Source organism: Mugil cephalus, chromosome 11 (assembly GCF_022458985.1).
Source record: "Mugil cephalus isolate CIBA_MC_2020 chromosome 11, CIBA_Mcephalus_1.1, whole genome shotgun sequence".
NCBI lineage: Eukaryota > Metazoa > Chordata > Actinopteri > Mugiliformes > Mugilidae > Mugil > Mugil cephalus.
The window spans coordinates 6205071-6481139 of NC_061780.1; the positions used below are offsets into that span (position 1 = coordinate 6205071).

At 42.4% G+C, this 276069-nt stretch overlaps 17 protein-coding genes and 1 pseudogene across 33 annotated transcripts in view; 8 read left to right on the forward strand and 10 right to left on the reverse strand.

Moving 5' to 3' along the window:
* Window positions 1–5207, reverse strand: part of bcl3 (BCL3 transcription coactivator) — an 18278-nt gene extending 13071 nt beyond the window's left edge. The window contains exons 1-2 of the mRNA XM_047599064.1: window positions 3677–5207; window positions 3001–3109 (exon numbers count right to left, since the gene is read on the reverse strand). Coding sequence (XP_047455020.1) covers window positions 3001–3109; window positions 3677–4166 — 599 coding nt within the window. The 5' untranslated portion in view covers window positions 4167–5207. The remainder of the gene's footprint in view (window positions 1–3000; window positions 3110–3676) is intronic.
* A 3100-nt stretch (window positions 5208–8307) lies between these two features.
* On the forward strand, window positions 8308–21399 carry cblc (Cbl proto-oncogene C, E3 ubiquitin protein ligase). Of its 2 annotated transcripts, none has more exons than XM_047599062.1 (14): window positions 8308–8938; window positions 9462–9824; window positions 14605–14751; window positions 14849–15005; window positions 15598–15719; window positions 16048–16185; window positions 16265–16352; window positions 16482–16613; window positions 17973–18155; window positions 18393–18545; window positions 18660–18706; window positions 19053–19112; window positions 19211–19251; window positions 20728–21399. In XM_047599062.1, the coding sequence occupies exons 2-14, from the start codon at window positions 9469–9471 to the stop codon at window positions 20847–20849; spliced, it is 1746 nt and encodes a 581-aa protein (XP_047455018.1). In that variant the 5' UTR covers window positions 8308–8938; window positions 9462–9468; the 3' UTR covers window positions 20850–21399. The 2 variants fall into 2 exon arrangements, with proteins under 2 accessions (XP_047455018.1, XP_047455019.1); XM_047599063.1 differs by having other exon boundaries at window positions 8312–8938; window positions 17976–18155.
* Window positions 21400–22113: 714 nt separating this feature from the next.
* LOC125016028 lies at window positions 22114–24121 on the forward strand (annotated as a pseudogene).
* Window positions 24122–26576: 2455 nt separating this feature from the next.
* Window positions 26577–28094, reverse strand: LOC125016017 (trypsin-2-like). The gene is made up of 6 exons (XM_047598182.1): window positions 27945–28094; window positions 27693–27843; window positions 27312–27562; window positions 27088–27224; window positions 26864–26965; window positions 26577–26758 (listed from the first exon to the last, which is right to left on the reverse strand). Exons 1-6 carry the CDS (start codon window positions 27982–27984, stop codon window positions 26711–26713), a joined length of 729 nt encoding a protein of 242 aa, XP_047454138.1. The 5' UTR covers window positions 27985–28094; the 3' UTR covers window positions 26577–26710.
* Window positions 28095–30657: 2563 nt separating this feature from the next.
* On the forward strand, window positions 30658–32254 carry LOC125016015 (trypsin-2). Its single transcript, XM_047598180.1, has 6 exons — window positions 30658–30752; window positions 30987–31137; window positions 31268–31518; window positions 31606–31742; window positions 31865–31966; window positions 32072–32254. The coding sequence occupies exons 1-6, from the start codon at window positions 30677–30679 to the stop codon at window positions 32117–32119; spliced, it is 765 nt and encodes a 254-aa protein (XP_047454136.1). The 5' UTR covers window positions 30658–30676; the 3' UTR covers window positions 32120–32254.
* Window positions 32255–35788: 3534 nt separating this feature from the next.
* Window positions 35789–37316, forward strand: LOC125016016 (trypsin-2-like). The gene is made up of 6 exons (XM_047598181.1): window positions 35789–35958; window positions 36144–36294; window positions 36384–36634; window positions 36717–36853; window positions 36957–37058; window positions 37175–37316. The coding sequence occupies exons 1-6, from the start codon at window positions 35919–35921 to the stop codon at window positions 37220–37222; spliced, it is 729 nt and encodes a 242-aa protein (XP_047454137.1). The 5' UTR covers window positions 35789–35918; the 3' UTR covers window positions 37223–37316.
* A 624-nt stretch (window positions 37317–37940) lies between these two features.
* mrpl17 (mitochondrial ribosomal protein L17) lies at window positions 37941–39484 on the forward strand. Its single transcript, XM_047598552.1, has 3 exons — window positions 37941–38323; window positions 38907–38975; window positions 39066–39484. Exons 1-3 carry the CDS (start codon window positions 38150–38152, stop codon window positions 39318–39320), a joined length of 498 nt encoding a protein of 165 aa, XP_047454508.1. The 5' UTR covers window positions 37941–38149; the 3' UTR covers window positions 39321–39484.
* A 1603-nt stretch (window positions 39485–41087) lies between these two features.
* tmem145 (transmembrane protein 145) lies at window positions 41088–76951 on the reverse strand. The gene is made up of 15 exons (XM_047598551.1): window positions 76697–76951; window positions 64421–64495; window positions 63896–63973; window positions 62611–62697; window positions 61834–61935; window positions 55211–55295; window positions 54655–54726; window positions 52375–52443; window positions 51617–51697; window positions 51245–51323; window positions 49801–49894; window positions 47163–47335; window positions 46360–46480; window positions 45800–45988; window positions 41088–43528 (listed from the first exon to the last, which is right to left on the reverse strand). The coding sequence occupies exons 1-15, from the start codon at window positions 76805–76807 to the stop codon at window positions 43268–43270; spliced, it is 1677 nt and encodes a 558-aa protein (XP_047454507.1). The 5' UTR covers window positions 76808–76951; the 3' UTR covers window positions 41088–43267.
* A 1327-nt stretch (window positions 76952–78278) lies between these two features.
* lipeb (lipase, hormone-sensitive b) lies at window positions 78279–101615 on the reverse strand. 3 transcript variants are annotated; one of them, XM_047598502.1, is made up of 15 exons: window positions 101466–101575; window positions 101010–101037; window positions 97961–98001; window positions 94617–94858; window positions 93536–93820; window positions 92967–93057; window positions 91678–91823; window positions 91113–91298; window positions 90262–90414; window positions 87643–87787; window positions 86099–86326; window positions 84978–85163; window positions 83867–84048; window positions 82915–83181; window positions 78279–82360 (listed from the first exon to the last, which is right to left on the reverse strand). In XM_047598502.1, exons 1-15 carry the CDS (start codon window positions 101554–101556, stop codon window positions 81959–81961), a joined length of 2673 nt encoding a protein of 890 aa, XP_047454458.1. In that variant the 5' UTR covers window positions 101557–101575; the 3' UTR covers window positions 78279–81958. The 3 variants fall into 3 exon arrangements, with proteins under 3 accessions (XP_047454458.1, XP_047454460.1, XP_047454459.1); XM_047598504.1 differs by lacking the exon at window positions 101010–101037 and having other exon boundaries at window positions 101466–101566; XM_047598503.1 differs by lacking the exons at window positions 97961–98001; window positions 101010–101037 and having other exon boundaries at window positions 101466–101615.
* Window positions 101616–101809: 194 nt separating this feature from the next.
* Window positions 101810–104386, reverse strand: cd79a (CD79a molecule, immunoglobulin-associated alpha). The gene is made up of 5 exons (XM_047598505.1): window positions 104230–104386; window positions 103492–103809; window positions 102737–102852; window positions 102441–102503; window positions 101810–102274 (listed from the first exon to the last, which is right to left on the reverse strand). The coding sequence occupies exons 1-5, from the start codon at window positions 104267–104269 to the stop codon at window positions 102149–102151; spliced, it is 663 nt and encodes a 220-aa protein (XP_047454461.1). The 5' UTR covers window positions 104270–104386; the 3' UTR covers window positions 101810–102148.
* A 268-nt stretch (window positions 104387–104654) lies between these two features.
* Window positions 104655–141516, reverse strand: arhgef1b (Rho guanine nucleotide exchange factor (GEF) 1b). 10 transcript variants are annotated; one of them, XM_047598493.1, is made up of 33 exons: window positions 141410–141462; window positions 131031–131095; window positions 126948–127031; window positions 126751–126864; window positions 124875–124973; window positions 123165–123207; window positions 122936–123041; window positions 121856–121996; window positions 120002–120031; window positions 119049–119160; window positions 118821–118893; window positions 118617–118646; window positions 118014–118193; window positions 117492–117633; window positions 116491–116502; window positions 115623–115793; window positions 113936–114126; window positions 113689–113835; window positions 113414–113496; window positions 112897–113022; window positions 112635–112749; window positions 111898–111998; window positions 111693–111767; window positions 111538–111613; window positions 110801–110968; window positions 110603–110690; window positions 110422–110517; window positions 110262–110317; window positions 110018–110185; window positions 109803–109928; window positions 108851–109035; window positions 108315–108419; window positions 104655–107799 (listed from the first exon to the last, which is right to left on the reverse strand). In XM_047598493.1, the coding sequence occupies exons 2-32, from the start codon at window positions 131055–131057 to the stop codon at window positions 108345–108347; spliced, it is 3240 nt and encodes a 1079-aa protein (XP_047454449.1). In that variant the 5' UTR covers window positions 131058–131095; window positions 141410–141462; the 3' UTR covers window positions 104655–107799; window positions 108315–108344. The 10 variants fall into 10 exon arrangements, with proteins under 10 accessions (XP_047454449.1, XP_047454447.1, XP_047454451.1 ...); XM_047598491.1 differs by having other exon boundaries at window positions 108851–109038; window positions 141410–141459; XM_047598495.1 differs by having other exon boundaries at window positions 108851–109038; window positions 110018–110161; window positions 141410–141456.
* Window positions 141517–144169: 2653 nt separating this feature from the next.
* On the reverse strand, window positions 144170–189711 carry erfl1 (Ets2 repressor factor like 1). 4 transcript variants are annotated; one of them, XM_047597823.1, is made up of 8 exons: window positions 180816–181345; window positions 177821–177915; window positions 176964–177125; window positions 152727–152800; window positions 151877–152111; window positions 149979–150156; window positions 148302–148431; window positions 144170–146779 (listed from the first exon to the last, which is right to left on the reverse strand). In XM_047597823.1, the coding sequence occupies exons 4-8, from the start codon at window positions 152785–152787 to the stop codon at window positions 145965–145967; spliced, it is 1419 nt and encodes a 472-aa protein (XP_047453779.1). In that variant the 5' UTR covers window positions 152788–152800; window positions 176964–177125; window positions 177821–177915; window positions 180816–181345; the 3' UTR covers window positions 144170–145964. The 4 variants fall into 4 exon arrangements, with proteins under 4 accessions (XP_047453779.1, XP_047453778.1, XP_047453780.1 ...); XM_047597822.1 differs by lacking the exons at window positions 177821–177915; window positions 180816–181345 and adding an exon at window positions 189120–189711; XM_047597824.1 differs by lacking the exon at window positions 177821–177915 and having other exon boundaries at window positions 176964–177101.
* Window positions 189712–223986: 34275 nt separating this feature from the next.
* Window positions 223987–227011, reverse strand: LOC125016352 (zinc finger protein ZFP2). The gene is made up of 3 exons (XM_047598801.1): window positions 226839–227011; window positions 226122–226581; window positions 223987–225746 (listed from the first exon to the last, which is right to left on the reverse strand). The coding sequence occupies exons 2-3, from the start codon at window positions 226555–226557 to the stop codon at window positions 224362–224364; spliced, it is 1821 nt and encodes a 606-aa protein (XP_047454757.1). The 5' UTR covers window positions 226558–226581; window positions 226839–227011; the 3' UTR covers window positions 223987–224361.
* A 228-nt stretch (window positions 227012–227239) lies between these two features.
* On the reverse strand, window positions 227240–250784 carry megf8 (multiple EGF-like-domains 8). Its single transcript, XM_047598800.1, has 44 exons — window positions 250277–250784; window positions 249427–249616; window positions 249114–249277; window positions 248795–249004; window positions 248454–248634; window positions 248118–248206; window positions 246274–246487; window positions 245994–246177; window positions 244700–244845; window positions 244497–244607; window positions 244212–244363; window positions 243984–244085; window positions 243635–243782; window positions 243100–243263; window positions 242539–242742; window positions 242026–242223; window positions 241635–241895; window positions 241406–241524; window positions 241175–241306; window positions 240332–240445; window positions 240138–240221; window positions 239280–239519; window positions 238968–239152; window positions 238637–238850; window positions 238305–238545; window positions 238056–238188; window positions 237506–237756; window positions 237153–237263; window positions 236945–237063; window positions 236562–236799; window positions 236306–236477; window positions 235970–236133; window positions 235737–235872; window positions 235017–235248; window positions 234811–234937; window positions 234515–234725; window positions 234153–234367; window positions 233862–234057; window positions 233582–233750; window positions 233301–233493; window positions 233036–233206; window positions 232767–232897; window positions 230606–230738; window positions 227240–230432 (listed from the first exon to the last, which is right to left on the reverse strand). The coding sequence occupies exons 1-44, from the start codon at window positions 250298–250300 to the stop codon at window positions 228933–228935; spliced, it is 8673 nt and encodes a 2890-aa protein (XP_047454756.1). The 5' UTR covers window positions 250301–250784; the 3' UTR covers window positions 227240–228932.
* A 363-nt stretch (window positions 250785–251147) lies between these two features.
* On the reverse strand, window positions 251148–255142 carry trim35-28 (tripartite motif containing 35-28). The gene is made up of 6 exons (XM_047598802.1): window positions 254439–255142; window positions 253817–253912; window positions 253171–253401; window positions 253050–253072; window positions 252840–252958; window positions 251148–252659 (listed from the first exon to the last, which is right to left on the reverse strand). The coding sequence occupies exons 1-6, from the start codon at window positions 254859–254861 to the stop codon at window positions 252124–252126; spliced, it is 1428 nt and encodes a 475-aa protein (XP_047454758.1). The 5' UTR covers window positions 254862–255142; the 3' UTR covers window positions 251148–252123.
* LOC125016355 (C-X-C chemokine receptor type 3-like) lies at window positions 253420–260131 on the forward strand. The gene is made up of 4 exons (XM_047598805.1): window positions 253420–253769; window positions 257253–257331; window positions 258191–258610; window positions 258708–260131. The coding sequence occupies exons 3-4, from the start codon at window positions 258209–258211 to the stop codon at window positions 259404–259406; spliced, it is 1101 nt and encodes a 366-aa protein (XP_047454761.1). The 5' UTR covers window positions 253420–253769; window positions 257253–257331; window positions 258191–258208; the 3' UTR covers window positions 259407–260131.
* Window positions 260132–261159: 1028 nt separating this feature from the next.
* On the forward strand, window positions 261160–263627 carry LOC125016354 (C-X-C chemokine receptor type 3-like). Its single transcript, XM_047598804.1, has 3 exons — window positions 261160–261386; window positions 262228–262647; window positions 262745–263627. The coding sequence occupies exons 2-3, from the start codon at window positions 262246–262248 to the stop codon at window positions 263444–263446; spliced, it is 1104 nt and encodes a 367-aa protein (XP_047454760.1). The 5' UTR covers window positions 261160–261386; window positions 262228–262245; the 3' UTR covers window positions 263447–263627.
* A 7245-nt stretch (window positions 263628–270872) lies between these two features.
* LOC125015796 (C-X-C chemokine receptor type 3-like) lies at window positions 270873–273950 on the forward strand. Of its 2 annotated transcripts, XM_047597762.1 has the most exons (3): window positions 270873–270940; window positions 271881–272300; window positions 272398–273950. In XM_047597762.1, the coding sequence occupies exons 2-3, from the start codon at window positions 271899–271901 to the stop codon at window positions 273127–273129; spliced, it is 1134 nt and encodes a 377-aa protein (XP_047453718.1). In that variant the 5' UTR covers window positions 270873–270940; window positions 271881–271898; the 3' UTR covers window positions 273130–273950. The 2 variants fall into 2 exon arrangements, with proteins under 2 accessions (XP_047453718.1, XP_047453717.1); XM_047597761.1 differs by lacking the exon at window positions 270873–270940 and having other exon boundaries at window positions 270947–272300.
* Window positions 273951–276069: the final 2119 nt, after the last annotated feature.

Below are 276069 nucleotides of genomic sequence, written 5' to 3' on the forward strand. Positions count from 1 at the left end.
GGACTGATGCACTGGGATGAAGTAACCTAATGATGCTGGAGATCCCCTGACTTTTTTTTTTGCAAGACAACCGAGTGACAACCAATGGAAACAAAGTTTCAACCAACCGTGCTCTGACCCACTGTTCAGGGTGCAGGCACAAGTGAGATATACAAGCATTTGATAAGGTGGAAGGGAAAGTGAGTGGCTATCCTAAGGCTCCTGAAATGTGCAAATATCATGATTACTGCCAATTATGCACAAGGCAAAGGGTGGTCAGGTGTCAGTACGTTTGTAAGTGACATCATACAGGATGTACAGCCATCTAAGAAGCCAACAGCTACCCTCTCTTGGCGATGACACTAAATGTAGGCCAAATACTGATTGGCTGTGAGGTTGGTTTGAAAATGGAGTGACTGCAGATTCACCATAAGAAGTGGGCAAATATATATACATATATATATATATATATATATATATATATATATATATATATATATATATATATATGTATATATGTTGAAGGAAACTTACATAATCACAGGGTAGAAAGAGGCACAGGCAGTGACTTCCTCAAGAATGTTCTTCTTTTCGATGGCAGGAGCAACACCTACAGGACAAACCTACATTTCTAGAGGTTCCACATGCTGCCTTTTTGAAACCAAACTATCATCAGTAGTTCCATGTTCATTACATTCTATCACTAATGTGCAGGTAAGGCAAATGACTGGAAGCATGTTGGAATCTGTTTGTAGGAACTGTACCTGATACAGTAAATCCTACCGCTGACAGTGTGACACAGTCACAGAAAAGGAGAGAGAGAGAGAGAGAGATGAGAAGCTGATAGAAAGAAAGCGGTAAATGAGGAAGTGAGGAGCGGATGTTTGGGTTTTTTGAGCCCATTCATTTAAAAACACAGAGAAGAAAAGAGAGAGAGACAGACACCTGAGAAAAACCACAACCATGTTAAAAACGAAGCCCTCACTGGTTTTCCCGAAACTGAGGGGCCTCAGAGGCGCTGAGAACTGACTATTGACGTAAGAGTAGACACATGCTCGCCATCACTCACATTATGCATACACGCACACTCACATACATACTGTGTGAAAAATGACAAGGGGGCTGAGAATGTTTCTTTCTGCAGAATTCACACAAAGTTTAAAACAACCACAAAGTGAAAACTAGTTACAACTAATTAGGGCTCTCAGAACACAGGGGGTAGACTTTGTGAAAGGTCCCTGCACTGCTAACTGTTTTTCATACACATTTATCACTTTGCTTTGGTGCCTGACCTGCAAAAATGATGTAGTCCAAGATTCAAGTAGTTCAAAGAGAATACGTGATAATAGAGAGGGTACAGATGAATAATGTAATAAGATTGAAGCAGCAATGTTAAACAGGCCTGAAAACTAATCTGATTTTTGTGTATAAAAATCAAAGAGTTACATTGTATTTTTCTTACTTCCTTGCCATGATGGCAGACGTGCCATTGCAATCACTAGGCTCTGATACAGACATGGAACAATAAGCAGCTGCAGATTGTCACGGGACTTATTGCACCACTGAAAGTTGGTCATCACGAGTTTGTTTTGAGTGAATGCAAATGATGCTGATACTTTTTGAAAGTGCAACATCAAAGTGCCATTTAATTCTTGGACATGCTATGAATTCACATGACTGTGCGTGAGTGTCTCCGGGTGTTCTCGTATCAGTTTGTCATTTCAGTTAGTGTGTAGGTGGGTGTCAAACCTTCATACAGAGTAGAGTAGCCATGCGTTAAAGTTTGATATTTGCAATTAGGTGCTCTCAAAAAGTCTTTCAGTGCCCAGTGTGACATACATAAACATAGCTGACATAAGCAGTTCATGAATGACATGCCAGCTCAATCTGGTAGCATAGTTTAATAGCCTAAATACCAAGTTAGTATGTGAGCTCAAAGTCTCCAAAGGCAGACCATCACTCTTAATCAGTTTCCTTACAGCAAGTGAAACAGACTGGCTGGAATGAGTTTATTTATGTTGGAGTAGGGGGTGTGGGTGGCACTAACAGTACCAGTTCAATATGCAGAGCTATGTTGAGTCACGCGGATCATAACAAATAAACTGTGCTACACTACAGACAACTCACATGCAGCTTGCACAACACCAGAAGTTTTGTTTATGCGATCAGACAGCTGTGTGTTGAGATCATTATTGAGTGTCCATTTCACTTTCTATTACCATAGTAGTTAATTTAGACATACAAGTGTTGTGCCTATTGAGGAGATACGCGAAGCCTGAATATGGCCGTGATGGGGGCCAAATTATGTTTTAGGGCCTTTTTCGCAGAAGACATCATGTCCCAGTAGGATGAACACTATTTTAACTGAGATATTTAAGGGGAACGGAACCATCTTTGATAACTTACTGTCTTCCTTTGATGAAAAATGAAAATGTCTGTAGTCGGAATGGCTTATTGGATCACGCAAAGACAGATTTGAGTGAGAAATGCATAACCTAAGCAGAAACACCAAGCTGCAATATTATTATTTCATATTCTGCGGAGTTCAATGGTGCTAGTCATTACACTGTGTTGGGATTCGCTGTCTGTGTCCTGCTATTCATTCCAACTTGCAACTTTTATGGTAAAATATAAGTCTCCCCACCTAAGAGGTCATAGAGGTCAAATTACATATTTTGCCTTTGACTGAAAGATGCACATTTAGAAAAATCACAATTTGTGTCCTTGTTACACTTTGAAATTGTCCAAACTGATCTCTGACTCATTATGCACAGTACTGTACTACTAAGTACTACACATACAAAATGACAATGAATGCTCTTAAACTGAAATAAAATACAATAAATATGCACGACTGCAGTAAATCTGAATAAAACGCTATGACTATGAAAGTGTGTGAAGTGGCTGAATCATAGTAAAGTTTTAAGTCTCGGTCTGGATGTATGGATGGAGATGGGCATTTTTAAATTATTCACCACAGCTATAATTCCAAACGCTACCATTTTAAAAACATCAACATACGTGTCTCCATCTTCATCTTGACGGGTAGCCAGTGTGATTCCAGCCAACAGGTTTTCAGTCTGGTGGGCCAGAGGGAGGTTTGGCTCTGGGATGTGGGGAATGTAGTACACTGGGCAGTGACCAGAGTAGGAATGATACAGAAAGTGAGACAGAAAGGGGACACAGAGGGGAGGACAGGGAGGAAGAAGAAAAGGAGAAATTGGTGGATGCTTAACATGAAAATGACAAACAAGTCTTTTTTGGTAATAAGGAAGTGTTCAACCCTGCATGTATTACTTGTGTGAGTGTGCATAATAATCAGTTGTGATTTGACCCACTAAGCTACTTTTGACAGTGCATGACACTGGCTGGAGAGCAATCACTGCAGAATAGCTGACTGGACATATTCTTAGCAGCGACTGCTGCATCAGAAGCGACTACACTGTCTTTTCTACAACCTATGACACTGAACAAAAGTACTGAAGTACTGTTTTAAAAATCAAATGATATCAATTCTTTGAAGGCATGACGCATGCTTATTTTCAGTGAACGTGATTACATAATTGATACGTGTTACATACTGGCATGCTACAACAGTTAATAGATACAAATAAAAAATAATAATAGGCTAATTAAAAAAAAAAAAAAAAAAAAAAAAAAAAACTTATCATGTTGAAGCAATGAATGCAACGCTTACCATAATTATATGGTTGCAAAAAGGGTATCGAGTATCCTGCTGGAATGTGTTGTGACTCTTCGATCCGCCGGGGAGTTACCGGCGCGGCAGCAACCCTGCTTTCACCCGCGTCTTGTTCCAAACGACCCTGCAAACTCTCCCGAGATGTAAAGTCCGCCCTTTGTTTCGCAGGAGGTGACTGGCTCTGGGTCTCCGGGTCGAAAGGAATCCGGCGTTTCCTAAAAGGCAGTGTTTTGGGAGATTTATCCGCCGGCCGTTTGTGGGCAGTACTGGTGTCTGAACTCGGCGCTTTTCTAATTGTGGAGCAGTGAATTTGTAAACTGTCCGTCCCTGTGCTCGCCGGAGGAGCAGGTGAGCCGTCTGTCACCCGCGCGTCTCTGGAGGGACTTATGCAGTCCGGAGTCCCACGCTCTCGGTGTGTGGTGCGCAAATCCAGCGGTGTTGTGGCAACCGACTGGTGGTCGCCGTTCATTGTCATGATCCTCGGCATCAACTGGGGGCGAGTCGATCGGAATCTCCTGAAAGAAGTTTCAGGTGTGTACCTGTGGGCACAACTTCTTGACGTTCAGTGACAGTTTAGGGATCAGTCCAACCAAAGTGATCAGCTGTGCGTAATTCCCGCGTCCATGTCAAATGAGAAACGATCATATCATCACCCCGTTTCCCTTTTTGTCACTGGTGTAATTAAGATGAACTAAGCGTTCCAAACCATCGACTCGTGCAAATGTATGCGATAAAAGAAAAAAAAAGAAAAAAAGCGTAGACGCATATAGTATGTGCACCTATGCTGGCAACTGCAGGTACAGTGCCTCTGCGTCAGCGCGATCATCTGCTTTTAATGAACGTAACCAGAGTGACTAGCGGTGCTTTCCCCTTTAAACCGAAACAAAGCCATTGTATTGAATTCATAATATTTTTTGCATTTCCGACTTCACAGACATCTGCCGTCTGGTCTGCGTGCAAGTTCAAAACATCTAACACTGAATTTCTGTAGAAGTTCAGGGAGGTAGAAGGTGCTCGGTTCGGGTGCATCGGTGTGCAGAATGGTGAGAGCGACACCAGTGCAGAAATGAGACAAGCTACTTCAGCTGCGTCCTGTGTTGTCTTTTTAACATCCTTATCAGCATTCAGTTTGGTCTCAGTTAAGTTGAAGTAGTTTGGGACAACTTGCAAACTTCCAAACTATTGGTTCAGACTAAAATAGTGACAGACTGTTACTGTTGAAGCACGGGTTAACTAATGTATGTTTTTAATATGAGGTGAATACATGTGGGCGTTGGGGGGTGTTCAGCAGCCTGCCTCATGACTTTGCAGAACGTCATATTGCTGTGGTCAGGTTCAACATGCACAAAAATAGAAAATGGCAACAGAAATCTTAAGGCTCTGAAAGGTAAACTTCCTTATCAAGATTTTCTGTGGCCTCTCAATGATATCTCAGAAATACTCACCTCAGTACACTTAATTATGATTTTCAAACGTCGTCCAAAAAATTAGAAAATAATCCTGCTCAGATAATATTTTCCCACTTGTGATACCTTACAACCCTTAATATCAAATTTACAAAGGTTCTTTTTAAAAAAAATTCTACATATGTTAACTCACAACATTGTGCGTGAAAAAGAATTTAAAAGTTTATCGGGCCTCCTGTAGAATTCTTCATTTCAGTCCACCATCGGTCCATCAGACATTAGTTGTCCAGGGTTGGAGGTGTCCTCGGGCTGCAGCCTCAGAGCTGAACTCAAGCGATTCCCAGAGGAGGAGTGAGGAGACTAAATGAGGACTCATCACTCAATGCTGCTTTGCTGCTAACCTTCATATGAGCATGTTATCTGATCACAAACACTGAAACTAATCTTGAAAGGCTGTACATGTCTCAACTCCTTGCTTTAATCTTATCCTACTCCACCCTGAGACAGGTTCTGATTTCCTGGGTCAATTTGGGACTTTCCTCTTTCCACTGAAGTGTAGAGTGGGCAACGGAAAATCAACCCTGGTGTCTAAAGTCCCTAAAACACCCTGCCACTACACAAACATATCATGCAGCTGTCAGGGCACTCAACCATTATTGTCCCTGTCTGGCATTAGGTATCAGTACTTATGAAAAATGCAAGATGATTGTTTTAATTGTTATTTTTACTGCTCACCTAATCCTAAACACACACAAGAAAGAGCTTACCGCACAGTAAAAGAGAAACTGATCAAGGTTTGATGATCTTTAAGAGTGTACTGATTTTATCAGATTTTCATAGAGATTTATCAAATTTGTTAGCTTAGTGTTGTAATGATGAAATCACAAGGTATTATATCAAGATAGCAGACAGTGCTAGGGTGCCCTCAGGTGTTTACGGACCAGAGGTACAACTACTGTAAAAACATTACAATTAAGGAAGTGAGTCTTGAGACACACATCAAAAATATAATCAATAATTGAATCGCTGAAAGATTTATCCCCCCCCCGAGCTTCTTTGATATTTGTCTTAGTAGCAGGTGATGGAACTGCTGTTCCTGCAGCATACACAGTCATACATTCAGTCCAATCTGGCAAGTAGATAAAATGATCAGCCATGAAAACAGTAAACCGGTTCTGGATTATCTGAGTTTGTCTCCCCCTTGTGGATGCAAATGTTGGTAGGTGATCATGTTAAGAAGTCGACTCGTTCAAAGGTTCTCCACAGGAGAAATTCTCAGAGATAGAGCAGGAATAGAATAAATAACCAGTAAGAAAATACAGTAATGTATACATATACGCCAATCAACCACAACATTCAAACCATCTGCCTAATATTGTAATGTCTGTCTAGGTCTCCCTTGAGACATGTGCCTTCTGAGGGTGCCCTGTGGTGTCTGGTAACAGGATGTTGTTAGTGGGGGCCTTTGGGTCCTATGGGTTGAGGGGTGAGGCTATTTTTCCTCTTTCTTTTCTTTCTTTTTCTCGTTCTTTTTCTTGTTTTTTTGTTTTTCTTTTTTTTCCGGTGTGACAGCCTGTATCGCCTGGATGGGGATGGCTGCCACATGAATGAAAGGCTGAAGAGATGAGGTCAGTGTTATTCACTTCACCCATCAGGGGTTTTAATGTTGTCACTGACTGGTGTACATGAAAAAATTAAATGAAAGATAAAATAAAAAGGTTCTTCCTCCTACACTGTAGGCAGGTGAATGTTCTGTATGTTCAGCATAGTACAGGTTGGTTTTAGAACATATGGACAATATTTACAGATGAAACTCTATGTACAGGTGAGGTCATATATACACGTGAGTGAGTAAAATATACACAATGACTGACTGAGGTGCTATGGACATACAGATGGATTTGTGCGTCAATATACACAAACTAAATCATAAATAATAAGCAGGAGCTACCTGAAGTTACTAAACTAGTGTAATATTTGGTATGTAGTACTGTGCAGACAGATTGAAGTGTGCAGTACATGCATACTCTTCAGTTATACTAAGCTGAAAATTTAAATTTAAATGGATTTAATGATCAGATTGCCTTAAGGCGGCTGTATCCAAACTTTGTTCGCTGGGGGACACATAGAGAAAATATAGGAAGGGCTGGGCCACTCAGGTAAAAGGGTATCTTCAGATAAATATAGGTAAATGGTGCTTGATATATGATATTGCCAGGCAGGGAGAGGGTTAAGGGGGTAAAGGGGTGTGTTTCAAGCTTTTTATGCCAATAAGTAATTTGATTCATTGATATCTGAATACTGTGGAATACATTTTTACTCTTTGTTGTACTTGGTGGGAACAGTGACTGGGCTGAACATTGCTAACATTGTTTTCTTTTTTATAGAAACTCGAATCCTGTGTCTTTAGTGAGACGCTTATGAAGTCATTATTTGAGAAAGATTTCCCGTGTCGGGAAATGAGTTGAGGACCTCAGAGGTGGCTGTTGAGACATTTTCCTGTGTTTTGTTAGCGTGGATAAAAATCTTGTAGAGCTTCTAAACTAGCTGCCATTAGCTCAACTTTCTGCTCAGTGTGAGTCTGGTGTTTTATTTCCTAGTGCCATCATATATTACACTCTTTCATCAGAGCAACAGTTTCATTGCATAGCTAACAGACACACTTCCCTTGTTTTTGTGAAGAAATATTAATTTTTCGCATTTCCTGCACTCACTTGTTATCTTGCCTTTCTGTTCTACCATTTTTGGTCACCTGTGGCAAAAGTCTACTCTTGTTTTGTGAAGAAGCTGCAGCGTTCAAGATGCCGCCTACTGTTAAAACTAAACAGTACAATACAGCCAAGTTCGAGTTCCATGCTGCAGGCCCTCTGTTTGGACACCTAGCCTGCTTTAGGGACTGCAAACTGGATGTGGATTGTATGAGTTTGTCTCCCCCTTGTGGATGAAAAAGTTGATGGGTGATGACATTTAAGACGGTGCATCTTTATTGATAGCCCATAGGAGAAATCACTAAGAAACACAGCAGGGTTTCAGGCTGGGTTCTGTAAATTGTTTGAGACTTTCTGCACTGTTGACACTATATAAATAAAATTGAAGTGAATTGAATGGAATAAAAAACAAAATACAGATTATTGTATGTTCTATTTCATATATTGCAAAAGAAATATTTCATCACTCTAAAAAAAAAAAAAAAAAAAAGTAGAAATCAATTCTTCATCAAAATCCTCATGGTGATCAGATAATTAGGGTACACTGTCCATTACTGTAATAATCATGCTTCATCTCAGTCATTATAATTTATATCATTAATTTCAGTGTGGACCGAAGGGATCTGAATGAAAAAAGAGAAATGTTAACATCAAATTATAATGAAATGCCACCTAAATTAATTTAATTACACAATAAAAAGTTTCCTGCACACAGTGAGGTGAAGATGTGGATGCCTTTTCGACTTTCTTATTTTCTTTCAGTCATCGTGTCCATTGGTAAGTCCACAAGTTGCAGTTGTATATGCAGTTACATATAGTCTGCTTTCATTCTTTGCAAATATTCACACGTCTCTCTATTTCTCCCTCCCAGCTCTCTCTCTCTCTCTCTCTCTCTCTTTCTCTCTCTCTCTCTTTACTTGTCTGAGCAGTAGAGCAAAGAAAACAAACCTGTTTTTCTAGCTGCAACCAGGAAACCAATCAAAGGCTGAACCAAGACGAGAGAGACACACACAGAGGGTGACATCAAGACAGACAAAGCAGCAGCAAGAACGTGTCGGGCCACGACAGAGAGCATGTTTCCGCTGTGCTTAGAGTTAGCTCTACTGACCCGGAGAATCTAGGACGAGATGTACGCCTAAATGTTGGTAAGCAGAGCACAGCCGAACTAGAGGCAACACTTGTCAAATGTGTTGAGTTAGGGAGAGAGGAGAGAAGAGAGTGTGATGGTAGAAGTTTGAACTGGTTTGAGGTTTGTGTGTCAGTTTCCAATCCTCCTTTCCTTTGCTTTCAGTATCTTTCTTAAGGCATTTGTTCTTTTTTTTTTTTTTTGCTATGTGCTATGTGTAACAGGCTTTGTATTGTTGAAGCTCAGACAGAAGCTCAGTCAGACGTTTGACATGGACAGCAGCGACAGTCTTGGCTGAAGCCCTCAGTATTTTTTTAATTGAGATATAATTGTAAATGCACGTGTCGTTTACTGCTATTGGACTGCCACTGAATGAATCAAGAGCAGACATGTCTGAGGAGGATGCGACTCGGCTATTAACACACATACAAAAATGCAACATTCACACCTCCTGACAGCCACACCATTGTTATTATTTGGCACGCCCACACATAAAGTCACCGACATTCAGTTTTTGGTTCACTTCACTGTCAAACACACAGCAGTGGAATGATGGCGGCGGTCGACTCAGGAGCCTCCCAGAACCCAACCAGTGCAGATCGGCGGATGGTGGACAAGGCCATCAAAAGGCTGGCCAAGCTCCACGAGCTGAGCACCAACCCTCGTCTAGGCCTGAGGAACAGTCCCCCATATCTGCCAGAGCTGGTGGCTGAGACCTCAACACTGCTCATGCAGGTTTGGGAGCCCTACCATGGCTACAGGGCCACAAGCGGCCAGGTACCGCGAGGAGACGAGGCCAACTACCTGAGGGTCCATGTCAGGAACCTGCTGGATAAGACAGACCGGGCTCTGCTGCTGTTTAAAGAAGGACGGGAGAAGATATTTGAGGAGACGTCAAGCTGCAGGTAAGAAGGCCCCTGGCTGATGTTTCCACAAACCAACACTAGTGAGCACATGTTAGAAGGACAGATTATCTTTGACGATATTGGACAGTATTTCTAGTTAAATCCTACATAAAATGATTCATTTATTATTCTGCGCTTTTTTTTTTTGTTTGTTTGTTTGATCGATGTGATATATTAATTGGGCAAGAGGACATTTTTGATAATCCATTCATTTTTGTCTTCAACAACACCAAAAAGTCCTGGTTCCAGATAGGATTGGCGTTTTTTGGGGGGTATTTTTAGTTGTTTTTTTATTTATTTATTTAATTATTTCAACTGCGTTGTATGTATGTGTTTTTGGGGTGTTGGCCGGATAAAGCTTTTAAAGACGTCGCACTGGGCACTGAAAGAAAACAGTTCTTCATTTCTTTTTTCGGAGTTCTGGTTATATTTGAATACATTATATTTGTCTTTCCAAATGTGTAACAAGCAATTTTCATCTTATATTTTTGGAGACGTACACAGTTATTTTTTAGTGGCATTCTAAATTTTTCCATTTTTCAAGGGTCACTGCCAAAGCAAACCGATATTTTTCACTTTCTATGGTGCGCAGCAGTGATTGTAATTTTAAACATATTTGCCCTTGTATTAAGATATCCAGAACCAATTTCTCAGCTGCCACACTGCTTAAATTAAATGGTCTGAGAGGAATTTTATGTATAATTTATAAAATTGTATTACAATTGCATATGAACAATGTGCTGGAACAACTCTTTCCAGAAAGTGTCCATGTAAACTCCATAGATGACACAGGAATTCAGGTCCAGGTGACGGCTGCTTGCAGGGACGTCTGCGGAGTAATGGGACAATTTCTCTGGGAGAAGATGATTATGAATATTTGCCAATGTGCTTTGGCGCCACCCACACTTATATCCAGACTGATTCAAACTAACTAAATATGTACGATCTCAAAGCCCAACTAAATTTGTCTGGTCTGGTTAATTTGTTTCCGTAACCTGTCCACCTTTCATAAGTGGGCTCAGAAAGAGGCGCCATGTCCCTCAAATCTCTGTCCAGTACCCTGGACCACGGAGTTTTCACTCCACTGTAAAGTACAAAAATCCTCAAATTGTTCATTATCCATGTCTAAAAGGCCGTCCTAACGTAGTATTTACATACGATAGAGGTTTTCCACTCCATTTTCAACACTCAATTACATGGACTGAAATAACACTGTAACTCCATCTATAAAATCTGCAGCAAAATATGTGGTCCCCAGAAGTTTAATATAAAAGATACAGGATGGGCCTGTAAAAGTAGAAGATTTTGGAAGAGCTTAACAGAGTTACTTTCTTATTTGGAGTTTGGGCCACGATCCCTCACTCCTTCTATGAATACTAATGATGAAGTTGGAAAAAGGGCCAAAAAAAGTACCTTTGTGATGCTAATATGGGGCAACTAGAAAAAGAATCAACCAAAAGAACCAACCAACATTTTGAGGGTTTGCTTATACAGCTGTATCAACAAGGTCAACAAGGTCTACCCATGCTTTTATTTTAGAATCTCAACTGACTACACGTGGCATAAATTCAGGACTGGATTTGGTGCATTTACTGCAAAGTAATCATGACACTTTATTTAGTAAAAACCATCCGTGTTTCAAAGGACAGTAACAATAATTTCAAACTCGACTTTTCTGCTTTTAATGCTATTATGGTTATCATCCCTATTTACGTGCTAGGCTTAAGAACAATGTACCTCTCCATCAAGTTTCAACCCATGCTGTGATATGATTATATAATGGTACTGTTTCGCACAATTATGAAATGTAATTTATAAATTCCATTCCAAATGCAGCATAGCGGCAAAACAGTTTGTCACACAAACACGTAAACGTGAGTTTAACTTTGATGTAAGTTTAATATTTTTCATATAGAGACATCAGTGTAAAAAAAAAAAAATATTCTTATTTATTCTTATTAGCGAGATCGTAACTCACCATCGCGCATTCATCATGCATTCATACTCGAGATTATCGCTCATTAACAGATTCTCTTTGAGCAAAAAGACTCTTGAATAATTCATTATAGGACGATCTTCCCCACATTTGCTCATAAAGGTAACACTGGACAATATAGATTTCAAACAAATTAAATATCAAATAACCATATCTCAGCGTTGGTTGAGGTGCTGGCTTTTGAGCTTTAATCTTGAAATTCTTAGTTCGTAGTTTTCTCATAGTTTCCGTTAGTTGCCGTTGCATCAAAGATTATCTTTTAGTAAAATGGGAAAATCACAAAAACCATATTAAAAGATTTATCTTGCGTCATCTTCAGTAATCTGCATGCTCAACAGGTGGCCTTTTTACCACAGCAAAGCCTGCATGAGCAGTCATGTGGCAAATTCATACAGTGTTATGTATGTATTGTGGGTTGAATGGTAAGACAATTCATGTAAATATCCTCTTTTTGTGTTTTTAGATTGTCACGCTGCAATGTCCTCTTTTTTGTGGCCTTTCAGACTCAGGCCAGACAGCACGTTATCAGCCTCTTTCTAAAAGCAGTGACTATTGGAGCTTTAAAAAAAAAAAAAAAAAATAGGCACTTTTAGCAAGTGAGATTTCTGCCATGCCGTCATGTGAAGCCAAAAAGGAGAACTGAGATCTGACTAATGGAGGAGATAACAGAAACAGTGTAAGGTTTAGCGGTTTGAAGACGATTGTGTCTGTGACACACTGAAGGCTTTGACTCACTCTGACAGGATTAAGGAAAAACGAATGCAAATATGAAAACTCTCTCACACGTATGAACAACACAAGAATGCCACATAAATTCATGAGCATATTTGTAAATGTCACCGCTGGTTAAAATATTCACACAAGTAAAAGTGCTAATAAGACACCGTAAAAAAAGAAGTAAGTTTGCATTCAGAATGTGTTGAGAATTGAAAGCGAAATGTGATATATTATTAGATTGCTCTAAGTAATGCATAAATGATTAAATAGCAAGCTTTTTGACTATTTGTGTAGTGTTGTTCAATCTACAGAATGCGTCAAACAAATTGCAATAATCTGTGTTAACTATTAAATGCACTAAGCGCAGTGGATTAGTTGGATAAAAAACATTAAAGCACCTGAATGACAATGACCGGACCGGGTCCCCTTTTTCAGATTGTGGCTGATTGTTTTAAACAAGCAAAGACACACTGTGGATTTTAAGACAGAATTTGATTCTGAGAAGCATTTCTTTAGTGTTTAATGCGCCGGTTGTTCCGAGACACAGTTAGGGTTGAAATGTCAAAGCAAAAGTGATAGTTATGGATGCGGACGCTAAATAATTATAATGTATATTCAGCACCATTTTGTGCTGACAATGCAAAGGATTTCTGTGGCGCACAGTTTGCTTTTTTTATGTCTCCCCATCAACACGGGGAGAAATTTACAATTTCTACCAACACCAACGTCCCAAATGACCTGAATAACAATCAAACCTTCATCCACTGTTTACTCTGATTGACATTTACGGTATCTTTTTACAGTATCTCATTTAACCAACATGTTCGTCATAAATGTCACCAGAATATTTCTGTCTACTGAATTACATTTTTAAGTACACGCAGGTCCGGCCAGAGTGAGAGATGTGGCTTATCCATTTCCTCCCACCTCCTGCTCTAGTATTCTACTGTTACCTCCTAAACACCGTAGAGGTTTTGTTACTCTCATTGAGGTGGAAAGTTTACTACCACGCTCCTGGGTTTGGATTGAAGCATGCCTCGGCAGATTGAACAATCGAAGAATTCCATCAAAAACGCGTTACAAAAGACACATGACAGCGAATTCAATGGGCACCACTGACTAACACTGTAATGTGATGATTCACCATCAGTAGATATGCATAAAGAAGATATCTCGTTTTGTGTTTATTTTACATCATGCTTGACTTCTGCAGCAAAGGTTTAAAGGTTGTCCAGTCATCACAATCTGATGTACACGTACGTAGATGCTGGATTTATAGTATTTTTATTGTCATATCGCTGAGAAATCATCATTCACGTCACGATTATTTTATATTAACACATAAAACAAAGCTGGATCCCTACCTAACATTTCAACCTGTCAGTCAGTGGCGTTACTGCTCTCAAACAATATCTACCACCGCTGTTACAAGAGGTTAAAGGAAGCTGTGTTTTTGAGTGCGAGATTACCTGTTACACCAAAGTTCACAATGACGGAGAGAGAGATATACGTAAGAGAGAGAAAAAAAACAGCTCAAAGCAGAACAGCGTGCAAAACAGTTATCTAAATATAGTAACAAAGACCCTAGTAGAGCTTCAGCAGGGTAGTAAAACTGGCCTGAAGTGACACACTGGCCACTGGAACATTTTGTGGTATTTACAGACAAGCATGCAACAGACAGCATCCTGTTTGCAAGGTGGACTACTTATTGTGTGATTGCTTGCATGCATCGTGTGTGTGCACGTGCGTGTGTGTGTGTGTGTGTGTGCGCGCGCTTTCTATGGAAAGTATCAGCCATGCTTCTAGAAGGCTTTTTCCAACCGATACACAGAACAGCAAATTAGATTATCGGCTGACCTGGTGAATGATAAGAGATGAAATAATAAAGATTTTACTGCAAATGTGCAAGGTTTGGTTTAATGAAGGTTGTTTCTCGGTCCAGAAGCTGGTTTTATATACTTTGTACAAGAGCACAAACTATTTACTATCATTATTTACATGTAAAGCACATGGATTTGTGTTCCTACAGCCACTGAACTGAAAGTCTTCTGTGTCTTTCATTTTCAGGAGGAATTTGACCAAACTGTCCTTGCTGTTCAGTCACATGCTGTGGGAGCTGAAGGCCATGTTTCCAGGGGGGTGTTTTCAGGGGGACACCTACAGGGTGACTAAGACAGAGGCGGAGGAGTTTTGGAGGCATTCCTTTGGCAGGAAGTAAGAGTGGGAATATTTTGCTCCATTGTTGTGGCTTTGGGACTTCTGTTCTGTGTCAGTCTATATCCACTACATGTTAGTGATGTCTTCCTGACAGGTGCTTGGTGCAGTGGACTACCTTCAAAGAGCAGCTGCGAAGTGTGCATGCATTTGAGGAAGGGATGGAGTCCATGGCTCTGAAATCAACCATCGATCTCACCTGCAATGATTACGTCTCTGTGTTCGAGTTTGACATATTTACTAGATTGTTTCAGGTAAGATGAAAGTTTAAACAGCACGCACCCACATCTAATGCTCGCATAATACTAGCTCGGCAGAACACGTCCTTCAATAAACATCCAGGAGACGTCTTGGCAGTTAAGATGTTAGAAGTGCAATACAATACAAAACTACAATACAGAGTAAAGAGGGAGAAAATGACTGTCTGTCTTTCAACTCTTTATACCATACATACGGTACCAGCAATATGAACGTGTTAGCATTGTGGCCATTTTATATTACTTTAACAAACAGGACACGTTCCTTAACAATAACAATTAATTCAATATAACAGGTAAATCCACTTACAGTCATATGTGCCTTAAAGTTGAGCTGAAGAAAGAGGGAACACAAGGGAAAATGACAGCAGCCTACACCTGGCTTCCTCTCTGTAGTCTGACCTGTACGGCAGCCCACATGGACAAAACAGTGGACTGTTAAAATACAGCGTGTCTACAATATAAAAGGAATTCTTCACTTTCTTATTTAATTACATTGTGGTTCGTTGGCTGGTGTAAGGTTTTGTCATAAGTAGTCAGCTAGTAAACGTCATTTACTCCCATTCTCTGGCCTCCTCTTGTCTTTTAGCCCTGGAGGTCACTTCTAAGGAACTGGAACCAGCTAGCAGTGACTCATCCCGGCTACATGGCCTTCCTCACCTATGACCAGGTCGAAGCTCGTCTGGAACGCTACCTGCACAGACCTGGGAGGTGAGTTTGAGCGCCCGCAGCGGTTTCTGACTTACACGGAAAAACAATACCTCAAAACTCAAAACAACAAAAAAAAAGCCTCCTTTGTTAGTCTTGTGTTTCCTTTCATGTTTAGCAGACACGAACTGAGGCTGTTCTTGTATTCACAAAATGTTGTCCTTCTTATGTTAGCGTACACCCCAAGGAAACTATGCAGATGCACAAAAAACACATATATTGTGGCATTAGTGTTATCTCTAAAAATTAGAGGAATAATTTTTTGTTTTACAGAAATATAAAAAATGTTTTGTTAACAAATGGGATTTACAAGAATTTATTTTTCTCTAAGCTATATCTTTCGCCTGAGCTGCACAAGAATGGGCCAGTGGGCTATCGGCCACGTGACAATTGAAGGTAACATCGTCCAGACCATCCCTGAGAATACACCCCTCTACCAGGCACTCATTCAGGGCTACAAGGAGCGCTGGTAAGTGCAAATACTCACTGGCCTCTGATTTGTTTTCCCTGTTTGCGTGCGTGTCCTCTGAATGTCTCCGTGCGTGCAGCTACCTATACCCCGATGGCCGTGATGTGAACCCCGACCTGACAAGCCTGTGTGAACCTTCGCAGAAGGGCAAAGTCAAAGTTACAGAAGTAAGCAATCGCACTTGGTTCCTCCTTATCAGTCTTACGGGGGCCTGCGGGCAGCTTTTTGAAGACAAAACACAGATCGCCTCCTGATATGTTCCCCGTTCTGTCTCGTCTCTCTGACTAACCAAACAGGAGCAGTATGAGCTTTACTGTGACATCGGCAGCACCTTCCAGCTGTGTAAGATCTGCGCAGAGAGGGACAAAGACACTCGGATCCAGCCCTGTGGGCATCTCCTCTGCCAACCCTGCCTCACAGGATGGCAGGTATGAACCGCTCTCCGCTCACCCACAACTCAGTAATGTCTGTTTATCTTTGCTCAGAATCACAGATAAATCGCTTGCTGCATTATTCTTGTAGTGACACGTTCCACCCCAGATGGAGGTTTACTATAACCGTTGTTGCGTGTTCAGTGGAGTGAAACAGAGTCTAGGCTGACTAAACTGATTATTTTTATAGACCATGGTTTGGTTGCTGGTTGAAGCCCCTCCGAACAGTAACGATGCTGGTCATTTGAATGTGGTTTGGGGTTACTGTCAAAAATATGCTCTGTGCTTTTATGCAAACATTTAATCAAAATGTAGAACTGCTAAAATAGTCATCAGAACTACACTTGCACACAAGATTGCTTAAGATAATTTGCATGTTCCCGCTTGTTTAATCAAGACAGTGTTTAACTACACACTGCAAATCTGCAGATTTTTATATCCAGCGTTTTTTTTTTTACACACGTCTCCACAAACTCTTTTTGTTTTTTCAGGCAACACAGTGAGCTGAGTAGCCACATGAGACATGCTGAATATCGTATGGTGGCCTTTCATAATGACTTATACTTGACCTTCTTTAAGTGACAATGACATAAAAATTTGCAATTTAAACTTTGGTCATCATGGGGACAAAAATTTCTGTATGCGCTTTCTTTGTGATCCTGCAGCGGGGCTTTCCCAACTTCCTCTTTTAAACACAGAGTGACAATCTAGGCGTCCAATCAGAATGAAAGCTGCCGCTGCCGCTGTTGCTACCAAATTACAGAGCCCTGTTTCTTTTGGTCGGCCGAAATAGCCTCCCATTTCTTCAGGAGGTGTATAAGTCTTTGCAAAGGTGCATAAGTGCATATCCTGACATTTTGATCAGGACTTCCTGTGTGAGTCTCACATCCTCCTCAAGCCGTACCGGTCACATTCAGCTTGAGAGAAAGACTGCGTGTGTTAGAAAAGAAGAGGAAGAGAGAGAAAAGTGAAAAGAAATCGGCTCTGGGGATGTCAGACAACAACTGAATTGTTCGAGCTAGCCTAGATTGTGGTCAAGCACGTAGCTCATCTCTCGGGGGTTACCATAGTTGCAGCTGAAATCAGTACGTACTACACAACAACAACGATGACAGCAACAGTAAATGCGCAACGATTTGCCTTCATCTCCACCTCAGTCTACAGTTTCTGTTGAACGTGGTATTTTCCACCTTCCCCGTCTGTTGAAAACCTTCTCTCTTTGAAGACAAGGTCAACATATTCCACTACACACAGTTCAAAGGACACAAAGCTCCCCTCTAACCAACAGGTTTTTACATTCATATGGTCTTTCCACTACTCTGCCCGTGATGGGGTGTTGATAATTACTGTATCTAGCAGAAGTCAGCTGGCCACACCTGCCCATACTGCCGCTGCGACATCAGAGGAACAGAGTCCGTCCTGGTCGAGCCGTACCTGCCAGGCGGTGGGCAGTGGAAGGTCGACAGTGATGACGACGGAGAGGAAGAAGACCACGAGGACATTGAGCTGGTGATAAAGGAAATGGCTGCGATGAAGAAGGTGTGTAAATTCATTTCTGTCTCTCCTTTTTTTTTTGTTGACTTTTACAGCTGTAAACCCCGCTTCACACCCCCGTTATACACGCCACTGCTACTGCATAGTCAATAAGGCCACTTTGTTTCAGCTTCTTCGCCTGAAGCTTCTCTGTGTCCATGATAACTACCAGCAAAATGCACTTCATTCCTCCTCCTGTTCCCCTCCAGTCACATAGGAATGCATATGTTTCTCTTTCAACAGTTCTCAAGTTTGGAGTACCAGTTTCCCAGCTCTCATTTGAGCGCGCCACCTTTGCCTCCTAAAAACAGCACAGACTTACGCTGTCCGTCTCCCTCCATCCTTTCTCAGACATCTGAAACCAAGACGCTGGTCAAACTCTCTCACTCTCATTCAGTAGGTTCCCACAGACATTTCACACCTGTTCTGTTTTTGCAGCTTGATGACGTGATAAGTTCATTTTGCATGAGATGAAACTGAGCACTGTGACATGTTTTCTATTTTCTGCAGGCCCACAGTGGGAATGAAACACACAGACACAAACAACAGACAAACCGGTGAGATGGCTTTTAAAACATAACGGGACATTTCTGATGTTATCTGCATGTAGACTTGAAATAGTCTTTATCGGGGCATGGTTAACCCTAATCATTTTACACAGTGGTTACTTGCTAGATAAGAATCATGTCTTTTTTATCACCCAGTAAAGTCAGTTTCAGTTTTCTATAAAGGAACCAAGAATTCTGCTTCGTTACTATAATCGACTGTGAAACAAACAGAAATGTGAGAAGGGGCTCAGCATGTCACAGACTAAATGAATTTGCACTGATTGTGCTAGTCACACATACGCGAGACAAGAACTCTAAATCTTTTATCCTATTTATCCTTTTCATCTCCATTAAGGGGGGAAGTTTCACACAGCAATCAGCAAGAAAACCTGAGACCACACTCTCTCTCTCAGAGGTATATACTCTATATGTGCCGTTGTGCAGTTAGTAATTGTGAGTGAAGCAGCTTATTCACGTGTTTTACACTTGTGTTTCCAATTCTGTTTCACACAGTGTTGAATACCTCACGGAAGCCGCAATTCCTCCTGGAGACAGTAAGTGAAGTAGTGCACTATACTAAAATAAAATTGTACTAAATAGAAATCAGATGTTTGTACAACTAACAGATGATCTTATCCTAAAATATATACCGTGAATATACTGTATTTTATATATTTATTGTGTATTTGGTGAATTGCATTTTTGTAGTGATGCGTGTCATCTAAGTGATCTGGCTGGAGTTTAATTGCAAAAGAGGTTGCATCATATTTATAGTTATGGCATCTGTAGTGTAATAATAAAATAATCATTACAAATGCAAATGTAAATACTGACATTTGGAGAAAACTACATATTCAAAATATACTTGACATTTATGATTTTAGTAAATAGGTCAGACTATAGGTCAGAAGTAAAACTAAAATGTCAGAACTGGCTTCTCTGAGAGAAGGGCTCTTGATGCTTACTTTAAACTGCTATATTACTCCACTGATCAACAGGCTAGCTTCATAGACATGCTAGACTCATATTAAGGAGTAAAGATATTGCTGTCATTAGCTTTGCTTGTGAGAAATTTACCAAACAGACCGCTTGACTCTACTCACTGGAATCGGTGGTGCCTGCGCGCCCTCTGCTGGACAGACGCTGTATAAATTCATACTTGTGAAATTTAATTGGATTTCTAAATGATGACGAGCATTTCTTTTCTCTTTTATATTCGGTAAACATTTCTATAGCAGATAACAGGAAGCCATCAGGCATAACATTATGACCGCAGACAGGGGAAGTGAATAGCATACACACTGTCTCCAAACAAAAGACACAACATAATGAAACTGAGATGTTGTCTCTGTCATGATGAAAGGATCAAATCATATTATAGTGCAATGTTGTTTTACAGGGTTAAATTGGTGATATACTCTGATCAGAAATAATAAGTGTGACCAGCATGACATGGTTCTTGCTCCATTAGCATCATCGAGCGTCATCAATTTTCCTTTTCACAATGGTGGTTCCTGTTCTGTTCTGATATGCAAATAGGAAATTTGAGTTAAGCTCTTGTGACTGTTAACTCTAGACTTCTGAATATCACTGGCTACATATCATGGATTCAACTGACGTGTCGTCTTAATAAACGTTACTTGTTTATTCCTTATCCGTCCACATCCCCATAAATGACAAGAATCATTCGTTCAGCATGTCACAGCAAGCATGTGAAACTTTTCTTTTTATAGGAAGCACTCTACTTCAGTGAATCAATTAATAATGGTATTAGTAACACTTGCTGACTTACTAAAAGCGCGTATGGGACAGTAAATGAAACTGAACCTTTGTGCTTTCCCTACTGTGATGAGTCTGATTGTCTGCCGTGAAAAAAAAAGTCTCGGGCTAGAAATCATTCAGTCAGTGGAGGTGTTGTTGTGTTTTCACGACAGACGTGTGTGAAATGAAGTAATGCAACATGTAAATCCGTTAACTATTTGTGCGAACTGCACATTTTACAGTGGCCTGTTTTCTGTGCCTGTGTGTAGGTGGAATAGCGTGGCTCGGGCCCTGCAGCCCAGAGAGAAGAAGACGTAAGGAGGAACGGAAAGCAGGCCACAGAAAGGACAAGTATGGCCTTGGAGAGATGACGAGAACCATGTCATCCTGAATGCAAAGCGACACCTGGAATCTAGATACTTTTTAACAAAGCGAGAAGTAAATGTGGACTAAAATATCCAGCTGAGTAAAAGCAACTTTCAGTGAATGTAAAAATGTGGTCGGAAATGTAAACGGTCACATTGATGCTGCGCTGCTGAAAATGAAGAGTGCTTGTGATTGACATGTTCAGTAATCACACTGCCATTACCAGGACGCTGGTTGCTAATGTCTAGTGCCTCACACTGTGTTCTTTATAATTAAAGCATTCACTGAGCCTCCGTGAAAAATATTAGAAGTTAAGAGCAGACTCGTCATATCAGTATGTAATTATACAGTTTCATTTCCATTGATTTAAGTTGCGTTTATACGACGCCCATGACAATTCAGATAGTGTCAAATTGTTTCAGTTATGTGGTCAAATGGAGGGGACCAATTGCACAAATGCTACCTCCTCAATTAAACCGTAATAAGATTTCTCATGAATATGTGAGTGAATGAAGGCATGTGTGTCACTTCATCAAGCAGTCTTGTATTTATATCAAACTAATAAATGTAAATTTTATGTGATGTGTTTTTTTTTCCATTACGTACTAGAAAACATGAACAGGCAAAAGAAGAAGGAATACGTATACGATATATGAAGGAGAAAACTTTTGAGGTGGTGTAAGAGAGACACAGGAGGAAAATAAAAATTAGAGAGCGAGAGGTCACAAAATGGGTGGAGGAGAAGAGGTTAAATAAATGATTTCTTTAGGGGGAGGCTGTCAGAGTGTCTTGTATCCAGTATAAAAATTTGCACATTTTGAACATCAGGGTGGTAAAGCTGACCCCATGACACCAGGCCACAAACGCTGCAGACGGATGGGCATGTTCACTGGGACAAGCAGAACACGGATTATCTTTGTTTTCACTCTTCAGCTGTATAATTTAGATCCCTCTCATCAGCTCACCTTCGCCTCCCATGGCGGTTTTTCTCCAGCCACCATCAGCAGGCAAACAGATGTTGTGAATTTCACCAGTATATAATTATATAAACACAACATGGCTTGTTACAGTCATTTGTTTACTCAAAGGTGGGTCATCACTTGTGAAAAGAGTTGTCACAGTGTAACCACAGCAGAGACACAGTTTCAAACTATGCAATTACAACATGGTTAAAAAAAAAAAATAATTAAAAAAAATAAGAGAAAGGTTTTTTTTTTTTGTTTTGTTTTTTTTTTATCATGGCAAGAATTGGGGTTTGGAGTTGGAAGGTGGATGGGTGAATTGGGGTTATGTTGCGTGGAGTGGGAGGTTCGCAGAGAAGATGAGATGTAAATACAGTGAGTATCAGGTCATTAACATCCAGTCTGGTCATAGAAAGGCATGAGTCACCAGCAGCAGGATTGGCCTGATTGTTTTTATGTTTGTGGTTGCTGCAGGTGAAGAACATTTGCGATGTGCAGAAATGTTTTAGGTCACGGGTTCTCAGCGTTTTTCAGGCCAAGGACCCGCAAACTATATGTGTTCTACATTAAACTTGGCCTAATGCAAATGATAAAAATACATTATTTTTTTAGTATTATCATTTTACATTCAGCATTTAACTGTCTCATATCCCTTTACTAAAATATGTTGTAAAAATGTCTAATCAACCAAAGATCTCATTTCACTGGGTCATATATGGGACAGCAGTAGCTTTTTGAACCAATCAGAGCTCTGTTCACAAGTTTCATTTGACTAGATGCTGCATGCATGCTCATTTTCTTCTGATTTCACTGATAAAAGTCATTATAGAATTTAACCAACAAAAATAATTATTTTATTTTCAAAACAAAAAATTTAGGCAAACCCAACAACTTCTTATTTTTTTTAACGATGTGGCAACTTTGATTACTCAAGAGCAATACCACTTAGAGGGATTCTGACTTTTCTGAGTCTTGACTTTCAAAAGAGACCAAGCATGACCTCCAAAATGTTATGAACAGCACTCAATTGACTTTGGGTATGTCCTAAAAAGGCATTTTATTATTTTTCTTTTTTTTTTTAAGAGAATTATAGCCATTTCATTCTTTGACTCCTTTTCAGACCCTTTTTGACAGATTGCCATCTTGGGTGACAACCACATCTGGATGAACGAGGGCACAGAACAGTACATGTCAGTAGATGCCATCTTGGTTGTCACTTGGTTGTCACCCAAAAGGGTCTGAAAAGCGACAAAAGGAGACAAAGAACAAAATGATTACAAAGTTACAACTACAAGACCCTAGACTAGGACATCGTGCTGATGAAAGTGGCACTCTCTGACAATGAGAACCAGCACGTCAAACCTAGCGTCGACCTGCACCAAAGCCCCCACACCGGGGGGACATGTGTCTGGACTGTGAGCTCTGTCTGACATTTTTGCTGATCGTGGTGAGGAGGGCTTGACTGGGACAAAGGCAAAACATTCTTTTATGACAAAATAATGAACATATTGTCTCTCCACAGTAAAAGAAAATACAACTTTGGTTAAGATCACCTAAAATACAAGACATGACCACTTACTTTTGCAGCCATGCAGAGGTGTGAACACAGAAGCTCACGTCTGAGCTGCTCCCACGTACTAAAATAAGGTTTCCTGCAGTTTGAGGTCATGTTTCACACAACACAAACCAGAAATATCATGAGTGTGGCTGCTGTTTTGTCACAAGTGTCTCTTTTAAGATCATTAAACATATAAAGATTTTGTCTCTTTCTGTGTGTGTTGGGGGAGACTAATGATTAATGCGTTTATAACAATAAGAATATATACTTAGCTCCATTTTAGGAAATGTATCATGGTTGCCATGCTAAAATGACATTCTGGAGATCCACATGGATGCTCACTAAAATTAAGGTTCTTTCTTACACTTGCTGTGTTCATCGCGTTTTACTTTCATTGTGTCAAAGTCTCTATTCTCTTCAACAAGGGCTGTGAAGGCTCCTACCCCGGCACTGATCTGACTTACTACATGGTGTGTGCAGGATACCTGGAGGATGCTTGTGGGTATTAGAGAACATCGCAAGAAAAAAGAATGGATGATAAGTGAAAATTTAAAAAATAAATACCGAATGGGATGATGGAAGATGGAAATTCTTATGGCACTTCTTGTCTTCATTCTGTTCAGGGCGACTCTGGTGGTCCTCTGGTGTGTAATGGGAAGCTGTAAGGTATTGTCTCTTTGGGCCAGGGCTGTGCACATCCTAACTACCCAGGGGGTTTACACCGAAGCGTGTTCTTTGATGCCCTAGATCAACGAGACCCTTTCCAGACACAGCTAGACTATGATCTGCTATCACAGAACTACATGAAAGAGGGAGAAACCAGAGAAAGAGGGACCGAAATTGAAGGAGACAGAGACAAGAGGTGGTCAGCCAAAGCAGCAGGAGAGCAGTCAGGAGAGAACCACAAGGAGAAAGGACCTGGAAGAGACACAAAAAGAAGTGTAAGACGTGAAGGCTTCAATTAAAACTATTATTATGGAATTGATATGTGTGTTTGTGATTGTTGACAAGGCTGTTAATGGTTTTAGGAAATGATGTTACTGTAAGGCTTTAGTTCCACTAAAAGAAATATAAACTATCAGAGTTATTGTCAGTGAAACTCCATGGCCTGAAAGCCAAATCAACACATTACATGCAGTGAGGTTTGTCCTGATAGTACCTCACAGTCTCTTCACAAAAAAACAACAACAAAAAAAACACAAGCTGTTGTTTTAATCTGCAGGGTGTGCATGGTGTTAAGTGCGGCATGTTTAGCATTTCTAAGGTTTTGTCAGTGTTTTACTTTTGAGCACTCAAACTCTGGCTCATTTCCACGTCTCATTAGTGCAAAAATGATTTAGACTCCCAGGAATGAAGGACATAGATATTACAGTGTCCCATTCCCCAATGTCAGCGCACTAAATACGTCTGAAAAGGGGTTTAAATATGTCCAGTAAATTCAAGTCAATATGGAGGTCTCTGTCTCAAATTTGAATAAAAAAAATATATATATCCGGTGGCAGAGAAACTCAAGGACAAAAATAGAGCTTTACAATTCAGAGGAATGGTTTCCTTTATAATCTGTAGTTGGGTTGTGTGACTCAAATATAGTTTGGAAGATTGACGCACTCGTCCTGCAGTTCACACTTCAAAATTATTATCTGTAAGGCATCATCTCCATCAAGCCAAAAACAATCAAGCAACAAACAGAGTCTATTTTAGAGCACTGTCGAAATGCACAACACAGCACCAGTTTGAAGGCAGAATCTAAAAGGCTTGGATTTGAAGGCCTAAAGTGTGGCTTTTGGGATGCTTGTACAGTTCTGGGTCAAGAACACCATACTCACTCGTGCTAACTGTTCATTTTGGCTCTTCCTAAAGCAACATCCAGTCGTAAGAATAAAAACAGTTTGATGGTAGACTATGCATCCAGTCTGACCTATGAAGCTGCATGTTTCTCTTCAGTTGTACAGCCTGGTGTTTATTGCTTACAGTAATCGATTCTCCAATCAGCCCATGATGCCTCATATATTCACACATTATGCCAGACAGCTTATCTGTACTATAATTACTATTGTCACTGTTTCATGTGCCTTTATGCCTGTTAATTCTTATACAATAACTTTATGAGCACACTGTATACCTACCCATTAAGCTGTTCTTGAATGCTGGCTCCATTCATCTTTCTTATCCATTGTCAATCTCCCGTGTTCATGCACCATGTCGTTTCATGTATACATGCTGCATATATTTTACCCAAATTCATGTGTGAATGTATCTGCTCTCTTCTGCTCCCCTGCCAACCTGACAAACAGATGAGTCCCAACATACCTGAGCTTGGTTCTGGTCTAGGTTTCTTCATGTTGTAAAACAGTTTCTCCTCGTCCACCTTTTCCTTAGTGCCTCCTGTGGAGATTTGATTCTCTGGGTTCTTGAGACAATTTGGATTGTTATAGATGGTGTATAAATTGAACTGCAACTTCCGTTCAGCTGTGTCATTTTATGGGAACTTGGTGGTCAACTGTGGCTTCTGGGAAAACAGTGTGTTTTTGTAGACACAGAAAGATGAAAAATAGGGAAATGATGCAGCAAACGCTGCTTTTGTTGTCTGCAATGTGTTTGATTGATCGTCTGACAGAAGAAAAACTACCTGCTGGTTTAAAGTGTCGCCATTCAGATAAACATTGTGAAGCCCCAAAACGCTGCAATTACTTTGACTCTTCAATAAGAAAACAAATGTCATGCTTGCCGCCGTTGTCTTGTTTTCTTGTCCCTGAAAGGCTAGTTGAAGCTGCTGATTGAAAATCTGCCATCAGGAGCCAGTTATGCAGAAACGACGGCATGTGTCTTGTTTGACACTTTTGCTGCAAGCAGTTGACTCCCTGAAACCAGTCGATGGACAGTTGTACAGAAATATCTCCCATCTGTTCCCCACAGACAGCAAAGACTGCAATGCTGTCGCTCTGTTCAGGAATGTGAATCATGCTTCTTCAGCATAATCGTGGTAGCAGAAGCTACTGAAATAGATTAAATGATTAAGTGGCAGGAAGACAGATTAGTAAAATCCCCCTTTTAAAATAAAATTTCCATGCAAAATTACAATGTATTTATTCAGAATAATTTACATGACTAATTGGCAACATTCACAGCAGACCCCCATCTTCTCCTCCAACCACCCCGAACATCTTAAATGTGCTGTGAACGTGTTTGAACCACACATTGATTTCTCAAGGGGAAAAAAACAACAGCCACGTTTTCTTGCTTTACAGTTTTTTTATTTATAATACAGTCCAGAACAACAGATGGAACATAAACTTCTAATGATGTTGATGTTGATGAACCTCAAGTGTTTGTTGAGGCCGTGGACTGAACTTGCTTTAGGATCACTTAATAGCTAGCCATGGTGCTCTCCAGCCAGCTGTTGAAGAGGCAGACCTGGGAACAGAACAAGGTCTGTTAGTACGGACACACAGCAACATACATGAGGAAATCTTACTGTAATGGTGTATTTTTGATAAAAAAGAAATACTTCAGCTTTACCTTAGTGTAGACACCAGGGTGGTTCACCTCAGCACATCCATAGCCCCAGGACACAACACCCTGCAGCTGACCGTTGCACACAACGGGGCCACCAGAGTCACCCTGGAAGCAAAGGATAAGAACATAAGAGACAAATTAAAAATAATGGTATACACTGAAATTCTACTTTCAATTTGCACATGAGGTGAACTGGTGGACACCTCTGTGGATTTGATGGAACATACCTGGCAAGAGTCCTTGCCTCCGGCCAGATATCCAGCGCAGAACATGGCATTAGTGATCATGCCGGGATAGGAGTTCTCACAGTCCTTGGTAGACAGGATGGGGATACCCAGGCACTGCAGCTTGTTCTTGTCAGCAGCTGGGGGACAAAAAAAATGAAGACAACTGAAACTACCTGTCAGAAAATATAAATAAACATAAGCATAATGCAGGAATTATTACTCACTGGCGCTCATGGTGTTGCCCCAGCCAGAGACCAAGCACATGGTGCCAGCGGGAGCACAGCTGGAGGGCAGAGCCACGGGCTGCACATACTGGTTGAAGGTGACGGCCTTGCTCAGCTTGATCAGCATGATGTCGCTGTCAAGGGTGTAGGAGTTGTATGAAGGGTGACGGATCACACGGGAAGAGGTGATGAACTGCTCAGTTCCCTCATTGATCTGGATGTTGTGCTCTCCCAGACGCACCTCCACGCGGCTAGAAAATAGAAGAGGGAATTAGAGCAAAGACACCCAAACTAGACACTCATAAGACACTCATATTCATGCATCTGTGTATCAGTAATTCAGACAACCAATCTTTGGAAAAACATGGAGAACGTGCTTACGACTTGTAGCAGTGAGCAGCGGACACCACCCACAGGTCATTGACCAGGGAGCCACCGCAGAAGTGGTAGCCAGCATTCAGGGACACCTGATGGGGCTGGGAGTAGGGCGTGCACTCATACCCTCCGACGATCTTGTCGTCCTCGGTGGCAACTGAAAACACAAAGAAGGCCAAGTCGTTAGTGACCAATAACTTTTCTTCATTATTAATTTTTTATCCATGAATTAACCCTTATGTAGAAAACCAAGCTTACAGGCAGCTCCGATGAGCAGAATGAAGACCAGAGACCTCATGATTGCTGTATGATCCTGTTGATGAGAGGACTTCAACTGCAACCCTGGCTTTTATAGGAATTTGATCCCTGATGAAGACATCTCCCACATTTACTTCTGACCAACCAGGAACCTGAAACAAACAACTAGGCATTTTGGAAAAGCAAATATTTAGTTTGGTACAGGCAGGGGGGGGAGTTGCACTAGAATGCTGGGTAGCTCAATAACCATATAAATGCAATTGTAAAAATAGGATATTGTTACTTAGGTAAATGCATTTTTTTTTTTTGTTGTTGTTAAAATACACTGGGATGGATTTATGCGCTTCATAATTATTCATATGGCTGATTCACTGATTCCCTCAAGCCTGTGTGTGTATAATTATTTTAATGTGTGTGTACAGTTGTTATAATTTTCTGAGAGAATAGTTTTATTCTCAGTCTCCTTCCATTATTGTTATTATTGTTGCTGTAACAAGTGGTTTATTCTATGCAAGACTGCATCTCAGCGTATAACAGGATATATTTTGTAATCTAACCATGTCTAATCCTTGATATGGCTGCAGGTCTGCAGATGGCTGGGTTCACAGCCACTGTTAAATGAGGTCACTGACTGACAGGTCTTAATATGGAACGCTGATTCCACAAAATAAAATAACATCAACATACAACACAACAAACAAATAACCCAGGCGATTTAATAAAATCGTTTATTCACATATCAGTTATGTTAAAATAACCAATCAAACTTTAAACTTGACTGAATGGGATTTTTTAAATTTAATCAGTGGAACTGGGTGTAACTTAGCTAACCAAAAACGTTTTCCACACAAAATGAGTTTGAATCCCATTTACAGGACCAGGTGACAGTTATTGTTGTTGCGAGGAGAGTTTCATGGATATTGTACTAATCTGTGACTTGGCCTTGAGTAAATTCATTATGTGAATAATCCATCTGTTACAGCTGTATTGGGTTGAATAAATTACTCCTGGAAGGACTTTGTTTTCAGACACATTCATTTTATTTCTGTTTATATGAATCACATTCTCACAATCATTTCATGAAAAGAGGTGAAAAATATTATCATTCCAACTATAGGGTCAACTCTGTATCACTATATATAAATGTTCCTTGATGAATCATCACTTACATCAAGCTGAAGAGCAGTACAGTGCAGCCTCATAAATATTACACACAGGTTTAAAGAAGACTTCTTTCTGCCTGGGAACGTTTTATCTGCCCGGGGCAAAAACACAAATACATACAATATCTATTCTTGTCTAATGAACTCAATGAACTTGATCCGGCGAAAATTAAATTTTTGCCTGTTTTCCCCCTAAGAATGTATTTGGTATTCTCTATGGCTACTTTCTACTGGTAAATTGCATATTTCCAGTTTGTCCTACTTGGTACGTCTACAAATAACATAACAAAGTAATACTGGCAACATGTTTTTCTCCACTGCACTCATTGGTCAGGTACAGTTAGACAAGCAGTCACTGTTAGAAAGGCTTCCACTTACCTACAGAATGCTCTTAGATGTCTGATGTATCATTGCACATTAAAGACCATACACAATAACACTGAGTTGTGGGTCTACACAATGTCAATATGTAATAAAAAAAAAAAGAAGAAGGGAATAACTTTGCAACTTGCCCTGCAATGAAATTAACTTATGCACAAAAGATAAAGAAAGTCTAGGAGTTACTACAACACTCATTCCCTGCAAAGTGAAATTTATGTTTAATATCTTAAGTAGTTCATGCTGGCAGTACTTTTATATTTTCACTAAAGCAGGGCTTTTACTGTGGCTCAGTAGGTAGAGTGGGCTGTCCACGAACCAGAGGGTTGGTTCAGTTTCCGACTTGTGTGAGTGAATGGGTAGATGAGTCTGTGACTTGCTTAAACCATTTTTTGACTTCCTGTTACGATATCAATAAAAATATGTGCTTGGTAAAAACTTTTTAGAGTTTTCTTCTTCTAGAGAGTTTTTTCTTGTTTTCCAAAAACATTCAAATATGACTGGGGCAATTATGCTATAAGGCTAACAATATGTGGCATATGATCTATAATCAGGCACCTGTTGTCCATAGCAGAATAATATTACTACATGTTCCAAGTACTTCCTCTATCTGTTATTAAATGGAAGACAAATTACAAAGATATGTCTCAAGTCAGCCTCAACTCTCTTATCAGAATTTAGTTTTCAGGTAACAGATGCTGAGAAGCACACAGTTGTTTGATACTGTGTTGACACATGTCTAAATATAGATGTGATACAATGTACATGTACAATCTGACCAGAGAAACACAACCTAACCTGAGGTGAATTCAACATTACTACAAAAATAAAAGTGTCAGTCTCTTGCAGATGTTTAATCTCTACGGATGTGTCGGACATCAAATGACTTTGTACATCACTGTTGTGATGCAAATGACAAAAAGCATAATGTTCTATTCATTATTGTCAAATTGTAAAACATTCTGGACATATGTCTATTAAACTTTAACAACTTGTAAAGCTGCTAAAGAAAGCTGCTGGATAGGTTTCCACTAGTCAATACATATTCATCCTTCCACTTTAGATTTTGTAATTTTGTAAATGAACCACCTAATCCCAACAACCCGCTTCAGTGATTGGCTCCTCACTTGCCAATGAGGTTGCTTGGACAGCAGGGTGGCTCTCCCCGGGGGTATAAATCAGGGGCTTCAGATGAAGTCCTCTCATCGTCAGGATCATAAAGCAACCATGAGATCTCTTGTCTTCATCCTGCTCATCGGAGCCGCCTGTGAGTATGAAGATTTTCTTTGGGCATATTATCCCCCTCTCTCCTTACAGTCTGCTGGCTTCCCAGACTGCAACTGTGTCCTACAAAACTTAAGCATCTCATGGAGATAACTTAATTAGTATTCACTAACTTTATAACTTCATGTTTGACTAGAAATTCAATTGCATTCACAGATATGCTCCACTGTCACTGTAAAAGACTGAAACTAATTGTTGCTGACGTATGTGCTTTCAGTTGCCACCGAGGACGACAAGATCGTCGGAGGGTATGAGTGCACGCCCTACTCCCAGCCCCATCAGGTGTCCCTGAATGCTGGCTACCACTTCTGTGGTGGCTCCCTGGTCAATGACCTGTGGGTGGTGTCCGCTGCTCACTGCTACAAGTCGTAAGCATGTTCTCCATGTTTTTCCAAAGATTGCTTGTCTGAATTACTGATACACAGATGAATGAATATGAGTGTCTTGCGAGTGTCTTGTTTGGGTGTCTTTGCTCTAATTCCCTCTTCTATTTTCTAGCCGCGTGGAGGTGCGTCTGGGAGAGCACAACATCCAGATCAATGAGGGAACTGAGCAGTTCATCACCTCTTCCCGTGTGATCCGTCACCCCTCATACAACTCCTACACCATCGACAACGACATCATGCTGATCAAGCTGAGCAAGGCCGTCACCTTCAACCAGTATGTGCAGCCCGTGGCTCTGCCCTCCAGCTGTGCTCCCGCTGGCACCATGTGCTTGGTCTCTGGCTGGGGCAGCACCATGAGCGCCAGTGAGTAATAATTCCTGCATTATCCTCATGTTGATTTGTATTTTCTGACAGGTAGTTTCAGTTGTCTTCAATTTTTTTGTCCCGCAGCTGCTGACAAGAACAAGCTGCAGTGCCTGAGTATCCCCATCCTGTCTACCAAGGACTGTGAGAACTCCTATCCCGGCATGATCACTAATGCCATGTTCTGCGCTGGATATCTGGCCGGAGGCAAGGACTCTTGCCAGGTATGTTCCATCAAATCCACAGAGGTGTCCACCAGTTCACCTCATGTGCAAATTGAAAGTAGAATTTCAGTGTATACCATTATTTTTAATTTGTCTCTTATGTTCTTATCCTTTGCTTCCAGGGTGACTCTGGTGGCCCCGTTGTGTGCAACGGTCAGCTGCAGGGTGTTGTGTCCTGGGGCTATGGATGTGCTGAGGTGAACCACCCTGGTGTCTACACCAAGGTAAAGCTTAAGTATTTCTTTTTTATCAAAAATACACCATTACAGTAAGATTTACTCATGTATGCTGCTGTGTGTCCGTACTAACAGACCTTGTTCTGTTCCCAGGTCTGCATCTTCAACAGCTGGCTGGAGAGCACCATGGCTAGCTATTAAGTGATCCTAACGAGCAAGTTCAGTCCACGGCCTCAACAAACATTTGAGGTTCATCAACATCAACATCATTAGAAGTTTATGTTCCATCTGTTGTTCTGGACTGTATTATCAATAAAAAACTGTAAAGCAAGAAAATGTGGCTGTTTTTTTCCCCTTGAGAAATCAATGTGTGCGGTGCTGTGACTCTGTGGTTAGCACTGTTGCCGGATCCAAGTCTGGGTTCAAGTCCAGCTTGGGCCCTTCTCGGTGGAGTTGCACTGGATTGCATGTTCTCTATGTGACTGACAGAGTCCACCTCCAAAGACATGCTCATTAAGTGGATCAGTTATTTTAAATTGCCCATGAGTGTGAATGGTTGTCTGTCTTTCTGTGCTAGCCCTGCGATAGACTGGAGACCTATCCAGAGTGAAACCCAGACACCCCTGCGACCCTAGTGAGGTTAAGAGGTAGGAGGAGATGAGAAATAAACGGATTCATGTGGAAAAAAAACACACACATCCACAGCACATTTGAGACTGCTCTTCTGGAGTGGTTGGAGGAAAAGGTGGTTTGTTGATTTGTTGTGAATGTTGTCAGTTAATCATTTAAATTAAATCCCTTATATTAGAATTGCTGGAGGGAGGCAAGGATTCTGGGCAGGTATTCAACTGTGTTCATGCATCAATACAGCAATGACTATACAAGATACTCGATATGTCATGTTGGGCTCTATTGTATTTATTGTTTTATTGTATTTACACTCTCTGTTTTCAGATAGACTCTGGTGGCCCTGTAGTAGCACCATAGCCAGCTGCTAAACCCGATCCTTTTACCACCACCCTGCTCTGCTGCATTTCTTCCATCATTCACTACTCCACTGTTGTTATGAAGTTCTAAACAATGTGCAGTTGGTTTGATTCTGGTGAATAAAATCTTACACCTTGACTCTGTATCTCTGTTTTCCTACACAATTATACTGTCATCTAAGGCTGTCATGGCATACCGATATTGACAATTTACAATACAATTTCAATATTGTGTTAAAAATGCGCAATGATTGTTATTTTGAGTGTAATTCATCTCCCAAAAAGATGCATTTCCTGGATTCTGCCATTATTATCTATATTTTTGTTGATATCACAATAATATCGTGATAATATTGTTATCACAACTATTTTTTGTTCATAATAATGGTGAAGTGAAAATCTGATATCGTGACAGTTATATGGTCATCATAATACCAATAACAGATGTTACAATAGGGGAAAAGGTCAGCCACTTTGTTGATACAACCAAACTAGTGAACATATATAAATTAAACAACGGTTGGTTTATTTTTTAGTAATAAACCATTACACTGATTGGAGCCTAGGAGTCAACATGAACACCAGGCTGGACCAGAGGCAGAACAGTGATGCTGTGGACAAGAAGGGCCTGAGTAGACTCTACTTTCTGAGGAAGCTCAGGTCTTTTAATGTGTGCATTGAGTCTTTCAACCAGTATGCCAGTAGGATCAACAAATTGGTCCGAAAGGCTGGACATGTGATTGGTAGAGAGTTGGAGATGTATGGTCAATCCATCCCATCCACTACACCAAACACTAGAGGGTCAGAGGAGCTCATTCTCCAGCAGACTGATTCAAATCTGCTCCCACATTGAACACTATAGAACTTCTTTTTTACATTATTCTATCCAGCTGTATAACAGCCAGTCACCAAATGCATAATACCGATTCAATAGTTACGCTAACACAGCAGACCCACCATTACCCATTTAATGACACGCTGTGACCCAAATCAAAGAAAATGTTCGACTTTCATTCAATGAAAAGATTGAGCAGTTTGAACCTGAGATAGCAGAATATTAATTATTTTCTCATTCAATATATATACACTTATTCAACCATTAATCATAAGGCTGACATGAAAACCACAACAATTCCTTGTTGGGTCCATATTGTATCTTCTCCAAAAAGCAAGCTAACAAAATAGAAAAGAGAATTCTCAGATACACTTGCCAGTCCCTTCTTTCAAACCAAGAAACACAAAACTTAAGATTTTGTCATTCCAACTTCCAACTTTTCCTCCAAAGACATTTGGGAAAATGGATTAGAAATCAAATAATCCACCTCTAACACCACCATAGCTGAACTTCTTCTCCCCCCTTCCCTCCTGACACCAGCAGCACTTTTGACCAATGACCAGCGGCCTGAGGACCGACTGGATTTAGCATTGGGGTGTTGCTGTTGCTACCCTTGGTTTCACCATAACTTAAAACAATCTGTTGTAAGTTCTTTAACAAATAATTTTCCAAAACCACATCAGATGTGATCAGTTCTTCAAATGGCCACTTGCCCCCATGGAATCAATTCAATTCCTTTTATTACAACACACCCTCAAAGAAAGAAAGAAAGTTAATAAACAAGTGCAATAAAAGAACCCACAGTGTGTTGAAGTTGAAGTTAAAGTGAAAGAGCACAGCAGAGAATTTAGGTCATCTCAAGCAGAGATGGGCCTGATAAAAAATACAGACATCAAGACAGCACACATTGATACAGAGATGTTCTCTCTTTTAAAATGAAAGAATTAAATCATATTATAGTACAATGTTTTAAGAAGTTAAAGTGGTGATATACACCGATCAATCACAACATTAAAACCACGGACAGGAAACGTAAATAACTGGCAGTTTAGGCTTTTGCGTCAATTTGGCGCCGTAGTGAGAGTGACAGCACAAACACAGATCCTGAAGCTGTAGCCTGACGTGCACAACCCCAGAAATATAAGGTAGACCACAACAGCTGTGATTGGTCTGTTTGAATTTTGGAGATACAGACATTTATATGACTCGTGTTCGGTGATAGTTCAAGTCAGCACAGCAGGATGTAAAACAGAAAAGAACTAGTGTTTGGTGGCATTTTTACAGAGTGACCTAAACTGATGAGTGCACAGGTATAAATGGCTATCACCGGCGTAGGCTGCATACGTAGGTTACAGCGTCTAGGTTCTGCAGTCATTCATGTGGATATTACTTAGACATGTACCACCCACCTAGACCAGACCAGAGACCCCCACGCCATAGCAATGAAGGTCAATGTCCATTCTCTGATGAATCACAACTGTTTTGAAGGCACAATGGAGACCTAACCAACATTAGGAAGGTGGTCATGATTTTGTGCCTGATTGGTGAACAATATGTAGTGTGGTAATGTGTGCTGTGAAAGTGTCAGTGGGAACACCCACCTACCAAATATGTCTTTGCTTGTTGCACGCTGTCTAACCCACTGTTACAATAAACGCTGCTGCTGCTTGTTTCTTAACACCTTGCTGAATGTATTTGTGCTTCAGCTTTAAGTAGTTGCTCTAAATAGGGCAGCGTTCACTACAGTTTTCTTTTGGAAAGACGAGACTCACTCACAGAGTCAGTCTGTGAGAGAGCCTCCACCTGGCATAGCATCTGTTCAAGGTCAGGCTACTCATTACAGTCAGTACCAGAGATACTGAACTACATTCGAACCAGGCCAGAGCAGAACTGGATCCAGCAAACTTTCATACACATGGTTTTAATTTGCATTTCTTTCACAGAAACTAGCACAATTCCAGCAAAATTCCAGATTTGTGCTATTAAAGTCATAAAGCCCTGCTTTGGCAGAATTTTTACCAATTGTAGCTCTTTTGCTCCATCAGCACATTTTGATGGATTTTGATTGGTCACCAGTAACAGGGGTGTGTTTTGACTGTTAGCGTAAGTCAAAGCAGTCAATAAAAACCAAGCATGGGTCCAGCAAAATCCTTGCAGATCCATCTCTAATTAAGCAGTCATGAGGTTTCTGGTCTTTTCTCTGCTCCTCGGAGTTGCACGTAAGTATGAAGTATATTCAGAGAGCATTTAATGTTGGTTTCCAAATATCTTGTTGAAAATGTTATGTTGTTTTGAAAAGCCATCACCCACAAACATAGCAGAAATATGCAAACTGTGATTTCCATTTTTTTTTCTAAACATGCTATCACTTTGTTCCTGAAATATAAATGACTTTGTTTTTCAGTTGCCACAGAAGATGACAAAATTGTGGGAGGGTATGAGTGCAAACCTCATTCCCAGCCCCATCAGGTGTCTCTGTACTCTGGCTACCATTTCTGTGGTGGCTCCCTGGTCAACGAAAACTGGGTCGTGTCCGCTGCTCATTGTTACAAATCGTGCGTGTTCAAAGATAATTTACAAAAATGTCATATCATTCACCCTTCCAAATGTTCATTTTTACTCAGAACTTCCACTTCACTTTCAGCAAAATGGACGTTGTCCTTGGTGAGCACAACCGTTGGTGGTTGGACGGCAATGAACAGACTATTCCTGCTGACCTTATAATCCTTCATCCCGACTATGTGTCCTGGTACCTTAACAACGACATCATGCTTATCAAGCTGAGCAGACCCGCCATCATCAACCAGTATGTTCAGCCTGTGGCTCTGCCCACCAGCTGTGCTCCTGCCGGCACCATGTGTACGGTCTCTGGATGGGGTGTGACCATGGACTCCTGTGAGTATCAAGCACTCTCCCCATTAGTTAGCTATTCACTTTCAGTACTATATAGTTTTTTCTTGTGTCTCTATCTCTATAGCTGCTGACAGTAACAGGCTGCAGTGCGTGGATATCCCCATCCTGTCTGATGAAGACTGTCACAACTCTTACCCTGACATGATCACTGAGGACATGTTCTGTGCTGGATACCTGGAGGGAGGAAAAGACTCCTGCCAGGTTTTCGTCCCTGCCTTTTCAACAAACAAAATATTTATGTCTTATGTAGTATTGTCAATGCTCAGTTGTGGCATAAATTCTTGCCTACCTTTCTGGTTCACAGGGTGACTCTGGTGGTCCAGTTGTGTGTAATGGTGAGCTGCAGGGCGTTGTGTCCTGGGGCTATGGGTGTGCTGAGAGGAACCACCCTGGTGTCTACGCAAAGGTAGAAATATTTTTTACCCACCAAACATCTCATGGCATAGAATTATTCCCTTGGTTCAACGTGACAAAGTTTTCAACGTGGCTTCTCTATTTACGTTTCCTTGTCTCTTGCCTCAGACTTGCATTTTCACAGACTGGCTGCAGAGCACCATGGCTGCTAACTGAGTCCTCCCTCCACTACAGCTGTTTGGATAATGTGACCTCTTGTGTGAATGAAAGTTATAATGGAAATAAAATAAACACAACATTTCCACTGGTATTGCATAGTATTGTTTGTTCTATTGAAAGGAATTATCTGACAAATCGACACAGTAAAAGAAATAAGGAACGAAACTAAATGAGTTAAAACCTACTTTTATAACAGCATAGCAAGAGATTAGCTAATAACAGGGGCGATTATAAGGTCAAAGCCTTAGGGATGCTTTAATGTCAAACTACTGTATTACAAAGCTATCATTTGGCTTGAAAAAATAATGAAGAAATGCAAAAGAAAATAAATGCATTTAAATTAGACGATGAGGTAGGAGTAAAGTGTAAAACAAACTTAAAGATATCACACTCAATAAAGACAGACGACCATGCCTAAGGAAAATCTGTCCAAATCTTCATTAAAATATATAATATAAAATATAAGTTTAAACTAAATACTTTCTGCTATTGTATTGATTTTTTTTTATCATAGACAACCCTTTAAAAAACAAAAAACTACAAATAAAAGACGTTTAAGCCGATGGCTAATAATGACAACAACAATAACCCAAACATATAGCCACACATTTAAAAGTGACAAAATGATTTATTTATATTTTTATATATGTGTATGTTGACTTGTTTTTCGGTTTCCTGTCTCTTGCTGCGGTGTGTTCAGCGGAACTATCGGCAGTTTCAACATCACGTCGGACGCAATTGAGGACGGACCGCCAATGTCAAACTCGTCGAACTAAACGTTAACATAACCGACCTCAGTATTTGTCAATATTAGGAGCGTACTGCTCCGCTTTCTTTATAAAGGGCCGTTTAATTTACGCGTTGTGGTTTGTAGGGGTCCCGGGTGTTAGTTGCGGACTCTCGTAGGAGAACAGATCTGACAAGATGCGCCTCACGTTGCAAATGTTGATCTCCCACGGCCGGGTGGCCCGGAGGATGGGTCTGGGCCCACAGTCCCGGATCAACATACTGCGGAACATTTTGACAGGACTGGTCCGACACGAGAGGATAGAAACCACGCTGGGCAAAGCAGATGAAGTCCGCTTCTACGCTGAAAAGGTGACCACGACCTACAGATGACGGCTAAGCTAATGTTAGCGCGTTTTAACATAGTAATCGGAATGAGGGTCGCATGAATCACATTACGGGACTGTTTGTAGAAATTATTACGCTGGTTTGCATGTCAATGCCCTCACATTAAGAGCTCAGATTCAGCACTATAAGCCTACGTCCTATTATTATAATTTCAGCATCTATAATAACTATATAAATATATGTATCCCAAAGGTCAAACATTTATGGGAGTAAAAAAACGTTTTCATTATTTATTAAAAAAAAGGGGGGAGATTTCAGTACTATGATCATTACAAGTGAAGATGTCAAATTATATCAAGGATTAGAACAAAAGTAAGTTTGAGTTTCTATCCACTTTGCACTCAAACTGTTTGTCTCAAATGGTGCTGCACATGTTTATGGATTAGCTCCTGGTTGGTTATATTTTAAATGTATGCAGGTTAAAAGCGTTGTGGTGGTTACCATTGTGACTATAGTTCATGCAGATCTCTGGTGTCAAATGCAGCGTACTCCCTTCAGCTTCCAGTGGTTCTGACTATCTGTGTTTTCTTATTTCTTTTTTCCCCAGCTTATTGACTATGCCAAAAAGGGAGACATGGATGAGAAGGCGATGAAAATGGCCAGCTTCTGGCTGACGGTACGTGTCTGCGCAAAGTTACGAGCCATGTCGCTGTGAATGTTAAACAGTCTACGAGAAGTTGAGTTTGTGTCTGCTTCCTCTCTTCAGGAAAAGGATCTGGTCCCCAAGCTCTTTAAGGTCCTCGCTCCGCGGTTTGAAACGCAGAAGAACGGCTACACGCGGATGGAACGAATCCCCAACAGGCAGAATCTGGACAGGGCTAAGATGGCCGTCCTGGAGTACAAAGGCAACCCCTTCCCACCCCTTCATCCCGTGAGAAAAGAGAACGAACTGACTCTTATCAACCAGCTGCTCAAAGGCTACAGAGAAGAGAGGGCTCAGCAGTTAGCTACAAAAGCATAATGGAGACCATCATGGTGTTGCAGATGCTGCAGACTGTGGCTTAAAGAGATGGATGCATTCTTTCATCAGGAGAACAGTTTAAAAGCTCTGATGTCAACTGAAGCAAAGAACAGTTTTGTAAAAGATCATTAGGATGAATGTGTTAATAAATAGTATTTACTAAATGTCCATGTTCTTTACTTTAATGTCAGTGTATCCAGGTTTGATGTGCTGACCGTGACACCTGTGGTTAAACATAAAGCACAACAGCATCACATAAAAGGAATAGATTTCTTACTGACGTTACATAAAGTTGAGGGACTTTTGAGGCCGATTTAAAATTGATGGTCAGGATCGCAGCAGTAGCCTAAATGATTAAGCTCTAACATACTCTTGCATTTACTGTGATTAAAAATAGAGGCTTTCATTAGACCTCACTTGTATTACAATGCATACCCTCTTATCTTTTACACCTACACCTCCAGCTTGTGATATACGTAGTGTTTGTCGTCCCCTCATAGTTGTAGACACTGCACTGATAACATCTGTGCAGATTCACAGAGGACATTTGAGTATACAGCTGCCAACAGCGCCTTTACAGTACTCATATTCACACTAAATGTGTGCGGCTCCCCTTTTAAAGGATGGACATGCTCAGCATGACTATGACACCATTCTTTTAGCTTAAAACATTCTGCTGATGCTGCTATTTACAGCCTAAGATCTGAAAAAAAAAACCTTTTGCTCTGTGACGCCTTTGTTTAATTATAATTAGTCATCTGAAATACATTGTAGTTTTTCAAAACCTTTCTTTCATAAATTCTTTGTGTCATTCATGTAATTTAATATGAGTGTAGTTGAAGCAGTGCTACAGTATCAGTAAGCAGTCGCTCACCGTCTATTCAGTCAAGTCAGGCAACCGTAACGAAACCATCAACTGCAGACAAAAAGACTCAAGACGTTGTCAGTATAGAGCTGGTAGATACACTGAATGAATAGAGGAGCTCAGTATAGAGTTTTCATGGCCATGACAAGTGCTTTTATTACTGTAGCATTAATGACTGCTCCACTCTGCAACTTTAGTGAAAAGGTTCCTACCTACGTTACTCCACTCCGCCAGAACATTATGACCACGGGCAGGACAGGTTAATAACACTCATCATCTTGTGACAATATACTGTTCTGCTGGGAATATTCTGGACCTGATATTCATGTGGATGTTACTTAGACATGTAGCACCCACCTAGACCAGACCAGACACCCCCACCCCATAGAAATGACACTCCTTGATGGCAGCAGCAGCCATCTCCAGCAGGATGCAGCCTGACACAGACACACACAGAAACACTTAAGGGACTATAAAAACACGAAAAACAGCACAAGGTGATGACCTCCATGAAATGATGTGTTCAACGTTTCACACAGTTCCCACAATACAACTTACAATGTAAGACAATTTATTTGTTCCATCTGAAGTCTGTGGCGGCAGTTAATATGAAAGACATTTGTAAATGTTGCCCCTTACTGAAACACAAACACACACAGTTTGTTGTGGCTGTCGACCACTACACATCAGAATATTGGCAGTGACTGTGGAACAATTAGTCTAGACTGCGTCAGACTCTGTCCGTACTGGAGTCTGTCCCTGTGGTGTTTTACTTTAATGGACTCTTGTAATGAGAACAGATTCTAAATATAATTTACAGCTTTTAGATTTACTCCTTTGGACACATGCCCTTGTCCTAACTGGATCACAACACCCAAATAACACACACAAACACACAGAGGCAAGGCTTCTAATAAAACAGTATTTTTTATTATTTTGGCAAAAAGTGTATATGTACAGCGTATTTAGAATTATTATTTGACACCATTAAAATGCATTTGAACGGTGCTTTAGTGATGTGCTCTTAAACAGGTCGCTCTGAGTAGCCTAAAAGCTGTGCTGTTGTCTCTCATGCATACATAAATCTCTTTTCTCTTGAGTCGTCTCCCAAAGTCGTCGTGTCACTCCTGTGATTTAATGTCCATGTACACAAAGTAGAAGCTGTGATACAGTCACAGTTTGTCGAGTCGCCCAGTGTCTTTTCAGTCAAGTCATGGCAACCATAACAACGGGCAACAGCAGACGAAATGGCAGACATGCCAAATACACACCAGACACATAATCAGAAATAACTAATACTCTAGTTCAAGTATCATTCAGTTTCACAGACTAAGTTACAAACCACAGTCCTAACATCACCTAAAATATTCTTTGACAGCAACATCGCCACTGATAAATCTGGGGCTATTAGCTGAGAACCACCATTTGTATAATTCAGAAGAAAAAACCACTGAATTTGTCGGCGTCAATGTCACTCTGACACAATTCTTATCAGATTCACCGTTAAATCACTTAAGCAAGATACGTTCCCTAAAACATCCCAACAGCTGATGACAGACTGTATTTACAGGTGTGTGGAATACTACTCGATGCGGTGTGAATACAGGTTTCAAAGCAGCTTTACAAGGTGACGTCATCACAAATAAACAGACTAAGACCAGGAACATTAAAGTGCTCCATGCAGGACAGACGAAATGTACAGTTGTGTTTTCACAGTTCATCTACAAGGCTTTTTTTTTTGTCATATCTCAGTATAAGGGGGATACAAAACTAATAATATTTGTTCAGCTTTTCACACTCGTTTGTAAAAAGCTGACCAAGTAGAATATTCATGAATATTCATTTCAGGAACAAGACAGGAGTGAATATGAAGATACTTCTATTTTTTTTTTCTTTTTAGACGTTGTTGTAGACGGAAGCCAAAAGAACATTTAAAAAAGGTTTACCAGCAACTTAATAACCGCCCCTGTCCTTGTGCTGTTTTGCATTAGTACATTCACCAACGTCTACGTACACAGAAATGACATTTTTGAGCAGGCATATCTGCACTCCAGTGAAGATTCAACTAAAACCGATATAGTTTTATATTGTGTGTTAGACAGCGTTAGACAGTTTCGATTGGAAAAAACAATTAACAGAGTTTATCCAGTCAAAAACAGCCTACTGTATGTATTTACAAAAAGAATAGATTTCAGTACACACAATAAGCGAATAGTCTATGGTCACGTGGAGCACATATATCAGCTTTTTGGACGGGGGAATACAATACAAACATGCGTGTTTTACAAGTACTGTACCTAGAAGTGCCCACAGTAAACATTTTACAGTTACACATCAGCATATCAATCCAGAATACCCAGCGGTAATGAAGGCATATAAGAATATAAATTAACCCAACAGACTTCATATAGATATGTACCCTTTATCAAAATGTTTACATTTAAGAAAAAAAAAAAGTATTTTATTTTTTAGATTAACTCCATACACCTAATGGCATGACATTTTTCTATGGTCACAGCACCAACTGGAATTTAATGATGTGGAAAAAAACATGAAAATAAATTTCCTTGTTTTTCCCTTTTAAATAAAACTATATAGAGTGGTAGCTCTCACTGGTTTTAGCTATTTACAAACTCTTCCAGGCACACCATCAATGCCTCATGAATTTTTGAATAAAAGTATTTCAAGAATTTTGTTCATTTCCGCTTTGTGCACAGCTATCATTCTATTGCTCTGGCTACATCCACTTTGTCATCTTTCTCCCCGTGTGCCTTTTACTGGTCAACATCAAATATTTATTGCTTCTTTATTCTTTAACAAGCTCAGCTCTCGTGTCTCAGCCATTTCCCCCCACCTTCACCGCTCCATTCTGGTCATTTCGGTTCGTAGGTGAAAAAGGAGCCGTTTTAGGGATTCACCTTTTTGATGATTTCTCCTTTTTGTCCTTCCAAACTTTTTTTTTTTTGGCTGACTTTTTTGTCTTTAAACAGTAAAACCTTGAATTTCTTTGTTGTCACTCTGTCCGTTGCCTTCGTACCTTCCACCATCTCCCGTCGCCCTTTGCCCTGACTTTGTCTTCATCTCATGCCTTCGTTCCAAACCCTCCTCCTCCCCCTCCTCCCACTCCTCCTCCTCCACTCTGCATGCTGAAATACTCGGTGAAGGAGGGGAGCCGGGGCGGCAGCGGGGGTGATCGCGTGGCGGGGCGCGGGGGAATCGGAGGTGGAGGTGGGGGCAATATAGAGGTTAAGTCAGCAGCAGTGGTGATGATTTTCTGTTCGCTGTTTCTCGCAACATCTGGTCCTTTACGGGCCACTGTCTCCTCCACCGTCTTTACCGGCTCCTGCAGGGAAGACGATGAGAGTTTTATATTTCTGAACTGGACTATTTATCCTCCAGATCTGGGTTGCAGCACTGTGTTGACAGAGAGCGGGCTCATGCAGACACTGAGTTGGTGACACCACGCTATTCGTCTCGTTTTGCAAGTGTGTTTTCATGTTCTGGTTGTTACGTAGCAGAAATACATTCACTCCCCACACAACCAAATGCTACTGTATCAATGTTTAGTGTCTGGTAGAGCCTTCGTTTAGGCCTGTAGGTGAAGACGCTGCCAAGGATGTTTGTCAATGTTCAATATCCCAGGCAGCTTATAATGGTTATTGTCACAGCTTATTAAACTGCTTTATTGATGAATCTTTTGTGTGGTCTACAACACATCAAGAACTCAAGGTCACATCAACACCTGACTGTCTGTCTGACCGCCAGTCAAATGATGTGCAATGTACTAATAATGTATGATCACATTTAAAAACTCGCGTCATAAAAATAAATTATCTTTTTCCGTTGATTGGCATGTGATGTGCTGAGAAGGGATCGCCTCATCCGGCATTTGTCTCCTAAAGTCACTCAAACCTGCAGTTATTAAGCCCACTAAATGCATAATCTGTAAATGGTTTTCTAGACAATTTGTCTGGCTACTGACCACACTAAAGAAGAGAGATTACTGAAAGCCTCCACAGACACATCTTATTAGGCTGCATTCTGCAGAACAATAATGAGGTGCACTTTATATAGCAAGACAAACCGGTGTATCTCACCAAATGACTCAGGATGTTCCCACAAAAAAGAAACTTAATTTCCTTCACTTACAAAAAAACTAAAACAAGAATGAACATTCTGTCGCAACAAAGAGGAGAAAGTCTTATTTTTCACCTTGAAGTCTGGGCCATAAAGACTAAAAGCTAAGCTGAAATTGCAGTGTTTTAGTAGCTGCACTCATGTCCACTCCCCAATGTCCTACTATTACACGTCAGTAGAAGATGTGGCAATCCTTTCTCCAGATTTCTAACTAGAACAATAAGAACATGTCACATCACTCCTCTTTTAACTGGTCTCAAGCAGAGAGAGAAAGGATTTCTAAATGCTAGAGCAGATTATCTATATATATATATATATATATATATATATATATATATATATATATATATATATATATATATAAAGCAGATTATAACACAGTATAGGTCAAGGACATAACAACATCTCCACAGCGTGTTTTATTACTTACATTGTAGCTACTTATTCGTCCATGCATCTTTATAAAAAGGCACCGCACTTAAGTTTAAATAGCTTTTTATAATATCATAAATATTATCTATGATATTATTTTGTAAAGAGGGCAGTGTCAACTTAAATTACACTGGGATTTTGTGTTTTGTTTGCCTTTCCTTCGACTTTGTGTAATACATTTGAGGTTCTATTTCTTGCTGTATTACTAGTTCCTTTCCCTTTATATTCATCCTTTGGTGCAGCTGGAATCTAAAGTGTTGACGTTAATAAGTAACTAGAATTCTTTTTGGTTCGAGGTACGTCAGCTCTCATCCAAGGGGCTTCCTCTGTTTTGATGACAGGTGGGGAGTCCCAGGTTTTATTTAGTTTGATTTAGTTCCATCTGTGGGTGATTACTCACCCAAAACTCAAATGAACTGAGGTTCATATGAAGAAAGCTCTGAAGGTGTAGCAAAAAAGCCTGGGGAGGAAGGTCATGACTGGATGACTGAGAATCTATATTATTATAGATTCAAAAGTTCCCCAAGCTAAACAATTCATCATGGCAAACACAACACTTAAATTAGTTCTTGTCAAAGCTACTTAGACGTTGTTCCATCGTGGCCAAGCGTTTAAATATAAGTGCCTGTGATATTTTATGCCGAGCTCAATGTCATTGACTCGTCACCGCCAGGAAGAGATGAAAGTTTCCCTTACAAATTGTATTGTTGCTTCATTGCCTTCTAATTTGAGGGATCTTTGTTAGATGACAGCAGTTAATTTCAAGCTAGGTTTAACAGGGGACGTTTGCACAAGAAATGAATATAACTGAGTAGTAATCTAATTACTTACGCTGCAAAAAGTGAAGATTAAAGTGGATGTAGAAAAAGATATAGTACATGTGCGACAATATAACTCTTATTCTGCCTACTTCATTGTTCACGGATAGGGTGTATTTAATCTATAGGAATCATGTGAATGGACTACAGTATTATTCTGCATTCTTCTTTTTTTTTTGTTTTATAAAACATCTAAATGCAGATACACACATTAAATTCAGACTTACTGATTGGATGGAGAAGAGTTCAGTGAAGTTTGGTTGAGAATCTCCCAGGAAGGAGCTATTTCCGTAGGCGTGGTGGGGAAAACTCTCCGCCCCCTCGCCTCCTTTTGGACTGGACAGCAGGATTCCAATCTGAGACGTCCGAACGTGATACGGGAAGTTCTTATTGGCTGCTGAGGGTCGTGTAATAATCTAAGGGACAAAAGAAAGAAAAAAAATATACACATGTTTGCTATATTTTGTGTATTAGCGAAGCATACAGCCAGAGCATATGGGTGTAGTGCAAGTGTAAAAGTGCAATGTATGCAGTGAGCAGGAATATGAAAGAAAATTTGCATGAGCAATACGGACCATTAGGAAAGAACAATGTGTCAGGGGTGAGGGAGAGGTAGATAATGATGTGTGGAGGAGACAATCAGCATGAGACGGTTATGACTCAGGGATAGTGAATAATGTATGAATGACAGTGGCAATAATGACTGTGGAATAAGGTGAACTATGCAAAAGTGCAAGGGTCTGCAGGTGCATATCTGTGTGCGTGTCTGTGTGTGTGTGTTACGAACAAGGAAGACGATGTGAGCGTAGAGGTGGATGCCGAGCTGAATGCCATTGACGATCTTCTCCCGAGCCCAACGAGGGATCCCAAAGTTTGCAATCAGGGCCATGACAGGCACCGCAAAAAACCTGAGGACGAAAAGATGATTTAGGATTTAGGATAACAATGCAGAGAGATCCTGTTGAAAGAAAAACGGAGGTTCCGTGGGGAGAGAGATGAAGAGCAAAGAGCAGAAGAAGATGTAAAGCCCACAGAGAGATAAAGATGGAAAGAGAAGTGTAGATAATGAGGCGGGAGATAATGGTCGCAATGAGGGAGAAATATAAAGATAATATTAGTCTTTGTAATATTCATTTTAAGACCCTCTATTATACATAGTAGCAGAGAGAAGCAGAGAAACTAGGCAGTGTTTGCAAAAGAGATCTTTTCAGGAAAATTAGCTTTCTAATAAAACTCATAGACCAACACATTTGTATATGGGAACATAAATTATTGTAACAGACGAGTTCTCATCAGCTAATAAAAAAAGATGTTTTCCTCTTGCAATGAATCACTCACGTACAATTATCTACATTTCGAGGAGAGCACAGAGGTTGGGCACAGTGTTGTCGAGGGGCAGCGTGGAATAACCAACTTTTAATTCCCAACCAGCTGAAGCATCGGCTATGCATGTTTACAGAGTGGCATAAATTATTCAAACTGAAGAGACCTCAAACTGAGAAATGTGTTTTTCTACTCTACACAATCTGTGGCTCAGGTGCTACTATGAGCAGCGAGGGCAGAGTGAGCGGAACATGCTGCAGCTCTCACCATAGTGTGTATGTGGTAAAGAAAGGGACGTAGAAGGGCTGCTTCTCAGGATAGTGCTTCAGAGAGACCAGCACGGCATAGCAGAACCACACGTAGGCAACCAGCTGCAGGCCCATGAGCCCGTAGCCTGCAGGGCTGTCGTAGGCGTACAGCACTTCACCTGGGTCGAAGAACTGGTACAGGGACATAAGAAGTCATGCCACAATTAAAACCCACATTGAAACAAGTAAAACTTTTAACTTTTAAGGATTTCTGCTGGTTTGGTTTCACATTGTAGCTTGTGTCCTAATTACCAAGATGCATTGTGGTAACTGAGCCAAACCTCAGCTTGTAGCATTCTGTGCAAGTCTTTGACATTGACACTTCTCCACAACTAGGTCATATGCACAACTTTGTGTGCCAGGCGCGTGTGTGTGTGCTTGTGTGGACACTAGATTGTATTTCACAGTCCAGTGACTGGATAGCCTGGGCCATACAGGGTTACTCTCGCTACATAATGCATAGGTCTGACTGCCCAGTGTGGAGCTCGCTGGGACCGGCCCAGCCAATCAGAGCCTAACAGATTCCGAATGCCGGCTCAGTACCAGGAACACACTTGAAGTCTTAGTTTCAGTTCAATTGTAACCTAGTTTAGCTTATTTTTAGCAGGAGCTCCCCTGAGTTTTGAGCTCTTTAATAGAAGAACCCACGTAAGAGGGCAAGCAGCAGATAAATTATACTGCTTCAGATCCACATATTGCAGTGGGAGAGATAGCTATAGGCTCCAGTGTTAAATATAGCATGGATCCTTTCACTGCACTATTCCCACTGGGTCATTACCATGCTGTATTCAAAGACTCTAATCCACTGTCCCCTAACGTACCATCTTTACATCTGACTGTGCTGAGCCCTCTGCACTCTGCAAAGATGTGTGGAACTCTATCGCTGCAAGTCATTAATTCACACACTCATATGCTCAACATCATGGCTGATAAAATCTGATAAAAACACACAGGACATAGAGGGGCAGAATAATAAATGAGAATGCAGATCATTATGCTGAAGTCTAACTTTCCATTCTGAGGAAGCTTTAAAGATCCTTGATCTAAGATTCACACTCTCTGGTGCAGCAGTATCTCCAGAAGTGTTGGCTGCTAAGAGTCGCCTGGTTGCTTCTGTCAGGATACAACATTTGCAACTCATCAAGGAATTTCAATATTTTGGTTTTACAATCAACTTAATGCATTTTGAAAATGGGCCGTATATCAATGTGATGAGCGACTTGACAGAAAAAGCCATTACAGCCTCGACCGATCAGTAAGCTCAACTCCCATGAATATTTATGACGTTATAGAAAAAAACCCAAAGAGAGCAATAACTCCAGTGCAGATACTGTGCTGTGCATTGTAAAATCAGAAAATCTTGCACCTTGCCATCCTGCTTCCTGTTTTAAGGTCACACCTGCAAGGAGAACTTGGAAGTGATCTGAACTACCTTGTGCTACTGTACAAACCATTAAATGAGACCATTGTCAGTGTCAGTGAGCTCCATGTATGAATGAATGAACTAATTAATGTGTGCATATTAAATTGTGATAAATGCTTTGAAACAAAAACATTTTAAATGTTCATATATAATATAAATATATAAAGTAATGTTCTATAATGACTGGTGTTAAAATGACTAGTACATAAATAATTCCATATCTTTAATATACTGACAACCACTTTCATAAGTGTAACAATGTATAATTGAAATAATAATTCATATCCTTCTATTATTCATCGAATTAAGCCCCGGAAAAAAATTTGAGGGCTCTTGAGTGTAAGAGGGTCCAGCACAGACTGTGTATAAAACAACTTTGAGGTGCAATACCACTGACTGACGCTAGGTGCTGTCTGTAGACTCCGATTCCCAAATAGACAACTTCTCTGATGAAATGTAAGTAAATACATTAACTTGATCTGGAGTCATTAGCTAAATGAACTAATCAGTGAGGTGGCAGTCTGCTAAGTAGAGATTAGACCTCAAAGAGAAGTATATTTTGTGCCACGCTGTGTTTAACTGACAAGCTCTCCAAATCTGGTCACATCTTGCTCCAAAAAAAATTACAAATTGTGATGGCCAAATGCCAAACTCAAGGCTTTAAAATCATAGTCCACAAACCAGGAGTTGATGGCTATTCACCTTCTTCATTCTATGCTTTACAGCCATGCTAGTGGCTACTTAGAGATACTTAATAAAAAGCACTGGACCTAACATTAATGTCATTATTGTTAACATGTATACAATAACCAAGATAACATGTTTGCATTTAGTAGGTCTACACTAACTGCCACTAAAAACAGCCGTGACCCAAAACCAAAAACCCAATGGTGGTGCTATATAAAGGACTGGAGCTATTACAATTCCCTGGGAATCCATCCACTTCAGACATTTCACTCCATACTCACATCATGACAAATGCCACTGGTAGTGGTACTGGAGAAGTGAAGCCAGTATGTTCATTCTCTGGACACAGTGAATAGCTACATAACATTCTACCTTTCCACTATATACCAAGGCTAAAAATAAACGGTTTAAACGGTAATAAAATGAAGCCTCGCAGCCTGTGTGTTAACTAAGGTGCAATGCGGGCGAGGCGTTGTGTAAACTGTACCTCCGCCTCGTAGATGAAGAGGATGACGTAGGTGATTGTGTAGACTGTCATGTAGATGCTCAGTTTAACGGAGCCACTGTGACTGATCCTCGCCCTGACACACCGGGATAAACCAAGAGGGTCAGAGGTTGCACACAAGTTGGAGGGAGATAACAAACACATGGACACTTACAGACACACAAATGGGAAGAAGGCACACTGGTGGAGATGGACCACGCACAGCATGCATTTCCTTCTTTACACTCAACCGTTATCTTAATCTAAAAGCAGCTATTGAACACCACAGCACAAAAGACTTAACGCTCTACTATTCATTCATTTAAAATGTCTGCAGGCGTATAAAGAGAGCAGAAGCAAAAATTAATGCGTTTTTTATTTGCAGCAAGCAACAAGTAATAGCATTTCAGCATCATCTTTTTGCAGAGACTCATTCATCACCACATACGAGGACATCAAAACTGGCCAGTGTTTATCCCCAGGCTGCCAGCTAATCACAAACTGAAGATAAACAGCCACACGGTTTCAGCTTGATGGTGATGCAGACATTCATTCACTAAGAAGTTTTATAATTCTATAGATAACGGAAACTTCTGAGAGGATATAATCAAAAGTGCCAGATCAAACATTGCAAAGTCGATTTTCTATTAATGTTCGGGGGGAAGATTTTCAGGCGAAGCAGGACTGATCATCAAACCATGAACAGAGGTTTAGATGATGAGTCACCACAAATCAAAACTTCACAAAATTCTGTGAAAGGCTTTATAAAGAAGCTGTTTAAATTTTGAAGAAAACATAATAATTTTACTGCATGGCTTCATTCTCAAAGAGTATCATCTATAAAATCATGGCTAAGGACAGCTGAAACGGTTTGCCAAGTTTATAACTGGAGGTTGAGACTGAAGTGGCAAGACCAATGACACTTGGGCGCGTAGGACACTTGTTCAGTCAGGTCTGAGATTGATACATTCTGATGCTCCAGGAGAGAAAAGCCCTTGTAAATAATCTATTGTGATGTCTAACTGCCTGCCCAGAGTAAATGGGCATCAAGCCCTGCCAGAAAACTGGGAGGCGAAGCAAAAGCAGGCTTCACAGGGCAAAGGTAATCTTTCAGCTCACGTAAAACACAAAAACAACATTGAGTTCACAGCAGAGCAGCATTCGTGTATCACGGCCCCCGGACTTATCAGGAACTCATCCACGCCATCAGAGACAGCATGCTAACTAACATTTTGACTGACACCTAGCATTGTCAAGCTATGAGACAATGCTGTGACTGTGACAGCGAGACCTCACAGTGAGAGACGCTGTCAGCATCAACACATCCACAAAATGTGACGGGCCTGCATAAACAGACTGACACAGCATGGAGAAACAATACATGCACAGACACGCACGCGCACAGATAAAAAAATAAATAAATAAATAAATAAGTGAAGCCCCTCACCTGGTGACAGTGAAACCTTTGCCCAAAAGAATGAGCATGAGAAGGAAAACCAAGAAACTGACGGAGAACAGTAATTTCCCTGGAGCCGGACAGACAAGTGGAGAGAGACAGAAAATGAGAAAGAGAAGAGGTAATTAGGTTGTGGTTTCTGAATCTGTAAAATCACGAGGGAATGATAAAAATCAGGGCACATGTATTGCATAGAGACCATCACATGAAATCATGCATGGTCTCGCCAGTGCCCATCAAACCAGCTATTCCATTTCTTCTTGACACGCACATCCATCATCGTCCACTCAGTCATTCTGCTCAGGCAGTCAGTGAGGTAGCGTCAGCCATTCAGGCAGTGACCGATGCACGAGAAGAACTCACCAAGTATTTTCAGGCTGCCATTGCCAACTCCATCTCTTGCATACAGGCCCCAGTAGACACAGTGGAACAACAGGCTGAGCACTGCCAAGTGGAAAAGATGCGGAGAAATGGGAGAACAAGACAAGGAAGGAAGGAGGGAGAAGAGAGGGAAGGAAAGCGATAGGCAAGGAGCCGTTACAGATGAGGAGATAAGGCGCGAGGGAAGGAGAGGTGGGAGAAAAAAAGACATAGAACAGAGTAGACAGGGAGATGGTGAAGGCAGAGAAAGGACAGGGGGAGGAGAAGGGGACAGGAACGGAGAGAAGACAAGCAAGACAGAAAAAAAGGTAATAAAAGGAGGCTTGAAAATAAGTGGAAGGAGAGGGTGGAAGAGAATTTAAGGGTGGCAGGAGGATCCAGAAGGGATTTGGAGAGAAGACAAGCAGAAAGAAGAACGTAAGATAAGGTGGGAGAAGCATGAGTAAACGAGGTTGGGAATGGGGAAGGGAGGGGGGTCATCAGTTACAGTATGCTCCACTGAACAATGTAGCAGAATGTCTGTTTGCAATAGCTCCTATTCAGAGGCTAATAAGGACGATAATATTGCAGCTCTTGAAGTGAGGATTAAGGTATGGGATGCTGCGGCTGCACAAGAGGCTCATTGTCATCTTGAGAGTGTGTGTGTGTGTGTGTGTGTGTGTGTGTGTGTGTGTGTGTGTGTGTGTGTGTGTGTGTGTGTGTGTGTGTGTGTGTGTGTGTGTCAGGACAGAATCTCTCACCCTCCACACCTGCCGCTGTCATAAACATTTTGTAGGTTGTGTGAAGAAGCTGTCTTCCCTTCAGATTGTCTGCAGGGGGAAAAAAAACAAGAATGAGACAGAGGCGATGTTGGTGTGTGCATGTGTGAGTGTGAGAGGAGAGAGATAAAAAGGATGGAGATATGCTAACAGATGGCGAAGGAGGGTGAGAGACGTACAGAGAGTGAGAGACAGAAGAAAAAAGACAAACTAGGGAATTGGCCAGATAAATAATGGGGTGAGTGATTATTAGTATGCATACATCCTGTGATACCCTCCTCTATTCTCTCGGCCTAACCTGAGAGAAGATATTCTTAATGTGTATTCGAGCAGCCTATTTTACTACCAAAACATTGTTGCAGCCTGAGAGGGGACTTTATAGGGGGAGGAATGCTCATAAACATTCACACAGAGGCATAGCTGTCCTGTATAACCGCAGACTTGGACAGCCAAGTGCCGCTGGATCCTCTAATGATGACAGCCAAACATTTCTCCCAACACTGAATATCTACTTCTGTTATTTTCTATCATTCAGGTAGAGGAAGGTTTGTACAAGGCATCCATGTCATTATATGCCCGTTCTCTTATGTCAACTAAAGTTGTGCAAATGAATAATATTCATTCAAATTCACAGCCTCCACAGCAGAGGATGAATACCCCAGTGAAGAAAAATATACACCGTTGAAAATATTCATTGCGAAGAACTTGAACCAATGCACTTTAAACTCACATGCAGGAAAGTGGACATTTTTGTGGCCATTTACCAAAACATTAATTAGGGGGGCTGCTATAAATCTGTCTCACAAATTAATTTACCAGAATATCTGGGAAAGGGACATGAGGTCTGCCAAGTCTGATAATTAAAATTCTGGAAAAACAGGACAACTCCATCCTCTGTGGAAGATTGTGAGGTTATAGTTCAGTGAAACATGCCCAACTTACTGAAGACTGCTGGTAAATGAATGTCTACTTGAAGCTGGCTTCAAACTAAAGAGTTATATTTTGCTAAAAATTATGACCAAAACCTGAAGAGTAAACTTTATAAACTGTAGTTTCCATATCACAGCTCATTAATAAACATGACATAACATCTAAAGAACGGCCGGTCCACTTGTCTTCATTACAGTGCTCTGTCAAGGCTGTTGTTACGCCCCTCTGCATGCGCCTCTCGAGTCGGGTCGTAACACTGTAGATATTAGCTTTATGTTTCTTAATTCTTAATCCACACCATCACGTAGGCTGTACTCAGTGTGATGTAGCTGTTTAATTACTTAATAGCTTGCTTAGGCCATAGCACCTCCCCACAAACTACGTGTAGGAACTACAACAGCTGTGAATGGTCCAGAATGGTTTTCCTTGTCCATGTCTCAAAGTGGTCAAAGTTTGCCTTCCTTCTGCGTCCTACACACTGTCTACTCAGACACCTTCTCTCAACTGTGCGTTTCAGTGATTTCAGTAATAGTAACTCTTGTTGAACATGGATTAGTTCCAACTCCAAGTTAAGTCACTCGGTCCTAATCATCACTGTTTGAAGAACGCAGTGAACTCAGCACACTAGACCAGCTGCCACCAGTAGTTTTAATCTGACAGTGTTTCAGGGGGATCCCATGGCAAAGTTCTGTTTATTTTATGTCATTTCTGTTTATTTTCAGGTTGATACCAGATACTTTTAAAGGAAAAAAATGTCGAGTTGGACTGTTCTTAACACACCTCCATATTAAGGCTATTTCTTGCAGTCTAAGGCTGTTTCATTTTAATGGTTCATGATCCAAAAAGGTAGAGAGCCACTACACTGGAGTTAAGTGTAATTTAAGTGATTCAGCCCCACTACTAGTTTAGACAAAGGAAGACATATGGCAGTGCAGGAAGGAAGCTGGGGACATTTTTCATTTAATGGTAACTTTTTCCTTGGAGCTTCTGTTCCCGTCTACTTTGAGGTATTTGAGCTGTGACCTTCATGTGACAAACTCACTTCTGTAATCTTAAGGCTACTGCTCCCTCCACTCAACCATTCACCTTTACATGAAAACCAGGCCCCATCTCACCATCTTCCCTCCTTTGCTTCCGTGTTGTCATTCTGACAAACTCTCAGGCGGGTGAAAATAGGAACACGTTCCACCCTTACTTATCCCTGGAAACACGGGAGCTTACTCTCATTCCATCAAGAAAACATGTGAATTTTTAAGAATAGATCTTAAAAGTTGGAGTAAATTGTCCTTACACGGGAGAAAGAGAGATAAAAGTAGAGGAGAGAGTACTTACAGGCAAAGTAGCAGGAGAGGAGGAAGACCATGGAGAAGATGACCAGGAACGTGATGTCTGTCTCCAAGATTCCTGTGAATAAGTGATGGAGGAAGTAGAAGGGAATAGATCCGTGAGGAAAATGGCAAAACACTCACAAAAAATGGATTCATTAGAAAATGGAAAGTAGTCTGTGGGGTTCACAAAATGTCAAGACAAAGAAGGAAGTGATAGCACAGGAGTGCAAAAACTAAAGGAAGGGATGAATAATCCAGAGAGGCAAGTATTTGATAAGAATACTGGATTAGCTGAGTGGCAGGGAGAGGGCTACAGAAGAAATATATAACGAGAGGAACACTAGAGATGAAGGAATAATTCATTTTGAAGATACATGGGCCTTTTCTGCTTTTCATCCCTTCCTTTCAGTTCATCTATCATCATTAATTCATTCAGCCGTCTCTTCATTATTGTAATTTGTTCAGTTCAGTGTGCTTTATTGGCCGTGCTAAGTGGTGTTGGCTTGTGCCATCAGCTATTCGTTCCGCAATCTTTTTTCTTTCTGTCTAACCAGTCTTACCAAACTCATCTGCGGAGAAATGCTGCGTCCAGAACGATTGGCCGTTGGTTAGCTTCATCTCGTACTCCAGCTGCAAGCCATCGCCCTGAGAGAGGGAGGAGGGGGGCAAGTCAAATTAAAAATGTCTTGTCTTGCACGGTAACAGGCTTTGCGATCTGTACAAAATATATATTCAAGCTCTATGCTCATTTATAGTTCCCCCCAGGCATGTGGCCCATGTATTATGAAATTAAAACAACTGTACCACTGTAGGTGGTGGAACTTGGGAACCCATGAGCTATCATCTTGGTATATTTGGGCAAAGGTCAATGTTTCAAGGTTTTCTGTGTAGCCTTCCTGTGCATCCAACTAGTAACTTACATAATATATATGGGAAAAGATTGTGAGTAACCAGGTGGCACTTGATAACTACGTGTTTCCTTGCTGACAGGGTATAATGTTCTATTGCGTTTGGCCTCCACACAAACAGTTTGTACAGTTAGAGATACGTGACGTAAAACAATATCAATATTTCTACAAAAATATTAATTTGAACTATTTTCAGCTATTGTTGCTCACACATACAGAATAATCCCATATGAAAACTACTGTGGTCATTCCCAAATTCATCTTGTCCCATATGTCAATAACAACACATTTTTTTACCGGTTAGCCTCACTGATTAGGGGTTTTCTTAAGGCTACACAGATGTTCAGTCCCGATCCCTTGAGTTCCCGTCACATTGTATGTGTGGAAATGCTCTTACCCTCACTATTAAACATAATCATGAGTTCTACTTTTGTTTTTCTTCAATTTGATTTCACCAAACATTGAACTGATTGCTGATCACCACCAATCAGGATATTTTTCCAACCACATTTCTTCCTGGAAGACGATGATTTCCCACCATCCTTCCAGTTTTTAATAATGCGTTGGACAGTTCTAAACCCAATTTAGTAGTTTCCACTCAGATGTCCTCAGATTTTTTCTCTACTTGATGCAGCCAATGATTTGACCCTTTTCAAAGGGACTTACATCTTTTTAGTCTGCATATGTCTTTCCACTACTCATTGCAACAGTTGGGGATAAATAACTTGTTGCCAGCTGAAATATCATCACCCATGTAGTAACTTTTTTATTTTTTTGCCAGGCAAGTACACTGATGAAAAACATCTTCTGTTGCTTGCTTGCTGCTGATCATGAGACAGTTTCGCTTTTCTAAGCTCACTGATTCATCACTTTGTGCGGCACAAATTTTCCACTGAAGTCCATTCTTCACGCCAGGCTGCCATGTGATTGAACAGAGTGAATTTACAGCATCAGACTTCAGTGGATGATTTGTTCTCCTCTGCAATACTGTGTTGTCACACACTGTGAGAAATATGGGACGGGTTAACACAGAAGTTTCAGCCAAACACGGCCTCAACAACAGCACCCAGATATCTTCCAACCATTCCTGGTTAAAGAGGATGAATGCATTCAACGGTTCCTTTAAGTGGAAGACATTAATTTAACTAACTGTGTCACCATGCAGTCAGCGAGTGTCTTAGCTGGTCTGGAAGCACTTCAAGTTCCTGCTGGTGTGTGGGAGAAGTTAGCAGAGAGAAAATCTGGGCTGCTGTGGCTGTACTACAAATGTGAAGATGACCCAGATGAAGAAGAAAGATGGATGGATCATATCCATAGCAACAGTTAGCTCTGTTACAGTTATTCTTATTTTTAATTATTAATAGTGTGACACATATCAGTTACTTGTTCAGGATCATTATCTCATATTTGTTCTACAGGGAAGGATATTTGGGAATGGAAGCAGTATGGAGGGAAAAAACCCACCATACCTGTGTGGTAAAGTACTGCAGGAATAATGTTAATTTTTGGCAGCCAAACAAACAAAAAGCTTTGAATTTGGGAGGCGAGAAGAAGAGAGCTATGGGGAGCAAAGAACAAGAGAGAGGGCACGTAGACGGGTTGACAATCAGAGCACAGAAACCTCATTTCACACACACAAGTTCAAAGCCGATGGAGTTTGCGCTTGTTGCGGCGGAGCGAGGGAAGAGAGAGGGGAGGAAGAAAAAAAAGACTTTGATTTCATTTGGCAGCCTGAGACTCCATCTCACTCCTTCTATCAAAAAGGGCGAGAAGCATGGAGTGTGCACTGCCACAAAATCAATAAAGACACAAAGAGCAAGCAGGCAGAGATAAAGAGAGTGATAGATGAGAAGAGGGAGAGAGGCGGAGAGAAAGAGTGGAAGTTTAAAATACAGGTGGAGAAAGGTAAAAAGAAGAAAAGGGGAGAGGGAAATGCAAAGAGGGACAGGCAGAGGCGCCGGGAGAGATGAGGGGAGAAATGGCACTTCACAGCAGGTTCTTTCTCTGCAGGAGTCACAGAGCCGCTGGTTGGTTTCAGGTGTAAAAGACTGATATACTGTACTGATATACTCTATCGCACACTGAAGCTCAGCTACGGGGCTGTCGATAACGGAACTCAAAGAGGCTATCGGAGGATCGTCTGAGTGTGTGGCTATGGAAATATTCAGTTATGACTTGCAGCTGGATGCAACTCATCTCACTGACCTCATCAAAGTGAGATACATTGACATGTAAACTAAATATGCCAACACCTTAATATTAAGGCCGTATGGGATTGTTAAAAAATATCATGCCACAACCATGAGGCGATCATAGACTGTATAAAAGAAGTGAGAAGTGAGAGGGATCCTGTCTATTCTGCACTCTGACTGGTTACAGAAAAAGAAGTCTATGAACAAAGGATTCTTCTTAGTCACCTCAGTGACCCTGTTTCTAAAGGGGCTTACAGACTCGATCCCTAGTTTCAAGTCTTCTTCAATGCAGCACGTTCATTTCGCAAATTATGTTACAACAAAAGATAAAGCGGGGTATGCTACAGAGGTGGCGTCTTTGTTCTTCAGAACAGAAGGAGGCACTTAGATGAGGGGAACAGAGGGGCACTCCAGCAGTTAAGTGTTTTTCCATTTAAACTGCTTGAGGTTTCAATCTGTTATTTGAGTGCAGTTTGTAGATGTTATCTCTCGATTCAAACTCCATTTACAAATCTCAAGTATTTAGTTAGAGTGTAAACAACTGGGTAGACTGAAGACGAAGTATTGGCCTGGATATCCATTTGCCCCTAGCTGGAGCTAGCTGATGTTTTACCAGACTGAGGCAACCTTAGTCACATCACTATGACGTCATATGGGTTAAAGAATACAACTGTGTAATATAAATAGCACTAAGCATGTGCAGTAAATGCACTATGTCCATTATATTACAGAAGTGTACTGGGAGCCTTCACAGACTTAGAGAGGCATGGTGTTGCTTGGAATACTGTTATTATAACAGTCATTCTTCTTGAAAGGCTTTCCACAAGGTTTTAGAAGCTGGCTTCACGGATTCGCTCCCACAGAAGTATTAGCGTAGAGTTTAGCGGCTGATGTTGGGCGATAAGGCCCGGCCCCCAGCTGATGCTCCGGCTCATCCTGAAATTGTTTGAGGTCAGGGCTCCATGTAGCCGAGTGAAATGCTTCGACAACAAACAGATCGAGATAAACGGATTAAGATTTCCCTTCACTGGCACTTTGAGGGGCCAAACTCAAACCATGAAATAAATAGATAAATAAGCACTGCTGTATTTGTAGCACTCTCATGACATCATCTTCATCCTCGGGAAATGCACTTTTCACGAACACCGAGTCTGTCATTGACAACATCAGTTTATGTAGAGAGTAATTGCTAAATTAATAGATAGGGAAAACTATCTCTAATTATCTCTCTATTATGGCTTCTTTTGATGCATATTTTACTAGAATCAAACCTTTAAGTGTACTTTATGTTCACACTGAGCACCACAATCTACAAATCATTGTCTACTCATTTCCTATATGGATAACATTTCTCCCAGAGGCCTCGTAACACTGTCAAACACTCCTGTTATTATATCTTATTTATTACACTGAAGAAGCCCAACATTTCAAGTCCAAACTGGCTCCCCATCTGGCACAGAAGAATCATCCTGTATGTGAAAGTGTTGCAAGTCTTTAAGAGAGACACATTCTGCAGTTTTTCTGGACTGAGATCTGGACAAGACAAAGTAGCTGTTGGCTTGTTTCTACACTGTTTGTTCTATGAATCCTGTTTATAAGCCTGAGCTCATTAACATTAAGGTTATTTCGGCACTTCCTTGGTTCCCTACTGAGGTAATTTAGTTTCATTAACAGCAGTTTTGCTCAGAATAATAAGGCTGAAGTTGATAGCACAAATTCAAAAGCTTTCTTCCCTTATGTTTAAACAGTTGCTGGGGTCAGTGGCTTGTAAAACAACCACTTTGTTTTCATTCTTAACCAATTAATAATCTCTAATAAAGTTCTGTCTGTTTAAATAAAATCGTATACTAATATAGATTAAAAGTTTCTGTTTCACTTTGTAAAATTATACATTAGCAAGTGAAATTCTGTTATCCATGTTTCATATGCAGGAGAGGAGCTGTGCTAATTTGTGAACTCTGACAATTTTCTTGTCTGAAAACCCTTCATCCTGACTGCCAGAGGTCCTCTGGATGTTACGAGCTCTGTAATTTGTGATGACCTAAATTTTATTTATAATGATTCTCTTTTTTTCCCTGATGAAATAATAATTATTTGCAGCCTTGAGGTTTCCTGCTATAATTAATCAAGTGAAATTGCCTGGAAATGTTAACTAACGATCAATCACACATTTTACATTTAGTTTTATGCAGGCAAGGGAATTGAGAACATTGAGATCATCTGGTTTTGAGGACTTGTGCGCTGATATGGATTCATATCCATTTTGGCGCTGGTAAAGACTGAGACGGAAAGTACATGAAAGTAGAAGTGGATAAGAGAGAAATGGGAACTAAGAGGGAAAACATGTAGTAGCAGATAAAAGTAAATGCATTAAATGAGGGAGAGCCAAAGAAGAAATGAGACCAGCGAGATGGCAAGATGGAGAGGAAAAACACAATTAGGACCCGGCTGAGAGAGAGGAGCAGGAGATGCTGAGGTAAATAGATATGAAATGGCTTGGAGCACATCACTGCTTCGTGACAGAGAGCTGAAAGAGAGAGCAGGACACAGCTACAGATTGTAAGCAACAGAGGTAGGAAAGATGAAGAGGTGTGAAAACGAAACAGGAGACAGAAGGAAAGCGGTCAAAGACGAGGGGTGGAAATTGGCAATGGGACGCAGCGTGCATATGTCCCTGGGAGTGGAGACGAGCTTTTATACTCCCGTCCAACAGCATTAGGCAGCGTGTCTTTCAGCGGACTCTGGCGTGACACTAAACCAGACACCGCAGGAAGCATTCATTCTAATCATATCCCTCTTCAGCCAGCAACCTTGACTGGCAGAACAAATCCCCCCTACCCAAAAAATTACAAGGGCACGAGTGCTCACACACATTTACACACAAAATAAGGAAGGAGCATGACGCTAGAGTAACTGAGAGTGTGTAAGTGATAGGCAGGCACACTGTGATACACACTCAGTAGAAATATTACTTATTTACTCTCCTCCTTGCCACACACAGACACAACAACACACACATATTCCTGGGACTTGTCCTTGACAGAAGCCCTCAGCGTAAGAGGATGTATCATCACTGAGCTATCATTATCCAAGCTCGTGATTTCTTCACCGAGTGCAGACTTCAACAAAGACCACACAGCTACCACTTTGCTCCTTTTCTCCAGGCGTAGCATTAGCTCAACACTGAACCCTATTATAAAATAACAGAACGACTAAACGCCCCTAAAGCAAGCCAATCAATATGCTACAGTGAAGGCGGCGTGTTTAGCATTGTTTGAGTAGAGAGCTTCACATTAAGAGCTCTAGTGCATATATGAGGACGATGAGGCACTACAGAGCAACAAGAGGCAAACCAGAGACAGATGGACGGTATCAGAGACAGAGGTGCAGTGACCAGGAGTAGCATTTCAGCCAGAAATTAGTTTGGGCAAAGTATGATCATCCTTTACAGAAAATTCATTTCTAAATGGTAATATAAAAAATCTATAGGTTATATTTCCTGGCATTTTCCCCCCTGACTTAGATTACCTCTACTGTTGAAAATATAGCCTAGTGCAAAAAGAAGCACATACTGGGGCAAAAATTATCCTCAAGTTGATTTAAAATTTATAGGGAGGCAGCAGAAAATGTAGCCTTAAAATACCCAGCATTTCACAGAATCCTCCTCAGGGTATGTTGGGTATTTTTTTCCTTGAGCTTTCAAATTTTAATATCCAATTCTGCTGCTTGCACCTGGAATCTGTTCAGGTTTTTTGTCCATATGCAAAAATATCAAACTCAGATTTGATGTTAAAATAAGCCTCGTCTGGGCTGCAGTGTCATCTGGTTCACGAACAATCACCCTGAGGAGAAATCTGTCTCCAGTTTGACGGGTGGACGATGACGATGAAGATGAAGATGATGATGAAGATGATGATGATGATGATAAAGATGATGGTGTTTGTTTTTCTGGACCAAAGCAGAATGCAGCGATGACGCATGCAAGCCCTCGCTGTCTGTTTGTGTGATAAGTGTGGTGCATCACCATGGCAACCACCAGGTACCCGACAGCAAGGTTAGGCAGGGTCAAAGGTCAGTGCTTACCCCACACTTGCTCAGCGCGATGTACCACCATCTCTCCCTCACGGAGCGGAAACTGCGGCCACCCACGCAGCTCAAAACCTCCTCGGTCCCATCTCCCTCCACCTGACAGAGAGGGAAAGAAAAAAAATCTATGGATGATGCAGGACGCAGCACATTGTTCCTCAGAGACGCACTGAATTGTCCCAATAGAGTGGGAGTCTGAGATATCAAGATACAAGTGTATTTCACACCCTAATATAGCCTGAAATGTGGCAACAAGATTCACTAACCGCCACAACAACACAGTCACACTGGCAATCGCACTTTCTAATGTGATAAACAAACAAGTCGAGTAGCTTATTGAAAAAGAGACAAAAGGATTTATTTTTAAAGAAAGTGTTAGAAGTAAGGAAGACCTTTTGAAAAATTTCTGGCTGACTGAGATGCATCATTAACAGTGGAAAAGCGTAAATCTGTAAAATGCTATGAAAACATTACATCACAGCCCATTAGCTCCCACTTCCTCTTTGTCTGCGTCTCTGTTTACCGTTTTCCTCTTTTACGTATTTCTGTGCCTGCAGGCAAAAATATGTTCATCTGTCTGATGATAAGTCAGAATAATGGGATACACAAGCATCTCAGCACACAGGGGTCAGATCAAATTACAGAACAGCAAAGTTGAACTGGAGTCTAAGATGTAGTTTTTCCCCTCAGACACAATATGCTGCTAAAAGGTCGTGTGTGTGTGTGTGTGTGTGTGTGTGTGTATACAGTACATCTGTGCGTGTGGGCTCTTACCACACAGCCGGACCAGGTGTAGCGGGTGGTGAGGTTGATGACCTGGTTGTTTTCTGGCCTCAGCACCGCTTCCTTCTGGTAGCAGTTCTGTCATGAGCAGACACAGAAAAAAATACAATGACACCGTAGGTTTGTTTTCTATCTGTTCCATGGCGAACGTGCGCATGTGTGAATGAGTACTACGAAAATGCATATTTTCTTCTGGAAAGCTTACACCAGAATCTGAGATACTCAAACCAAGATAGATGTTAAATATCCCAACATGATGTCATTTTTGTCTCCCCTCATGAAGATGATAAGCCTCTTCTCTGTCACAACAGATGACATGTGATAATAAAGTAACAGTGGGCTTGTTAGCGCAGATTTAAAAGCCAAATCCAGTGGGTGTAAGAGTAATGTAATGCTGATTTTATAGGTTGTACCATGTTGGATTCATGCTGACTGAGCCAGTTTATGTGGATTCACTCTACAGTCAAAGATGTCAGACTTAATATTATGAAATCAGCCAGATGTTAAATGCACATCGTACAGGAGAAGTTGAATTAGGAGGAGTTACTCTAAAGGCACAGTACAGCCTGTTCAGTATGTGGAAAGACACATTTTTTTTTATTTGGTTTTCGCTTTGCTTTCCAGCATAAAGGACTTTTTTTTTTTTTTTAAATAAAACAGCGACTATGAGACCAAAGTGCTGACTTTCAGCTTCAAGGGTATTTGAGATTGCCCACAATAATAATGGGTGAACAGTGTGGGGAGCACTTTTATACAGTTGTTTCACAGGCTTTGCTCAGTTAAACAGGACAGTACCGGGTTGTACTTCCCTCAGAATTGGTGTGTATTATCAAATTAAGCTAAAATACTTCCTATAAAGAATGTTATCAAAATCAGTATTTAAAACTGTGTTATCACTTCCAGGAAATAAATATTCAGCAAATAAATGTCATTTACTATGATGAAGCCTAAGTTCTGTGTCCGACTTTGTCCTTGCAAGCATGAAGTGTATGGGTTTTGATCACTGGGTGCATCATAAATAATAAATAACTGCCCGTGAGTGAAGTGATTGTTTCCAAAATGTCAGCTTTCCATGAACTGACAGTTTGGTTCTATTCTGGGCAGCATGAGAGGAGTGTGATCCTGCAGCTCAAGTTAGAAAGTGAAAATTAGCAACACTAGAGTCACAGGATGTTTTCCATTACAACTGTGACGTGCAAATGCGTAAATGGAGCAGATATTTCTCTTTAATAACAGCTTGTTAGAAGACATGGTGCAATGGGTGTGAGTTTCTCACCTTTTCGGGCCTCTTGTACACAGCTGGCCACTGAGAGCTGTCATCAAAATAGAGCAATATGTTCTGACAGCAGCGGGACTGCACAGAGAGACAGAGAGAGAACGACAAAGAAAAAAGGATCACTTTGGGATGTGCATAGATCACAGAGGAGACAGTTTGACTGTTTGAGATTTATTCGACAAAACTGTTACCAAAGTCTGCAGGCTATAACAGTAAAACATGGAGAGAACACAACAGATGCAGAAAGAATGAAAGAAAAAAATGTAGAAAACAAGGAAGGAGATGGATAAAATAAAAGGCAATACGGCAGGAACAGCCGGAGGAGGAATGAGAGAGAAGAGAAGTCACAGTGGCATCAATTTATTTGAAGTAAAAGGAAGGAATGAAAGAGAACTAGTTCAGAGGTACGGAAGGAAAAGATGAAGGAAGGAAGAGGACAAATACAAAAACAGTGTGGGCAAACTGAGCTAATGCGTGAAAACGATTAGATCAATTATGATGCAAATTGGAACGTTATCATCCTACCTTTGGATAACGGAACCGGAAATCCAGCCTCCCAAAGTCAGTGAGAAAACAGAAGCGCGTGAGGAAAACCCAGTCCTGCAGTCAGGATAGAAAAGAGACAGAAAAAAAAATGAAACGAATGAAAACTGTGCACATGGAGCAAGGTAGAAACAAGCAGAGTGTGAGGCAGATAATTTAAAACAGAAATAAACAGTTTTGTGTGACAGATGAATTTTGACATCCATCTGAATGTGATTATCAGTTTGATCGAAGCCACAGTCAGTCTGTGTGACACCAGCTCTTATGATCGCGTTGATGACAAGCAATGACATTTGGTTCAGTTTGTCTTCACTGTGCAAGATTTCATGGCAACCCATCAAATAAAACAAATTACAGTAAATAAAAAGCACAAAGTTAGCCACACAGTGACACCAAAACTCAGTAGAAGTGATTTTTTTTTTTAGAAACTTGAATGTCTGCTAAACATTCTGCCAATACATCTATTAGCTATTGAGATAGGACACAGGGGAAGTCAGCAACCCAAGCTGTGAGGAAGCAAGTGGAAATAGCAGACTTTGTAGGTAAGAGAAAGGTCTGTGAACCTCTCGAAACCCGAGGCTATGAAGAAGAGAAAAAGCACAAAGCAAGGCTAACGGATATTATAACAGGAAGTAAGAGTTTCAGAAACACAAAAGTAGTTGAGAAGTGGTTAAAAAAAAAGAAAGAAAAGGAAGAAAGAAAGAGGTGAAAGAAAGTGGTAGTGTCAAAAGGGTAAACTTCTAAAGAGGGTAAACAGAGGCATTAAGGGCCTGCCGAGAACATTAATAAGCAGGAGAGGTAAAGAAGACAAAAATACCTATTCTTTATATTATTCAGCCATAAGCTTGGCAGCGTGAGACCAGATAATAGTGCTGATTGTGTGCTTTGTGGAGCTTACATGAGGCACTGCAGCAGCGTCGGCCTGGTGGATCAGTCTTTCTTGGTCCATATATATATATTATATACACAGTATATTGTATACAGTTGTGTGCAGACACACTCTGTAGATATGGATGATAGTGCTGAACGCAGCACTAACACCGCATCACTTATACACTGTTTACTTCTCCATCTGGAAGGCTGCCCGGCGTGAGCAGGCCTCACCGAGACATTTAAAAGGGTTCTGAACTGGAACAAGACATCACATCACTGAGAAGTAGTAACAGCTGGTGCTGCAAAATTAACACAGCATATTATGACAAAAACCTCATACATACAAATGACGGAACAGAGAACAAGGCTGCATTCAAAAATACTAAAATACTGCTGGTTTGTGGTAAAAGCCACATGTTAATTAAAGGGTGGCCCATTATGTTTATCAATATCTTAAGTGCTAGGCTGAAAAAATGATTGACAGACAAAAGGCTGCTACATTTTACAGAAAAAAGTTATTTCATTTCTGGCTCACTAGTGGAACGGAGTGGAATTTTTAAGTTTGCAGAGCGGGCGCTATTACAAGAAGCTTAACATTGTGCTATAACATTTATGGTATGACTTGTTAAATAAAGGGGACTCTCAAAAGGTCAATATTTGGAGGAATTTTGAAAAAGAATGCCTCCAGTATGTATGGTATGCATTTCCTGCTTCAGTTAATATTGTCTGAGTCTCAGTAAACTGAATATATTTTATTTTCTGCTATTTGTTTAGATGAAATGTCTTAAAGCTATTAAGGAAATAACAGTAGTTTGGATAAAATAATGAAATTTTGCAAATAGCAGCTAGAGCGTATGCAGTATTGAATGAACTGGTTAAAACTGTCAATGTGTCTGATTTTGACTGGTAATAATTAAGAACTTCCTTCTAATATTTGACAAAATAATGATGACAAAATAATGATGACAAAATAATAGCAACATAAAAAAATAGTAAGGAAATAAAGAATATGGTGCAATTGATGTGATAATGTTTGAAATTTACAAGGCATGTTTCTATGAAGAACATTTCTCACAGGTGTCAATTCCAAAACATGACACATTTGTCACAGACCCCAGTTGTTCAGGTGAAATGGTCACTTTCCCCCTTTTTTTCTATGTTTCTGACAGCAGATGAGATTTAAATGGAGCAGAAAATAACGGAACAAGAAAACTAGCCACAGCGAGTTGCACATGACTGGAGGCCTCCAACCCTTCAGCAAGGTAACCGACTCAATTATTATTGACTGACTTCCTCATTTAAACAACACGAGCTTGGTTTGCTGGTTGCGCTGTAAATAGATGCATCAGCTTGTCTGCAGACGTGTTTCTGACAAAGTAGCTGTAGTATTAAACCACAAATCAAACCGACCTGACATCTGAAGGAATAAAACTTTAATGTGGCCCAAGAAATCATTAAAGGACATATATTATAAATCCAATTTGTCCAGACTTCCTGATCATGAGTTAATAAATGGATGAATTCTTTTATGGATCTTTCCATTTTATATTTCGAAGAAGTATGTGATTAAAGTTAAGAAGACCAAGAATTCAGAGGCATTTCTAGCATAGTTTGAAACTTTCAATATTTGATGCCTCATGGACAGTTCAATCAGAAGTCAGAAAGTACTACGATGCGATATGCAGCCTTGATTGTAATTCTTCATGTGGATCTGAAAACTGTACGGGTAAATGCATTAAATTCTCATTTCATAGAACAGGGAGAACAGGGAAAGTTCACAGAACACTCACTGCACGGCAAAGTAGCTTTGAAGACCAGGAAAACAGTTAGGAATAAAACAAGGTAGATAATGACATCCCAGAGGTCAAAGTCTCCCGTACCTGGTGCTTTTTCCGTAAAATCAATTGTACTCTTCAAATGTTCAGAAAACAGCATCACAAAACCAAAAATTTACAGTGTTTTGACTTTGCATCTGCACATTTCAGCCTCTTCAAGGACCAGAACACAGTTTTCTTATTCCTTGTTAAAACAGGCCCTAAGGTTGGTTGTCATCAACTCTTGAAGCTTGCAAGCAACCAACCAAACTCCTCATGCACCATTATACTGTAATTACCTCTGCCCTGCCTTCTCCCTACATAAACAAGCCCAGTAATTTCTGTGCTGAGAAATAAAGTGCAACCAGAGCAGCGTAGCGTGGCCAGCACTCCTGCCGTCATATATCACAGCAAACAAAACCGCAGCCATATTTCAACTACTGCCAGCCAGCTTCAGCCCCTGGAGGCCTCTGGGTTATAATTCATGGCAAACTCCAAAAGTCACTGAAGCCAGAGACTCTCGCCCACCGTTGTGCGTCGTCCGGGGCAACGCTTAAGCCTGTAACCGTGACAACCAGGGCAGCAGAGGCAAGCACTGACCCAGAGATGAATCCCTGGAGAGAGCGCGGAGAGAGGAGGTCTGGTCTTGTTGGGATGGTGATGGGATCCAGTGTGTGTGTGTGTGTGTGGGGTGGGGGGTATTAGGGGTATCATTTACGGGCTAGGACTGTGAAATGAGCATACTTAGAAAGATCGAACACTATCCACTGCCTCCATGAGCGCCATAGCAACTAGTGTTTGCAGCTGCTATAGAAACATCTAAAGGAATTCATTCACAGCACACAAACACTTATTTTATCATGTACACTTGTCCTTCAGAGCACCAAGCTACAGTAGCCTATACAGCTCCGCACAATCAGGGCCTGATAGTGTGACTTTGTAGATGAGTTGATGCTTTCTGCTTCTCGCACACTCAAAAGGGAACGTGTGGCCAGTCAAGCAGCTAACCACTTGCTAGCTCATATCTCAACAGTGAGTAGAAATTGAAGAAACCACAACACCTGAATATGTGTATATTACATCCATGGTGAAATGTGGAGATATGACATTCACCACAGACCTTAATATGCGACTGAAAAAGGCTCTGTTCTTCTAGTAAGGCTTTCCATAAGATTTCAGAACCTTATTGCAGGGATTTGTTCCTTTCCTGCTGCAGGAGCATTAGTGAGGTCAGGTGCTGATGTCAGGCGATAAGGCAGTGCTCGCAAAAGGCAATCCACTCCATCCCCAAATGTGTTTGATGGGGTTGAGAGCAAGGTTGTGTGTGGACCAGTAAAGTATTTCCTCAACAAACACAGAAAGCCATTTCTTTATGGAGCTGGATGCTGTGATGTTGAAAGAGGCAGGGGACTGTTCCACCAACGTATTAAAGTGTGATTCAGTATGGATTCTGTAACAGTTTCCCTTAAAATGGACGTATACGAGACACGTTTTTAATATTTCAGACTAAAATACCAAACACTGAACCAAATGTGAGACATTTCACGTAAATACAACAAGGTAACAAGAATAATCCTTGGTATAAAATACTGTCCACAGAACATTTTGCCATAATGATGCATAATGTAATACATGGGCTCTTCAACCTTTTTCAGGCCAAGACCCCTAAACTGATGGAGAGATAAAGTAGGGACCCCCTAGCTACTATACGGGGGGGGGGCTCATGATTGGCTAAGCAGCGATAGGGGCAGGGCCTACTGTGTACAAGAGTCTGAGATTGACAGGTCTCGGCTGGTGTGGTGCTTCTTCTGCCCCCATTTATCCCTTTACCTTTACTAAACTATGTTGGATTCACGTTAAAGTGCATTCAAAGAAATTTAAATTTGTGGAAAGGAAGTAAAAAAAAAAAAAAATACATAAAAAAATGTCTAATCACAGACCCGTACATTTTTTATTTTTTTTAAGATTCACCCTTAAAGTAAATAATCTGCATCTTGAACAATTGTAATAAACAGACTTATATTGTGTAATCTTTCTAAACAAAGTTAGACATAATTGAAGGTAATCTCTAATTTTGAGATTTATTATGATATGAAATCAATGAAGTGCCACCTTGTAGACTGAGCAAAAAAAAAAAACAAAAAAAAAAAAACAAAATGTTGACCCAGCATCATCCTTTTTTGGACTGAATACAGATCAATCAATCATACAGTAGAAATGGATTAACTGAAGATAAAAATAATAATTAGCTTTATTCTACAGGACTGAATTAATTTCCTTTTCAGTGGAGGCTTTAAAGCAGCTATATGTTTTGCTTGAAGGCAGACAGCTGAGTCTAAAAATATTCTTATGGAGCATGAGAGCTGTTAGCACGATTCACCACCCGGGGTCAAGCAATTCCATCAACGTCAACACCTTAACTAAGCAGCTACCATTTATCCCACCTTAGCTCAGTGTGTGTGTCATTAAACAGCCGAGAAGAGACTCAGCTCTGGAGAACAGCAACAGTGGATGATGTGTCTACCTTAATCCACTGTTAGTCTTCTTATTTCCCCTAAGCTACTGCATTGTGATGCAGAGTCACTCCACCACCTCCCAACGTGTGTGTGTGTGTGTGTGTGTGTGTGTGTGTGTGTGTGTGTGTGTGTGTGTGTGTGTGTACACTTAATCAAGTGCTGTGTCTCGATGCAGTATCTGGTCAATTCAGCACCTCACAGTTTTATTCTTCCTGTTTCTTTCCATCTGCCTCCTTCAGAGTTTCTGTCCTTTCATCTCTGCAGCTTTCTGTCTTTTTGTCTTTCTCTCCAGATCCCCGTTTGCTTGCTAAGCCTCATTAACAATTAATTACCAATCAGCTAGTCAAGTCACCCTTGGACTGCTGTGCCTCTCAATGATTCATTAGTCAGGGTTACACAATGCTGCAAAGCATAAACACATTCAGACACACACACACACACACACACTAAAGCTCTGTCCCTTCCTGTCATATGGGGCGAATGAGTGAGCACACACATAATTTATGGACATGAAAACACGCACACACATGCACATTAAAGCAAGCATATGGACACATGAAAACGCTTCCTCACATGCAGCCACCTGCCCAGATCCAGCACCTGTGTCTAATCACAGCCTCCTCATTAAAAAGAGATAAAGGAAAACTGATTCACTTGTGGACTTGAAGTGTTCTCCGGGTTCCCAAAACTCCCTTCAAAGTCAAACTGAACGACTCCTCTCTGAAATTCCCAAAGTTCAGGCCTGGCATGCGTTAGGATGAGACCTGACATTAATCAAAAGAAGACATCACATACGAGGCCTTTTACTTAAACATCTTATTAAGTCCAGAAATCCTGGAAAGATCCTTCATTTCAAAACTGCCGTCACATCAACCCCAGTATCACAGTGTTCCTCCTCAGGATGTGAGCCGTTGACTTTAGGGAGATGCCACAGTATGCTGATCAATGAAGGTGCTAGATTGTTTAAATCAGACAGAGAGTTTTCACGGGCAGACAGAAGTTTAAAGACCTCTCTTGTTTAATCCAACTTTTCATTGACTGTGACAACCAAAGATCAAAGACAGTTTGACCTATCCTTAGCCAAAGATCCTGCTGTAATAGCTCTTCAGTAATGGTTCTCCAGAACCCCCCTCCAATGCCCAAGAGAAGGAGCAGAACCAGTGCTGAGAGATTGATTCGTTTTAATATCAAATTTTGAAAGAGAGCACATTTAAACTGGAACACATTCTGATTTACAGCTGCTACAGCTCTGATAACTTAAGTATGAACCTGCTGTAAATGTTGTTTTCATTAACTATGATGACAACTGCTGCAGTTAAATGTACTCTGTAATATCCACTCCGTGAGTAGAGAGTGGTTGTCTCTGCATGCTGGTGTCATTTCCATTAGATGAGGCCTGATACAGTCTGGGGCTTCCTTTAGATCACTGTCCAAGTTTAATTAGAAAAGTTTTTTCCCAGAAAATAGGATATACTGTATTATTTTATTAATGTCTAAATAAGATACATCTATCAGCTTGTTCCAAAATATAACTTTAATATAAAGACTTTAATAGGCTGACAACCTAAGTTCTATTCATTTTGTAGTGACCTGCGACAGCAAGTTTGATCTATCAAACTGTAACTGAGCAACAGCTCAACCTAAGGTCATACAAGATTTTGCTTAGTAAATGTTCAATCTCAGTCTGCTGCAAATTCTGTGGACTGAGTGTACACTTACACCCATCAGCCACAACAATATGACCACTGGCAGGAGAAGTAAATAACATCGACCATCTTGTGTCAAGTCACTGTTCAGGTGGGAAACCTTTGGACCTGACATTCATGTGGACATTACTTAGACATGTACCACATACTTAGCCTGGACCAGACACACTCACACCATAGAAATGACACTCCTTGATGGCAGCAAAAGCCATCTCCAGCAGGATGCAGCCTGACACTGACACACACAAAGAGGGTTTAGGAACAACTCAAAGAACAGCACAAGGTGTTGACCTGGCCTCCAAATTCACTAGATCTCAAACTGATGAAGCATCTGTGGGATGATCCACAGAGGCCCCTCCCCTCAACCCATAGAAGCCAAAGGCCCCCACCAACAACATCCTGTTTTTTCAGACATCACAGGACACCCTCAGAAGACCCATGTCCATTCTCTGATGAGTCACAACTGTTTTGGAGGCACAAAAGGATCTACGCAATGTTAGGAAGGTGGTCATAATGGTAAGTCTGATCAGTGTGTGTTCATACTATAGTATTCCACTACTATCAAGAATTATAGTCCAATCAGACTAAGAATAAAAAGGGGCCTCAGTTGGAACAGATGGGATGAGAAGTTGAGAGACGGTGGAGTAAACTCTGATAATCTCTCTAAAGGGAAAATATTAGTCTCTAGTAACCAGGGAAATGCTTGATCTGGTCATTTTTCTCTGGTTGGATGAAATAAATTCTTTCTGCATGTAGATATTAGGAGACATGGTAAGTTTCCAGGAGGGCCAGAAACATGGAGATAGTAAGTACAACAAGTTATTCCAACAAGGTTTTTTAAAGGTTGAAAGAAGCATGATGCAGGCAACACCTTTAAAAACACAGATCTACCTCAGGCCATCTTGACTGTCTCCTTCTACTGAATGAATTTAGACAGAATTACTTCTTGCTCTTCTCTTACTTATCTTACTAAAGCTACACAGCAGGCAGAACCACTTTGCTCATGTCCAAAAATTCTGACTGATGTTTTGGGGCAAGTCACTGCACATGTCATTTTATATTTGATGCATAAATGACTCCGTGGTTGGTGGAAATTCCCAAAGTTCAGAACTGGCATGCTTTTTAGGATGAGACATCACATTAATTAAAATAAGACATCACATACAAGGCCTTTTACTTAATCATCTTATTAAGTCCAGAAATCCTGGCAAAATCCTTCACTTCAAAACTGCTGCCACATCAGCCCCAATATCCATCATAATGTTTCTCCTCAGGATGTGAGCTGTTGACTTTTGGATGAAGAAAGGCCACGGTATGCTGATCATTTTATTTTGCTCTCAGGTAAACACTCACAGAAGAGTGCATGACCAGAATGATTTCCACTTGGTTGAAGAAACACTGTCCGTGTAAACGTAACCACTGATACCAGAGACTGAGCAGAGTGTAGAATTACTGCCTAGCTCACACGTCCTGTGCGGTTAGCTGTTAGCAAGATTTTCCAATGGTTCCCAACTGATTTCAGCAGCGTCCTGCTTCTGCCCTTAAACATACAGCACCACAATCGAAATTGTATCAGTGCATCTATATGTAATACCCCTCTTTAATTGACTAATTGTACGTATTGACCCACAAAGAAAGAAAGCGACTGACCAGTCTGACTCATGAATGTCTTTGGATGCCTGGTGTCTATTTCTCCAGCCACCCCACAATTTTCAACAATTTCCTCACTCCAAGTGCGGCAAACTTCTTTTGCCAAATTACAGCTCTGCACAAACTCTGCCGACACTGATGCCGCCACAGCATCAATGGACTGAGGCCGAGTTCATTCCGTGAGAGTGTTTGTGTAAACATGAGAGACGGGATGTGGAGAAGAGTTGGTGGGGGACCTTGGGCCAGGAATATACAAAGAAGACAGATGAGTTAAACTACACACACACGCGCACACACAATGTCAACACCTCCAGTTTGTTGTTTCCTGATGTCACTCAAAGTGCCCTGTTTGCTTTGAAAAGAGATAGGAAAAAAACTGAACAAATCGCATGCCTCAATCTGTTAAACATTCGTTTACTTTATTTATGATATTTCTTTATTACAATATAGTGAAGATAAAACAACCTCACAAGCCTCTCACATTTTCACCTTGTGATCAAAGGGAGAAGCTTATAACATTAATAATGAAAATGATTTTAAGTTGTACTCTACAATTCAATTTAAGTGCCATATTTGCTTGTTTATGCTTTTACACAACAAGACAGGTTGACTGCAACTACATTCTTATTTACCGCAGAGGCCTAAAGAGTAAATGGCTGTCCTTCAGTCAGGAGCTGGAGACACACACACACACACACACACACACACACACACACACGCTTGGAAGTTGCCCAGTGCAACCTATTGGCCACTGAGCAGCTCCACTGAAGCAGGTGCAGAATCAGCGCTGCGTTCAAGGGCGTCTCAACAGTCATGATGGATGGTTGAGTGCCTCTTGTTCAATTTATCCATTCTGATCCCCATCACCATCCTTGGGATTCAAACTGATGGCTTCAATCTCTCAGTCCCTGTTTCGTTTTTAACATTTGCTGCAGTCAATAGTTGGGGGAAGGCGAGAACAACATGGCGTGACAATTAAAAAGCAGACTGGTGTCTAATAGGGCTCCGTTGATTTTGGACCAAAGTAAACGATACACACCTAAGGTGGCATTCTAGACCGCGGCTTTGTGGGAGTTCACATGATCAGTGCGGATTATTTCTCATGTGTTTGACATATTTCTGAAAACGCACACCCCCGTTAGTTAGTTTTTAAATAGCAGCACCATCCACATTCACATTGAGAACAGATGCAGTGACGCTGCAGCAGCTCCCCTGTGGTAACAGGAGACTTCAACTAAGGGTGAAAAATGAGACTAATTGACACAGAATATTCAGTCAACAGTTTTACCTTTCATTTATCAAGCATAAATACCAAATATGTCTTGCTTCTGTTTTAAACAAATATTGCTTTATGTGGTTTGTAAGATTGAAAGCCAAACTGACAAAGCTGAAAAAATATGTATGTCACATTGAGTGATGGGAAATAGTTGCGGCTTCACTTAGATCTGAGGCATGTTTGTTAAACTGTCATTTCATTTAGCCATGGTTGGAAACTCGTGGCAGAGCTGATTTCACACAGAGGTGTCTGTTTTTGCATAATTATTTGGATTCAATATTTAGTTTTCGTTAATTTATATATGTTTTACCCTAACCCTAAAAATCTAAATGAACAAAATGCAAAGAAAAAAAAAACAAGATAGAATTAGAAAATGAAGGTGCAGTTTGAGTTTTACACCAGTAAGGTGCAATAAGGTGTAGAAAGATGTAGAAAGGCAACTGTTGGGCTAGAGTCCTTATATGTTCTTTTGTGTTAAGAATGCAGGTAGAGTCGCTGTGTGATGGGTGGGTTATGGTCCAGGGCCAGGGGGAGAGTTAAGCCTGGTGGATGAAGCTGTTCAACAGTCTGGTGGAGAGGGCCCGGAGGCTCCGGTACTGATGTCAGGAGACTGAAGAGGGGATGTAAGAGGTGGGAATGATCGCCGGCAATGCTGTTGGCTCTGCTAGTGAGGTGGGTGTGGGAACTGTCCGTGAGGGAGAGCAGAGGGGCACCAGTGGTCTTGGTGGCTGTGTTCACAGCCAGTGTCTTTCGGCAGGAGGCAGTTTGCGGAGAAATTGGAGGCGTTATTGTGCCCTCTTGGCCGGTGATGTTACATTGTTAGCCCAGGAAAGGTGTTCTGAAATGTGCACCCCGCATAGTGTCAATAGGCTAACCTCCCTTCTGTGGTTGTCCTCTTCATTGTTGGTGATGAGGCCAACCGCAGCTGTGTCACCCGTATACTTGATGGTATGACTGGTGCTGTAGGTTGCAACACAGTCGTGGGTCATCGGGGCGAAGAGCAGCAGGCTGAGCAGACAGGGAGGTTTTGAGTCCGAGGTGGCGTAGTTTTGGCATCAGTTGCTGGGGAATGATTGTGTTGAATGCTGAACTAAAATCAAAGAACAACATTTGCACATGTGCGCAGTGGAGACAGCACCCTAAGTGGACCTGTTTGACCTGTATGCAAACTGATACGGGTCATGGGATGGAGGGAGGACGGATGTGATGCATGACCAGCCTCTTGAAACAATTTATGACGGGGGAGGTCTATGGGCCCACAGTCACTGTTGCTAGGGTAGGTGAGGGGTCTTTGGGACTGGAATTACGGCAGCAGCTTTGAAGCACTTTGGGACAACGACTTGGCTCGGGGAGATGTTAAAGATATCAACGAGGACATCCTTGAGTTCCCTTTAGAACACGGCCAGGAATGTTGCCTGGTCTGGAAAGGGTCTGCTTCACGCTGGCTGGGGCCAGTGCCGGCTGTAGAAGTGACTGAGGCTGTTCAGCAGCGTGATGTCGCTCTCACAGGTCCGGAGGATGGAGGGTGTGAGGGTTTGAACGCGGCGCCGGAGAGACTGAGCACCTCTTGTGCCACTGAAGTGTCCAGATGGTTCGTTATGGAGGATGTTTTGTCTGCAGACTGCACTGTATATTTAACTCACTACAAAATGGAAGCATCGTTGCACTGCTCATCTGTGAGAAAGTTGATGCTTACAAACTCCTGTGAATGCCAGTCAGAGATGGGGGAACAGCAGGTGGTCCCCTCCTGGATTGCGTACGGCCTGGAGCTATACCGCTCCAGCTGCACAGTCAACAATTTACCTCGCACATCCTCCTGTCAGCTGTGATGTCGACGTCGATCCGTACGACAACAGACTCAAAACCCCGAGCAGGCTTTGCTGAGCCCAATTTCTGACGGATCACTACAAATGCACCGCTGCGCACCAGAAGCCATTTGACGCACACCTGTGACGGGCTCCTCTAATTATATATAGGAAGGAAGAAAAAAAAAACACACTGCTAATTTACATTTCAGCTTGGCAACGGGATCGTGCACGTCAAGCTGGATGTAGCCCAGAGATGGGTGATTATCTACCGAGCGCTGGACTGGTGGGGTTTACTGCTTACTGTGGCGACAATGATGTCAAACACTATCACAAAATGGGTAAAAATATACGCCACACTTGACACGCACGCAGATGACGCGCAACATCGAGGCAGGCTGTGTCTCACCGTTTTTCTACAGAGAGCCGTTTTAAAATATGCAGTTCAACTTGACTGGTGGACTGGCCGTAGCCCCTCGTCTACCCGGGGAGCAGTCCGCTACAGAAACACCTGCGTGCGGACGCGCAGACAAGTCGGTCTCTCCCCCGCTACCAGCCCGCGGAGGTGCCACTGTCGCAAGGCAACAAATTAAAGAGGCGAAGAGAAACGGCGCTCACCTCTTTAGTGTTGACGATGCCTCTGACGTATTTCCCGAAGACTGAACCCACGCAAAGGACGCTGGACAGCACGGCCAGGCACAGGAGTCTCTCCCCGACCCTCACCTCCATCTTTCTCTCTCCCCCGCTGTCGCTCGTCTGCTCTCCAGCTCCCCGAAGCCAGGCTGGCTCTCTCTGCACGGGAGCGCGCACCGAGGAGCAGGCGCGGGAGAGGAACCGTGCTCGTTCGCGCTGGTCCTCTCAATGCATGCGGCCCCCAGCAGCGGATGATGGTGTGTGTCTGTCTCTGCGTGTGTGTTTGTGTCTGTGTGTGTGTGTCTGGTTCTGTGTGTGTTTGGGAGGGGGTGGTGGTCGTGGATACCGAACGCGCGCGCACCGGTTCCGCTCGTGCTTTGTCAATGCGACACGTCCACACATTAAAAATGCCATCGGTGATTGCAATCATGTTTTCACTGGAGGTCACACACCTCGAACGAAGGAGCTCAGGGACGGATGACACCTGACCTCCTGCTCCAGATGATCAGACCAGGAAGTGTCAACAGGAAGCGGACATAGTAGGCCACTTTCTTAAAAGTTGTACGATTATTCTGAGTGTCCACTGTCCCAGTTATATAAAGAGCTGCATCAAGTCATTTGACCAATGACGGAGGTCAAAATTTAGGTAGTCTGTAATATACTGTTGGGGCAGTTTAATCTGTTCAAAACCAACGCATTTCAATTCAATTGTATTTATATAGCGTCAATAACGATACAAACTGTGTCCAGATGCTTTAAAAAAAACTGACCTGAAACCTCCAGAGCAGAAATGAAGCTCATGTGGAGGGACCCATCTGCTTTATGGCAGGAAGAGACAGAAAAAGGAGAGGAGGGACAAGATAAACATACTTCTGTCACAGATGCATACATCTGACTAAAGGGCATGTAGAATCTAATGATACGAATCAAAGATAGACTATAGCTGATGCACGTTACATGAACGTTTGATAATGAATATAAATCAAACCGTAGCTCCAACACGGGACACTTGGCTGGTATAATGACTGAATATAAGAGGTATCCTTGGCACCTTGGAGAATGGTGCATGCAGGTAGGAGTGGATAACTGCAGGCCATGAAGACTGGAGATTTAAAGATTTAATGTTGATCTGCAAAATAGCTTCAGAAATGCGGTAAAGTAGAACAGCATGAGTTCATTCTTAAATATAAAGATAAGTAGAGTTAAATGGAAAAAAACATGAATGCCTTAAAATGTAACCTATGCGCTCATGTTCCTCATCTGATCATCGGACACACGAATATCTGCAGTGCTTCATCTTAAACAGAAGGTCACTGTTTTTATTGACCTTATCCACAGCCCTGGCTCAATCTAAATATTTGCAAAATTCAATCTGGTGGCCCTGGTACTTACAAATGTAATCTGTAATCTTGTTTACACGCGAGAATACAAAAATCCATTTCAAATACTAAGACTGCCCTGTCAGAAAGATTGAATTATAATCTCCATGTCCTATTCTTAGTGACCTTTAGTCAACTTTTAGTTAGATGAATACTAAGTAAACACTTAGTCAAGCACAACAGGAGGGTTTCATTGGAGAATATATTTATTTGAATAAAAATCAACACAAATCAACAAAGGAAGAAACTAGCCTACTCCTAGCACTTTTGATACATCGCTCTAGTACGGAGCCTGCATAGAAAATGCAGTCAAACATTTGCATTCAATCTGATTAGCAGATCTGAAAGTAAAACTATCTCTGTGGATAATAATAATGCTTCATATACATTCTTTTTCTATTTACATGTTTGCACTTGTGGTGTTTCAACAACAACAAAAAAAAAGTAAACTTAAAACAGATTTTTCCAGTCTATGGCTTTTTTTTTTCTTTTTCTCTTTTTTAAAGGCTAATCATATTCTACATCAGTACTGATGCAGTGCAGTTTGCATATGGAGAACAGACAGGCTGTGACACTGACCAGCACCTGCATTTTCAATGATGAACAGTTAACAGTGGATATTTAACAGCAAGAACAGTACACTGTTACAAGACTCTGGCTGCAGTCTTTGGTTTGGCTTAAAGCCTGGAGCATATATCTCTGAACATTTAACACAAGGAAACATTTCTGAGAAGTGTGTGAGGTCAGTTTCATGCATTGGTGCATCTGTAGAAGAAGCAAGGAATCTGAAATCTGCTTCAAATGGAGTGTTGCCGTATGCTGGGTATATTATCTGTGAAGTCCAAGCTTGAGGTGATTCTAGTACAGTGCACAACAATAAACAGCATCACCGCATTTTCTGACTGAGGAAGCAAGAGAGTGAAAAGAAAAACGATGTGATGCAGCAGCAGTGTAACCACAGAACTTTGCAGTAAATGTTGCCCTCATGGCTAAAGCAGCTCTTATAAGTAACAGTATTGCACGTTGCGTCGCACTTTGCAGAAATCAGCCTGGGGCAAAAGAAATCTCAAGTGAAAACAGCTTTCAAAGAGTGAAACCGCTGAGGTATCCTGCACAACTGAACATCAAAAAAAAAAAAAAAAGTATTCTACTGGAAGTACAATGAATATTTCTACACTCAGTGGTGAATAATGTGGTTATAAAGTTGTTCACAAACAACGCAGAAGCAGCAGTGGTAATTAAAACAATACTGAAATAAATACTTCAGTAGGCAGCATAAGCAACAAACAAATCTACACAAGTGTCAGGAACAGGAAAACTAAAGTACAATTATGAAGAAGATCCAGCAAAACACCAGATGGACTCTCTGGTCAAATCATCTGCATTGAGGTCAGCCTAATGCATGACAGGTCATCAAGGGTAAGAGGCATATGAAGGCCAACACAGGAAGTGATTCAATTTGACACAAGTTTGTTTTTTGCTTTTTTTTTTTTTTTTAACATCTAAATATACAATAACTCTGCAGATGCAGGGGTGTTCAGATGAAGCTGATATACAGTACACTACAACGCAGTTAAGAAATCGTTGTCCCACTGAGGACTGACTAAACTTTTAGAGATTGCAATCAACAACAGATGATTAATACTGTGAAGTGTCTTGACTGTAAAGTGCCACACCAAACTTTATGCGACCGTGTCACACACGGACTGAGCTGGCGTCTATCTCCGTGAATGTGCATAGTGGACTCCACTTGAGGCGCGGAGCACAGAACCAACAACGTTGACATGTATATGTACAAGCTTAAGCTTCAAAATAAACTTGCGCTGATCAACAAACCACATTCTGCAAAAGTGCACAGTGAGCGTAAACGTCGGCCAGTTAAGCAAGCACAGACTTAAGCCCGACATCTCCGACAGACTGTATACATTTCCTTATCTTCACAGTCCCGGTTCTCTCCATCAATCTGACTAAAAAATATTGCAGTAAGTACTTCGAGCTGACAGAACTGAGTATGGTCTAATCCTGTAGCATGACTTTACTGCTGAAAATCCTGCTCTTCCACAGAGGGAGGATTTTGCACTCGGAGCATCAGCTAAATCCTATTCATCACACAGCATCCCTCTCTACAGACCTGGCAACCCCAGCCCTGTTACCAGGCAAGGGCAGGACAGTGCCAGCATTGTGGGCATCTATATTTAGTCGGACCTGATAGAGGGACCGAACCTCCGAAGGGCATTTTTGTGTACTTCAAAGTGCTTTGATGGCAACGTGCTCAGAGGAGTGTCCTCAGGTTATTGAAAACAAAGTCAACCCCGAATATGACAGGAAGGAGCGAAAATATCTGGACCACGTCTGGTCTTTTACAATCGGCCTTATTGTTTAACATCTTGGATTTTTGACGTGATTTGTAAAAAGCAGGTTGTTGGGACCAAATTGCCGTAGCTGGAGACAAATGGTTGTGTGACAGAGTGCACACTGTGAAGGGAAAGTAGTGAATGAGAGCACCTGGTGAGGAAACCAGGACAACCTGAGAGGAAGTCAGTGCAGTGAAGTTTAAAATGTGTATTGATAGATGGGCTTTTCACTGCTTCCTTCTGTCTTCTCTGTTCGTGCAGAAGGAGAACGCTGCACAACAGAAATCTTATATAAATAATAAAAACATTTAGCCTCTTTACACGTCTAAGACCTATGATTATTCTTGACAGGCTTACAAAGACGGGGCCCATATTTTCTGGTACGTGTCTCCAAATGAAAACCTCTCCGCAAACGTAATTGCAGCAGTCGTTAAAACGCACTGTTTGCATTAGTAATATCAGCACTACAAAAAGCACAAGGCAACATCCACTCAGGGCGCGGTGTCCGGAGAGGAGGATACGAGCTTAATTGGAAAAGGCCAGGTTTGTCGGAGCAGCTCTAGCTGAAGAAGCAGAGGTAAATATGGAGCACATTTCAAAATGTGGAATTAGATTACATTAAAAAATATATAGTACAAATCAACATACAAGTCTGCCTTGACTTAAGGATTATAACAGCAATAAAAACTGACAAAAAGAACTAAAAAAAATAACATAAATAACTAAACTACTACTCCTCCATTGGATTAACACTATAATTAAGAACACCAACAGTATGTCAACGCACAAGTAAATCACTTAATCCAGTTTTGAGTCTTTCGCCCTGTTGTGTTTTAGTGTAGTAATTCCGTTTGAAGAGGGAGTCAACGTAGTTACTATCCACAGAGTGACCTGTATTGACTACCAAACTGGCGTAATGAAGAACACAATGTGGAGTTATTTAGTGTGATTTAGAGTGGCTCCCTAAAGGATAAGTGGTCATTTTGATGGGGATAAATCTGCACAGAAGCTTATAGTGTTTCTACCACTATCTGATTAGGGCCTCAGATGACGGCCATGGCCCAGATGAATCACCCATTCAGCCTCGTCTCAAGAACGCTCTGCGTTGCATTATGTCTGAGCCGCTGGTGCCTAACGGGAAGTCTGTTAAATATGTGTGATGCATATGTGGGTGAGTGCTGGTCTCTGATCTAAGTAGCTGCTTTATTTTCATTTTATTCTAAGCCGCGGCTTCTTTCTGTTGTGGGTGTGTTTATTTTGTCTGCCAGATTTGCGTTGGTGCATAACGGTGCACCGACAAGTGGCAAGGATTTTAAAGCAGGGGAAGTTATAATATTTCTATTTTTTTCTTTGCACGCTGGGCAATTTCCTCGACTGACACCTCCTCACGTTTGTGAGGATGCCTTCTTCATCTTCCATTAGGCATTGCACTGCCTAAATTTGTCCAACTTTCATTTGCTCTTTCTCTCTCCCTCTCTGGGTAAACTACAGTCCACTTCTTCATCTAACCTTGTTTAAGCCCCAATGCCGCCAGCGTCAGTGTTATTCTGGGCTGCCACAGCAACTGGGCTCTCCCCATCAGCAATTTTAGCCCCTTTCCCAACTGCTAGTTCTTCTCCCTCATTGGGGCCAACAAGGAGTGGGCCGGTTTCCCCAGAAGCGGACAACCCCCTATCCGTCCGTTCCAGCTTGCGGTGCTTGCGCGGCTCGGGAGGCGTGTCCTTCTCGGTGAAGACGGCGCGAATTCTCTCGCAGCAGACATTGGCAGCCTCCCTCGTCTCCTTGGAGAGCTGCGATAGGCTGAGGAAGCCATGCGGGAGGTCGTCCACCACGCACAGAGTGACGGGCTGGTCCACGTTCCTCAGACGCTTGGCAAACATCACAGAGTCATCCAGCATGGGGTCTAACGCACAAGCCTGAGAAGGGAAGAGAGAAGTGGTGAGACAAAGGGACGGGGTGGAAATGGAGAAAAGCAAATTTAGAGTCCCTTCAGACATGTCAGGAATCTTAATTAAGGGATGAAGAAAAGAAAACCTAGCATCCCACTCTCCCTTGTCCCTGCTTTTACTTTCTTGCTGACTCACTAGACGCTTTAAAGCATCAGTTTCTTCATTTTCATATGAACACCTGATATCTGCAAAAAAACTCTCTGTGCTTTGTATTTAGAGTCACTATGTTCCCCTTGAACATTTACTATATTAGTCGAGAAGAAGTTTAGTCTACAAATCTGTGATATATCTGTAATCTGGTGACAGCTCCAAAGCTGCCTCTAATAGAGGAAAGGATGGAACTATTTTTGTCGGTACTCTTCAAATACTCAGCGCAAACACACGGAAGGTGATAGTGTGCCATAAAATGTTAACAGTACAATACCCAAAAGCAAAACGCTTTAATGCAATGACTGACCGATCTCCAAGCACTACATTTGTGTGAGTAACCTTTGAAGCAGTGTATTCATCGTCCCTCTTACCACTAGGTGTACAGGTGGCAGCCCTTTCAGCATGCTGTCGGGGGCCAGCAGAGGTGAGCAGAAAGGATCCTTGACCACTGGAGACGTCTGCAATGTCATCTCAGCCAATTGCTCTGAGCGCAGTGGCTCAAAACCCACGGGAAACTCCCGTGCGTGCCCCAGCTCTGATCCCTCCTCTTCAACAGGGGGCGGTATGGCCACTGAAAACAGGTCACCAGTCATGGAGGGCTCTCCATCCTTGGAAAGAAAAAAACTCACATCTTCTGGCTGCGTAAGAAAAGAGAAAATACGCAAGCAAGGTCAGGCAGTGGTTAAGGTAGACGATGTCAAGAAAATAAGAAAGGCCTAAAATATAATACAAGCACACTTGGTTATATACACACACACATATATAACACTTTGCCCTTGAAAAAAATCTTCTAAAACCTTGGCTGAGTTCCTGACTATTGGCTGAACCCCCACTGCAAGGAGCAACAGCATATTTAATATCTTACGTCACCTCTGCTTGCTGTTTTTCCCCGAGCCAGCTACTAATCCAGTCTGCTTGAGAAAAATATTCAAGCAACGATAAACTGAAAAAGTTGTCAGCACTTTATAGCCCAATCTGTTTAGAAGGGATTGGTGACATAATCTCAGTTCATCAACGTGAAACATGCACATTACTGCAGGGTAGGTGGCATTGTATGTACTGTTTAACCCAATCTCCGTAAAAGCAGGGATAACCTTATCAAAGATAAGAAGATCATCGCAACGGTGCTACACTGTAACGATGTAATATTCGTGTACCAGAGTCTACCAGAGTAACACAATGCAATGGTACTATCATCACCATCCCATTACACACACATTCCCACAACAAGCCCTGTGTTTGAACTCTGTTAACTACTTCTGGACAAGGGCATCAGCTCCGAGCAAACTAATCTCAGTGTAAACATGTTCAAGCGTGACATACAGTGCGTTCTGAGAGCAGCGTTGGACTGTCAGGAATGGAATTGTTGTGGGATCCTAAGTCCTGGCATGTCTTGCTCTTCACAGATAATTTCCTGCTGGGGAGCTCTGAAGGCTCTGAAGGTACAGGAGGGTCAGCATGAGGAGAAGAGATGGAGGCCTCTGAAATGCTCTTCCGCACCGAATCTGAGGAGGAGGGAGTACATTGATGAATGAGACACACATAAAAATTAGGTTTCTGAACAAATAAATAAAAGAAATCACTCAGATTAAGAACACAAGTTTGAAGACGCTGACAACAACACAATCAGTATCACTTATTCTACTGCTTCTAATTATCACATGTCCTCTGGTTGACAGCCAGCAGTTAAAAGCCTAAACTGCAGATTGTGCTAACTCCAGAAGAAGAGACGAGAAGTAGGTGGAGGAATTTCAAAAAGTGCTGTCATGGTGATATCGTCAGCCCGCCCTGAGCTGTCAAAACACAGCTGTAAGAGTCGTCATGGCTAGTCTCCACACAAAGCGCTACCCATCTCCCATCTCTTTAATAATGAACCATCTCAGTACCGTGATGGCCTTTTAATAATGTACACCCACCAATGACACTCTCATTAAATTGGGCTTGTATCAGTGGGAGTGTCACGTAGCTAAGGGGACACCGGGGAAATTACAGAGCACCACCAGATTTATGGTGACTGCAATTAACAATTACTGTCACAGCCCTGCTGCTCCAAAGAGGTGAATTGATATGAATGGGGCTACAGGAGGGCGATACAGCAGAGGGGGGGTAAAGTGTTAATTGGTGAGTTGGATGCTGGATAACGGGGATCCAAGTTGGTGACCTCCTCCATATGGGTTGTAAAGTAACTTTAGGGGAATTAATGGGGGATAGTTGGACTCATAACACTTATTGTTAATTGGTTTAATCAACACAATGAACATGTGGGAGGTACACACACAAATGTGAGTAGTACTATCCGCCACAAGATACGATCAAATACACATGCAGATTGCATCTATGGAAAACTTAAGAAAATTCAATTAAGAAAATTCCATGTACATTAATGCCACGCATATATCATTATACACGTAAATGAAAACAGTCGGCGGTCTACCGGTGGCTCCTGGTGAGGCCTCTGCAGCTGTGCTGGGGGAGGCGGAGGCTCTGTTGGGGTCCAGCAGGGACTGGATCCAGTTGGAGGCTCCCTGCCGGAAATCTCGCAGCATCAGCGCAGTGTCTCTCCTCACCAGGCTCAGAGTGCTCGCCTTCTCCACCTGCTTCTCGGCCTGCGGCTCACAGCCTGCAGAAGGAGGCGTAAGGGAAGGTTTAGAATGGGGCAATAGATGTTTGAAAGAGATGAGCGTTTTTGTTGCTCTTCAGTGTGCACAAGTTATTACCAAAAGAGAAAATGGAGAGAGCTATAACAGTAAAGTTAAAAAAAAAAATCTACCACACATCTATTTGTACAGCACAGAAGAGGCACAATCTGCAGTCATCAATACTCTGCAGTTCTCCCCTCATGAAACATCCATTTGTCAGAAGGAATACAAGAGTTTCTCAGGCGTTTTACAAACTTCACTAACAACAAACTTCCAATAAACCAAGTTGCTGTTGATACTTGACACAACACAGCTATTAATTACAATGGAACACCATTAGCTCAATAAAGATTATCACTGACTGGAATATTTTGCTTACTATACACCATGTGTGGAAGGGGCAACAATAAGACCCAAGAGCAAAGCAAGCTCTTTTATGATTAATATGACACAGTTCTAAATCTAAAAGACATCCAGAGCAGAAATGAGCTGATTCACTCAATTGTGTTTAGAAGATGTACTTTATTTTGCTAATAAATCTGTTGTTTGAGATGTTGTCAATGCCTGCGTTTTTTACATCATAAATTCGGTGCTGGTGCACTGTTCTCTGGCTGTTGGTCAGGCTGGATAAATCACTGGAAGACATTTTTATAGCAAATGGTTGTTTAGTTTATGAATTAGGACGATTAATTGATAATGGATACAGCTCGTTCCCTCGTGGAAAGAAAACATGATCATTTCGGATAAAGGTTGCTGTCACCACTATTACGGATAAGATGTGGAGCTGCAGACAGCTGAAACCTGCCAATATACTTGAAAGTAAGAAACATTATGAGAATAAATCTAAACTCAAATCTCTCTGAACTTTACCAGACAAAGAACTATATACTTTTCTTTTAAAAATCCACACATGTACCTGCGTAGGCGGCGAGACACCTGGAGAGCACGCTGAGCGGCAGCAGGGGATCCATAAGCGTTAGCAGACGGGAGGGCGATGCGTAGGCCGTCAGCAGGGTAGCTGGATAGGCTGCCACAAGGCCATCTGGCATTCGCACACCGAACGCAGCAGCGCGCATCGATGTCGTCACACATAAGTTGCCTCCTGCACTGTCGCCGGCCAAACACACTTTCTCTCCAGTCCATCCTGCAGAGATGAAAAGGAATCGGTGATGAAAAAATTGTAGGCAGAGAAACATTACAAGAGACAAACTGAAATATATTCAGGTGCAAAGGCGGCGTAGGACAACAATTAATAGAACGTTTTCCATCCACCATGCTGATAATATACAGTATAGCAGCTGTGAATGGGTGCTGCAATGATGTTTCTTTTTATTTGAAACAGTGTGCTTCTGTGGTCAGATGTACCCAAACCAAGCAGATGCAGGTTTCTTCCTGAATACCAAGCATCACAATTTGTGTGATACCTCAGAACAGCAAGTAAAGTGCAAGAAGCATGCAGCGTGGTCATGTTCACGGTGTTAAATAAATCCTCTCAGAAAGTACAAGGAATTGGGGAAAGCGGCTGCAGATTTACAAAAGCACTCCACAAACATCTTCACATTGAAGTAGGTGAGTTTGATCCCGTCACTGTCTGTCAGTCTGTCTGTCTGTCTGTCTGGTCATTAATTCTAGTGACTCACTTCTCTCATCAGCCCATCTAAGGTGTATACTGTTACTACTACACCCAAAGGATCTTATATATCTAAAAACAAAACTTCTGGTTTACAAATCTACTTGGGATAAAGGAATCTGAACTTTTTATCTCTTGCTTCCTGAAAGATTCTCTCAGATTTGGGTAGGTTTGGTGGGAAGCATGTGAACTGCCATCTTAAGGTCTCTCCGCTGTTGTTCTCAGTGGTTTAAGTCTGGCTCTGGCTAGCTCAATGAAATCCAGAGTCTTGATCCAAAGCCTCTCCTGCACCGTCTCAGCTGTTTCTTTGGGTCATTAACATGCTGACGGGTAAACCATCACCCCATTCTCAACTCACTGTACTCTTTAAGGACTAACCTTACACCTTACACATCCTTCCCTCAATTCTGATCAGATCTGATCCCTGAATCAGCCACCGAGAAGCAGGTATAAGAGAGAGAAGAGATAATCCTTTAACGTATCCCACAGTGGGGAAAGCAGGTGATGAGCTGTGCCTGGTGTTTGCCAGATATCGTGCTCAGCAAGACTGTCCAAAAAGGTAAATTCTTTGCCTCATCAGTCAGCAAACTCTAGGAAGGATACTGGTAGCTCATTTCTTTCATTTCATTTACTGAGGTCACTGAGCCCCTGGGAGAACTCGAGGCTTTAGAAAATTGTAACCCTCACCCTGAAATATGTCCACAATTTTATCACACGGGTCTACTGAGAGTTCCTGGCCGACCGCGTGGCTGCGTTTCTGCTCTGACATGAAGTGTGAATCGTTTACAAACCAGGGCCCCGTTATGAACAGCGCGTTGTGATCTGTGTACCTAGTAGGTGGTGGTTTCTCAGAGCCCAGCAGTAGGCGTAGAAGCACTCCTCCAAGGCTCTCGGGAAGGGAGCTTCAGGGGCCAGAGAGTAGTCCACCGACAGGATGGGGACACCGAGGTCCTGGGACCAGCTCTTCAAATAGGGCTGCACAAGACAGAAGACAAGGACATGGAGGCGTGACTTTATGAATGAAAAACACTGTCACAGTGGTTATATTACATGATGTTATATTTATGAGGGAAAACAGGGGGCACGATAAAACATGAAGCCAAAGTGACAGAAAAAGACGTGGTGATCTGGTGGAAGAAAGGCGTGGGGTGGTTAGTAAATATGAAAACGATGCGTCTCTTTGATGTCAACCGTCTGCTTTCTAGCTTAACTGTCTAGACAAAGGGAAAATGAGCATTGCCCTCACAGTCACCTCCATTTCTTTTTTTCTCAAACCGTAATAACAAAGGCACCCACATGGCCCATTTTGCAGGGTATGAAGAAAGAAGACTAAGACAAGGGGGCGGTGTTGATTTACAGGGTCAATCTACAAACACAGACTATCAGGACACCGAGTGTTTCTCTTTTTTGGATTACTACAATCATGGTAAGTGTTACTGTACTATTGACCTAAAGTATGAGAAAGGCACTGAATTTGAGCTGACACTGTATTTTTTTCCACGAAGCATTCTCCCTTTCTCCTCGGTTTTTATCTTTTCCCCAACACATTATGAACTTGCTATGACAGAGCTGACAGTGGAAGCGACAGATCTCCATTGGCAATGCCAGATAAAGGATTGTGTGACATCTCGGCGACCAGTGATTCAGCATGAAAAAGGCAGCAGAGCAGCAGATCCAGCAGTCAGTTGCGCTGTCACAATAAATCTTGGAGAGAGACCACTGACAAGCGAGCGCGCAGGTGTGTCAAGCATCGTTCGGGGCATGGGTTTGTGCGAATCGGTTAAGGTGTGTGTGTGAGCGTTTGCAACTAAGTGAGAACAACAGCCATTGTTGGCAGCGTACAATAGGTGTCAACGTGCATCTGAACCCACGGGCAGCTCTGTCAGTCAGACAGTTCATCGGCCTGCATAAAAGAAGCTAAGCACTGAAAAATAGCCTGTGAGGCAGAGAACAGCTGTGTGTGTGTTTTTCGCTCAGGTGGAACATGCGCTGGTTAAATTATACGGACTCAGTAACATCAATGAATACCCACATGTACTATTTAGATAGAAACACACACGCACGCACGAACAGAGTGAAAGGGTCTCTTCCCAAAGCTGGAATTAACAGGAGCTGCAGTCCCACTCATTCTCACACAGGCAAAACACTTATTTTGTGATCTAAAACATCTATTGTCTGTGCTCAAATTTTATTACTTCCATTCCTGTATTCGCAGAATCATTGCGCCATGGGAGCACTACAGGGTCCTGCAATGAAGGTCAAACTCTATCTCGTCCACGGGACAGGAAAACCAGGGCAGAGGGAAAGATGCAGTACAAGAGGAGGTATAGAAAACAACAATAATCTCCACCCTTAGAGAAACTTCCCTTGTTCTATTCTCCATTTCTTAGCCTCGCCTGAGGAATAAGAGAAAAGAAGGCACCCAGAAAACTAGAAAGGAGGCGAGTATACGGTGCCCAAATAAGACGAAAATGAGACGTCAAAAAGAACACCAAGTCCTAACAAAAAGAATTTTCTAAGATAGTAGAAAATTTGAGGGTGAGGATGTAACAAAAAAAAAAAAAAAAAAAAAAAACAGAGGCCAGAATAAGAGCAATAAAGGATAGTCTGACAAGTCTTCCATTAGTGCCCAGGATAAGCTTTCTCTACAGGGTTGTACAGTTCTCAGTTAATTCGACATGACAGCCCTGCTCACCCCTTCTGCGACTGCTCCCTCTCATCCTCTGGTTACTATGCAGCTGCAGATCATAGATGCCCATGTCCTTTGCAATTTCACAGAGCCCTGTTTTGCAGCAGCTATAAGTAACTTGATGCCACATGAAGGCACCACGCAGTCACAGATGACCACATTCACACAGAATAAACAGGACGGATGAAGTGACTAAAAGGAAGCAACAATATACGTGGCAGACAAAGGCCGGCTTTGCATGCACCTAACGAGTGAAGAAAGCCCAGAGAGAGGTCAGGGTCACTCAATTAAGCTTTCAGGGAATAATTACAAAATAATTAGCTCAATGGTTCATTACATGTGAAACTATTGACAGACAAAGAGACTCAGGCTGGTAACTCCTCTGCTTCTCTGCTGTCAGCCAGTGTCTGTATAATAACTACTTTGATTAACTGGGGTTCAATTACAATTAGATTGAAAACATCATTGAAGGGAGGAAGAGACGAACTTAGCTGCATGACCACTTTGAGGATACAGGGTTAAATCCTGGAAATAACAAACCCCACACCAGGTGTCTCAGAGCGGAGGTGCAGAGTAGGAGTGTTTTGATATGGAGGTGCCAGATAACATATGAAATGGTCCATACCTGTATCTTTATCACCTGTATCACAAATAGGTAAATTCCCTTTGTCACAAAGTCAAAATGCTGCATCATCTTGCAATACGAAAGAAATGACATCGGGCGCTTGTTTTAAATAAGCCTGATCTAGTCCCATCTCACCTCGTGAGACTTGGAGGTCTGGGCCACAAAGCCTCCCCCATGGAAGTGAACCAGGAGGCATGGAGAAGAAGGGAGACGCTTGGCTTTCATCCCAAGAGACAGAGATATAGAACCCCCCTCAGGGCGGCAGAGAGAGAGCAGCGTTTCACTGTCCTGTTAAAAAAAGAACAAAAAATTAGGATTGAGAAGTACAGAAACTTGCAAAATGGTCAAATACTCTCGATATGTTGTTTAGATCTAATGTTCACGTGATGGCAGTGATGATGTTTGTCTGTACTGTCTGCGATCAGCAGCGCTCCTTTGAGAGACGGAAGATGAGGGCTTTCTGCTGGTGCACGCTTGTATTTTGAGACATTAAAAAGAAAGATGTTGCTATGTTTAAATACGGCAGCAATTGTTCGCTGATAGCAAGTTTGGGTAAGTGCCCTGCGACAAAGAAAGGAGGAGAGCAAACTCAAAGGAAGTGCAGTCTCTCAGGAGAATTAGAGACAGAAAATAAAAATTTAAAAAAAGGGAGACCTATGACAGAAAAAGAGAGTAGGAAAGATAATGAAGGGGATTAAGCCCTTCTAAAAGCTGTTGTTTACTTGAGAAGCTGAAAAAAAAACAGCTATCCCATTTTTATTAAGTACTGCTGAATTTATTTATTTATTATGGCTGGTATATACAAGGTGATTTCCCTGCCACACAACAAGTACTTGAGCTACAATAGAAGTCATAAGAGAAACATAAATATGCATCAAATACTAGAGCTAATTCTTCATAGAACGCATTTAGCTTATTTTTTTTTATTATTATTATTGGATTGTCAAGTAGGCCACAACTGTGTGAAGTGATTACTGATGAAGTACCTGTCCTTCACGCAAGTCATAAGAGATGAGTCTCATCTGAACAGGAGCAGGGCCGATGTGTGCAGATGGTGGAGCTATAGTAACAGATGCTCCGTGGTTAGCCGCCAGGGGAAGGTCGAAGGGCACGGGGGGCACAGAAAGAGCTCGGTTCACCTTAACTTGAGTGGATGTCATACTAGCCAGACTCTAGAAGAAGAGAGACGCACAGAGAATGGAAAATCAAAACAGAGGGGCATGTCGTTTAAAAAATATATCTATAAAAATAGGAGAGAGAAGAGAAAGAGTGCAAGTTCCAGATTAAGTTAGGTCACTGGAGAGAAAGAGAAACTGAATGAATAAAACATGAACCACATTGAATAAATTGAATTCCACTCTATTATTACTAAAAGTCTGTAGGCCACATGCATAATGACAGCAGGGTACTTTTACCAGAGCAATATAGAGCAGGCATAGGTTTAAAGTGAAAAGGTACATACGTCTGTATTCATGGGTCAGGCATGAAAACACAGTTGGATTACTTCGATTACTTTGAGTGTGTGACAAGCAGCATGAATAGTCTACTTACTGATAGCACCTCGGTCTCAGTAATGTTCCAGAAGGTCTTCCAGAAATGTACATCCAGGTTTTGGGTAATGCGTTCAAACTCTGCCCCTCTCAACTCTGGGTCGATGGCATACTTTCCTGAGGTAAATAAAGAGCTGGCTGCTACACCTGGGAAAGGGAAGAAGGTGGACATAATGAGGAGAAACGGCCAAGTTATGCCAAAAAAAGGACAGGCAAGAAAAAGAAAACATGAATATGTATGCTTAATGAGAGGGTGAATGAAAAAAAGCACACAAAACACAAAAATATCAGTGCAACAGGTAAGAGAACAAAAAGTTCACATATCCAAAACCAGCAGAAATGGGCACAGGAAGGTCTGGACATTAAAACTACAGTTAGAGACTGGAGTCTAGCAGATAAATGCAACAAAAAAACAAAAAAAAGTAAAAGGAGGAGGGAAAAAGGACGGAAGAAGAGCAAGAGACATCATCAAATGTCAAACCTCAGAGATCTGGCTACAACTGAGAACCTGTCAAACTCAGCGTGAAGCCTGATTTATACTTCTGCCAAAAACAACTAGGCAAGCAAGAGATCAGGCTAAGGCATGGTCTTCATTAGAGATCTACTGTGCAGTTGTCATGTTCACTCAGAAACACTCCTTTGCTTATACATGTAGCCATCACTCTTGGAAATGAAGGGGCCATAAGAGAAGGGTTTGCATTATTTGGTACCACGGACTCTTCAATCTCCAAACTAAATATAGACACAAGGCAGCTAATGGTGCTTACAGAGATAAGTGCAGAACCATTCAGGATAATAATAGCTGTGGGAAAGAAGCTACTTTAGTTTACTACAGAGAACTGTGGTGAAGAGGGGGGGTTTCCGGTACACTCACCATATGGTGCAATACTTCCTGCCTCCACTGTGATGCAGCAGAGAGCACAAGAAACCATGAGAGTGGGATAATTCTCTTTTTAGATGTTAAATATTTATGTGTGTGTGTGTGCGTGTGCGTGCATGAACAGTACAAATGTGTATATGATGGTGCATGCCCTTCTATCTCTACCTCTGTACATAACTGTGTACATGTTCAAAACAGTCTGAAATATAGAAGAAGCACACCAGCTAGCTCTCGGGACTCCAAAGGATGAAAGAGCATCTACAATCCAAACACACAACATCAAAAGCTAAGCAGTCAGGGGGCCAAGGAGCAAAGTAGAAGAGCCGTTGGGATGGATGAGTACGATCTATGAATGTGAACGATGTGCCTGGATGATGAGAGGCTGCAGCTACAGACAAGATGATGCTGACCTATTCCTGACTGATGGCGCTTGTAGTTTTCTCCAAAGGCCACGAGGCCGATAGCGATGGTTTGAAGAGAGGGTCGAATGGCTGGAGTGAACTGGAGGGATGGAGAGGAAAAAAAAAAAAAAAAGTAGATTTACTATAAATTCCAGTCCAATATCTAAGGTAAATTTAAAAACAACAAACAGACTATTTAAAACTGCAATCATTTAAACAGAACGAGAAACACAGATGATGGAATAGCGAAATATCAGAGAGGTATAAGATATTAAAAGTGATAGAAAAGTTCTCTTTATTTTTCTTTGGTAGAATGTATTATGACATCAACATGAGACCTTTGATAGCTGCATGTCTGAGGGTGTTTGGCCTTTCGGCTGTGTTGTTGAGAGGTGTTTTATTTAACAAAATGGCTGCGTTTTAGCACCGTACTGTAGATAACGTATTTCTCCTTAAGTCCTAATCATGCAATGTCTAAAATTCTACTTCATGAAGCCTAAAGTAACTCCTGCTGGATAACTAACCCAATTAACGGTTTTCCCATTTTGCGTTTCCCTCACTTTCCTCTCCCCTCTCACCTGAAAGCCCAGGCAGCGGCCGTAGAAGCAGCCCTTGTGCATGGACGCGTATTCGCGGACGAAACTCTCACTGAGGCCGCTCTCATCCTGGAAAAAGAGGTTGCCGTGGCTGTTGTCGTGGAGCATGCGCTGAGCAAGGTAGAGCAGGGCGCGCAGCTGGCACAGAGCATTGCAGTACGCCTCCATCTCGGCCGCGTTGTGCGCCACCCTGAAGAAGATGCTGCGGCGGTTGGCCGTGATGTAGCGGCCCTTGTGAATGATGTGGAGAAGGCAGCAACGCACAACCTAGAAAACAGCACATTTGAAAAAACTCGTGATGACATTTCTAAGTCGAAGCATGCATACACAAGATTTTCACAAAACATCATGTTCTTAAATTAATGACGATGTAACGTGTATATATAGGGTTTAATAGCATGTAACAAAGCAGAGCATAGCTCTTTAATTGTGAACTCAGGCATGTCTTCTGGGTGTGTTTGACTTGTAATTAAGATTAGTGTGGTAAGCTTGAAGGAAGAAAAAAACCATGTGTGATAGCATGCTTGAATGTGAGCATTTAACAAAAAAAAAAAAAAAAAAAAACCTGCTTCACCAGGGTGTTACAGATTAGTGAGAGTGGTACTGCAGGGATGAAACGGATTAGAAATGTGGAAATCGAGAGGGTTGGAAACAGAGTCGCATTTATTTGCTGCTCTGCTACACTCATTCAGCGGCGTGGAGCTTCAGCAAGTGAAGGTCATGATATTTCATCGATAATCACACAAGATACAGTACATTGGATACAGTAATGTAGATATTCCACAGCAGAAGGAATTTATCTAACCAGATTTGCAACATAAAATCAATGTGTAAAACAAATTGATTGCCTTTGGAACAAAGGGATATCAGTGCAAACAGGTACAGATGAGTAGCTTCTCACATTATGAACAGAATGTTGATAAGAACTGTGCTGCAGTATTATTGTGATTATTATTTTCCAAGCTGCACCAGGGGTTCAATGAAAACACAGATCCAAGATTTTACTCCTACACACACACACACACACAAAAAAAAAAACCCTTGAAAGGATGTCAGGGCCTACCTTGACCAGCGAGCGATAGCCATTAGCAGGTATGTGCGGGTCGAAGTCAAAATGATGGTAAACGGCAGCGAAGCCGGAGATAACCGGCTCCAGGCTGTGGGCGTGCTCCTGGATCAGCTTCATGGTCTCCACCAGCCGCCGCGCCGCATCGCCCTGCGACCCCTTGGCTCCTCCCGAGAAGAAAGTGGCATTTTCTTCGCACACGCTGTACAGGGCAGCAAACACTGCCTTGGTGTCCATCACTGTAATGAGCGAAACAAAAGAGAATGGAAGAAGGTAAAACAGAGAATTGGTGGGTCTTGGATTGCATGTATGTGTTAATAGCACTTTTACTAATGTGACTACATTTGTCATAGTAAAGAAATTCTCTTTTTTTACTAAAACCCCATAGCCTGGTATATGTGGACTCGCTGACTGAAACGTGCTAAGTAAGCCTTGAAATTAAATGATGTAAACCAGGGCTAAGAGAGGTATCCAGAATCCCTCAGAGATCTGAGCAGGCATGCACGGAACAAGAGGAGAAGGCAGAGGCCCTTTGCTCACATCATGTTGCTGGGAACAAACACAGATTAGTCATACACTGACAAAAATACACAAACACGCTCAAAGAAGAGTCCCAGAGGGAGGTATACGGAAAACAACACACAGCTGAATGTGTTTATCAAATGTGCTCGTATCTCTGTCTACCCTATAACAGCGTAACAAAGATCCAGCACGGTGTCGCTACTGGGTTCTGTTTTGTTGGACTGTGCTCTTCCACCAAGTCACCTGAGACGTCAGTTTCCATAACACCTGGCTGAGCTGGCTGGTATTTACTGTACACGGCAACTGGCATGCTGATAGACTGGGGGATAAGAAGAAAGGGGGGCGGAACCAAGAGAGCAGTGTCTCTCAATACAAAAGGTACATTGCTTTTTTTAAATTTTTTTTTATTAATTCCTCTTGGGGAAATCACTTTTCTGTCTGTTATTAAAACTTCATCAGCAATTTAGGAACGTAAAATATACCAATCAGGAATAACATTATGCCCACTTGTCTAATACTGTGTACGTCTCCCTTGTCTCCCTAAAACTTTTCTGACTATTAGAATATTAGTGGGGGCCTTTGGGCCCACAGATACTTGATCAGTTTGCTTTGCATGCTAAAATGTCAACATATACTATTTAAGTGAAATACTGTCACAAGGGTCAAAGTAATAATAGAATCCTGACCCAACAATTATTCTGCTATTATCTGCCATCCACTAAGAGTTATAAGGCAATTTGAGCTTACCAGAGGAATCGCATCCCCCTCATATCTGCAAAGAGACATTTATCAGCTGGACAGCTTCTAACATGCACACACATCCTGCATGAAAAATCCCTTCAACCACTCATCTGCTCATTTCCCTCTTTTGCTCTTCCTCCAACTCCACTTATCTCTCAGGGATGCCCATTTCTTCCACGTGCTACAAGACCAGATATCCCCCTCGATAGGCAAATTTCACAACAGCGAATGCAAATTTTTAACTGTTGTAACTACCAAACTGAATTGCGCGAGGCAGATTTCCTCTGAATAGCTTTGGCCAAACTGCACTGAAAAATGCGTCCCACGAGAACACACCCAACCTCGAAACCCAAACATCACAGGGCTGTGCCTTTTAACAAAGCAGAAAGCAATCAGCCACGCGTTATGTTATATTTCCAGTCATCTATGTAGTTCAGTTTGTTTTGGTCACGAGCAAAAGAAGGTCTAATTGTCAGCAAACAGGGAGACTACTGTGTATGTTTGCATGATGTTGACCTCACGTTCACGGTGGATTTCCCACTCGGCTCTAGGGTACACAGACACACTGAAACACATCTACAGAACAGGCTGAGCGGACTGCACCGTGCAGCACTGCATGGGAATACATTTTTCATTACAAAATCAAGTTCTATCGATTCTTTGAAAACTTAACAGAGCAGCTTTGGGTCTAATTTCACACTGACTAAATAATTTGAAAGTAACATAAGCTCATCCAATGATTTCAAGGTAAACTCCTCACTCATCTAAGCATATGCAACTTCTGGTGCCACTTTTTTAGGCTTGAACCACAGAAAAGAATCCTCTACTCTTCCGTAATTTCAGTCTTGGTGAATTTGTCTCCGAATAACAGCAGTTGAATGTTTTGCAGAACCTCAGAAGACAGCAGAGTTAAAGCAGGGATGGATAAGAGCATAAACAATACTGTGTGACTTGGAGTTTCTTTCCACTCAGCTTGATGCTGCCTCAACGTTTGCACTAATCACACAGATGTTCTTCACGAGGATCAGTGACTGAAGTCTACAGTGATACTGAAAGACTTCTAACACTAATGGACACTGGGATTGTTGCTCCATCTCAGGTTGTGGCCGACTGCCAGCGGATTACAGACAAAGTGCGATTGTTAATAATCTGACAACACAGGGGCCACTTCATGTTCAACAACATAAAACTGGAAAGATCATGAGACGCACACAAAGAACATCTATAAATACACTTTCGTCTGTCTGCGCGGACACGTTCCTGGCAGTGTGGCCTTACAGGATACAATGACAGGCCCGGTCAAGCAATCACCCGAATGCCACGCCACAGCAGTCCAGGCAGCCAGGGCACTCAGCCAAAATTAAAATGACATCGCTTAATTAGAGCCCAGGAACAATGCTCTCATCTAAGCAAACCAGAAGGTCTGAATAAGTTTTTCCTCAAACCTCGGGTGTAGAATAAGATGTCCTCAGACTGGCTCAATGACTAAGGCACAATCAGACACTAACGTCAGGGAGTGTATCATACGCAAATCTCATGCAGATGAAGTACAGTACCTTCTTATCAACTCAGAACTCAAACATGCCAAGATCCACTCTTGTGCAACACAAGGTAATAACACAGAGAACTAATGAAGATGTTCAAGCCAGGATCTGCCAATACAGTATGTCCTCTTTGGAAGTCCACAGAGGAAAAACATGACTCACCCACTGGCTCTATCGCATCTGTTTTTTTGTGAATAAGCAAATTTTCAAGGCCACCTCCAGCCACGTCAATACTGAACATGTTTCAACATTATCCTTCCGTGTTTCACTGGCCACCGTCATCCTGACGCAACCATTAAACTGTACCTGGTTTCTCCACATTAAATATGGATGACAGTGAGCATTAATAAGTCATGTACAACAACTAGCACCTGCAACATCACAGACGTAGAATGACTCCTGCTGGGCCCGCAGACAGTATGAATGGAGTGTTTACATAAAACTACCTGAAAGAGGCTTCTGGCACAGCACACAATAAATGGTTAAGGAGCATCTATTTAAAAGCTGGAAAATAAAAAATAAAAATTGTTTTACCGGAGTCTGTGTTCAAGGCTCTGTCCTTGTCAGTCTCCTCTCTTCCACGAAAGCAATGAGAGCATGGAGAAAAAGAAAGAGAGAATGATACAGAGACACAGAGAGAGAGACAGAGAGAGAGAAAGGGAGGGAGGGGTGGCAGAAAGGGAAGATATAGGATTTTGCAAATGGACTGGTTGTCTCTCTGGGTCTGTCGCTCCCTTGTCTTTACGATGTGTGTCTTCACCTCTCAGCTTCTCTATGTCAGCCTGTCGTAATTAATTCCACTCAGAAGCACTGTGCTTTTCATCTCCTTCTTCTCTGCTGGTCCCTCCTCCCATGTCTCTTTTAACAAGGGTGGGTGATCTGAAAACAACCCCAGCCCGGTTAACTTTCCCCCAGTGACACTCGTGTACTTTGTTATTGGCTGTTCAACCTGCAACTCCCAGTGAACTTCCAACCTCATTGGCAGAAAGCAACCGGAGAAAATTAGCTCTACACTTTGAAATCGGATGCCGTCTTTAAATCTCATTGTCTCTGATCAACAGTCTAGAAGGTGTCTAGACATAACGACAATGAGAATTAAAAACATCTTCACATGCTGCAAAGCCAATTCATTGTCTCATCTCTTCACTTGAAAAGTTATTAGAGTTTCCATAATGTTTGGCTTTACAAAATTCACTTCAGCCTTAAATGCACCATAACAATACTAAAGTGCTATGTTTAGGTAGTACCAATGTTAAACTTTTGAGATATGGCCTGCATGCTGTTCTATTTTAAGGAGGAGAAATGTGAAATATGTGCCAACTCTTGAGAAACACTAACAGTGTTCAATAATAAAAGGGGAGCATGGACAGCGCGTGAACACCTAAAAACAGATGGTGATAATGTAATCTGGAGAATATTTTTCCGGGAGAAAACATGAGATCAGTTTCAACTTTTTGACCGATACCACAGATGACAGTCCCTTAACGCCGAGAATGGAGACATGACCCATTACCTTCTCAGAGAAACAGAAGCAGGCATGCACAAACACACCCAGGGTCAGGGAAACACATGCACACCACTAAAGCCAATGATGAAAAATGTTGTCATTTTTGTTATGTTTGTTCTGGTTCTTGTTGTTATTAAGAGGGTTATGAGTCACCTACTGTTCTTTTTCCCTGTTTACTCAGAGCGTATTTCAAGAAAGATATATTCACCGGTCACAATAAGAAAAGGGCAGGTATAAATAACAAAATGAAAGATGGTTAGACTCTTTTTAAGCCCTTTGCTTCCATATGTATCATGGCTCACTGTCACTAAAAGTAACGTTTTGGTCTCTATAAGTATTAATTTCTTTTCATGACTGTTAGTGGGCGAATAATATATAAAACACCCACTTAGATTATATTGAGGTTTAAAGCTAAGCAAAAATTAAGAGCGTGGCTGCTTTGGCTGACAGGTGAATGTGTCAGGGGTCAGGAATTAGGTGGAGCAGATGCTTTTGAGTTGTGAGTTTCACGGTTGATTCCACCTCCAACACTGACGTACTTCATGTATGCGCCCTTTCTACTTTCCACTGTAGAGCGAAATAAAAATAACAGGACAAGTAGGTTTGCTCTTTTATTACTCATGCAGTAAAACGTAACTTCAGATGCAAACAAGGAGTTGTTCTTTTGTCCTTTAAAACCTGCTCATTTACATTCATGGCCAGAAATTAGGGGCTTGGTTCCAGCCACTCACAAAACGCACAAGAGTCACTCTAAAGGAGCCATTTCTAATATATTCCCTTTCCTGATTCTTGTGAGGCTGGTTTCGCAAGACTAGTCTCGCAGGACCATGCTACTAGATTAGTGCACATGTGAGAAAGGCCCAAAACATGATCTGTGGATTTAAAAAACATGGCGGCAGAGAGGAGCTGGACAAAAGCAAAAACAAAAGATGTGTCAACTAGAAGTAAAATATTGGGTGAACCACAAATCTCCAGCGACAATATTAGTTCTAAGAGAAACTTTCATAACCAGGCAAGATTGTTTTGAAATTGATATACTGTATTGAAATACTGTATCTCTGAATGAAATGATATTAAACTGAATGAACCCCCCCAATCCCCTCTACCCCCCCCCCCCCCCCCCCCATTCTCACCAACTCTAAATAGACCCATTCTGCAAGTGTAAGCCCAAGGACATGAAAGCTCTTTGGCTGTTGCGCAAAGCTGTTGCAAACTCAACATGTGAACACAACGTTCTTTTCTATCTGTGAAAGAACAAATAGAACTTTATTTGGGAGGAACTTTACCAAATAACTGGCATGACATCTATAGGGACCATGTTTTAAAAATAGACGGCTCTGGGCATTGCACAGGCAAGAAGAGGAGCCTATTGCACGGGATGTGGAGTCATGTGCTGGTTGGTTTGACCCTTCTCCCAGACCGAGCACCTTCCAACACACACACAGACATGCACACGACCAAAAAGCAACAGGAAACAGGAAACCAACAACAATGAGCAGCCACAGCCCCTGCACACCAGACACATGAAGGGCCCAATTCTGTTGTATAATATAATGTCTCTCATGGAAAAAACAACAACTATTATTGTAGTTATCAGAGCTGATGAAAACATGACAGAAACTAACACAACAGGTAAATCGGGTTTAAAAAAAAACACTCTTATCTTTTTATATGAACTTAAAACTGACACACACACGTGTGTGTGCGTGTGTGTAGTTTTTCATATTTTATTTGCATAATACTGAAATATATGAAGTGTAAACTATCGTTCACAAAAGATAAAGATGAAAAAATCTTATGGTGAATTATTATGGTGAATTGGAAGAACTGGTAGGACTATGTCAGTTATTCCAGAGATTAAAACAGAGAGTGTGTGTGGTGCAGCCAGCAGATCAACAGTGCCTGCTGGCTGCCATGTTTCAGACGCTGTCCATTCGTCACCATGTGTCATCCTGCTCCCTTCTCTTAACAGATTTATGCCCAGGCCAGCACAACAACCAACACCCCCCTCCATATCTCACACTCTTATCATAATCGGTTAATCTGGTCCCATCCCCTCTCTTGGGTATGTTGTACCTGTTCAGGCGGTTCCTGTCATTGTCAGCTGTTGAGACCGGGGCACAGAACATGACACGTAAACATGAATACACGTATCTGTCATATACTTACAATGCAACATCCAGTATAGCTGTGATATTACGATTACTGCTGATGTCACTACTAACGACTAACCACACAATATGCAATTGGCTACGGTTACTCAGAACTACAGACGTGCCAGCGGTTAGGGTTCATTTATTTCAGCAACAGACATGAACAGACTACGCACATAATGTGCTCAGTGCTTCCCCTTTTTTTAATGTTTAACAACACTCAGGGGAGCTACGCTAGTGATGTAAACCCAGGCAGGCTACCGGGGGGGAGATAGCGTAGCTGCTAACGCAAACTAGCGGAGGAGGCTAAGGGGGAGGGGGGGCTGTTAAATGGAAAAGCGACAGGGGGTGAGGTTGGCACGGCACGTTAAAAACTCACCCACTGGACCCTCTTTGTGTTTGGACGAGCGTCTTCCATTCACACCTTTCTCCAGTCTGCTACTCCCACCGCTCTTCTTGCTCGACGCCATCTTCGCCCCCTCTGTTTACGCCCCGCCTCCCACGTCTCCCCTACATACCTACCTGGGCGCGACGAAGGCCCGCCCACGCCAAAAATGTGATCCAATCAATGACCGCCTTCCTGTCCAGTAGCCAATCAGGACGTTCGAAACTCAATCCACGCTAGCCCCGTTGACTTTGTTTTTAACATTAACGGGAAGTCGACCCCTCACTGTCACGGAGTGGCTACAGATTAGAGCGCACCTGCTACATTCAGACAATTTACAGGTACATTTGCCGTTTTATTCACGTTTTATTCTTCTAGCACTTACAGAGGAAAGCGAGCAAACTGTCAAACTTGATTGGGTAAAAGGCAATTTAAATTTGCATCATTCTGAGGGTTTTAACCTGCATTCTCTGCACATATAACCAGCATTTAATTCAAAGACATAAAAAGACATAAAAAAAAAAAACAACAACAACAGCAAAGAAAAACGTCTTGCGTCTGGTAAGATTGTGTTTAAGCCATATCTTTTCATATGGCAAAAATGTAAACTTTGGCTATGTACAAGAGAAGCCTGATATTTAGACATTACACACACAATCTTCTGTCTCCTCTCTGACTTAAGGCTTCTCCAGTTGGATTTCTTCCCCTTCATCCTTAATGTTGCCCACATCCTGGTAGGGGCCATGTGCCTGGGACCGTTCGATTTGATCATACGTTGTGCAACAGTCATCCAGATTTAGCCCCTGGTGTGTGAGATAAGGAAGAAGGAAATCAGGTCAACACAAAAATCAATGGAACACACTCATATTAGATTGATTGGTGACACCAGATAACGTGTCATATCTCTGTTCATATGCCTGTCGTTGCATGCGTTTGAGTCAAAGAGGATGTGACTCCTGTAGTGTTCACCTGATATATGTTTTCCTCTTCCTTCTGCTCTTTCTGCCTCTGCAGTTGGTTCAGCTTCTTTGACTGCAAGGAGAACAGAAATTTGGGAATCTGAGAAGTTGTCTCACTGAGGAAAGACAGCAAGCACTTTGCAAAATATCATTTGGAAATAGCTGCATGAGCAGTCGATGTAGAACTGGGTTACAGATTGCAATAATATCTGTTGTACTGACATGAATGAAACGGCAATGGGTTGACAGCAGTGCTAAGGTCAGGGGGAGTTGATAAGTCAGCCTATATTAACGCCACCCTCTCACCTTGAATATAAGGGTAGCAGAAGGTCCCAACACACACAGTAACAGTAGGATCCCCTCAGCTGTCAGGATCTTGTTTTTGGCACTTTCACTGCAGTTTATCACCTTCTCCACTGGTTCTACACATGGGGAAACATTTCAGGGATGAAACAAACATTTTGAGACAACATTTTTCATTTAGTGATTTCATGTGATTTCAAATGCTTCCTCTTTATGTTGCAAAAGTGCACGATTAAAAGTAGCTCAGGAGCATGAGAAATAAGCAGGCTAACTGAATTATTACTTAATAGATTTACTTGGAGATTTATTACAAGATTGATTGTTTCATTATGCAACTGTTCTTTTTAAAGCACTCTAATTTACAACTGATAGCATTGTTAGGTCGGGATTATGTTGGTTTTCTAAACTAATCCAGGTTACATCACATATAATCTTAGTGATTTTACATTTCCACATCTGCCATCTGTGTTTAATGAGATTATATGCAAAGTGGTGTTTCAGTGTGAGTAAGGCCTTTTCACTTTAGCTTGTACTTGAGCTAATTCTGGCGCTATTTAAAGTAGGTGTCTGCAGTGAAGCCCGGCAGATGATGCAAGGATGAACTAAGCTGCCATGTATAAGGATGCTGCCACTCACAGGTTTTGGATAGACTATGCTTTGACAGGATTTAGGGCTTTTGTGGTGTTAGTGGGGAAAACGTGACTCCATCTCCACATGTTTAAGACACTCAGACATTTCTACACCCAGCCCTCACTCACTGTAGACTTGCAGGTAGGTTCCATGCGTGCGGACCGGGCCAGGCAGCAAACACATGTACAACCCAGTGTCATTTTTCACCACTGACGGAAATTTTAGAATTCCACACCATTTGGAATTCGTTCGTTCAGATGTCATATTCAGGCGGTCAGAGACTTGAACGACGTTAAACCCCTTGCTGAGATATTTGCACCAGGTGATGTTTGGAGAATTGTTGCCATCGTCCTTGAAGCAGCACTTCAGTTCAGCCTTATTACCAAACGCCGTCCTCATAAATGGCATGTCCGCCTCTAAAGTCACCTTGCCCTGAGCGACAGACACTGCCAAAGAAACAATTATGCCATGCGGTTTTGTGCGTTTGTCAAATTATTTCATCAGGATTGTTAAGGCCATCGTAACATTAACCGTTCTCACAACTGACATATTGTTGAAGATATATTTTTTTGAGTAAAGTTGAACAACAAAATTAAATCATATAAGCTGTGAATGCACTGTATCATTAACCAAAACTAGCAAAGCCGTCTTCTTTGAACAGGAAATGTGGTTCACTGAAGCAGAACTCAAAAGTATAGAACTATTATTTAGAGGACATGAATATACAAGGCCAACATGTAGAAATCGACAGCTTCCCCAAAACAGGCAAAATAATTTACTAACACTGAAATATATGTAAATGTAACACAAAGACTATTTAAGATGTGTTAGTTTACAAAAAAAAAGAAAGAAGTCATCTCACTCACCAGCCAAGATGCTGAAGATTAAGATTATTGTCATACCCATTTGTTTCTACAAACGTTCCACTAGAGAAAGAAAAACTCTGAAACAATAAAAGTAAAACTTGAATACACACGCCTGTCTTCTGTTACGTGATGGCACACTGGTGTCTTGTTTTTCTCCGTCAGGATTTATGCTTGAATGATTCTGGACCTCCCCACATTTGCATAACCATTGTGTTAGAACATATTTAAATTTAAAGTATATACTAACAACATGCATTTCTTCGTGAAAGATACTGTTTATTCCGTGAGAACATCTTTTATATATAAAATATATTACAAGGGTCAAAGTATCCCAATTGCATTTGTATATACTTGAGGTTAAGTCAGGCCCAACAGTTGTTACACTCTATGACATGAGCTCATGGATTATGGATGACAAAGCAGGGTATTATTTCCCCAGTTTATTTAAAAAATGAAGAATTAAAAAAAAAAAAAACAACGTACCACAAATTTCCTTGCGTATACATAATTAAAGAGAAATCTTACACATTAAAATCAAAACCCAAATACACAGTATAGTTCTTGCATATTCATTGTTTATAGATAGACAAAATGGCAGATGCCAGTATGACAAGAAGCAGTGTCTTTTCTATACAGGGCACTGGCTGGCTGAGTTGCTAGGAGGCTCGAGTCCTGCTGTTGTGATGGAGATGGAAACAAAAAGAGTGTCCTTCACTGCTTATTAGCCATTTGGTCATCAGAGTCTCTCACTGTGTAAGGTCCTTTATGGAAAACAGCCCACCGAAAACAGCAGTGATTGCGGCCGACTTATGAGCCCTTAATGGAACTTGATCGTCACAACAAGGCACCACTCTATAAATACATTTTCTATACACCTTTTATATAGAATACATGAGGAAAAGCATCTGAAAAAGAGAGATAAGAGTGTGTAGCCTGCCAATGAATGCTTGTGCTAACTGCGTTTCATCTAACAAGGTTTTAACAGTTTGACTGAGATGGTCCCATATAGGTAAGACAAACAGCCATGGCCAAGAGCCGACCGACACTGAAGGAAAATTTCATGTTCATAATATCTGCATAACTGTTAACTTGATTCATGCAAAGACGAGATACAGACAAGTCTTGTCTCTCTTTCATCGTTACAGGAAATGCATAGTTTATAATTAAAAAGCCATCTCTGAAAAACATTGGGGGGAAAAAGCGGCAATAAAAACCTCCCAAACCCATTTAAGTAAATCAAATGAAATACACAACAACTTATGATAAAACTGTGGTGGAGGAAAAGGTGATTAAGCCTTCCAGAAGAGGTGAGCGTGTTATCAGGAGGCATAGCTAACGGGTGGGGGGGTGGGGGTGTTATACTGTCACTACTTTCTTCTCTTTTTTCCTTCAGGCTAAGATTTATGTACAATTTCAAAGAGGAAGACGTGGGGAGAGAAGGCAATAACACAGAGTGACAACTTGTGACACCCATGTGAATAAACCGAGTAAACCTACCGAGGTTCAGTAGGTTCAAAGGTAGCATTTGTTGTTGTGGCAACAACGAGGAGAATGCATATCAGGAAGTGATTATGATTACAGTGCTGGTGAGAGCGGCGTTGGAATGAGACGGTTTTCCTTCCTCCAAACCTACATCGCTTCCTTTGCGTCTTCATCTGGCTTCATTGTCTGTTTTCTGTTCTGCAGCAGGATCAGGTCCCATGTGTTCAAGTTAGCACTACGGGTGTTTACAGCACTTGGTCTCCATTCTATGCAGACAGTACAGTACAGTACAGTAGATCTTATGGCACTAACACTGAGTGACACAAACGTACATATTTTTCATTTGTGCTGCATCTGAAATATATGTCAGAAATCAAAGACTCTTGTTTGGGGTTTTGCCGTAAGACTTGGAAGAGTAACATTGTCACACTGGCATTTGCTTGTACATTCATCAAAAATTGAAAACTTTCTCTCGTGTTGGATTGAATCCCTTCACTGAACACGTTTGGGGAAAGGAAAAGAGACAGAGGTCAGACAGACCTCTAAACAGATGAGGCATGTCATTAAGAAAACTACAGCTCAAATCAAATGAGGATCCAACGGTGCTTTGTAATGTCTTTGGTCCTGTGTGCACAGCCACAGTCACACCACTATTTAGAAAGTATATCACAATAATTATAACAACAATCAACTGCATGATGAAACACAAACGCAGCTCAGTTTTGATACAAATATTACTAGCAAGGAATATTTTAGCTTTTTCTTTTCTTTCTTTCTTTTTTTTTTTTTTTACTAACCCTACCCCTAACCCTAAAAGTCATACGATACAACTTGTAATCCCGACTCAAGTCTATGTTTTGAATCTGGAGTGTGCGGGACAAAGCAGAATTGATGCTGCACGTCTGTGAGCATTTCTGAGCTCTTGGGCTCCATGTGTTTTGTAGGTGTGCACACACATGTCTAAACTTGTCTAAGGTACAGCAAGCAGAAATCCTGATTTCATGTTTTTAACACATTTTGTCTTGACCACCCGGTTCCAGCTCCCTAAACCAAAGCTACACTAATTCCACGTTCCATGCCTACATCTCTCTTTTCCCCTCTCTACCTTACCTCTACTACACATTCTAGCTTTGCTTCCGTACGTCTTGTTCGACTCTCACAAATGCTCTATTTTTCTGGCCCAGTGTTGTAACAGTTTGTCTCAGCTGAAGCAACTCACTGACCTATCAGGACTAAGAGGAATAAATAAAAGCGGTACATACAAACAAGTCTCCATTATTAACAAAATGATTACCTATAGTGCCACTATTTATAAATGTTTCTTTTTTTTTTTTTTCATATGACCTAATTACAGTAAAAACCCTCCAAACAATGTCCTAAATTAAAAACTTTGTAACACACATACACACACATGTTCACGGATACATCTTTTCAGTAATGATGGCCAGCTACATGAAAGCTGCCCATTCTGAACAGAGCTAAAGTAACACATGTTGCACAAACAGTGGGCATGTTTAACTCGTTTTGATTAGGAAAAAAAGTGCATCTTTGTTGTACTTTGGCATAGACTAGAAATAACACTATATCAGCAGTAGTATTTCATTACATAATCTAGTGCTACGTTGGCCATTTACGGCACTTTCTTTACTGTACATTTGTAACTGGCAAAATGTTAATTTGTTATTCTGGTGTGCGTATGTGTGTTACAGCAGATTGAAATCACTACATTTCGTTAGGCAGCATCTCTCTCACAGCAAAATATTGCTTCAGTTCTTTTGGCACCTCTCACTCAAAGGTAGGATGTCTCTTTTTTTTTTTTTTCCTTCTTTGTATACCTCTCTACCAAGCATGCAAAAAGACACACATATACACATGCACACACCTCCCATGTTCCATCACTGAACCATTGCACTGTGCATAAAGCTCTCCCTCCTCTCCAACAGGCAGGACATTTCCTGCTTGGCAGCAAACAGCTGTGACAGAAACAAATAATGCAGCAAGGGTCCAGGCAAGTATGAGGGTTTAGGGATTTCCAGAAAGGCCGCTGAAAGTCACTCAGTCTCAGTCCGAACCAGCACTGGTAAAAACCTACGGAGAAGAGAAGATGAGGGACGTTAACAGGACTGGTGATGACGGGGGAATAATGTCCGTACTTGAGGAGGTGCGTGAGTCGCTTCACATACAAGACATTTTTCAGGGATTCATGAGTCCACATACGTAGTTGTAACAGAATTCCTCATGTAAACAGTCAATGTATACATACAGTATAATTTATTACATTAATATTAAATGTAAGAATTTACATACAGCCTTATTATTTGTTGTTAACACATGTTTTACCTTTTATATACAACATGGTTTTGCATTATTTCGTGTTTTTATGTGTACCTTTAATGGTCTAATTGCGTTTAATTCATAATACAGTTTTATCTTGATTTTTTTTTTCATGACTTTATCCAATTAAAAACTCTTGATACATAACCATAGTACTATACTACTTTTGCTTTTTATTATAAGAGGCCTAACCACATCTGTGTCCTTGATGATGAAAGGACTAATACGCTTCTTAATGTCACTTTAAGTTTATTGTTCAGCATTCTCACCTAGTAGCCAGCAGGTGGAGTAATGGTGTCTTACTCGAAGTTACCCCCCTCCAGATAGAACTTGGAAAGGGCCTCCTGCAGCCTGTGGTAGTCCTCTTCTATAGTCTGCAACACACCGAATCGATATCACCTTTAGAGCTGCGAACGCACACCCGCAAACACTCCAACCTCCTCCTCTTAACATCCTCTGTTCGTCTCCCTCGCTGCCTCTCTGACACATCCCATTGCAAGTGCTGGACATAATAGCCATTTTTAGAGAAGTCCAATTTCACAAAGCAATTTTCAGCGAAGCAATAACAGCAGTGGTTAAATGGTTTTCTATTCTCTCGTTTCTCTTTTGTGCCATTTGGCCCCATTTGTCCACCGCTCGCTCCTTACTTAAGTTATCCTCACTGAAACCCTCGATGCACAACCCGGCATCTCTTTCCAGTCAGCTCACATCTTTTGTTGTGTCTCACATCTTTACCTGCCCCTGTCATACTACCTGCTCACTTTTTTTTTTCTCTACATCCTCACCCAGGGCCCCCTCTGTTCACCTGTAGTCTCTTTATTTTTTCCTCCAGCTTTAGCAGCCTCAGGCTCACTTCCTTCTGCCTCTCCGGGGACAAAGACAGGGGTGCACTGATGCTACTGTCCTCGTGTCCTTTCGTCTCTTCTTCGTCTTCTTTTTCGCAAGTGTTGACGTTCACCTCCTCATCCCCTCCGTCTGGGGTCTGACTTTCTTCTGTGGACAGAGAGATTCAATTTAGATACGTCAGCAAACGGCTGTGTTTTTCAGCTACTGTGAACTCAGCTTATTAAATGGGATCATTCACACTAGAATATCTTGATTACAAGCTCCTCATCACAGTGTGACAAAGAATAATATTGTTTGTATTCACACTTGCTTGGAGTGAGGACAATAGAGAAATCATTTCTTGTTGTTATTTAATGGCAAAATAGGTCTCGCAGTCCTCCTTTCAGAATCAACACAAACAGACAATAGTATACTGTTCATATTCAATAAGCCGTTTTAAGACATTACAGTACACTGAATGAAAGCAAAATGGCACATTTAATAAACGGGTAGAAAAAGGGCTAGAATCTTTTTTTTTTTTGATATATATATTTCAACTGAATTTTGTTTGTTTGGAGAAATCACTACACTAACTTCTCCAGTATGAAGCACTGGATCAATTATAAAACAATCCACAATCTCTGACCTTGTCTCAAGGCCAAGTAGCAACACACCCAAAGGTACAACCAACTTTTAAAATAAAAGTTTCTCTGCTTGTTAAAGAACAAGGAAACATCAAGTCTTGCTCCTTCTGGTAATGTCAATCATATAGCAAACCCACAACTACAGGAACTCCTTATATAAGAGCCAAGAAGCAGTCTGGACAAAAAAGGCATTCTCCGCTTGATTCAAGCTAAGCTAACAGCTTGCTGGCTATAGCTTTATATTTTATGTTGTGAGTGTAAGAAATGTAGGTTAACACTTCATGTTACCTGTAAGCTGACAGTTATCCATCTTTTGACTGAGCATCTCTGACTGCTCCACTTCGTTTTCTTCATCAGTTTGCAAGTCTTCTGATAGACTGATGCTGCTGACCAACAGTCTTTTCAGAGCCATGACTAACGGAGAAGACAGATGCGTTGGTTTCATTAGGTAGGTAGGCATTGCTTAACAAATGATTAATAGCACAAGGAACAGCCCTACTCACCATCATCCAATGTACTGCTGGCCACCTTCTCCTGATCGCTGTTGGAGTGGCCTATTAAGTCAAAGCCACTGTTTGACAGGAAATCCATCATCCTGCGCCTGTCGTCTGTAGACTTGCTATGTGTCAAGCCGTCCTTCTCTCGGTCTACAGATGGAGACAAGCATAAGTCTGGCTTGTGCCATCAGAAATGTATAACAAAGGCAAATTTGACCAATTCATTCAGTGTTCAGCGCTGCTCTCTCACCACTGCTGCGTTTCACGACATCAATATCAAGAGGACTCGGAGTCGGATTATGGATTCTGATGGAGACAAAACAACAAACTACATTAGATTTGTTGACATGGGTAAACTTTGGCAGGCGGTGAATATATCTTGCTAATTCAACACAGACATGGACACTTACGGTGAAGGACTGATGGGATCAGGAGGCACTGGCAACTTCATGGATGCTCCGCTCTTCTTCAGCTCATCCACCGCTACTTTTATCACTTCCATCCAACTAAAAACAGACACACGAACGAGGTTACAATAAGAGCCTGGCAAACATGATTACTGCAGTTGTTACACTTCTTCTTGACACTCACGTTTTCATTTCTCCAAAAGACTGAGCGACTAGTTCATAGATCTGAGCGCCGCTGTCCCAGGTAAATATCACGTAAAAAGCCTTTCGATCTGACAGAACAGGAAAAACAGCAATTTGTTGGCTGAGTATTATTGATCTCAGCGTGGAAGTGACTTGCATTTGTCTGTCTGAAACTACTGTACTATTGTGCGCCGCTAACCTGTGGCCACATCACGGAGGAAGACGGAGTCCAGCTTAATAATGGGGCTGAGCATCTGCTTGCCTTCCTGCACGGCGATGTTGCTCTTGCTTTGGCATTTGAGGACCATCTTGTCATCCTGCCTCTGCAGGAGGACCAGCAAGTCGGCAAGCAACACACACTGCACCTCTGAGAGAAGGACAAGGGGTGTGATAAAGCAGGACATAAGTGTTGTTAATTATTATGTAATTCATTTGTTTAGATTGTTTTTAGGCAACATTATATTCATTCATCAGTGCCTTTTTTTTTCCAGATTCCAAATATAATTTATAAATCTATCTTCATAGATTTGTAATTATTACTGCTTTTCTTTGTTTTTTTGTTTTTGTAATTCCACTGCAGGGCTTGGAAAACGAACTAAACTAGTATAAAACAGGAAGTCAATGGGTCACTGATCTCAAACAGACAGCTGCAGTGCAGTTGCATTTCCTATTATGGCAAATTCTCATCTACTTTAAAAAAGGGAAATGAAATATGAAAAACGATCTTGGCCCAAAATAAATTATTGTTTAAAAAGTCTTTTCTTTGTCTGTTCAAAGCAAATTAGCAAGTGAATCCAGTTAACTCAGTAACAAATTGCAGCAAAACCGGACCAAGAAATTATTTAATTTAGAAAAAAAAAAAAAAAAAAAAAGTAAAAATTTTGACCTTGAAACCAAGGCACTTCATGTGAAGTGTAAATAAGCAGTTGTGTTTACCAATAGCCTTCTCCTTGGTGACTTTCCAGACCAGCGGGCCTTCAAACAGCATCTTCTTCTGAGTCAGGTCAATGTTCTAATAAAAACAAAGGGAGAATAAAGAAGAATATCGCAACAAAAACTTGATTGAGACCAAACAGTTCAAAGAAACTTACCTTATATTCAGTATAAAGCTCGTTACTAGGTTTGAGCCCTGATGTGTCCAATCTACGCTGGTAGTCCTTCAGAGTCTGGGGGCAGAGATGGAGACATTAGGAGGTCGGACTGTCTAACAAGAGACCTCTTAAAATGAATTCACTAGACCCCAGTTGGTGGTCAGTTACTACACAACAGTTTAGTGGAGAATTGTGTGTTTCTTACCAACAGGTTCTCCATCACTTTGACCTCCTCGTTGACGTGGTTGAGGATCTTTCTGCAGCATTCGGCACTCTGCTGGATCCTCTCCTTCTCTGTATTGTCCTCTGACCAAAACACAATAAACACAGAGTTCAGAAAAACACAGTTTTCATAGCAACAACCCAAACTAAAACCATAAGTCACAAGTGCACGCAAAAACTCATTAGGTTAAAAATATGCAACTAAAAATAAGTGTTTTAAAACAGTAGATGGAGCATGACAATGTGCAATTTCAAATGAAAGAAATATAAATGTTTCCTTTATGGATGGTTATATGAAGATATTCGGTTATAACATAAAACAACAAAAGTTTGTCTGCTGTCAAAGATGTTACTGCCCTGTTTACGTTTGCACGATGTTAATCAGCAATACTCCCTTAAGGGGATAGTAAATTTTTATATGATTGTATTCTTCAGTGTAACATATGGCTTGACTATCCTGTGTACTTATTTATTCCTGTTAAAAAAAATCACCAGATTTTCAAAATAAATGAATTATCTACATCAGAACATATAGTAAATCCTTTATTCTATTCAATGATTAGCGTAAAAAACAAGACAAATGTTATCATCAAAAACATCTCTACAGACATGCCACAGGTGCAAACTAATGTCAACACATGAGCAACGAACCAGACTGGGACACACACACACACACAGACACACACAGACACACACAGACACACACACAGACACACACACCTGTGTTCTTTGCAATATTCTCCAGCAGCAGTGGATACTTGGTGAGTCTCTGCATCTCTATAGGGATGATGTCCTTGAGCTGCAGTCTGCGGCACTGGGGTTTGCTCTCTGCCTCCTGGGATTAACACACACACAGAGTCAGAGTGAGACCACTCATGTGACTTCTTGCGTGGCCTTGAATCTTTTAGCGCATCCATGTATGTCTCAAGTTAAACCTTTAAGAATTTATTTTTGAGTCAGTTTCTGAGTGGGCATGTGGTACCAATATGAAGGCGTTGAAGCGTGGCTCTTTCTTCTGCCTGCTCTTGATCTGTTCCAGGGCCCACGACTGGTGACTGCAGAATCGGGCTGTTAGTTTCTGGAACCACTCGCCCTCCGTACCACCAAACTGAGACGCACACACAACAGTACAGTCAAACAGTGCCGTGCTAGTGAGAAGAGATACGAGACATATGAAGAAACTTTCAAGCTTTTGACACTATTACTGATATTTCTGTTACTGTTACTATTAACTTTCCTATTGTCCTTTGGGTCCATTTTGGCTCATTTTTATATAATCCATGTATAATTTTGCAAAGTGTCCAATACATAGCAATTAGTTGAAAAGAAGTTGACTAAAAATGTGTTGCACACAATTAGGTGATGCATTTTATTTTAAGCTTTCTAAATAGTCGAGGGGAAGACAATACAAAGGTTAAGCACATGTCAACTGGAAATATTTCTGAAAGTGTGAGATGCTGTGATACTGTGAGATGAAGAGAGAGATGGTGAGGACTCACTCGGTTGAGAACTGTGGTGCTAATAGATTTAACAACGAAGCCGTCATCCAAACGCAGTTTCTTCAGGTTCTCGTAGAAGTTATCTGAGAGTTACAGCAAGAGACAAACACAAAGGGAAACAGTAAAGTTCTTTAAATAATGCTGAGAGGCAAAAAAATCAGTGTGAATGACAAATATGGAGGGTACTTTAAAAGGTACTTTAAATATTCTCAATCTGCTGCCTTCTAGGGAAAGACAGAAACAGTTCAGAAATGCCTCTTTGTAGCAGCACTCACAGTGCATGTCGATGATCTCATCGAGGTTGGGGAAGATGGCGGCCAGCTCAGTGCCAGTCAGGAGCTGCTCTCTCTCCAACGGCTTGGAAAAGACCATCTGAAGGACACTTAGCATTCGAACGTGGGCATGCTCCGTCGCAAACAGCTCTGAGAAGGGAGAGAGCAGACGCAGCATGGTTATTATTTTTTTCTCTGTGAGCTCATTGCATCCTCTCATCGTGTGTTGCCACATCTCTCTTCTCCTCACCATTGATGACTTCCTGCCTCTTGGTCTCCTTCTTGCTGAGGCGGGACAGAGCTTCGGAAGAGGCCTGCTCCCTCCAGTTGGCTGGGTCCTGCTCGAACTCCAGGAGCCGTGGCTCCATCTCCTCCAGCTGTGGGGAGGGGCTGGTGGGGGACTGGCCAGTCCCTTCAACAAAGAAAACTGGTCCATCGGTGCTGAAGGTTGAACAGAGAGGGAGAAGGATTAGCATTGGGTGGGTACTGCAGCGTAAACTAAGTATGACCCGGGGAGCTTCAAGAGATGTAATACACATTCTGGTCGAACAAGTGGCAGTTGTTGGCTGTGGAACAAGAGTAGCCATGAGCAGCTGTGTACCTTTCTAAACGTACACCAGGGTTTACATTACATCGGATAATATAAGGATGTTAAACAGCCAGACAGAATATCTAGTAGATGAGTTGTCAATCAGTGGCATGTTCATACTATTATACCTTAGACAGAAGTACAACCCGACTTAAACATCAGGTAATAACTGTATGGTGACATTAATATTCAGAATTTGTCAGCATTTCCCAGTTCATAATATTAAATAGGTAATGTATAAACTAACAACTAGGGATGCACCGATCCGCCTTTTTCACCAGCGATACCGATATCTGAGGTTTAGTAGTTTAGAAAAACAACACTGAATTATGGTAACAAACGGTAAGTTTCATTGTGTGGAAAAGACTGGGATCATTCTTTTGTGCAAGGCAACATCAGACTTGACTTGAACATTTCTTTCCTATTTTTTTTAAAACAAATAAACAGATATAAATGTACTGAATTACTTATTTATTTAATAATTGTGCACCAGTAAAACAACCTTAACCATAAAAATATAACAAGTGTAACTGGTTCAGTCAGTGCAATCAGGGATTTAAAATCTAATGTAAAACAAAAAAAATATTAAATGATAAATAAAGGAGCTGAAATTGAGAAAAAAAAAACAATAGCTTCACTAGCTTGGTTGGTAGATTTTCAAAATAAATAGCAATCAGCTCTTAATACAGTTTAGTGCAAATGGGAATTAAATATCCATTACCGATATGGATCGGCTCATTGTCACTGATACCCGATCTAGAATGTTTCTTTGATATCGGTACCGATACAAATATCGGCTCGGTGCATCCCTACTAACTACTAAACAAAAATTTTACAAAATTCAACAACTGAACTCTCAAACGGTCTAAAGTACTGGGAAATTTATAATAATGTATTTTATTAAATGAAGCTGACTTGGCTTACTAAGGATTTAACTGCTTTTCCTCTCCAACTCCAGACCAGGTGTAAGTGGCCATGCTGCCATTTACAGTCAGCCAATAAAACATTAGCTAACCTTTAATAAAGGGCTGGCACTGCACGTTTGTCAGATTGTCAATACTGATCTAACTCAATAATCATTACCCTAAAGAGGAAATGAGAGTGTTGTTTAACTGCTACTGACTACCTGCCAGTCACAGTACAGGTCAACTATTAGAAACAGATCCATCTGACGGTCAATTACAAGAAAATTATCAGCCCCAGTGGCTCATTAAACTTTGCACACGAAGTGATCTTATGTCAAACTGTTCCCCTGATTTATCTGTCAGCATCTGACATCCTGTCTGTCCCTGCTGTGCGACTCTTGAGCCAGTGACGCATTAAGGGGGGGAGGGTTTGCCCATCTTACGGATGGAGGTGCTGGGGGGTGAGTGGGGCAGGTGATGATGTTGTCGAGGTAGGAGGCTGGAGGTCCACATCGCTGCGGGAGCGGGACTGTTTGGCCCGAGAAGAGCCCCTGCGTCGAGACGGGTGCCGGTCCACACGAGCACTCTCGCTGCGTGCCACTTTTTTTCTGGTGCTGGATGGGAAGGTGGGAGGAGATGGGAGGAGCAAGGAGGTGAGGATGAGAAAAGACGGGGACAGAATGAAGAGGGAAGAGGACGGTTGGAACATGACAAAGAGGTAGCCAACAGTGGATGGAAGAGAAAGAGACACGAGCAGAAAATAATGTAGGGAGAGACAGTGGAAGGGGAAATATACATTATACAGACAGTGAAGATAGAAATGGGAGTTAATTATGACGGATAAGAGGATGATGGATGAGTCAGGACAAGATTTACACAAACAAGAAAGGTGTCCAAAAGGTAAATATCCAATCAAGGAAAGAAAGAGAAGAAGAAAAATAAGTGACAAATAAATATGCATGACATATGACATGCATATATTAAAAATGAAACCCAGTCTGTTTCATTCATTGTAGACGCAGCATCACTTGTGCTCATCTACAACAGAAAGTAGCCATGCATTGCTTCTACATATGTGGCGTACCACACTGTACATATGGCTCTATAATTCTTGGGTTTCACTCGACTAAAAACAATACAGCTCATCCAAAACTAGCACGCTATTTAGAATTCCTCCACAAGCAGATTCAAAATACTTATCCATGTTTGTGTACGTGTTAAACCAGTGTGTGCACATGAGAGTTTGTGTAATATGTGATCAGTATAAGGCCTGAGGCATGTCCATGACTCTGTCAAGGCGCTGACACCCACCTTGTCTTCAGTCTGTAAAAACATGGGATACCACACTGTTACACACTCGCCTTTATACAACTACTGGAAGCCACAGTAAGAAGAACCATGACATGCAATGGCACACACCAACACAATATCCTACACGAGTCAAAACCACCGTCGGAGCACAATGCCAAAGCCCCTGGAACAACATGTAACCTCACATACTGTGTAGACAAGCAGGACAGAGGACGGGCCCTGACCACGACACAAGCAGACACCTTGGAAAGCACACGGAGAGAGCAGCTAAAATGAACTAAAAACAAAAAGCTAATGTACTGTTTACTAAATAACAACAGCGTCTAAATCTGGCTGAAGATAAAGTTTTTTAGAACTTAAGCCAAGATATTAGCAAACTTGTTTACTGCACAGAAAGCTGCGAAAAAGCTCCTAATCTCTGCTATGTAACTGCAAATGTCTCAGTCTAAGAGAAAACAACAGCGTACTGCTGACATGAACCGGAATCCAATAAAAAAAAGGAGAGCCAGATCTCTACAGTTGAGCCCTATATGCAACAGATAAAGCAATTAAGCTTTGTTATGTAGTAAGGAGGCACAACAGACAGACAAAGAACAAGACAAAAGAGAGTGATGTTAGGAGGAGAGCACACCTGCTGCACTGAGGAAGAAAAAGAAGGAAGGGTATGAGGGGGAGGGAAGGCAAAGGGCTGGAAGGAAAGACTCGGTCCGGGTCCACCTGGTGAGGGTCCGCCTCAAAACTGCAGGCTCTGTTAGCTAGCGAGCAACGGGCAGCACGACAAAAGCTAGCACACAGCAGGGACAGACTGCTGGGGGAGTTTTACCAAGCTCCCTCAGCCTGAGCAACGACACATTTCGTTTCCCACTTCCCCCCTGGCCTCTCTCACAGTCTAGTAATAATCTGATCATAGTCTCTAATTAATCCTGCAAATCACTATACTGTAATCACAGCCTCTTTCTCCAGATGATTACCACTTTCATTACCACCTCAGTCCTTCTCACCTGTCTTTCTCTATAGCCTCCTCTGTGGGGGTGTCACTAGGGGAGAGGGGTTCCCCTAGGGGCACCCCGCCTCCTATCGAGACAGGGGACACATCACCCCCGTCCGACAAAGTTGGAGCCTCTAAGCGATTGCTTGTGATACCTAGAAGATTAGAAAATCAAATTTAGCATTTTTTTTTTCCTGTTTAGTAACATGCAGCCTTGATTCAATACAAATTTCAATTCAATTCAATTCAATTGTGTAACCTTATACAACAGATTTTTTTTTTTTTTCCCCTGGAGAATCAGAAATATTTTTTTGACAGTTCCTAAAATCTATTTCACTCTTCCTGACAGGGAGAGATTAGGCATTTTTAAAAGCAAGGACATTTCAGACTGGGATACAGTCAATAAAACAAAAGTAAAATCATAAAAGGCTTTTTAAAATGTCATACAATCACATCCCTGTTTTAACATTTTCAATTTAATTAGATGTGTGTGCACTGCCTCCTAGAACCATAGTGTGGCTGCAGACTTGTTTACCATCGCTGTGTGAAGACTCTGGGCAGTTGGTGGTGCTGATGTTGCCGCCTGAGGTGTCACTGATGTCTATGACTGGAGGACAGGGAGGGCTTGCGCCTACCCCAGGGGGATTTTTGTCGGTCAAAGAGCCTCTGCCCGGAACGAGGCCTTTACGATCCACAGCCACTTTATCCCTTTCCCCTGATGTACGGTAAGAGCATGACAACTTTAACACACGTGAACTGTAAATACTGCACTTCCATAAGAAAAACATGCATCTCAGTGAGAAAAACAAAAAGAAAAAGAGAGACTTTTTGAGCCAGACAAGCAGAGTTGGGTGGAATCAGGATTTCTACAGTAAATGAGAGGATTAGTATGGTACAAGGAAACATTCATGATCCTTCAGGTGAGATGAGTGAGCAAAGAGTGACTACAAACTAGACACCGCAACCGACTCTTCAAACAACCACCTTGAAACACAAAAATCAGATCTACAACACCCCCCGCATCCTCTACCAGATTGATTTGACACATGCAGGCATGCTTAAGTGTTGATTAGTAGATAAGTGACCATTCTACAGATAAAAGGGCCAGGAGGGAAGGAGGACTCTGAACAACGAGTACCTTCAGCATCCGTTTTGGGTTTGCCCTCCGCTGTAATAGGGAAGAAGGGCAGGACAACACGTTCTCATAGCCATTCATGGAAATCAGTATGTAAATGTTCTTCAGATCATTCTTTCAAATACCAATAAAGGCATTAACAGTGAGATATCAACAACACAATGCAATTAGGATTTTTTTTGCTAAGACTCAAAAGCAGATACACACCACTGCCTGGAATCCAGTTAGAAATTGGGAACACCCCTCTGGGCTTGGTCTTAGTGGATTCCTCCTTCTTATTCTGGAGAAATCACATAAGTAGGGAGGAAAAACAAAGTCAGATTTAATAAAGAGGAGTCATGAGGATAGTGTATAACAGAGGTCTGCTGATTTGATTGTTTCTGTAGTTTCATAAAATGACCAAAACGTCTCTTTATGAAGATGATTGTCGTTTACCTTTACCAGTTGTCTCCTGAAGAAGCCTCCTCTGGACTTCTTACTGTCGACTCCCCTGCTTTTAACACCAAGGTGCTTCATGTAGAAGGTCACTGTAGCAAAGATAGATTGGCTGGTGGTGGAGGAGACGTGTTGTGAGAAGAGCGTTAATTAATAATATCTGGTGGTAATTTTAAATGCTTGTTTTTCACTCCTTTTCTCAAGAACAGTTTTCCTCATTTAGATAAATTAAAGTACCCAGTCTCCACGTGCATCTGTCTTTTTTGTAACAAATGATTCTGTCCTTGGTATAGTTCATATTAAAGGCTGCAGAAGTTTTTTTTAAAGCTACAACAGGATTTGCAGAGTCTACGGTGGTGTCAAAGAGAGAGAAAAAAACGCATGAAAAAAAGGCAGACTGGGAAGAAGGAGGTGCTGATTTGAAATGGTCCAGAGGAGGAGCATCAGGGAGGAGCTGAAAAGACTGGGAAGGAGAGAAAAAAATATGACACGCAAAAAGACAGGAGGAGTTGAGGAGATAAAAGAGAAGTTGGGAGAAGGAGGAGACTCTGGGGATGTGCAGTCAGCAAAAGCGTCTTGCATTAAAAGTTTTGCAGAAGATTCTGTGCGAATGCATCATAAAGAAATAGAAACGTGGAGGACTAAACTCTCAGGGGAAAAGCGTACGGAGGAGAGAAGGTGTGCATGGCGGGGATTAATAATTTCTCCCAGTTAGATCAACATGCTCATAAAAGGAACAGAGAATGATGAAATAAGGCGTACGTTTGTGAAAGGGCGTTTATTTCTACTGAAAAACATGTTTTAAGTTGTCTTTGTTATACTTGAACCAGCCTGTGTGGCTGCGGTTTGACCACACCCAGGCTGAGAAAAAGCATGCACAGACAAACATGTCCTCAAAAAAAAAAAAGAACACCACGAATACTTAAACTTTTTTTTAAAACAATGTAACTCACCATTTTTCCTCGTCTGAGACGATTGTCATTCTGAAAGAAAAGAGACAGGTTTCAGTGATGTTACTACTACAGAGTGGAGAAAAGCTCTCTTGGTGCAGCATCAAGATCACCTCTTCCTTTTAAGTAGCATTTTTTCTTTCTCTCGCTCGACTGAATATTAACTCTGATTTGGGCCGGTGGAATCTGAAGTAACTGAGCTTTCCTTGATCCAACTCAGAGCTGACGATTGTGTTTTTGTGCTCAGATCTGAAGCGATTGATCATATTCTAAAATTTCCAAAAGGAAATTAAAAAAAATAAAAAAAAATGAAACAAAAAAATCAAAAATGTGAAAGATGCATGAAAAGCTGCACCTCTGCTCACTCTAGCAATTTTTTTTAAAAAAAAAAGTCACGTGAAGATCTACGATTAAGCCAAACTATTGCCTCCAGACTGTCAAAAACTAGCTGTCCTGGTTTGTCTCTTCAGTTTAGTGTCTACAAAGTAAATCCAAAGTCAGAAATGCTCCAGCACAGCGGAAATGTCTATTTAACCATGTTTTTGTCTGATGCAACCAGCAGGCAAGACTGTGGAAATTGGATACTAATGTTTTGAAACGAACATAAAGGATGGGAGGGGTTTCCCTGGGATTTCCCTGCATAATCCAATCAAATGGTCTGCTTGTCTTGTTCGCATCAGCAGAGAGACCAATGAGAAACAGATGGGGCGAGGTCGGTGTTGTGGTCAAGTGAGGAGGGGGACACGCAGGGGTGACTGGGTGCAAGAGCATGGGGGACCGTTGATGGTGAGAGAAATAGAGAGATGATTGTCGGGAGGAATGAATGGAGCGAGCCTGAATGAATCGTTTGTGCGGTGAAGATAGAGATCCAGCTGTGTGATAGTAACTGAGCAAGTCAAAAGCTGAATTATCGCGTCTTTGATACGGCCACTCTACAGGCTTTTTTGGTGTCTTTATTCACAGGATGAGTGCTTCTTGTTCACAGTGCATCATTTTTTTTTTCTCTCACTCTCTCTCCTGACAAGATGAAGTCAGACAGCATTCTGCCCTCACGCTGGCCTCCTCTCCCTCTCTGTCTGACTCACTTCTTGCAGAGGATAATACATCGTAGCTGGCCACAGGGTCAAGGATAGATTAACTTTCCCCCAGATCTCTTGCTTTCTTTCTTTAACTGCGTACAGAGCAGGAGCTATCCCACATCGATAACCCTCTGGCCCTTCCTCTCCCCTTCTCTTTTTCGTTGTTTTACCCCCTCCACCACCACGCTTCCCCCCCCCAGCTGGCAAAATGCCAGGGGAGAGCCTTCCTGCCAGCGTGGCACTGCTGACTCCATCTTTTCCTTTCTGCCTCTTCATTTCCTTCTTGCTTTGTTGTGCTCTCTTTCACTGACCACATTTTGTCCAGTTTTGTAGTCTAGTGAACTTATTTTTTTTGTTGTACACTGTCTTGCATGCACAGTTGATGTTGGTTGCATAGTTGTTTTTTAAAAAAAAGTGTGGCTAACAAAACATAAAGGAAACAAAGACACAAACATCTGCTTTTCCAACATCACTGATGGATACTATGTGAATGCAAGAATACAGTTCCTGATACCAATATGCCATATGTACATTTACTCGATATATATACACACACACACACACACACACAGGTGTGAGCACCTCTCAATGCTGTTATTAAATAGTAATTGTAATATGCAAATGACTTATTTGGTACTCAAAATTCAACAAGGACCTTCGTCTTGAAGTTTAAAGATGTGCTCCACCTTCGCGTCATTGTAAAAATATGAATGTGACTTTCAGTTTATTTAGTCTGGATGCCCCAAATCATTTCTGAGCAGCACGGTGCAACACTCACTGTTTCTCAGACATCTTTTCCAGGAGGTTCTCAGCTACAGATTTCTCCTTCATCTCCATGGGGACGCGGTCAGTGGGGTAGTGGTTCTCCACGTCAAGCAGCTCAGCCTCATTCGGGGTCATGCCCATCATCCTCTTTTGCCTGACAAGACAAAGCAGAGGGACGGAGGTGTTAGACAGGTTTACAGGAAGTAGAATACTTACACAGAGTCTATGTGTTTTCCTAATGTATAAATGTTTGGATGCTGATTGCAAAATTGGATATTTTGTGGCTACTGCTAAACAGGAAACAACTAAAATCCACAAGACGTCCATGTTTGCTATTTTCTGTCTTGTTAGTAGTTTTCTGTTACATCTAAATCTAAGTAGAGTATTTTTCTAGATTCTGGTGTTTGAATGCTACTGAAACTAATATCCTTCCAGCAAAGACAGAAACATACTGTATACAGCTTTAGTAGTGAGGCTGCCAAAGTAAAGTCTTGAGTAAGCAAGCAAGCAGGGTGCTTATATTAGGTTAGGCCAGATTATTCTGGTGTTGCTTAAGTCTGGTTTAGCTTCAGCGAGGTTGTTTTTCAAGCTGCAGTTTCTGAGAAATGATTTTTTAATGCTGATAAATGACAGTTGTGTGTCAAATATCAAAACTCAAATATGACTTTGGGATAAATGACTCATTAGATACACATGGTTGCCTTGAAGGAAGCAAATCATTCAAGAGAATAAATTGCTTCGCAGAATGTTTTATTGTAGTTTTCACTGATGTTATTAAAGTTTTTACTCAGATTTATTGTTCATCTCAAGTTAACCACAGCTGAAATGAAAAAAAAAAAAGATTGGAAGTGGGTTTTCAGCTTACATGAAACCTCACAAACACACAGAAGAAGCATCTGAAATGCATAAACAGCAGCTGTAGTTTTTACTGCAGCAGATAAAGGTTTCACGTATATGGTCCCTAAAAAACGCGTCAGGGATGAATCCCAGTGTCTTCTTCCTGTTTTTGTTAATTTACAAAATAGCTGTGAAATATCTGGATTAGTTCTGATGTAGACTCTATTTGCTGGAGTTCAGAATCTGAGACTCTCACCTGAAATCTTCCAGCTGTTTGGCCACTTCAGGAACCTGTAATTTTCCAATGTCCTGGGCATAGCGCCTTTGCGTGTCATCAGCGAGCAGATCTGGACGAGTCCGGTCTTGGAAAAAGGAAGGCGAATAGAAAGGAAATGAGTGACAAGGACCACACAAAGCAAGGCTGAGGTTTGACAAAATATGTCAAAGAATTTGTAATGAACACCAACTAGAATAGAGTAACTTACCCAACTCATAAGCTATATGAGGGGGTATTGACACTCTGAGAATCTGCAACGTAAAGCACACGACAAAATGAGTAAACAGAGAGAAATAATACAAGTTATTTATACAGTATACACATTTTTTTAACTTAAAGACTACTTTTATAAATCTGTATGGATTGTCACTTTGTCTTCAGTGGACGCTAGACAAAACATTGCGATGCAATATCTGAATATCACCACCAGGGGGCACGTTAACACTGGAAATAAAAAAAAAATAACATGATAATAAGCAGATATTCCAAATGGGAGATGCATAGCTCTGACACCGACATGAAAATAACCACACGGGCCAACTTTGCGTCAGTGGGTTTACAAATGTGATGGGGCTTAAAAAAGAGAGGCTAAGAAAGGTGGCTCCTTCTAGAGGGCTTTCCCACGATCCTGACAGGAAGCCGTGGGGTTGAACTGACAGACGGACAGATGGACAGACAGGCAGAGAGTGCAGCATGAAGCAGCTGACAGACATCTGCAGTGGACGAGCTCTGAGGATGACATATAACAGGGAAGTGACAGAGGCCAGGTGTGCAGGGAGAAGTGATATAAAACAAAGAGACAGGCGCTGCAAAGACAGACCATGTGAACGCAATGTACTCCTCTCTCCTTAGTTTAAGTTATAGAGAAGCAGGACATTAATTTCCTGTTGATACAAAACTACAAGAAGAATGTAATATTTATATAGGAAAGTCTGCTTTGTCTTCCAAACTTTTGCCCAATGCACACAAAAAGCTAAAGAAGTTTGTGTCAATCAGGGAGTTATTTTTTTGTTGTTAGAACCCTAATTCTCACCCACTTGTATATCTGCTGCCTTCAAATGTGGTCGCTTTTACACGGTTCATGAGAAAAAAAAATCTAAATGACAACCACAACTTGGTAACTGGAAATGTGTTGATTAGGTCAGAGTTCACCAGTTGTGAAATGTTTAGTGGTGAAGGGTCTCAGTCATCCGGGTCATGGTAATCCAAAAGGCCAGCCCTTCCAACTGAACAATCTACTCAGATGACTGGTGAAATGTCTTCTCTAGTCCAGTTGCCTTTTTTAAACACTTTTGAATAGTTGTACAGAGGTTTCTTTGTTGTTTTATAATATATATGAGTATACAGAGTCACCCTTAGCTTGGGAACAATTAGCTTTGGTGACTCTACACTGACTTACGACTTCCCACGTCATAAACACAGAGTCAAAAGATTCCTCCAGTCAGTATAAAAGTATATATAGCATAGCGTGTGAGGCTCAATCAAGGTCAATATGGTTCTGAGCTTCTAAAGAGATATTTTGAGGTCATAGGTCCAAAGTATGTAGTCGTAAATCAACCTTCATGAACTAAAATCAGCAGAATAAATTCAGTGACTGTGTAGAAATGATTTGCATTTGTAGGAAGAATATAATAACATCTGCCTGTGTAAGAAAAAGGTTAGTACGTTTCTGAATGCTGTGATAGAAAGCAGACTCAAGTGTAAAGACGGGGTCAATTTATACTTGAAACTGAAGTGTCACAGTTTTAGTGCTGGATCTTGTTTTCGGCAGGGATGTCTACGCAGAGATGTTCCCAAAACCAGTTACTCTTCAACACAAGCTCTTCTTTACAAATGCAAATCTTTTCTAGACATTCTCAAACTGGATGTGAAAAATCTCACTGACCCTAATATGATTGTACATTAGTCGGTTACTTACTGCGCCCTTGTCCATGAAGGTGTTGTAGAACTCCATAAACTGTTTCTTGGTCTCTTTGGCACTGAGGTTTTTGAAGAGGTCAGCATGGAGGTAACAGAGCTGAGAGACAGAACGACAGAATAACGAATAATGTTGGATCATGAATGCACTGCATTATTTTATTATTTTTAGACACACACATATGTGATAAACTGTCATTATCAAATCTTAAAATTACAAATTACTTTCACTTCGTAACAACGTTGTATCGCTGTGTACCTAAATAATTAATTGGAGCGCTGTAAGTGTCCTGAATGTGGCTGGCGGTCACAAACCAAACCAAGTCATTGTTTTCTTTTTTTAAACCCTGCGGCATTAGCATTTGTTTTTGTAAATATGCTGCACTACTGATTGTTTGTGACAACCATGAGAAAAAAGGGTGATGGGAGGGAGGGGGTCACAGCTGTGAAAGGTGTAACAGTACCTGGGTGGGTCACGGTGTCTGCGTGCAGAATAAAGGGGACAGGCATGCTTTGTATCAGCGCTGACACACATACAGTAGTCACAAACACACAGACGACGCAAAGAATCCACCGTAAAACACTGCTAATCACAGTGGCTTCTTCATTTCACTTCACGGTACACTTGTGTTCTAACGCTCATCATATGACTGAGTAATATGTAAAAGGTGCAACGGTAACATTTGAAGTTAAAGTGACAAGTTGGCTGTAGGCAAAAGCTTTCTCTTTCCACTTTTTGTTTGGAACCTGTTTGTCGGCTCATTTTGCTTACCCCAACAGATTAGTTAGAAATGCCGCCATTTCCTTTTGCATGTTGTCTGATGTGTTGCCATAACCACAACCAAAAACTTCAAAAATAGGACGCAAGATAAAGTAAAAAGGTAGATTTTCTTTGAAATATTTTCATTTAATTATCTTGCCAAAGTTGGACGAAGAATATTCAACAATCAAACGAGTGGAACCTCAATCTTGAGTAAAGTACTAGCTACGTTTCAATTATCTGCAATCTTCCAGCTTTTCAAATTTGGTCACAGGACTTTATAACCTCCAACACTAACGCACTATCTGACACTCACAGCAAGACACAGACACACACAAAACCACTTGAGGAACAGCACAAGGTGTCGACCAGGCCTCCAAATTCACTAGATCCCAAACTGATCAAGGATCAGTGGGATGGTCCACAGAGGTCCACAGAGAACCATAGGAACCAAAGACTCCCACTAAAAACACTGTTTCTAGACTCCACAGGACGCCCTCAGTCTATTCTTTGATGAGTCACGACTGTTTTGGAGGCACATGGTAGACCTACACAATATTAGAAAGGTCAAAATGTTATGCCTGATCGTGTGTGTGTGTGTGTGTGTGTGTGTGTGTGTGTGGTTATATGCAAAAATTGTTATTTATATTTCAGAGCCATTTTTAGACAAATGAGCTATCGAACTAGCATGTGAAACACCCTTTTAAAATAATGGCCTATGTCATTTTCTGACCAAATGCTTTTTAATAATATATATGTGTTCTCTGAAAAACCTGAGAAATTGCCATTATTTTAAGAGGGCGGTGATATGTGACTCATTTCTTGAGAGTTGCCTAGAAACAAGACCTACCATAACCATCACATAGGTTAGGTGTTGTTTTAGCAGTCGTGTAAAAATAAACACCCTGCAACGCTGCATCTACACAGACTGAGTGCTCAGTGCATCCTGGAAACCTACAAGCAAACTCATGAAACACAAACACGGGGCAGAGGGCGGAATGTCACTGTAAAGCCGACTATGTTGATTAAAATCCATCAGCTCCATCGGATGACACTCAAAAACTTGGTTTGAAGCACATCTTGTGCTGACAGGGTGTTGCATTGTGGGAGCGCTCACCAAGGGAGCAGGATCGAACTGTAGAATGACGTGTTGCATGAAGACCAGCAGGTGAGTCGGCCGCTCCTTCAACACCTCTATGTTGTTGAAGTGCGCGCACTGGTCTTCCACAACCTGAAAGAGAAGATGAGAGAGAGAGAATTAAGGAGGGGCGCTAATGGATTCAGCCATCACGTGCTGCCCTTCCCTTCACTCACATCATTCAGATCATTCTCGAAGTCCTCATCCTCAGCCCCGATGATGCTCATGGCTGGGTTAGCAGGGTGGGCAAACACACCCTGCTACGGCGAGAAGGAGACAGAAAACAGAGGGCGAGAAAACAAGACAATTAGCATCCATTAACGCGCTATACTTTGAACTGGTGGGCTATCGCTTCGGACATCCCGAGCCCCCGCTGAGCAGAGCCAGACATAAGAGAGCCAGATTAGAGTTTGGACACAGTGAACTTTCCCAGTGTAAAGTAACATCGAGAACAGAGCAGGGGGAAATGTCCCGGCTTCCAATCCAGCCTCCTGGAGAGAAGCCTGATGTGTCATAACGGTCCTTGAATTAGAAACACACTTCTAGTTTAAGATGCATTCAGTCCCATTCATATAAACCAAGCAAGGCAAAGAAACGTGGGGAACGGTTTTACACATTAACATTTACTTTTACAAAAGGAAGCTTTATATAAATCACAAGGCTGATGGGGATGGGACACTGGCAATGAAGAATAATGATAAAAACAAAGGTGAAATGCTTTTGGGAAATAGATTCGATCATTTCTTGAAGACGGGTTATTTTGTGAAAAGTCCCATTCCCTAGGCCACAATAAAAGCATGCAGGAAGTTTTTCGCATGAGCGCTAGTTTCAGTAAAATACCAGTCTGCAGAACTATCTCTCTAGATACCAAGCCGTAAACACTCCAGGTCTGAAAACGTAACGAAACGAATCTGAAATTAAAGGTTTGTGCCAAGCCTTGCTTTTTGAAATCCATGAATGGGAAAAAAATGCATCAGCATTGGCGACCAATTTTCCCCCACCCTTTACACCCCACACCATTTCCTCTTCCCCAAAACACACAAACAACACATAGTCCTTGTATTCAGGCCTCTGAAGGCCACAGACCCAGAGCCGCCACCAGGGAACACCCAAATACACACACACACACACACACAAACGCACATCTGAAATCTACTCTGTACACAGCTAGGTGAATACAGAGGGTGAAGTACAAGGCAAAGTAAAGAGAGAACAAAAATGTTGAAAAAAATCCATGGGAAACTGTTAGTAAGGAGTGTTTTTTATTTGAGTCCATCAACTAGACGGTTATCGTAAAGACTAAGATGAATTCTGTTTTTGACTGTACCTAAAGGTCATTATTGAGAAAAGCGCTGGACAAACAAAGATAAAAAAGCTTTGTGTAACTTCTGGTCCTGTGCAGCTGAGACTAAAGAACAGCAGAGAGTGAGTCCTTTCCACAGAAATCTGATCTCATTTAACATTTCTTTTTAAAAATCACTTCTCGTCATGGTTTCATTTAATTAATCTCCCTTTCATATTCTACTCATTTTGGCTTTATTTTAATTGTTCACTTTGTGGTTCTTGCTTGTGTCTTGTAAAAGCCTTTAAACCACTTGGATTAGTGAAGCTCTCCATAAAAAAAAAAAGTTTATTAGTATTATTTGATTACACTGGAACCGTAAAACGGTTGCAGCTGCGTGGTTTTGCCAATTCATACTGTGGTAATTGTACCTTCGATTTTCTGGTTGAATGGGGCCAATGTGGACACATAGTTAAACCTACTTTGTGAAGCACTGAACGCGTTTCTAATACCACAAGCATCCAGAGTGGTTATTGTCAGTTAAATATTTTTAATAAAGAATTTTTTGTACATTTTGAATCCCCACTTTCAATGTTACTGTTGCTAGGGAAGACAAATTGTGCCAATCCAGGGACCATTGCCACAGAAAACCGTTAAAACTTGATATTGTGATCATTCAGTCAACAGGTTTGTGTCTAGTTTTGGAAATGTATAAAAACTGATAATAGACTGCATTATTAAAGGTTTAAGAGTTCAATTGCTATCGTTTATCTATAGCAACAGTTGGGACTTGGCCTCTGGGTGGTGGTCAGCAGACGTATCGACTTCAATAGAGGGTCACTCATACTGAGGAACTGAAACTAGTTTATGAGGAAATATGACTGTATTACACAGGCGTAATTTGTTACACGGCTGAAATATAGTGTATGAGGGGTGGGTGGGGGGTCAAGCTGAAGGATAGAGGAGAAACAGAGCCGGCAGGATGGCAGACAGAGAGAGAGAGAATGTGTTCATTCATGACTATATCCAGTGGGCCGCTGGTTGAGAAAGGCCAGTGTCGAAGCAACATGCGTGGGAGGGGTTAGCTAAACAGAGAGACACAGGCCTGTCAGGACTGCACCGACACATACACTTCAGCGTAACCACACACACACACCTTCATTTTCCCACAGACACACACAAGCCCCATCACCGACACATTACCTAAACGAAACCGCCAAATCCACCTTACAAAGACAATGACAAAGTTATGTCACCGTGACAACAATAACAGTAACTAACGACTGCTGCAAAAGCAGATCTAGTCATTTCCTGGTGGAGATATGAATGCTGTAAAAGTGCCAAGCATGTTCTCACAAATGTCATGAGCAAAAACTGTTACATGAGAATAAAGGCAGAAATCATGTCCAATGTCTGTTATCTGGATTCACTCGTAGCTACTGGTAATCATACTGAAAGATTAACCTCTTTCTGACTTGGTAAAACTTATTTATCTGCAAATTCATCCTGTCGGGTCAAATGTGACCAGATTGCGCAGTTATTACTTTAGATTAGAACATCAACAACCTTTATACTTATACCTTAACAGTACTTCATCCAAACAATTTGCTGAGCTGAGATTTTTTTAGAATTAAGTTTTGTTTTTTTTTTTAAGATTTGGTCCAGAGTGATCACTAGTTTGAAGTATAAAATGTGTGCATACTATATCAATATCCGATATCCAGTACACAGGATGGTGTCATTTAATGTCTTATTTTCTGTGGAAAAGCAACGTGTACATTTTTTTTTTTTTTTTTTTTTTTACCCAGAACAATTATTTAAAAATGAATGAATTTGATTTTAATCATCCATGAATTAATCAACTATTGAGTTTAATCGTCAAAGTGAATACACAGACAATGAATGATTTCGGTTTTCTTCTCAGTTAACGTTTAAACTCGGGTAAAGAAGCAGAACACGCCTTTAAAACCTTGAAAGCTGACTACTCAGTGTCTGACTCTCCCCATTACGGGAGATGCTGAAGGCGCTCCTTTGTTATTGTTATGTCTTTGGAGTAACAGTAATACATGTTTATATTCCGAGAGATCAATTGGAGTAGACGGGGGGAAGCTAATTGCGGTTACTCAGAGGGAAGTAGGGAAGGTCAATCCCACTCTGGACTTAAAGAGCGCAGGACTGCAGAGGGGCAGGAGAGGGAGCCCCCTCTAACCGAAGAGGAGCCGTGGAGCATTCCAGCATATGGCACAGTTCAGGCAACAGATGGAGACAGTCTGAGTTTCAGCAGACTGTCTTCCCTTTACTTCCATCAGTGCTTGATAACTTGCATAAACTCCACAGGGTCCTCCTCGGTTTACACAGCCACGTCTGAGGGGTGAAGACGTGACAGGGACCATACAGTATTTGAACGAGCGTCCCAGAAGCGCAGAGATCAGCACCGGTGCTCCTGAGAGTCGGCAGCTGCCCCCCCACCCCCCCCCACCCCTCACTCCCATCGCATTCCAGTACTAACTAAGTGTCAGGTGGCATCAATCTAATGATAGCCATCAAGCGTACGTGCCTTTGTGTGTGTGTGTGTGTGTGAGTTAAGACCGAGCACGTATGTGGGAGGGGGGCCATTCCTATGTGATTGTAGGGAGCTGCCAGTGTACTTGTGTGTGTGTGTGTGTGTGTGTGTGTGTGTTCTACGACAACTGGTCTTTACAAGAGCATTCCTCTTCACCGCTGATCAGGACACTGAATGATATTTGACGTAAGCAATAAATAAATAAAATAATAATAATAATAAACAGCATCATCCAGACAAATTAGATGTACTGTTTAGCACTTCCTATCTCCACCAGGTAACCCTACACCCTAATGAGCACACCCATTATGCAAACCCACAACCCAATGTGAAACCATTACACCATTTAAACATTTAGTTGTTTTAGTGAATTCCCCCTAGAGACAAGCGGACGGCGTCGAAACACGGCCTCACCCCAAAGTGGTCATCGTCAGTGGCCATACCACTACCAGAGGAGCCTGCACCTGTCAATCAAGCTCCTGCAATCACATGACAGTGTGCTGTCAGAGGGGAGTGCCGCGTGTTTAACAGAGCCGGACCAGCACCACCGTGTGTAAGGAGCAGACACGATCTGGTTACATGGGATCTGGTTTAGAGTGAACCAGGAGTTCATCAGAAACAAACAATCATTCACTGTTTTGGTGCATGTCAGGAACACAGTAGCTGAAGATGTCATCGCAGATATCCTCAACAGTGGTAAGAAGTAGTGTCAGCACTATAGTAGCAGGCAGTATAGACTGGTCATAGATCTGCACAAACTCAAAGATCAGATAAGTAAACTATGGGGTGATGTGTCAAAATATATTATATCTTCTCTCCTTTGTTCTTGACACTTGATCACATGGTGCTTGATGAACCACTGGAACAAGCAGAGAATATGGTAAGAGTCTAACTTATAATATATTTGTGATTTGTAGACACAAAATTCACGTTGTAGGAAAACCAACACTTACACACGATACAATTACACTGATCAGCCACAACATTAAAACCACTCACAGGAGAAGTGAGTAACAGTGACCATCATATAAATACAATGTTCTGCTGGGAAACATTTGGACCTGTTATTCATGTGGATGCCACTTAGACATGCAACACCCACCTAGACCAGACCAGGACCCCCACCCCATAACAATGACGCTCCTTGATGACAGCCACAACAACTACACAAAATAATGAAGAACAGCACAAGGTTTTGACAAGGTGTCACATTAAATGTGTTGTTTTATTAGGGGTTACAGATGCAACAGAGCGTACTTCTGACCACACCCAACCACCCAACCACATCAGTGGTTCCGCACAGGTCTAACATGCGTTAAAAGAGGGTAGTGAAAGTCAGATTTCTATTATTACTTATTTTAAAAACGTATAGTTCTTCCACTTGATAGCATGCAAAATTTGCTATAATGCACATTCGTTGTGATAAAAGATTCAGCGACCCATGTTCGTGCAATTATGGCTGTCACAAATACCCTCAATGAAATCTATGCTAACCCTCTCGCTAATGTAAAAAGAAAAGCATCCTCTGATGGAACATTTGTCCCCCTCTCCCCGACAACCCTCAGGCTGTGATGCACAGGTTGAGAATCACCTTTTAAACTACTATTTAAAAAAGGGACCATGTGTAGAATTTGAACATTTCCTATGGTGAAATGCCATTTTTTTATTATTTTTATTTTTTAGCTTATTCTCTTATGTTGCATCAAAATAGAGGTTCCATCAACAGTGAGAGCAGCTTCTGTTGAGCTTCTGTGCAATGGTGAGATGTAAAATTGTCTTTGTGTCGGGGCTTAAGTATAATTTATGTATGAATAAAAACAATAAGAGCTTAAGCAATAAATAAGAACAAAGACTCCACTGATGAAAGGACATTCAGCATATATCCTGTCATGAACACACTAAAATTAGAGGTTCCCTCATTTACAATTACCACGTGCAGCTGGCTACTGAATCCTTTGTATAAGCATAGGTCAGTGTTCTCTTCTTATACCCGGTCACAATAGGCTGTGTCCTGTCCTCTATATGCTATGAGGGCAGTGTCCACAAATAGAACCGCAGCTAATGGCTATAACTTGTTGTGTTTGTGCTGCTGTTTATCTGGCTCGCTCATCAAGCCACAGCCTCATTAGCAGAGACTGTGTGAGTCCTCCCAGCAGTGCTGCTCCTCCAGCTGCTCCTTGAGCAAAGTAGGGAAAAGAAAAGTACTAAGGGAAGGTGGCAAATGGGGAGGCACACAGACAGGAAGTGGGTGTAATTTCCTCAGGAAGCGATCAGAACCATTTCCTGCATGACCTATCAGATGAGAAGAAAGACAGAAAGCGAGACAGAAAGAAGGAGGTGGAAGAGAGTGAGAAACACTCTGTAAAACACTCAAGCCCACAAGTGTTTCCGCAAGAATGGCATACAAAAACTCTATCGCACACACACCTCCTGCACCGCACAGCACCCAGTTCACATGGGTAACAGGAACGGAAGTTACCACAGAGATCATGAGTGAAACCCAGAGACGAACAAATGAGGAACAGGCCACACAAGCAAAAGAGTGTGAACAAGAGAAGACGGCCTAGAGCACAGGCTTTAGGGGCACCTTTGAAATAAATTTCCACCCAAAATAAAGATAATTTGAATGCATTTTGTGCTTTTCCATTTAATATTGTCAAAAAAAAAATAAAAAAATAAATACAAACTGCCCTTTCCATTGTTTGCAGACGAGAATTGTGAGCAAAATCATACTGGTAAACCAGGCCCTGCCCCATAAAAACCTATAGTTGGAACTGACAAAACAAAAGTGAAAAGTGAAAGGGAAGAAGGAGGAGGGGGAGGAGGGTGGAGAAGAAATTAAAATGGGTATACACTGCCACAAGAAGTGAAGAACAAGGCAGCAACAGTGGAAATAAAAAACAGGCAATGGAAACACACATGTGAGACACTCTGGAAAGTGTAGCAACCACACAAGCATCCAGAAACTGTGTCGGACCCACACCTGAAATCTTACAAATTGTACATCTGCTTCTACAATACAGCGATCGCTTCAGCCCCTCACACTGACTGGAGGCATCCAACCTTGACCAAATGGGTTTGGTTGCAGCTGGCAGATCTGACAGTGAGCTAGCACCTCAGTGGAAACAGAGCCACGGGCACCTCTGACTATAGATCATGTGTGATGTGTATATGTCTCGTATTTATACATTGGACGTGCGGCAGGCAGTCTCTAAAAGGACGCGGTAATATATAACCGACGGTTGTGTCAGCACAAATGTAAGTTAATGGGTGTGCAAATCAGGTTTTGCAGGTGGGAGGAGAATGTTTCAACGACACGACAGGCGATCAAACATAAAGAATAGAGGAATCAAAGGTGTTATTTGCTACGTACACAAACTTAATGATGTAAAATGTCAGTTTGCGTAATCTTTTTAATCATAATCGTTACAGACGCACCAAACTAATGTCGAAGAGCTACCAGCAACAGAGGCCAACTGTGATGTCACTTTATGCATCATGCGCCTCATCCAAAAGATCCAACCTCACAAAGACTGCAGTCAACTTCCAGCTAGTGCTTAGTGTACGTTCTGCATGTGCTTATAAGGACATAACTGTTCACACCAGCAGGTGGCAGGGTTCTGATTTTCTCATTCAAGGAGGGAAAACGGAACAGCTACTATTAGCTGAGGAACTAGGAACAGTTACAAACCACTGTACAGAGCTGACCACTCCTGACTACTTTTAATTATAAAAAAATAATACCTAAAATAATCATCACAAGAGTAGAAATAATGTTGCAAGATACATTTATAGGTTAGACTACAATTTTCAAAATACCACTTAAATGTTTGCTTAGTGTCTCAGTGACCTTTGAAATGTGCACCAAAGTCTGTGAGGCAAACAGCACTAAATTCAACTTCATCTAATAAATACTCTGAAAACTGATTCATTCTTTCTAATTGTTGCAGTTACAAGTATGTTGTGAAATAAGTGAAGCTAGGTCACAGGCAGATAAGAACTTTCTGCGTTTAAGGCTTTATAAAGTCTGAGAAAACAACTGCAGAGATGTCGTCACTATTATCTTGGGCCGAGTCCAAATTGTGGGCATTTACCAGACACGGAGCCTTTTATCAAAGCCACGGTGGAGGTGCATGATGGGAAGTGTGCTGTAGGATGACACTTTACCAATATTAGTGACAGAAAGTCAGGACATCTCAACCTCCTCTGCTGCTTGAACATTTCTCAAACCCTTTATGAAAGCACAAACGCTGCAAAGCGTATTACATTAGGCTTTCAGACAACAGAAGCAGCTTAAATTATTCCGCAAACCCCCGACTTGATCACAGATAAGCCTCTTATCAATCCAAGATAAGACTTCCCCGAGATAAAAAAAAAAAAAAAATAGACTTAATGTGACTAAATGTCTGAATGTTAGTTCCACGAGATAAAAGGCCATCGGAGGAGCAGTCTCAACATTTCAGGGAGTGAAGTTATCCCTGAAATCTCGTCACTGCACTGGCGGTGAGCAAACAACATACAGGAGACGGTGCATCATGAGAATCTCAAGATAACGTTGCACATACACGGGAAGTCACATCTGGGTTATGAGTGAAAGAAGGAGGGGCTCATCTGTGCTCAAAGCGTAAGAATCTGCAAGTCAGACGTATATCCTCCACTTTTTCATTACCACATCCTTTGCCTTAGGAAGTCCATTTTTTTTTTTAATTTCTCTAAGCATTTCTTCTTTTCTTCTTCTTCTTCTTCTTCTCCTCCCTCCTTCATCTGATCCACCTTCAGCGTTAAATAAAGCCGCCCCTTGTACGTTCGCTCTAAGACAGCTGCTGCATTCATAGCAAGCAGACAAGGGCCAATTATGTAATTTAACAACCATTACGTAGTGGCTAAAATAAGATTACAGCCAATAGCTCCAGAAAAACACAGGCATGCATTTTTTTCATGGTTTCACTGGAGCCTACCTTACAAGTTGTTCTGCTCCAACAGGAATCAGAGGAGGACATTGTTGTTTTACTGCTATGACCTTTTATGTTTTATATATATATATATATATATATATATATATATATGGATACAAATGCTGCAGCACCTTCTCTTTTTATAATTACAGTTGTGTAGACTCTCTGTAATGGACAGCACCAGCCCCCTCCCAAAAAAGAAAAAGAAAAAGACTTTTGAGCATCATTTTGAATATTTTTCCTATATGACAATCTCTCCTTAGAGCTCACACAGACTTCACTCTCCTATGAACCCAATGAACACCCCCAACCAAACCCACCCCCATCCTCTCCCTCTCCCTCCCTCTCTCTCCATATCCCCACATAGAGGTCACTGGCTTCGTGGAAACAGTTGATAGGCCGGGGCAAATCGACTGGCATGGATCGGCAGCTCTGAGTGAACCTCCAGCTTGGACTAACTGCTTCCATGTGTGTGCGAGAGAGAGAGACAGACACAGAGAGAACATGTCGAGCAGTAATTGCTAAGACCAAACATGTTTAGCAATTTTGGGCAAAAACCTGCCGATATGTCTAATGTTCATTTGCAGCTGGTTTTTAAGAAGACACCGAGCGCAGCTGAAATGCCACGGCTCACGCTGAATATTCCTGAGAGGAATTTATCCTGCACAGAATCAAGGCTTCCGAGTATAACACTGCCAAAAATGCCTCTGCGCTTGCACACCAGCACACCTTGGTTCACGCTGCTGCTCAGCTCATGCCAGCGGTGCGCAATCCAGACATGCCACATTCTTCTTTCTCTCAGGATGAAACTATTAAGGAAAAGAAACAGCTCCATCCTTATCATAGACTATCATCCGTTCTGTTGTGTGGTGTATAAGTGCAAATCAAAATCAATATTCAAAACACATAATTAAAGTTAGATTACTTAGTTTGATTAGTTTACAAGGTAAGGACAACGATACAGCTGTTTCATAATATGCTGTGATGGAGAGTTTAAAAAAAAAGGATCAAATGTGATGCAGAAGAACTGAGCATCTACGCCAGACATGATGCAACTTGAACAAAATAAGCTGTGACAATTTGTTAACATTAGCCTTGGGAAATGATGCTGAGAATTTTACACTCCTTTCTAAAGATAGTCAGCGGCAGTTATCACCTGGCTCCATCTATTCACATAGGAATCTGAATTATTTCCAGTATGCCACATTAATGATGTCCCAATGCTCTGCAGCATGGTTTCAGGATTAGATCTCCTGCACCTATATCTCTACGACCACATCTTTGGCACGTGCATTTATTTCCAGTGACGTCACCAATGTGCCATTTGGAAGGTGTTTCTGCAGTGAGCAGAAGCTGTATTACTGTAAAACTGGAGAATCAATGGCAAAGCGAAAGGATATTTATCTGGATGAATTGTCACCTGTTACCCCCAATGATCCACAGCACGTAACGACGCACGGCTGGAGCGCTGACCCTGCGCCGCTGCCTCTAACCTCATACTCTGATATCACCAGCCATCTTGTTTCCTGGGTAATTCTGAGATTCTGTGAAAAAGAGGTTAACTTCCCTTTCCATTGAATTGGGATTATTGATGCCTTTCATACGACACAATCATACCATTTCCTGAATGAAAAGAATGTGCTCCTAATTTACTACCCAGCAGGCCACAGAATACAGAACCTACAAAATGGTGGTTACACATAACGCAGTTCGGTTTTACGACGTCTGTGAAAGGCTGACTGCGTTTCTATTCGTCCTGGAGGAGAGATCTGTCTGCTCTTTCTTCTTCTGAGGTTTCTGCTTTTTTTCAGTTTTAGGCAAGGCGAATCGTGGGACCGTGTTTAATCAAGGGAAAATGATCCATTCATTATTATTATTACAGTATCACAAACACAAGATTCCTTCTTGCTTGTAAAGGCCCAGGCTGATCCCTAACATACACACAGGCCACTGTCTCCACACATCCACTTGACTGGAAGACCTTTCAACTCCACAAACTGCCCCCCATCTTTCACCCCTCAAGAGTAAACATGGTGCGTGGAGTGTAGCCTCGCTTTTTCCACCCTGACCCTCAAATGAAAGAGCTCTTTCTCCGTTTCCTCACTCTCCGTCACATTGGCTTTCCAGCCGTCCCTCTGACTCACACTTGGACAGATTCGTGTAACTCTTTCCATTTTCTACCTTTTTTCAGAGTGGGAGAAACAAGCTGCAGCAGCCCAGGTCAAACTTGCGTAAATCCTCTAATCGTCGAATGTAAGAGGGCAGGGTGACTCGCGCACAGAGTGGCTGCGTTCATTTTGGTGTGTAACAGGGTCACTCAGAAGTTGGAGGGGATGACACTGTTGCGCGCACAGTTCGACCGCACGGTGTCTTATCTAGGTTGACTGGAGAGTTTGAAGCGGCCCTGAATGACAGTGGAGAGAGATGACATGTGAGATTAGCAGGTGAACACACTGAGCTGCCTGTGTGAGCTGCTTTAAACGTCATTGTTCTGTGAAAACCGATAACATGCGACTGCTGAGGAGTGGCTGTTATGATTCACCACTGCAGTCTGTTAGTAAAACAGTAACTGATGCCGAGTTTGCATTTAACTACTTATTTAGCTGAGATAAAAGGCACAGCTAGTCAATACTGATCAGTGTTGGGTTAAATGAACAACAATTTCCCAGTACTATCATATTATTACTATCTTAAGGGGGTACTGCATCAGCTTTCACCATGTAGGGAAGTTTACTCCACGTGCTGAGGTTCTACTTATGGTCAGGACAAAGGCCGACTGCGACATCGCCTCATGTCGCGTGTGAACCAGCGAATTGCTCTTGAACGCGCCATCAAGACGGCAGCCAAGGACCAGCTATCGCGAACATTCTTGCATCAAAGGAAGCGACTCTTCATATCAGCAGGTGGCACTGGCCTGTGTTGGTTTGCGAGGAAACCACAAGAGATACCATTAGCTGGGAAGCTAGGAAGAGCTACAGACGGTCGCGCAGAGCGGGCCTCTGATCCGTTGGTGTACAGTATTAATTCTGGATGAATATGTCGCAGTGAGGATGTTTGTGTGTTTGAGAGGAGCCTTCTGTGTGGCCTTGACATTTGTTGCTTTGTTGGCTTAGGTCTCTTCCGTTTCTCTTCTGGTAAACTTTGCTAACCTCAACAGCCAATCAGAGCGATCTCTCTCCCCGGACTGTTTCACCGAACAAGAGTATCAAAAATGTGAATGACCAGGCAGGGAGGGTCACTACCAAAGTGCATTATGGGAACTGTAGTTTTAACTTCTTCTTCTTTTTTTTTTTAAACCAACCTCTCAACTTCTCAAGTCCCCCACTTCTGTTGCATAACAGCTGTTGAAAAGCAAATTCTATAACAAATCTAAGCAGCAGAAATGAACTATCTTGTAAATACCCTGAAACTGAAACAGGCAGAATTAAGTGTTAACACTGTTATTCACACCCGTGACCATGTCTTTAGTGGTGTCAGTTTTTCTACAGTGCGTCTTTACTTGCTGCTCGCACAAAAAGAGGTTTCTGACCTCCACGTGACCTCCTAACTGAAAATATTTCTGACGCTGTCTGTTTGAGCCTAACCCAACCCAAGGTTCACCATTGCACTGATGCAAAAGGGAGAGACAGCCTGAAATGGCTTACCTCAGCAAAGCGCCTAACGGCTAAGAAATGCCTGCTCTACATATGTCTCCATGAGTGATCCCTACAAACCACTGCAGGAATATACACAAACAAAAGATTAGCAGCGGCCTCGCGCGCACTCCATCTCACAGGCACGATGAAAACTAACCGCCGTCCTATGCGCTCACTCCCCCCCGCCCTCCCCCCCCCACATCTATTTGTAACTTCACTCATCCTTACCCACTGAACTCATTCAGGAGGAATCAGTAATTTCACTGCTGACCCACAGAGAGAAGAGGCGCAGCTCAGTCCGCTCTGTCTCTCATTATCTGCTGCCTGTTCGTCAAACCTACTGCAGCCAGGAGAAGAATACCTGTGTTCCCTTTGAAGTCCGAGCCTGACTACAGTAAATTATTAGCTTGCCAGCAACACAGCTTCAGGCCCTTAGGACACCCCCTGGCTGTTCCACTGTGGGTGCAATTACCTGTCCTTCCAGTTGTTGGGTATCACTCATAGATGCTACCACCAACTGTTACACCGTGGTCTAGCGCTACCCGGGTTTACCTTCCTAGCCCCTGAGAGACAGTGAACGCGGGTGAGTTTACGTAGGCCTGTAACAATAGTGCGAGGGACAGGGAGGGAAGGAGGGAGAGAGAGAGAGAGAGAGAGCAGCACAGCAACTCAGATTAAATAACCAACATTCCTCTAAAGGAAGAGAAGGTAGCCTTTGGGCTCCAGACAAGCCTGCGCTTGTAGAAACGTGGGGGAAAGAAATAGATGACAAGTGCAGTGCTCCTCCAGTCTAACAGAGCGTAACAGGAAGTGGCAGGGCCTGCTTCACACGGGCCCTCAGAGGTTCAGCGGCTGACTGGGAACGCGTCACAGTCTCCAAAACCGCCAGATACAACGCCCTTAACACACCACCATCTTATAACCAGCACTCGTCATTAACGTCCACTGGAATTACAAGTTTGCTTTCGCGGAGCCCGGGCTAGCAGACGCAAGGAAACTTCGCAGAAGTGAAAAGGCACAAATACACCAAACTGGTCTTTTTGAGAAGTGATTATTAAGCACTCAACGCCCTCCGCCGCGGCTTGCACAACCCACACTGCTCTGATGTTTCGACTGCAGAGAGATAATGAAGCTGCACTGGTTAAGTACAGTAATTGCAGTTTCCTATAAACATGGGGGAACTTTCGCCTATTTCGCACGGGCAATGCCCTCTGTTTCACAAGGCAATACCATCGCAGATAATCAATTATACGCAGACACGACACGAATTATTGAACGGCGTCTGCATGGGATCCCCCTCTCCGCATTGGCTGAAATGATGAGTGAGTGGTATAGAAGGAGGAGGGGAGAGAGGGAAACCTGGGAGGGACTCCTTTCATATTGTGCATGAGGCCTCATTTCATGCTGTGCTAAAACACACCAGTGTAGACAAATAAACAAGACGGGAAACAAAAGGGTTTGACCTGGAAATGTTAAGTCTATGTGGTTTCAGTCCACAGAGCCATTGGGGTTGCACGATTTAATCACCTGGGAATGGCCGAGAAGAATGAATTTAAGGGCTAAATGAAACAGGTTTGTTTTATACGGCTGTATTTTCTAATTGAGAAACAACTAGACAGCTCATATGATCCATTTCACAACAAAATAAATGAAAATACATAAACTCTCACAAGGTCACATGCGATAAACTTCCCACTGACTACACGTGACACAACACAATTCCCTTAGAGAAGCTAAAGGTCATCGTGGTTTGGGATAAAACGTAAAACAAGTAGTAAAAATGCTGGACGACTTCACAACAACAACAACAACAAAATAATAATTAAAAAAAAAATACACACGGTCCCAGTCTATCGCCTAAGTCTAAGTTACTAACACCCAACTATCTGCTTCTGACACAATATTATACCAATTGTCAAAATTAGAGTTCACTTGCTGCCGAGCTGCAAGAGCTGGGGGAGAAATGTGAAATAATACTGTTTTCTTCAACTTTATTGAGAGAGGACGCGGTGCAGCCACAGCCGAGCGCAGCATTCCTGTATGTGGACGCTGCCGTCTGCAGCTCGGGCTGTAAGGGGGGCTAAGCCATTACTCTCGGTTAAACAATTATCCACGGCGACTTTAAAACACAACGCACCGATCCGTAAAGAGTCCAAAGTCGTTACAACGTCCCTTCCGAGTAATGTTTAAACCATGTACTCACCCGTAAATACAGAGAAGACGACAGGCGAAGCGTCTAATATGTTTCCTGTTCGAAAGTTGCCGTGTGTCAGTCGGAAAAAAAAAAAAAAAAAAAAACATTGTACGCGGAAGTACACATCCACCCCCATCCCAATCCCAATCCAAACATTTCTATATCACGCGTAAAAAGTAACAATTTAATACTTAAAATAACGAATTCGGTTGTATATAAAAATGTAACATTTTGCTTGTGAGTGTGTTTTATGTGCTGGACTGTGAAATTAAATCAAGTAATCCCCTATACGGCTCGTTTCCGCACTGTGTTACACGGTAAGTCTTCCCCCTCCGCGCTCCGCTACATTTAAGGGTTTTATGTTCGCATGTGCAGCCGATTTATATGCAGCTGTCTATATGCGTTAGTTTGTAGGAATATCTGGTGAAAGGGTGTTTTTATTCTTACTTTTTATAGACTAACTTTAAATATCCCACATTTTACCGATTGGAAGATGTTATTAGATCACCTATGAGCTACAAGGGAGTCTGTTAAAACTGTATTCCTTGGTTGTTATCAGTATTATAGCGAAAAGAAAACGACTTCCTAAGTGAGTATCTTATTTCCTCGTAAAATACCAGGGTTGGCGGTGTAAAGCAACAACTTATTGATATGTGACCTTTTGCGTATACTATTAATGTAGGCTACTGCGGAGATTACTGCTGCTACTGAAAAGATCACAGCTGTTCAAAGAACATCTGTTTTGTCAACTGTTTGCGTGTGTCAAACTTCACTCCTCGCTTCCTCATCGCTTCAGATCTCTTTCAGCTTTCTGGCGCCACCCTGTGGACAAATATGGTCACGTCCTGGTCCTAGTGCATCGGTGGTCTCATATTTACCTGCAGTCCAGTACGGCCAGTATCTGTTCCACACTTTCCTCGCCATTCCTGTCAGAAGGAAAATACATTTCTAACTAATCATATTAAGTTTCCATAAAATGTCTGATGGTCAAAACTAATTTTCTGAGTATTTATTCTGAGGACTTCTCATTTGGTTTACAATTGACCACCCGGTCCATTATTTCATACATGTATCAGTGCTGTAGTGTGTGTTCTGTTATCTCGCCAGTTAAATACATTAAAGTAGGAGAACTCAAAAAAAAAAAAAAAAAAAAAAAAGAGAAAGAACATTTGACATCAACAAAAATGGTCTCTCTTTTATATATATATATATATATCAATGTGTGTGTATATCTATGCCTAACTACAACAATGGCAGGCACATAATAAATATAAAAGTCCAACAGAGTTTGCATCACTTAGTTCAGAAATTAAAATAAATGTGATTGATTGTGTGTGAAAGGTCACACAACAGTGACACATAAGTAGTAGTATTTTCTCTCAATACGATGAGGACTCGTGGTTTGTTTTATGGTTTAAAATTAGATTTTATTTTATGAAGCTTTAAATGTGTTTACATTACAGAACATGAGTCAGGGTGTAGCTGTTTCAACTGGGGGATTTACTCAGATTAAACCGTTTTAATATATTTTTGTCATTTCATTGATTGTCACAACTGCACAGAAGGACAAATTCCCACTCAGACTAGGACGTCACACACCTTGTGGCTTTTGGATGCTCATCTATCAAATGCGTGTTAAGTCCAAATCTTTTGTGTGTTACCTTGATCAAGTGTGATCTATCTGGTTTTAGCTGTAATTACATGTATCTGTATATGGTTAAATCATTGTGTTACCTCCAGTAACATTATTATTATTGAGAGAAAATAAACAATTCTCACATTCTGTGTTAAATTATCAGCACGTTTGCTGAACGAGCTGCTACTTCTGTCATTAACCGGGACGGTGACTTGAATAAAATGTTTGAGTAAAATAACTGAAATCCCAAATAAATGCAGCGGAGTTTTCAACAGCAAGGTTTAGATATTAAATGTGTGTATCTGTGTCTGACACTCACTGTAATTATCTTTGACATCTGATGAGCATTTATGGGACTGCGCCGACATGGTTATTGTTATTATTATAATTGTTGCCGTATGTCGTCTGCCTGTGTTCAGGCAACACACACATATATATATATAATTAAAATACTCAATATATAGTTAAATACTCAAATTTGCCCACATCACTTCAGTTCATTTTATGAACAATATCCAATTAAATATCTAATTACGTTTTTAAACACAAACCCGTATATATATGTTTTTTATTTATTTGTTGTAATGTTCAGTCTCTTGTTTTTAATCTACAAGACAATACAACATATCAGGAATACAAGCTTTTCCACAGTCCTCATTGGGATGCATGCAGAGCAATTCTCTGTGCAGTGGCACAAATATCTGGATTGTTTTATCTTTGTGTGTTCCCGTATTGCATTCAGTTTTTTTGTTTTCGTATTTTGGGACCTGTAAGGGACGGCAGATGCGACTTAGCTTTAAGCTATAATCTGGTACAATGCATCAAATGGCGACACTGTCCCTGTTAATTCATTAGCAAATGAAGCAGGACTTATAAACCACTACCACAGACTGGGCAGATACCAGTGATTTATATATTTATTGAATTAATTTTTGTATTTTAATTAGAAGACTGATGATATAAAGTGAAGATAATTGTAGGAAAATACATATTTAAAATAAATTGTAAATGTTACAGTAATTTTTCTTTTTTGTTTTATTAAATGCATATTTGATGTGGCAGAGGTTTTCACACCACCCTTACCTCTTGTCTCTGCTCTCGCTGCAAGAAGAGTCCAATCAACAAAGTCACAGTCGGCTATCCAGAATAATATTTATTGCTTTTGAAGATATTAATCTTTTTCTTCTTTTTGCACTTTCCATTTTTCCTCTTTACAGTAAAACAAAGAAAGGTGACAGGTAAAACCACTGTATTGTCATTTTTGGATGTGTACACACACATACACACACAAAGGAAACAGTATTTACAGCTGTGAGTTAGTGTACTCCTCGTGGATGTGACCGGAGGCCTTTCTCAACAAACATAGAGCTTCACATTAACTTTACAATAGAGCTTTCACAACTAATCGTTATACCGCCACTGTTCGACAAACCATAGGCTATAAAGGCTATGAAACTGTACAATTTGTGTTCACTCTGTGCTGAGAAACTGTAGAAAGGATGTTGGACATTGGATCTGGGCAGACCAAAGATAAACATATTTTTTTTCCCCCCCTCCACTGTTTAATGTCCTCAAGCAAATCAAACTGCCCCGCTGCTGGCATGGACAAAAAGCATTGATTGAAAAATAATCAAAACAGATTTGGGGGAGAGGATTTAAAAGAGAAAATGCAAAGACCAATATTGTTCACATTTGACTAATTACAGTACAGTTACACTGAGTGAATGCTAACTAGAAAAATAAGTCTAGCGGCATGTTTTTGAACCCAAAGGGTTTTTACACTGGGCATCTGGCAAAAAATGACCAAAGGGCACAATTAACTGGGGCTGAGGATGTCAGAGACAATTCCCAGAGTGAACTCTGTCCTCATCGTAGAAAAACATCTTCAGAGCGCAGATCTTCTGCCGTTAATAATTTAAATTTTGAAACACCTAAGCGTATAATTTTTCCAACATGTTTAAATATTGAATTAAATCACAACAATACAGCTAAATCTTATCATAGTGAATAATAATTAAATGTCATGTACACCATATTAAAATATATACACAGAAATAGTCATACAAATTATAGATTGGTCCAGCTCCCTCTGCTCTCTTTTTCTTTCCTGTTAGAAAATGTGCAGGAAACCACAGGACAAAGAAAATATTCACAGACTATCACGGTTAACACTATTAAAAATATGCACTTTTAGAAGTGAAATTAACCCACGAGGGATGACATATAAAAGAAGAAAATGTAAAATAAACTTTAAGGCTAGAATGTCGCTCACAGAGCTGCAGTGATGAGACGAGTCTTTTGAAGGAGGCGGCGACTGAAATGACCACTAGGTGGCAGTATTTGACTAGGTCTCAGAAGTCATAGTGATTATATATATATATGTAGTCTAAACCTCAAGAATTACAGGATAAATCTGTAAAAATTGGATCGATCTGAGCATTATTTGTTGCTCTGTTCTGTTAGCACAGGGATGTTGTTTGTTAATGTTTGTCAAGGCAGCCATTGTTGTGTTGTAATTTACCACCTGGCTGCTTTCTTTCATAGCTCAGCTGTGGACAGCAAATTGTGGAGCGCTGCTTGCAATGAGTACAACCAGTCTACAACCCGTGGAGCGGACGGTTAGTGTGAGATATCAAAACAGAGAGGGCAACGTGGGGATGTGGACAGCCAAAAAAGTGTATTCTGCGATGGACGCGAGTCGGAAGTGAAGTGAACTGTTGGCGAGTTGAAAACTTACACAGCAAACAGGGAAACAGTAGTTTCAAAAGTAAAGAATGAAACTGCCTTCCCTGGGAAAAGTATGTGTCAAGTGTGATTAAAGATTTGATCATTTAAGGCCAAAAAAAGTGCCTCGGGGAGATGAAAGGAGAGAAGAAAAGAGTCATCAGAGCGTAGACTGCGGAGATGGTGGACGCGCCCGAAAATGTCTTAGCTGTGTATCATTTTAAGAGTCTCTGTCTCCCTGTGTCTTTCATGCAGAGCCATGGAAGGGGAAAGCGACGGAGGCAGGGACGGGGGAGGAGGAGTGATGGGCATCAGGCTCTTCAGAGGATGCGGGGACACTGGCGGGGGCAGAGCGGAGATGGGTGGCAGCGCGCCTCCTTTTTTCCCGTCCAGCACGAGCTGCGAGCGGTTCGCCAGGCCGGCTTCCTTCCCGACGCCGAACTCGTGCTCGTTCTCGTTCTCCGAGCTGCAGTCGCTCAGATCCGTTATCTCCAGGTCTGAGTCTGACTCCGGGTCCTGCTTCACCCCTCCTCTCCTCTCCGTGGGGCTCTGCCGGCCTGTCCCGTTCCCGGCCCCTAGGCTGACGGCTCCGAGCCCCAGGCTGAGCCCCGTGCTCGGAGGGTTGGCCTCCACCCTCTCCCTTTCCACCAGGGCGGTCGCCCCGGTGCCGATGTCTGTCCGACCCAGCGTCAGGCCGCCCGGGTACGGCGGCAGGCAGAGTCTGGCCGGCTGAACACCCGCGGTGCCGTTTGTCCCGCCGGTTTGCCCCGCTGCCCCCCTTTCGCCTGGCTCCGCCGGTGGGAGCAGGGAGGAGAAGGGGTGAGGCAGCTGGGAGAGGCTGCTCTGCAAAGGGTTAGGGTAAAACTGGGAGGGGTAGAGGGAGCCAGGGGGCAGTTTGGGGCAGTTATTGAGAGAGAAGGCCCCTGGGAGGTAGGGGTTGAAGCCCCAAGGGTAGTCAAAGGGTGGGTTGCGAGGGTACGGGCCCAGCAGGGACGGGGGTTTGGAGTAGCACGGGGCACCTAGGACAGGGAGAGATCCAGAGATGGAGGTTAGCTGTGAGAAGGGGCAAAGGTTTCCTGACTTACAACATCCAAGAATGTTCACTAATTATAGTCAGCGGTATTAGCAATTCTAATCAGGAGCCACGGGGGCTAATTCTGGCACGGTTGCTTTCAACAAAAAAACCTGATGGTTCATTTATGCATGCCAGTACTGTGTAAACCCACTTCACACTGCTGCAAACCAGATGTGTGCACCAAGGTTCTGAACAGTAATTAAGTGGAGTTATCTTCCAAATGATTCATTATTCTTGTACGTTAAAAAAAAAGAGACTGGGTCTGTTTTGATGGCACATCATCACAGTGATGCAGCCGCTCTGTTGAGAAAACTAGATGAGAAATGACGTCCGCTGTTCGTACAAGCTAAAATCCCGGGCAGCGAATTAGACAGTTCGGCTGAGTTCAGCTCCTCGCGAGCATCACTTGAAAACAGAGAGAGGGGACAGCATTTGAGGTGATACTGGAATTCAATTTTAATGAACAAACAAACGCATTGCCTCTTGACCTACTCCACTTCCTTCCAAATGACAACCAACTTAAAGATTCTCTCTCCGCTGCACCCTCCACCTCTCCCAGCCTTTTCGCACTCTCTCCCTCTCTCTTTCACTCTGTTATTTACTATGCAGGGCTAATTTGACAGTGGTGAAGTCTCAGCGTGCTGGGCCAGGAGTAGCTGGCAGACACATGAATATTGAATCAGTCAGGCAGGCCTCACTTGCTTATGAAAACACAGTAATGGGCGCCCACAGGCCACAAACTGAAGCCTGCACCCTCAATTAGGGCCTTCCTGCCTGGGAAGGGATTAGGACAGCGGGGACACATGGGAGGCAGAGGAGGGTGAGAAGGGAAGAAGGGGGGAATAGGACCCGAGGACAAACAGAGCGGGGAGGAGGGAGGGGATGCAGGTTGCGCGAGGAGGATTGAGCGCGCGTGTGTGTGTGTGTGTTGGTGTATGTGCGCGCACGCTACCTCTCCAGCTCTGCAGATACGTTTGCATTCTGACACACTTGTATAGAGAGTGCAGAAACAAAAACAAAGGCGCTGTCAATCACCACGCGCCGCGTTTGTTGACACTTGGTTGCAGGGACAGAAGAGGACAAACGCGGGCAATCACGCTGAAAAAGTGTATGATTTCTCCTGCCGTGCCGTGTTTCTCACCAACGCCGACATGCATTATTCACGAGCTAACCTGGCCTTTCTCACCTAAAGCACAGCTTCACTGCGGGCAGCTGTGGGACAGCCATCTCTCCTATTTCCTTTAACAATAAATGTTCATGCCTCCCCATATCCTCGTTCCTCTCTCTTCTGTTCTCCTCACCCTCCACCTCTCCTCCCTTTGTTTAAGGTCTGCCTGCGCTGGCTCGCACACGCTCCGTGGAAGCTGTCTTTTTTCCTCACGGGCCTCGTCTCTGGGATGCTGGGAGATGTCTAATTCAGCACTGTGCAGTGTTTGACCAAACTTTTTCTCATTACGTAAGCCCACCTGAACTGAGGAAAGGGAACGCGTCCAGCCTCAGTTTGTCTCCTTCGGCTCCCGGTGCTGCAGTCCCTCGATCGAACAGGGATGCTCCTCTGCCGGTGTCTGGCAAACGAGGAAACAGGGACTGTATGGTCTGAGTGACAGGAAGAGAGAGAGAGAAAGAGAGAAAGGAATAAAAAATATGAGTGGGAGCCATGAAAAAAATAGTATTCCTACAAGTCTGCCCCCATGGCGCTGAAGCACTGTGCTGGGCGAAGTCGTGTGTTGACAGCAGCACCCTGCAGAGTGTGATGCAAACGGTGACACAGTCGCAGCAAGGACAGGATAAAAAGGGGTGCCATGGGAGTCCGGGGAGCGGGTGGGGGGGAGGTAGGAGGACGCAGAGGCTCAGAGACTCAAAGGCAGGAAAAGTACAGTCAAATGGAGACCAGCGATTAAGACGGTGGGCACAAAGGATAAATGACAAGAAGAAAGAGGGATTGCGGGCCAGTTTGCGTAAAGGGACACGGGACGAACAAGAGTGAAAGAATGACATCCATTCAGGAAGTAGGGCAGCTGTGTGTGTGCGCGTGTCAGTGTGTGCATGTCCTCTTTTTTTTTCCTGTGTCAGACACGTGAAACACAAGGAGACGAGGTAAAATAAGTGGAACAGTTGAATCTTAGGAATCAAGGGGACAAAGGGGGGATTTTTCTCCCTTAGTGCGACTGCGGATCAATAGTATCTGTCACCCCACAGCCCCAAGTTTGAAAGGCGAGACTGTACTCCCAAGCTGCGAAGATCTGCGTTGCTTAACAAACCGCATTAATGACCCGCCATTGATCTGATCTGACGCGACCCCTTTGCTTTCTATTTCTTTCATTTTCCAATCGATGACAGATGGATGCGCCGTCGGAGACGGGGATGAGAAAAGGAGGGGATAACGTCTTCTTTTGTTTTAAGGGCATGTTAAAACCGGCCCCCTCCGCGGTCTCCTTCAGAGCCTGCGTCTCCTTATCCCACCTTAAGGATGGGACTGACAAATGATGGATGAATCTCCCTTACTGTACTCTCAAGTTGTGTGTACTTTCGAGGACATTAATCGTCTAAAATAAAATTATCGGCACCGCAGCACTTACGTCCAAATGAGAAAAAATAGCCCTCTACAGCAATTTGTGTGGCCACATTCATAAGTTGGAGAAGAACCTGAAACATTTAAATGATTCCCCAAACTGTACTACAAAAAAAAAAAAGTCAAAACATTATTTAACTAAATTAGGACATTTTTGTTCATGAGACTCCCTTTCTGTTCTACGATTTATCTCTGTAAAATTTTTACAATCTCTCTCAGGGCAAAAAAAGACAAGCGAATTGTAGTCTATTATGACCACCATTAGAGAGAGTGAATAAAAGATGGACACGATGAATACCACCATTCTCTTGTAAGGAGAGGATGCACAGCAGGGGCCTGGGAAATATAACAACTGGACGACTAGAGTGGAATGGATTTCGGTTACTTGAATTAAATCAGGGTTAGATAAAAAATTAAATTTGAGTAAGGGCGCATCCCTAAATGTCAGGATTTTTTTCTTTCTGCCAGCTTTCTCTTTTCTCTGTGTATTTAATTTTTTTTTTTTTTAAATTATAAACTGCTCTAAGAGCACAAATATTCTCTCAGTCCATGAACCCCACCATCCTCGTACCTCTGGGGTGCACTCAGGTGTGGTGGAGCTCCCGTTGAAGTGGTTCTGGGCCAGGAAGAAGGGAGAGTTGGCCATGTCCAGGATGGGGTAGTTCACCAAAACAACCTTACTGAAGTTGAACTTGTAGGTGAAACGCTTCCCTTTGGTTTTGTGCAAAATCCGCTTGTTGTAGTAATACCTGCACGGGAGGAAGGGAGGGTATCGATGGAGGGATGGAGCGAGGAGATAAAGGATAAAGGAAAAAGGAAGAGGAAGAGGGGGGGAAGGATTAGTATAATGCTCACATCAAGGTTTTGTGTTTCATTGCTATAAGAAATGAATAAGTAAACAACTTTAGCGCTGTGAGGCAAAAGCTATGCTGATTTCCCACTGTTTTTATTCATCTCCTCCTTCCCCAAATCAATTCATGTCTGACTGCCTTTATTCGCTACAATCTGGTTTTGTAAAGTGAAATTTTCTTTGGCTCTTAGCAGACAAAAAAAAAGAAAAAAAAAAATCAAAAAGACCTAATCTCTTTGAACCCGTAACACACTACAGAACAAAAACTTCCTCTAATTCGGCACAAGACTATTTATCAATTCAATAAATTATGTCACGATACGATATCATAGTTTTTAGTGATATCAAAATAAAAGCGTCTTTTATGATCCAGAAATTTATTGGTGTTTAAAATGAGAAAGAGATGCATTTTTTTGTTGTTTCTTTTTCTTTCAGTAATATAGAAATTGATCAACGAAGGATGAGCGGTGTAATAAAAGAGCTGGTTTCATCCTGTATTTAGTCTGAATAATCAGAACTATCTTAGGCCCTGAAACTTGTTAATGTGCACGACACCAAGAAGCCGTCACCGTTTACAGCAACCAGAGCACGACGAGACGAGGCTCCATGGCAACAACCCCCGGGTGTCTCCCGCTGGGTGTGTCAACTCGTTGTCATGCCAGTTTCCTTTGCCACCCACAGAGGTGTCACAGTGTACAATCTGCCAGGATGCCAGGTTGATCAGCGGTAAAGGGGAAAACATGGAGCCATCTGGGCCAGGTGAAGGAGCGCGGGAGCGGGGACGCGGGACGGTACGGATTGCCACGAGAGACGAGTCCTCGCGTCTTCTCCCGCGCTCCTTTGTTTCAAGCGGCGGGCCGCGGCGAATGCGCCCAACGCGGCGAGCATTAGACAAGCTCAGCATTAAACCCCGGTGAGCAGCGGGCTGATTATGCAGACGCACCACATCAACAAACACAGCAGCATGTACATATCAGCGTGAATCCACACTGGCTGAGCCCGGTGCAATGATGTGTACATGTTTTGCTTTGCGTGGCAATTGTGCCGTGGCCCTTAATTGAGCAATTAAGTGAGGCTAATTAAGAAGGCTAATTGTGGCCCCAGCCAATTCATAACAATTAGACTCTGACGACAGCCCCCATTAACAAGAGGCCAGAGCAAAGCGGAGGGAGGGGGGTGAGGCGGGGTAGGGGAAGAAGTCGGGGTGGTGGGTATTTGCATAAGAAAATTGTGAGCGCAGTTGGGGGTGCAAACCGCTGAACCTATAGAGTGCGCCGTTGTTTTAATCACCTTCGGCAAGTTCGATGCCAAACAGTTTCTGAAGGACTCCAAGCAATTTTGCACCGAGGCTTAATTTTGAAATCCTTATTGAATTTTTTATTTGGCAGCTCAATGGTGAACTTTCCATTAGGATGTCCACTGATAAGGAGAAATTGAGGGTATTGATGTTGCGGAGGAGTCCCACCTTTATCTTTCCATCTTTGCTAACACTGAAAAAAAGAGCGCTCAGCCCGGCGAGAGTGAGGAATTTATGTAAACGGCGGCGCGGAGAACTCGGCTATTCATCTCTCACGGCGCTGCCCGCTCGACATTTGACACATCGCGGCGCGAACACGCACCTCAGCGCCCTGCTCAGCTTGTCGTAGTTCATGTGAGGCTTGCATTTCCTTATCCCCCAGAGCCGGGCCACTTCGTCGGGATCCTTGATGACGAACTCGCCGTAGTCCCCCTGCCAGGCGATCACCCCCTGATACTCCTCCTTCTGCAGCAGCTCCAGGATGAAGTGCCACAGCTGGATCTGCCTGGAGCCGGGGCTCGACTCCGGCTTGTAGGCCCAGTCTGGGAAGGCGAACCCTGGGCAGAGGGCGAAGGAAAGAGCGGAGGATGAGTTTAAGGCGTGTTGTTTGTCCCGCTGCTCGCTGAGGGAGTGGGGGGGGGGTGTCGCTGTCTGAATGACTGATGAGTGATTGGGGTGAGGGATGATGTGTTTAATATCACAGCACGTGCCCTGAGCAACGTTAGTCTGAGCCGATGCCCTCTAGCCTCAACAGATTGGTCAGTGGGATGATGACAGAGGTCTGATTGATGCTGCTCAGGCCTGCATTCGAAAAAGCCGACTGCATGCACATCATGGGTGAAGTTAAGAAGATTTTTGACTCAGGCCAAAGAGAATCTAGCACTAACTAGCCTTGCGAAAACATTAGAGATAGAACCAATTACCGCCAGACACTCGAATTTGTTTGGCAATGCGAGCGCGTGTGGTTAATCTTTATAAATAGCTGAATATTTGAGAGGAATTCCTACAGGCGATTTTGACGACGATGGTAATGATTCTCAGGTTTTATCAGCAACTGTATTTGCAGATTTACACATGCAGGCTAGGGCTACACTTCAAGATTTCTTAGCACTTTAAAAAGAAAAATTAAAAAAAAGTATTCTCGGTGGGCTAACCTGGGTGATAGGACTGACCTGGCGTCCAGAGGGCAGGCACAGGGGGGAGCAGCAGATCACTGACGCAGTTACAGTCCATGCCTCCACGACACCTGAAAGAAAGCGGAGAGAAGGCATAAACTTCCACGGACGGAACAGGAGGAACACGCGATGTCATTTTAATGGAAAAGTATTCGCTTAAACCTGGCGTCAACAACCGCGCAGTTTTATAACCCTGAGCTGAAGTTGTAGAAAGTAAACTTTGTTGAAAATGAAAATATTGCATAAGGGTTTAAAGGCACAACATGAGTTCAAAACGATACTATAAATCAATGTGAAATATAGCAAGGTTATGTTTCATATGTCTTTGGCTGAGATCAGGTGTTTGATGGATGTGATCTTGTGTGGCCACCTGAGGCTGTGTCTGATGCAACGTGGTAGACATCCCTATAGTGCATTTATGAACAGGAGGAATTAAATAGACGGCCGAAAAGCAACTTAGAAGCCGAGCCGTATTATACATTAAAAATAGGGGTTTTAAATATATAATAGGGCCTGGTTATTCCTTGGTGGAGTTTTTCAAAGTAGAAACTGCACATTAAGTCAAAACTCTCTATGTGAGAAGTTATGTTCAGGGTTACCAAGGGTGAGGCTTAATGGTCTCCCAGAAGAGGTGAGGCTTTGTTTGTTATGTGATGTAGGTGATAAAGCCAGATAAAGACCATTTTAGATTTTTTTTTTTATATATATATGCTCATTATATGATGATTTGAGGGCTTTGGTTTTTAGAAAAATATCTTTCATCATCTCATCTAGAGTATTGAGAAACTAGAATACAACTTCTCTGGCTTTATACAAGCAGACATTCGGCAGAGATGCCTGCTTTTAGTTAGTGTTATACGTTTTGGTTTGTTTTTTTGATAATCATCATTAAGGATTATTTTATATTCTATTTGTACAGTTGACCGAGGTATTTTGATTACTTTATTGACATTGGGTAGCTAAATAAGCAGTAATACATCATATTTTGTATGCTCATTAACATTAACCTGTTTCAGTACGGTGTGTGCTGTGGGGTAAAATATCTAGATAAAAACTGTGAAAATAAAAATAAAGTTGTATAAAAAGGAAGCAATCAAGGGAAGTAAAAGACACAACTGATGATTATATAGAGGTTCCTTATTCATATGTTGGAACTAGCAACAGGTCATACAGCAGAACCATTTGAGAGTCAATTAAGCTGCTGATGGCCGGTGAACACTTTCATGTTTAATATAACAAAAAGGTAAAATATGCAGCTGGATCAGACCGCTTCATCTCTACTGTCAGTTTTCACTGCTTCACTTTTACAAAACACAAACATAGTGCATCACCCTGATCCCACCTCAGGTGTGCACAAAAAAACTTGTTGATTTCCACCCCACCGCATTTCCTCATCCGCTCCATACAATAACGCGTGCGTGCGTGAGCCGGGGAGGGAGGGAGGGGCCGCTTCGTTAATAAGAGCTCAAAAAGAATAACGTCTGCTAAATGAATGTATATAGACATCTGCTGACAGGGGAAGGTGAGGAGAATTCACTCGTTTTTATGATGAACAAGGAGACGGGATCTAGTTTGGATATCACATTTTCATCAGGGTTGTTTTACAAAGCTCAGATGGAAGAGCTGCCCTGCTGCTACACTGGTATCTTTAATGCTGGCCTCTCTATCTCTGCCTTCACTCTCTGCTTCTATTTAATTATGCTCTGTGAATTTTGGATTTTCCCTCCAGCATTGAAATGGAACGTGAATTATTAAGGTGTGTTTGTATAAATTATTATTGCTAACTCCAGGCATTTCTCACTCTCAGCCTCCCTCTCTCTTTCTATCTGTCTCTCGCTCGCTCTCACCCTGCTTCTAGCCTTTGGATTGTGGCCCCTCTCACTCGCTCTCTCCTCCCGCCCTTCATCCTCCTTGTTTTCAAGCCGCTCCCTCTGTCTTCAAATATGGAGCTGGCGTTCATCCTATCTAACACCCCCCCTCCACCACCACCACCACACACACACACACACACACACATCATTCACGTTATCCTTTTTTTTCATCCTTTTCTCTCCATCTTGTGTCTCTGCCTGAACTCACTTTCCCACAATAAGTCAAACTTATCATAAGGCTATATCTTTATATCACAAAGCTATTCAGTGTCACATGAGATTTTATTTTTATTTTTTTCACAAAACCATACCATCATAGCCTTATACAATTTTGATTGTTCAGCGCACCAGCAGGATATTAAATCACACAGCGGCGTTCAAGTGATCAGAGGAAATTTCAAAATGTACGTCTCCATTGAAATGTTGACGTCCGACCCATTCGTCTGACTCGAGGCCTGTGCGAAGATCGCTCTTTAAACAAAGAGATATTCTTCGCGTTGGAGGTGATAATCTATAAGTTTCCTCTTCCCCGTGGGCTACAGGTCATCAATACTGCACCACCTCTTTCGTTTTGCCATATTCTCATGGTCTGCAGCGGGTGCATACGCTCGTGACCTCGGAGGAAAACGTATATGCGTGCTCCCCTCTCTCAGGGTCTCTCCAGCTACCTCTCGCACCACCTACGCGCCCACCTCAGATCCGTAGCCGTCCTCCCCTTTCCTATGCCACAACATATCTATACAGGTGAATCCTCTTTCCCCACCTCCTTTCTATTCACACCTATCCACTGCCTTCTCTCCCTCCCTCCTCCCTCCCGACCCACCCATCTCCTTCTCTCCTGCTCTGTGTGTTTTGCTTCGGCGCAGTAATTTTCCGTTTGATTTCGGAGGTAATGCATTTTTTACAAATCAAAGAGGAAGCCAGGCTGCCCCCCTCCTCTTCCTCCTCCTCCTCCTCCTCCTCCTCCCCTCTCTCACTACCTCCCTCCCTCCCTCCCCCCCTCTCCATCTTCCCTCCCTGCCCAGTCTCCCGTCCCCCCCCCCCTCTTCTCCTCTCGGCCCCCCAGGCCAGAGAGGAGATAAAGGAGCCCCCATCATTTCCTTGTTAGTTTTGATTTGGGCAGCACAGGGCTTTCAAGTTCCCCCCATCACCCCCAGAAACATTATAACTAGCAGCCCAGGGAATACTGCTCCTCGTACGCACACACTCGCGCACACACATGCATACACAGGCTGTCAGATGCAGACGCTCACACATTGTAATGGATTGTGCATGCACAGTAAACACACAGTCTCGAGCAGATGTGGCACAAACGCGCAGGTACTCAGGTACGAGTCACACACACACACAGTGAGGAGTGGCACACAAAATAAGACACGGAGCCCATAGATATCGACTGAATCGATATCGACACACTAACACACATCTCGCCGAGTGGAAAGAAAGAATGCACTTTGTTTACTAAAGAAGCCGGCGCGCTGATAGGGAGAGGGGATGCGGGCAGACAAAAACACAAATGCGTTTTATTTTGCACTGTGCACACAAAAGTCCACAAACAAAAGACTTCTCTCCACAAAAGGTCACCCACAAAGCCCAGTGCGGATGATGGATCACACAGTTACCAGCGACAATGGTGAGCACATACAATGCGGGCGCAGGGTTACATCTGTACGCACGAAAACACACTGGGCGCTCCGAGGAAACCTCAGCATCGCTCCCTAGTTAACGCATCACTGCCGCTGGAAACCCGTCGCCGTGTTGATGAGTCAGAGGCTTCTGATATTTCAGTCGACCAGAGAGAGAATTTTCTGTTTTCTTTTGGACACGACGACGATGGGAGATGGAAGGACGCGCAACGTTGCCAGTCAAAGCAGGAAAGTAAAAGGCGTTTGATGCTGTTGCTGGTCAACTTTGAAGTATCTGAAATCACTTCGTATTTGTGTAATTGACTTGACCACTCCTACCACTTCTAGCCAAGCATCTCGGAAAATTATTCACATTCGATGTCCTCGAAAATTCGTTCTGCAAACAAGTCCACAAAGCAACGCGCTGTAGCGCTGCACCGCTGAGAGACAGCGTGTTTCACATGTTCGCAAACCATCTCACACTCCCTCGTTTTCTTTGGCTTTCTTTTAAACTAAATACATCTTTGTGGCTTTGCTTATGACAAGAACCACACAAAAAGTTTGCTTGCTTGTTTTAAGTGTCCTTTGAATCATGTAACTTGCAACAAACCTGCTCGGGTAATTCAAGAAATAAAAACTTACGAGCTACAGTAGCTTCATGTTAATGGTCCCCCCACCCACCCGAGCCCCTCAACCATCTTTGGTTTTTACTTGCACTCACTTTCTCCTGATAAGTCCAACTTATCGAAATCGCTATATCTTCACTAAGCTACTCATTTTCTGGATTTATTGACTGATTGATGCGCACTGACGCAAGTTTGCAACGAGGCTGGTAATCTTTCAGGACTGGCACACTTGTGAAACCAAGGTTAGTGGGCCAGCGACGGGAGTGAAAAGGAAACAGTTGTGAGGAGAACACTGGAGTATCAGCTAGGTTTTTGAAATTCTGCAAAGTGACTGGGGTAGAAGGAGGAAGGGGGGGTGTAAGCCTGACATTCAGGCAACATTATGTCTCCAGTGCTGTCTAAAGAAGGAAAGAGTGATGGGTCGCGATATAAAAAGATAGCAGAATGTGAGAGGCATGAAGAGTCTGGCCTCTCCCGCTTTCTTTTTCCACTAGATGAAACGGACTCTGTACATCTGTCTCATCTTCCTTTTTTTGGTTGCCCCTGAAAAAGGCCCAACTGAACCCTCTCCCTCCCTCTCTCCCTCTCTCTCCCTCTCTCTCCCTTTCTCCCTCTCGACTTGCCTCTCTCCCGCTATCTCTGTCTTTCCTCCTCTCTCTGTTCCTCTCCCTGGTTAGCTCTGACACACTGGTCAGCCTCAGGGTGGAAGAACAGAGGGACTCTGCTATGGGTTTGTTAGAGGAGATGGAGAGAAGGAGAGAGGAGAAATGAGGATGGGGGAGAGAAAAGAGAGGAGGAGGAGGAGGAGGAGGAGTGGAAGGGGGGGAGGGAGGTTGGTTGGTGAGGAAGAGGGAAAAGAACCTGTCTATTAAAATGTTAAAGAGAAAAGTCAATCTTGAATCAAACTGTGTTCCTACAGTGGTCTAAAATTCTTCTAAATTAGATACATTTAAATGACATTTGGGATCGTTTACAATTAATAATGAAAACTGTGTAATTTTTCTTTCTTTTTTGAACATTGTTAAATATCTGAATATAAAACACATAAGATAATACAAACGTAAATATCTATAATTTATTTGCAGTGCAAACTATCTCTAAATAAGAATTGGATGATAAATGATTTATGAAAACTTCACCTGGATGTCACATGCATAAAAAGAGTTTTAAATTGTCTTCGACTATGTACTAATGCATGGAGTTGATTAGCTTACACTAAAGCTGACTGTAACACAGTCCACTTACATTTTACAGAACTCAACATCTAGCAGGCGTATTTACCTTTTATTTAATATATAATGTGAACAGATTGTAAAACATTAAAATGGGCAATGATTTTGTTTAACTGTCTTTCTTTCTTTTTTTTTAATTAGCGTTAACGTGTTGGAAATAGGCATTTACACTCTTAACAGGTTATCCCTTGGATTGGGTACAAAGAGCTCCTAACACCAGAACTACACTGATCACACGGCAACATTTATTGCAGATAAATGTCCACATGATCACTTCTTTGTACCTCGAGCTCCAAACACCCATCACAGCGCCATATGAAAGAGAGAGAAATCAGTGCAGCTGGTGTAATAGAAAGAGGCAGCAGTGCAGTACTGTCAGTGTATCTAACCAAGATGTATAGTTGCAGCAGTACTGAGGCCCTGTGACTGCTTGTTCTCCCACAGAGCACCCATTACTCCCCACTGCAGGGGCAAAGCTAATACAGAGTCCTTCACCCCGAGACAGGCTATCATCTGGCAGGACTGCCCAGCCAGAATATCATCCAATGAAATTTAGTTGGAAAGATACAGTAGTGGGTGAGGCATTGTTAAGTGGTGAGATCAAAGACGGGGAAAAACGGGCCATAAAATATGCTTATATAAACATCCTTGTGCAAATGAAATATCCAAACATTATTTAAAACAGATGAAATGTGAGTAAACTGGTGCGAAAGACAACAAATGTCAGACTGAAGGTCGTCGGCAAATATAACATTTAAGTTGTGGAGTAGTGCTCCTCTATCCAGGCACGGCAGCAGGAAGGTATATGAGTGACGCCTTTGTATGACAGCAGAGGTAGTCTGAGGCACAGTATCAAACTCTTAATTCAGTTTTTATGAGAATTATTCAGAGTATGGTATTATTCAGAGTTAAAGGCACATAGAGTGAGGTGAAGTTTAGCCTCCACTGAGTCATTCCAGGCTACGACACATGCAGAACTTGTTTTTTGGGGACTTTCATGAAAGGTGAAAAACAGCAAGTTTAAGAAAAGGTGAGTGGAGGCGAGGATGTTCCGCGCGTGAAAGCGGTGTTAGTATGATACAGGACGCCGGCCTTAAGAAAATAAGGAAAAGAAGGGGTAAAAAAAAAAAAAAGGATGAAGAAAAAAGTATCAATCGATGGGGTTAAATTATTCATCGTCATTAATTATCGATCGCTCTCCGCTGCCGGCTCGTCCGCCTCGCGCCAGAGTTGAAAGGAGGGAAAGCGCGCTTTATTAAAACCGGCTCGAGCCTCATTGTTTCATGTCCCGCGGCAAAGAAAAAGCTCGAGTTTGGCTCTGCCCGCGCGAGGAGAAAAATATACGCACACGCACGCACGCACACACATCGCTCCACCTCTACGCTTAGCCTTCTCTCTCTCTCTCTTCCTAACTCTCGCTCTCTCTATCTATCTCTCTCTCCCTCTCTCTCTCCTGACGCGCGGGAGGAGCTTTGGGGAGCCTCGCGCGGTGTTCACGGGGCGGCTGTGTCTCGCGTGGATCGATGGGGGATCAATGGCTCGCGCTGACTAATAGCCAGAGAGCGCCTTTGATCTCGCGGCTGAGAGATCAAAACCCGCGCGAGAGGGAAGAGAAATAGGAAAAGAAACCGCGCCGGAGAGCTGACCTTCACACGCGCACGCACACACACACACACATTTGCTTCCGCGCGCGTAAATGGCACACTGGACGCGCTCACGGCTTTTTACGAATTTGACTGCAGGATGTCCTGCCAGCAAAACTCTGAGAGATGCATGGCAAACAAAAACTGCAGGCGAATACGCTCCGGTCTCGTTTGAATAATAACAAGTCTATCTATAGGCTACAACAGAGTCCTCCACGCGCATCATTTGCTTCCGAGTCCCGGTTGTTGCTCCCGATTTTGAACTTCCTCAGACAAGGTGATAGAGTGAGAACAAGGGAGCCATCTGTTGTTTCCAGCGAGCAGATGAGTGTCCTGTGGGCTTAAATTCACGCCTATGGAGACGAAAAGGTGTGCGGATGCGTGCGAGCACTCGCGATGACGGTTCACGCGTGTGACGGAGAGAGAGAGAGACTGAGGAGGTGACTGAAAAAGAGCAGGCCGGAAACCAAACACGCTGACTTTAATTAAGTTTGTTCAGAAAGTGACCCTAGGTTTAGACTGTAATTAACTCCAAAATAATAATTTAAATGTTTAAATGTTTCTCATCAATAGGAAGTTATTCATGATAGTGTTATAGAAGGTGTGGGTCATTATAATTTATTTCTGTACAGTGTTTTGATGTCACACCAATGCTGTTTCCAGTTAATTGTCTGTGGAGACCTTTTAATAGTTCAAAGACTCACTTGGCGTTTGTCCCTACAATAATTAATTTTGTGTATAAGGTTCAGAAGTCTTCTAGAGAAAATGATGCGCTGTTTGATTTTGGGTTAGGCAGAAATCCTTGAAACAAATTAGTTAGAGAAGTCTATTTAACAAATATTTAACAATCTGACAATATTTTCCAAGAATTAGTTTATGGTCACTTGTGTATTCAGATATCTTCATACCAGTGTTCAATACTTGTTTATAGCAAGTTTAAAATAAGATCAGAAGAAGAAGAAAAACACACACACAAACCTAATAATAATAACATATTTTCCCCTATCAGTTATTAGGAAACACAACATAATTCCCTGCAAAATATTACACTTTTAGCCATGGACGTGCCCTCGCCTCCCCCTGTCTCACTGCTCATCCAGCTCTCTCTATCTCCCTCTTTATCCCCCCCGCCTCACCCTCCCTCCCCTCTCTGGTCAGTGAGTTACTCTCTCTATCGCTCTCACTTCCCGAATTAACCACTCAAGAAGTCACCACCGACTCAATCAATAGCTCATACATAAACCCTGCTATAATCGCTCCCCCCGCCTGTCTGTCTGCCCCCCTCTCCTCTCTTCTCCTCTCCTTCACCACCATCTCCCCACACTCCTTGTCCTCTCCTCCTGCGTCCCACCGCCTCTCTTCCCCCTGTCCTCATCTGATCGTTTTGGACAAACTCTGCTCTCATAACCCTCAAACATCCATCTAAAAGATCCTCCAAGTCCTCTCCCTTCTGCTCATGTGGTCTGTGCAACTTCTGATCTCATCGAACCCGACACAATTATACCATGATTAGTGACAAAAGCTGCCTAACATGCTATGACCGATATAAACTTGCGAACTGGCTCTGCACTACTTGAGAGGGTGTCACGTTTATTAACATTTTTAAGATGTCTGAACTTAAAAGCACGGACATATAAATGACTATGCAACTGATAAATGCAAGGGACTGCAGCGAGTTTTCATAAGTCTGAAGCATCATCTGACACGAAGCCTAAACTGAGACCAGACAGCATGCCTAGAATCACTCTTTTACAACACCAAGCGCATAAAGAAGCAGCTCGGCTCCCTCGGTCTGAAACAAACGCAGTCCAATCTGTTCCTAACGTGCGCCTTGTGCTAAATATTTGACCTCGTGCTTCTTGGAGAGTATTTTTTAACTCCTATTTTTTCACTAACTACTGTATTCCTTTAGGGACGATATATTTGAATCCCTCCAAAATGTATTACAGGAGCACAGTAATTCTTTTAAGTGCAAGGGCACTATCGGCCCATGTTAGCGTGTCCAGCCAGAATGGGCCCAGTATTGCGTTATAGCAAAGACAAGGAGACATCAATATTGCATTATCTCATGTTTAACTGTGAGACACAGATAGTTGTTTTGGGGGCCTTAAAGATATTGTATTACCAAAGGAGATGCAAGCAGACACACGCACGCACACACACACACATGGACTAGAAGAAAAAAAAGGGAGAATAACACACAGAGAATTTTAAAATTATAAGGCCTCTACACACCCTCTCTCAACCTCTCTTTCTCCCTCTCTCTCTCGCTTCCCTCGCTTCTTCTCTGCCTCTCTCTCCAAAGTCTTTGATTCGTCCGTGCGGTTTGATCTGCAAGAGAGCGAGTTTTGTAAACACATTTTTCACGATCATATAGCCACGGGCAAGGGGAGCGTGAGGCGCGGAGGAAGAAGGAGAAGGAGAGACTCAGAGACAGAGAGAGGAGAGAAAGAGAGAGAGAGTGTGTGCGTGTGTGAGGAGAGAGAGGGAGAGAGGGAGGGAGGGAGGGACGTTTAATGAGTGCTCAAGATGGAAAGATAGACTGACAGAAAATGCAAGGATGGAGTCTCAAATATGGCTTGCTGCTACAGAGCAACAAAGACACACACACACACACACACACACACACACACACACACACACACACACACACACACACACACACACACACTAGGGAGCCCAGACTGATGGTTTTGGCATAAGCAAAGCATCACAGAGGTTGATGAAATGTGAAGCAACAACGAGAAAAAGCTAAAAGTTATTCAGTTTTCCTCATCATGCAGAGGAGGGTGACAGTCCAACGCTGCATTTCCCGATATGACACTTCCTGACTGGTAGAAACAGAGAGAAAGAGAGAGAGAGAGAGGGATGGGAGAGAGAAAGACGCATCTCGTTTGGGATGATGAACACAGAAAACAGAGAGGAACAGCCTATGAAAACCTGATTATGGGGGCGAGCCAATAAAACGCTGCGCACAGACGGTAAACACAGTGTTGGTAAAGCTGAACTAATAAAAGTGCGAGGCTCTCATTCCTTACATTTCTTTTTTTTTTCTCTCACTTGTTTGGAACAGTTTCTCTCTTTTTTTATCACCTGGCAGCTGCTAATCCGGTTAGGTTCGATCGGCTCGGGTAATGGCGCTAACACCGGCTCCACCTCTCCACGGGACTCGACGCAAGAGGAGGTGACGCTGACCGGGAAAGAGCTTCAAAAAAAGACACACTCGACCGATAACGACGGCGAAGGAGAAGAAGAAGAAGATTATGATGATGATGAGGGGGACAGAAGTCCACTCTATGTTTAACACAATTTTCTAATTGAGTTTCAAACTGCGCAACACGTTTGCGGGCAAATGATGGATGCGAATGAAGATTTGCGCAAAGGTGATCCAAACCCCAAGAACAAAAAATCTAAGGAATTCTTATTCCTGCTCAAATTTATTTATTTTTATTAAAAAAAAAAAGAAAAATAGGCATTTAGACTCAAGCATGAATTACAGAAACACACGACATAGACCCCAGGGCTGATAAAATTGCATACGATATTTCTAATGATATATATGATAAACAATTATTATTATTATTATTGTTAATAATAATAATAACGTTGTAGCCTTGAGATGAATTAGTTCCTTTCAGTTGCCAAAGCGCAGTGTGGGGTTAGATGAAGGCCATCACATTTAAAGTGCTTTTCCACTTCGAGATTTGTTTGTTTTCCTAAAAGACGGGGGAAACCATCCTCAACAATTCTGTAGAAATCCCTCGCGTCAGTCGTTAAAAAATGATTTTCTTTTCATTTTTCTCTTTCCTTGCATTCTTTTTTTTTTTAACTTAGCCAACTGTCTTTTTTTTTCTTTTTTTAAGAATAGCTGCGAGCAAGTATAGTCAAAGAGTATGTGTTTGTGCGCGCATGTAGTTGCAGTGCAGCGCAGTGTAGCGTTTCCTCTTCCTCCTCTCTTTCTTTTCTTCTCTCGGTCTTTTCTGTCCGGGGAATTGTTCTCAACGTCCACAAACACATTGCAAATACCCGCCGGCCCAGCAGCATCGATTTCTAATTAGACGCCAGGATAATCGTTGGAGAGAGATGAAAAAAAGAAGAGAGTGATAGCGAGACCGAGTAAATAAATATATAAACGAATTAGAGCCCAGATTAATTGAATGAATATGAGCATTAAAAAGAAACAAAGGTGATCTTGGTGGGTGAACTTTGCGTGTACTCAGTTATATATACACAGAGGAACGCATGCTGGAATATACATGCAGGAACAGGATAGTTTTTTTTTTGTTTGTTTGTTTTTATTTTATTTTTTTTAATCTGAAGCAGATTGAATGAGGACATTTTGTTTTGCACGCGCGTATGTAGCTGCACTTCCGCTGATTTCATTTTCAGATGTTTTAAATGTGAAGTCATTGCAACAGAGAGCTCAAAGGATGCTGCGGGAAACCTTGGATGATGCTCAGCAAAACTCCGCTTACTTCAAATGGTCGTTTAAAACACAAGCAGGGAACCAGGAGTATCGCATAAATATAGGCCAGGCTTATTAACATGACAACCATTAAGATTTACAGACGCATAAACTCTGTGCCTGAAACTGTGACAGCACTCAACCTTGAACCAAAGCCACAGTTGGATTATCCAACTTCTCCACTCCTCGGTCAAATTTCCACCCTCCCCTCTCCTCCTCCTCCTTCTCTTCCTCTCCCTCTTGTCTTCCTCCCTCTTTCTGTCTCCTGACAGAGTGTGACAGGGGGTTAGCCGGGGAGCTCAGGTAGCTCGTTTACTTTAATTAACGTTTCATCATCCTCGGAGCGGGGCCGCGCACCGTATATACTCTTTCATGCTGCTCCGTCTCTCATCCCCGTTCTCCTTCCATTCATCACCAGCCCTCCTCTGCCTTCTCTCCCTCTCCTCCTCACCTCTCATCTTTTTCTTCAACTACTCGCCATATTGCCCCCGCGCTCTGTCTCACGACCACTCGAGCATATACAGGATAATAATTCAAACACTTTCCTTCCTTGCTCCTTCCTCTCCGTCCCTCTTCCTCCTCCTTCTCATCGCCCCCCTTCGATTTTCAACTTTGTGACTTCTTCCCCTCCTCCCCGTCTTTTCTCCTCCACTTTTTTTCCTCCCCCTTTTACAATAATGATGTCATTAACCGCATATCTCCAGGCCCGTTTAATCAGCTGACGCAAAGGAAGGAAAACGGAGTGCAGGCAATCTTTTTGGAAATGTTTTAGTACAAACACAGCTGCAGCAACTGTAAGCACCTCGGTGTATATTAAACCTCAATATTATGATCATTACGCACATATGTGGTTCAACATTCGCACACTGCGCTCACTGAGGGAGAAGAGGAAGAGCGATTGAGCCGTATTGATCACCTTTGATCACATAATGGAAAATACCCCCCCCCCCCCCCAGTAGCTGATCATCATCAGACAGGAGAGCGCATTAGATAAAATCAAAGCTCTCTTTCTGTTTTAGTTGGATTATCGGTTATTGAGCGAATGCGGAGTTATTGATCACTATAATTTTAAATTTTGTGCCGCATCTATTTTTTCTGCTTTTGCGCAAGGAGCGAGATCCAGGGATGAGGAGGTTATACATACAACCCCAGCAAGTAGCGCATCTATCTATAAATTAAGAGTTTCTACGAGAAAGGTTCTCTTAAACGTTTGGCTAACTTTTACGCATGCGGCCCGTTGATGGCAACCGGACGGTGAGACCTAAATTACGTTGGTTTTGAGCGTGACTTGCAAAAGAGTTTATTAAATTTTCGTATTATATTATGGCCGCATAGACAACTGGGAAAGGCTCCAGCAACCCCCGTGACCGGTAGTAGAAGACGAGATGATGGTATGTCTGTATAAAGCTATATTCAAATAAATATAATTTCATATCACATATAACAGTGCAGCATTATTTGAGGCCCCTATTCAAATTAACCCGTCTTTTACTCTGACGAGAACTCACCAAAAGTAATGTAATCCGTCGAGTTATCGCGACGTTTGGGGAAAATTTAAACGAGCAATAATGTGTATTTGCTATTAGTATAAAATGTGGTATTTTTAAGCTTGCGTAAACTTGAAGCCTCATCTTAACCATGTCTTCATGTTTTAACCCCATGCAAAATACTCAAATGTCACTACTTTGAACTTTTACATCATTTATCTGTGACTGAATACTCTTCATTGTGACACTCAGACAGACGCATGATGCATTTATCTAGAAGTTATGAGGTAGACCCGTATTATGAACCGTTCATATATAGTTTTCTGAATGACACATCACAAAGTAACATCAGTACTATTCATGGGATCCCACAATGAACTGATTCTAAAGGTAACCATCCAAAGACAAAAAGGAGGGGGATACTCAAATCACATCAAAATATCTCAGATTTTACTAACTTACTCTTAATGAAAAACAGAATGATGAAAATGAATCAATACAACGGAGCGTAGAAACTTTCCACCGAACAATAGAACTGAATCCCCTTGGAGTCTGCTCAGAGGCAGGGTTTGATAAGAAGCTGGAAATGACAGGTGTTATATGAAGCAAAAATGAAATAAGAGGAAAAAAAAGGAAAGTAAATGCAGTTAGACTCATGCGGTTCAGTGTGATGTGGGTGTGACTTGTACACAGCCTGGGACTCTGAGTGCATGGAGTACTGTGATAGTTTAAACAGTTTAAAACACTTACAGTGGTAACCGGATTTGTAGCCTTGTGGGTTTAAGAACTTGATAAAATCCACTGGTGTCCGCTGGGACTACAGGGGTGCGCGCTCACATACAAATTGCCGTTGATAAAGAGGGAAGGGGGGGATCACAAACCTTAAACCTCACTACTCTCACACTGGTTTACAGAAAAAAAAAAAAAAAAAAACTCTCCTACCCAGAATGCAGCTGGATATATACGTATATCCTGGATCCCGTGCGGATGTGGCTGTCATTGCTGCATGCATTTTGCCTTTGGGAGCACTAGTGCCGAGGTGTGGGTAGATTAAATTCAAAACTTAAATGTCGTACAACGGAATGTACATGAAATAGAGTAAATATATAAAAATGGATCAACCAATCCTGTAGGTTTCCTGAAGAGTGGTTTTGAATCTCAGTCTGGTACCTAGGCCCTGGCCATTGCCATAGCAGTGTCTTGACTCCCAGCTAATACAGAAAAGGGAAAACCTCAGGGGGACCCAACTGACATAGTGAGGTAGAAAACCTCAGATTATGCACAACTTTTAGCATTTCATAAGCACATTGTATAAAAATTTGTCCCCGTAGGAATCGTCACAAATGGGAAAATTACTAAAAACGTTTTGTTCCACAAGGCTACAATAAAGATGGACTTTTAAACAAATAGGTACATGGGCAATGACTGGCTGTGGGAGTCAACCCCCAATGGCAATTCGAGGAACTGCAGTACCCAGAGAATAACGCTTGGACAGTAAAAAGTCATGCAGGACTCCTGTTTGTCTGCAGTGATGTGAATGTCAAACTCTGGGGCCGAGTCAGATCAATAAAACATATCAATCTTTTAACTGAATGACACTATATTGTATAGTGAATATACTGTATTAGTGAATATGCCGACAAAGAAGTGACGCAACTTACAGTTCTGAAATACTAAAGCAGATCTGAGACTAAGCCTAAAACAGTGACTGACTATTTGTGTTATGTGTGTTAGCCAAACCTTTATGCAGCTACGTTCAGATGTGGAGAAAAAAAACATAATGGACTATTATTATTAATGTGGCACAACGTGTCCATATGATCTAATAATAAAGTGTGGGGGCGTCTCGCTGGCTTAGGGGTCCAAGAGTCTGACCGTACAAACACAACGCTCCCTTTGTTGTATGTCATTGCTCTTCTCTCTCTCTCTCTTTCTACTCATTCCAATTATTTCTCTATTTCAACTGTCAAAAAATAAAAGCCAGAAATAAATTATAGAAAATCAGCACGATAACATTTCAAATCATTTTTTTCTTGAAATCTGTAAATCAGACTGAATTCAGCTTCTGGTATAACCATCAGTTAATTTAAATAATATCATTAAAGCAGCCATGTTTTGTTATTAGTCAGCCTTTCGGAGTGATTTATTTGCCCTGTTGGTTATTGATGGGTTTCATTGGTCATAAAAAAATATTCAGCCCATAAATGAACACATAAACTTTGATGTCCAGAAATATATTTCAAACAAGACGCACCAAAGGCAAAATCTCATGAGCGCAGATTCTAAATGAATGCATTCAGAGACTTCACAACAACCGAGCCTGTTCACTTTTCTAAATGTCCATCTAAATGTCTCTCCTACGCTAGCGGTTTTCTCCTCTGCCTCTGATGCCTTTCCCAAGTACAGGCGCTTTTCTGTTGAAGCTACAACACGAAGTCGTACATCCACCGAAATATACACAAACCCACAATAATTCAATCTCTCCATCTTTCTATCTTTGTTTCCCTCTTCCACTCTCTTCGACAAACAATCGTACGCACATGCACACGGTCGGTGCCTGTCTGCCCCGGCCCCCGTCGGCCCTCTTGCCTGTGTGTGCGTGTCAAATCGAATCTCCACCTCGGTGCGTAGTACACCTGCTGTGCCGGCGTATAATGCGCTGCATACAGTGAGTGCGCGATGACGGATTACTGAATTAGACCAATAATGACAAGTGACACTTCTGTTACCGCTCCCTGAGCCTCTGCAGAGAGCAGGGGAGAGGTGTAAATAAAGAACCGACACAGACACAGAGAGACGGAGAAAAGATGGTGGGAAGGAAAATAAACAATATAGAGGAAGTCATGGGGATGGATTGGAAATTTTCAGCTTATTCTGTAAAAATAAATGAGTTGTGTTTCATTCGGCTGCTACTGTCCGGTGTGGTCTTTTCCCCTCTCTGTTTCTGGCTGACACTCGGTTGTCATGGAGTCGTGTGGCTCTTCAAAGCAGATCAGGCTTGAAGTGAAACAACAATTTTCTATATATTTCTGAGATATTTCTACAAGGCGCACGTTTTTTTTCTTTTCTCAAAAGTCAACACCTGGACTCAGTTAGCCTTCAGTCAAACCAAAAACCTAGGCAGCAACCTCACATGTTTGTCGAGACAGAGCCGGTCTGAGAAGTTTTGATGTGCTTTTACTTAATAAATATAGATGAAATGTAGAGCAGGTTAATTTGTTGAGTGTCCACCGGTTGTAGACCGGCGTGTCTGCAGGATGTCTGGCCCCCCCATGGACACGGGTCTCCGCGAGCCTGCATTCAGGATACTAAACCATGCCAAATGAGGAAGAGGAGGTGCAATCCTCCCTGGGACCACATGAATAAATCAGCTTACCACCCGGTGCTTCTGACAGACTAGAGGAGTGCACTTTCAGAGAGATGTACACAAACACGTTTCATTCGCTCATGCAGAAAAGAGGCTAGAAAACAGGCGCTATGTAGGCGTAATAGATGTGAACCACCAGTGGCTGTCTCCTCGTTTTTGGATCTGGAGACTGACTTTATGACACGAGCATCAACGGGAATATCTGTGCCGGCGCTCTGTCGATGTCAATTTAGCTGCGAGGCTCATCATCCTGCCTGTATTGTCTCATAATGGAGAATCACTGGGGGACATAAGCCTGCCAAGTCTTCCAGCCATTGCGCCACAGCCGCGTTTGGCTTGCGAGCCCAATGCTCGAAGGTTGCAAGTAACTTCTGAAACTTCCACCTCTGGCGTACGAGTCGGCTCGACGAAGGGGGCCGAGACGAACGACGCCGGAGAAATGGCAGGGAGCACTTAACTGGGAGACGCAGAGGGCCGTGGAAGGGACAGTGGAGGCACGACTGAAATTGGAAAAAGGGAGAATGGGAGTGTGGGAGCAATAGGGGGAGCGCAGAGGAAGGAAGACAGAAAGAAATATTGACAAAGCCTAGATATACACATAAGTCACCCGACACGACCCGCCTGCTCCCTGTATTTTATAGAGCCGCTCTGCGCTGGCGGAACAGCATGACAGGCCAGTTCCTTCAATGGAAAATATGGTCCCTCTCTACCCTCCCGCCTCTCGCTCCGCTATCACTCCTGTTTTCTGTCTATCCCACCTGATATCATCCTGTCACCTCTGCGCCAGGCTCTTTTTTCCATCATCCCCCTATTTCTTTTCTCCCCGTTTCGCGCGTTTTTATTGGCGCTCTTCATTCCGGCCGTCATGTTTCACTCCTCCATTTCTATCCATCTTGGTGTCGTTCTCTTAATCCCCTCTCATTTGCTCCCCTCTGCCCTCATCCCTCCCGTTTCTCTTCCTGCCCTCCCGCAAGCCGCTTCCGCGGGCTGTCCCATTTCCACCCGCTCCTCTCCGTTTCCCCCGTTCTTCCTGATTCATTTCCTCCCCGCTATCCGTTCCATTCGTCCCTCTCTTCCTGCCACCCCCCAACTATTTGTGGCGCACACATCGCCGCCGTCCCTCTCAGCCATCTGGCTCCATCTTACGCCTTTATTTCCTCCGACCTCGCTGCTTTTCCTCCTCGGATTCGAGTTCATCCGTCACTTTCGTCCTTAAACTTTACCCATCCATTTCTTTAAACCCCTGCCTTTTCACTTTTGCCCTTTCCTTTCTTCTTGCAGCTTCTCTCTCCTCGCCCCTTTTCACATTTCCCTGCTATTTTGCCGCTCACATTGTTGTCTTAACCACAGCTTTCCTCTCCTTCCCCACTTTCTTTCTTTCTTTCTTTTCACCCATTCTTCCTCCCCCCCCCCTCTCTTTTCTTTCTTTCTTTCCACCCTCTCCCTCTGCATTCCAGCCGGCCCTCCCTCACTCATCCGCAGCCTCAGCACAGAGCCCCATGTGTCGGAATCAATTAGGGCTGAGAGCCGTCGCGGCCGCTCTTTCACGGAGGTAAATATTAAACTGCACCAAGCACCGAGGAGGAAGAGAGGGAGAGAGAGGAGGGGAGAGAGGGAGCCCTCCGTCCCTAATCCACCGCATCGATCAGGCGGGGATGAGGGTAATATATTATTTTGACAAGATACGATCCTCCGACGCGCACCGCTATCCCCGGCGATCGATTTCTTTTTTCTCTCCTTTTTTCTTTCCTTTTCTCCCCCTCAGTGAGTGGGACAGAGTTTGTGTGTTGCTGTGTGTGCGTGTGTCTGACACAGGGCGCGCGTGCGTGCGTGCGTGTGTGAGTGAGCGTTTGTGTGTTGTTGTCGGGCGTCTTGGCGTGTGCGTGTGCACTGGAGTGTGGCTGGGTGACAATAGGAACAGCATTAGGAAATGTGGGGAAGAGATGAGGATGGTGCTGCTCGTAGGCCTGCGCCTTTACAAACAAGCTCCTGTCTAAACAGCTAAATCACACGCTCGCCCAAAGATGGATCATTGAGGGAATCTAAGAATTTCTTTTGTGTGTTTACCCTCTGTATGCACGGAGCAGCAAGCAAGGCGGCTGCGTCAGGGTTACAGTTAGTAACAGAGTTGACCTATTGTAAAGTTAAGTGTCCTCCTGTGCACGGACACCTCTGCTCCTTTGCCTCTCTCTCTCTCTCTCTCTCTCTCTATATATATATATATATATTGCTTTGTAAACTGTGTCTAAATGCTAAATTCCCGGATCAATTTTTTTTATTCAACCTCTCCTCCCATCTGGCCCCTGCCTCTGTCCTTCTAAAACAGCTCCAGGTCTTGCTGTCCTCCAGTGATGGAGGGTGTCCTATCTGCCTCCCGTGTGTAGTACGTCTATGTGCATATTCTCATAGTTGATCAGATATTCATGTCACATCCCATAGACAGTGTTTGGCCTTTGTTTTTTCTTTTTTTCTTTTTTTTTTTGCGGGGATGAATGTGTGGTTTCATCAGAAATCTATCAAATTGCCCTGATAGCTTTTATTGTGAAGGGATTTTTGATATTAACGTGGAATCGCATTAAAGTGTAGCGCCCCGACTCTAAAACTCTGAGGCTTTTCGCCGCTCTAGCTTATCGTTTTGCTTCTCCGACCTAAAAATTGACACGGTGCGCATGGTTAAGCCTCGCAGCTTTCAGCATCCTTCAAATAAAAATGTCACAAACGAGCCCAGATAATGCAAATACACACTACCTGGCTAGCGCAATACGGCAGAAATTAGCGGTGAAACAGAGGTGCACGCAACTTACTCTCTGCTGGTTGATAGAGGATAAGATAAAATGTCTACGTGTGTATGCCTTTGCACATGCGCGTGTTTCATCTCAAATCTTCTGATATAGTAACACCTGCACACGCAGGCCATGCACGCACCGTGGCTCCCAACAAGTTCCCTCCCCTGCGAAGCTCCGTCCAAACAAGTGCGGCAACTGTGCCCGCTGATTTCTCCTCCGGCTCGCTCCGCTCCCTCTTACTTTCTGTCTCCCACTTTCTCCGTTTCTGCCTGCCGAGACTTAGTTTTCCTCTTTCTTTCTGTCCGCTCTCGCTTTTATTGTGCCATTTTCTGCCACTTTGGTCCAAGAAAGGGAGGCCGTAATGCAATCTCTCCCCCTCTCTGTCCCCTGCTGTGAGGGAGAGTAGCTTGGCCTGTGTGCTGGGCCGGGGAGAGAGGGGAGAGGGGGGGGGGGAGACGGGGTCAAGGTGAGCTCTAATACACTATTGATCCGCCCCAATTGAAAACCTGATGGAAATTTTACCCCCCTCCCCTCCCTTCCTCCTCATCCTTCCTCACAGCCCCCTCTCTCTCTCTCTCTCTCTCTCTGTTTTTCTCCCCCTCCTTTCCTCAGCCCCCCCTCTCCCTTCCTATCTCCCACTCGTCTCTTCCCTTATGTCTTTTTTCCTTTCCTGTGTGTATCCTCCCTGGTGTCTAGAGTCTTCCTCTTTTTCAGTGTCTATCCCCGTTCACTCCAATCTGTTTTCTCTCCCAGCTGAATGTCTCTTTCAACCGGTGACCACTTTCTTTCCCTTGCTATCCGTCTCCGCTTCCGTGTCTTTTAAATTGCGCCCTTAATCATTTCCTCTCTTCTTTTCCTCTCCTTTCGCTCTCGCAGTCTCCCCCTTTTTCAAGTCTGTCCCTCTTTTTTTTTTTTTTTCCTCTCCATGCTACCCCACCCCTTCCCACTGGTTCTGTGTCCCTCCCTCCCTCCCCCTCATCCCCCTCTCTGAGTGTGCATCAGATGGTCCATTTCTCTCTAACCCAGTGCATATTGATCCCTATGGCAGTAGCATGCAGGGAGATGGCTGTGAGGACCACTGCTACAGTGTATTAAACGCCACAAACGCTTTGGATGCGGGGCCTGAGACACGCCTCCCCGGCAGGGCCCTGTCAATAGCTGCTCCCTCCTGTCAACAGCAGCCAAATGGCCTCTCAATCTGGGACATGTGATGGACCACAGATTGGTACACAGAAACTGCAGCAGACGTGCCCCAGAATAACGGAGGGGATCTTAACGGAAAAGAAAAGCCAGCGCAGAAAAATGAAATAAAGATATGTAAAAGGTGGTTTGTTCCAACAATGACTGACTCTGTTTAAGAATAAATAAATAAATAAATGAACTCATTCATTGAGCATTGAAGCCAGTCAGTGAAATCGTCCATGTGCCTAAAACGTCATGGAAAAAAAAGAAAATCCATGACCTAAGCTTCCATTTTGCTCCATCTGCCTTCTAATAACTTTTGTGGGCCGGCAATTACGTACATGGTCCTGCGTGCCATTCAAGCACCTCAAACAAAAGAGGCACAAACACTGGAAAAGCCCGAACAATACTGATGGCAGCACCAGAAGCAAACCTTCTCACGGCTACCCATTACTCTCCCACTTAACGAGACCGACCACAACCTCTCCCTCTCTCTGACTCTATGCAGAGTTGGCTGCTATCACCGCACTGCTTGAGCGGGAGATAAATGGACTGAGCGCGTGTATGTGTGCGCTTGATTTATGTACTGTTGTGTACGTGTCAGGCGGCGGAGCTATCGGGACCACCATCTCCCAATAGACATAGAAATGCTACAGCGGTGGAGGGACCCCTGGGTCGACCCCGAGACCCCCGATACACATCTGGAACAGCGGAGCACAGCGGGCCGGGATTGGAGGGGTTTGTTGCTGCGGGAGGAGGAGGAGGAGGAGGAGGAAGAAAGGGGGGGGGCTCTTCTTTGCTTTTTTTTTTTTTCATTTTCATTCAGAGGTGATTTGTTCATTTTGTCCATCTCAGTTTTTTCTCCTTCATTCCCTTTGCTGTCTAATGTTGACGAGAGGCAACCAGACGCTGTGCTCTGACCCTGACTCTAACTTTACAACTTCTGTCCACCCTCAGACGCAGCAGAGCTCTAACCTGCAGACTAGAGGGTCTCCTAGACCGCTTCACATTTAGCTTCTGTCGAGTAAGAAGCTCCTTCTGGATGAGCCTGGTGTCAGGGAAAACCCAAGGTTTCATCAAATAACTCTCTGTTAGTATTTCACAGGATACAGTTATGTACAGAGGAAGGAAAAAAAAACATCTGTGTACTACCTTTTAAAATACTAATCCTTTCTCTCGGCCTTCGTCACTTTTTCCATCCTTTACGGAGATGGGTCTCGTTTTCTATTCATAATCTTCCTCTCGGTATCTCAGCGTTGCTTCTGATCCTTCCACTGACTGCCGTGCAGACACCTGTTCTATTTCCCCACTTTTCTCTTTCAATCACTCCTTTCGCGTCTCTTTCCCCTTCTCCTCTTTTCTCCCCCCTTCTCTTCGGCCTCTCCATCTATTTCTTTCTCTCTAGGAAGGAATCAGTCTCACCTTAATTGCTCTTAAATCGGATTAATGACTGACCGGGGACAGCTTGACTTAATCTCTCTTCTAGTAAACCTCTTCCTCTCCCCTCTTCTCGTACATCACTCTTATACATTTTATCCTTTACCCTTCTCCCTTTTCTTGCCTGCCGTGTTTTCTCACTCCTTCCTTTGTCCCTCTCCCCTCCCGTGGCCACTTTCTCTCCTCTTTTCCCTGTCCCTCAGTCTTCCTTCCCCTCTTCCTTCCTTCTTTCCTTCCTCTCTATCTCTTCATCTCCCTCCCTCACAGTCAATCATTCTTTCATCTTTTTGGATGCACTCTGTAATGCCTTGGCTCTCTAGTCATCTGGGCGCCTTCATCTTTTCTCTACTTTTTTTGCGTTCTTGCGACAACTTTCCATCGTCCTCAGATTTGCCCAAACCCCCTTGACTCGGCTGCCACTCTATCCATCACTCCATTCTATTCATTCTGTACTTTGCGTGCGTGTGTGTGTGTGTGTCGCGCTACAAGGTTGGCCAGTCGCGTACGTGTTAGTACACGTCGATGGGGTCCTGTCATTGCCTCCTAAGTGCTTTGGCAATACTAGGGATCTGCTGTCATGCCAGTTCAACTGATCTCAATTGAATTACATTGAACTTGCGCTGAGATGGAGATAAAGGACACGAGCGTCCGTTTGTGCGACTGCTTAAGGAGCTCTGGATCCCTCATGGAAAAAGAACGCGGAGGGCTACGCACGCATTAAAGACATCAGCTTTGGTCACAGCGACTTCATTGTTAATCTGAATGGGATTAATATCTATAACACCACAGTGAGAAATAATAATAAATAAAAAAAAGTGCTTCAGGTGTAAAAATAAATAACTGATGCTATGTCATACCGAGGTGATCTTTGTTAAGAGTATAAGGGCAAAGAAATTGTGCCACCTTCCAAACCCCTGCAGCTCAGAAAAACAGAGAAAAAAGAGGCCAGCCTTGTGGACAAAAGCTCATTTTCCTCTTGGTTGCACACTGCTGCAGGCGGGCTAACATGCCACAGGAGAATTCAACCACTCATACACCTTTGTTTTCCTCAGGTTTTTCTCAACTTTACACACAGCAGCTGAGCCATAACTGAGAGGGAACCAGGATTTCTGTGTCAACCTAGAAGGCACGAGGACGGCCTGTCCAGACTGAGGGAAAGTCGATGATCTGGGAGCCACAAAGTCGCTCTCACTCTTCTGGGCTTCTCATTTCCAAACGCGCATTTGTTCCCCTCCCAGTTTTGGCTGTGGCTCACTTCCATGTCTCCTTCTTTCTTCCGTTTCTTACTCTACTCACACCTCTTTCAAAACTCCCCTAGCTCCCAACCTCTCTCCACGCCAATCTGCTTCACAGTGCTCCCGCGCTCGTCCTTTCTCGCTCTCCCCTCGCTCCCTCTCTCACAGTGCAGTCAGGATTAAGCATTTATCTCGGTGGTCCTTCTTTCGGCCCTAAACGCCCGTGAGGATGATAAGAGTCGCTGGGATTTGTCAAATTGTGCGCCATTGATTAACTGACCTTTCACGCCTGCAAGTCTCTCAGCCACTCCACTAACTGCCGACAGGCTAGATGGAGAGATAGATGGATACATCTGGCTGTTATTATTGTGTACAAGTTTGTAGTTACCAGGTGTGGCAGCGAGAGACGACAGGGGTGCGAGGGCCACAAGGGGGGAGAGGGGGGATGAGCTAGCGGGAGGGAAAAGGGGAGGAGGGCAGATGGTGGAAAAGATACGCGGGAGTCCTTCAATTGCCCTATAGGCTCAAAGCGTAACAGGTAGAAGTGTGTCTGCGCGCAAACAGTAATGAGCGCTGAATGAATAATGAAACAGAAATTTTAAGGTGAGCCAAGGGGCTAATATCAGACAGGAAGAATTGGGAGGGCGCAGAGGAGCCTGAGGAAGTGTTCAAACACCGGCTGGCTGGAGAAGGATCGCTTGGTCGTAATGGCCAAGGATTTTTGCGCGGCATGTTGGACACATTTGATTTTATAAAGATGGGCCAACTCTGGCATATTTTCAGAATCAAGAAATATCTATTAAGTAAAAAAAAAAAAAAATACCAAGCAATGTAAGCAGATAAGACTAATCCGTTAAATCAAATGATCTTATTATTCATATATTAGACAGGCTGCTGTTCTATGAATTCTTAACTAACATCCAGACGTGGTCTCACATGTGTCATATTGTGAAGCGCTCTATGTTAAAATGTCAAACGTGGATTTTCAAATTATTATTCAAGTCGTAAAGAAATAAAATGTGTTTAAGATAGACTTTTAGAGAAAACTGTAAGTTATGGATGGTCTTCGGTTTTAAAGTCAGCAACAGGGAACTTCTCCCACTGGAAAAGGTCTTGACCTTAAATGAACTCTGACCCAAATAGTGGAAAAATGAGTTGCTGTCTCTATCTAGTAGGTTTGAAATGACGATTAAATGTAGCCATGTAAGATAATGCAAAATAAAACAAACTCGAATCAAAGGTAGTGAGACAGTGAAAACGAGGAGGAAGTTCACTCACCTGGACTTCCGCGTCGCTCCGCCTCAGAAAAGCACCTGAGGCCGAAGCCCGGTCACCGTCTCTCGGACTGGACTTGGAGTTACTTCCGCCGCTGCGCTTGTTCCCAGGAGGGAAGAGGCAAGGAGGGGGGAAGTGCCGCTGTAACACAGCACGAAGGCGTCACTAAAAATAAATAAATAAAAATAAAACAAAAAATCAATGGACAACAATGTAAATTGTCATTACGGCTGCAAAATGTGTGTAAATTTTCTCCAATCCAGATCAGGAATCAAAATAGACGAAAAGTCAGGAGGCAGGGGAGCTGGCGCTTTGGCCCAGCTGAGAGGAACCGATCCCGGGGCTTGTGTTCTGATGTTTTCCCGCAGGACCACCGCCGCCTCATAGACCACAGATCAATCCCCGTATTTACTCCTGACTGTCATACAATAACGGAGATGGCGAGAGGGAGGAAGAGATGAGCTTACTGTAATACCCGTGTAATGATTCCATGCGTCTTTGGCACGCATTTGAGAATGACCTTATTGATAGGATTTGTTCATCTCTTCGAAATGATCAATGCCCACAAAATCTTTATAAGTGAGTTATATTTTCATGTATTGGTATCAAAGCATTCTGAAATGCATATATGAGGTTATAGCTCCTTTTTACGCGCGGGATCGGCGCACGCAGCGGATGCAGAGGACCTGAATGCAGCTCGGCGAGAGGCTTTGCTGTCTTGTTATCGATATATGAGAAGCTTGCTGGAAAGGATATTGACCGCACTAACTAGCCGCACTTTGATCATACGAAATTGCTTTCCAGATGACAACACATTAAGGATGAGAGCATTTTTAAAAAATCAAACCCGCCTCTCGCACCTGTCAGAAGTTTCTTTTCCGAATGAGATAGAGATGAGGAGAGGTGAGAGCCCCCACAGGTCGACTGTCTTGATGAATTAAAGAAAGCCAATAATCTATTTCCAAAAAAAAGGAGAAAAAAGGAGAATAACAAAGGAAAAGAAAAAGGAAAGGGACGTTGCATTCAAAATGACAATTCTTCACCTAAGATCATTACGATCATTAAAAAAAAGTTAAGTTCGTCTATACATATACTTGTAATGGCAAGTTCAAGAACACTCTACAAAAAACGAAATATATTTTAATACAAGAAAATAAATGCAACAATAACACACCGTCATTGGGAAAATGACTGCGACTGAATTAGAAGCGGATTACGGATAAAACAGGCACAAACAAATATAGAATTAAAATCAATAAATATGACGAAATTAAATGAAAAACTGTAATAATAATAATAATATTAATAATAATAAAAGTACAGTAGCCTAACCGAACGTGAACAAAATGGAGTTACAAATTAAAACCGAACCAGACTTGAGTGGATGTCGTTCAACTATTCGTTCGATTTAACAATAATAATAAACTTGTCATTATTCCCTAAAAGACATTTTCTTATAGGGAATAATAATAATCATAATAATAATAATAATCATAACAATTGTAATAATAATAATAATAATAATATGAATTGGCTGTATCACACCTCATAGACAACTCGTCGTTTCCAATTCATGGCCCCTATATTATTATTATTGTAACTATTATTAATATTATTATAATGCTTATTATTGTTATTATTATTATTATTATTGTTGTTGTTGTTGTTGTTGTTATCATTATTATTATTATTCCCTAACAGAAAAGGTCCAGACAAGTTGTATGAGAGACTGTGGTGAAATCTATAATTTCAGTCTCAACAGCAGCGTTTAAGCGCTGATATCATAACAAATTAGACGAATTAACGAGTTCAGCCCCGTGCAGCCGTGCAGAGGTGAGGGATCAGCTGTGGAAGGGTGAGTGACGTAGGGAGAAATTTCCCCAAATGCCATTTAATGTCGGAAATATTTCCAGCGAGTATTGACAGCGGGGAGACGGATGAGAAAGCCGCCGAGGAGCCGCGCAGAAACCACGGATCTACAACCCAGTTAAACGGCCTGCGCTCATACAGGCGTCAGGACACGGCGGAGAGAAGAGGTTCAACACGTTGGCCTGAAAACTTCACTAAAAGACACACACTGAAAGAAAAAACACACAAGAGAAACTGACTCAGGCCACAAGGGTGACAATGAGAGGAAGGTTAACCAAAAAACAGATGAAATGGGTTTAAACCATGGCACAACACAGAACCTCCAAATATAATTCAATCTTTTTTATTTAATCTATTAATATTATTATATACTAATTGCTTCTAATTAAAAATAATTAACTTGCTTCACTTATAAATGTTTCTCTGTTAGACACGTGCGCACTCTTACACCCAAGACGCGCTTAAAAAGTTTTTTTTTTTTTTTTAGGCAAGCCGATGTTGTGTAAAGTTAGATGTGAGTATCTGACGCCAGAATAAACAACACTGGTCGGGGTTAGTCTGGATCCATTGATCGATCTCTTAATCTGCAATAGTTACATGCATGTATTGATTTACAAACACTGTTTATCTGGAAATATACTGGCACAAATAATTGATGGAGTACACCCACGGCGCACATAAATATGCATCAAAGTCGTAAGGGGCAAACACCTAAAAAGAAAAAAACACATATGAAGGAGAGGCCAACGAAATCAAATAAAGATTATTCCAAATATTTTTTTTTAAAGCTTGGCTCTCGGTATCGATGCGCTCACTTCTGAAACAAACTCCCCTGCGAGTCTGAAAACACAAATCACCGGCTTCACTCCTACTGGAGTAAACTTCAGTATTTTCCTTTGGTGAACACATTGACGGATGGTCACAGACAAATGGCCAACCAAATACAGTCGTTTTTTTTTTTTTTTTTTTTTTAAACGTGTGTGTGTTTTGTGTAGATCTGGGAATATACACTTAAAAAATGTAAATGCTGGAAGGGCGCAGAAATTCTTTTAATCTTCTACTGCCCGAGGCAGGTGGATGAATTTGAAACTTGACCCCAACTTTAAGCAGAGAACTTTAATCAATAATCAATTAGCCCAATTAATTAAATTAGAGACCATTCCAAATTTTTGCATGTGCACTCACGTCAAATCTGTGGACAGAGCTCAAAAGGGCAGAATGAGGCGAAAAATAAGCAGACAGCAACATTAAAACACACACTTTCTAACATATTAATAAATGTAAATCAAACTGGCCCTCTCCCCCCGCCCCCCCGACACACACACAGACACACACACACACACAGATACACCGGCTGAGGTCTTGTGCAGCTCGCCGCGTGTGAGTGGCTGTTTAATTGACTGATTGATACGGCGGTGTGGAGGTGAGAGCTGGACGCCTTAACAAATAGAGACATTTAAAGGCTAATCCGGGCCAACGCAGACAGCTGAACGCATCGAAGTGCTCCGGCACAGCCGAGACTTTCACACCTCCACACATGACTATTTTAGACCACTTTTGTTCTCCATGGCGTGTGTGCACTTGCAAAAGACGCGCTTAAACTTTCACGACGATTCCAAAAAAAAAAAAAAAAAAAAAAAAAAAAGAAGCAGCGGGCGAATAAATCCAAGATCCCAATTTAAGAGCGGCAAAAAGATCAGGAGTAAATTACGCACGGTCCAACTTTTAGATGCAAGGCTACACTGCAGTCCTCGATCCGGTTCCAGTACAGACAAAATAAAAATGTAAACATTGGCAAAAAAATTACAGCAACAATAAGTAATAAAATCCCCAGCGCACATCTATCACAACATACTTTTAAACACTCGCACTGAAGACAACAGTGACAACTTTTTTTTCCTCGACCAAAAACTAAAATATTGGTGCAAGTTTAATAATTTTCATCATTATATCTAAAAAATGAAATGTGCAAAGAGGGTGACATACCTCCACTTGTATTGTCAGGAAGTGGCGTTCTCACCGGCTGAAGCGCGAACAGTCTATCCACACGCATTCACTCTGACGGCGCACGGAGCCAGCAACCGGAGAGGCAGCTCTACTACCAACCTGAACCCGGGAGGAGAGCAGAGGGAGGGGGAGGAGGAGTGTGTGTGTACAGGAGGTGTGCATCCCTCTCTCTCTCCCTCTCTCTCTTCCTCTCCCCCTGTGTGTGTGTGTAAGTAGTTAATTAGTAAATCCCCATTCGCTGTGCCTCGGGTCGGTTTGTTTTCCCCGGTCGACAAGCCGAAAGGAAAGAGAATTTGAAGTAGGATTCGACCCGTTTCCGCTCCTGTGTCTCATATATGAGTCTTGTGTGTGTGCGCGCGGGTGTGTAGTGTAAAGCGGTGTTTGTGACTCTGTGAGCTTTCTGTTTAGGGGCGCTCTCTCGCTGCCACGAGAGGAGCCCCTCCATCGCGTCCCCCCGGCATGCGTCGAGGTGCGCAGAGCGGTGACTTGACACCGAAAAAGTTGCACACCGCGTATCGCTCACCAGTACGCGCCCCCCAAAAAGCAACGAGAGTGGCCACTGAGAGTTGTTTTCGGAGCCGCTGCAGTTGAGATTCATGCAGACAGACTAGGGCATAAAAAACCTTCGACTAAACCTAAAGCTGGAGTCTGAAACTCGAGGAGTCAACGTGACTTCATATGTGGAACAAAATGATACAGGAGCATGTTCTTGCTCTTCAGTGAATATAAAGGAAGGAAGCAAAAACTCCACCTGTCGTTAAACGTTTTCCCTGGAACAAAACAAACAAAAAAACAAAAACAAGTCTTCAACTACCATCAACCGCCTGCATAAATAAAAATAACTCGCAGAGCAAAGGAGAGCATGCCCCTGCTCTGTGCCAGAAAATCGACTCAGGCCTTAACAAACTTTAATTATTTAATTGATCTCCAATCAGCAACTTAATAATCAATTAGGTAAACCCATGGAGCTCAGTTGAGTGCAGAGAGCCGGAGTCTATGACAAGGAATCAGGAGAAGAAGAGTGGAGAGGAGGGCAGAGATCAAAATGATGGGGCTGAAGCTGAGGCTGGAGGAAGGAGAGGATGCTGAGCTGACTGCTGGGCGTCTAGTTGAGGTTGACTCTGGACTAAGATCAAATTTTTGTTTTCCAAACAAAGAGGGTTCAACGCTCGATTCAGGCCTTAGTAAAATAGCTTTTTTTGGTATCAGTTTTGTGTAAGACTGAAATTAAAGCCGGACAAAGGAGGTTGGTGACATTTTTAAGCGAAAATCACGCAAAGACGCTGTTTTTCTGGTTCATGTTATTGGTTTTCGGGTTCCATCCAATCTGATGGCGTCACATTGGAATATGAGAAATTAAACTGTAAACTTTTGACAATATTAATATTTATATATCAAATCTTTGATCATAAATAGTCAGCCAATATACAAGAATATTCTGTAGCTGCAGCCTTAAAAATCATTTGTTGAATTAACATGACACTAAACTATTAGGAGGGCAAAATCATTGCATAATGGAGCACGAGGTGGCTATGGTCACTGCCAGTGCCACACTCACATCACCACATATTCAGATAACAACCCGCGTACCTCTTTATCGCCCTCTAGTGTTGACAGCTGATCTCAGCCTCCCCGCACTGCTTGTTAACCCCTCCATCTGACACTAGTGGCTCCATCTTTTCCCAACTCCCGCCTCTAATTTTTAGGTTCACATTTCACAAAGCTACTCTGTATTTGTGTGTATACGCATTACTGTTTTAAATGTATGTCAGTCTTGTGTGTGTGTTTGGAGCAGGGGATATCAGACACTCAGCAGATGAGAGCTTTGCCAATACTCTGAATCCCCTGAGGGTCATGGCAATATTGATGTGACCACTGATGTGTGTGTGTGTGTGTGTGTGTGTGTGTGTTCACCTCAGTATGTGTACGCATATGTACTATCTGCAGTTGTACGCGTCTAAACTTCAAAAGCACATACGAGCACACCGCAAACTGGTTGGAACCTCTGATCACTGATCTTGGACCAGCTCATGCTAACGGCGTGTTTACTCCCCTCCACCCCCCCATAGTGATCTCTGCTCAGCAGCTGGAGCGTTTGAGCCCCTGACACCTGGGAGGTGTATGTGACAGAGTGGGGAGGCTGTGGAAGAGGATGAATAACTGACCTATCACATCCCCATTGACTGAGTTAATTAATATAAGTAGAGCAGGGGATTCTTAGCTCACTTTTCACTGTATGGATTTGCTGTCTCCTCACATTTGGTATGTTTTATGTCTATTCAATGCAAACTCAATGTGTTCCGTCCTGCGGCACGGTCGTGACAGCTAATTTTGGTATTTGAGCTGTTTTGATAGGGCGAATTTTAATTGTGGCGGGGCCCTCTGAGTGACTGACTGCAATAAAATTTGCACGCGAATGGACGTCAGATTGCGGCGGAGTGAACTGTTAAAACGCACACTATGTGCGTTATGAAGTATTCTTGCGCCATTTTGGTTCGAGTGCATTGTCTAGGTTTGGTGAAAGCTAAATTATGGTAGAGCGGGTCTCGTCGACACAGAAATTAGAAGTGGGAAGTAGCGAAGGAAATGTTATAGGCCGTTAGACTCTTAAACGTCCAAACTCTCTTCTCTGAGGGTGAAAGACAAGAGATGGAGAGAGGAGCAAGTGTGTGAGAGTGTGTGCTTGTGTGTGTGCGTGTGTGTGTGCACGGCTAGCAGGACAGATAGGAAGACAGGTAGTAGAAGGTGGGAAATGGAGAGAAAAGGAGGAGAAAGAGAACAAGAAAGAGCTCCACTGCCTAGTCTTAATCTGAGCTGTTCTGATCAATAGCCCATTTCCCATTGTTGCCAGAGCTGTTCGATCGCTACACCACGGAATTAACACACCCACTTTAATCTAGGGGGAGAGGAGCGGGGGGAGGGAGAGGAGGGAGGGGGGAGGGAAAAAGGGGAAGAAGGGGGTTAAGGGGGTGAGTGGGGAGCAGCTGTGGAGGCATTCTCAAATGAAATCAAATCTAATTGTTATCACTGTAGCCGCGGCACTTATTACTACCACTGTTACAATTATCCACCCAACATATAGCTCTTTTTCCCCCTCATAGCTCGCGTTATGTGGTGTAAACTGGACGTAAATAATACGAATTAGTGTGTATTTGTTTCATTTTGCCAGGTGTAGATTGGATTGGCTTGAGAAGCTGGGTGAGGGTTGTGAGTGGGTGGGAGGTGGGGAGGTGTCGACGGTATGGAAGGTTAGGCTCGCTCCTCAGTAACAGGGTATAAGGTGTGCGGTCGGGTATATTGTCCCGGATACGTTCCAACATCTGGCTGTCTCCATTCAGCACAGCTGCTGCCAGGTGGTCTTAGCAGGACTTTATGAGATAATGCTGTTATGTTGCTTGAATGTGTTCTTATTGGGTGTTGAAGGGTTTGCTCTGGTCACACTAGAATGCCACATACTGCCAGACGTCTCAAATCACATGTAGCAGCCTAGGTTCTGATGCAAAGCCTTTATTTTCAAAAGCATTCTCACTGCGTTTTGTCCCTCAAACTTACCTTTTTCCCCAACAGTGTCCTGCATATGTATTGTGTCAGTTATGACGAGTGGTACCTAGCCATGCGGATAGTTTTGGTGTAACGCATACGCAGTTAAGGTTAGCTCAGGATGAAAATTGGGAGCCATGAAGCAGCACCAAATAATCCCAGACCTGAATGGCCTCCTTATGAAGCAGTAGACGTAGAAATAAGTGGATTACTGAGAGTAGTTTCCTATTTATAATTTTATTACGCGCCAGCGGAGAAGCTCGTGGTCTGGAGAGGAATATTGCAAAATTTTGGGTGTTGACTGGTGTGACAAAGGGCGGCACGGTGAGGTGGTGGTTAGCGCTGATGCTTCACAGCAAGAGGGATCTGAATCCGTCGGCCGACTGGGGCCTTTCTGTGCGGAGTCGGCATTCTCTCCCCGTACCCGTGTGAGTACTCCGGCTTCCTTCACTTCTTTGATTTTGGTTTTCGTTTTTTTATCTAGCATCACCATCAGGCTGACATTTGTAATTTTGAGGGAAACATTTGGACAATAGAGCATTTTAACAAGTTCTGGGTCAAAGTCAAAATTTCTTTTTTGTTGTTGCTAATGCCCAAATACGATGTTAAATGTCAAAATGTTCAATGGGGTTTGTACCAAAATTGAAATCCCCTCATCTCCGCTACACTGCAGGAATATAATTCAGCATCGACGTCTTAAAATGTTTTAAATTGCATTGCTAGTCAAAGGCTGTTTGTTTTGTTGACATTGGGGCAAAGCGACTGTTTCGAATTCTGGACTGGGTACTGTAGACGGTCCTTGGGGGATGGAGCTTTTCCATCTCGGGATTGGGCGAAAGGAAGGGTACAGTCTGGACAGGCCGGAACACACATGGTTTCGCATATACTAATCTTCAGTGAAACACATTACGCTATAAATATGTCACTCGAAGAAATTATATTTGCTAGAAGACAATTACATTGATTCTTTAAGGACACCGTGGACTACAGGTCAATGAGTGAATGAAATGTAATAAGCATGAAATCTAACCTTGTCTTCTTATCACATCGAGTGTAAGAAATCCGTTAGAATCTATTGGCGATGCTGGCTACAATGTCCAACATCAACACGATGGGATGATATTTCATGAGAGCTGGGTGTGACGCACATTAAGGTTTAAAAGAAAAGAAACCAAAGTGAAAGTCTTTTCCCCTTTCACAACAAAGCATTCACAGATTCACTCTCCATTAATTAAGTGAACACTTTCTCAGTACCAACACTGGAGTTTAGATGTTGAATTGTGTAGTCTACAGCTTTGGGTCTCGCCAGCGGAGTCTTTGCTCACTGCCATCCACTGAGACGGCTTAAGGGGGAAGCACAGAGAGAGAGAAGCTCTTCCCTGCCACCCGAGGCTACCACCCAACTTTTCCTTCAATCCATTCCACTTACTCTAGTCCTTTTGAAGTCATTTCATAACAGAGCAATTTTCTCGTTAGCGTTTGCCTTTAATTGCGGGTAATTAAGCGTGCTCCAGCAGTATAGAGAGCGCTGTTCGGAGGACTGGGGGGAAATTAGCCGTAGTTCAGCTGTGAAATATGGGGTTAAGTGGGAGACGGGGCAGGGAGAGGAGAAAGCCGAGGGGGGTCAGCGACTCCAAAACAGGGTTCACGCTGTGTGAAAAGAACGCAGCTTTGGGTGTAGAGGAAGATGGCAATAGAAAACGCGGGCATGCAAATAGGTAGTTGTAGTGTAAAGTAATAGACAAAGTACAGACAGAAGCTCAACAGGGCCGATGGAGGCGAGATAAGGAAAATGAAATGCTCTTTTGTTTAAATTTAAAGTATATAAAGATTGAAAGTCAGAAAAAAAAAACACAGTGCTTGGCACTACTGGGGCCTCATAATTACAGAAAATAATATTATAACTACCTTGCTCAAAGGTTTCCCAACAAGTGGAACAGCTCCACGTTTTGTTTGACATAAAGGTCTGTGGACCAAAGCTGCTGAAGTGCATTTCACCAATTGATTCCCTTGAAGTAACAATGAGTGTACACACAAGTAACACCCTGGGGTGGCAGTAACTGTCACCAAGTGGATTACAGACCTCACACAAAGTGACCCTAGATTAAATGCACCACCTTACCCTTTGCATCCGTTAATGCTTTTATTTTAACCCCATAACAGCTATAAACGTCCACGTGGCCATAAAGCGCATGAGGAATGATTGGAGCCATTGACTGTACTGCCAAACGCTCTGTGGATGGGGTCTAACTCCGCTGAGCCCTTTATGAGAGCTCCATCCCTCGGCGGAACGGTCCCCGCTGACTATAATGAACCTGTTAAAGCCTCTATAAATATTGGCTCCCATGCTCAGAGATCGTTTGAATACCTCGGAAATAGAGTGCCGTTTGCAAACAAGTGGCTGGGCGTTGGAGGTGGTGAAGCTAATACCTAATCAATGGAGGGACACTCCCTTGCAGTGGGCCCTCGCGGAGCCTTGATTCATGCAGAGCGTTCAGATATAATGTTGTTTAGGATAAGCACAAAACTACCACATTGATTAACACATTATCAATGTCAATAGGAAACATTCTTTCAAGCAGAAGTGAAAACTGCAGGGGTACTAGGATGGCTGTGTAGAAGAAAAAACGTATCAACACCACGATGGCAATAAACATTTCCCTGCCAACTGCACTTAGTAATTTAGAGATAGGCCTACAGCAGGGTCGCGCTCCTCATGCTGGGGGTCAGCGTTACAAACCAGACCTGAGTCTGGGTTCATTAAGGCCAGGAAAAGACTTCCACATTGTTATTTGAAATGTCTTTCTTTCTTTATTAACCCACGTACTCTGTGTCACCAGGGATCATTTTGTTTAAGAATGTGGTTGTTGTGCAGAAGCAACTCTTTAAGACGTAAACTGATATAACGATGTTTCTCTGAATTTAGCCGACATAACAAGCACATTATTGTGATGCATCTGATGAGTAGCATAAATAATGGCATTTGACAGATCCCTGCAGCCTTAGAGAAGGCGATGTTTCCGCCGTGGCTGCAAAGCACAAGTGGGAAAAAAAAAAAAAAGACTAAATGAGTGTCACTCAAAGCTGCAATCCAGCTGTATACTCAAGCTTAATTTACTAGGGTTGATGGTCTTTCATTTTTGCCTACTGCGTCCACAGTTTTGCAGCTACGCACTGTTGGAAAAAACATGCGTACCGTGCCATATTCTTGTGGTAGATCACATATTAACTGATCAGGCTTCACTTTAGCTCTACAAGTCTCAGGACTTCACAGATCATTTCTTCCAAAGTATTACCCATTTATATAATTTAAAAATAGCAGCCACATTGTACTCTGATCAGCTAGAATCACCTCCGTCGCTAACACAGATGTGACATTACTCATTTTATTTCACATTACTATACTACGCTGCTACAATTTCATGCTGCACATTGGATCTTGATCTGTAAATGAGAAAGAGATTGGTGATGTACATGACCTCGTGCAGCGGAAACTTGGAATCAATGAAAAGGTCATGAAGACGGTATCCAGAGCGGCTTTCTGGACGTACTACATCAAGAGTACACTACGCTCACAGTGAGACTTAGTGCAGTATTTAAGAAATCAGAGACGATCCGTTGTAAAATGCAAAAAAACAAAAAACATCAACCTAAATTAACATTCATTGTATGTGGGGGAAAAAATCATTAAACTACAAACACCGAGCTTTTCTGTGGCGTAAAACACTGAGACAACAATCTGACCGTGACCTCTTCACCATGTTCCCTTGTGATGTAACTAAAGGTGAAACAACAAAACGCTTGTAAATAAGTATATATAAGTAGTTCATAAAGTCAGTCCGAAATCCTTTCTCAGTGGCACAAAGATTTGTCTCACTTCTGTGTTTAGAAAGGGCTTCTTCACAGATAGTGAACAGACTGGGCCGTAACAATGATGTTGAAACCTTGAACTGAGTGAAATGACCTTTTCGCACAGCATCCACAAGTTTAAATGTAATCTAAAGGTAAGGGATATATAAGAAAAGTAAATGCGCTGCTACTTAGATGCCATGATATACAAAAATCGGACAACATATTCAATATGCAATACATTCTTGTGGTTTGACACCACCTTTAAAGGCATGAGTTATTGATCGGTATTAAATTTATTCTATGGGAGCATATCTACATGTATAACTGAGTACTTGAGACTACAGCTGCATGTTTATGGCCACATTTACGCATTGCTTACATTATTATTAACCAATAATAAGACACATATCATGAATAGCCCTAAAAGTCACTGGATGCTGAGATATGATCGCGACTATGCAAAGCATATCCACATGTATAGTCTCGGTTGCACAACTTTTCAGGGAGCATATCCTCGTTTGCCAAGTTTGCGCTCCACTTCTCCGGCCGCTCGTATACTTTTCATCTCAGATTTACCATCATCTTCTCTCTCAGTGATCTCGGTCCCTATAGTCGCAGTATAGGACATGCATCGCAAATCCAACACATAAACACGTTTTAAAGCATTAAACCTTTTAGGAATTGTTGCCGATCTATCTGGAGCGAGGCGTACCGCGCGCTGCTCGACAACTCTCCGGCGCACCAGCAAACATCAGTCAGTTCACGAAGGAGGTGCACATGTTTCTCTCCCGCCAGAGTGCATTCATTTTCTCACGAGAGTCTTAATTCGGACGCGTTTCTAAATTATTAATGCCACATGTCCGTAAGAGAATCGGGAAGTAGGATGCTTACCTTCACCGATGCACCTTCATTGACTTGTCCAGCAGCTCCCACACAGGTTGATGGGATCCCTGTGGACGTGCGCAGAGGGCTGGTGGTAATCGGCCAATTTAACAGATCGGACAGCGCATCCTTCCTCCCGCATTAAACTACGTTGGCGAAGAGTTACACTGGCGTTATCTATGAGTGTCAGCGTAAATGAACGCCACCCAAAAAAAAAAATATCAAGATGAGTGAGGTGAGGAAGCAGCAGAGGAGTCTGCAGCGATAGAAAAGTTATCCCCGGAGCAACAAAAAGTTGACACGAAAAAGGAAGTCCACTGCAATCTGCCACTGTCCGAAATTGGTATGATATAATTTACACGAGCAGTGCAACCAAAGTCTAAAAATGAAAGCAGATGTGTGAGGGGAGAGCGCGCGAAGGGGAGAGATCCGGGCGCACGGAGGGACGAGAGGACGAGAGCGCGGAGAGAGGGGGAGGTAAAAGAGAAGGCGCTGAGCCTGAACCTCCACCTCACATCAGCCCGACCGCATTTAAGTTTCTATCAGCTGCAGACTGTGTTCTGCACGTGTTCATGTGGACGTGAGACAGAAAATTGACCTACACAGTGAAGAGACCGCACAAGGAAAATATATGTAGGCGGGTGGTGGCCAGAAAGCGGATCGATCGGGTTATAATTTTGTCCAAAGTCGAGGGAAAATAAAGTTCATGGAGGAATGAAATTTGAAAACAGATGGCAAATCCCGTCGCCCCTAAATAAGATTCGATCTTCGGGAATGGAGTGCAGATAATATTTGGTTGGACGTTTGATGAAAATGACGGATTTTTCATTTTGGACAGGTGGGGGTAGATGGAGTGGGGGCGGGCTGGGGTGGGGAAGTGTGTGTGTGTGTGGGGGGGGGGGGCGCAGCGTGGAGGTGATAGAAGGTGGATATGATGGGTCTGGGGACAGAAACTAAACTTGGGAGAGGAGGACGCGGTGTTTTTCCCCCCTCCAGATTCATCCAAGGATCTCATCCCCTTTCTCCATTTGCCCCCTGTGCGCACACGAGACCCCCACACCTCCTCGCCCCCCCACCCCCCCGTCCCACCCCGCAAAGAGGGCGGTGGGTGAAGGGAGGAAAAGGAGAGAAAACAAGAATACCAAATAAATGAGAAATTTTCGTACAGGCCCCGCTTCCGTGCGTTCCATGCTAGCAATAACAATTAAATATCGACCGCTTTCCCGGCCGGAGAGAACCTGAGATACCCAGAGACTGCCAAGTACCGAGACCCCCCTCCCTCCCCTCCATTTCTCCCCATCTTCCACATATGCACTCACTCACTCACTCCCTCACTCACTCTCCTCCTTTTCTCGTCATCCCCTCCCTATATACCTCCTTTCCTTCTAATCCAAGTCCATCAGGCCAATCTCTTCTAATTTGGTGTATCTCATTTCTCTTGATTCCATCCCACAACCCATTTCAGGTCCCACTTTTATCATTGCCGATTTGGGGGTGGCCTCTCGGACACACTGCCATTTTCTCTCAGCGCAAGAGGACTTCCTCACACCATGCATGTTAGTTTATCAAAACCAATTACTGGATTGAAATTCACATCGTTTTCCCCCTATGTTAGAGCAAAGGCTCATTGAGCGATACTGGCTCTCTCAGCTTCAGCTTCACCCTGACAATGGATGTGTCATTTTCAGCACATCAGAGCGTCTGGTTTGGAACACAACAAGCCCACAAAGACACTTATTGACCCAACAGTGTGTTATTAAAGCATAATGCGTTTCAAATCAGCACAAATACAGACACGTGTTAAGACTGGCATTGATATTGTGCAGGCAGATCCTGACTAATCAAAACACTGAAAACTTTGTTTATGGCTCTGGGTTGCTAATGGCAAATGAGTGAGCTACGGCACAACAGACAGCGAGGAGAACTTCTTGTACTAAACTTGGTGGTAGTTTTCTCAAGTTCAGTTTTGGCAATTCTGCAGGGCCCATTGTCAAGGTGCAGCTTTCTCAATCAAAAGATGAAACGTTGAGGCAGGTCACCACAAAACCAACAAAACAGCTGAACATGACAAACTCCACTTTGGGGTACAGGTTGCTATATAATGGCAAAAGCAACTTTCCATTAGATCCACTCTCTCTTTTTTTTTCTTTTTTTTTTTTAGAACATCTCTCCTCTTACTGATCTGTTGGGTTTTCTTTATAGTATTTTATGGTGGATGAGAGAATTTTTTGGCATTTCAGTTGCGAATCCTTTGAGAATAATCAGAGAATGTAGCATCCCAGTTCGGTGGGACAGCAGTCGAAAAGATAAAACAAGTGCGGAGGGCTATATGTTTGGGGGCATTGTTTTGAAAGCTTTGGTTTGGTTGCCTGTGCAACATGAAGTTCAATAATGTAGTGCTCTATATCCAACAGGGAACAATGGAGTCTGGGGGTTTCAGACTTGAGGCCACAGGACAAACAGGCTCCATTCCTTTCCAACTGCCTCCTTTTGTTGATTGACGGGGACCCTGGATTTGTGCAGCTCGTGACAAGACTGCGAGAGGAGTGGCATTATGTCGGACTTATAAGTCTTGAGCACGCCAATGCCAACTTTCCAAACGAACCGCACAACTATCAAAAGTTTCTCCATCATTGTCGTTGTGTCTTCTCTCGCTCCTCTTTATATTTTTTTCCGCCTCAGAACTTCTCTCTGCTCGCACCCAAACCATTCAATTTCTATTTATTTCACCCCCCCTCCACACACACACGCACACCCCTGCGTCTCTCCCGCCCCCACCACCTCCTCAGCTCTCCCTTTTCACACCTCTGCGCATCTCCTCGCTCGCTATTAAAACCCATTCTTGCCGTTGTCGTCCTAATTCTCCATCCCGCCGTCTTTTCCTTTTCCCTTAGACTTCCCTCCACCTCGTTATCTCCCCCATTTGACTTTAATTAGTTAATGCATTAATTATCTACGCCCCAATACCTGCACCATTAACATAGCCTCTCCTCCCCGTGGCTCCCTCCCTGCCTCACCCCGAGGCCTCTGGACTGGAGCCGCCGCGCGGACACACGGGCGGCCGCGGACGCGCGCACACGCGCAAACACACAAACCCGCTCCCTTTCTACCCCATGCCTCTTTTTCACTCTATTTCTCGCTCTTCCACTCTTTGCCCCCTACCTATTTCCCCCCAAGTCATCTCTCTCCCCCCGTCTATCTTTCTTCTGCCCCCCTATACTCTCCTCCTTTTCTCTCTGTGCCTTGCAGTCGCCTCTGCCGGCTGGTCTCTCTCCCCGGCGACGGAATTATGAAAAATGCGCCCATCGACAGAGCGCCTCAGCTTCGATTAGCCGAGATGGGACATGACAGGCCGCGATCAATACTTATACCGTCCTATAACGTGTCAACTAATGAATCAATCTCGGCTAAATTTTCCATTTTTCAAAAGCCGACGCGAGAGACTGGAATATCCTCTTTTGTAAAGATATTATTATCGATTTCGTCGGCAATTTGACATCGGGGGTAGTTAATTCCACTCTAGAATAAAATTGAAAACACTTGAGATTGAAGTGAGAGAGGGAGAGAGAAAGAGGGAGTGAGCAAGGGAGGGGAGGGGGAGAGGAGGGAGGCAAGGGCAAGCAGGAGGGGAGGGGGAGACGGCTGTTGACTTGATAAAAGAGAATGGGAAGATGGAAGGAAGGGGAAAAGGGGCTAGGAAGAAGAGATACTAGTGGTGGTGTTGCAGAGGCAGGAGCAGTCTATCTATCTATCTATCTATCTATCTATCTATCTATCTATCTATCTATCTATCTATCTATCTATCTATCTATCTATCTATCTATCTATCTCAGGATAAGCATTAAAAACATAGAAGAGGACATTGAAAAAAAAACATAAAGAGCTTTACAATCCACTCAATAAAACCTGCTACATCTGTGAAGCTTATTCTCCTTTATTTTGTCACAGAGGCGTTGAAATAACTCTGCAGCCATTTTTGACGGCACTTCCTGTTATTTTGTCAGCGCCTACGGCACGTTTAGATGATAGATGCAAGATGCGGTGAAGAAATGTTTCTTTTCTTGAGCATCTCACATCACTGAGTAAAGGAAAAGGGAGACCTCCTGGCTAAAACAGTGTTCAGTCAAACAAGCAAAAACGAAGTTGATCAACTGCCCAGTGTTAGGGCAGGTTTTTTTCCCCCCTCATATTAACAAACTTTAACTTATGATCACGCCACTGTCCATGGGCTCGTGCGCACATCGACGTGCATGAATCGGTGTGTGTGTGTGTGTGTGTGTCGCGGCAGAGACGAGACAGAGGCAGAGAGTCAGCATGTGTGTCAGAGTGAAATATAGATGGAGGAGGCCGGTGTGTGTGAGGGTCAGCAAGGTGCAGTGTAACTGTCGACAATCACAGCCTTATTTACCTGTCAAAAACACTATCATCCCACACAGCCCCAGCCAAGCAATTTCTCCTGTCTCTTCCTCCCTCCTCTCCCTCGCTCTCTTTCTCTCCCTCTGTCCCCCTCTCTCTCTGCCTCCAATTACAACCTAGAGGGCTATTTCTCTCCAGGACAAAAACACTCCCCACAAGCCCTCCCTCTCCTTTCCGATAGCCCCTTCTCTCTCCCCATCCTTTCTACCCTTCTCTCTCCCCTTTCTCCCCACTCTCCCCCGTTCTTTTCCTCTGCTGAGAGCTGGAGAGTGGAAATGAACAAGCTGTAAACACACACCACTTATCACAGTGTATGCTGTTGTGTATTTGTTGGCGAAGGCTGGAGAGGTGAGGGCTGCGGTATATGAGGCCAGAGTTGTCGGCTACCTTACCAGACGGACAGACGTGAAATAAAGATGCACCACGGGTTGAAAGGCAGTTTGATCAATGCACCGTCGGTTGCTCGCTATACCCTTCTGCTCTGAAACCGCAACTGCCGAAATGTGCACCGTTACAGAGTATGTCGAATTTTTATAGACTCTGTCTGAATACGCCTGTGCTTTTTTTTTTTTTTTTTTTATTTACGTCGTTTGCGAGGCCCTGCTATGTGACCTTAAAGGATATAGCTGTCAATATTCTATATTTTTTCTTACTGTCCACACATCCCAAATAAAAAAAATGATCCTGCCAAACATCTGTGAATGCATCCTACTAGCAAGTATTGATCCTAAACGTGTGTGTCCATTGTCAGAAAACCCATGAAAAAGCCGGCAAGCCGGTGCGCTAGACATGTTCTCCAGTGAGTAAACTGGAGTAGTCTATATTTTGATTCAGTCCAGTCTACTTTTCCCTGGTGGTATAAATATTCTCTAAAGCCAAATTACAGTAGAAACCTCTTCTTTTTAGATATAGATTAGATTTATTTTTGACAAATGAAACTGGATACTTTAAAAATTTGGACATCAACAGCAATGTAGAGAAAATTATTATATTTATCAACAATTACCACAATATAGAATGATTCCAACTTCAATGACCAAACTGCAATTACACAATTAAAAATAGAAACTTCAAGAGTGGCACACATGACAAATTATATATTTGTAATGTTAGGGTAAGTAATGTGAATATCAGCCTCAGACAGACTTCAGAGGGAAATATTATATCGATTTACTACAGAAACAAGATGTTAAAAATGTGCGTGTGTGTCTGCCACAGCAGAGACTTAAACGAGGATTTATGAAATGCTGATTGGTTACGTGAATGTTTCGAGACTTATCAGTAATTATGGTTTTATAAAAGAAAATATTAGAAGGATTACTTGTGTGATGGCAGGCTCTATCACGTGTCATGACTTAGCGACGTAGCAGAAGGCAAAATGATCGTATTTTAAGAAAAATTATCGTACATACCCGATTTGATGTTTGACCATCTGTTAGGTCAAACATTACCTGAACCATACAGTACGGCTTATAATGCAGTTTTACCTTTAAATAAACTAGCAGCACTGTTTGTGTGCTGTGTGAAATTATTGTACATTCTGGGATTTTTGGAATTATTGATCATACAGAGGGTGATATAATCGGACAAATACGATAATTATTGTACGTCTGGAAACGCTGCGTAGTGACAGAACAGAGCAACTGCTCTGCTGTCTCCGGCTGAAAATCCACTTAGAGGGATTTCGCTGATACACGACTGCGGGACATACTTGCCTGGCCTTTTATTTCCTGAACGGTGTCTTTACACCTGTGACTGAAACATACACATGTACAAATCCACAGACACACACCCGGAGACTGATAGAAGTGCCGTCCGTCTTCCTGACTGGCTCTGTGAAAAGGCCATCTGACAAAGCCATTAACAGGGTGGTGTAATGCCTGTGTCTGTAGCAAGCTGAATGACACAAAAAGACATTTATGGGCACTGCCATGACAGGAGAAGCACTGAGACATGTGACTGACGGGACCGCTAGCTGTGTGACAGATAAAGGCGGACAGAGACGCCAACAGTGATGGAGACGAGAGACGGGACACGGATCACGTGAGAGCGAGCGGGTATCCGTGTGTTCCACAAGGCGGCCGCATAACTACACACAGGAATATGTCAACATAATTTCACTCTCTGTATTGACACTTCAGCGCCAAGTTTTTCGAATCGATCAAAAAAAGGGCCAAGATTTTACACACGAAGGGTCAAGTTTGAGCACGCGAGGCTTCCAGTTAATGGATCAGTGAGTGTTGTGGCTTAAAAAAAAGAATTTTCATTATCGGTAAGTGTTGCACTTTGCTGTAAATTATGGGGAATTTAGATGTCATTTTAGGATTTGGGGCCGAGAATAGGTGTACCACTACAAAGAGTGAAATAGAGAAGGAGCTGGAGAGAGTTGCGGACAGTAAGATGAAAAGAAAGTCAGAAGAAAAATGTAAAGTGGGAGACAGAGACAAAGCGTGAGGGCAAGAGAGAAAGTGAAAGAAAAGAAGGATGTTGAATTCAGTGTGTGTGTGTGTGTGTGTGTGTGTGTGTGTGTGTGTGTGTGTGTGAGATACGGTGTGTGCAGCCAGGGCAGCAGGCAGAGGCAGCTAAGCAGAACCAGCCAGCCCTCACAAACCAATCAGGCCTTCATTAGGCTGGGCGGGAGGGATCGATGGCCAGCCCGCATCAATTAAACAGCAACCACACTGCACTATATACACACACACACACACCTATCCCATCCACTAGCATCACCCTCACGTTCACACACCTATTCTGATACAGCATCACCAAACACATACTGTACATATGCACAAACATATCAGATCCAAAAAAACATAAGCAAAAATAAACGAGATTTAATTGTCCATTACCGTCTATGTCTTTCATAGCTTTCTCACAGACCCACACAACACCACATTTTGATAATATTCAAATACAAAAAATTGAGTCAGTATCTGTACTTACTCTCCCACATAACTTGAGTACAAAATAAAGGCTTCTGGTTTATTTCCCACAACGAAGTCGCCATAATATAAAAAAAGGTTTGTTCCATCCGTAAAAACATAGACAAAATATACTCTGTGTATGCGCCGAACTTTGCGAACTGCAGTCACACCTTAACCTGTCCACTTGCGCTTTCATCCCCGACATACACTCACGGCATCGATAACACCCAATTACACACAAGCTCACACATGGTGGTTCTTGAAAACACACAATTACAGCGCTCCGGACACACTTTTTATTAACACTCAATTACACACGCGCATAAATCACTGACGAACCGTGGGCCCAGGAGGCTGGAGAACGCCATGTGACGGATGGAGCTTTTTTCTCTTGCCACTGCCTTCACGCAAAGGACGAGAAATATTTAGACATAACGGACAGAACGGGGTATGCCACAGGCGCAGGCGGAAGGGCTGTGAGGCTACAACACCTTTTCATAGTTTGGTCTCAGCTTTAAAACATAAATGCAGGACCACTGACTTCCAACCACTGTCCCGGATGAAATGCTGTTAGGACGTGGTATCTGTTTGATATGATGATATCAAAGCTCTACGGTCTATCCCTCTACTGCTAATGCACCTTTAACTTTTCTGGGTGAGTTTATTTGGTCCCTCTAGGTGAAAAACTTTCTTTTTAGAACTAAAAACTCTCTTTTCCGACAGACTGTTGTGTCTCAATCTTGATGACTTCACTAAAATAAGATATAGCAACACCATGGACTTTTAGCAGTTCACATATGTGAACAATACAATACGCATATCCAGTAGAGTATATGACCGATGTGTTGCAGTACATAATACTGAACCTGAATCACCTTAAGAACCTTGATTTGTTACCGATATATATAGAAGCATACTGTTTATAAACTACGCACATGTATGTAGTGTTGTTGATAGTATGAAGACGTTAATGGTGCTTGTAGTGAAGGTAGTCAAGCCTATATATTCAGTTATTATTACAAATAGACAAAATATGTTGTTGTTGTTTTAATTACATTTTTAAGTCTTTGATAATACCAGTAATTCATATGGTGCACTGGTGGACTTGTAAGACAGTGGAGCAAAGAGAGAGCAGTTTAATGGGTATTACAAATCTGGCAAAGCCAAGCCTGGAAACCTGATTGTTGTTGCTAAGCTACACTGCTTTATCCATAGTGTCTTAACTCAGTTTCAGACCTGTGAAACCCAAAATGCTGCATTACACAACAATAACCTAGGAAAGAATAATATTTATGAGAAGGCTGCATAGATTTAGAGTCTTGCGGTTTTGTACAATCCTTTGGATTTATGACGGTCGCCTACTATTTAAAGCGTCACCTCCAAAGAGCAAAGCGAATGAGTGCTAGCGTTTTCTTAAATGACAGTAAGTTAAATGTGCGCGGGGAAAAGAGCATGTTTTAGAGGTGTGTAATATACTTTAAACCACCCAGGTATAAATGAGTGGTGGTGTTATTGCCTGCTGCGCTGCAGCAAAGGCAGTGTGGAGAAAATATTCAACTCTAAGATAAATGTGTCTGTATTGGGCGATTACCGGGCCATGCTTCCTGAGCCCCGCGCGTCACCTGCTCGCTGTGGCATTGACACGTCAGTCTCCCGCAGCTAACGCAATGTGACAGTGTTGAGATTATAATATCTGGCCCATATTACCGGGCATTAACGCCATTACCGCACCCCGCCCGCTCAGGTGGGCCACTCCGGGTCTGAGGGAGAGATTAGGAAATTGAGAGAAGGCGCTGTGGAAAAGAAGGGAGGAATGAATTTGAGAAAAACGGGAGATGCAGTTTAGATTCAGTAAAATGCCTCAGCAGTTGTGGGGAGAAAGGTATAAACATCTGACAATCAGACGGGGAAGATGGGGCGTTCGTCTGATTTTATGGCCCTTCAGGAGGATACGTTCAAGCAGGAACTGTGGCTTAATGTAATACTCGGTGTGGAAAGTAAACCATTTACTGAATAATGATGATGAAATCCACCATCCACATCACCAGAATACAAGCACTTGCTTGTGTGCGTGTTCAACTCGTGACAGAGGAGGGGCTGCCATGTGTTATAATAACAAAGAAGAAGGGTAAGAGGGGGCAGCCCAATTGGATAAAGCCATTCTAATAATGAACAGCTGAACAAGCACCATCACTTCACATGATTTAATGTTTACACCGTGCCACGCCTGGTTTCATATAGCTTTTCCAGGGCCTTCATTTGTTTCACCCAAAGAAAACACTTCTATTCCACAGCCTTGTTGTTTTAATTAGGGAAATTAATAAATAAGAATAAATTAATGTGGCCTCCTCGCCTCCTCCTGTACCCCCCAGAAGGGTGGCAAGCACCATCGCCTGCCTCCCTGCTTGCCTGCCTGCACGGGATGTATTTGCCTGCCATAATTAACGCTTAATAAGTAAGTGATTCATTATGATTAGTGTGCGGATTCGCCGTAATGGCCCCTCTCTGCGCTAGCAATCAGCCTCACTCTGTTTATCCACACATAAACCCCTGATCCATCTATGTCTGCGCCCCCCCATCTACATACGCGCCACTGTACTCCATTCCTCTGGTCCTGATGCTGGGCCATTTGTTGGGTTGCTGGTTGAGGTCTTTATCAATCTGAGTGTCATTAGACAAGCTGAGGAGGACGAGGAGGAGGAGGAGGAGGAGGAGGAGGAGAAGGAAGGGGCCTCATTGTCATCAAAATGTGGGGATCATCAGTAGACGGGAGGATCACTCATTTTTGCGACAGGGTTCAAATGTTGAGGTGAAAGATTTGTTTATGCAAGAAGGAATTAACATATTAGCCAGAGCAATAATAAGTTGGTTCAAAGAGGGCTCCATGTGTCAAACAATCACTCATTGTTGCTCATCAAATGAAGAATGCCAAGAATGAATTTAATTAACTCATTATCAATGTCATTTTTGGGGTAGGGCCTGGTGGGGAACTGTGTACTGCGATTCCTGTAATGTGATAAAAACTAATTTAGTTGAGGTCTCTGGGGGGCAGTTTGTTTATCGTTTTGCATTCACTTATGTCCCTCCCGACGGAGGTGTTTAATGCACCAGTGATGCAGAATTCAGAAGCAGTGATGACACTAAAAGGCCTTTGTTCCTTGAACCACTGATCAGAGCAGAAACAATGGCACATTCAAAGGATTCTGTAGCAATGGATGGTTTGGAAGTTGAAGGAAGAACAGGATTTGATTGAAAGTCATTTGCTCAGTGAAAGACTCACTGTGATGACTCTCATCATACTAGATGCGAAGTCTAAGCTCAACACCAGATAACTGTTCAAAATTGGGAGGAAATCTCACACACGTGCATTCATTTGAACAAGAAGTAATGTACATATTGGTTTGACGAATTAAAAGGAAGTACTTCGAGTAAAATCCTTCTTTCTGAAGATGGTGTGATTGGAAAGTTATAGATCGGTAGAAGCAGCACACCTATTCTCCTTCTAGCAATCCATCTAAAAGAAGCAAATATGAGACTTCAGGAGTCTGATCTTCCAGACAGTCTTCTGAGTGAATTAATTTTAACAATGATCACCACCCTCTGTAAAACAGTAATGTATTTAACCCAAATCTAATTAATATATTAATGCTTTAAAATCACCGTGAGAGTCAGATCAATTGTTATTTTTGTAACAGTGATTTAAAAGACTTTTGAAAAGTGCTGAGAATCGACGACAGAGACGTCAGATCACAAAACGCTTTCATTAACAAAAGGTGTTTTTTTTTGTTGTTTATAGATAAAGGACTTAGCGGGACTGGATAACTTTTAATTAGAGGCTCCGTGAACCAACTTCAGACATCACTGTGTACAGACTCATACAGGAATGTACATAACACACACACACACACACCCACGCGTGTGCTCCCGGCGCCTCGGCTCAGCCTGGTGGGGATCCACTCAATGAGCTTTCTCACCAACAACTGCACTTGACAGCAGCTTGCTTGAGCCATTTTGTAGCGTTTGAGAAAGGTTTGCACTCTCCCTCAGCTCTCTCTCCATCCCCCCATACCTGCTAGAATGTTCATTGCCCAGAAAATAATTTCTCTAGTCATTTCAGCGCCTTTGTGAGCGGCAATCAATTTCTCTTCTCTTCATGATGGTCCCGCGTGTGGGCACAGAAGTTTGACCTTCTCTAAGAGATCTATCAATTTATCCGTCCATCCTGCAACCTATCCATTAATGTTTTCATCTTTCCCTGTTGTTTTTTTTTTCTTCTCTCCGGCTGCTGACTGTTGGGTGGTAAAGTGGCTTTAAGCTCATGTGCTCATCAAGACCTAGCGGCTGTCTGTTTGTGCAATTATACCGCAGTCTTAGAGCTGGACTAAAATCAGCTGTTGGAGAAAATGATGGTCATTTTGACTGGGGAGAATATGCACTTGAGACAAAGGGAAGGGAAGACCATTTGGAGCATGGTGATGGTGGTGAACCCTGGGAGGGTACGGGGTCGGACGAAGGCTAAATGACATATCACATTACCAGCTAGGGGTCACCCAATTCCTCCCAATCTACTGCCAGCACTTCTGTGGCAGCAGCTCTGCTAGACACAGACCTACGCTTTTTATATCTGTCTTTTTGCATCCTTCTTCTGATCACGAATTCATCTCATCCCATAACAATCTGAACTTTTTTGTAGTGTGTAAAAAAATCATATTTCTTCACCGGAAAGCTACAAATCAAGAACTTCAGAAAAATAAATACATTCAAGTCCGCTGACATTGGTGCATTTTGTTCTGATTTTCTTCATTTTGGTTCTCAAGACACAATAAACTACACAAAATACTGATGGAAATATAAATAAATAAAGCTTGCATTGAAAGGATACAGCTTGCTTTCCCTTTCAGTCCCACTGGGAGACTGCTGACAACATAAGGGGCTTCCAAGAGGGGTCACGAACCCGGGAAGTAAAACCAGGTTAAGAAATGATGACAACTGCGTTACGTTTTCCTTTGTGCTGCAAAAAGTCAGACAACAAGGTAGTTGGAGAAATAAAAGAAGTATGAGAGACAAAAAATATTTAATTGTGGAAGTGTTTCTTAGTTTAGAGCAGCATGATAATTCATCTTTGTTGTGTTTCCATTTGGCTGTCGGATAAAAAAGAACTTTGCTTCCGCACATCTCTCTCCTTCGGCCTATTCTGCTTCATCTCACGGATCGTCCCCATCCCCTCCACCTACCCCAAATCTTTCTATTCTAATCTCTCTCCCTCACTTGTTTTCCCCTTCCCTCATTCACACTCCTCGCTCTGTCCCTTTCAATCTCTCTCTTCCTCTCGCACTCCCCCTCTCCAGCTCGCAGGACAGTATTATATATTCCAGTCTCATGCTTTGCATGATTTGGGCAATAGATGAAGCCATATCCCTCTCTCCTCTTCGGGCTCTCCCCTCCCTCTCTCTCTCGCCTTGTTGTTTAATGTTTCAATTTGGAGGAAGCAAACATTCAATCAGACAGATTAACTGTTTAATGCATGTCATCAGTCAAACTGTCTACGAGAGGGGGGCCCCTCGGCCTGGCGCTGCCTCCCCCTCCCTCAACCGCCGCTACGTCCTTCTCACTCCCCTGCTCTCCTCGTGCACACTGTCTACTCTCATATAAACCGGCCCATTCAGGCTTGAGACCAGATGCGGCGGCGGCGGCGTCTGCACGCGCACACACACACACACACACAAGTTCAAAAACACATATTTACACACGCCTACAAACATAGACATACACATGAAACATACAACGACGATCACGCGTGCACACGTGGGCTCACAGTCGTGAACGCTCATACGCGGCCGCATGCGCACGCACGGAAAAAGCCTGACATCCATATAAAGATATTCTGAATAAAGCAGAGAATGCCTTGTGACATCAGCAAAGAAAATAGAAAAGGTGTGTGTGTGTGTGTGTGTGTATTGAGGTACGTGGATTACACAAGACGTTCCATGTAATTCCAATGCCTCGACTACTGATGTGCTAAGGGACACATCCACTGATTCACTTACGATTGTGAAACTGCTTTACACAATTAAGTCATGCTCTCTTAACAGACAATACACATGCTCACGCATGCACACACTTTCTTTCCTTTCTCCCTCACACACACACACACACACATACATCCCACAGGCCAGTGGATAGGGAAATCAAAGTGACATGGAGGTAGAGCAAGGGAGAGTGAGAGATTAGAGGAAATGAAAAGAGTAAAGAGGAAAGAGGGGAAGAGGGAATGGGAGGCCAAGCGTGTTGCAGATGGAGTAGACTGTAAAATAGGGAGCGACGCCTACATGGTGCATAAACAATACTGTATGAATGCTAGTTGTGCACGGTGACATTTACAACAACAGCTAAACATAATTTGTGATATCATATATTCAACAACACTATTTGCCTGCGCGTACAATATTAATGCGTGTTGCATCTTTCTGCTCCCCGTGAACAGTATCTACACAGCTATCATCTTCGCATTACCAGTAATGGAATCACAAAACTGTATTTTCCCACTCATCGAACATTATCACCCTTTGCCAATCACCAGAAATCCCACAGTGCCTTATGCTTTTGTGAACATGACCACTCTTATACATTTTTTTTTAGCCTTACAGTTGATACGAGCACTATTTCCAACTAACCGAAGCATTTTTTCTCTTCTAAATATCTACTTGTGCGGCATCTTTAAATGCCTTTAGAATGTGGATGTGGGGTTCGTACATGTGGAGACGGCTCTGGAACTTGCAAAAGTACTTTGGGTCCTTTAAATTCATTTAGTCAGTGAATTTAACTTTATGGAACAGTTTAAGTCACAAGAAATATGCAAACTATAAACCCAGGTTAAGTTAAATAAGATCATTTCAATGGGCATGAGTAGGTCACGTAAACAGATTCACACAACATAGATGGACTTGAAACTATCAATTCAAATTAGCAATTTCATGAGGATGTTCATCCTATCACTACTTAAACAAGGAGCAGGTTTACTTATTTAATCTCCATTTAATCCCACGGTTGCTGTTTTTAGTTTTAAGTATAGTTTAATCAGCCTTGTTATTATGATTATTATTACAGACATAAGTCAGGCACAATTGTGGCTTTTGCTGCGACTAAGGTGTCTTACTACGTATAGCATATCATTGGAGACTTTATTGATTTTACTTCTCATTTAATTGCTTTTTGGAAACTCTTGTCAAAAGAAAGTGTCGGTGCTTATATATCAGAGCACAAGCACTACAGAAAAGTCCGATGCTGAGAGAGGGAGAGAGGAAAAAATCTTTAGCTTATTTGCTAATATCACACGTTTTAGTGAATGAAATGAGGATTGCATATTGACTCACATCTGGAGCAGCTAATGGTGTTACAAAGTGCCCAGTATAGCTCGTATAATGTGGGCTTCACACGCCAAAAAGCGAAAGGCTTTAGCATAAAACCATACGGCTGCTGACCAGCGGCCTCACACACAGCCCCCCCTCTGTCATTTTCCCCTCCATCCCTCTTCGTTTTACTCTCCCTCACATCCATTTTTATTTTATCTCCCGGTGCTGTGGAGCATCTCGTGTATCTCCTTCTATCCCCGACTCTCTGACCACAGCGCAGAGGGTGGCCAAACCTGGTAAGTATTGACAGGGAGCTCCAGTGACACGGAGAGAGCCAGTCAATGCCCAGACACGCAGGGCAGGGGTCAATGACAAAAGGTAGGCCGCCTGGAAAGAGGGAGCTCTGAAAGGAGGGGAAAAAGAAGAGGAGAGCGGAGGGGAACGAGGTTGATAGATGGGGAGGCACCAAAGATATGTGCCAAGATAATACACCTTTGAGGCACAAAAAACACAAGGTGAAGAAATACAGAGGGGTGTGTCAAACAAAGGGAAAGAAAAGAAAGATGTGGATGAGAAATGAATTCAAAAGGAGCGAACAAGAATATAGTTAATGACTCCTTGAAATCTTGTCACGTTAAAGGCATTCAAATAACGACGGTGTGAAACTGAGCTGAGAACCAGTAAGGTCAAAAAACAGCACCTGAAAATGCTAAAAATAAAGTGTGCACTGAATCAGTTCAATTCTAATAGGTGAGATGTGAAAGTTCAAGAAGGACTGTGAGAAGCCAGAAGAAGCCAGACTGACACGAAGATTCCTTGGAGACTGACGATGGGACAAGAGCGATAGGACGCGAGACTAGGATTAACAGACCTATAGCAGCACACACACCAACGCACACAGTGTGTATTGACACAGAGAGAACGTGTCAGTGTGTATTGAACGGCGGGGAGTAAGTGAGCCCCCTTTTCCCGCCTATTCCCTCCTCCATCTCTCCTTCTCTCTATCGGATATCAGTCCTTTCTCCTCTAATCATTTCCTTCCTTTTGGTCCTCTCTTCTTTCTAATGCAATTATCCCTCATTCGTCCTTTCTTTCCCCTTTCCCCCTCTTTCTACTACTTCCACGCTCCTAGCTGTACTTTGTTTTACATTTACATTTTTTTTCCCTTCCTTTTCCTTTTTTCCTTTGTCTCGTCAGTCATGTTCAGGCTAACAACACTGTCTCTACGATTGTCAGAAGTACTTATTGTTCCTCCTTGTTTGCACTTACCTGGCTCTCTCCATTGTTTTGATCTTTAGTGATCAGTCTCCCGCATCCTGTGTGTGTGACAACAAGGTTCTCATTAATCAATATCACTCTCCACACGCGATAACATTCTTCTCCGGGCTCCTGTAATATGGCCGAGGGAAACATACATTATACTTGGCAACAAATACAGGTGTTAGTATACACAGCCACCAATTGATGACCTGGTTTATGGCAGCTGCTCATTACCTGCATTAAGTATCTGCTCCTCTTTGTTTGCATTTGGTTTATTTTGTCCGAATGTAACACATTTTTTTTTTCCTGGACTAATTCAATCATTTTGTAGTTGTGTCGCCTAACTTGCTGGAGTTCTGCTAATTGCTGCATGTTACTTTGAAAATTCACAGATCAAAGTGCTAATTGCTAAACCTGTTTTACAGCTGAAGATTGCTGCTAATTAGCATTGTACCTACAAAGGATTGTTGCAATGTTTTAAAATGTGATCAAGTTATTTAAAGACTCTTGTATCTGTTCAATAATTATGTTACGATATTTTGTCTTTAGTTTTTAAGTCAGGGAGTCGTGCTGGCAACACAGCTGCAGAAACTGTTTGTGTTCACGTGTCTATAAATATTTTTCTTGCTTTCTTTTTAATGCTGCAGGGATAAAATCCTACAAATAACAGTACTGTCATGTGATGAAATCAGCAAATACGACGGGGGAACGTGTATAATACATCTGGAGAAACACAGGGCTCTGTAACAACGCTGAATACACAGGAATTGAGACCTGAGATTTCCTCTGCCTCAGGCTACGATCCTGTTCACACGTTCCACTCACTGTGAAGCGTCTGCGGGTTCCTTTGGTTTCAGGTGATGCTTCTGCTGGCCACATCATCGCTCCTTTGCAGCAACGGAAGAAAACGAGGCCCCTAAAGTGGGAGCAAGGGGAGAGTCATTTCTCTGGATCAGCTCCAAATCCAACAAGATACATGGCCGTTCTTGTCATATGGAGAAATAAACGACCTGTCAGTGCAATGAAATTCAGTTTTCTAGTGACAATTATGAAACCACTTGACATTTTCCGCCTAATTCATTTCTTTCAAATAAAGTAACCTAATATAAACAATAGAGGAGAAAATGGGAAGATAATATCTTCTTCACCACAATGCTGGTTCGTCTCACTGCCAAGGTGCCTTGAAACCACGTCTTAAACACACACAGGAGTAGGAACACCTGTTTGGCTAAATGCCATTAACACTGGTGGTGTGAGCAGGCGAACTTTGCCGCGAACAATTTTCAAGTCATTATATTCCTGATTCACTCCATCTCCTCAACGCGCTCTCATTTGAGGCTCTGTCTGCGGAGCTGTTCGGCTGATGTTCCCTCCTGTTCTGCAACACTTCGTTTCTCCTGCTAGGTGCGTGACAAAACAGACAAGACTCCGAGCGGAGGGGGGAGAGTGATATTTCACAACAAGCGCATTGGCAGACAACCACCTTTCCTGGCAAATTTGTGAGCCTCGCTTCCTGCATGCCCCGCGCTCGGTGCTCTGCCGGAAACAGATGGTTCCCGGAATGTCCTCGAGCAGACTTCAGAGGAGCTGCGAGTAGCCCGAGAGGCACGTGAAAGAGGGAGGGCGCGCTCTGACTCTGACACAAACTTAACTTCATCTGCTTCTCCCTACAGCTCTCAGTCTTCCAGCTCGATTGGGATACCCAACAGTGGTTCAATGGAATTGTAATGTCAAGCAGTAGAGCTTGTGAGCGGCAGCTACGGTGGCTTCATTTCCTTGTGTTTTTTTCTCTCATCAAAGAGGAAACTCCACCGCAGTTATTTGGTGATTGTTTTAATCGTAATGGTTCAGGTCAGTTATTAAATAGATGCTAAATGCACGTTTCACATTAGTTTTAATCTGAAAACTAAAAGGTTGTTTTATCTTATCTATGTCAACGCCACTGTACCCTGCTGCCACGTTTCCAACTGCTCGTGCTAAGCAGGACTTAAAACGAGGGCACCGCAAGAGCTCCAGCTAGTCTGTAATGAGTGCAGGAGCAGCGTTGACTGCATTGAAACTAAGTTAAATGTAACCTGACAAATCAAGATCACAAAATAAATATCCACTGGCGTTTATGAGGACCCAGTGTTGGGTTGTTTACACAGCGTCAATTAAACCTCATGTGTATGTTGCTGTTGTATAGACAAAGTTCAATCACCCTCACTCTTTAATGTACAAATTAATAAACTTTTTTTTTGTTTGTTTTTTTTAAATAAAATAAAACTTAAAATGTCTTTGTCAATGAAGGAATGACAAGAAAGTTGGAGGAGGGAAAACAAATGACCACTGACAGAAAAAAAAACACACCAGTGATTCATGATTTAAAGATTTAAACGAAGTAAGAAAACTGTTGGAAACGTATCCAGAAACATCCCATGAGTCAAATCCCCTCAACTATTTTAAGACAGAAAACTGCTGAGATCTAACTTGTTGGTTTTTAAGAAATTTTAAAACCAGTGAATTCACTAGATTCAAGTCCGTCAAGATTACCATCACAAAGTCCATTTATGAAGTGTAAACATGGACAATTTGGTGATAATATAGATCACTCTGTCTAACTGTCTAAGATACCCTCTGCGACTGGGAGCCGACTTCAGCTGGGAATGTGACCCCTGAACCAATCAAAGGTTGTTGACATGACAAAGCTTGAGACGCTCCGAGCTAACAACGTGACCTCTTCTGAGCGAGTTGTAGTTCCCAGTGGTTGGTGATGGAAACGTATCTGGTGGTATTGCCTAACACACCTAAAACTGGTGAGATGAGTGGTACTCGAAGCCTGACGATCTTATAAAGAAAAACAGTAAGGGAGCGGAGAGAGTCTGATGGACAGAACTTTAAGGGAGTGCAAGTCTTTGTGGTTTCAGCACCTTGGAGAGAGAACAAGTGTTCACGGTGGAGCAAGTTCAGCACCGTGGACAGCGAAGCGAGCTGAAATGGCCTTGATGTGACGATCACATACTGAAGTTGAGTCATATAAGTCATATATATATATATATATATATACACACACACAAACCAATCACAGGAATCACGCTACATCTGACGTATTTTGACGACTCGATGTTTTCTTTTGGTAGTTGCTGCTTTTGAAAACATATTCCGAGCTATGTGGCCACTCCACATGTAGCCTATAACCGGATTCAACATCTTTCCAAACGGCAAAGATGCATCAACAACTCAGAAGCCCTGCGCTACATTCGAGCAACCAAACTGACGGAAAGTATCCTTTCCAATTAGCCGGCTGTAATCCGCGGCTCATCCCCGTTTTACGCCCCACTTGTCCTACACCCGATACTTTGATCCCGACTTCGCGGCACCCGACGATCCGGCCTTTTGTTACAGAGCGCGCTGGGGCTAATCTCACTGACCCGGCGCAACCTTGACCACCCACTCCCCCGGCCTTGGGCTTGGCTCATCGCCGCCCCGGACACACAACGTTTCCCGGGAGAGACAAAGAGCCCCGCTTGATCGTTTCATCAAACGCGTCCCCGCTGCCACAGCAAGTGCGCTCCGCCGACCTCCCACACGTCCCAGCAGCGGGGATGAGGGGGAAGTCGATGCAACAGCGCCAACAGTCAATGATCCATAAACAGAAGCCAATAGACGAGCGGGTAACGAGGGACTTCATTTGAACTTTATGTAAACAATAAGATGCTATATTTGGCTTGCTGGGGAACTGCATGCGGTAACCTTGATGGATGGACAGTTAAAACGCGGCATGAACTGATTTCCAATCTGCTGAGAGATAAACAGATTAGTGTTGATGTTGTCTAATCTGCCTAATACACAAACCATAGTCTAAAAACGATCACCACCCAAATATCAGGACAGATGCTTTTACTCTCAGCACAAAGCAGTGGAAAATAAAATACACACAAACACTTAAACTCAAACACGGAGAGAAAGAGAGAGGAGAGAAGCACCTTTCACCGCCCCTCCTCCCCCTTCTATCTCTCGTTTTCACTCCCGTCTTTCCCCCCGCAACCCCCCTCTCTCTTTCTCTCCAGAAAAAAAACGGCAAGGAGGCGCGACTTGCAGGGCCGCACATAGCTGATCAATATTCGATTTAGTTGCTAATTTAGGGCCTTTCTATAGCTGTCATCCCGTGATGTATGAGTCCTAACCCGAGGTCGCCGCGGAAAAGAAGAAGAAGAAAAAAAATAAGAAAAAAAATCAAACACCAGTCAACTTTTCACTTAACAATAGAGCGACTTGAATATTATTTATGGGCGAAAGACCCACTTTATGGGTGAATTGCTCCCATCGCTGGTGGGATGATGAAGCGCCTTGTAAGTACATGCCACACAGGTTCTGACACCGGCGTAAACAGACACGCAGGCAGGGGGAGAAACATGTAAACACGCGGGGGGGAGCACGCAGCTTTTTAAAATAGGCGAAAAGCCGTGCAAAGAGGGGGAAATATTCATATCAGCGCGCGTCAATATCTCAGCCTCTTGGAGTTCTCAGCGCAATTTGGACGCACGCGTGTGATTAATGGCGTCTGTGTGATAAAGAGGTCCCCTCCACCCCACGCTGACACGCACGACAATATGCAAGTTTAGAATGGCACTAAAGATATATCCTATTTGTCAGGCGGACTAATATTATGTATTATGGACCTAATTGTTTTTGCGCATTGCTTTACGCACACACACACACGCACACAGAGACAAACGCGCGCACAAGAACACCCATCAAATCTGAATGCTGCTGCTTTATTTTGCCACTTAATGTCTTCCCGATCGATCACTGTACTAAGGATGTTATCAATAATTTGAAAGCTTGATTAACTTCAACGTTTCCATAACTATTCCACCGCGTTTATCCTCTCACGAATTTTTAATTAACGCTTGCTTAATTAGTTCGAGATCGTTTGAGAGCGAGATACTTTGTTTTAGGGGGAAGGGGGAGACGGAAATTAACATAAAAATCTCTGCTGATAAATTGATATATTATCAGGAAAGAAATGTTGTAGGAATTTCTAGGCGGAACGAGTCATAAACAGACATCCATCAAAATGAGACGGCTCGAGACAACGTATAATTCTTTGGCGGTGTAATTTAATTATTTAATGACTATACTATTCTAATTTCTTCAAACAATTAGAGTGTAAATTCTTTCTACTTGAATCATTCATAGACAAGGAGAACGATTTATAATGTGTAGTCAAAACAGGAAGCCAATTTCCTCAGGTGATAAACTATTTTAAGGAACAGAGTCCTGGTAGCTAAAAAATACTGCGTGTTTTATAGGCCACGAACTTCCTCAATTCAGTGTTAAAAGTCGGTTGTCACTTCTCTCAAGAAGAGTGAAATAGCTGAAATGAATTTCTCTATAATTGTGTGGCAATTTGATCCTCCAGTGTGGGTAGTAGAGTGCCATGTAAACCACTGAACGAATAAAAGGCATTTTAATTAGAGTGATTAGTTAAGGAATCAATGAGCTGGCACTAGCAGAGCTCACAGAGACCTGAGATCAGCTAATGGAGTAGTAGAACACTAAAGCTTGTTCTACTGAAGCTTTAACTAGAAACTCCTTTTGTTGGCCGATTCTCGCAACTCTAACGTCCAACATTTGAAAGTTAGGGATTTTGCAAAAAGTAATTTAAGTGCCCAAATTAAACAACCAATAGATATTGATAGTGGATGAAGCTTTCCATTGTTTTTGCATCCCTTTCTCCGATGTATACGACAAACAGATCAAGTGACTATTTAGGGAACTATATGATTCCCACCGTTTTTTAAATTATTATTATTATCATTATTTTAACACACAGGCCATATATCAAAGATCCAGTGTGTTTAGGAGCCTCTTTGCATATAAACTAGGATGTGGGGAGTGGGAGTGTGTGTATTGGTTCCTGCCAGCTGCCATGGAGCCTCCAGGTTGTTTGGTGAAAGTGAGAGTGTGATTTCCCCAGACCCTTCTCTCTGGGGATGCCTGGCTCCCCCTGCCATCTCCCCAGAACCCCACCGGTTAAACGGACAGGTCAGCGAGACACACACACACACACACACACGCCCTCCCTCCCTCCCTGCCTGCCTTTCAATCTCTTGTCCCTAGATGGGCCCCCACTGCCACATAAAGGCCCCATTTCCCTGGTCATTACTGGTGAGTCACAGAGAATCTCTCACCTCAAAGTATACACAGTAATCAGATCAAACCTGGAATTACCGTCATTAGAAATATCGCGGGAGACGAATCATAAGGAAACGACCTCGTGAATAATAGCCTGCTCTGCCAATGAGAGTTGTAATTGTAAATCTGATTCTACCCCTCAACCACATGCTGTAATGAGCACCCGGCATTGTTTAAATGACTCAAATGAAATTGATGCTGATTCACCAAGCATGAATGACAGCTCGTATGAAGATGTGTGCAGGGAATGAGATATGATGGGGTTCTGAGGATGTGTGTGTGTGTGTGTGTGCGCGAGCGCGTGCATTTTGCTTGTGTGTGTGGATGACGGTGGCCCTTGAATGGGGCGTTTAACAGTGGTATTAATAATCTCCATGATCTATGAGCTCGTCTGGTGTCAGTCAGCCATTAGAGAGACCCCGTCTCTCTGTGTTCTCCACACCTCGTTTCCTCCCCCTCACTCGTGTCAGCCCCCCCAAAATAATTGTGTGTTAATGGGTGAGGAGGAGGGTGGGCATGAGGGGGGGATTAGAGCCCGGGGAGGGAGGGATAGAAGGATTATCAGGGAGTTAGGTCGTTGTTAACAGAGGAGATGATTAGGTGAGATGACTGACCCTTTCCCAGTGAAGGAGATGTGGCAATAAGTGGGGGTCAAACACGGCACTGGGGTGGGGAAAAAAGGACACAAAAAAGACAAGGCAGAGTGCGTGATAATGAAAGATTAAACGGTAAAATGCTAGCCTGCATTCCTGTGGAATGGGGGAAAAGCCAGGTGAGGTAGCCTAAAGCCATTTACAGGTCCTAATCTGGGTGGAATGAGCCGTGAGACGAAGAAGGAACTAAAGTACACCGACTAACAGGTCTCCCCTGACCCCTCTCCAACTCCCACTATCCCACCTCTACTTTTCCTCTTCCTCATTTCCTCCCTACTTCCAACCCCTCTTTCCACCAATTCCAGCTACAAAACAAAGTTGCCCGGCATTGACGGGACCCCAGAGGCTGCCAGCGAGGAAAGGTGGGAGTCACCCCCAGCCAAGAGAAAGAGCTAAGAAAGGGAATAAGGGAGATGGAGAGAAAGGGAAGAAGGGGAGTGAGGAGACTGAAGCGTTTCTAATTTAAATAAACCCTTTGGCAGACTCAAACTGGCAGCGAGCTTCCCCTTTGCTCACAAGGAAAGGGGGGAGAGGGGAGGAAAAGGGGGAAAGAGAGAGGGCAAAAGGAAAGGGGAGATAGATAGATGGATATAGAGATGTCTCCATTCTGGCTCGCTTATCCGCATGGGAGAGTTTGAGGCCAGAGGACAGGGAATGGGGGAATATAGAGACTGAAGTGGAATAAGATAGGGAGGTAGAAGAGAGGGGACACAAATAATGGGGAAAAAAACACAGACAAGATACACGGGTTAAGGGAGGGGAGAAAAGGAAAGAGCTGTGAAAGTTAGGTAATGGAGAATTGTGCGTGTGAATAGACAGAGGCTGTTGGGAAGAGTTCATCAATCCTCCCCCTACTGAAGAAACACACAGAGCGGGAGAAAGAAAGTAAAACAAGGTCTCTCAGCAGTGGGTCGAATCAGTCTCATCTCATCAAAACTTGGCTGAAGTTTTTTGGAAGGTTCCCAGCTCCAATCCACTCAAGCCACCGCACTCTTCTCCGTCACACTGTCTCCCCCTGTCTGTCCCTTTGGCTCGTCACAGCAGTGGCCTGCTCACTGGGCTATACGCTCCTAATAGGCTGCCACGGAGAGAGGAGCTGCACCAATACAGGCTGTAATCTGGAGCCTCGGCGCTGAACGCCCATTTGATCCGTCTGCTGGGTGTCACGCTGGACGGGGAAGAAGTGGCAACAGACAAACCATACAGGCGGCAGATTAGAAGAAGAAATCAGTAAAGACTTCAAAACACTAAAAAAAAAACTACAAAACACTGTATCAACTATCGGCAGAATGTTTTTAACTACAGAGAAGTTTATTGCCATTTTTAAATCTATGAAGCATCAAACTGATAAAAAAAAAGTAGAAATATACAATATATATTTTGCTCTTTTAATGGAGAAAAAGCTAAGCAAGTGTAAGTGTCTGACTTTTTGCTTGTGGCTTGCCTCATGTCGTCTGAAGGTCATCCGGAGCCTTTTTTTTATTTCCCACCACATCACTTAACATTATGTTTGATTAAGTGCCGTGCTCATATGCATATAGACCAGCTATTATAATACAGAGTCAACAAAAGAGTCAGGGCTTGACATGAATGTTGACAATAAATGACAAGATGCGATTACACAGTCCCAGGATTAAAGGTGTGTGTGTGTGTGTGTGTGTGTGTGTGTGTGTGTGTGTAAAAAGGCGCAACGTGCATGTTGTGTATAGGCCCACAGGTAGGGGCAAAGTCTACAGGATAGATGGAGAGGCAGGGGAGAGAGGGAGAGAGGGAGAGAGAGAGAGGGGGAGAGAGGGAGAGAAAGAGAGAGGGGGAGAGAGGGAGAGAAAGAGAGAGGGGGAGAGAGACTCCCGACCCCCTCCTTCAAACATACACACCGAGAACTGGCTCTGGCTCCGGCTTCGCTGGAGTGGAGAACCATAAATCTTCATATAGCGGCTGTTTTGATTAATGCAGCCGAGTCGAGCTAGGGGGCTGGACCTATCCCATTACGGCCTAATGGAAGATGGAGCGGCGCTGTCTCCACCACTAGGCCCCTGTCATTTGTTCCACTTTGCAGTCCATTTGGCCGAGAGACTACAAGCCACTCCATCAAAAATATTTTCAGAGTTAATTTCCGCCCGCTTAATTCGCCTTGATTCGGATTGCGTATCGAATGGCAGGATCGATTTTCGCCTGGCGTCTAAATTAAATAAAAGAGAGGGGGGTATACTTTAAGTCTGCGTTTTCTTCTTTCTTTTCTCTTTTCCATTCCATTCTTCCACCTCTTTTCCAGCCATCCTTTACCGTGGGCCCGCTTATTCTTTTTTTTTTTTTTTTTTTACGATGCATCTCATTTCCTCCTTTCTCTCAGATTTTGATAGACCCGTGTTTGCAGAGGAGGAGGCACAGGTTTGACTGTAGTTACAGATGAAGGGAAACCTATTGAAGGATGAGTTCAGGTGGGTGGATTTATGGATTTGCCATGCTGGGGAAATACATTTTATGACAGGGAGGTGAGAAAGGAAGAAAGAAAGACAGAAAGAAAGATGGAAAGACAGAAAGAACGAAAGGAAGAAAGAAAGACAGAAAGAACGATAGAAAAAAAGAAAGAAACCCGCAATGACATTTTGTAGATCCCAAAGAAGATTTGGAAAACATGGAGTGAAGAAGAATTGGACAGGCCTACATGGGAAAAGTGGGGTAAATTAGGGGCATCGGGGTAGAGAGGGGGTGAAAAATAATAGGGGGGCAAAGTATCAAAAAAGAAATGAAAAGAGGCAAAAAGCACAGTGACAAATTGGTCGAGTGTGTCGCGAATTCCCTTTTAGATTTAAAGCCGCGTGTAGCCTATCGTCATATCTTTCCAGAGTAATTTATTTTCTCATTTCTCTCTCTCTCCCCTCACTACCCTTCTCCCTCTCTGTGTGAATTTATCTGGTAGTCACGTGGACGGAGGAGGGGGGGAGAAAGTCAATAAAAGTCTCCGGCGACAACTGTTTCCCCCGTCGGTCTCTCGTCTCCTTCTTGCATTATCTCCCTTGTTTTGCTTTCTATTTGTTTATTCACTGAAGCTGCTTCGCTCCTCCTTATTTCCTCCTCCTTCAGCTGCGTTTCCTGTTTCAGATCCTCTTTCATATCATAGGACTACAAGCCTATACCTACTCCTCTCCAGAGGGGTCTATTGATTTTATTCTTCCACTAACAGCAAGCCCCACACTTTGAAATTACAAAATCAGGAAGCTGTAGGATCCATCTCTTGTATCCACCTAAGAAATGCTTCGATAAGAGTCAGAAAGTTCTGAGGCTCACGGGTTGGAGGTGCAGGCCGGCGAGATTCGGAGCGGAAAAATCACGCCACAATTATGCCACTTTTAAAATCTTTTAAACCTGAATAAAGGAAGATCAGGATTAAGAAAAGCCACAAACTGTACGTGAAAATACCTTTTTTAGAAACAGGGTGATTGTTGGCATTAACATTCATGACATATCATACCATACTTAACATTTACAACCAAAGGGAGAAAAACATGTATATTTTGAAGTTTGACATTAGACTGTAGATCGTACCTCTGGAACCACAAATGGCGGTGTATCCTTAGAAGAGACTGTGTAAAAGTTTGTTTGAGGAATATTTCTCCACAAAAATACAAAAAAAAGGCTTTTTCTCCCTGCCTCCACCAAGCATATACAAGCTTAAATATGAGCAATACAACTTTTGCAACAAGTTTCCTTTCGGGAGTTTCCACCTAATCAGAAATGATCATCATTTGAAATTCCATAATTACAGAATTAAAAAATAATTGCAGTTTCTCCTTTATTAGGCGATAATATTTCAGCGACTGATAAAGCGCACAATTGTAACAATAAATTACGGCTCAGGTAGACAAATATTAACTTCATTTTCAAATGTACATTTATGGGTGACAGTAATTTAGGGGATGTTTATTAGTGCAGCAAAGAACAAAGTGGTAGTTTCAGTAAATGCCCTGGTCTCGAAATCAGCACTTGGTCCTGATTGACACTCAAAGCTCAGGTACTGATGTTGGTATCGGGAAGGAAATGTTTTTTGAATCAACTGTGCCTTATATTTACAGTGTATTTAAAGTCTTAATATGCGAAGCACTTACATGAATAAAGACATATCTTATCTTATCTTGGCTGCTGTAAAGGCGGTGGTGTTGGTAAAATATTTGCATGTTAAATAAGTAGAATCAACGTGCAGCTAAACTTAAATTTATATGTACAGCAACGGCTACGACGCTATGTCCAGCAGCTTGCAGCCCATGCTACTGACAAACTGAAAGGGTTGATGAAATTCAAGGGTCTCTGTGCTCGGGGTATCCTTGGGGGGTTTACACTTCCACGGCAAACAGGACTGATGGCCGACCCACCCAATATGACTTGCTCACTCAGCCCCTCCAACACGAGTCTCTCCATTTCAGTCGCCACATCTGTTATTGTCTGATTCTTAAGAAAAAAGTGGCTGAGCAGAAGATAATGAAATCAAAGTCCAACACACAGTCAACAAGCCCCTGGTAAGAAACACAATGTGTCAATATTAATCTCCCTGACAGAAAGTCGAAATATGGCGTCTGTCACACATCATCTTCTCTCTCTCCTGTCTTTTCTTTGGAGTGGAAAAAGATGGAAAAGAGGTGGCGTTGGTGAGAGTGAAGAGGGGGAAGTAGTTGGAAATAGAGGACGTAGACTGGAAAAGGGTAAAGGACTTCGGGAACTTGAAAAAAAAAAACATGTTATGTTTTCATCCTTTGCATTCGTTGTGGCGCGCATTTGGACCCTTCAAACATTTAGAAAAATAAAAGCAAGTCTGAAAAATGGTTTAGGAGCCGCCGTGCATCAAGAGCACTTCAACAACAAAACATATCGGCAGAGCACTCGATCTCAAGTAACAATGGACACAAACACACATCAGCTCTATGAGTGTTTTGGGAAGATTTTAGAAAATCTGATTAACACTATCCCATTTTTTTAAACACCTGAAATAATTGAATCTACTTTTTTAATGTTCATTGTTGAGTCTATTTGACTAAAAACATGTTCAGACTTTTAAAACACACTCAGTTTCAGTTCTACCACTTTTTCCCCAAATGATTTTGGTTAATTTGTCTTAACTGAAAGAAAATCTAGGTCCATTTGTTTTTTTTTTTTTGTTGTTTTTTTTTTTGGCAGAAACAAAGAACAAACTGTACAGTATTTTTTACAAACCCATGAACTGCCAATGCAACTGACATCATTGACATCTTGGATAGCTTGTACTATAGCTTGTTTTCATTCTTTACAATGGACACAGACAATGTCATTGACTTTTACTTAATCTTGTATTGACTACAGTTATTTATGGTAATCAAACTGGTGTTACAGTCACTAGAGTTCCCAAATTGTGTCTGAAAATAGTCCCCAACAAATATATTGAGTATCATCACTAATATGAATGTTCTGCTACTGAACACACTCGGCAGCTTTTAAGTTATTGGTCTGAGTCATACAAATGAAAAGTATTGTTATGTTTGAGTTTTTCATGTGATTTGTTACAAAGCATCAATTTTGTAGTATTGTATAATCTAGCTTTAAGAATATAGGTTGGGTCTGAGCTGTAGGTGCACCCCGTTAGAAATGTGACTACAAATTGTGGAATGCACAGATTGTAAGAACTATTCACCCTCCTTCTGCCTCCTACACACCACCTACTCAGATGTCTTCTCCCTTTTGTGCGTCGCAGGGATTTCTGTAAAAGTAACTGTTGTTCAAAATGTAGTAGCTCCGACCGTAAGATGAAGCGCTCACGTCCCACTGCCATTGTTTGAAGTACACAGCCTCGCTCAACGCAGCTGACTAGACGCTAACTAGCTTTTGAGCGGCATAATTACGACACTGATGCACCAGCTCACAAGTATATAAGCGCTTATAATGGGCCCACTCGTGCACGGATCTGTCGCAGAAACACAAACCAAGCTTTGAGCTCTAATAACAAAGCATTTAACAGAGATTTAAGTTTGCATAGTAATTTCATTCTCTCAACTCGGACCTCACTGACACCTAATTCTTATTAAGCATGGAAAAATAATAGTTTGCAGTAATGGACTGTGACCTCCGGGTCCAAGCACACATCCTGGAGTGCATATTCAAGGTCAAACTCTAGAAAGCAACAAGTCTGAGTGAGACATGAGCTTTGTGACTGTAGGGCAGCAAAACTAATATCGCTGTTGTAACAAGATGCTTAAGGCCAGCGATCACAACGCAAGATCTCTTGTTGATGAGATATAAAATGTCCTCCTGTATTTCATCAGTTTTCCCATGCTTGAGGTTTCTCCTCCCCATGCACATCCACCATCCTTTATTTATCCTTCAATCATCCGAGACTCTCTACCCCTTCAGCCTGTTATCTCTTTCTCCCACTCATTTCACCCAGAACACTTTCCTTTCTTTCATCCTTTTTCCATCTGCTTCCTATTCCTCCCACCTCTCCTCTTCCTCCCTCCCTCCCTCTCTCCGTCTTTTGGACATTTCTCTTAGTCCTTTCTGTATCCCTCCACCCTGCCTCGCCACCCTCTTTTCCCCCCTCTTTCCTCCGTGATGAATGAGTCTGTCTGCTGGGTGCAGTTCATATTTACTGAGCAGGGGAGCGCACACTGTCAGTCTTTCTTGCCCTCCACATCTCTATTCCTCCACTAAAGAGACAGAGGGAGCAGGAGGTTGCGGCGGGATGAGAGGAGGAGGGAGACTGTGGCCGAAAGATCCACTCTGGCAGTCGCCGTGATAGCAGCCGGCTTCGACGGGAGCACGTTAGTCTCCGGTAGCAAAGTTTCTCAGCGTTAGCATGAGAGGTGGTTGAGGCAGAGAGAAATCTTCCTTACCTCTTGACCAACCTGTCAATGCGGTGATACTAATAGGGAATAAACAGCGTCTTTCCATCCTTTTATGTGTAACTCGGCAACCCACTCTCGGCACTCAATGCAACACAATTTAATAGTGTTTTCTTTCTCCTTCCTTTGTGCGAGCCATGCTTTTAGGCACATTTGGACTTGAGAGGGAGAGAAGTAACAGCCGCTACCAGCTACAGCTTACCAAAGGCCCACAAAATACCCGGTTTCATCTACGCCCACGCGCACCAGTGTGTTGCGGGCGAGTCAAGCTGTGTGTTTTGACCCGTGTTTTTGACCCCTTCATAAATAAGAGGGGTGGATGTGGGCCTGCCGGAGCCCAAAGGGACAGGCCAAGAGCCGCTGCAAAGCCCCCGCAGAGCCACCATCCCTTCCCACACACTGACCTCCGAGGCCAGCCAACACCAAAACCACCGTAGCGCGACGACACCGGTGACACCCAGCGCCAACGCACGCGATGTGTTCCTCCGCCAAATTGACAAAAATATAGACAGTAAATACAAGGAAAATTGGATCGCTCAAATTACATCACAAAAAGAAAATCCCCTTAACTGGACTTTTATAAGATTCAGTAAGGGGCAATTTAATTCTCAGACTGCAACCTAAAACACAACCAGCTGTCTGTCACAGGGGGCAGATTGAAAATGTTTTCCTTTTCTTTTTTTTGCCATTTGGCATTGTGACAGTGAAGACTAAATAAATCTGAGTGTGTATCTCTTGATGATTTGCAGTGGACTCAGCCGCTATTTATATCAGCACAGATGAAACATAATGTCACTGTCACATTCATATGGCCGTATGTCAGAATCTAAGAAGGAGAGTGAAAGAGAATTAGAGGAGAATAGGGAGCAGGAGAGGAAAAGGGGTAGAGCAGTGAAAGGAGGGAAGGAAAGCATCCTGCCGTAATCAGCTGAATATTAGGGAAAATTGGACGCAGGAAAGGCGAAAATTGGATGTGGGAAGGATTTCTGAGGAGCGGAGAAAAGCCTGAATGCATGAAATGTGAAAACAATGACCGATATCAAAACGGATGGAAACAAATGTAGGCCCCTCTGGATAAATCACTGGCTGTAAAATATCCTTTAGAGATCCTGAAAGCCATCTTCAGCTGACAAAGAGGGTCAGAGGTCTTACACGGGGAGCACTATCGGCTGAAACAGCACTGTTTATGATGAGGGAGGAGGTATAATGCTGCTTTGCAATGGGACATAAAAATATTTTCTCCATGCTGTGCTGACCACAGGCTCATTCTGTATCGTAGTTCTAACAAACAGCACAAACTTCAGAGCATTTCCCGAGCCTGCCTATTCCCTGAAGCATCCTTTCCACAGCTTTCCATTTCCCCCTGGTGCCTCAAGAAAGGAACTACTGCCGTCTCACCGTGGCCTTTTGAGAGGAATCCTTCGGCCGACTCGTCTGCTCCGTGGCTGACGTAGGCCTCAAACTGTGATATATCCAACTATCGCTCAGCAGGTGATGAGGTTCGCACAAATATTTCATGGAAAGGGTAAAAGGTATCACCTTTATTTATCAGGATGCATTCCCTGCCATCCTGTGTTTGTGTGCTCCCACGGCGTACCCAGCCGTTCCTCCTCATCCCTGGATCATATTTGTCCGTCCGCCTGCCACGCTGATAGAACATTCCAAAAACGGCTGTTGTGCAATCTATCTCAATTTTCCAAATCTATTAACTTTCTTTGTGTGGCCTGCCTCTCCCCGAGCCCGATCTTTAAAAACCGTGGTTGTTCAACAATTATGATAACTGCAACAGGGGGAATTAGAGAATCCACCCATTCATCTCCCCGCCCCTCCTCCACACAGACATGACGCGGCTAAATGAAAAATGGACACGCTTTAAGAAGTATTGATTCCAGCTTTAAACAAAGGTACAGTCAATATTATTTACTCCTAAATATATCTTTGTTATCTGTGCTGGAGTCGTAGTTACTGCTCTGTCCTCGTAATTGCGGACATAAAAATAATAGACCAATTCCCACTGAATTGACCAAGACAGGTTTGGTTGTGGCCCTTGTCCTAGTGATGCATATCCTGGGTGTAAATGAATGTGAGCAAGGTTTTCCTCTGATGACTGCTCTGCTAGAGGTAGATATATATTCCAATCCAAACGGGAAATAAAGTGCAAAATGCACAATGGTGAAAAAAAAAAGGGAGAAAAAGGCAATGCATTTCAAACGTCTGAAACAAAAGAAATTACAATTCATCTTCTTCCCACTATTGTTTTCCATGCACAGTTTGAAAAATTGAGTTTCCTGTTCACAGTGCTGTGTATTTTAGATTTTTAAGGTGTTCTTTAGAAATATTCCTTAAGCCCCCTGGGGTTTCTTTTCTTGTGTGGAAAACTCTATTTTTTTCCCCCATAGTACATTTTTTATTTGTTGGTCCATAACCGCCATGGTTAAACTACTTCCTGGCAAGATAAGCAATTAAGTTGTCTGGTGTTAATATTTTTGCACAATAAATGCAACAATATAGAATGTGTTGCTAATTTTCAGAATACAATTTTAACCGGAGAAAAACAACAGTGTAAACAAGCTGCTTATTTTGATCCTCCTGCCTCATACGATTTTTTTCCCCCAGCAAATCTAACAATTGCCAGTGTCTTAATAATTTTTTTATGTATTTTTAGAGAATCTGAGCGAATGGTGAGCAATTGTATGGCGGAAAATAAACAAGGTGCAGAACTATCAATGACAATTTCTTAATTTTACCCCTATTATGAAGTAATTGGGTAAGCATGTCTACTCAGACTTTGCTCGGGTCAATATGCGTTGAGTGCACCAGCCACTGAACGTTACTGTCTAACACTTCAATTCCTGTTAAAGAATCTGCCAAGACGACTTTTCATGCACATACACTTGCAGCACAGCAGGGACACTGAAAAGGCAGAATATGTCTCCAATGTTCATTTTTCAGGAGAAACCTTTTGGAATGGATCAGAAGCTCTTACTAATGAATCTGAGAGTACAAACACTTTTCCTCTAGACCCCAGCTCCTGCAACTTCTTTGAGATCGTCTTACAAACACACTCACAAGGCCTTTTTTATAGAAACTCCCCGTTATGGTCCAGTTAGTGGCGGAAAAATTCAGCTCATTCAGATATTACGGTTTCATTTGCTTCCTGGACAGAGCAGAATGGGATTGTGTCTTATGGTACTTTCACTTTTACTGACAGAAAGTGTCAACGAAAGCCAGTTGTCGTTTAAAGTACACAAGGTCCATTTTTATTTGCATTAAACATTTTTTTTCCCCTTACTTCTGTTTTATTCATATGAAGCATTAACATCTTTTGATGATCACTGTGGCAAGCCTAAACACTAAAGCCATTTTCAGTAATCCACCACGACACAGGAAGAATCTCCATTGCACAAACCAGGTACAAGGACATCACAACCAACAATTGTGTCTAGTAGATTTACATAACGCAGCTGTGTGTGGTTTACTGGTAATGAAACGACTGTTGTGTATTGACTAGACCGGCCAGGAAGTAATGGTGACTATGACTCCTCTCTGGCTCCACTTAGATTAGCAACAGAATAATCCTGTACACTGAACGCGCAAAACAAATCCGCACGGGTATTTCTAATGAGCAAAGAAATAAGCTTAAACTATTCAGTGAAGCATCTGAATTCCCTGAGGAGGATTAGTGACAGATTAGATGTGAGAGGATGCTTACTTGCGTTGTCGCCTCATAGCGTCCAGTTCACCTGCCCTCCGTGTCTCCTCTGACAAATGCCTCCAGGCCTTCAAATTCCCAATTCCCAAACTTTGTTACACGGCGGATCTCGTGTGTCTTAAGAGTTTGCTGGCTCCCCTTCGACTTGTTTACAGTTGGTATCATTCCAGCTTGAGCTCTGTTTTTTTTCCATTCTTCTGTTTTTAGGGAGTTCACTTTTTCGAGACCTGACCGTGTTGTAATTCATGTCTTGGCTGATGTATTGGTCTTGGCTCGCCCAGGTGCATTTAATTTTTTATTTATTTATTTTGTGAAATGTCTCCCTTGGTTTTATTCTCTTGGCGTGTCCTTGCATTGTCCGGGTCCTTGACAAAAAATCAAAGTTGACATGAAATATGAAAGATCGCGAAATGGCCGTAGCTGCGCTTTACTTCAGTTTGTTGTTAGCTAAAGAGCATTAGCGCTAGCTTGTTTTTGCGATCCACCAGAATTAGTTAAAGGTTATTAACCGTTAGTAAAATCCTCCTGTTCACGAAGGCCCGTGTCCGAATCTAAAACTTAGCTGTTTAACGACTCAAACCTACAAAAAACTTGGCAATTTGGCCACTTGGCGTTGTGAGGCGTGTGAACCCAGCTGTTACTGTGGAGACCAAACTTTGTTAATTAGCGTATCGCATATTCAACCTGCGCGCGCGCTGCAGCTCGCCGGAAGGGTTTTGAATTCAGGGAACAATTATCCGCCCCTCCGGGACACTCTGCACCACGAATCAACGCTCAGTTATATGTAGCGTACAGAGATTTAAAACTCAGCTCCACGTTGAATTATACAATTTATGGTCTACGATTATTAAAAAAATGTCAGAAAAATTAAAGCAAATATTCTTAACCAGTTAAACGGTGCCCTACTCAGATGCTTTGAGTTATTATACTCACATCTTGCTTATTTTACTGCTATCAACTCCAACGCATATCTAGGATAAAACGCATAATTAGAGACTATAAAACTTTCTTTGCCCAACTTTCTGCAGAAAGTTTAAAGCTCATTCAGGATTCAGAACAATTCCGCTACACACATGTACAATACATCAGATTACGAGTTTTTCCTCTATTTATCCTTTACAGAACAAGATATGATAGAAACTCTAACATATTAAAATAATAACTTCGGTGGAGGGTTTACCGTGTCAGCATCACTTGCAAAACAGTTTTTCCAATTTAATAGGAAGAGGTCTAAAGGAAAAAAGGTATAATCCACGTGAGCACTGTTACAGTACATGAAGCAGAACCTGACCACTCCTCTTTCAATTAGAAGTGTCACAATGATACACGTTTGTATCCTGCTCATAACTATTTTTATTCAATAAAATAAATTATTCAAATTTACCAGGATTAACCTGTTGTACTAAGTATTTTCAGGTAATTCTCCGATATACCAATTTACAGATACTCCTAATGTCTACATTTAACTTGGCCTCTCCCATTAACTTAAAACACAGTAGCATTACACACAGTGTATTTGTCAAATAATTTATTATATCTTTACACATAATTGAGAGTTGAACAGGGGTAAAAATAAGAACAGTAACTGCACCCAAACTACATCCTCAAGTCTCAATTGTAATAGTGTCTTGCAAAACCAGTTCAGACTTCAGTGCACTGGACAAAAATTCACACAAGTCTAGGGACAGTGCTGTATAAAAGTTCCATGCAATGCTTTTCTTAATAAGTCATATATTAAATCATCCGAGCTCAGAGGCCTGCAGTTCATATAAATAATTATTTACAGATACAAGTTCATACTTTAACATATTAGAAAATCTAGTGGTCGACAGCTTAATTTAGGCCACTTTCATTGAGAACTGTCCTTTTTGTAGTCTTCTCAGTAACTTCAGCGACATTTAGCCACGTGACCAGAGAGGTGGTGAGAGCGGGCAAACCTTCGGAGGCAGTTGGGGCAAGAATATGGCTTCTCCCCTGTGTGTGTTAACATGTGAGTCTTTAAATGTCCTGATAAGCGAAAGCTTTTTCCACATTCTTGACATGTGTAGGGGCGCAGGTTAGTGTGACTCCTCCTGTGCTTGCCCAGATCACCGGAGGAAGTGTAACGGCGGTGGCACTCGGGACATTCGTAAGGTTTTTCTCCAGAATGTATTCTTTTGTGCTTCACCAAGTCACCAGACTGAGTGAAACTCTTGTCGCATTCAGTGCACTTATACGGTCTCTCGCCAGTGTGGGTCCGTTGGTGATTTCGTAGATGTGCGAGGCGAATGAACCTACTTCCGCAGACAGTGCAGTGGTAGGGCCTTTCTCCTGTGTGTGTTCGTAAGTGTATTTTCAAAGCCCCCATATCGCCGATCTTCAGCCCACAGTCCCCGCACTGGTGAGCTTTCTCATTGGTGTGAAGCTTGGAGTGAACCCTCAGGTTTCTCTGGGTGTTAAAGTTCTTCCCGCACACATTGCAGTGAAAGGGTTTCTCATTGGAGTGCGTCTTCACGTGAAGATCCAGACTTGACTTGAATCCGAACTCCTTACCGCATTCAGTGCAAGAATATTCCTTCTTCCCAGAGTGTGTGGTTAAGTGGCACTTGAGGTGGTGTGACCTTATAAAGGCCTTTCCACACACCTGACATTTGTACGGCTTCTCTCCCGTGTGTATTTTCATGTGCTGCCGCCACCCGCTGCGCTCCACGAACCTCCTGCCGCAATCTTTGCAGACAAATGGCCGGTCACCTGTGTGGGTGCGCATATGATCGTCCAGGCTTTGAGGAGTGCACACCTTCTTGCCACATTCTGGACACTGTACACCAGTATCCAGACAAATGGGCTTATCCTCAGGTTGCGCATTATCCGGTTCATGACACAAATGAGGGCCTTGGCCCCAGGTAGCTTTAAAATTCTTCCCACATTCAGCACAACTGAGATGCCCACCTCTGGTAACCACAGACATGTTGTGCCAGCGCTGACAGTGATTTTTCAGATTCTTCAGGTACTGGAAGCTTCGCGCACATGTGGGGCATGGGTGAAGCCTGCGAGGAGGGGCGGAAGGGTGGACCTCGTGCATGTGGGCCCGAAGGTGCACTTTAGAGTTAAAGGTGCTGCTGCAGATAGTGCAGGTATGTTTGGGGATGAGGTTTAGTGAGCGGCTTGAGAAGCATTTTTTAAGCTTATCAAGGTATTCTTTCTGATGGACCCACTTCACATGCTTCTCCAAGAACTCAAAATCAGTGAAGGAGACCGTGCAGTGAGGACAAGGAAAAAACTCAGACGTTGACTCTATGCGGGAGAGGAAGACAAACACAGAAAACAGGATTCATGACTTTACTCCTCTCTGGTATACAGTGATATAAAATACAGTCACAGAAAACTACATGGGTGATATATCTGGACAAATCTCACCATACAATCAGACATGTTTCAGCATAGCTTTTAGGAACAGTTCAACTCTCACGTATTTATACAATAAAGGAATAATTCATCCAGAGCTGTAAAACACTGGCCACCTACAGAGCTCATATTTAATAATGTGCTTTACATCTAACATTTTATCTACGCTTTTCCATTTTAAATCTGTTAATGCAACTAAAAGCATCACTCAACTTGGAAAATTACCACGCTAGTGCATTTTGTGAGTGTTTTATAAGCTGCTACCTGTGCAGATCTCCTCTCCTTCAAATTCGTCTTGGATGTCACCTGTGTCATCCGGTTCCTCCTCACTGTCTCCCTCTTCTTTAATCCAGGAGTCTGACTCCTCCTTGACAGCTGTTTCGGTGAACTCATAATCTGACTGATGGTCATAGTCATACTCGTCCTTGATGTCTCCCTGTGGGTGGGGATCATCGGACCAGGGTGTCACAGTGTCATCATTGGCATCTAAACAGCTGGACGTGTCTCTGCTGTGATCCTCACTGATCTCATCCGAGTCTGGCTCTTCCTTTATTTGGATGTTCAGACCATCTCCATTAGTGTAGACGCACTGAGAGCCTCCTTCGGCTCCCTCTTCCTGCTCTGGATCATATTCTGTTTTAACTGTTATCTCATCAGCTGGGTGCTCTCCTCTCCTTGCTTGCTTCTTGGCAGACTTCATGTTTACGTTGTCGCCATTAGCGTGCTGTGAACGGGAAGAATGAATCACTGAGGTGAATATCTCGGCAGGAAAAGTGTCACATAGAAAGAAATGAAAACAAAACACTAAACCCAAGGAAACAGTAGCCTAGTGTGTTGTGGTCGTCTGCATGATAGCTGTCGTTAGCACCACGGCTAGGCTACAGAAACAGCAGCGTTAGCCTAGCAGCCGCGCTAGCCCGGTGGGTCGTCTACGCAGTTGTCAGTGCTCAGCTCTTTGTCTGCTAAAAAGAAGACACTTACACTTGTAAACCGGGCGTTTCAGCCGAAGCTTAGCTCTATTAGATTTGCTAACGTCTGCCGACTGTCTCCATTGCGGTGCGTCGATAATAATAACAACACAGGAAAAGCAGCAGCACACACTTCCTTCGGTTTTGGCCAACGAGCCCAATTAAAGTGACCGTAACAAAAAATGTCTAACTATATATCTATCTATATATCTATCTATCCATCTATCTACTTTAACATGGAAATTATATTAGCTCACAAGACCTTTTATGCCATAGCTCACACACTAATTCACCCTCATTTGATTCCTATTTTTTTTAAATAAAGTTCTCATTGATGTCCTTTTCATTCAGCCAAATGTATTACTAATGTTAAAACTGCTTTGCTGCCGCACAAAAGACACAACTGTGCACCACCATGTTCCACAGACTTTATTTCTGCTGACTCAGGACAGAATTTCCACGCAGTCTTTTGTACAACACTGTTCCCTTCTTTAAACAAAAACAACAACCACAACAAAACGTATGTACAAAAATAAAGTATGTTTAAAAAAAACAAAACAAACATACACAAAAACACAGGACATTAAAAAAAAAAGTTTTACTGCGCGTTTGTGGAGGGCTGCTATGGATAGTAACAGTATTCATCTGAGTTTTAGTTTGCTGCAATTCATGAAAACATAAAGTTTTGTGTAGTTAATAAGAAGCCAGCAGCACCATTCAGTTCATCAAAGATGATGTGCGCCATCTGAGTCTGGACGAACCACCAACCCCCACCACTCTCACATTTCATATGAATAATGGGGCTCATTGGCTCCATGCAGTGCAAAAAGGAAAACGAAAATACTAACGCCAACACAAACCAGGGAAGAAGTAATTCAGTCTAAAAATGCTGTCAAATCTTCCCAAAATCTCTCACCAGGAGAACTTTCTAGTGTAACTATTTCCTTCGTCATTGTGATTTCAACTGAGTAACATTTTTCATTGCGTATATATTCCTATTTTTTTTAATCCAATTGTAGTTCTGATTGGTGAATACAATCATCTAAGCAGGCAGGTTACCTGAAAAAAGCCATCCAGCAAAACTAGCCAAACACTAACATACATTTCCTGTGAACAAAATGTAATTAAATGTTTTTTTTGTTTGTTTTTTTCAAAGATGACATTGTTTTTTCATTTTTTGTGGACGAGTTCTGTTAATATTAGAGCATCATGAACTGAAGACCAATATTAAAAACATCATTAATTTCTTTTACAAAAAACAACTTATGAAACAAAATGTTTTTTTTTTTTACGTCCACAACACTTCCATTAACACAAATATTAAGTGTAAGCCAGTTGACTCACAGACAAGGCAAGAAGTGAAGGCAGATGAGCAGAAAGACAAAAAATGTAACAGAGCAGGTGAATGAATATGCAAAAACATACTCAGAAGTCTGCTTAACATATACTCGTAGCTTAGAAGCCTGCCATATACCTAGTTGCAACTATAAATCGCTCGTATTGACTATGATATAAAAACCATCTTGCAAGCAGCTTCTATTTTTTCCAGCACTGGGCTGACAATCAAAATCTTGCACATTATATGAACCAATTTAAGTCTTTTGTTCTTAATGGCAACTTTGATTGTCACTTTTTGGGGTATAAAGCACATGTTGGTTCCAAAGCTAGCACATCTTTTTTTTTTTTTTTTTTTTTTTACAGCTCTGTTTGTCAATGAATAATCTTAACAAGAGTCCAGTTTCGGTCATGTGAGACTGAAACTGGACTGTGCTCATACCTCTTTAGTGATCACAGACACAATGTGACAGTGTTTTGATACGCATAGCAGTTGTAGTGCATTCTAGAGACAGCCGGCTTGGTCACGTGAAGCACTGAAATAAAGTATAGCAATACATAATACAATAAAACATGTATTAATTCATTATACAGTGTATGTACATCTCTGTTCAAAATGCTCTAGTGATCTGCCGCTGACATAACTCTTTCTTTTGGACTTCTGCCCTGCGGCTATGTTTCAAAAAATTAATTTATTATATACCAAACATTTTACAAGCTTATTCCATCCTTCCCATCTCTGTCTTTCATTTATATATTTTGCTTGTTTTCCCTACATAGCCATAGTGGTCAGGTGCTGATGCCCTAGCAGCCCCTTGCGCCCTGCGCCAGCCCCCGGATGCCCGCCTCCATTGCCGTGGCCACAGTATTCTTGCAGGTTCTGACGCAAAGTAACCAGAGCGGAGCCCAGACAGGCACGATTTGGAGCCAAGACCCCCCCAGGCAGCTGGAAGAGGACGGTGGCGACGCCAGCCATGCCGTCATCCGTTGGCTCCAGGGTGATTGGCCCCACCTTAAAGGAGGAGTAGGAAAAGCCCATGAGCTGAGAGAGGAAAGGGTCGGAGCGGCAGAAGTGCTGGTAGCCGCTGTATGTGGTTGAGTGGTGGTGATGTGAGGCCGGGGTGCCAGCTGTGGTGCTGGCATAGTGATGGGTGTTCAGGTAGTGCAGCGGCAGGTGCTGGCCGCTGTTGACCCCTCCGCCCAAGGTGAGGTGGTGGTGGTGGTGGGCTGTGGGTCCGGAGCCTGGGTCATGTTTATAAGAGACGGCTCCTGCTCTACCCCTCTGGCCCACCACTACTCCACCCAACTTGCACGTGCGGGCATGAGCAAGTGATACAGTGCTGCCCCCCACCCCTCCACCAGCTGAAGGCAGGTAGATGAGCTGAGGCTCCTCCGGCTCAAGGTATATGGTGAGTTTGGCAAAGGGCCTCGATGCCATTTTGGTCATCTCTTGTATGTGGCGACGCTGCTCCCGACGGAAATCCAGGAACTGCTTCACCTTCCACAAGAGGACGCAGACAGACAGGAAGAGGAAAAAACAGGAGAAGAAAACGGAGAAGAAAACGAAAAGATCGATGTGGGCTTGGTCCTGTCGCAGGAACAGCAGGCCTTGGGACTCCCCCTGCCTCTCAGCCGTTCCCACCCCCCTCAGAGCAATGTAGAAGCGGCTCGATTTCAGGGAGTGCACCTCATGTGGGAAGGTGATGACCACGCGATCCCGAACGCCTCGGACAATCAACACCGTCTGTGGTTTCCACACGGTGATGTAGGTAATGAGTCCTTCAGCACGCTCCTCTCTTATTTCTCTCTCGGCCCCTGGGGGCTTTGCCTGCAGTTGCAGTGGGTTGGGGGAGAGCACGGGACCTCCAAGGCTGGACGAGGCGTTTGCAAACACCTTTATAGGGGACGGAGGTGAATCCTTATCTCCTCCAGAAGTTGCCCCCCGAGTCGCTGACTCGTCCTCAATTTTGATGGCGTGAATCCCCGTGTATCGGTCCACATCCACAATGAAGGTGTCATGAGAGTTAGACACATAGACCTCCACCTCACCAAAGGTAACATCAATTGTGACCCGAATGTCCACATTAGTGAACTTTGGCTGGGCAGCGAAGAACACAGTGCGGCCTTTGGGCAGGTTGCGAATAGTGGGATCATGAAAGCAGTTGGTTTGGGATGTGGGGTCAAAGCAGCACTCGGTGTCCACATTGAACTGACGGTAACACTGACGTCCATTCACTGGTGTGCCGTTGAAGGAATCCTTGCACTTGGCACACTAGGGGGAACAGAAAAGCAAAAACAATTCGAGCAAAACACAGTCATGGAAACACTTTTTCCTCAAGTTAAAAAAAAAAGAAAAGAAATCCAGTGACATATTGTGATATGGAACAGTATTTCTATGTAGATGAATATGCTGTTAGAACAGAAATCCCTAATCTCTATTCGTACTTGTTGTCTGTAGCAGTCTTTCCGGTCTGTCTGAGGGCTGCTGAGGCAGGAGGAGGTCTCCGTGTTGTTTTGGCAGGGGCAACCCGTACCGTCGTGTTCATTACATGTGTCTGCATGGCCGTTACACTGACACCTGCAAAGAAGGGGAGAAATTCATAAACGAAATGAGAAAAAAAATTTTAAGACTAAAACATTTTAACTTTTTAATTTTCATCTCTTATTCATCACATTTTTAGGCACGGAGACATTTCTCTTTCAGTTTCGTCTTGCTGCATGACCAGACAGACGAAACAACACTGACGACACAGTACGTTAACCCTTTGATGCCGAACATGGATCAAAAATGACCCGCATTCAGTTCCTAGCATATCTGATGCTGACTGAGGTTTTCTTTGTTCTTACTTTTGAAATCAATTTATTTTATCACTGAATATTCCTAAGTACTATTTAAATATCTTGTTTTTGAGTACTACACATCATTATTTCCATTTTTCCCTTCATACTTTATGAATAAAAATCATTTTTATATTATGACATCAAGTTTACACACATAACAAAAATAGCCGATTCATGAAAGTGGATTTAAAATTAATTAAAATTAATTCTATGATAATTAGTTTCAAGTCAGTAGTTGAGCAGTGAATGGGATCAAATAACTTTGTATGTAATACTTGTAAAATGTCTATTGGTCATTTTGTCAAAAAAAAATGAAAATCACAGATACATGGTTACTGAACTGAACTGTGTCAGTAGTATAACAACTGGTGAAATGTGACCAAACATAATAAGAATCAACTGAACATGACACAAGTTTGTTTATCTTGTTTCTCCTGCTTTCTTCTTTTCTCTATAATCTGTTTCTACCCGACTGGGTTCCTCCACATGAGCTGCTTCTGCTCTAGGTTTGTTCCTGTTAGAAGGAATGTTTCCTTCATGCTGCTCTGGAGCTTTCAGGCCAGTTTTTGTAAAGTGTCTTGAGACAATTTGTATTGTTACTGGCACTATATAAATAAAATAAAATTGCACTGAACACATCACTAGAACACAAATTGCCATTTTTCACAAATGATCATTCAGTGTGCTAAGTGTACTCTGTGATCAAAGGCCTGGTGCACCGGGAACACCACCTGCTGACTCTTCTGTCTTTGGAAACTGGGCAGATTGCACTCCTCTTCCTCTTCCTTTGGCCCTTCTGTCTGGTGTCTTCTCGTGGCCAAGTGATTGCTGTGATCTTCCCATTGCCTCAATAACATGCTTTTACAGTTTGGGCATGCCAAGCTTCACACCACCCTTATAGTCAGGGTGTTGTGAAGACGGTGTAAGCATTGAGGGTGGCAACATCCAGCATATTGTACCAGAGAACCACTGGCAACCTCCTGGTTCTCAGCTTACAGGAGTAGTTGCTAACCATCTGATCCACTGTGTCCACTCCTCCTTTGGTTTTGCTGTAGTACTGGGTCACTTCTGGTTTCTTCTTCTGACTGTTGTCATCCACTCCTTTGTCTTCATGCATCGTGCTCAGGAGGACAATAGTCTCTCCCTTCCTCTGGATATAGCTCAACACAGCCATGTTAGTTTTGAATCCAATCAATTTAACATTAGAATAATGGAAAAACAACTTAAATATAATAGATATGCAAAGGGAGCTGTGCTGAGCTGTGAAATGTCTGAAACATGTCTCACATTGTCATGCTAAATAGTGCAGTAAATGTGTGTCTTTGTTAACTTGATGTACAAATACAAAAGGTTTTGTTTGTTTGTGAAAATGGAAAATAAAGTGATTTGTGGTAAACAAAAACAAGATATTTACTGAATAATTAGGATATTAAATGATAAGATAAGTTTATTTCAAAGATGTATCATAGAAACACCATACATGAAATTACAATGGATATGGGTCATTTTTTTAACTACCGTTAGAAGAGTAGTGACTCAAAAGGGAGTTTTATTCAAAAAGTATAGGTATAGGTAAGGTAAAAAAGAAAATAAGCATGCTTTTTGATCAAACGAGTTAACTAAGGAATACCTGGAATACTGAATGATGGAATTACATCATTGCAAAGATATAGGGAAAAAAAAACTCAGCCGGGTCACTTCTGACCCATGTTGCACATCAAAGGGTTAAGAGTCCATAACTTGCTCAGCTGAAAACATTACTCACTTCTCACACTTCCCCTGCAGCAGGAAGTAGCCACTTAGGCAGCTCTCACACTTATCCCCTACGCTGTTGTTCTGGCAGTTCACACACACGGCATTGTCTTCTGTGGGACCCTCAAACACCCAGTTCTGAATCTGATAAATAGATAGAGAGACAGTTCTCTGAATGAATTAGAACAAAGACTGTGCACAACATAAAAAGATAAGTCGATATATGGTGTACTTGTTTTTGCATAGAATAAAGGGAATGATACGAGGATTAGAGATATTTACACTGTTGGGGTCCAGAGGAAATAGCCGTGGATTGTCAAGGGCCTTCTTATGTTCATCCCGGGACAGACACACAGCGCTGTTTCCCTTGCAAAACTCCCGACATGGATGACAAGTTCCACCCCCTTTGGCTGAGCCCACAAACAGAGGCTTACACTTCTCACAATGCTTACCCTAGAATTGGGGCAAAGAGAAATCAATAGTCAGCACTGAATATAGAAAAAATTGTGTTTACAGTGAGTGGATGTGTTCTACTAAAAGCACTTACTATAGTGTTATTGTGGCACTCCAGACAAACATCAGGTTTGTTAACACCAGCACAGTTGCTGTGCTTGTTGCAGCTGCACTGAGAGGAGCAGTTATCTCCGACAAAGCCAAAGTGGCACTGGCAAATGCCTGGTGACACACATGTTCCGTTCACGCAGCCTTGTGCACAGACTGGCTCACACTGACCGGAAACACTGTACAGGAGAAAAGAAAAAGATTTGGGTAAACTCTACCAAACACGATGAGAAGGAATAAGGTGGTTGTGTTTGTCTCATGTACTACCTGCTCAGTATGTAACCCTGTTTGCAGGTGCAGTGGTATCCCTGGGGTAGGTCATGGCAGTCCTGAGTGCTGTTGCAGTGGTGATGGCCGTTAGCGCACTCATCTTCCTCTGGACAGTGGAGGAAAGACCAGCTGCTGTTTCTCATAGGGCAAACACCCTGACTCACACCTGAATGGAGAAAGGTGAGTAAAAGTGATAAGAAAGGCAGTAATTTAGACACACAGAAGTGAATTGTTCACACCATGAGCCATTGAAGCATCAACTTAAATCTTTTCTCACCATCTAGTCCTCCTTGCAGACAGCGTCCAGCCCCGTTGCCATCCCGAGCAGCACACCAGCCACACTGAGGCCTGGCGATGCACTGGGAGCACTGGGTGAGCTGGGAGCACTGAGGGGAGCAGGAGTCTCCCCCAGAGAGCAATCGGCCACACTGACCTGCCTCACAGCGGAGCGGCACAAAAGACGGGCTCATGCACTACGGAAAGGGGAGAGAAGTATGCATTATGTAAGCTTTCGTTATTAAATCAAAAGTGCTCAATACTCCGTACAGGTCAAGCACTGAAGTCTCACCTGCTGCAGAGCCATACTCCACACACAGTGCTGCCAGCCCCCGTCGGAGCCTCTGGAGCCCAGACAGAGGCTGCAGTTATGGAGACTGTGACAGGGAGGAGGGCATGGCAGAGGAGGAGACGACTCCACCTGCATGGGTGAGACGTTGAGCAGAGCGTAGCTGAAACACGTCCAGTCATAAGTTGGGTTCACACTCAGGATGCGCCTGGTCTCGCCTGGTGGAAGAACACAATTAAAAGTGTTTACTTTTCGTGTGAATAAAACATGTCCTAAATCACAATTGACCATATTAAATCACAGATAAGCTGCTAGCTCAGCTGTTTAGCAACAGAATGAATCAATCAACATAAGAATGTATGTACCTGTACGTTTGAACTGACGGGTCCACATGCATTTTCCAGAAGCGGTACACTTAGGGCAGTCAGAAGCCTCACAGCTCGTCTCAGTGCAGTTGCTGGAAAGGAAAATCTCCCTCTGGTTGATGCGGCAGTCATGTTCAGATGTACAGCTAACAGAACTGCTGATACAAGCCCCCTCTGGACAGTTGGTGCACCATTTACACTGCAAAGCAGGCTGGGAAGAGTAGTAAAGAACAGATTTTAACTGCGGCCTCTCCTTGAGCAAATAACTGTGCTACACTAAAGGCACTGGATGTCACCTGTGATGGAGTGGAGAATGTTTTGGGGTGTCTCGCAAGGCATTCACTGCAGGTCTTGAGTCTGCGACACTGGTCTGGTTGACGAGGGGTTGGAGCACAGGGGGACTGGCCGGTGAAGCAGCCCATTCTAACAGAATCAAGGAACAGAACTGTAAGGTGGACATCCTTTAGCTGCAGTAGACACATGCTTTCAACAAATGCGTTACCTCTCAGCAGTATCAGAAGAAGCACAGGTTCCCCTACACCACACACAGCTGCCTGTGGTGGTATTGCATGCCTCTGGCGTAGGCAGCAGGGCACAGGGGTCAGAGGGCACATTCAGCGTGAGAAGTCTGCCCAGCGTGACCCCATTGAAGCCTCCTGACAGAAAGAGGCGGCCGCCCCAGCTCGTCATGGCAAGAGACACTGAACGATTTACTGGATCTCCTACGGCTGAGACTGAAGCACAGGGATGAAAAGTGGTTAGGTTGTGGTATGTGTCTTCATAACTTAATGTGCATCTAGGCCACATGTGTCAAACATATGGCCCGCAGGCCAAAAGCGGCCCGCCAGAGGGTCCGATCTGGCCCACGGGATGAATTTGCAAAGTGCAAAAATTACACTGAAGACATTAACTGCAAATTTTCCAACAAAATGTACTACTTTTCCTTTCACACAATTTTAGTAAGAGCTGGGGACATAACACAACATTGAGACATACAGAAATTGCACTTCTTTTCTTAAGAAACATCTGGTTGTTCAAAGATTTTGTAATAGTGGAGATCATTAAATGTGAACACTTTCATAATGTACTTCTTTGTGCTAAAACAAAGGGAAAAATCTGAAGTTGTCATTATTTGAAGGTCTGGCCCCCTTGAGATCATATTGTTCTGTACGTGGCCCCTGAACTAACATGAGCTTGACACCCTACGCAATAAGATGATCACCTGGTTGTATCCAGGTGTTACAATTGATCTGATACAAGGACACAGAGTTACTGTAGTCTTCTGCTTCTGTTCTTCCGCCAACAATGACCATGGTGTCTTTGATCAACGCTGCAGCATGGAAGAAACGTGACAGGGGCTAAAATGGGAAAAGATGATAAAGCAAAAACAGTTAAGTTAATTTTATGCAGTAGACTGATATGGGATAACTGCTTGTCTAGTTGTAAGCTTTTTACCTTATTCCCCTGTGAGGGGACCAGCAAAGACCAGGTGAGGTTGGGGTAATAGAGACTGTAGAGTTCACCAGATGGTTCCACTGTCTCCACATGGAAGCGGTAGCCTCCAAAGACATAGATGGCATCAGTCTGTTCATGGTAGACTGCAGAGTGGCCATATAGACCTGATCGAAGAACACAATACGCAAAACTGGTTTATGTGCAGAAAAATGTATGTAAAAAATACAGATTTTCAAAAAAAAAAAAAAGCCAATTGTGTATTTGAATAATCGGTGCATCACTAAACAAAACACTGAATAAAAACTATGCTACAAATTAACAAAAGACCATCCATACCTGTAGGTGGTGTGCCAGTGTGGGCGGCAACTGTCCAGTTTCCAGAATGAGGGCTAAACTCAAGTAGATGATGATTGAAGCCATTCTCTGGAGAGTAACCTCCAATTAATATCACAGAAGAGTCTCGACGCACAGTTAAAGTGTGACCTGCCACTGGAGGCAGCACTGAGCTCTGCCAGAGGTAGAAGAAAATTTTAATTGGTCTGAGGCCAAACTTCAGATTTATTTGTATTTCAATAATAAATCAAATCCTAACCTTATGTTCTCTCCAGACTAAACTGCTCAGATTGAGACTCCATGTATCCGTGGCAACACCATTTTGAGTGACACCCCCCACCACTAACATGAAGCTGTGACCGCCCCCGTGACCTCCAGAACCAGAGTCATGACTGGTCAGCAGCGCAGAGGCGTGGTGATAGCGAGCGACAGGAGTCACACCTTCTTCCACAGAGCTGGTCAACATTTGGGTCCAACGATGCTCCAACACAGAATATCTAAACCAACAAGTGGGTGCTGTGTTATTGTGCGTGCATGACAGACAGAACACTACACTTGGTGTGGAAAGTATGACAATACCTAAAATTCCACAGCATGAAAACTACTCAAAACATCTGCAATCTCAAGTTCCCCCTTTCCTACCTGTAGACATTTCCCAGAATCCCCTCTGACAGAGAAAGACCCCCATACATCCAGAGGTTGCCCTGTGGTCCAGACACTAAAGAATGTCCCATCCTGTGTAGGAACCTGTGGGCTTGGTTCTGTAAAACAAGAATCCAGTCCATATGAATATATGCTTGTGTGTGCTGGCCTGAGTAATTCATGAATTGCACATTTGTTCAGTCCCTACCACTGTCAGCTGCGTGTCCAGCAGTGTTTCCCAAACCAAGCTGTTGGCGTCTCGAGGAACAGAGCAGTCTGAGCCGGCCCAGCCGTCTAAACACACACACACTCCCAGAGACTAAGATGAAAAAAAAAGAAAAACATTGATTAGTTAGATAAGAACATGTGGTCTCTCATTTTTAGAATTCAGTATTTTAAAGTAATCCACAGAAATGTATTTATTTTAAACAGTACACAGCACAAAATAAAAACCGAAGTAATCAACATTTTCAACGTCGACACAAACGGGGAATAAATGATCTTTAACCCAAACAAATGAACTGGAAAAAGAAATCTAAGTTTTTATTTAAAAACTCTTACTGTATTACAAACTCCTCTTCCTTCTGTGATTCCACAGTCCTGAGGGCATATTGGCCGGTCGCAGTGCGGTCCCCCATATCCCTGATGGCACTGGCAGAGCCCACCCTGGCACTGGGTTCCACTTGGACATGCAGATGATCCCTCTTCACCCTCATCAGAGCTCTGCTGACACCGTCGAACCCAGAAAGACGCGTTGAATCCCTGAGGTTTGTTTGATGAGACATTGGCTTCGTAGTAGACCGAGATCACACCTGGTGATAGAAGAGAAGACACAATACTGTGACAGTGACTTTACACTATGATGCAGGAGTACTTGTCAAGTTGAGCAAGGCTGTGTCATGGCAACACATAGATATGTCAGCTGCACTGCTCAGATTGAGACTCCAAAATAAAAAGGTTTGAGATCTCCCCATACATTTGCAGTTAAGCATGTTACTGCAAAACCCTCGCGAGCCAAGTTGTTTACTTTATTATAATTTAGATCAACGCAAAGAAGTGGCATTAAAATGAGTTTAAGGTAAGTCACTCATGACTAGTCTTTGAAGCATACCTGAGGTGGCCTCTACTGTGATTGGCTCAGTCCTCGTGGTGCCACAGAACGCTCCAATTAGGTTGTGATCAGAATGCACCACTCCATTGCCCAGAAATCGAGGAAGGCCATCAAACACATAAACATAAGAGCTCTGCAAAGTAAAGCGCAGGGAATGTGGAATGAAGATGACAGGTGTAAGGAAATGCTAAAAGTGAACAAGAGTAACATGTAAATTTGTGTGTATTATCAAGCCTTATTTGCACTCACTTTACAGTATGTATGAGAGTCTGGGTGTAGAGTGAGGGCTACTGGGGGACAGAGTTGTCGGGGCAGGCAAGGTGCCAGGTTCTCAGTCACAGATAGGACCCACAGACAATGAGAAAGTCCTGCTCTACCCTCTGTGCCACTCCGCCATCCCAAAGAAGAGGACAGAGGAATGGTGGAAGATGAGGTGGAGGAGAGCAGGACAGAACGGCCCTGGCACTGGCGGTAGCATGTGCCATTGTTCCTATAGGTCAAGACAGACAAGTTATGATGAAATCAATAAAAACTAACCTCAGCCAAAGAAACTATTTTAAATGTGGTGAAGATCTCCTTACCTGGGGTCTCCGTAGTAACCAGGTAGGCAAGACTCACAATGTGGTCCCTGTGTGTTGTGGGTGCAGTAGCACTGGCCTGTCTGGTTGTGGCAGTATCCTTGGAGAGGATCACCGTGACCGTTACACTCACAAGGAACACAGCCGCCCCCACCAGCCAGAGCAGAGCCAAAGCTACCTGGGCGGCAGTGCTCACAGTGAGGCCCTGTCGTCCAGTCTGAAAGAATTAACAGTGGAAATGCAGATTTAGTTTTATGAATTTTGTGTGTGAGCTAAGAAAATAAAACAACAAAAAGAAGAAATTATCACTGAAATCCAGGAATTAGGGTCTCACCCTGGCATTCATCACAGATCCCTGGAGCAGTGATACAGGTGGAGTGGAAGTTGCAGCCGCAGTCCACATCACATTCAACACCACTCAGAACCAGAGTGGCAGGGTCTGAAGTCCACCCCAGGGAACATTCACATTCAAACCGTGGGCTGCCACTACACTGACCTTCACGACACTCATTATAACAACTGCGGGAGGAAGAAAAAATATTTCAGCTTCACAAAAAAGCGACCCGACAATAAGAGAAAGATGAAGATGACTTTCATGTTGAGAGAATTGACCAACAAATGAACACATTTTTAGACAGAGTCGTACGTCTGGTTGCAGTGGAGTGTGCCGTCCCCCGTGTATCCTCTCTCACAGTGACATTCGTAAGAGGTGGGAGTGTTGATGCAGGTGGCAAAGGGGTGACAGTTGTGGAGGCCTAGCCTGCATTCTTCTACATCCGGGCAAGTGGGGTAGGACCAGATTGCATCTTGCTCTTCGTTCTCCAAGTGCTCCAACTCCAATTCCATTTCAAGGGGTCGAGGTGGGGCCGAAGTCTGGGGCTCAGGGCTGGGGAGGCAGGGGAAGTAGACGTTATTTTTGACGGTTATTCTGTATTTATCATCCCACCATCCACTTTGCTTAGGTACTGTTTTAGTTAGCAGCCCTACTAAAATATCTGAAGGCTGTTACGAAACAAAACATCATCATTAAGAAACATCAGTCACATAACAAACTGACCAAAAAACTATTGGCAACAGACATTGACTGTGACATTGCTTCGTGTCACCTGTCTCCACTAAAGGCCTGCAAGTGTCGAACACTCTTCTGCGCTGAGCTCTAAGCTGAACAACCAATCAGAAAGAACCTTCTCACCAACTTGTTTTGCGGTTCATTTAATATGCTGAAAAGCCCCGACAAGGGGTCCGACTAGCACATTTGTATGGTGATCTGTAAGAATACTGCTTACACACTAAAACAAAAACAAGTGTAATCGTATTTCTAGAACCTCAAATCACAACATCTTCAAGAAACTCACGTCCAAACTTGGTTTCAGCGTGTACACACAACCAACTCCCCATCCACGATATTTAAACTATGACATTAACCGTCTAACAGAAAAAGCCATTCTCCTATGAGAAAAAGTCACATGCTTACTACATGAAAGTGTGAAGAGAGATATCTTACTTTGCAGCCCGTGCTTCAGCCACAGCTACACTGCAGTTATACACTGATGGATCATCCATTCCTGACCAGTCTCCCCTCAAACATCTGAAAAGAAGGAGTGGAAAACACGCTATTAATACAAGGAAAGCAGCATATTCACTTTCTCTGTGCAGTCTGTTGCCACAGCAAGCATTTTATTAGTCTGTCCTACTTACTTTCCGATCGTAGGGTTGTTGTAGTCGCCACACCAGCCACACTGGAACATCCGCAGGCAGTCGGTGCATGTGTTTAACACTGAACACTGCTTACACTGAGGGACTGAATGAACACTGACAAACAAGAGAATAAAGAATATGAATAACTGACTATTGATCTATGAACCAATTCAACGCAACTCACTGACAAAATATACCTGAAGGTTGACATGTTTTTCTTTTTTTTTTTTTTTTTTTAAAGAGTATACAACTGCATGTGTTCTAATTGGAGTTACCAACAAAAAGCAAGTGGCGACAGTAAGTATCTGGACATCTTGAGATTTTTTTGTTCTTTGTGGTCAGTTTAGCACATTAAATAATAATAATAATAATAGTAATAATAATAATGGCCACCACGTTAGTGGCAAGTCTCGGCTTAATATAAATTAAATAACATCATTATGAGTGTGTGTAAAATACAGTCCTTTGCATAGCATCAAAGCTGCAAAACAACTGAGCAACAGGACATTAGAAAGCAAGATGTTTCCTGAGGAGTCTTGTCAGCATGATTAGGAAAGAGGTGGATGAAACTGAAAAAATAACGAGGCTAAAAGCAAAATCGGTTACCTATCAAGGGAAGCCAATTTGCCAAAATTGTTACACTAACAGATACATTTTAAAAATGCAGATGGCCATAAGAAAAATAAAAATAGAAAACAGATAAATCCATAAATGACTTAACTGTATTGTCCTTCAAAGACCCTAAAATGTGTAAGTGTCCAAATACTTACAGTCTAGATAGTAATACATATTTGTCAGACTCAAAAAAACACAACATCAAAAATGTTAAAAACATTATTTTACCTGTCGTACCAGTCCCTGCACTCTCCATAGGGGTATTTTGTGAGGTATGCAGCAAAATAGAAGCAGGCCTGTGCTGACTCACACCATGCACACTGGCTGGAGTTAGAGAGGCACTCACCACACGTCTTTCTCCTTTGAAAGAAATAGAAGGAGAATACAACAAAGGTCAGTTGTTCATTCAGGTTAGGTTGAAATAGCTCCAATAATGTTAAAAAATGTTTCTTAGCTTACTGGTTGCAAACTTTAGGACACCCCCCTGGGTCACGTATCGATCCATCTAGTCTCCCTCGTCGACTGCACTGGTAGTCTCCCTTCTTGCTGGAGGTTATCTGCCACTCACAATAAGGGTCCTGCAGGCAAATAGGCAATAGTAGTGCATGAGTGAAGAATGTAATCTAAATTAAACCCTACTACATCTGCAGAATACTTAAACTATTTTTAAGTATTATCTGTGTTGTACCTGAGTGCAAGCAGAGCAGTCTCTGTATTCTTCACACAATGTGCAGTGCTGAGGGGCTAACAGCAGATGGCGCTGCCCTCCTCCCTTGCCTTCAACCTTCTCTCCCTCCGGGCAGAGTTCCAGGTCTGGGCTGTCTCGCAACAGGCACCGGGACAAAGAGGGGCACCAGCCGCAAGACTGGTCAGATAGACACGCCAGACAGGACATGTAGCCCGAGCAGGAACCTGAGCGGTAGGGCTCCAAGAACAGGAAGGAGATCTCCTGCAAGAAGCAAAATGAGGTAAATGCTCTGCTAATGACCAAAATGTAAATGTGCAAGGAATTCCAACTTAGGTTGTCTGTTTATATTTTGTTTTTAGTTTACTACTATCTTACACGTTTCAGTACTCACACTTCCTCTAGGCAATGTTCTGTTCCAGATCAGGGCCATCTCACTGGTCTGTCCTGAGCCAGAGTTGTTGAGGTAGCCCTCAGCCTGGACTAGGTAATGGTTACCCCTGGTCAAGTTGGAGAACAATCTACTCCCATCCGTCCGAGCCAGCAGCTTCAACTCCTTTTCCTGCTGGGCTGCCCAGCGACCAACCACCTCCTGATCATCCATGCGACGGTTTCACAGTACACATTGAATTGGAGAGAAAGAAAACGTGGACAATACTTAAGTGACATTAAAGAAAAATCACACGTGTGTAATTAAAATGCAACAGTCTGTTCTGGATTAAATGAATATTCCAATAAAGTGCATAGTGGAATATTCCAATATTCCATGACTAAGAAGAGACTCTTCAGAAGTTCACAAAACTACAGTAATTCTTTGAGACCCTTTACATAACACATTACCACGTAACATATGTCATGCCGAGTTTAAAAACTATAGTTTCTATTGCTGATGTGCACTTTTCCTCACCAATTGGCTGGAGTTGGGCCCTGATGCCATTCGAGCCTCAAAGTGAAACCTCTGGATGCGAGCCCACATGGAGACAGTCTCTGTAGGAGGGGGTGCAGGCGGTGGAGCCCCCCACAACGGGTGGATGAAGCCCCTGAACTGTAAGGCTACATCCATTTCTGTGGTGGGGCTGAGGATGATGGTGGCGCTGCGGAGAATGGACACCTGGAGTGGAGAGGTGGAAGGGGACGGAGGATAGTGGAAGATGGATGGAAGTGGAGACACATCAACAGAAGCACTATTCTCTACAAACTGCTCCACTAGCCTGACAAACTACTTGAAAAGAGAATCTTGTCTGTGCAAAATGAGCAGAGAAAAAGACAAAAGAGAGAAGTGAGCAAAAGCAAACCCAATAAAGGGGAAAACAAAAGAGACGATCAAAATATTCAAGTTGGAGAACTACAGTGAAGTCAAAGTGACAAAGCAATGTTTGAGGAAGGAAGGAGGAATAAGTATAAGCAGAGAGGGAAGTAGTTACAACCACAACTAGCACAGGTAGCACTTGAGATTTGGACTCCGTACCTTGTCAGGCTGGGAGTCGTTGCGGGGGTGCTGGAAGGTGAGCAGGTGCAGTCCCGGGACATAGTTCTCGGTGCGACAGGAGTGGAGGGAGGTTAGGAAAAGGGTACGCTCCCCCCACCAGCCGTACGCCCCTGAGATCTGGTCCACACGGCACGCACTTCGCTCTGTGAGACCGAGAGGGAGAGGTCAGCACACAAAGAACACATCTGACCTCGAAAAATCTCATAATACAGCAGTTTCCTATCGTGTACTACTGTACAGAAACTAGTGTGATCTGTGACTCTTGTGTGACGCATGTTCAGAGGGAGTCAGATGATTTGACCTCACTGCAACCAAACAAGTATACAACTGGACAGGCGAGTCAAACCATGGTCTGAGTAATCTGTCCAATCTCAGCTTGGTGTAGTCAAGTCATCGTACTTCACCTCTGAAACAAGCCCCAACATGAGTCTTGTCCCTCCCATGTCAACTCCCAACATTTTTTTTTTTTAAGTCTAGACCATTCTGCCCTCCTTCCTCCCTCCCTGGGTCTCACCTGACACTGGTAGACAGGACTCATTCTGAACACACCAGCCAAATTCGCCAGGCGCACGGGCCAGAGATGCTGGAGTGCCACTAAACACCAGACAGGACTGGCAGTCAGCCAGGAAGCGAGCTAGGCCCAAGCACCCAGTGCTGCCACACTGTGGACAGAAAACAGATACATAATAACTGTAATCCAGTACAATCCAGTGAGGCATTAATTCAGACAGATCAAAGTAAAGGAAAAAGATATTCTTTGTTTGACAACTTGGATATAAAACACATACTTGTAGGATTCTTATAGGAGCATAAATCGGTCAAGTATAACGCAAAATACAAGGCTGTTCTGAAGGAAGAGTTACCGGGTTTGTGGGCTGGTATTCTCTACAGCGGCCTTCGCACCAGCTGCACTCAGGGTTCTTTAGGCACATACTTTCATCCAGTGCCTCAGCACAAACAGCATCCTGTTGAGTTAACACACACAAGTAAATATTCTAGTTATTTTGGCATCCGCTCTCTAGTTTGTAAGGTACATTTGTCAGTAATCTAAATGACGTGACTTCTAGTCTCTTCCGAGCCCTTTCACTCACCCTGTCACCTCGATCGCTGCTGACAAATAGTGGCACTTTGTAAGCCACAAGGTCTCCACGTGCAACCCCACTATAGCCCCCAGCAACCAGCAGCACTCGTCCCTCCATCACAGCGGCAACATGGGAGTAACGCCCCTTCACCGAATCACCACCTCAGATAAGGGGAAAGTCGTGTATTACGTTAACAAGTAACAACCACCAAGAAAAAAGGTGAAGATACGAATCAGCACTGTGGTTTTTGGTTTGTGTGATTGGCGGCAAATGATATAATCAACCGAAACTCACTGCGTAACCACCTCTCCCCAGCAGACACCCACTGATGACAGCCCAGATGGTAAAAGAAGATCTCTTCATCGTAACACTTCTCTTCTTGATAGTGGATGTGTACATTACCCCCTAAGAATCAACAGGGCAAAGAGAGGAGCTTAATATACGCAGAGCAGCACTGGCTAAAATAGCGTGTTTCTCTTAGTATCCTTGATACTCACCATAGACCACCATGTAGTTTCCAATGACCGTGGCTGAGTGGAAAGCTCTCTCTCTGGGGCCGGTCGCTGGGAAACGTGAACGGAAGGACGTCCAAAACCGCCTTTCCACGTGGAACACGTCAGTGTTGTTCACCCTCACACTGAACCTAAAAAATATACAGCAAGCCTACTTTTAGTGCCAATAAACAACTTTTTTGTTTACTCACTGGTAAACAACTGGTTGGAATATTGTTCAACATTTATTATCTCAAATGCTCATTTTATCCTTTTTCCTTTTATTCTCCACTATTCTTATTGTTGTCTTTTTCTGGAGCAGGGACGGGCGATTTGGCCTAAAAAATGTATCACCATAGATTTTGCCACTGTGGTAATAACAATAACAATCACGATAAAATAACATAATCCATTCATGTTTTTGACTCAGTCACATTCTGTGTTGAGAGATCGCATACATCGTCAATTTGCATTTGTCACATTTATCATGAGATGACAAATTCTTATCTTGGGGATTGTTTTTGGCGGTATATTGTGTACGTTAAGTTATCACCCACTCCTATTCTGGGGAACTTTATTGTCCTCTGAGTAGAATTCAGTGTCATTTGATGGTTGAATACACCTCTAAGAATAAGTGGGAACCTATGGCGGCGTGTAAAGTCTCTGTTTGGATTGTCTGTTCTAGGCCAACTCCATTAAGAGGTAGGTATAAAACACCCCTTTGAAAATAATATTAATACAAACTGCGAAAAAACGTAATCATAAAAATTACATTTCATATCAAAATGTCCTCCCTTAGCATAAAGGATTTTCTTATCCTACCTATTCTCCTATATCATGCATGCACCATGTGACCATATAAAGTACAATGGATGGGGCCGTCGAGGTTAATGTAGAAAGGATATACCTTATACCTCGACTCCAGAAAACCTGTCCTCGTTACCACAGAAATGGGCTGGTCTAACCCTGTAACTGTCTCTGGAGTATTTTTCTCCTTGACGTTGTCTTGACAACTTTTCTCTTTTATTAAATGCAGACTTTGAGCCTACATAGCGTCCTCTGCATATTCCGTTTGTCTCATTTTAACTGCCTGGATTGACCCAGTAGCTGATCAGGAGATCCCTATTAATGTTACACACTGGACCTTGAAAAGGACTTTACCTTACAGGAATCATATTTTATCTGATCTAATATCTAATATAAATTGCACATATGTAGGAAAACACAAGTGAAAGGTGTGTAAATAGTGCTGAAAAACACAAATTTTCTCAGACACATCCCATTGACTGAAGGTGTGTACCTGGCAGTGGTAGGCCTGTGGCCTCCGTAGACCAGCAGGGTCCTGGATGGACTATGGAACACCATGGAGTGGCCAGCTGTGGCCGGGGGCTTCCCACCAGTGGGGTGAACCATCTCCCATCGTCCAGAGCCATTCAGTCCAAACCGATACAGAGAAGAGGAAAACATATCCTCCTCGGTGCGCCCTGGAAAATAAGCTTAGTTAGATTCATTTTTTCAAGCAATAACAAAAATCCACTTGAAACACAAACTGTAAAGTGACAATACAAGATCAAACGCACCTCCAAACACATAGAGATTACTGTCCACTACAGCCGCCGCATGATTAGCCAGTTTAGGAGCACCACGAGAATGGGAGAAGCCAAGCTGTTGCCAGTCATCATGGAGCGGCCGATACATCCACACATCACTGATCAGGGAGCCGTTGGCTAGCTCTCCTCCAAAGATAACCATGTTACCCAGATACTCCACGGCTGTGTGGGAATGACGAGCCACCTGTAAACGCAGGAAAGCCAATGAGTGCTGAAACAGTTACATCACTCATCTCACCCTGATATGACTGCATAGTAGGGGTGTAATGATTCATCCGCTACATCGATGAATCGATTTATTTTCCTACGATCCAACTTCATCGATCTGTGCTCTGCAAGTTGGCCTTCGGGATGACATGTATCAATCCAATATCGTTTTAAAAGGTAATCAATCGATTGTATCAATACCAGGAAATAACGCATTGGATTTAAGCACGTCAGACTTCATATTGATGTGTTTTTTTTTTTAGCACTTTTAATGATAACGGCGTTAAACGTTACCCGATTGAGTCTGACTAAGAAGTGGCAGTGGAAGTCAGTTGGTAGGGGACTACCACCTGAAGATCAGATGTAACGCAGCGGAGCGTTCTACACAAACTCTTTGAAGTGCTACACACAGTGTTACCCACTTCTGGAAGACCGGCAGCACGAATTCAGAACTTTGGAAGTGAAAGCGAACAGCCAGCAGCCCTGCATGGACTACTGCAAAGAGGAGAAGGTTGGAAAACGATTCAATTTCGTAACCTCAGTGACAGCTACATATTTGTGTTTAAGTGTTGTTCACTACAGTGATAAAATCCATTTTATTGCGCTTAATCACGCCTTGTTATGTTTGTGGATAAGCAAAGCTATTGAAGTCAGTAAACATGATGTCATGTTGGGAAATGGGTGAAATAACCAACAGCATGTAGCTACGTGTTTAATGAAAAACTTGAAATGGTCTTCTGAGAGTAGATGCTACAATCCTCTCCATTTTCTTTTTAGTAGGCTATCGACATGAAACGGAGCAGGAAGGACATCGTCTTTTTTTTAAATTATTTTTCTTTCTATTTTTCCTCCTGACTGTACATAAAGAAAGAGTGAGATGATGAGTGTGATTTAGATGAAGATAGTGTGATCGTGCATTTAAGTGTCATGCTGTGAAGAACTCTGCATGTAGCTCAATGCTTGATTTAAAAAAGTGTCATTGTGCAGATAAAAGTTTTATTTTATGCAAAAACAGAAATCTTATTTTACAAAAAAGACAAACATGGTTTCGAGGTTAATTGAACACATTTTAGTTTATTTATTAAGACGAAGAATGTTCGTCTTATTGTATTTATACTGTATGTACTTTGTTTTGGTTTTAAATAAACTAAACATTTTGAACGCTTAAACATTGCCCTGTTTGTCCTTATATGTGCCCCCCTGAAAAAACACTGGCCCCACCTCAGCCCCCCTGGTAACTTTGATCTAGAACCGCCCTGCTGAGTAGGTATTTATTTCAGTCACACTGGTTTAATTTTTGGCTAAAAAGTTACTGAACTGATTACAAGTCACTGGATCATTTCGGATCGTATCGTTCTAAATGAACCAAAATCGTCCTTTAATCGTATCGTCAACCACGAATCGTGATTCAAATCGAATCGTTCTTAAAACGAATCATTACACCTCTACTGCGAAGGCAATGTTTCTCTGAATTCTTTGTTTAAAGATAAGATTTCTGGAGAAGGCTGACAGTAACTAGGTGACTTCAATCCTTGGAAGTAGAGTAAATGTGATGCAAGAGCAGCAGGAACAGTGAATGTTTGAATGTGTATTCACAAAGCACTTACGGGAGAGTGACCATAAGACCTGCTTTCCCACTGGTTGGATGTGAAGTTGTATTTGATCAAGTCGCCAAGAGCTCTGTTCAGATCAAAACCTGCAGGGAAAATAAATAATATTAAAACTTAGCCTCTAACATGACCACACATCATAGAAGAATATCAAATGGAGCGGCTAAAATACATTGATAATATAGTTAATCTAACACAAATTGCTTGCAGTACAAGATAAACAAATCTACCAAGACAAGTAACTCACAAATGTAATATTAACTGACCAGAATATTAGCCCGTCCTGTAAATACTAAAACAAAAGCAGAGAATTAATGTTTATATCTTTCTCACCGCCAAATAAGTACATGGCTTTAGTAGAGGACAGGTACACGCCAGCAGAGCCAGTCCTGGGAGGTGTGTAGGGGTTCCCCTCACTCACACGCCACCACTGCCCTGCCCCACTGTCGTCATTTAGACCAAGCTGGCAGCTGTGACCCAGGAAGCCTGAGTTACACAGACAGCGCTCTCCTTTCTGAGACAAAAAAAAAAATACACACAAAGCAAATCAAGAACTTTTCATTAAACTGCACCTGACTGGCTTAATCAAGGCCTAATCAGTGAAAGATGAGTGACCTTGTGTCTGAATAATGTATGCCGTGTGTGTTCATTCAGTCTTCCCCTTCCCTACCTACCTTGTCACACTGGCCATTCACGGAACAGGACTGTGTGCACAGAGGGGTTGTGCAAGATGCTCCTGTCCATCCCTGATGACAGTGGCACTTTGATGTAGAAGAATCACAGCGACCATGTCCGCCACAGGCTCCAGGGCACAGAGAGAATGTGTACGTTGCATTGAAACCCAGGAGATTGTAGTTAGCATCACTGAAGAGATGTAACAGCATCTGGAACAAGGAAATCCACACAAGTTAACACTTCTTCCTTCCTTACTTTTTTTTAGAATAAACGTGCTGATAAGACAGGAGTTTCCCTGATGATGTCCTAATCGGTTACCTTGCCAGACTTGGCTTCAATGGGTTGAGGCAAAGTGTGGCCACTCAGACTGGCTAGGAGGGGGCTCTGGTAGGAGTCTCCATCATACACAAAGAGGTAGTCATACGTACACTCTGTGTCCATGAAGGTGAAATTCAAGACAATGCGGTGGCTGTTGTTGGGAGCTGGAAAGAACAAAAACGGTGATAATTACAAGCCCTATTAATCACAATCTACCATTCATTCCTGCTAGAAATTTAAACATTTAAAGTACCCAAGTCACGTTGAACTAACAACTTTACTCTGCACACTCCACTATATAAATAGATGATACCTTTAATAAGCCACTCGCAGTTTCCATTGACAGAGTAGTTGCCTGGTCCATCTGTGACATAGCCTGGTGGCCCCCTTAACACCTGTCTGTGGCCCTTACAGTCCCCTGCTTGGCACAGGGGTGTCTGAGCCCACAGCAGAAGCACCAGGACTAAGGAGACAGGGAGGGGGGAGGCCATCACTGGCACTGCCTAGAGGACAGGAAAAAGGGTGAGAACATGAAGATTGTCCCAGACACATTAAAAAAAATGTTGGTAAACATTGCACAGGAAATGTGCATAGGCCTATTAAACTTAACCCACCACCTGATCTGCCACACAAAGCACATTAACTGTATCAGCAGAAAAAGGACTGAGAATAAGATTTGCAGGAGCAGTGCAATATGCAGGCCCCTTTGCAGATCAGTCTGAACGCACTGCAAGATTTCAGTTTAAGTCTGCAGTAAACCGCAATGTCACCAAAACCGCTACCAAGTGAACAGACTTTAAAAACGCTAGTGCTGTCTGAGCATAAACACAGTTGGTGGTAGCACCTGGAAACAACACTGTCTCTGGTGTAGCCAACAATTGTTAGTCTATGAATACCAAGGCTAGCTGGCTGACGTTACCGATATTGTCATAAAACGGTAAGACCTGAAATGAAGTTAAACGCAGCGCTTTACACTAGGCGCCCCGTCAACTTTAGAAAATTGTCGCTCTTGCATCCAGTAGGCGCTCCCTTCGCATGCTATCATAACAAAGCTAACGTAGAGCGACGCTGGGCTAAGCTAAGCTAAGCTAAGCTAACGGGATTCCGTTAGCAGGCTGGGGCCGTTAGCTGCTTATTTACCAGCTCTGCGTTATCATACTCACCAATTCCCGTCTCGTTTGCCGCATGCTAATTTACATTTTCGTTTGTACATTGGCTACAGCATGAGCTAAGTAGTCGTTGTCGAAGGCAGAAACCTGACAAGTAGCTAAATGAGCCAGTAGCCACCGAGTCGTATCCAGTGGACGGTACACCGGGTCTCTAGCAGGCAGCTCTGCTAGCTCCGAAAATCCAGATGCGTAATCGTCAGTGGTTGCAGAGTCTATAAGGATAATGTCACTGTGCAGGCTGAGATTTCATTCTGCAAGTACAAGGTGCTGTGTTATCAAAACTTCCAAACGCAAACTCGTAGAAAATGCTCCACAGCATCGACTCGACGCCTGCTGTGCATGTTACGGCTAGATGCCCTTGTTTTGGTGTTTGTCTCTGGTGGTGGTTGGCAACACAAAAGGGACACAGCGCCGCGAGTGGCCCGTCCCGCCACTGCCATCCAGCGGTGATGGGAAACAACGCTTTAAACATCTGGGTAGAAAAAACACTCAGAGAGTAAAGCATATTTGTCAATTATTGCACCACTAAAAACTATCTCATTCTCGTCTTCTACAACCAAACACACAACAGGGTACCAACCTATATATAACGAGAACTCCAAATGATTCCCTTCCCTTTAGCGCAAATAAGTACATTATGAAAGTGTTTACATTAAATGAACTGCACTACAACAAAACATTTTATGAACAACCACGTTTCTTAAGAACAATACGTGTACCAGCTCACCTAACTGACCTATCAGACAAGGGCATAAATAAACCTGTTGTTCCAGGTTCCAAGTAATTGTTCTATTTGTTTCACAAGTTCATAAATTTCAGTAATTACGTTTGAGTATTCAGTTGATCCTAATTACAAACAGACAAATTTGATTTTAGAATATTTTATTGAAGAAGAGTCAGAATATTCTGTTTTCACACACCATACAGATTGACATCAGTGGTAACAATAATAAATTGCCAAAGCTAAGTCCTGCTGAGTGTGACTACTTCCTGGCAACACTTTGTATAGTGACTGATAAACAAGATTGCAATTCATCTATCCAAACCAATGAGCCACAACAGATCCGGCTGAAAACACCATCATATAAAAGTAATTAAACAACTAATTAAAACAGATTTTCAAGCACAGAAGTAGTTGATTTCTTTGATTCTTAATGAAAATAAAGTAAATCCAAATGTATCCACACACAAAAAACCACCCCCCTGCACACACACACTCATTAAGAACTGAATCTGTGTTTCCCTAAGCCAACTTTACTTCACCATTGATAAAGCGTGGGGTTTAACCCTTTCCTGGTCTGTGCAACAGTCCAATTCAGTTTCCTTCGGGCAAGAACGCAAAATCTAAACATTATCTCCAGTATCTTATGCCGACCCCAAGAAACTCAATGTCACGCTTTGATCATGTCTCGTTTTTAGAAATTTCCTGTATTTTAACACTGTTGACAAAACTCGAGAGAGACCAAACTACACCGACTTTCTTCCCTGGCTGTCTTCACGTTTCATGTTGGGTTTAAACAATTAACTCCAGAAGATGCTCTTCAAACACGCAAGACTGTTTTTATTTTTAAGGTCAGCTCGATTATTTTCATGCACAGCTGTGTTATTATGTATGCTTTTTCTCATGTTCCTTGAAATGTGTTTTCTCACTCTAATGTTTCATCTAACGTCATTAGCAGATTTCTACATCAACTTTGCAGTTCGTCCTGTTTTTATTGGTAAGGTGAGCTAAATGTGCCCTGTTTTTTTTTTTTTTTTTTTTATTTGAAAATATTTTTCACTGTCACTTTCAATCAAACACCTTCGTGTCAAAAACCATCTGTCTGCAGCATTTTAGCGTTTCATGATGTGTGTATAGCCATTTTTCCTGGAACCAGAACCATAGGTGTACTATGAAGCCCAGGGCCAAAAATAGGAAATATCCTCTCATTAAACTTGTGTGACAATGTGACCAGGTGCTTTGCCGTTCCCCCATCCCAAAAGGACACTTCTCCTTTCTCGATATTCAGCTTGATGCGAATCTTTTCAGGAGGCGGATGCAACTGCAGCTCCATACGGTCACTAGTCAGGGCGGTATACACCCCTTTGCTCAGTCCTATAGACCACACACCACGGTTTGTTGAGACAGTGAACTTCTTTTTACGGGCCACTGACTCATTGCATACCCCCACAATCCACTTTGGATTGTCACCGACATCGACATCCCATCTGTGTTTCCCGGAGGTGTAGCCTTCGGCACCCAAGATAAAGACACAGGGGTCAAAGCGCTCTGGGTTATCAGGGACAGTCAGCCGCTCTGAACTTTCCTTCATACTGGTCAGATCAGGACTCAGCGACAGCCACGGAGAGGCCGAGTTTGGGTCCAGCAACACTGGATCTGCAAACACAGGAAGAAATTAGATACTAAATGAGTCATTTATCTTCTTACAACATTTATTAAATGTACAAACAGTCCTTAAGACACACATCATTTCAGGCTTATGGCTAGAATTGTGTTAAAAGTGTACATTTACACATTTACAAACTATTCCAAACTTCCACCATGTAATTCACTCACAATATTTGACTTGGGCCTGCATTTTCTTCCATATCTTGAAGCTCAAACCGCCAACATGTTCGCCCATGTTCAAAAGACCATCGTAAGGAATGCAAGGCTCCTCCTTAGCCCACTGGGCTCTACAGCAGAGATGGTGTTATGTTAAGTTAAAAGGAGATGTTTATATATGAACAAAAAATACCAGAATTGGAAAGAGATGCAGTGACTTACTTTTTTTTTAAATTGTAGAAATTCTTAAACATAAAAAACAGGGGACAAGGTTAGTTCAAGTTTTTAAAAGCCAGATGAACACAAGAGACGAAATGAGGTGAACAGGCCAGTCCTCTCTTACTTGCACTAGGGGCAGATCCTCATTGCCCATCTCTTTCTTCAGTGTCTCAATGAGCTTGTTCAGAGCAATGATGTCTTTTTCTGTGTCTTTTATCATCTCCGCTATGGCGGCAGTCTTCTCCTGCTCCTCCGTGGCCAGCGCTTGCAGACGCAGATTTTCTTCTGTGACCAGCGCCTCGCGGAGTCTCTCAAACTCAGCCTTGATCAGTTTTTCTGCTTCCCCAGCCTGATTCTGAGCCACAGAAAATAGTGCACATATACACATGAAACAGAATATGCACCTGTTATATGCTGCATATGTGTTATGTTTGCTGTACATGTTTTTGCACTGTTGAGTCTTATTGTTTGTGTAACATGCATGCACTGTACAACCATCTCACTTTAAATGAACTACTTCCTTATATCGAGCAACTGCTCTTCTTTTTTTTAGTAATGTAATCTTGAGAGTCAATATCAGGGACAAATATCTTAATGGCCTTTTTTTAATGTCTTTTTTACAGAAGTAAAAGATCAAGATCAGGTATGGCTCCAGGTTTCCTGCTGGAACTGGGTGAAGATGGAAGGTGTCTGAGTGCAATGGACAAGCTTTGCAGCTTGTGTGTAAGCAACTAAATTTATTATCGAACGTAGATGAACAGTAACTTTACCTTGATGTATGTCACTGAATTGTTGAATTTCCGTGTCATTTTCTTGTACGTTTCCACTTTCTTTTCAAAGATCTTGACTTTGTAGCTGAGCTCCCTCTGTAAAAGCACAGCATCACCAAGAGACAGTTTAGGCAAGTGGCCAGTAAGTAAGCCAAAAAAAAAAAAGCAAGGACTCTGGACTGTATTTTGGAACAAATGAGGGAAAGAGAAAATGAAGCACAATATTCATTTCAAATGTCGTTCCAGTCTTTGAGCCAGGTATGGGGCTTATTTGTATGCTATTTTCATCCCATCCTTCCTGTGTGCTGTGTGGTCTGGGTGCATTTCCATTTCTTTGGAAACAACAAACACGCGGCGAAATGAACTTGTTTTTAGTATGGTATAGAAATGAGACTAGTGCGGGGTGAAACAGGAGTGAAGAAATGAGAACATATAGAAGACCTAAAACAGAGATGAGGCAAAACTGGCACATAGGGAACATCGAACATATGATCGGAAATATGTTTAATACAATAATATGGACGTATTCGATATAGGTGGACTTTGTGTTACATCTTTCAAACTTTGATTTCTTTCTGTCAGAACTTCCTTAACTGGTATGAAGCTGGGCAGGGCGCTTTACCTTACATATCGACACTCCCTCCTTCAGGGAAAACAGCCGGTGCGTACTGTGGAGAGTGACGCATTCCACGCACAAAGGCTCCTCGTCCTTCTCACAGTACAGCTCCAGAGGCCTCAGGTGCAAGTTACAGTTTCCCTCGCTGCGGCGAATCGGGTTCGGCCGCAGGTTTGTCTGTTTAAGAAAACTGTCGCAGGCGCTGCTGAGCGCACGGTTGGAGATGGCCTGCTCTTCCTGAAACGCCTCCCTGCAGACGGGACAGGTTTTATTGAACTGGAAACTTCTCTGCAGACACTCCCGACAGAAACTGTGGGTACAGGGGAGCAGAACGGGGTCCCGGAAGATGCCCTGACACACAGGGCATGTCAGGTCCTGCTGGAGAGGTAGCTGCTCATCGGACATGTCCTCGTCCATGCTGTCAGCCATGACTTCACGGGCCTTCTTCAGTTAACTTTCGTTTCCAACCGCACCATAAAACCGACAGATACAGGCAGCCACGCACACGTTCACCTGGCTCTCCGCGATATGTCACCGCCTCGCGTCTTTTCCTACACAAACAACTAATACTGAAATGGTTTTCTGGACAAACCAACAACTTAAGAGCCGGAAGCTACACTCTCACAGCCCGCAATAAGTTATGATACGTCGCCGTTCCTTTTCCGTGTTTGTGATGACGCATGAACTTGATCTGTTTTTACAACACTGCCCTCTAAAGGATCTGGCGCGTGTAACAGGTCAGGGCTTGGAGACGGCCATACACCGATCAGCCATAACATTATGACCACTGACAGGAGAAGTAAATAACATTGAGTGTTTTGGGAATAACTCAAAAACATGAAGGGCAGCACAGGGTGTTGACCTGACCTCCAAACTGTCTAGATCCCAAACTGATCAAGTATCTGTGGGATTATCCACAGAGGCCCCTCCCTTAGGACCTAAAGTCCCCAGTTAACAACATTCTGTTGCCAGACACCACAGGACACCCTCAGAAGGGTTCATTTCATGGGCTATTCCGCTGCTCGTGTCAATTACAGTTTTTTTCCCCGAGCACCATTCAGGGAGCGACCGGTGCGAGTAATTCCAACAGATGGCGCCAAGAGCCACTGTGCAAACCTGTACGGTCGCCATTGCATATATGAGGCGACCAGTGTGTCTTTTACCCAGTCAGAGGGAAAATGCTTAAACAAGAGAGATTCACATTAGTCGAGGCATGCGTGGTAGAAGAATCATTGCAACAATACTACTTTATACACTAAACAAAATAATGCAGGTGAGAATGACCACATCTTAATTTGTCTACACACATACATATCTACTGCCACTGACTCCATGGAGAAGCATCACAAAGTGATCTGATTCTGTCACTTTTTACACATTTTATTTTGTATGTGACTTTTAATTGGATAAATGGCCATTATGACCATTACACTGAAACTGTGAAAAACACCAGCACAGAAATCTCATTTACAGAAAGCACTTTGATGATGTGGTTCTCCACACTGTACAACTTGTATAGGTGCAGTCATTAAGATTGGGGGGAGAACCTAAGGAGTGGCAAACTGAATTGACTGACTGACAAAAATCAAGTCCCAGTCCAAGAAACTATCTGTAACTCTCTTAGCAAAGGCACAAAGCCACATGTAAATATTTTGTGTTCCCTGGAGCATTCTTACTTCCCTAATGAGATGGTATGAGCTGAAACCACAAACCAGAAGTTGAAATATCCTCCACTGAGACAAGAGAGCTGGCTGTAAGAATGGCTGTACAGGCTGTACAGCTGAACAGGACTACAGTGCTGAATATCTGACCTGTAGAGTTCTAAGCTACATCTGCTGCCGTGGCCTCATCAACAGGCCCAGTCTTTATGGTCTGGAGTGCTGTGTATCAGACCTGTGGAGCTCCATAAACTACATCTGCCCCAGTCATCATGGCCTCCTCCAGCTGTCCACTCCTACCTAGATAAACAATTCACCAACCTGCCCATGATTCCTGTTATACTTGCAAACTGTCTCACAGATCATAAGCTATGTGTTATATTACTAGATCCTACATGTTTCCTTCAGCTTGATGTATGTATCTATGACAGAAGTTTGTTTATCTTGTTTCTCCTGTTCTTCTTTTCTCTCTATCTTCTCTCTCCCGCCCGGCTGGCCTTTGGCAGATGGGTCCCTCCATATGAGCTGGGTTCTGCTCAAGGTTTCTTCCTGTTAAAAGGGAGGTTTTCCTTGCCACCGTCGCCCCCAGGCTTGCTCTGGAGGTTGCAGGCTGGTTTCTATGAAGCGTTTTGAGACGATTTGTATTGTTATTGGCGCTATATAAATAAAACTGAATTGAATTGAATTGAATAAGTCAGGCCTTTATAGTGGGGCTATAAGGCCACCTGAAAACAGACATGGATTTGCCAGACACCATTTAAAGTACTTTAAGAGCACAAGCATATCAATTACTCTGCCCCAAAGAGACCAAAATGACAAAAGCTGAAGAGTTGAACTCCCTGAACACAAGGCTTAACACACCAGCAGTACCTCCTGATCACATAAAACAGTGTTTTCAGATTCAGCACATGTAAATTCCAGCGTGCTCACATTAATATGTGTTCAAGACAAATTTTCATCTTTACATTGGCGTAAACTGCTTGTATTAACATGAGCTTGGAATGTCAAGGGTATTTGGTATCCCAAATATTTTCTTCTAAACTCCTTCTAAATAAAAAGTAAAAGAGAAACAGAAAAAAAACATGAAACTCTGCCTTGAAGTTCCTCATTGTGACTCTTGATAGTTTCTTGTAATACATAATGTCATGTGATTTCTCTTTAGGCTTCATCTGTTCTAGTTCCAGGTGCTTTTCTTCACTGTGGAGCTTTGAGAACTACAGTATCAGAGGATTACAATTTTGGTAAGTTATTATTTTCCATCATATTTTTCAGATGTTTAAATATAAATATGTTTACTTGTTCATTCATTTTGCTGTTTATTATAATACAAACTGTGAGACCACAGCATGTTAAACCGTGATGTGGTTTCATTTTGATGCTTTTTCATTTCAATTGTGCCATTCAGTAAAATGTTGCTACGTGTTGTGAAGGACAAGGCAATGAGACGATAATTCAGATACATCCGAACAGTTTGTGACAGCAGATGTTTGGACCATTTACCTGGACAACAGCATTTAATATAATATTAATTTCAGTTGCAGTATTTGTGTCTCGTGATTCCTAAGTTATGAAAGCTGTGCACATGCTTGGGCATCAATTTCTCTTCAGCTAGCTCAAAAAAAGGAAAGGTAACATAAACAGTAACATAACTGAAAAGACCATGCTTTATTCAAACATAAACTGTGATCATGTTAATTGTTGGTACAGAGTCATACAGTTAATGAAACACCACAAACCTGTCAAAAGCAAACTGTCATATCACACTCAAACGAACCAGACGTGGTGGTATTTCACCTAGGTTTTATATTTCAGATATCACAAGAAAAAATTTTTTTTTACTTTCTCCTTTTCTCTATCAAACATCTCATTTCAGAAGACATTTACTGATTAATGCAAATAACTGTCACTAGTAGGTTCTTTTACAAATCAGACCTATACTAAACTAAACTGAGACGTTTACTACATTCTTTGCAAAAAAATCACTTAAATCAAAACGGTTCAAGCTTTGACTTGACAGTGATTTAAAATGCATCACCATGTTTGAATAGACAGGGCAAATGCTCAGACCATATAATGTGCAGATTTCTTCTGTTTGTGCAGAGTTGACCAGCGTGCATCATGGGGGATGAAAGTATTAAACTGAGTAAAGATGACCTATCGTTGTTTGACGGCTTTGATGACCTGTACGAAGACAACATCACCGATTATGACTATAATGATTCATGCTGTGAGCGGGGTGACGTCTGCGACCTTCATGAGAATACAGCTTTTGGAGCAGTGTTCATACCTATTCTGTATTCTGTGGTGTTTATTGTGGGTTTCCTGGGGAACGGAGCGCTGCTGGGTGTTCTGGTTAAGAGCAGGAAGAGCTGGAATGTAACAGACACCTTCATCCTCCACCTGGGTGTGGCAGACATCCTGCTGTTGTTGACGCTGCCCCTCTGGGCTGCACAGGCTGCCCAGAGTGAAGGATGGACATTTGGTACACCTCTCTGCAAGATCACTGGAGCTGTTTTCACGGTAAATATAGTGCACCAGGAAGTTACCTTCACCATACAAAGGTCCATACTGAAAAAAAGTTCTCACTTGTGTTTCGTTAAATCCTTTGTTCCCTCAGATTAATTTCTACTGCGGGATCTTTCTCCTGGCCTGCATCAGTTTGGAACGCTACCTGTCCGTCATCCATGCTTCCCAGATGTACTCCAACAGGAACTCCAAGGTTGTTCATATCAGCTGTGTGGCTGTGTGGGTCTTCTCCATGATCCTCTCAATCCCTGACTGGATCTTTTTAGATGCTGTAATGGATGACAGACGAAACAGAACAGAGTGTGTTCGCAACTATTTCCAGTTTAACAGCGAGACAGTAGATGACTGGCAACTGGCATCACGACTGCTCTACCACATTGTGGGATTCCTGCTGCCCTCAGTTGTCCTGATCTTCTGCTACTCCTGCATTTTGTGGCGGTTGCACTGCGGCGCCCAGGGTCTCCAAAAGCAGAGAGCTTTCAGGGTCATTGTTGCGGTGATAGTGGTTTTCTTTCTCTGCTGGACACCATACAACATCACACTGGTGGCAGACACAATTTATTATCGGAGGAGCAATGAAATATGTGTCAGTTCATCTCTGGAGAAAGCCATTATAGTGACCACTTTAATAGGTTTCCTCCACTGCAGCCTCAACCCCATCCTGTATGCTTTCATGGGCGTGAAGTTCCGTCTTCAGCTCTTGGACATAATGAGAACTCGTGGCTGGACAGTGAAGAAAAATGCCAGAGTTCAGCTTGACAGGACGCATGTGAAGAGCACCACATTTTAATAAGTTTGGCTACCCAGTTCAATTCAGTTTTATTTCTACATCTTCAACAGCAGTCCAAATTCTCTCATGATGCTTTACTGAACCCAGAGCCTGAAACTCTCAGAGTGGGCACAAAATTCCTGTTTAACGGGAAGAATCCTTGAGGTGTGCTCAAAGGTAGAGAGACAGCAAAGAAGAGAAACAAGTCATTGAAATCATAAATGCATCTGAATAAAGAATACACTCAGCATATACATGATACAAGGAGAGTATTAGTTGATGCATGATCATGAAAGGTCTTTGGTCATGGTCAAACTGGATGAGGCGAAACGCTTACTGGACGTACATTATGTTAATACAGTTACTATTATAAGAATAAAGCACAAAGGAGACTATGACATTCACTAGCAGCACATGAATGTGTGCACATGTGTAGAGTATAGAAGTTAAGTCATGTTAAAAGTGGGGCATTTTCCACTCTCTCAGTTTAATATTAGTGAAAGGCTTAAATCTATGTTGTTATGTAAATATATTCATTTGGCCAAACTGTACAACTGTACAATCTATCATATACACCAAACAATGTAAGATTGTGAAGTGTTAAAATACTGCGTGTAACCCAAAGCACCAATCTCTTTGTTTCGTTTTGTGGGAAATTTTACAAATTCAATAAATCTGTGTTCACTGTTGTATTTTACAACATAAGGACAGAACTTTAGGAATTAAAAGTGATACGTTTTATTTTATTTTGTCTACCGTCTTGCTCTTTAAGCCCTTCCATTGACGTATTTTCAAGGTTTCAGTTGCACTTTTCAAGTGGTATTGTTATGTTGTCATGTGTTTGCTGGGAAGACATGCACAGAGACAAGAAAAAAAAAACATCTTCCTGTTTAAAAGTTAGTTAAGCAATTCAGATACAGACTCTAAACAATACAAAAACAGGTGGCACAGAAAGGTTCTTGATGCTGTTTTGAAACTTTTTGAAACAAGCCGTATACCGTAGTGTTTTTTTTTTCATTCTGTGTTAATATAAAACCTCAATTTTAAAGTATTCTTTTAAAGAAAAGAAAAGTAAAAGAAGAACATCATCATGTTTTACAGTAACACAATACAAAAGTCCCCCTTGAAACTCTCTTCCTGTTAACACTTCACATATCTCAATGTGTGGTGCCAGTCATATAGTTCACACAACATAGGTTTGTCAAGTACTCTTTTAGAGCTTTTAAAATAGTGTGTTTTATGGGAAATGTTACATATTCAGTAAATCATTATTCAGCAAAGGCACAATAATTATTAGTGCAGCAGGACAAATTAAGAACATCATTAAGAACAGAATTTTAGAAACTAACACATACCTGAAAACCACACAAGGCTTAACACACCAACAGAACCTCCTGATCACATAAAACAGTGTTTTCAGATTCAGTCCGTGTAAATTCATAGAAATCAGTTCCAGCGTGCTCACACAAATGTGTGTTTAATACAAATTTGTATCTTTATACTGGGGTGAAGCGCTTGAATTAACACAAGCTTGGGAAGTCACAGGTATTTAGTTTAACTAAAATTTAACAACTGTAAAAAAAATAAATAAATAAAAATAAAAGATTTAAACTAGTAATTTAATTTCTGCATTACCTTTAAGAGACAGCCCAGACACTGGATTTGTTAAACAATATGATTTGGAAAATAAAAATGGTTTTGACGCTATATACATTTTTATACAATGTATATGCACATATAAACCTGCATTCCTAAGTATTTTCTTCTAAAGAAGAGACATTAAAAGAGAAACAAAAAGAGTTTTACAATTATTTTGTGTCAAGTTTCCCCTGATAGAAAGAAACCTTGCCTTGAAGTTCCTCATTGTCACTCTCGAAAGTTTCTTGTAATGCATAACGGCATGTGATTTCTCTTTAGGCTTCGTCTTGTGTTGGTGTGTTCCATATGCTTTTCTTCACTGTGGAGCTTTGAGAACTACAATATCAGAGGATCGTAATTTTAGTAAGTTATTATTTTCCATCATATTTTTCAGATGTTTAAATATAAGTATGTTTACTTGTTCATTCATTTTGCTGTTTATTATAATACAAACTGTGAGGCCACAACATGTTAAACCGTGATGTGGTTTCATTTTGATGCTTTTTCATTTCAATTGTGCCATTCAGTAAAATGTTGCTACGTGTTGTAAAGGACAAGGCAATGAGACGATAATTCAGATACATTCAACCGTTGTGTGACAGCAGACATTGTAATATGATGTTAAATTGCAGTTGCAGTATTTATGTCTCATTACACTCTTAACTTATGAAAGCTGTGAATATACATGCTTGTGCATCAATTTCTCTTCAGCTAGCTTGGTAAAAAAAAAAAAAAAAAAAGGAAAAGAAAAGACCATATTTTACTCAAACATAAACTGTGATCATGTTAATTGTTGGTACAGAGTCATACAGTTAATGAAACACCACAAACCTGACAAAAGTAACTGTCATATCACACTCAAACAAACCAGACGTGGTGGTATTTCACCTAGGTTTTATATTTCAGATATTACAAGAAAATTATTTTTTTTACCTTCCCTTTGAAATATATCATAGGTGTATCAAACATCTCCCTTCAGAAGACATTTACTGATTAATGCAAATAACTGTCACTAGTAGGTTCTTTTACAAATCAGACCTATACTAAACTAAACTGAGATGTTTACTACATTCTTTGCAAAATTCACTTAAATCAAAACGGTTCAAGCTTTGACTTGACAGTGATTTAAAATGCATCACCATGTTTGAATAGACAGGGCAAATGCTCAGACCATATAATGTGCAGATTTCTTCTGTTTGTGCAGAGTTGACCAGCGTGCATCATGGGGGGTGAGAGTATGAAACTGAGTAACGGCAACCTATCGTTGTTTGACGGCTTTGATGACCTGTACAACGACAACATCTCCGATTATGACTATAATGACTCATGCTGTGAGGAGCGTGACTTCTGTGAAATCAGTGATACTATGAATTTTGGGGCAGTGTTCATACCTATTCTGTATTCTGTGGTGTTTATTGTGGGTTTCCTGGGGAACGGAGCGCTGGTGGGTGTTCTGGTTAAGAGCAGGAGGAGCTGGAATGTAACAGACACCTTCATCCTCCACCTGGGTGTGGCAGACATCCTGCTGTTGTTGACGCTGCCCCTCTGGGCTGCACAGGCTGCCCAGAGTGAAGGATGGACATTTGGTACACCTCTCTGCAAGATCACTGGAGCTGTTTTCACGGTAAATATTGTGCACCAGGAAGATACCTTCACCATACAAAGGTCCATACTGAAAAAAAGTTCTCACTTGTGTTTTGTTAAATTCTTTGTTCCCTCAGATTAATTTCTACTGCGGGATCTTTCTCCTGGCCTGCATCAGTTTGGAACGCTACCTGTCCGTCATCCATGCTTCCCAGATGTACTCCAACAGGAACTCCAAGGTTGTTCATATCAGCTGTGTGGCTGTGTGGGTCTTCTCCATGATCCTCTCAATCCCTGACTGGATCTTTTTAGATGCTGTAACGGATGACAGACGAAACAGAATAGAGTGTGTTCGCAACTATTTCCAGTTTAACAACCAGACAGTAAGTGACTGGCGACTGGCATCACGAACGCTCTACCACATTGTGGGATTCCTGCTGCCCTCAGTTGTCCTGATCTTCTGCTACTCCTGCATTTGGCGGCGGTTGCGCTGTGGCATCCAGGGTCTCCGAAAGCAGAGAGCTTTCAGGGTCATTGTTGCGGTGGTAGTGGTTTTCTTTCTCTGCTGGACACCATACAACATCACACTCATGGTGGACACAATTTATTCACACAGGAGCAATGAAACATGTGGAATTGGTTCATCTCTGGAGAAAGCCATTATAGTGACCACTTCAATAGGCTTCCTCCACTGCAGCCTCAACCCCATCCTGTATGCTTTCATGGGCGTGAAGTTCCGTCTTCAGCTCTTAGACATAATGAGAACTCGTGGCTGGACAGTGAAGAAAAATGCCAGAGTTCAGCTTGACAGGACGCATGTGAAGAGCACCACATTTTAATAAGTTTGGCTTCCCAGTTCAATTCAGTTTTATTTCTACATCTTCAACAGCAGTCCAAATTCTCTCATGATGCTTTACTGAACCCAGAGCCTGAAACTCCCAGAGTGGGCACAAAATTCCTGTTTAACGGGAAGAATCCTTGAGGTGTGCTCAAAGGTAGAGAGACAGCAAAGAAGAGAAACAAGTCATTGAAATCATAAATGCATCTGAATAAAGAATACACTCAGCATATACATGATACAAGGAGAGTATTAGTTGATGCATGATCTTAAGGTCTTTGGTCATGGTCAAACTGGATGAGGCGAAACGCTTACTGGACGTACATTATGTTAATACAGTTACTATTATAAGAATAAAGCACAAAGGAGACTATGACATTCACTAGCAGCACATGAATGTGTATCTATCTATCGAATTAATCATTTAATCTGATTTCACTCTTCATTTATATTCGTGATCAATCTATCTATCTATTAATATATTTATCTGCAAATGTACAATCTAACTATCATATATTCTAAACAATGAAGATGTAGTATATAAAATACATTTGTCAAATCAATCTATTTGTCCGTTAAGTGGGAAATTTTACAAATTCCATAAATCTGTGTTCAGTGTTGTATTTTACAACATAAGGACAGAACTTTAGGAATTAAAAGTTATACGTTTTATTTTATTTTGTCTACCATCTTGCTCCTTAAGCCCTTCCATTGACGTATTTTCAAGGTTTCAGTTGCACTTTTCAAGTGGTATTTGTGGTATTGTTGTTTTGTCAGGTGCTTGCAGCACAGAGACAAAAAAAATGTTCCTGTTTAAAAGTTAGTTAAGTCATCACAATACATTATTCTTCTAAAGAGAAGAAAGGTAACTAAAGTCCCCCTTGCAACAGTCTTCCTGTTTGTTCCTCATTGCAAACTACCACTTCACACATCTTAATGTGTGGTGCACTGGTGCCATGTGATGTTCTTTCTATTTTTTTTTTTTTTGTGGGTGGGGTGGGGGACTTCCTCTGTGGTGGCTCTAGATGCATTAATTGGTCATGCATCTTATTTCTGTTGTGTAGCCTTCTGCACTACAGCATCAGACAATTACGGTTTGGTTTGCTTATTATTCTCTACACCTATCATGCACATGTGATTCTTATTCCTTATTGCATTGACTAAGGACAGTCAATGCAAAAAAGGTCAGATGACTCATTCAAGTCTTTCAGTATGACTACATGACTCATCGTCGCTGATTGCGCATTTCTCCAAATCTCTGAAACAAGAATGTGGAATGTGGAGAGTACCAACCCACCCAAACCCTTAGAGGGACTGCACGCACCAAGGTTATCAAGGTTTCCATACCCCATGACATTACCAAAGCACAATATGGTGAATACATTTAGTTATAACTTATAGTCTGAAACACAGTTGAGATGTGCTCCAAACAAACAACTAGAACAAAACAAACAAGGCAAACTAACAGGAAGTGATATGGTCGGGAGATTGCTTATGTGTGATTGTTCATCCATCAAGTGTCAATAACTAATTGGTACTCCTACACTTAAGAGGACTGCATCCTTAAATTTAAGTTATTTTAAACTCTCTATTTACTATGTCACTTACACTTTACTGAAACAAACTCAGACACTTCATTCTTCTGAGTTTTTGTGCTTTGCTGCTGTACTGTCTTAGGTTTTGTAGGCGTCTATACTGGTCCTGTAGTTTAAGTTTGTCAATACTTACACACATATTTTCATGAATTCATTTCTGCGCCTAAACAGCATCCTTCAGAATGACAAAGTCTCAGGCATTGCATGGACGGTATCACTGACTGAATTCAGTCAGTTCAGTTCTCAAACCACCGTTCTGTGGCAAATCGATGCAAATTCATCCAACAGATGGTGCCACAGAGTCACTGTGTGACAAGCGTGTCTATTGCCTGCTGGGATAAAAAACAATAAAACACAACACATTCAAAAGTTATAATGACATTGTGTGTGACTGATGTATGTCTTTGTGTGTGTGTGTCTTTAGAAGTAGCTGTATTCTTTTAAAACAGGAACCAAAACAACTCAGCTAGGAATAGACACATCTACCCATACGTACACTCTTGACTGCAAGCAGTTGCATCAGAAACAAATCAGTTCCATTCACATTTTGCACACTTTATGGTGTGATTTGAAACATAAAAATGCATTTTTTTTTTTTACCCTCAGTTACCCTCGGTAATTCAAGCTGACACAATAAAAAACACCCAACTGAAATCTCAATTACAATAGTATTGAGACACTTTGGTGTGGCTCTCTAGACTCTACAAATTAACTGAGAGACAAACTGGACAGAGAGAGACAGGAGTCTCCAGACTTAGCAAAAGCTTAAACCCATATCTACAGCTTTCCCTTGTGTATACTTACCTTCCAAATGAAATGTAAGGTGTTTGAAACGACTTTTCAGAACTTCTGAGACACGTGGACCTGCTGGTTTAGTCTGGCATTTATGGTAGAGCTACATGAAAGTCACGTAGCATTGTGTTCGTCAGACTTAAAGATCAGATGTATCACCTATGAGTACCATCCCTACAGTGAAGCACGGGGGTGGCAGCGTTGTGTTATAGGGATGCTTCCTATGTGCTGTTTATACCTTTGCGGTAATTTGACGCCTTAGCATCAGACTGTACACAGACCCTATGTAGACTGTAACAAAATTCTTGCTGTTCCCTCTTCTTCGTCTTCACAGCGTTGCATTAGAATCTTTCAGAAACCTTTCATCGTACCTCAAAAGACACTGATGTTGAAATACCTGTGATCTCACGTCAGCAAAAATCTGTCATATCAATCTAAGCTATTCAAACGTTTTACTAGGAAACTGACATATCAAAACGATTTCAGCTGTGGGCGATTCTCAGAAGCTGCCATAACTGCAGATTACCACTAGATGTCACTGGTAGTTACTGTCTTCGAGTCTTTGAAACTTCGAATCTTTTATAGTACAATCAGGAAGAAGTCGCAAACGCTTTACAAGGCTTTAGTTGTTCATCTGTACTGTAGCCTAACGTGCGCCTCCTCAGAAATGTAACTACGCATCCTGGCAACGCAGACTGCAAGAGCTGTGATTGGTCTGCTTGGTAGTAGCGTGTTTTCACTTTGGATCAATATAGATAGAACATATCGAGGAAAGATTAACTGAGGATGTTTGGAGATACCAAAATTTGTATGACTCACCTTCCGTGAAATTTCAGTAAGTTTCAGTAGCCACTGTTGAAAGTGAAGCTGGAAGTAGAAATAAAAATTAACCGGACTGCCAAAAAAGACAGGTATAAACGGCTCACATCGGCGTAGGCTACGTGCATAGGTTACGCAGTCTATGTTACGCAGTTCTTTCAAATGGGCCTTTAGTACTGATGTGAGGATGATTTTGGCTAAATATGGAGAGGTCTTTGAAGAAACCTGCTCCAGAGAGCAGAGAGCCGAGACTGGGTTGGTGATGGCTCGTGGTCCACAAAAATGGACACAGGAAAATGCTCAACACTGCTGTTCAGTGACCCAGTCAAAGCCCAGAAATCATTTGCACAGAGATTTCAGCCCCTCCCACTAAATGTGATCAACAATCTGTCAGGAAGAATGTGATAAATTACAAATAGGTAGAAAAGTGCCACATCAACATAAGGCCATACAATGGGAAATATGAGAAATGTTGGTATATATTTCTTCAAATTTCATATATTATTACTATTTATTATCATTTTATGTGTTAAAATAGTGAGCAAAATGGAAAAATAAGGAAATGCTGTTCATCCAAACACAGACATTCTTTCTTACATTTTCTATGTTGAGCCGATATATTAGAGATAAATTTCCAGCAGGTTTCCAAAATTACTCCATCGTATTTAGGCACAGCGCATTTTATTTTAATTACGGCAGGTTCTCTCCCCGCCTACAGACAACGTTCATGGCAGATACTTTCAGACTGCCAAGTGCAACTAACGCAGCAACATCCCATATTACTAAGTGTAGTTTCTTTATTCGCTTTTGAATAGATGCTAAGTCGGTGTAGATACATATATTATACATATCGGTCTCCCTTCTCTGTCCTGACTCATTGAATCAAATGTCACAATAAGCACCTGCCAAATATATTTTGTATGCCCTCAAATGGGGTTTTACGGCAGGTACAGTTATAAAATTTCATATGCGGGTGTATCAAATTACATGGCAGATGTGTCACAAACAAAGTAGGCTGAAATGTCAACTTTCACAAATGGTATGCACACTCCAGGTAGTCTTCAGTTTGTTTCTGTGTGCCGTACCCCATGGAAATGTTATGAATGATTTAAGCAATTTATAAAGAAATGATCAATGACATAATTATCAATAGTGCAAAATATAATCGCAGATACATGTCATGTCCAGTTCAGAGTTTGTGTTGACACTACAAACAAGTTCATGGCACGTGATAAAAAGCTCAACTTAGGGCTTCCATCCGTTAATAATGACACCTGAAACAACCAGGCCTTCCTGTGCTAGGGCACACATATTACAGTGCAACAACCATAGTGCCCCACTAATGTATAATGTGGTGAAGACTTACTTTCGTTTAAAACCAACAGCAGCTGAAGGTTCAAACTTAGAGGAAGGTACATTTTGCTGATGTTCAAACAGCTGTCAGCAAGCTCTGAGGTTTTGACCTGTAAACATCATAAATACATGTTTATTACAGGATAGGTTGAAGTGTTTTTTCATCCTATGTCTCCCTGATCATCGAGCTGTATGCTCCCTGGTATATGATTGCAAGTGAGTGATGTTGGTGGTGGTCGGAGAGGCCGTAGGCGCACAATGGCAGCCACGTTTCCGTCACCCTACCCCAGGGCAGCTGTGACTACTGAGGTACTTTACCACCTCCAGGGTGTGACTGTGTGAACGAATAATGAATAATGCATATAATTGTAAGCGCTTTGAGCACCTAAGAAAAGAACTGGAAAAGTGTGATGTGAAACCATTACATTATTTTTATTATTATAGAGCTTCACTCCACAACAGGAAGCTGAAGATAACACAGCACTGAGCGACAGTGATTTGAGCAACAGCACAATTACAACCGGCTGTATAAAAATGTTCATTGTGATGCAAACTAAGCAACAGGACTGAAAACAGTACAAGGACAGGGTTTTAGGAATTAAAACTAACACTTGGATTTGCGTTTTTTTAGGGTTGTTCTTTCAGTTCCTCAAAATCAAATTGCTATGGTTGCACTTCGAAAACAAACACCTAAATTTAGGGATCCAACACGAATGTGTACATTTTTGGGAGATAATCCACGCTTAGAATGCTATAATGTGGATGTTAAAATGAAACACTTAAGCGGCTGCGCCTAAAACCACATTAATAATAAAAACTCATTCATGGTTTCAACTGATAAATGACAGAGGGACCCATGTGTAACACCACAACACATGTGTATCCACCTGGGTCTGACACCAGCGTGCTGGTTGTGTCCTGTTTAACAATATGAGCCATATTGCATTTACATTTACACTGAACATTTCATTTCTCAACAGTCTGCTTTTAGAGTCTGAAACAGTGTTATTTAAAAGATCAGGTGCGTGCACTTCCATCTCTATCACTCACCACAAGTTGTGTCAAAATAATGTGCAGAACAGAAGAATTAAAAAAAAAGGTGTGAACAAAAACAGGAACAAGCAAGGGGGAAACAGATACTTAAAACCCTGTGCTTGCGCAGGTGTGTGTTTGCACAGTGGTGGCTGCGTATGCAGTGTGAGCATTGCATAAGACAGCAGAAAAAGGTGTGATAAATCTTGAGGTTTTTGAGATTGCATGCCTGAAAAGGCTGTTTATAAAAATGAATTCAGGACAGATCCAACACTGATAAGACACACAGACATAGTTTCAATGGGTTTAGATGTTTTATCAAGATTAGGAGGTTCATTCAGAATTTTCAGTTCTTTCATTTAGATTAGAAAGTGAAGACTAGAAAGTGTGTTAGGTGTGTGCTGATGGTGTGTTTGATTGCAAACAATTACCCACTCAGGTAACTGAGTTGCTCAGTGCAACTGCTTTCTCTAGAGGCATTGTAAAAACCGTGAACTGTTGCACCCACAAAGATGCTGTTACGCTGTCACCGTTCTATGAAGGCTAAGAGGTTTTACATTCATCTTCATCTGTGGTGGCCCCCCCACCCCCCAGGAATTCCACATTCCTTTATGGGAATACTCTGAAATTACAGCTGAGAATCTTCACTTTATTTATTTTTTTAATGTTGCACAGCGAGAAACCAAACAGCGTTAATAACCTCACTATTTACACTTAATATTGCTGTTACTAAGTACATTATTTCTCAATTTATTTCTCAAGTGCAATGCCCATATTTCACATATTTTTACAGTTCCCCCTTTTTTTATTTCACTTTCCATATTGCTCTTCTCGCACGTGAGCACCTTGCCTTTAAAGTTTTTAAAATTTGGTGCATCACTTTGCAAATGATCGTCCTTTTGTTATTTGATAACTTAACTGTAGTTACCCTGGCATGTAACTGTGTCCTAAGCTCAACGGATGTGGCCTTTCACTGTGCGTGTTGTATGTCTCGTAGGTTGTGTACTGTGGCCTTAAATTTAAATAACTCAAGTGTATACTTTTAACTGATTAATGGCTTTGACATTTACATTGAATACTGTACATGCGAGCCCAAACTTGAATGAATACGTTCCATATTGCAAAGAAACGCAGAATATAAGCTGGTGAAATTTGAATGGTGTCAATCATGTGCTAAAAGAGTCACAAACATTAAAAGTAAAACCCATTCTGGAAGGTTTTACATATATTTTTTTTAGTGTCAGTGAAATGAACTGATTATCACAGCATACTCTAAAGTCGGCATTCAGTCCAGCGCAGTATTTCTTGTAAACCTATTTCTTTTAATCACAGACAGATACTGAAACAGCACTTCTGAAACAATGAAACTGATGTAGAATGAGTCAGAGAAATGTTTTCATGCCAAGTTTAAACACATTCATGAAACACACACACACAGAGAGAGAGTGAGTCAGCGGTGTATGAATATTTTGAAATTTTAAAAGCAATTTACAAAAAAGTTTCATGTGCGAGAAGCTACAAATCCGTGGCTTGATCTTCAAGCTCAAACTGTATTTTAATGTGATGATAAAAATAGAATTTTCGAGCAGTTTTGTTTTTAGGACAGAAAATAAAAAGAAGTAAAAGACAGGAATATTAAAGTACAGCTCTACACCAATTAATTCCCATACAAAAACGTCTGAATGGAAACTTTGAAGAGTTTCCATGTTGAATTAAGCGTGGTGTTTGTGTGTGTGTGTGTGTGTGTGTGTGTGTGTGTGTGTGTGTGTGTGTGTGTGTGTGTGTGTGTGTGTGTGTGTGTGCGCATGTGTTTTGGGCTTCCTCTGTGTGTGGTGTGTCTATATGCGGTTACTGGCAGCTCTGCATCTCATTTCTACCGTGTATTATCACAGGACAACACTTTGGTGAGTTTCTATTTTCCTCCTCACTTTTAGAGAATTTCTTTGGTTTTTCCATATCACTATATAAGATTTTCAGTTCACGTTACACACGTCTCATTATACAGTTCTGGGTACGCCATCTCTACTTTATTAATTAATTACTAAAAGACCTCCAACTGGATCTTGATACAGCATACCAGCAGGCCCGTTCTCACACTTTTATTTTGGAGTAACACAGACCAGAGCATGTTAAGCTGTGATGTGGTTTGCAGTTCAACGGTGTGCTTTTTTTTTTTATGTCAGTGCCATTCAGTAAAAAGTTTACGCGTTTTGTGAAGGACACGGCAATTAGATAATGATGAAGCTTCAGTCAACTTTCTGTGATAGCATATTTATTTAAGATATTTTTCAATTAGAGATGCAACCTCATGCCTTCTTTTGCACCTCTCGGCTCTGAAGCTGTTGCACACCATGCTTGATTTCTCTTACTCTAACGGTAATACGGCTGAAATGGTCACACGGGGATCGAGTACGTCAAACAGAATGCTACAAACCTTAGCGTTAAGTCACACTATGCAGCGGCATATCGCCCTAAATATATGAAAAGTGATGCAAACTTATCTGTCCAGAATAGAAAATAGAAAAAAATAGAAAAATGCTTTATTCATCCCTTGGGGGAAATTTGAGAGGGAATTCGAAAGCATTGACGAACCAGCGCGAATGTTCTTCACAAGCAAAAGCACTGGCATAATTTATTCAGAATGTGGGTACCTACCAGGTCTAAACTACACTTAGACATCTCCATGGAGTTGCTCTTGTTCACAGGCTGAAGTCACTTGTGTTTAAATGTGCATTGTTAGATCATTGACTTGAAGGTAAACACAAATAGCACCACCATGTGGTTGAAACAGATTACACATGTCAAACGCTCAAAGAACTGAGCAGATTTCTTCTGTTTGTGCAGAGTTGACCAGCGTGCATCATGGGGGATGAAAGTATTAAACTGAGTAAAGATGACCTATCGTTGTTTGACGGCTTTGATGACCTGTACGATGACAACATCACCGATTATGACTATAATGATTCATGCTGTGAGCGGGGTGACGTCTGCGACCTTCATGAGAATACAGCTTTTGGAGCAGTGTTCATAACTATTCTGTATTCTGTGGTGTTTATTGTGGGTTTTCTGGGGAACGGAGCGCTGGTGGGTGTTCTGGTTAAGAGCAGGAGGAGCTGGAGTGTAACAGACACCTTCATCCTCCACCTGGGTGTGGCAGACATCCTGCTGTTGTTGACGCTGCCCCTGTGGGCTGCACAGGCTGCCCAGAGTGAAGGATGGACATTTGGTACACCTCTCTGCAAGATCACTGGAGCTGTTTTCACGGTAAATATTGTGCACCAGGAAGATACCTTCACCATACAAAGGTCCATACTGAAAAAAAGTTCTCACTTGTGTTTCGTTAAATCCTTTGTTCCCTCAGATTAATTTCTACTGTGGGATCTTTCTCCTGGCCTGCATCAGTTTGGACCGCTACCTGTCCATCGTCCATGCTACCCAGATGTACTCCCGCAGGAACCCAAGGGTTGTTCATATCAGCTGCTTGGCTGTGTGGCTCTTCTCCATGATCCTCTCAATCCCTGACTGGATCTTTTTAGATGCTGTAACGGATGACAGACGAAACAGAACAGAGTGTGTTCGCAACTATTTCCAGTTTAACAGCCAGACAGTAGATGACTGGCAACTGGCATCACGAACGCTCTACCACATTGTGGGATTCCTGCTGCCCTCAGTTGTCCTGATCTTCTGCTACTCCTGCATTTTGCACCGGTTGCGCTGCGGCGCCCAAGGTCTCCAAAAGCAGAGAGCTTTCAGGGTCATTGTTGCGGTGGTAGTGGTTTTCTTTATCTGCTGGACACCATACAACATCACACTGGTGGCAGACACAATTTATTATCAGAGGAGCAATGAAATATGTGTCAGTTCATCTCTGGAGAAAGCCATTATAGTGACCACTTCAATAGGTTTCCTCCACTGCAGCCTCAACCCCATCCTGTACGCCTTTGTGGGTGTGAAGTTCCGGCGTCAACTCCTGGACATATTGAGGTCCCTGGGCTGCATGATCAAAACAAATGCCGTATTCCAGTCTGCTAGCAGCAAGAGAACCTCAATTTGGTCTGAGTCTGCCGACACCTCCAACTCCATGGCTATCTGAAAAAAAAAAAAAAAAAAAATCTATGAACAATTCTGCACAAGCTTGCAAATGGACTTCAACTGTCATAAAAAAATAAAATATCTCTTAGTGTTTTTGCAGCTGAACATGAACATCATTTTGTGTACCTCAGACAACTGCACTGTTAATAGCAGATATTTCAGTATAGTATAGTATAGTATAGTATAGTATTTTCTTTTTATTTTTTTTGATTGCCAGGCAGCTTCAGTACCTTCAATAAAGGTGAAGGTAAAGTGCTCTTTTTTAAGTGTCATTATACATTTGTACAACAAACTTTACACACAGAGTTAAATTACCTGTCATATTTTATACTTCCGTTTGTTACATTTCACATATGTAACACCTTTCTATAATAAATGTTTATACTTTTAACAATCTCAAACATGTTTTTTTAACATCACATTTTACAATTCAGTTTAAATCCAGTGTGTTTAGTGTGTTATTCCATACTCTCATCCCCATTCCCATATTTTCTGATATTCCACACAGTTTTCTATAAAATAATTAATACACATCAACCAGTTGATACATTCTTTTCCCAGGTATTTTTTTTTTGTTTCTATTTAAAGCCTGCCAACTGGTTTGTCCCTGTGTAGATCTGCAGGAGATCCTGTTGCATGCAGGATTTCCAGGGTTTGTGGACCCCACCTAGGACTGTGGGGACAAAGAAGTTAGAATTGTTTCTGGAAATGTTCCTAATGGGGTTGTTTACCTAGCTTTTAAGACACATATCACTGGTTTGGATTATAAAGGCAGCTTTTTTGCTAAATGTCACTTTTTTTAATAAAATTGGAAACACAGTTTTCACTCTTTCAAAAGTCTTTTCCCACTTGCCTCGAAGAATTCATTGTGAACTAAGCTCATTGCTTGACACCAAATACATAAAAGCATCTGTCAACGTTCAAATGACCTACTTAGCCATTTTACCACATATTTGCATATGTGGTAAAATGGCTAGAAAACTAAACTAAAGCTGAAAATTGTTGTTAGACTACAGTTCGTTACCTTCTGCTTCATCAGCTCCTAAAAGGAAATTACAAAATAATCATGCATACATGTCCTGCCTTGCAAGTAAAGCAGCATCTGGGTATTTTGGGTATCTGGGCATGCATACATGCGTATGCTGCGTGAGACAGTGTCGTATTCCAGGACTCTGTCAAAGACACAGAGACCATTATTGTACACCCACCTTCGATGATGAAACCACGTGAGGAGATGTCCTTCACAACGAGCAGCAACGCTTCAAAGATAATAATGATACATGCACTTTTCTGTTGGTGATTTGTATTTCATATTACAAAGAGTTTCTCCTTCTCAAGTGTTTCAACTGTTGCTGCATAAAGAGGACTGAGAAATTATACTTGTAATCTGTTACCGTTTTCAGGCTTAACACACTTGCACGGCAGGATTCAATTTTGCAATAGAACAAGTATGTTTTAGTTTTAGCTGATAAGTTAAAATCCTGCTCCAAATCACTGCTCCTTTTTATTTATGCACAAGCAAGAGCTTTCCTGTTTACCCGTGCCTTTGCTCTGGTCTCTGTCCTCTTATAGGCAAGGCATGTAGCTCCTCTTTTGTAGCTGTGTTTGTTTTAGTTTGCAGATTAAACACAAATTAATTATTGAAAAAGCACCGTGGCTATGTTCGGGTGTCTATACCTCATGAAGGTCTCAGGTCTTCTGAACCCTTCATGCGCAGAACCTTTCTAAGAGCATCTATATTTATAATATAATTACAATGGGAATGTGAACAATGTGTGTGATAATACAGAAAAAAGGAAACCCACAAGTATCCGTTTCTGTGGAAACATTTCAGAGCTTTCTGACAGGAAACTGAAGCAAATTGACAAAAAAGCGGACGTGCATCCTCAACCACAGATTAAACTTCAACCTTGCAGACTGTGTCTCCTCCACCACCACTTCCACAAGTTAAATTAAATTAAAACACACTTCTGCAGTGTGCTGGCAGCATAAGAGCTCATAGCAACAACCAGTATGTCAGTACATGGTAAATATTATATAATATACATATATATATATATATATATATAATATATATATATATATATATATATATTATATATACATATATATATATATATATATATATATTAATTATTACATATATATATATATATATACACACACACACACACATATATATATATACACATATGAGCCTTGAGGCAGCAAAGGGTAGACTAAAGATGATATAAAAAATAAACTTGGCCGCAAACTACTTCAAACACATCCAGCTGACGTCAACTGCGCTTGTTCTGTTACAATGTGTTTTTTTTTGTGTGCGTGTTGTTTGCTTATCTCTATCTTAGTTATGGTCTAGGTGAAGCAGGAAGTAACACTTGAACTTGGTGTGAGACTTGAGTTCAGTTATAACCGAGCACATGATTTGTATCCACTGTTAAACGTTACCAGCATTTTTAGATTAGGTCACATTTTTTCTTGACCCCGCAGTCCCAAACGAACTCAAGTGTATTCAAGCCTCATTCAGAAAGAGGAAGACGAATGCTGAGAAGGAAAACGTTTTACGTGTCAAAATACTGAACAGGGAGTTTTCAAAAGAACTCAGCACATGGAAAAAGAACTTCATTTAAGCTCTCATTTGTATCAGTTGTATATATCAGTGATACATTGGCCACTTGTGCTTGACTGGCAGGCCACAACCTGCAGAACAGTAATGGAGATGTAGACCACAGACATGTTATTCAGCTTAACAAGTGGAGTGATTGTCACAGTAGCATTGTATGTTCTCCAGTTTCCCTTCATCTACCACCCCCCACCCTCCCCCAAACACACACACACACCCCAGCCAACTGCTCTTATGCACAAAGCACTACACAGTTCTGTGTAACAAAACGACAAGTCTTCAGATGAGACTAAACAGAGAGCAATGAAATGGCTGCGG

What these genes read in the sequence shown, in the direction of transcription:
- cblc (XM_047599062.1), top strand. Translation starts at nt 9,469, where the DNA reads ATGATGGCGGCGGTCGACTCAGGAGCCTCCCAGAACCCAACCAGTGCA. An exon ending in AGGCATTCCTTTGGCAGGAA is followed by an intron (nt 14,752 to 14,848) that starts GTAAGAGTGGGA and finishes TCTTCCTGACAG; the next exon opens with GTGCTTGGTGCAGTGGACTA. An exon ending in CAGGGCTACAAGGAGCGCTG is followed by an intron (nt 16,186 to 16,264) that starts GTAAGTGCAAAT and finishes CCGTGCGTGCAG; the next exon opens with CTACCTATACCCCGATGGCC.
- LOC125016017 (XM_047598182.1), bottom strand. Translation starts at nt 27,984, where the DNA reads ATGAGGTCTCTGGTCTTCATTCTGCTCATCGGAGCTGCCT. An exon ending in TCTGCTCATCGGAGCTGCCT is followed by an intron (nt 27,844 to 27,944) that starts GTAAGCTTGGTT and finishes TTGTGTTTTCAG; the next exon opens with TTGCCACCGAGGACGACAAG. An exon ending in ACCCTGGTGTCTACACTAAG is followed by an intron (nt 26,759 to 26,863) that starts GTAAAGCTGAAG and finishes TTCTGTTCCCAG; the next exon opens with GTCTGCCTCTTCAACAGCTG.
- LOC125016015 (XM_047598180.1), top strand. Translation starts at nt 30,677, where the DNA reads ATGAAGTCCTCTCATCGTCAGGATCATAAAGCAACCATGAGATCTCTT. An exon ending in GGGCAGCACCATGAGCGCCA is followed by an intron (nt 31,519 to 31,605) that starts GTGAGTAATAAT and finishes TTTGTCCCGCAG; the next exon opens with CTGCTGACAAGAACAAGCTG. An exon ending in GAGGCAAGGACTCTTGCCAG is followed by an intron (nt 31,743 to 31,864) that starts GTATGTTCCATC and finishes CTTTGCTTCCAG; the next exon opens with GGTGACTCTGGTGGCCCCGT.
- LOC125016016 (XM_047598181.1), top strand. Translation starts at nt 35,919, where the DNA reads ATGAGGTTTCTGGTCTTTTCTCTGCTCCTCGGAGTTGCAC. An exon ending in TCTGCTCCTCGGAGTTGCAC is followed by an intron (nt 35,959 to 36,143) that starts GTAAGTATGAAG and finishes TTTGTTTTTCAG; the next exon opens with TTGCCACAGAAGATGACAAA. An exon ending in GAGGAAAAGACTCCTGCCAG is followed by an intron (nt 36,854 to 36,956) that starts GTTTTCGTCCCT and finishes TCTGGTTCACAG; the next exon opens with GGTGACTCTGGTGGTCCAGT.
- mrpl17 (XM_047598552.1), top strand. Translation starts at nt 38,150, where the DNA reads ATGCGCCTCACGTTGCAAATGTTGATCTCCCACGGCCGGGTGGCCCGG. An exon ending in TCCGCTTCTACGCTGAAAAG is followed by an intron (nt 38,324 to 38,906) that starts GTGACCACGACC and finishes TTTTTTCCCCAG; the next exon opens with CTTATTGACTATGCCAAAAA. An exon ending in TGGCCAGCTTCTGGCTGACG is followed by an intron (nt 38,976 to 39,065) that starts GTACGTGTCTGC and finishes TCCTCTCTTCAG; the next exon opens with GAAAAGGATCTGGTCCCCAA.
- tmem145 (XM_047598551.1), bottom strand. Translation starts at nt 76,807, where the DNA reads ATGGAGGTGAGGGTCGGGGAGAGACTCCTGTGCCTGGCCGTGCTGTCC. An exon ending in GCATCGTCAACACTAAAGAG is followed by an intron (nt 64,496 to 76,696) that starts GTGAGCGCCGTT and finishes TCCTGACTGCAG; the next exon opens with GACTGGGTTTTCCTCACGCG. An exon ending in TCTTCATCTACGAGGCGGAG is followed by an intron (nt 47,336 to 49,800) that starts GTACAGTTTACA and finishes TCCCTGTACCAG; the next exon opens with TTCTTCGACCCAGGTGAAGT.
- lipeb (XM_047598502.1), bottom strand. Translation starts at nt 101,556, where the DNA reads ATGGCGTCGAGCAAGAAGAGCGGTGGGAGTAGCAGACTGGAGAAAGGT. An exon ending in GCCGCTGCCTGGGCTTTCAG is followed by an intron (nt 93,058 to 93,535) that starts GTGAGAGGGGAG and finishes CCATCCCTCCAG; the next exon opens with TTCACTCCAGCCATTCGACC. An exon ending in ATGACTTGCGTGAAGGACAG is followed by an intron (nt 90,415 to 91,112) that starts GTACTTCATCAG and finishes TTTTTTTAACAG; the next exon opens with GACAGTGAAACGCTGCTCTC.
- cd79a (XM_047598505.1), bottom strand. Translation starts at nt 104,269, where the DNA reads ATGGGTATGACAATAATCTTAATCTTCAGCATCTTGGCTG. An exon ending in AATCTTCAGCATCTTGGCTG is followed by an intron (nt 103,810 to 104,229) that starts GTGAGTGAGATG and finishes TTTCTTTGGCAG; the next exon opens with TGTCTGTCGCTCAGGGCAAG. An exon ending in AACCTACCTGCAAGTCTACA is followed by an intron (nt 102,853 to 103,491) that starts GTGAGTGAGGGC and finishes CCCCATGTGTAG; the next exon opens with AACCAGTGGAGAAGGTGATA.
- arhgef1b (XM_047598491.1), bottom strand. Translation starts at nt 131,057, where the DNA reads ATGGCCACTGACGATGACCACTTTGGG. An exon ending in GAATATTGCAAAGAACACAG is followed by an intron (nt 111,999 to 112,634) that starts GTGTGTGTGTCT and finishes TGTTTTGGTCAG; the next exon opens with AGGACAATACAGAGAAGGAG. An exon ending in AAGTGATGGAGAACCTGTTG is followed by an intron (nt 111,768 to 111,897) that starts GTAAGAAACACA and finishes CTCTGCCCCCAG; the next exon opens with ACTCTGAAGGACTACCAGCG.
- erfl1 (XM_047597822.1), bottom strand. Translation starts at nt 152,787, where the DNA reads ATGGACTGTAACTGCGTCAGTGATCTGCTGCTCCCCCCTGTGCCTGCC. An exon ending in CACCTGAGTGCACCCCAGAG is followed by an intron (nt 148,432 to 149,978) that starts GTACGAGGATGG and finishes CCTGTCACTCAG; the next exon opens with ACCATACAGTCCCTGTTTCC. An exon ending in GTTCCCTTTCCTCAGTTCAG is followed by an intron (nt 146,780 to 148,301) that starts GTGGGCTTACGT and finishes TCCCTGTCCTAG; the next exon opens with GTGCCCCGTGCTACTCCAAA.
- LOC125016352 (XM_047598801.1), bottom strand. Translation starts at nt 226,557, where the DNA reads ATGAAGTCTGCCAAGAAGCAAGCAAGGAGAGGAGAGCACCCAGCTGAT. An exon ending in AGGAGAGGAGATCTGCACAG is followed by an intron (nt 225,747 to 226,121) that starts GTAGCAGCTTAT and finishes TCTCCCGCATAG; the next exon opens with AGTCAACGTCTGAGTTTTTT.
- megf8 (XM_047598800.1), bottom strand. Translation starts at nt 250,300, where the DNA reads ATGCGGCAAACGAGACGGGAATTG. An exon ending in TGGGGAGAGGTGGTTACGCA is followed by an intron (nt 244,364 to 244,496) that starts GTGAGTTTCGGT and finishes CCCTTATCTGAG; the next exon opens with GTGGTGATTCGGTGAAGGGG. An exon ending in GATCTGTGATGAATGCCAGG is followed by an intron (nt 238,851 to 238,967) that starts GTGAGACCCTAA and finishes TAATTCTTTCAG; the next exon opens with ACTGGACGACAGGGCCTCAC.
- trim35-28 (XM_047598802.1), bottom strand. Translation starts at nt 254,861, where the DNA reads ATGGCTGACAGCATGGACGAGGACATGTCCGATGAGCAGCTACCTCTC. An exon ending in ATTCAGTGACATACATCAAG is followed by an intron (nt 253,402 to 253,816) that starts GTAAAGTTACTG and finishes TCTGTGGCTCAG; the next exon opens with AATCAGGCTGGGGAAGCAGA. An exon ending in AGGATCTGCCCCTAGTGCAA is followed by an intron (nt 253,073 to 253,170) that starts GTAAGAGAGGAC and finishes TTTATGTTTAAG; the next exon opens with AATTTCTACAATTTAAAAAA.
- LOC125016355 (XM_047598805.1), top strand. Translation starts at nt 258,209, where the DNA reads ATGGGGGATGAAAGTATTAAACTGAGTAAAGATGACCTATCGTTGTTT. An exon ending in TCACTGGAGCTGTTTTCACG is followed by an intron (nt 258,611 to 258,707) that starts GTAAATATAGTG and finishes TTGTTCCCTCAG; the next exon opens with ATTAATTTCTACTGCGGGAT.
- LOC125016354 (XM_047598804.1), top strand. Translation starts at nt 262,246, where the DNA reads ATGGGGGGTGAGAGTATGAAACTGAGTAACGGCAACCTATCGTTGTTT. An exon ending in TCACTGGAGCTGTTTTCACG is followed by an intron (nt 262,648 to 262,744) that starts GTAAATATTGTG and finishes TTGTTCCCTCAG; the next exon opens with ATTAATTTCTACTGCGGGAT.
- LOC125015796 (XM_047597762.1), top strand. Translation starts at nt 271,899, where the DNA reads ATGGGGGATGAAAGTATTAAACTGAGTAAAGATGACCTATCGTTGTTT. An exon ending in TCACTGGAGCTGTTTTCACG is followed by an intron (nt 272,301 to 272,397) that starts GTAAATATTGTG and finishes TTGTTCCCTCAG; the next exon opens with ATTAATTTCTACTGTGGGAT.